At 44.8% G+C, this 288,358-nt stretch overlaps 2 protein-coding genes and 1 long non-coding RNA gene across 3 annotated transcripts; all 3 read left to right on the top strand.

Annotated features, from left to right (window-relative positions):
• The first annotated feature begins 111,790 nt into the window (after positions 1–111,790).
• Positions 111,791–219,891, top strand: LOC138666344 (zinc finger protein 84-like). Its single transcript, XM_069754572.1, has 11 exons — positions 111,791–111,963; positions 112,046–112,169; positions 112,253–112,350; positions 160,394–160,484; positions 165,356–166,285; positions 200,649–200,701; positions 201,188–201,358; positions 201,441–201,564; positions 201,655–201,749; positions 201,948–202,038; positions 218,468–219,891. Exons 1-11 carry the CDS (start codon positions 111,940–111,942, stop codon positions 219,766–219,768), a joined length of 3,102 nt encoding a protein of 1,033 aa, XP_069610673.1. The 5' UTR covers positions 111,791–111,939; the 3' UTR covers positions 219,769–219,891.
• LOC138666343 (gastrula zinc finger protein XlCGF17.1-like) lies at positions 219,824–220,941 on the top strand. The gene is made up of 2 exons (XM_069754571.1): positions 219,824–219,834; positions 220,458–220,941. Exons 1-2 carry the CDS (start codon positions 219,824–219,826, stop codon positions 220,939–220,941), a joined length of 495 nt encoding a protein of 164 aa, XP_069610672.1.
• Positions 220,942–280,413: 59,472 nt separating this feature from the next.
• LOC138667344 (uncharacterized) lies at positions 280,414–282,934 on the top strand. Its single transcript, XR_011318720.1, has 3 exons — positions 280,414–280,458; positions 281,537–281,674; positions 282,791–282,934. It is a non-coding gene; the product is annotated as an uncharacterized lncRNA (long non-coding RNA).
• The last annotated feature ends 5,424 nt before the right edge of the window (positions 282,935–288,358 follow it).

Below are 288,358 nucleotides of genomic sequence, written 5' to 3'. Positions count from 1 at the left end.
AAAAGGATTTTATCATAAAAGGAATTGATTTTATATTGAAAAACAATTATTTTACTTTTGACAAATTATTTTATCAGCAAATCAAGGGGACCGCAATGGGCTCGAAGGTAGCGCCTACGTTTGCTAACCTTTTTATGGGGATTTTTGAAGAAATTTTTATTTTTAATGAGAATTGGTGTAAAAATATAATTTTATATAAGAGATTCATTGATGATTTATTTTTTATTTGGGATAACTCCACTAATAATATTGAAAATTTTATCCAGACAATAAATTTTAATAGTTGGAATCTTTCGTTTACAGTAGTCCATAATAATTTGTCAATCAATTTTTTAGATGTCACCCTTTTTGTTAAAGAAGAAAAGATTTGTAGCAAAACATTTTTTAAAAAAGTAGATACCAATGGTTACATCCATTACAGCAGTGGTCACTACAACAAATGGTTAAATAATATCCCCAGTAACCAATTTAACCGTATCAGAAAGAACTGTTCATTAGACACAGACTTCAAAGAACAGTCTAATGTTTTAAAGAAAAGATTTTGTGCCCAGAAGTATCCTTCACATTTAATTAAAAACGCCTTCAAAAACTCTATTAAGTTAAATCAGGGAACATTATTAGAGCAGAAAGAAAAAAGAGTAACTAATAATAATTATGCACTGAATTTCATAACACAATTCTCCACTGAACACAAGGAAATTCGTAAAATTTTCCACAAGAATTGGCACATACTGCTAAATGATCCTATTTTAAATAGAATTCTTCCAAGAAATCCGGGGATCACATTTCGAAGAGCCCCCACAATTAAGGACTTAATAGCCCCCAGTCGCCTGAGATCTCATACAGGGGCCAATGGGTTTCTCAACAGTAATTCCACCAAAGGAATTTTTAAATGTGGCACAAAAAATTGCTTATGCTGTTCCAGCATAAATCATAAATCTGATTGTATAATTTCCTGCTCCACAAAAGAAAAATTTATGATTCCTTTTTTTCTGAATTGCAATTCTGATTTTGTAATATATGTTATTGAATGTCCCTGCGGTAAACAGTATGTGGGGAGAACTACACAGCCCCTACACCTCAGACTGAATTCCCATCGTCACAATATAAAAAAAGGCTTACTCACTCATGGTCTGTCCAGACATTATGCCCTGGTGCATAATAAGGACTTTAAGCTATTAAAAATCAGCCCTATCGATCATATACCTAAGCATGTACCTAATAGATCCATGAAATTAAATAGGAAAGAAGTATATTGGATCTACAAATTAGGTAGCCTAAAACCACAAGGCTTAAATGAAATAACTGAGGTTTTCATCTGAATAGTGCAAATTTTTTTTTTTTTTTTTTTTTTTTAATACTTTTATTTATTTATATATATATTTAATGAAACTACAAAGGTTTTATCTGAATGTGCAGCCCTCCCCCTTTTTTAAGGATTCGATATTTCTATATTTATATTTATATTTTTATTTGTATAGCTATGATAGATTTTTTAATCCTTTGTGCTTTGAGCCATTTAAGATTTATATATACATTTATATTTAGGATTATCTTGGAGTTGTTCATTGATATGTTTTGTTGTAATTTCCGCCTTTAATCCATGTAATTCTTTTTTATATATATTTTTTTATAAGAAAATTCTTCTTCCTTTGCCCTGTATTGATGAAATTCCTCATATAGGCATAGTCTGAGTCTGCCTGGGAGAGGAGCGCTTTCACTCCTTTATCCATACAAATTTTACTCTTGGGATTAAATCCTGGGAGATAGAGCTGATTTTGTCAGCTTCACGGGGTGTAATGACCCCTCCCGACAGGAGCACTTATCTCAATCCTCCTTCACTCTGGTGCTGGGTGTCCCTTCTCATGCTGCTGTTCTTTGTGATCACTGAGTGCTGTGTATTCATTCATTCCCCTCTCTTGGCAATGCCATATTGTCTCTTGCTACATATGATATCTATCATTGATCCCTGGACGGTGAAGTGTTACTTTCACTTTGTTTCTGCGCTCACTTCGAGCGCTGGTTACCGCTGCTTAAATTTTTACTTTTATGTACGTGACACAATTTTAAACTCACTAATTATAATTTTCGGAATTTTAGATCACCACAAACTACCACAAATTAATCTTTATATATATATATATAGTTATATTTTTTAATGTAAAATAATAAAACATGATTTTATTCCATATTCAATGTAAAGATTCCAATGGATTTTCGATAAGAATAAGCAGCTTGTTGATTCCACACGGTAGTTCATCTGTAAGGCATTTGCTTCTGAACTGGAGTAATTCCTTTTCTTACAGGTTCTTGTCCATTTAAGTAGAGATCGTTTTTTTTTTTTTTTATTTATTTATTTATTTATTTTAAATGCTTCAAATTTGGAAATATTGTCTAGAAATATAAAAAAAGTCATTGCATTATTTTTTTTCATTGTATATACCTCCCTAATCGTTTGAATTGTTAATTGTGTGTCATCATTGAACTTTGACACTGAGTCATCTGACCTGTTGGTGCCCTTTTTTTGTAACCTAGCAAAACTATTTATACCTGTGATGCCTGTATGTTCTGTGTGGTATTTCCTGATGAAGGGGGCATGAGACCCCTGAAACGCGTTGAATAAAACCACTGTGAATCAACTTTACTCTCTTGAAATTCATCTTAGCGGCAGCGCAGAATTTTAACTACAAATCTCCTTTTGAAGACATTATTTTCTCTGGTCGGTGAAGACCTGTGGATCTGCAGCAGCCGCTATCTATATGCTCTAATCTCATCCTAACCAGGTGAGCATATTTTGGTATATATTCTCCTCTGTGTAACGTGGATAAGACCCTATTGCGCTCTTTGTCTCCCCATTCTTTTACAATGGTCAAAGAGAGTCATGCCGGCTCAGACGTCACCTGGATTAACAAGGTCCACGTCAGATGTCGAGGAACCAGGACAATCTGATGATACATGGGCTACTGGACCAAACCATACATGGATAAGGCAAGAGAACCTGGATCTGATGAAATGCTACTATAACAGCAGACCAAATGGGAGAGGATATATGAAGCATATGAGAAACTCTGGATGGATACAAGACCTGCATGTCCACTAACTGAGAAACAAGTAGTCACACAAAGTTTCAGTATCATAAAGAGAAAGCTATAATCACAGCTTGAGATGGATCAACTGCACTGCAGATCCACCCCACATGAAGACCTATAAGAACAACATGCGCAACCCCCTGAAGATCCTGATCCAACTCTGCAACTAGAGAGCACTGCAGCTGATCTGAAACAGAAGATCTTAGAAGAACTAAATACTTTCAAAACCAGATAATGCATGCCAAGGCTCAGCAAAGAAAGGCCACCATACAGTATGCTAGAGGATGCCAATAGAGCAGCTCTTGCATCAATACCTATCACCACCATAACTAAAACTAATAACCTGATCTATGCTACTGCCTCAGCAATCATGGAAATGCTTGGCTATACAACCAGCAGGAATCTACCACACAAGACAAGACCCAAGGTGCAGACTATGCAAAGAAACCTCAGAAACTGTCCAACGCATAGTGGCAGGATGCAAAATGCAAGCACGAACAGCGTATACTGAATGCCACAAACAAGTATACAGGAACATCTGCACAGCATATGGTCTAATTCCCCCTAAGTCCAGGTGGGAGACCCCAGAAAAAGTGGTGGAAAATGAAAGGGCTAAAATCCTGTGGGACTTCAAGATCCAGATGGATGGCTAACCAACCAGACATTGTGATAGTAGACAAGGATCAGAAGACAGCAATGATAATAGATGTGGCAGTGCCAAGTGACAGCAACATCAGAAAGAAGGAATATGAGAAAATGGAGAAGTACCAGGGCCTCAAAGGAGAACTGGAGAAGATGTGGAAGGTGAAGGCAACAGTGATTCCAGTGGTGATAGGGGTCACTGCTCCAAGTGCTCCTAAGTGGGAAGACTGGCTACAACAGATCCCAGGAGCAACATCTGAGCTCTCTGTCCAGAAAAGCGCAATGCTGGGAACAACTAAGATCCTGCGCAAGAACCCTCAGACTCCCAGGTCTCTGGTAGAGGACCCGAGAATGAGAAATGACAACAAAGACCACCCCCATTGGTGGTGAGAAGGAAGTTTTTTTTTAATAGATGTCAGTGACATAGTGCATATATATTACATAGATCGATAGAAGAAAAGCCGGTAATTCTGAAGCTGCGGTAGTGTAAAATCACTGCAGGAGCCGACAGGATAGAAGACATGGATTACATATAGTAAATAGAAAAGATAGATATATAGATGTCAGTGACAAATACAATTAGTACAGTGTGTGCAACTTACTGTACATGTATTTAATTAAGGATAATTTTTCTGAAAAAAATGGTGTGGGCTCTGTGAGATCCCGCTAGCACCGTGAAGAAGTCGCACGGTGCAGAGGCGAGTTCACCGGGAGGATTTCACTGTGGTGAATTTCAACTCTCCTCTGCACTGTGCGACTTTCTCATGGTGCTAGCGGGGATCTCACTGAGGTCACTGCAGTACAGCCCGGCTGGGAGCGCAGCCTTAGTGACGTCACCGCTAGTCACTGATGCTTCGTTCCCAGCAGCTCATTCACCAGTGGTTCTCAGCCTGGATGGTCACATCTTGGCACCGTCCAGGTTGAAAAGTGTTTCTCCCCAAGACATGGATCACGGCGTGGGACAGAATGACAGGCAGGTATGGTATATTGTTGTTTTTATATTTTAGTTTTAGTACAGGAGATCGAGGGCTTTGGTGGAATTAGGCGAGGTCGTAAGTATGGTTTAATTGAGATTATTAAAGAAGTTGATGTAATTTTTTCAATTCACTTTATTCTTGCTGTGTCTTTGAGTCACCAGCCAGGGCCGTGGGGCACTCGGTACCGGGTCCGGTACTTAAAGGGGATGTCACGGTGGTTGCGACCCCATCCATGGCCCTGGGCGCTTAATCAAAGGAAAAGTATTTTAGGGGTTTTATTATTAAAGTTTGTGACGCCAACTGAGGTATTCGGTCAATAGGAACCGACGTTGTTTAAAGGGCCCCTCTGGGGGTGATGGTATGGCAGCTAGATGGTATGACTTCCCACAGGTGAAGTAGGTCCCCCGGGCTCCTGATGTATAGGTGAAGATAGTGAATGGTGCAATGAAGAACGAGGACACAGGTTTGCTGTCTCTTTACCTGGTTTACTAAGGGCTTCAGGCAACCGCAGTCCAGGGCACCAGACAACAGGTACAGGCAGGGTCCGGCCAGCTTGGAAGCGAATCCGGAGTCTCTCTTACCAGGTGGAGATCAAAGCCTTCCTTCATGTGCGGTGGTGTTGTAGTCCCTTAGTGCCTAAGGCTTCCAATAAGGTCCTCACAGTTCCTCTCTGTCCCCCCATAAAGGTTAGGACACAACCTGTATGACAGGTGAACTGGGCTTTTTTACAGGGTCTCTATCTGAAGGTGCCTTTTAAGGCCTAAGTGGTGATTTATCTATCTATTTATAGTTTGTTTCTTTCTTCACCACTGCTCTTAAGTACTGTATATTGTTTTCCTACCTATATTGAGAGGGATATTGTAGGGAAGAGGGACAGCCTGTGTTGAGCGGGGGCGCCAAAAAAATCATTTCTTGGGGTGCCAACCTCCACAGCAAGGCAGGTGTGAGCAGTAGGATTTATTTAGGACCTTAATAGGTGGTTAATTTGGTGATATATTTTTGTTTCTTTATCATATATGGTATCTAACCAAGCTCTTTTATTCTGGGTCTGGGTTTTATATTGTATAAATTAAATGTGAAGTTTTAAAGGGATTATATGTACGTACTTTGATTTACTAATTCCTACTATATTTTGTTTTTTTGGGGCACACCTGTGAAGTGAAAACCATTTCCGGTAACTACCTCTTGAAGCTCATCAAGAGAATGCCAAGAGTGTGCAAAGCAGTCATCAAAGCAAAAGGTGGCTACTTTGAAGAACCTAGAATATAAGACATATTTTCAGTTTTTTCACACTTATTTGTTAAGTATATAATTCCACATGTGTTAATTCATAACTTTGATGCCTTCAGTGTGAATACACAATTTTCATAGTCATGAAAATACAGAAAAATCTTTAAATGAGAAAGTGTGTCCAAACTTTTGGTCTGCACTGTATATACTCAAAAAAATAAAGGGAACATTTAAACAACAGAATATAACTCCAAGTAAATCAAACTTCTGTGAAATCAAACTGTCCACTTAGGAAGCAACACTGATTGACAATCAATTTCATATGCTGTTGTGCAAATGGACTAGACAACAGATGGAAATTATTGGCAATTATCAAGACCCCCCTCAATAAAGGAGTGACTCTGCAGGTGGGGACCACAGACCACATCTCAGTACCAATGCTTTCTGGCTTATGTTTTGGTCACTTTTGAATGGTGGTTGTGCTTTCATACTCATGGTAGACGGACTCTACAGCCCACACAAGTGGCTCAGGTTGTGCAGCTCATCCAGGATGGCACATCAGTGTGAGCTGTGGCAAGAAGGTTTGCTGTGTCTGTCAGCGTAGTGTCCAGAGGCTGGAGGTGCTACCAGAAGACAGGCCAGTACACCAGGAGACGTGGAGGGGGCCATAGGAGGGCAACAACCCAACAGTAAAACCACTACTTCAGCCTTTGTCCAAGGAAGAACAGGAGGAGCACTGCCAGAGCCCTGCAAAATGACCTCCAGCAGGCCACAAATGTGCATGTGTCTACACAAACGGTTAGAAAGCGACTCCATGAGGATGGTCTGAGTGCCCAACGTCCACAGATGGGGGTTGTGCTCAAAGCCCAACAACGTGCAGGATGCTCAGCATTTGCCACAGAACACCAGGATTGGCAAATTCACTACTGGCGCCCTGTGCTCTTCACAGATGAAAGCAGGTTCACACTGAGCACATGTGACAGACGTGACAGAGTCTGGAGACACCATGGAGAGCGATCTGCTGCCTGCAACATCCTTCAGCCTGACCGCTTTGGCAGTGGATCAGTAATGGTGTGGGGTGGCAATTCTTTGCAGGGGCGCACAGCCCTCCATGTGCTTGCCAGAGGTAGCCTGACTGCCATTAGGTCCCGAGATGAGATCCTCAGACCCCTTGTGAGACCATATGCTGGTGCGGTTGACCCTGGGTTCCTCCTAATACAGGACAATGCCAGACGTCATGTGGCTGGAGTGTGTCAGCAGTTCCTGCAAGATGAAGGCATTGAAGCTATGGACTGGCCCGCCCGTTCCCCAGACCTGAATCGGATTGAACACATCTGGGACATCATGTCTCGCACCATCCACCAATGTCACGTTGCACCACATACTGTACAGAAATTGGCAGATGATTTAGTCCAGGTCTGGGAGGCGATCAGTCAGACCATCCGCCGTATCAGGAGACTGCCCAGGCATTGTAGGGAGGTCATACAGACACGTGGAGGCCAGACACACTACTGAGCATCATTTCCTTGTTTTGAGGAATTTCCACTGAAGTTTGATCAGCCTGCAATTTGATTTTCCACTTTGATTTTGAGTATCGCTCTAAATTCAGGCCTCCATTTGTTAATAAACTTGATTTCCACTGATGATTTTTGTGTGATTTTGTTGAATATAATATATATATATATATATATATATATATATATATATATATATACACACACTAGCTGAAGAGCCCGGCCCGGCACTTCCCGGGCATTGTAACTAACTGTGGTTAGTTATAACAAATTATAATGATTATCCTCCATCCCATAGTCCAGTGCCCATATACTACTATTATTATTTCTATGGCACCATTGATTTCATGGTCCATATATTACTACTGGCCCGTGTATGCCCCCATATATTACTGCTGGTGCCTGTGTGCCCCCATATATTACTACTGGCCCCTGTGTGCCCCCCATATATTACTACTGGCCCCTGTGTGCCCCCATATGTTACTACTGGCCCCTGTGCACCCCCATATATTACTACTGGCCCCTGTGTGCCCCATATATCACTACTGACCCCTGTGTGCCCCCATATATTACTACTGGCCCCTGTGTGCTCCCATATATTAGTAACGTCCCATGTGTGCCCCCATATATTAGTAATGTCCCCTGTGTGTCCCCATATATTAGTGCTGGCCCCTGTGTGCCCCCATATATTACTATTAGTACTGGCCCCTGTGTGCCCCCATATATTACTCCTGGCCTCTGTGTGCCCCCATATATTACTACTGGTCCCTGTGTACCCCCATATATTACTACTGGCACCTGTGTGCCCCCATTTATTAGTAATGTGCCCTGTGTGCCCCCATATATTACTACTGGCCCCTGTATGCCCCCATATATTAGTAATGTCCCCTATGTGTCCCAATATATTAATGTCCCCTATGTTCTCCCATATATTAGTACTCTCCCCTGTGTCCCCATATATTAGTAATGTCCCCTGTGTGCCCCAAATATTAGTTCTCCCCTATGTGTCCCCATATATTATTAATGTCACCTTTTTGCCCAAATATATTAGTAATGTCCCCTATGTGCCCTCATATATTAGTAATGTCACCTATGTGCCCCCATATATTAGTATTCTCCCCTGTGTCCCCATATATTAGTAATGTCCCCAATGTGCTCCCATATATTAGTACTCTCCCCTGTGTCCCATGTTAGTAATGTCCCCTATGTGCCCCATGTATTACTAATGTCCCCTATGTGCCCCCATATATTAGTACTATCCCCTATGTGTTCCCATATATTAGTAATGTCACTTGTGTGCCCCCATATATTAGTAATGTCTCCTACGTGCCCCCATATATTAGTACTCTACCCTATGTGTCCCCATATATTAGTAATCTCACCTCTGTGCCCCCATATATTAGTAATGTCCCCTATGTGCCCCCATATATTAGTATTCTCCCCTGTGTCCCCATATATTAGTAATGTCCCCTATGTGGTCCCATATATTAGTAGTCTCCCCTGTGTCCCCATGGTAGTAATGTCCCCTATGTTCCCCATGTATTACTAATGTCCCCTATGTGCCCCATATATTAGTACTCTCCCCTATGTGTCCCCATATATTAGTAATGTCCAAAATGTGCCCCCATATATTACACTGGATTTTTATGATGTTACATCGGCTCATCTTCTCATTCAGGTCTCTACAATATCGGATCCTCTCAGTGAAGATCTTCTACAAAAGAGAATTTTCCTGATTTACCCATCAAAGATGGATATGGACAGAGACAAGATGGCGGAGAGGATATTACACCTCACCCTAGAGATCCTCTTACGGCTTACTGGAGAGGTGAGAGATTCTGATGACGTCACATTACATCATTCTTATCTATGGGAATAACAGATGGACAGAACTGGAGAGGTGAGGACTGTGGAAATGTCTGTAGAGAGATTTATTAATGTGTCTCTCCATTACCAGGATTACACAGTGGTGAAGAAGACCTCTAGTGATCGCTGTCAGGACCCTGTGTCTGAGGGATGGGGAAGACCCCTGAGCCCAATCACGGGGCCTCCACCTCACCCCCTGATCCATGAGGACATCAATGACCAGAAGATCCTAGAACTCATCTACAAGAAGATTGAGCTGCTGACTGGAGAGGTGACACTGCTGGGAATGCTGGGACATTATACAGTAACGCTATGAAGGGATCGGGGGATGACGGTATCATTGTATGTGTCAGGTTCCTATAAGGTGTCAGGATGTCGCTGTCTATTTCTCCATGGAGGAGTGGGAGTATTTAGAAGGACACAGAGATCTGTACAAGAACGTCATAATGGAGGTTCCCCAGCCCCTCACATCTCCAGGTAATAGACAGGACTAAATACACACGGCCTATAATTATCTGTATGTAAAGAATGAATTCACTCCCTGTATGTGTTTCCTCCAGATCTATCCAGTAAGATGACACCAGAGAGATGTCCCCGTCCTTTTCTTCCACAGGACTGTAAGCAAGAAGATCACAATGCTCCTCAGGACCATCAGGTAGATGGAGAGAAGGTGTCAGGAGATCTCCCCTATGATGTGTAGACGCCGGTGAAGGTCTTGTGCTCAGTCTTGTTTTACCCACCAGTATTATATGTTTTATACTTGTGTAATGAGAATGGTGGAGATGGCAGGATTAGAGCTGATCATAGATGTGACTTCTCCATCTGTCGGTGACTTTTACAATATTTGTTTCAGGGTGAAGATCTGACCCATATTAATACTACAGAGACATATGTGAGGGGTGATGAGTGGTGTAAAGAGGAGATTCCTACATATGGCTACCCAGGTGAGTAGTAACCACTAAATGCAGAGAGGTCACAGATTCTTCTCATCACCGGCTGTGGCTGCTTTATCAGTGGTGTAGTCCGGCTGTATTACCATGATCACCATTTTGCGCTGTCTATTTCTCCATGGAGGAGTGGGAGTATTTAGAAGGACACAGAGATCTGTACAAGAACGTCATAATGGAGGTTCCCCAGCCCCTCACATCTCCAGGTAATAGACAGGACTAAATACACACGGCCTATAATTATCTGTATGTAAAGAATGAATTCACTCCCTGTATGTGTTTCCTCCAGATCTATCCAGTAAGAGGACAACACCAGAGAGTTGTCCCTGTCCTCTTCTTCCACAGGACTGTAACCAAGAAGATCCCAATGCTCCTCAGGACCATCAGGTAGATGGAGAGAAGGTGTCAGATCTCCCCTATGATGTGTAGACGCCGGTGAAGGTCTTGTGCTCAGTCTTGTTTTACCCACCAGTATTATATGTTTTATACTTGTGTAATGAGAACGGTGGAGATGGCAGGATTAGAGCTGATCATAGATGTGACTTCTCCATCTGTCGGTGACTTTTACAATATTTGTTTCAGGGTGAAGATCTGACCCATATTAATACTACAGAGACATATGTGAGGGGTGATGAGTGGTGTAAAGAGGAGATTCCTACATATGGCTACCCAGGTGAGTAGTAACCACTAAATGCAGAGAGGTCACAGATTCTTCTCATCACCGGCTGTGGCTGCTTTATCGGTGGTGTAGTCCGGCTGTATTACCATGATCACCATTTTGCCTCTAGACCACAACATTCTCCTCCACCCAAAACTGTTCTAATGACTTTGGTCATTGAAAGCCCTTTTCTATAGAACTTAAAACCTGGAGGATCCACCTACCCCCTGGGTTTAGGAGACGCTGTTACCTGCCCAGATCTGTGAACTACAAAGCCAAGTGACAGCGTACGTAGAATGTGCTGACAAGATAGAAAATCACTTGAAGAAAAATATTCTGATGGGCCTGTAAGAGAAAGCGGAGGGTAATGATGCTGTTGGCTTCCTAGAACCCTGAGATCTTATCGGATGAATCTCCCTTCTCTAAAGGGTGTACGTTTTAATATTGGCACGCTATACTGGATTCTCTTTTGTGGTTATTGATATTCATCAGTTTTTGTGCCCTGGTTAGTTGAGTGGGTTTTTGTAATGACCCCATTTTTACATAATGCATATAACAGTTTTGATATTATTGTTGATAATGCCTATAATATTGTGGCTATTGGGAGGCTTAGAAAAAAATTACATCCAGCAAAATGTCACCAGCGGCGCCTGTCCAGTAGCATCTACGATATCTCTTAATTTTAGATGCTACTACGCAGGCGCCACCATCACCGGTGACATTTTGCTGGATGTAATTTTTTTTTCAGAACACCACATAAAGCCCCGCCCACAGCCCCACCACAGAGCACCACATAAAGCCCCACCCACAGCCCCGCCCCACAGCACGAGAATCTCATTAACTGAAAACTACAAATACAGATTAAACAACAACCACAAGACGGATTTCATCACCAGATATCGGTGTAATCAGTATAACGGCACCGACCTGACAGTGTCTGTAGTCACTGAGCACAATCCTGCTGACAGGTTCCCTTTAAGACATCTCCGCTCTGCACTATTATACACAGTTCTCTTTAAATGTGTAATATTTCTTCTTGAAACTCATCTGACAGAAAATATTGGAGCTTCCGATAGTTTAGATTGTGAAGTCACCGAGCCCCGTGCTCTAATTCCCCCAGAGAGGTTTCACCACCAGCTGCTCATTTATTACTGATGGAGACTGTTCAGTTTGAGCATTTCAGTAGATGTTATTGTCTATAGTCAGTTTCTGATTACAGTAGTGTCCAGAATACTCTGATTTAACCTCTTCCTGCAGCCAGTTTTGGGTTCTTAATCAGGCCCCATTTTTACAATCTGACGTGGTCACTTTATGTGGTGATAACTTTGGAATTATTCACAAAGGATAATAGAAAACAAATGCATTTTACAAATTATTTTCCAGCTTCTCACAATACCCTACATACGATTGTATACTACTCTCTGGGCACATGGCAGTGTTCAGAAGGGAAGGAGCGCCATTTAGCTGTTTGACTGCAGATCTAGCTGGAATAGTTTGCAGACACAATGTATTGGGAGCACTGTTCATGGTCAACTGGCAGCTCAAAAGATCTCCACCATGAACATGCTTGGCACTATCTTCTCTGCTTTCCATATCCCAAGGATTGCCTTGCTCATCGCCCTTTAACACCATTACATGGATCTGGACTTACACTGGGACCCCTAGGCTTGGACCATGGAGTTACCTGCTATTCTGTGGTATTAGATGGCAAGAAGAATAGTCAGGTAGCTGGGTCAGAACCGGAAGAACAGAATACAGAATCAGAAGACACAAGAGTAGTCAGTAAATGGGCCACGGTCACAACAGGAAACAAATACACAAGCTGAGCACAGAGGACTGAACCAGAGGAGAACAACGCTGTTTCTGGAAGATTCTGGCCATGTGCTTTGAGCTTTAGTAGGGTGTGGTACTTTCCTATTGGCTGAAGTAGGGAGCAGATTACTCCAGCTGGAGAGCAGGAACAGATCCCAGATGAGATTGGACACACCATATGCAGAAGCCCTAATATGACTAAATGACAGAAAACCAGAAGAGTCGAAATCCTCATAAAGTGATTCCATTTTATAAATTAACTAGATGGTGCCCCGATTCTAATGCATCGGGTATTCTTGAATATGTATGTAGTTTATTTATGAAGATTTTAGAATAATACAATGAATACACAGGATTCGGCTGGCCGGGCGCGACCAATTAGCGAAGCGTGGTTCAAATCCCGCGCCAATTCGCGGCCGGACTGCGACTGTCGCTGATTGTTTGCGGCCGGCCATGTAGTATATAGCACAGCCACGTAGTATATAGCACAGCAACATAGTAAATTGCACAGCACACATAGTATATAACACAGCAAATGCAGTATATAGCACAGCCCACGGACTATATAGCACAGCCACGTAGTATATAGCACAGCAGCGTAGTATATAACAGCCCACATAGCATATAACAGTCACATAGCATATAAAACAGCTCACGTAGTATATAACAGCCCACGCAGAATATAACACAGCCCACGTAGTGTATAACATAGCTCACATAGTGTATAACACAGCCCACGTAGTATATAGCAAGTCACGTAGTATATAGCGCAGCCAAGTAGCGTAATACTGCCCACGTAGTATATTGCACAGCCACATAGTATATAACACAGCCCACGCAGTATATTACACAGCCACGTAGTATATTACACAACCCACGTAGCATATTGCACAGCCACGTAGTATATAGCACAGCCAACGTAGTGTATAACACAGCCCACGTAGTATATAGCACAGCCACGTAGTATATAGCACAGCCAAGTAGCATAACTGTTATGTTTGCTAATGACAGGTGTTATGAAGGCAATCCAGAAACACAGTGTGCTTAGCGATCAGAGCGCACACAGTGATCTGACAAATACCCAAAAATACAAGAACGAGCTCTGAGACGTGGAAACTCTGTAGACTGCACACCTGATCCTATCCTAAACACAACTAAAAGCGGCTGTGGATTGCGCCTAACAACTACCTAGGCAACTCGGCACAGCCTAAGAAACTAGCTAGCCTGAAGATAGAAAAATAGGCCTGACTTGCCCCAGAGAAATTCCCCAAAGGAAAAGGCAGCCCCCCACATATAATGACTGTGAGTAAGATGAAAAGACAAAACGTAGGGATGAAATAGATTCAGCAAAGTGGGGCCCGATATTCTAGGACAGAGCGAGGACAGTAAAGCGAACTTTGCAGTCTACAAAAAACCCTAAAGCAAAACCACGCAAAGGGGGCAAAAAAAAACCCACCGTGCCGAACTAACGGCACGGCGGTACACCCTTTGCGTCTCAGAGCTTCCAGCAAAACAAAAGACAAGCTGGACAGAAAAAAAGCAACAAAAAAGCAAAAAGCACTTAGCTATACAGAGCAGCAGGTCACAGGAACAATCAGGAGAAGCTCAGATCCAACACTGAAACATTGACAAGGAGCAAGGATAGCAGCATCAGGCGGAGTTAAGTAATGAAGCAGTTAACGAGCTCACCAGAACACCTGAGGGAGGAAGCTCAGAAGCTGCAGTACCACTTGTGACCACAGGAGTGAATTCAGCCACAGAATTCACAACAGTACCCCCCCCTTGAGGAGGGGTCACCGAACCCTCACCAGAGCCCCCAGGCCGACCAGGATGAGCCGCATGAAAGGCACGAACAAGATCGGAAGCATGAACATCAGAGGCAAAAACCCAGGAATTATCTTCCTGAGCATAACCCTTCCATTTAACCAGATACTGGAGTTTCCGTCTAGAAACACGAGAATCCAAAATCTTCTCCACAATATACTCCAATTCCCCCTCCACCAAAACCGGGGCAGGAGGCTCAACAGATGGAACCATAGGTGCCACGTATCTCCGCAACAACGACCTATGGAATACATTATGTATGGAAAAGGAGTCTGGGAGGGTCAAACGAAAAGACACAGGATTGAGAACCTCAGAAATCCTATACGGACCAATAAAACGAGGTTTAAATTTAGGAGAGGAAACCTTCATAGGAATATGACGAGAAGATAACCAAACCAGATCCCCAACACGAAGTCGGGGACCCACACGGCGTCTGCGATTAGCGAAAAGTTGAGCTTTCTCCTGGGACAAGATCAAATTGTCCACTACCTGAGTCCAGATCTGCTGCAACCTATCCACCACAGAATCCACACCAGGACAGTCCGAAGACTCAACCTGTCCTGAAGAGAAACGAGGATGGAACCCAGAATTGCAAAAAAATGGAGAAACCAAGGTAGCCGAGCTGGCCCGATTATTAAGGGCGAACTCAGCCAACGGCAAAAAGGACACCCAATCATCCTGGTCTGCAGAAACAAAACATCTCAGATATGTTTCCAAGGTCTGATTGGTTCGTTCGGTCTGGCCATTAGTCTGAGGATGGAAAGCCGAGGAAAAGGATAGGTCAATGCCCATCCTACCACAAAAGGCTCGCCAAAACCTTGAAACAAACTGGGAACCTCTGTCAGAAACAATATTCTCAGGAATGCCATGCAACCGAACCACATGCTGAAAGAACAAAGGTACCAAATCAGAGGAGGAAGGCAATTTAGCCAAGGGCACCAGATGGACCATTTTAGAAAAGCGATCACAGACCACCCAAATGACTGACATCTTTTGAGAAACGGGAAGGTCAGAAATGAAATCCATCGAAATATGTGTCCAAGGCCTCTTTGGGACCGGCAAGGGCAAAAGCAACCCACTGGCACGAGAACAGCAGGGCTTAGCCCTAGCACAAATCCCACAGGACTGCACAAAAGTACGTACATCCCGTGACAGAGATGGCCACCAGAAGGATCTAGCCACTAACTCTCTGGTACCAAAGATTCCAGGATGACCAGCCAACACCGAACAATGAAGTTCAGAGATAAGTTTATTAGTCCACCTATCAGGGACGAACAGTTTCTCTGCTGGACAACGATCAGGTTTATTCGCCTGAAATTTTTGCAGCACCCGCCGCAAATCAGGGGAGATGGCAGACACAATGACTCCTTCCTTGAGGATACCCGCTGGCTCAGATAAACCCGGAGAGTCGGCCACAAAACTCCTAGACAGAGCATCCGCCTTCACATTTTTAGAGCCCGGAAGGTACGAAATCACAAAGTCGAAGCGGGCAAAAAATAACGACCAACGGGCCTGTCTAGGATTCAAGCGCTTGGCAGACTCGAGATAAGTCAAGTTCTTATGATCAGTCAATACCACCACGCGATGCTTAGCTCCTTCAAGCCAATGACGCCACTCCTCGAATGCCCACTTCATGGCCAGCAACTCTCGATTGCCCACATCATAATTACGCTCAGCGGGCGAAAACTTCCTGGAAAAGAAAGCACATGGTTTCATCACTGAGCAATCAGAACCTCTCTGTGACAAAACCGCCCCTGCTCCAATCTCAGAAGCATCAACCTCGACCTGGAACGGAAGAGAAACATCTGGCTGACACAACACAGGGGCAGAACAAAAACGACGCTTCAACTCCTGAAAAGCTTCCACAGCAGCAGAAGACCAATTAACCAAATCAGCACCCTTCTTGGTCAAATCGGTCAATGGTTTGGCAATGCTAGAAAAATTACAGATGAAGCGACGATAAAAATTAGCAAAGCCCAGGAACTTTTGCAGACTTTTCAGAGATGTCGGCTGAATCCAATCCTGGATGGCTTGGACCTTAACTGGATCCATCTCGATAGTAGAAGGGGTAAACATGAACCCCAAAAATGAAACTTTCTGCACACCGAAGAGACACTTTGATCCCTTCACAAACAAAGAGTTAGCACGCAGGACCTGAAAAACCATTCTGACCTGCTTCACATGAGACTCCCAATCATCTGAGAAGATCAAAATGTCATCCAAGTAAACAATCAGGAATTTATCCAGATACTCACGGAAGATGTCATGCATAAAAGACTGAAACACAGATGGAGCATTGGCAAGTCCGAACGGCATCACTAGATACTCAAAATGACCCTCGGGCGTATTGAATGCAGTTTTCCATTCATCTCCTTGCCTGATTCTCACCAGATTATACGCACCACGAAGATCTATCTTAGTGAACCAACTAGCCCCCTTAATCCGAGCAAACAAGTCAGATAACAATGGCAAGGGATACTGAAATTTAACAGTGATCTTATTAAGAAGGCGGTAATCAATACACGGTCTCAGCGAACCATCCTTCTTGGCTACAAAGAAGAACCCTGCTCCCAGTGGTGATGACGATGGGCGAATATGTCCCTTCTCCAGGGATTCCTTCACATAACTGCGCATAGCGGCGTGTTCGGGCACGGATAAATTAAATAATCGACCTTTAGGGAATTTACTACCAGGAATCAAATTGATAGCACAATCACAATCCCTATGTGGAGGTAGAGCATCAGACTTGGGCTCTTCAAATACATCCTGATAATCAGACAAGAACTCTGGGACCTCAGAAGGGGTGGATGACGAAATCGACAAAAATGGAACATCACCATGTACCCCCTGACAACCCCAGCTGGATACCGACATGGAATTCCAATCCAATACTGGATTATGGGTTTGTAGCCATGGCAACCCCAACACGACCACATCATGCAGATTATGCAACACCAGAAAGCGAATAACTTCCTGATGTGCAGGAGCCATGCACATGGTCAGCTGGGCCCAGTATTGAGGTTTATTCTTGGCCAAAGGTGTAGCATCAATTCCTCTCAATGGAATAGGACACCGCAAAGGCTCCAAGAAAAACCCACAACGTTTAGCATAATCCAAATCCATCAGATTCAGGGCAGCGCCCGAATCCACAAACGCCATGACAGAAAACGACGACAAAGAGCATATCAAGGTAATGGACAGAAGGAATTTGGACTGTACAGTACCAATGACGGCAGACCTAGCGGACCGCTTAGTGCGCTTAGGACAATCAGAAATAGCATGAGTGGAATCACCACAGTAGAAACACAGACCATTCAGACGTCTGTATTCCTGCCGTTCAACTCTAGTCATAGTCCTATCGCACTGCATAGGCTCAGGTTTAACCTCAGGCAGTACCGCCAAATGGTGCACAGATTTACGCTCGCGCAAGCGTCGACCGATCTGAATGGCCAAAGACAAAGACTCATTCAAACCAGCAGGCATAGGAAATCCCACCATGACATCCTTAAGAGCCTCAGAGAGACCCTTTCTGAACAAAGCTGCCAGCGCAGATTCATTCCACTGAGTGAGTACTGACCATTTCCTAAATTTCTGACAATATACTTCTATATCATCCTGACCCTGGCACAAAGCCAGCAAATTTTTCTTAGCCTGATCCACTGAATTAGGCTCATCGTACAGCAATCCGAGCGCCAGGAAAAACGCATCGACACTACTCAATGCAGGGTCTCCTGGCGCAAGAGAAAATGCCCAGTCTTGAGGGTCGCCGCGCAAAAAAGAAATAATAATCAAAACCTGTTGAATAGGATTACCAGAAGAATGAGGTTTCAAGGCCAGAAATAGCTTACAATTATTTTTGAAACTTAGAAACTTAGTTCTATCTCCAAAAAACAAATCAGGAATAGGAATTCTTGGTTCTAACATAGATTTCTGATCAATAGTATCTTGAATTTTTTGTACATTTATAACGAGATTATCCATTGAAGAGCACAGACCCTGAATATCCATGTCCACACCTGTGTCCAGAATCACCCAAATGTCTAGGGGAAAAAAAAAAAAGTGAACACAGAGCAGAAAAAAAAAAAAATGATGTCAGAACTTTTTCTTTCCCTCTATTGAGAATCATTAGTTGGCTCCTTGTACTGTTATGTTTGCTAATGACAGGTGTTATGAAGGCAATCCAGAAACACAGTGTGCTTAGCGATCAGAGCGCACACAGTGATCTGACAAATACCCAAAAATACAAGAACGAGCTCTGAGACGTGGAAACTCTGTAGACTGCACACCTGATCCTATCCTAAACACAACTAAAAGCGGCTGTGGATTGCGCCTAACAACTACCTAGGCAACTCGGCACAGCCTAAGAAACTAGCTAGCCTGAAGATAGAAAAATAGGCCTGACTTGCCCCAGAGAAATTCCCCAAAGGAAAAGGCAGCCCCCCACATATAATGACTGTGAGTAAGATGAAAAGACAAAACGTAGGGATGAAATAGATTCAGCAAAGTGGGGCCCGATATTCTAGGACAGAGCGAGGACAGTAAAGCGAACTTTGCAGTCTACAAAAAACCCTAAAGCAAAACCACGCAAAGGGGCAAAAAAAACCCACCGTGCCGAACTAACGGCACGGCGGTACACCCTTTGCGTCTCAGAGCTTCCAGCAAAACAAAAGACAAGCTGGACAGAAAAAAAGCAACAAAAAAGCAAAAAGCACTTAGCTATACAGAGCAGCAGGTCACAGGAACAATCAGGAGAAGCTCAGATCCAACACTGAAACATTGACAAGGAGCAAGGATAGCAGCATCAGGCGGAGTTAAGTAATGAAGCAGTTAACGAGCTCACCAGAACACCTGAGGGAGGAAGCTCAGAAGCTGCAGTACCACTTGTGACCACAGGAGTGAATTCAGCCACAGAATTCACAACACATAACACAGCCTACGTATTATATTGCACAGCCACATAGTGTATAACACAGCCCATGTAGTATATTACACAGCCACGTAGTATATTGCACAAGCACTTAGTATATAGCACAGCCCTTGTATGTAGCACAGCCCACGTAGTATACTGCACAGCCACATAGTATATTGCACAGCCACATAGTATATTGCACAGCCCACGTAGTATATTGCACGGTCTACGTAGTATATTGCACAGCCACGCATATTGCACAGCCCACGTATTATATAGCACAGCCACATAGTATATTACAGCCCACGTAGTATATAGCACAGCCGACGTAGTATATAGCAAAGCCCACGCAGTATATAGCACAGCCACGTAGTATATTACACAGCCCACGCAGTATATAGCAACCCACGCAGTATATAACATAGGCCACGCTGTATATAACACAGCCACGTAGTATATTGCACAGCCACGTATTATATTGCACAGCCCATGTAGTATATTGCACAGCCCACATAGTATATAGCACAGCCCACGTAGTATATTACACAGCCCACGCAGTATATTACACAGCCGACGTAGTATAGAACACAACCCACCTAGTATATAGCAATGTGGGCACCATATCCCTGTTAAAAAAAAATAATTAAAATAAAAAATAGTTATATACTCACCCTCCGACGGCCCCCGGATCGAGCCCAGGCCTTTCGCGCTCCTCGCGCGCCGCTCAAGTCCCAAGGATGCGTTGCGGCAATAACACATGATAGTGTAGCGGTCTCGCGAGACTTCTACGTCATCTCCGGTCATTGCCACAATGCAACAGAGATAGCAATGGCGTGCACTCAGGTCAATGCGGGTAGGTGCAGGCTGAACCTGGATGACATCCAGTAGAATCACAAATAAGTAAGAAACAGCCGCACTCAAATTTTTGTAGTTTTTTCAAATGCAAAGGAGTCATTTATTATTTTCACCACAGTGAGATAGCGAAGCTGAGGTCTCCACAATAATATAGAGATACTGAGGTAATGTTTCGGCCCCGCTGTGGGCCTTTGTCAAACCTCACTTGTAGAAATAAAAATGGAAGGTAACTCGCATTTACGGGACAGATAATTGTGTAAAGCAGGCTCCAGAGTAGAGCAATTGGCGTTAATGCAGAGAGAATGAGGATCAGGGAAGGGAGAGCGCTCCCTGTCTGTGCTACAGGTTCGGTGTGCTAGCGTCCCTGTGGTGATGTGTGACATGGTGTGTATCACACTCAACATGGACCAGAAGAAGCAAAGGAAAGAGTTTTCTCGGGAGATTAGAAAAAATTATAGACAAACATGTTAAAGGTAAAAGTTATAAGACATCTCCAAGCAGCTTGATGTTTTTGTGACTACAGTTGCACTTATTATTCAGAAATGTAAGATCCATGGGACTGTAGACAACCTCCCTGGACGTGGCCGTAGGAGGAAAATTGATGACAAATCAAAGAGATGGATAATGAGAATAGTAACAAAAGAGCCCAGAAAAACTTCTAAACAGATTAAAGGTGAACTTCAAGCTCAAGGAACATCAGTGTCAGATCGCACCATCTGTCGTTGTATGAGCCAAAGTGGACTTCATGTGAGACAACCAAGGAGGACACCATTGTTGAAAAAAAATCATAAAAAAGCCAGACTGGAATTTGCCATACTACATATTGACAAGCCACAACGCATCTGGGAGAATGTCCTATGGATATATGAGACAAAAATGGAACTTTTTGGCAAGGCACATCAGCTGTATGTTCACATACGGAAAAATGAAGCATATCAATAAAAGAACATTGTCCCTACTGTGAAACATGGAGGAGGCTCTGTTATGTTCTGGGGCTACTTTGCTGCATCTGTCACAGGGTGTCTAGAATCTGTGCAGGGAACAGTGAAATCTCAAGACTATCAAGGGATTCTAGAGAGAAATGTGCTGCCCAGTGTCAGAAAGCTTGGTCTCAGTCGCAGGTCATAGGTCTTGCAAAAGGATAATGACCCAAAACACACAGCTAAAAACACCCAAGGAATGGCTAAGAGGGAAACATTGGACTAGTCTAAAGTGGCCTTCTATGAGCCCTGACCTAAATCCTATTGAGCATCTTTGGAAAGAGCTGAAACATGCTGTCTGGAAAAGGCAACCTTCAAACACGAGACAACTGGAGCAGTTTGCTCTTGAGGAGTGGCCAAAATACCTGTCGAGAGGTGCAGAAGTCTCATTGACAGTTACAGGAATCGTTTGATTGCAGTGATTGCCTCAAAAGGTTGTGCAACAAAATATAAACCCTTTGGCGCTAGAGCCTGCTTTTGCAATTTGTGACCTGGCCAATTTTTTCAATTCTGACCAGTGTCACTTTGAGGTCATAACTCTAAAACAATTCAACGAATCCTGTTGATTCTGAGATTGTTTTCTTGTGACATATTGTAGTTTATGATAGTGATAAAATTTCTCTGATAGAACTTGTTATGAAAGATAATTCAGAACCACAATGGACATAGAGGTCAGCGCACATTCAGTGACCTGACAATAACCCAAAAAACGAGAACGAGCTCTGAGACGTGGGAACTCTGTTGACCGCAATCCCTGATCCTAACAAACCACACTAGAGGCAGCCGTGGATTGCGCCTAACGCTGCCTATGCAACTCGGCACGGCCTGAGAAACTAGCTAGCCTGAAGATAGAAAATAAGCCTACCTTGCCTCAGAGAAATACCCCAAAGGAAAAGGCAGCCCCCACATATAATGACTGTGAGTAAAGATGAAAAGACAAACGTAGAGATGAAATAGATTTAGCAAAGTGAGGCCCAACTTTCTGAACAGAGCGAGGATAGGAAAGGTAACTTTGCGGTCAACACAAAACCCTTCAAAAACCACGCAAAGGGGGCAAAAAGACCCTCCGTACCGAACTAATGGCACGGAGGTACACCCTCTGCGTCCCAGAGCTTCCAGCAAGAAGAAAAAAACAAATTGACAAGCTGGAAAGAAAAAAACAGCAAACAAATAGCAAAGAGGAACTTAGCTATGCAGAGCAGCAAGCCACAGGAACGATCCAGGAGGAAACAGGTCCAACACTAGAACATTGACTGGAGGCCAGGATCAAAGCACTGGGTGGAGTTAAATAGGGAAACACCTAACGACCTCACCACATCACCTGAGGAAGGAAACTCAGAAGCCGCAGTACCACTTTCCTCCACCAACGGAAGCTCACAGAGAGAACCAGCCGAAGTACCACTTGTGACCACAGGAGGGAGCTCTGCCACAGAATTCACAACAAGAACTTCCTTTTATTTGTTAAAAAAAAAAAATTTGGTGAAAATTTTGCAATTTTCAAAGTTTAAATATTTCATGCTCTTAAATCAGGGAGTCATATCCCACAAAACAGCTAATAAATAACATTTCCAAAATGTCTACTTTACATCAGCACAATTTTGGAAACAATTTTATTTTGTTAGGAAGTTATAAGGGTTAAAAGTTGACTAGCATTTTCTCATTTTAACAAAAAAATTTACTAAACCATTTTTTTAGGGACCACATCACAGTTGAAGTGAGTTTGAGGGGTCAATATGACAGAAAATACTCAAAAGTCACACCATTCTAAAAATTGCACTCTTCAAGGTGCTCAAAACCACATTCAAGAAGTTTATTAACCCTTCTGGTGCTTCACAGGAATGAATAGAAAGTGGAAGGAAAAATAAACATTTAGTTTTCTTTCACAAAAAATTTCCTTTAGACCCAATTTTTTTTACTTTCATAAGGGTAACAGGAGAAAATGGACTATACCTTTTGTTTTGCAATTTCTTCTGAGCACGCAGATACCGCATATGTGGGGGAAATCTACTGTTTGGGCGCACGGCAGGGCTCTGAATGGAAGGTGCGCCATGTGACTTTTTTAATGTAAAATATGTTGGAATAATTAGCGTTTGCCATGTTGCGTTTGGAGAGCTCCTGATGTGCCTAAACAGTGGAAACACCCCACAAGTGACACCATTTTGGAAACTTGACCCCTTGCGGAACTTATCTGGATGTGTATTGAGCACCATGAACCCAGAGGTTTTTCACAGAAGTTTATAATGTAGAGCCGTTGAAATAAAATTTTTCACAAATCAATCTTTTTAGCTCCATATTTTGCATTTTCTTAAGGGTAACAGGAGAAATTGCTCCATGCAATTTGTTGTGCAATTTCTCCTGAGCACGCCGATACCGTGCGTGGCAGATCTTGGAAGGGAAGGAGCGCCATATTGGACAGCAGATTTTGCTGGAATTGTTTGTCAATGACATATCACATTGTCAGAGCCCCTGAGGTGCCAAAAGAGCATAAGCCCCCAAAAGTGACTGCATTTTACAAAATACCTCCCTGAATAAATTCTTCTAGAGGTGCAGTGAGCATACTGACACCACAGCTGTTCCATAGAAAATTACACCATTGGGCAGTGAAGAAAAAATAATTACATTTTTACCACTAAAATTTTGTTTTAACCCTAGATCTTACATTGGAAAATAGGTAGATAGGTAAAAGGTCACTACACACATAGATGAATTCCCAGAGGGGTGTCATTTCCAATTCCCAGAGGGGTGTCATTTACAATTCGCAGAGGGGTGTCATTTCCAAAATGGGGTCAGTTCAGTGGGGATTCTGCTGTTATGGCACTTTGGAGAGCCGCAAAGTGCCAGAACAACCAAATCCCTCCTGAAGTGACCCCATTTTGGAAATGACACCCCTCTGCGAATTCATCTATGGATGAAATGACCATGTTTACTACACGGATGATTTCCAGAAACATGTAGTGGAAGTTTTAGAGCAAAAATTACAAAAATGTCATTGTAGTGCCCATTATATTGTGCCCAGCTTGTGTCTCTGGAGACATCTTCCCACCTACCCCCGGAAATTGTTATCAGCTCTACTCAGATGTGTCTGTCACTAAATAAACCAAATGCTTGAATGTCAAAACAGTTTAAAAACGTGGTTCTGTGTGGAAGATTGTAAATCAGTCATGGAGGCATAAGGCTGGAAATGATGGGCATTGTGGGCAATAATAGCGGGTATCAGGCCTCATTCCTCTCTTTGAACATACACGACATCTCTGGAGGTTGTTTCTTGTTTCAGTTGCTGGAATGAGTGCAATATAATGTCGCTCAGTGAGTCTTCTGACATCTTCAGAGTCTAAAGGATTGGCGGAGACAACATTTTCAAAAACAAGAATTTCAATAACCTTTTTCCTGATAATCAAAGAAAGTATCTGCATTTCTGGCTTTTTTGTATAACACAAAAGAATTATATGTGGCCACCTGAAACAAATAAATGACTAACTTTCTATACCAGGTATATGATTTTCTTGATACCTGGTATGGCTGTAGAACCTGGTCTACAAGGTCCACACCCCCCATATGGCAGGCATTGACTATTGTCAATAAAATGCCGAAATCTCATGAGCATTTCATAACGGGTCCTAGGAAGAACAGCAGAAAACATTGGCTTGAACAGGGCAGTTGGACCAATAGGACCAAATGCCCGTTTTTTTTAACAAGTCCCATTGCAAAAGTAAGTCCTAAATTTTTTTTAATTTCTAGGACATTAGTTGGTCCATAGTTAATTAGTCCATAAATTTGACCTTGCATAATAGGATAATGGATTCTGCCTGATGAATTGGGACACATATAAATTTGTTGGTAGTACAATTTGCTCTAGCAAGCTATCTGTCAGAAACAAATAAAAAAAATAAGCTGGTCCAAAATTTTCCACCTCCACATTTATACCAGGAATGGCATTAAAATTAGGGATGACTGGAGTAGCCGAATCCGAAGCCTCCCATCTGGGAAAATGCTACATCAAGAGGCAAAGCGCCTTGGACATTGGTTTGCGCCAATTCACGAGCACTAGGGACAGCGCTAGTACTGGGCATTGTTCCCTGAGTTGGAGACATTTCTCCAGAAGCGCTATTTGTCCTTCTTGTTGTACTGGTCCTTGTGTGTGAGGATGGACCAGAATCACTGCTCATTTCTGAGCTATCCCTTCGCTGCTACTAAAGCCCTCGAAATCCACATCGCCATCTGACACTGCACTTTCTTCACTGTCAGAACATAAAAGTGCATAAGCCTCCTCTGCACTATAATACTGACGGCCATTTTATTCGTTTTTCTTTTTCCAGGAATAGAAAACTCTGCTGTGACTGACGTGACCAAATTATTGGAAGACAATTGAGAAAAGCCTAATTCTTTAGTATAACCCTAACTTTAGAATAAACCCTAACTTTAGCCTAAGAGTAAAACTAACTTTAGCCTAACAGCAACCCTAACTTTAGCCCCAACACTAACCCTAACCTGCCTTGTCTGTTTTTTTTTACTTTATAACAAGATCGCTGACTCACAGTCGTTGCCAGCAGCTCTTGTACTGTAATACTGTTTGTCCTCTAATCTCTTACTGACAGGAGATCTGAGGAGAAACAGCGTTTTTATGAGGCAGATCACCCGGGAAAGTTCGTTGCTATAACAAACTTTCCTAGTGATTTGTGTCATTGGCTTCTGTGATGCTGACATCATCAGGACCTGAACCAATCAGGTCTCGATGAGGTCAGGGGTCACAGGAAGCGTTGTGCTCCGGAATCCCCTCGTTACAAGGTACGTCGGGTTCCGATGAGCAGTGGATGTTGGAGAGTGTAAATTACAATTTGCGATTTTATTACCCAGCACATAGTGCCCAGATTGTGCTCCAGGAGACACACACTGCAAATTAAGTGGATTCTTCTCACTATAATAATGCTAAATACAGGGATCCTACATGTTGTTTGAGCACACTGCAAGATTCAGAAGTGAGAGCGGATTTTGCTGGATTGGTTTATGGAAACTGTTGCTTTTCAACAGCCTTTGAGCCACTAGTAGTGTGGGAACCTCTGTTTTTCCGTTCACAGATGATGGACATGAGTGGGAACTTGTTTTTTTGTGAGATGAGAATTGGCATTATTTTCGCCTACGTAACATTGATTGGTTTCTTTTTATTCGATATTTGGGAGGCAGAATGAACAGTTGAACACCACACATTACTGGTTCATCCAACAAGGTTTTCTATTAGTCTGAACTGTCATTAGCTTGATAAATATTTTTTTTTACATAGCTTGCCATTTTTATGGACAGTTTAAGTAGAAATGTTCAATAACATAAAACTCAAGGATATTTTATTAAAAAATGTTTTTATCTTAGCAGATGACTGTGCCAGGAGATCAGAGACACAGCTGACATCTTCAATTTTTAAATCTGATGATTTTGAGATCCAACACGATACAACTGAAGTGATTGCTGTTACTCCAGATATATCATCATCCATTCACAGCAAAGATCTGTCATCTGATCCTATGAAACAGGTCCCATCTTCTGATTCATTACTGACGACTAAGGAAAATCAAAGTCACAAACGAGGCATTAAAAAACAAACTGCTCCTATAGCAAAGAAGTCATTTTCATGTTCAGAATGTGGGAAATGTTTTAAACAGAAATTACATTTTGATAGCCACCAGAGAATTCACACAGGGGAGAAGCCTTTTTCATGTTCAGAATGTGGAAAATGTTTTAGCCATAAATCAAATTGTGTAAAGCACCAGAGAACTCACACAGGTGAGAATCCTTTTTCTTGTTCGGAATGTGGGAAATGTTTTACCATCAAAAAGGTTCTTGTTAGATACCAAAGAACTCACACGGGGGAGAAGCCTTTTTCTTGTGGGAAATGTTTTACCTACAAATGGAATCTTGATAAACATCAAAGAACCCACACAGGGGAGAAGCCTTTTTCCTGTTCAGAATGTGGGAAATGTTTTAGCCAGAAATCAGATTTGGTTAACCACCGTAGAACTCACACAGGGGAAAAGCCTTTTTCATGTTCAGAATGTAAGAAATGTTTTAAATGGAAAATAGATCTTGATATCCATCGAAGAACCCACACAGGGGAGAAGCCTTTTTCCTGTTCAGAATGTGGGAAATGTTTTAACCAGAAAGGGACTTTTGTTAGTCACCGGAGAACTCGCACAGGGGAGAAGCCTTTTTTATGTCCAGAATGTGGGAAATGTTTTACCCACAAAGAGAATCTTGTTAGACACCAAATAACTCACACAGAGGAGAACCCTTTTTCATGTCCAGAATGTGGGAAATGTTTTACCCACAAAGGGAGTCTAGTTACACACCAAAGAACCCACACAGGGGAGAAGCCTTTTTCCTGTTCAGAATGTGGGAAATGTTTCAACCAGAAAGGGCATCTTGTTTAGTCACCATAGAACTCACACAGGGGAGAAGCCTTTTTCCTGTTCAGAATGTGGGAAATGTTTTAACCAGATAGGGAGTCTTGTTACACACCAAAGAACCCACACAGGAGAGAAACCACTTCTTGTTAGACATCAGTGCAGTCACACAGAGGAGAAGCCTTTTTCATCTTCTTAATGTGGGAAATATTTTACTTGGAAATCAACTGTTAATAAGCATCAGAGATGTCACATAGTGGAGAATCCTTTTTTATGTTCATAATGTTGGAATAGTTTTAACCAAAATTGAATCTTCTTAAATGGGTTGTCTCTTGTTATTCCTCATGTTTGCTGACGAAAGGATAAAACTAAACTTTATAAATTCCAAATGTAAAACTATACCCATAATTTACTCCCCTGAAGGTTAGTTAGTAGATGACTAATAGAAAAAACATGTACCCCACAGTTCAGTATGTAGGGTGTTGTGAATTCTGTTGTCGGGCTCCCTCCTGTGGTCATGAATGGTACTTCGGCTGGTTCTGTCCATGGACTTCCTCGGGTGGCTGTGGATGTTTCTGAGTTTCCTTCCACAGGTGCTCTATTTAACTCCACTTAGATCTTTGCTCCATGCCACCTGTCAATGTTCCAGTATTGGTATAGTTCAATCCTGGATCGTTCTTGTGACCTGTCTTCCCAGCAGAAGCTAAGTGCCTGCTTGTATTTCTCTGGTTTGCTATTTTTCTGTCCAGCTTGCTATTTTGATTGTTGTCTTGCTTGCTGGAAGCTCTGGGACGCAGAGGGAGCGCCTCCGCACCGTGAGTCGGTGCGGAGGGTCTTTTTGCGCCCTCTGCGTGGTCTTTTTGTAGGTTTTTGTGCTGACCGCAAAGCTACCTTGTTAGAATCAGGCTGCACTCAGATGTCGTCCGAGTGCAGTCTGTAACGCCGAAGGCGACGAGAACAAAGAGTGGACCCACTGGACCGTGGCACCGAACCTCCCCTGAGCGAGCACACCAGAGTGGAACCAACCCCTATACAGGGACTGTTAGAAGGCAAGCACAGGGAAAACTAGTACCACGGAGGCCAGGACCAGGGATCGGCTCCAGGAAAAGGAAACAGGGAGAAAAACGGGGAAAAGCAGAAAGGGAAGAAGGTGACGGAGCAAAACCTGGGTGAGAAGTAAAGGAGCTGAGGAACGGACTGAGGAAAGGGAAAACACCGGAACTGCGGAACACAGGAGCAGGAACTGAAAGAGAAAACAGGAGAACAAGAGGTTAAACACAGGGTTGGAAAGGCACAAGACTGGGAATGCACAGGACTGGTAAAGCACAGAAAACTATGCGGCCTAACTAAAGCAGGAAAACACAATAATCAGGCGCCTCCACAAAGGGAGGAGGGCCAGAAATACCTGAGGCCAGACTTTGATTGGCAGGAAGTACTTCCGGGTCAGGTCATGGAGGGATAGAAGAGCAGAAGGAGTGCGCGCGGTCAGAGCCTACTGCGCCTGTGCAACCCACAGGAGCGCGCAGCTGAGTGCAGGGAGGACGAGCGCCGGGATGCAAGCACCGAGCCCCGGAGTGAGGAGGACGCAGCAAGGACATCAGCTGACCTGGACTCGGCGGCAGCAGGAGGAGCGCCAGGAACAGGAGCCGAGGTAACAGTACCCCCTCTCTTACACCCCCTCCTACTACTCTTTGACAAAAACTTCTTAAGAATGCGAGGAGCATTAATGTTCTCCCTAGGTTTCCAAGACCTCTCCTCAGGACCAAAACCCTTCCAATCAACCAAAAAGAATGTCTTGCCCCTGACTGTTTTGGATGCTAAGATATCCTCCACCTCAAAAACGTTATCTGCAGAGATTGGAGGAGGAGAAGGACTCGGAACTGAATGAAAACGATTAAGAATGACCGGTTTTAGGAGAGAGACGTGGAAGACATTAGGAATACGGAGTGAGACAGGTAACCTGAGCTTGTAAGCAACATTGTTAATGCGCCGGAGGACTTCAAAAGGACCGATATAACGAGGTCCAAGCTTGTAAGAAGGAATCTTCAATCTAATATATTTTGAAGACAGCAAAACCTTTTCGCCAGGAAGAAAAGATGGAGCCTCCAGACGCCTCTTGTCAGCATGTCCCTTCATGCGTTCACCTGACCTCTTCAGGGCTTCCTTAGCCTCCAGCCAGATCTTGGAGAAATCCACAGTCACGGAGTCAGCTGCTGGAACCCCGGCAGAGGCAGAGATGGGCAATGGAACCCTGGGATGCATGCCATAGATCACAAAGAAAGGAGACTTGCCTGAAGACTCGCCAGGGTGGTTATTGTAGGCAAACTTAGCCCATGGAAGAAGACTTAACCAATTATCGTGATGTGCATTAGAGAAATGGTGAAGATAGGTCGCCAACACCTGATTGACACGTTCCACTTGCCCGTTGGTTTGAGGGTGATACGCGGAAGAGAAATCCAATTTGACCTCCAGGAGACCGCAGAGAGCCCTCCAAAATCGAGAAGTAAACTGCACACCTCGATCTGACACCATGTGTGACGGGAAACCATGAAGTCGGAAAACATGCTGGACAAAAACTTTTGCCAGTTCATGAGTTGAAGGTAGTTGCTGTAACGGAAAGTGTGCCATCTTGGAGAAGCGGTCTACTACTACCAGGATGGTAGTGAAACCGGAAGAGCAGGGTAGATCCGTGATGAAATCCAAGGCAATGTGTTGCCAAGGAGTAGAAGGAACAGGTAACGGAAGCAAAAATCCAGAAGGTAATCTTCTGGGAACTTTAACCTTGGCGCAAGAGGAGCAAGAAGCAGAGAAGTCAATCACATCTTGGCGGAGAAAGGGCCACCAGTAAAACTGAGAGATGAGCTCCAACATCTTTTTAACCCCGACATGACCAGAGATTTTGGAGGAGTGGCCCCATCGCAACACTTGAGTTCTCTTGGTCTCAGGAACAAAGGTCTTGCCAGGCGGTGGAGTAATCAACCTCACGGGAGCCACAGAGATGACCTTGAGAGGATCAATGATGTGAGAGAGATCCTCCTCCACATCTTGAGGTTGAAAAGACCGGGGTAAGGCATCTGCTTTGACATTCTTCAGACCAGGACGAAAATGCAATTCAAAATCAAAGCGAGCGAAGAACAAGGACCACCTGGCCTGTCGGAGATTGAGCCTCCAGGCAGACTGAATGTAGGCCAGATTCTTGTGGTCAGTGAAGATGGTAAAAGGATGAACAGCTCCCTCCAGCAAATGGCGCCACTCCTCAAGGGCCATCTTGATGGCCAGCAACTCTCTATCCCAAATAGAATAGTTGCACTCCGCAGGAGAGAAGGCTTTAGAAAAGAATCCACAGGAAACCAATCGACCGGAAGAAGACTTTTGGGATAACACTGCGCCAGCTCCAGTGGAAGAGGCGTCCACTTCCAGGATGAACGGCTTATTAGCCTCAGGCCGATGCAATACTGGTGCGGTAGAGAAAGCCTGTTTAAGACTAGAGAAAGCCTCTTCGGCCTCTGAAGACCAAACAATAGAACTGGATCCCTTCCGAGTGAGGTTGGAGATAGGCTTGATGATGGACGAGAAATGCGGAATAAATTGTCGGTAGTAGTTAGCAAAACCGAGGAAGCGTTGGATAGCTTTCACCCCAACCGGACGAGGCCACTGTAGGATAGCGGACAACTTCTCTGGATCCATCTCCAATCCATTCTCAGAGACAATATACCCCAAAAAGGGCAAAGAAGATCGTTCGAAGAGACACTTTTCCATCTTAGCATAAAGGCGATTCTCCCGGAGGCGCTGCAGGACCAGACGAACGCTTCTTCTGTGGGAAGACAGATCCGGTGAGAAGATGAGGATATCATCAAGGTAGACCACAACGCAGGAGTAAAGCAGATCCCGAAAGATGTCGTTTACAAATTCTTGAAAGACTGCGGGAGCGTTACACAAACCAAAGGGCATGACAAGATACTCGTAATGTCCATCCCGGGTGTTGAAGGCAGTCTTCCACTCATCCCCTGGGCGAATACGAACGAGATTGTAGGCTCCACGTAGGTCCAACTTCGAGAAGATCCGTGCCCCTCTCAAGCGATCAAAGAGCTCTGGAATTAACGGCAAAGGGTATTTATTTTTTACTGTGATGTCATTCAAACCTCGATAGTCAATGCAGGGACGTAAAGAGCCGTCCTTCTTTTTCACAAAGAAAAAGCTGGCACCAGCAGGCGAGGAGGATTTCCTTATAAAACCCTTAGCGAGATTTTCTTGGATGTACTCAGACATGGCAGACGTCTCAGCAGGGGATAAAGGATAGATCCGACCTCTGGGCGGTGTGGTTCCAGGACGTAACTCGACAGGACAATCATAGGGCCGATTAGGCGGAAGAGTCTCGGCTTCTTTCTTGTCGAAAATGTCAGAAAAGGACCAATAGGCAGGAGGCAAGCCCACGGGGCCAGATGAGGATTGAGAGACCGTAACTGGTCGGACAGAAGCCAAGCACCTCTCTTGACACGGATGTCCCCACCGAAGAATCTCACCAGAACGCCAATCCAGGACGGGTTCTTGAGTCCGAAGCCAAGGAAGACCGAGCAAAAGGGGATGAGACAAATTGGGCAAAACGTAGAGAGCAATCTTCTCTTGGTGCAGAGCTCCCACTTGCAGAGTTACCTCCTCGGTAACCATAGAGATGGTCTCCTGCAGAGGCTTGCCATCAACGGAAGCAATCATTCGTGGACATCTCAGGGCGACCACCGGAATCTGGTATTTCATCACCTCCTTAAGCCGGATAAAGTTACCTGCCGCACCCGAATCCAAATATGCTAGTTCCGAGCCACAACTCTGACCCTGAATTATAAGAACAGAAAGAGTAAGAGGTGGAGAGGGTTCAAACACACTTAGGGAGGCATCTCATCTGTCCTAAGTGGAGGCGTTTTCCGGCCTCTCAGGACATGAACGCAGGAAATGAGATGCTCCACCACAGTACAAGCAAAGACCTTGTGCCAGCCTCTCTCTTCTGCGTTGGTCCGCCATGTTGACCCGATCAACCTGCATGGGTTCAGGAGCAGCACTACCGGAAGAAACCGAAGGCCGAAGAGTGAGAGGACACTGAACAGATAAAGAGGAAGGGCGCATAGGCCTCCTCTCCCTAGCAGCCTCTCTAGAGCGCTCTTGGAAGCGCAAATCAATGCGTGTAGCAAGTGAAATGAGCTCCTCCAAGGAAGTAGGAGTATCCCGTCCTGCGAGCTCATCTGTAATCTTTCCCGACAAACCACGCTAAAAGGTACCTACCAACGCCTCGTTGTTCCACCCTAGTTCAGAAGATAGGGTACGAAAGCGTATGGCATACTGCCCCACAGAGAGGGTACCCTGATGAAGATTAAAAAGAGCCTCAGTCGTGGAAGCGAGCCTTCCGGGCTCATCAAAAACCCTTCTGAAAGTGTCCAAAAAGGTGACTATGCTGGTCACAATAGGGTCGTCTCGTTCCCAGAGGGGATTCACCCAGGAAAGGACCTCACCCTCCAAATGAGACACGATAAAGGCGACCTTAGCCCGGTCGGTAGGGTACAGTTGGGGCAACAACTCAAAGTGTAACTGACACTGGTTGAGGAAACCCCGACACAGTTTGGGATCGCCGCTGTAGTGAGGTGGTTTACCCAAACGAGGAGTAGGCGCTGTGGCAGTATCAGGAGGTCATGAAGAACTTTGCGAAGAAGCCGATTGCAAGGAATGTAAGCGATCATCCACGGACGCCATATAAGACAGGATGTGCGCCAGGGTATCACGCTGCTGTACCAGCTCTTGCTGGAGGCTGGCCAACAGAGTAGCATTCCCAGGATCCGCGGCTTGTAAAGCAGACAAGCGGGAATCCATTGTCTTCATAAAAGACATGATGCGAGCCTGGTTTTCACACAAGAAAACCAACTCCTTCTGGGCAGAGGCCCCAGCGGGGTCCATGGCCTGATTATACTGTTAGAATCAGGCTGCACTCAGATGTTGTCCGAGTGCAGTCTGTAACGCCGAAGGCGACGAGAACAAAGAGTGGACCCACTGGACCGTGGCACCGAACCTCCCCTGAGCGAGCACACCAGAGTGGAACCAACCCCTATACAGGGACTGTTAGAAGGCAAGCACAGGGAAAACTAGTACCACGGAGGCCAGGACCAGGGATCGGTTCCAGGAAAAGGAAACAGGGAGAAAAACGGGGAAAAACAGAAAGGGAAGAAGGTGACGGAGGAAAACCTGGGTGAGAAGTAAAGGAGCTGAGGAACGGACTGAGGAAAGGGAAAACACCGGAACTGCGGAACACAGGAGCAGGAACTGAAAGAGAAAACAGGAGAACAAGAGGTTAAACAACACAGTGCTGGAAAGGCACAAGACTGGGAATGCACAGGACTGGTAAAGCACAGAAAACTATGCGGCCTAACTAAAGCAGGAAAACACGATAATCAGGCGCCCCCACAAAGGGAGGAGGGCCAGAAATACCTGAGGCCAGACTTTGATTGGCAGGAAGTACTTCCGGGTCAGGTCATGGAGGGATAGAAGAGCAGAAGGAGCGCGCGCGGTCAGAGCCTACTGCGCCTGCGCAACCCAAAGGAGCGCGCAGCTGAGTGCAGGGAGGACGAGCGCCGGGATGCAAGCACCGAGCCCCGGAGTGAGGAGGACGCAGCAAGGACATCAGCTGACCTGGACTCGGCGGCAGCAGGAGGAGCGCCAGGAACAGGAGCCGAGGTAACATACCTTTCCTATCCTCAGTCTGTTCAGTAAGTCGGGCCTCACTTTGCTAAATCTATTTCATCTCTGTGTTTGTATTTTCATCTTTACTCACAGTCATTATATGTGGGGGGCTGCCTTTTCCTTTGGGGAATTTCTCTGAGGCAAGGTAGGCTTTATTTTTCTATCTTCAGGGCTAGCTAGTTTCTTAGGCTGTGCCGAGTTGCATAGGGAGCGTTAGGAGCAATCCACGGCTATTTCTAGTGTGTCTGATAGGATTAGGGATTGCGGTCAGCAGAGTTCCCACGTCCCAGAGCTCGTCCTATATTATCAGTAACTATCAGGTCATTCCGTGTGCTCTTAACCACCAGGTCCATTATTGTCCTGACCACCAGGTTATAACAGTACAGGTGGCCCAAAGTACTAATGCATCTCAATAGAGGGATAAGAGAAGTTCTGAGACCATTTTTTTTTCTTTGCAGTGTGTTTTGTCTCTCTTTTCCCCTGTACCTCTGGGTGGTTCAGAACACAGGTGTAGACATGGACATTCAAGGTCTGTCCTCTTTGATGGATAATCTCACTATAAGTGTACAAAACATTCAAGATTTTGTGGTTCAGAATCCGATGTCAGAGCCTAGGATTCCAATTCCTGATTTGTTTTTTGGTGATAGATCTAAGTTCTTGAATTTCAAAAATAATTGTAAATTGTTTCTTGCCTTGAAACCTCGCTCCTCAGGTGACCCTGTTCAACAAGTAAAGATCATTATTTCTTTGTTACGTGGTGACCCTCAAGACTGGGCATTTTCCCTTGCGCCAGGAGATCCGGCATTGCGTGATGTTGATGCGTTTTTCCTGGCGCTTGGATTGCTTTATGACGAACCTAATTCAGTGGATCAGGCAGAGAAAATATTGCTGGCTCTGTGTCAGGGTCAGGATGAAGCGGAGATATATTGTCAGAAGTTTAGAAAGTGGTCTGTGCTCACTCAGTGGAATGAATGTGCCCTGGCAGCAATCTTCAGAAAGGGTCTCTCTGAAGCCCTTAAGGATGTCATGGTGGGATTTCCCATGCCTGCTGGTCTGAATGAGTCTATGTCTTTGGTCATTCAGATCGATCGACGCTTGCGTGAGCGTAAAGCTGTGCACCATTTGGCGGTACTATCTGAGCATGGGCCTAAGCCTATGCAATGTGATAGGACTTTGACCAGAGCTGAACGGCAAGAGCACAGACGTCTGAATGGGCTCTGTTTTTACTGTGGTGATTCCACTCATGCTATCTCCGATTGTTCTAAGCGCACTAAGCGGTTTGCTCTTTGTCATCCTATTCTGTTATGGCATTTGTGGATTCAGGCGCTGCCCTGAATTTGATGGACTTGGAGTTTGCCAGGCGCTGTGGTTTTTTCTTGGAGCCCTTGCAGTATCCTATTCCATTGAGAGTAATTGATGCTACGCCTTTGGCCAAGAATAAGCCTCAGTACTGGACCCAATTGACCATGTGCATGGCTCCTGCACATCAGGAGGATATCCGCTTTCTGGTGTTGCATAATCTGCATGATGTGGTCGTTTTGGGGTTGCCATGGCTACAGGTTGATAATCCAGTATTGGACTGGAAATCTATGTCTGTGTCCAGCTGGGGTTGCCAGGGGGTACATGGTAATGTTCCATTTTTGTCTATTTCGTCTTCCACTCCTTCTGAAGTCCCAGAGTTTTTGTCGGATTATCGGGATGTATTTGATGAGCCCAAAGCCAGTGCCCTACCTCCTCATAGGGATTGCGATTGTGCATTTAATTTGATTCCTGGTAGTAAGTTTCCTGAGGGCCGATTGTTCAATTTATCTGTACCAGAACACGCCGCTATGCGGAGTTATATAAAGGAATCCTTGGAGAAAGGCCATATTTGCCCGTCGTCCTCACCGTTAGGAGCAGGTTTCTTTTTTGTGGCCAAGAAGGATGGTTCTTTGAGACCTTGTATTGATTACCGCCTTCTTAATAAAATTACAGTCAAATTTCAGTATCCTTTGCCGTTGCTGTCTGATTTGTTTGCTCGTATTAAAGGGGCTAGTTGGTTCACCAAGATAGATCTTCGAGGGGCGTATAATCTTGTGCGTATTAAACAAGGCGATGAATGGAAAACAGCATTTAATACGCCCGAGGGCCATTTTGAGTACCTGGTTATGCCATTCGGGCTTTCCAATGCTCCATCAGTATTTCAGTCCTTTATGCATGACATCTTCCGAGAGTACCTGGATAAATTCCTGATTGTGTATTTGGATGATATTTTGGTCTTTTCGGATGATTGGGAGTCTCATGTGAAGCAGGTCAGAATGGTGTTCCAGGTCCTTCGTGCTAATTCCTTGTTTGTGAAGGGGTCAAAGTGTCTCTTTGGAGTTCAGAAGGTTTAATTTTTGGGGTTCATTTTTTCCCCTTCTACTATCGAGATGGACCCTGTTAAGGTCCAGGCCATTTACAATTGGACTCAGCCGACATCTGTGAAGAGCCTGCAAAAGTTCCTGGACTTTGCTAATTTTTATCGGCGCTTCATCGCTAATTTGGTCTTCTGCAGCTGTAGAGGCTTTTCAGGAGTTGAAGCGTCGTTTTTCTTCTGCCCCTGTGTTGTGCCAGCCAGATGTTTCGCTCCCGTTTCAGGTTGAGGTTGATGCTTCTGAGATTGGAGCAGGGGCTGTTTTGTCGCAAAGAAGTTCTGATGGCTCGGTGATGAAGCCATGTGCTTTCTTTTCTAGAAAGTTTTCGCCTGCTGAGCGCAATTATGATGTTGGTAATCGAGAGTTGTTGGCCATGAAGTGGGCATTCGAGGAGTGGCGTCATTGGCTTGAAGGAGCCAAGCATCGCATGGTGGTCTTGACAGATCAGAAGAATTTGACTTATCTTGAGTCTGCCAAACGGTTGAATCCGAGACAGGCTCGATGGTCGTTATTTTTCTCCCATTTTAATTTTGTGGTTTCGTACCTTCCGGGCTCTAAGAATGTGAAGGCTGATGCCCTGTCAAGGAGTTTTGTGCCTGACTCTCCGGGTGTTCCTGAGCCGGCGGGTATTCTCAAAGAGGGGGTAATTTTGTCTGCCATCTCCCCTGATTTGCGGCGGGTGCTGCAAAAATTTCAGGCTGATAAACCTGACCGTTGCCCAGCGAAGAAACTGTTTGTCCCTGATAGATGGACTAGTAGAGTTATCTCTGAGATTCATTGTTCAGTGTTGGCTGGGCATCCTGGAATCTTTGGTACCAGAGATTTGGTGGCTAGATCCTTTTGGTGGCCGTCTTTGTCACGGGATGTGTGTTCTTTTGTGCAGTCCTGTGGGACTTGTGCTTGGGCTAAGCCCTGCTGTTCTCGTGCCAGTGGGTTGCTTTTGCCCTTGCCGGTCCCGAAGAGGCCCTGGACGCATATTTCTATGGATTTTATTTCGGATCTCCCCGTCTCTCAAAAGATGTCGGTCATTTGGGTGGTTTGTGATCGCTTTTCTAACATGGTCCATTTGGTACCTTTGTCTAAATTGCCTTCCTCCTCTGATTTGGTGCCATTATTTTTCCAGCATGTGGTTCGTTTACATGGTATCCCGGAGAACATCGTTTCTGACAGAGGTTCCAAGTTTGTTTCGAGGTTTTGGCGATCTTTTTGTGCTAGGATGGGCATTGATTTGCCTTTTTCCTCGGCTTTCCATCCTCAGACAAATGGCCAAACCGAACGAACTAATCAGACTTTGGAAACATATCTGAGATGCTTTGTTTCTGCTGATCAGGATGATTGGGTGTCCTTTTTGCCGTTGGCTGAGTTCGCCCTTAATAATCGGGCCAGCTCGGCTACTTTGGTTTCGCCGTTTTTCTGCAATTCTGGTTTCCATCCGCGTTTCTCTTCAGGGCAGGTTGAGTCTTCGGACTGTCCTGGTGTAGATACTGTGGTGGATAGGTTGCAGCAGATTTGGACTCATGTGGTGGACAATTTGACATTGTCCCAGGAGAAGGCTCAACGTTTCGCTAACCGCCGGCGCGGTGTGGGTCCCCGACTTCGTGTTGGGGATTTGGTTTGGTTGTCATCTCGTTATGTTCCTATGAAGGTTTCCTCTCCTAAGTTTAAGCCTCGTTTCATTGGTCCGTATAAGATTTCTGAGGTTATCAATCCAGTGTCATTTCGTTTGGCCCTTCCTGCTTCTTTTGCCATCCATAATGTGTCCCATAGGTCGTTATTGCGGAGATACGTGGCGCCTGTGGTTCCATCCGTTGATTCTCTGGTGTTGGTTGAGGGGGAGTTGGAGTATGTGGTGGAGAAGATTTTGGATTCTCGTATTTCGAGACGGAAACTCCAGTACCTGGTCAAGTGGAAGGGTTATGGTCAGGAAGATAATTCCTGGGTTTTTGCCTCTGATGTTCATGCTGCCGATCTGGTTCGTGCCTTTCATTTGGCTCATCCTGGTCGGCCTGGGGGCTCTGGTAAGGGTTCGGTGACCCCTCCTCAAGGGGGGGTACTGTTGTGAATTCTGTTGTCGGGCTCCCTCCTGTGGTCATGAATGGTACTTCGGCGAGTTCTGTCCATGGACTTCCTCGGGTGGCTGTGGGTGTTTCTGAGTTTCCTTCCACAGGTGACGAGGTTAATTCGTTAGCTGGCTGCTCTATTTAACTCCACTTAGATCTTTGCTCCATGCCACCTGTCAATGTTCCAGTATTGGTCTAGTTCACTCCTGGATCGTTCTTGTGACCTGTCTTCCCAGCAGAAGCTAAGTGCCTGTTTGTATTTCTCTGGTTTGCTATTTTTCTGTCCAGCTTGCTATTTTGATTGTTGTCTTGCTTGCTGGAAGCTCTGGGACGCAGAGGGAGCGCCTCCGCACCGTGAGTCGGTGCGGAGGGTCTTTTTGCGCCCTCTGCGTGGTCTTTTTGTAGGTTTTTATGTGCTGACCGCAAAGCTACCTTTCCTATCCTCAGTCTGTTCAGTAAGTTGGGCCTCACTTTGCTAAATCTATTTAATCTCTGTGTTTGTATTTTCATCTTTACTCACAGTCATTATATGTGGGGGGCTGCCTTTTCCTTTGGGGAATTTCTCTGAGGCAAGGTAGGCTTTATTTTTCTATCTTCAGGGCTAGCTAGTTTCTTAGGCTGTGCCGAGTTGCATAGGGAGCGTTAGGAGCAATCCACGGCTATTTCTAGTGTGTCTGATAGGATTAGGGATTGCGGTCAGCAGAGTTCCCACGTCCCAGAGCTCGTCCTATATTATCAGTAACTATCAGGTCATTCCGTGTGCTCTTAACCACGAGGTCCATTATTGTCCTGACCACCAGGTTATAACAGTAGGGTGAGGTGACGTATACACACTCACTCTCCAAGCTTCTCATTTCTACGGGTTTCATCGTCCTCACCAAAGGTGACTCCTCAGGAGACTATTTAATACTAGATGGTGGCCTGATTCTAACGCATCGGGTATTCTAGAATATGCATGTCCACGTAGTATACAGGTCCTTCTCAAAAAATTAGCATATAGTGTTAAATTTCATTATTTACCATAATGTAATGATTACAATTAAACTTTCATATATTATAGATTCATTATCCACCAACTGAAATTTGTCAGGTCTTTTATTGTTTTAATACTGATGATTTTGGCATACAACTCCTGATAACCCAAAAAACCTGTCTCAATAAATTAGCATATCAAGAAAAGGTTCTCTAAACGACCTATTACCCTAATCTTCTGAATCAACTAATTAACTCTAAACACATGCAAAAGATACCTGAGGCTTTTATAAACTCCCTGCCTGGTTCATTCCTCAAAACCCCCATCATGGGTAAGACTAGCGACCTGACAGATGTCAAGAAGGCCATCATTGACACCCTCAAGCAAGAGGGTAAGACCCAGAAAGAAATTTCTCAACAAATAGGCTGTTCCCAGAGTGCTGTATCAAGGCACCTCAATGGTAAGTCTGTTGGAAGGAAACAATGTGGCAGAAAACGCTGTACAACGAGAAGAGGAGACCGGACCCTGAGGAAGATTGTGGAGAAGGACCGATTCCAGACCTTGGGGAACCTGAGGAAGCAGTGGACTGAGTCTGGTGTGGAAACATCCAGAGCCACCGTGCACAGGCGTGTGCAGGAAATGGGCTACAGGTGCCGCATTCCCCAGGTAAAGCCACTTTTGAGCTACAGAGAAGCAGCACTGGACTGTTGCTAAGTGGTCCCAAGTACTTTTTTCTGATGAAAGCAAATTTTGCATGTCATTCGGAAATCAAGGTGCCAGAGTCTGGAGGAAGACTGGGGAGAAGGAAATGCCAAAATGCCTGAAGTCCAGTGTCAAGTACCCACAGTCAGTGATGGTGTGGGGTGCCATGTCAGCTGCTGGTGTTGGTCCACTGTGTTTCATCAAGGGCAGGGTCAATGCAGCTAGCTATCAGGAGATTTTGGAGCACTTCATGCTTCCATCGGCTGAAATGCTTTATGGAGATGAAGATTTCATTTTTCAGCACGACCTGGCACCTGCTCACAGTGCCAAAACCACTGGTAAATGGTTTACTGACCATGGTATTACTGTGCTCAATTGGCCTGCCAACTCTCCTGACCTGAACCCCATAGAGAATCTGTGGGATATTGTGAAGAGAAAGTTGAGAGACGCAAGACCCAACACTCTGGATGAGCTTAAGGCCGCTATTGAACCATCCTGGGCCTCCATAACATCTCAGCAGTGTCACAGGCTGATTGCCTCCATGCCACGCCGCATTGAAGCAGTCATTTCTGCCAAAGGATTCCCGACCAAGTATTGAGTGCATAACTGAACATTATTATTTGTTGGTTTTTTTTGTTTGTTATTAAAAAACACTTTTATTTGATTGGATGGGTGAAATATGCTAATTTATTGAGACAGGTTTTTTGGGTTATCAGGAGTTGTATGCCAAAATAATCAGTATTAAAACAATAAAAGACCTGACAAATTTCAGTTGGTGGATAATGAATCTATAATATATGAAAGTTTAATTGTAATCATTACATTATGGTAAATAATGAAATTTAACACTATATGCTAATTTTTTGAGAAGGACCTGTATTGCCCAGTGACGTAGTATATTGCCCAGTGACGTAGTATATTGCCCAGTGACGTAGTATATTGCCCAGCCACGTAGTATATTGCCCAGCCACGTAGTATATTGCCCAGCCACGTAGTATATTGCCCAGCCACGTAGTATATTGCCCAGTGATGTAGTATATTGCCCAGCCACGTAGTATATTGCCCAGCCACGTAGTATATTGCCCATCCACGTAGTATATTGGCCAGTTACGTAGTATATTGCCCAGTCACGTAGTATTTTGCACAGCCACGTAGTATATTGCCCAGTCACGTAGTATATTGCTGAGTGATGTAGTATATTGCCCAGCTACGTAGTATACAGCACAAAGCCACGTAGTATATTGCCCAGTTACGTAGTATATTGCCCAGTGATGTAGTATACAGCACAGAGCCACGTAGTATATTGCACAGCGAAATAGTACACAGCACAGAGCCACGTAGTATATTGGCCAGTCACGTAGTATATTGCCCAGCTACGTAGTATATTGCCCAGCCAGGTTTGTCACAGGTGAAAAAATAAAAAATAAACATATACTCACCTTTCCGAAGGCCCCTTGTAGTCCACGGCAGCTTCTGGTCCCAGCGTTGGTATGGGCGCAGGACCTGTGATGACGTCGCGGTCTCATATTGCCCAGCCACGTAGTATATTGCCTAGCCACGTAGTATATTGCCCAGCCACGTAGTATATTGCCCAGCCACGTAGTATATTGCCCAGCCATGTAGTATATTGCCCAGTGACGTAGTATATTGCCCAGTGATGTAGTATATTGCCCAGCCACGTAGTATATTGCCCAGCCACGTAGTATATTGCCCAGCCACGTAGTATATTGCCCAGCCACGTAGTATATTGCCCAGCCACGTAGTATATTGCCCAGTCACGTAGTATATTGCCTAGTCACGTAGTATATTGCGCAGCCACGTAGTATTTTGCCCAGTCACGTAGTATATTGCACAGCCACGTAGTATATTGCCCAGTCACGTAGTATATTGCTGAGTGACGTAGTATATTGCCCAGCTACGTAGTATACAGCACAGAGCCACGTAGTATATTGCCCAGCTACGTTGTATATTGCCCAGTGACGTAGTTTACAGCACAGAGCCACGTAGTATATTGCACAGCGAAATAGTACACAGCACAGAGCCACGTAGTATATTGGCCAGTCACGTAGTATATTGCCCAGCTACGTAGTATATTGCCCAGCCAGGTTTGTCACAGGTGAAAAAATAAAAAATAAACATATACTCACCTTTCCGAAGGCTCCTTGTAGTCCACGGCAGCTTCTGGTCCCAGCGTTGGTATGGGCGCAGGACCTGTGATGACGTCACGGTCACATGACCGTGGCGTCATGGCAGGTCCTTCTGCCATACCATCTTTGCCACCGGAAAGTGCAGCGGAAGATGGCAGCCGGCGGGAGTGGCTCAGCGGACTATGGAGGGTGAGTATAGCACTTTTATTTATTTTTTTATTATTTTTAACATTACATTTTTTACTATTGATGCCGCATAGGCAGCGTCAATAGTAAAAAGTTGGGGACACACAGGGTTAATAGCGGCGGTAACGGAGTGCGTTACTCGCGGCATAACGCGGTCCGTTACCGCCGGCATTAACCCTGTGTTAGCGGTGACCGGAGGGGAGTATGTGGGCGACAGGCACTGACTGCGGGGAGTAAGGAGCAGCCATTTTCTTTTGGACTGTGCCAGTTGCTGATTGGTCGCGGCAGCCATGACAGGCAGCTGGCGAGACCAGTCAGCGAATGAATAACCGTGACAGAAGGACAGACAGACGGAAGTGACCCTTAGACATTTATATAGTAGATAGTTTGAGGTCTGGGGTCTGCTAATATGTGGCTGGTTTTCAGACTGTTTCGGATAACATGATTTTAGGGTTTTTCAGCATCTAGTCCCGCTTGAATATAGTTCAATATTAAATAGTCTCTTGATCTGCAGCTGTGACACGCATTCTCTAGACATGCAGATATGATTGGCTGCGGACAAACAGGAAGTTGATGTGCGGGCATTTTCTTTGATATGAGTTCTTTATTTAAGAGACGTTTTTGTGGAATCCTTCTTGTGAGAGGCTCCATACAGAGACCAGTGATGGCGGAGCGTTCCATCATTTAGACTACCACTTATCTGCCCTATCCCCTGATGAGTCCCCCCGGGATGAAACGTGTACGGAGGTGGTCTTATATAGGAATGGTTTGAGAAATCCTGTATCAATCTTACGGATTCCTGGTGAACTGTAATAGGAGGGTCCATTCTCCATGAGGCATCCCCATCGCTTGGTGAGATTGTTCCAATTATTCATGTACCCCGATCTTTTCTTTGGTAACGTAATCTATATGATTATCAGTGGTACTGATTTTCCTAATGGGTAATAATTTGGTTATGTTGACCAATATTACTGGCAGTGGTGGTATTATTCTTTTGGATCTATGTACCTTGTTTGTTTCCTCTGCTTGATTATAAATGTCTATCAGTTTAGTGACTATTCAAGTTAAGAGAGCAGGGAAGTCTGCCTATATTATCTAGTGGTCTCTGGACTTATAATCAGCTTCCTATCTGGTTAGCTTTTGCTAAATACAGTCATGGCCAAAAGTATTGACACCCCTGCAATTCTGTCAGATAATACGGAGTTTCTTCCTGAAAATGATTGCAATCACAAATTCTTTGGTATTATTATCTTCATTTAATTTGTCTTAAATGAAAAAACACAAAAGAGAATGAAGCAAAAAGCAAAACATTGATCATTTCACACAAAACTCCAAAAATGGGCCAGACAAAAGTATTGGCACCCTCAGCCTAATACTTGGTTGCACAACCTTTAGCTAAAATAACTGCCACCAACCGCTTCCGGTAACCATCAGTGAGTTTCTTACAATGCTCTGCTGGAATTTTAGACCATTCTTCTTTGGCAAACTGCTCCAGGTCCCTGATATTTGAAGGGTGCCTTCTCCAAATGGCCATTTTTAGATCTCTCCACAGGTGTTCTATGGGACTCAGGTCTGGACTCATTGCTGGCCACCTTAGAAGTGCTTTCTCTCAAACCATTTTCTAGTGCTTTTTGAAGTGTGTTTTGGGTCATTGTCCTGCTAGGAGACCCATGACCTCTGAGGGAGACCCATCTTTCTCACCCTGGGCCCTACATTATGCTGCAAAATTTGTTGGTAGTCTTCAGACGTCATAATGCCATGCACACGGTCAAGCAGTCCAGTGCCAGAGGCAGCAAAGCAACCCCAAAACATCAGGGAACCTCCGCCATGTTTGACTGTAGGGACCGTGTTCTTTTCTTTAAATGCCTCTTTTTTTCTCCTGTAAACTCTATGTTGATGCCTTTGCCCGAAAAGCTCTACTTTTGTCTCATCTGACCAGAGAACATTCTTCCAAAACGTTTTAGGCTTTTTCAAGTAAGTTTTGGCAAACTCCAGCCTGGCTTTTTTATGTCTCGGGGTAAGAAGTGGGGTCTTCCTACCATACAGTCCCTTTTCATTTAGATACCAACGGATAGTACGGGTTGACACTGTTGTACCCTCGGACTGCAGGGCAGCTTGAACTTGTTTGGATGTTAGTCGAGGTTCTTTATCCAACATTCGCACAATCTTGCGTTGAAATCTCTTGTCAATTTTTCTTTTCCGTCCACATCTAGGGAGTTTAGCCACAGTGCCATGGGCTTTAAACCTCTTGATGACACTGCACACGGTAGACACAGGAACATTCAGGTCTTTGGAGATGGACTTATAGCCTTGAAATTGCTCATGCTTCCTCACATTTTGGTTTCTCAAGTCCTCAGACAGTTCTTTGGTCTTCTTTCTTTTCTCCATGCTCAATGTGGTACACACAAGGACACAGGACAGAGGCTGAGTCAACTTTAATCCATGTCAACTGGCTGCAAGTGTGATTTACTTATTGCCAACTGTCATACCGGCCTCCTCTGATGCTGCGGCCGCTTCTCCTATCAGTCCCGCTCTCTCCATTTCTCCTCGCCGCTCTCAGTGTCGCGCCGGTTCCCCGCGTCCTCTTCCTGCTGCTCGGGGATTTCGGCGTGGGGTGCACGCTCCTCTTCCCTCCCGTCCTGTACCTGCTCCACACATGCGCCTTAGGACGCGGGCGTGCACTTCTTCCTCCAGTTAACCATTTCGGACCCTCCCTGCTCCTGTCTCCTCCAATCAGGTACTTCTTTGGGCTATATCAGGCCTCGCCTCCATAATGGAGGTGCCTGATTGTTGTGTGCAGTTTGTACCTTCGTTTGGCCCTGTTTGGTTCAGATCCTTTTCTGCTCCGGTCTGGTCCATTTTTTCAGGCTCATTCTCCTCCTGTCTTCCCTCCGTTTTCCCAGCCTGTCTCCCTTGGTTCGTCCCTTCTGTCCTTTCCAGAGCCGTCCCTCTTGGTGCCAGCTGTTGCGGTATTGTTCCCCTCGGGCCTGCTCCCCAACTATCCCTGTATAGGGGTTGTCATCGCGGGTTCGCTCGTCCCTGGGTGTATCAGTACCGTGACCCAGAGGGTCCACTCTCTGTCCGGTTCTTCCGTCCTCACGGTCACTATTGGACTGCGCTCAGATTTCATCAGAGTGCAGTCAGATTGTCTCAGTCTTCTGTTCTCACGGTCACTATAGGACTGCGCTCAGATTTCATCAGAGTGCAGTCAGATCGTCACAGTACAATCAGGCCATGGACCCCGCTTGTGCCTCCGCAGCAACCCAGAAGGAGTTGTTGTTCTTACGGGAGAATCAGACCCGTATTATGTCTGTTATGAAGTCTATGGACTCTCGTTTAACCGCCCTACAGACTTCGGATCCTGGTAACGCCCCTCTGCTGGTGGGACTCCAGCAGGAGCTTGCACAGCAGCGAGATACCCAGTCCCATATTCTTACTTACATGGCGTCGGTTGACGACCGCCTTCACTCTCTTCAGTCTGCCGCCGCTGCTTCTGCCTCTCATCGAGATCCTGTACCCCTTCCTCCTCCTCGTTTGGGAAAGCCCCCTCGATACAGCGGCGATCCCAAATTGTGTCGGGGTTTTTTGAACCAGGTCGGGTGGCATCTACCACTGAATCCCTCTTTAATCTTCAACAGGGGAACCTTACTGTTGGACAATACGCCATCCGTTTCCGGACACTTTCTTCTGAGCTTGGATGGAATAACGAGGCACTGGTAGGGATTTTTTGGAGAGGGCTCTCGTCCAAGATTAAGGATGAGCTCGCAGGTCGGGATACCCCTACTATCCTGGAGGACCTTATATCCTTGGCCACACGTATTGATTTACGTTTCCAGGAGCGCTCTCGAGAATTAGTCAGGGAGAGGAGATCCTTTAGGACTAATTGGGTGCCTGGTTCCTCCTCGGTCAAGTCCTCTGCTTCTTCCGCTCCTGAACCTATGCAGGTGGATCGAGTTAGGTTGTCGGAGCAGCGTCGCAAGGAGAGGTTGGCGCAGGGCTTGTGTCTTTATTGCGGAGGGGTAAATCATTTCTTGCGTTCCTGTCCAGAGAGGCCGGGAAACTCCTCCACCTAGGCCAGGTAAGAGAGGCCTTCCTAGGTGATTCAAATTCCTCTCTACCCCTAACTATTTCAGCTTTGATTTCTGTAGGTCTTGAGCATAGGTCTGTGGAGGCGTATGTGGACTCGGGTGCCGCTGGTAATTTCATTCGGCAGGAGGAGGTGAACAAATTTCGGATACCTGTGGTTACTCTTGAGACTCCGCGTTTTATTTCTGCAGTGGATGGCAGACCCCTACCTGTTTCCATCAAGATGGTCACTCTCGAGTTGGACATGCAGATTGGAGCTCTACACCAGGAGAAGATAGCATTTTTTGTTCTGCCTAATCTTTCTCACGCTCTGCTCTTGGGTCTACCCTGGCTCAGGTCGCACGAGCCAGTTCTTGATTGGCGCTCTGGAGAGATACTCCGCTGGGGTCATGGTTGTCATGAACGTTGTCTGCTGTCCGTCTCCCGTCCAGGTCTTCCCCAAGCACCCGTCAATCTTCCTAGTCTTCCCTCTGCCTATCTCTCGTTTGCCGATGTCTTTGATAAAAAGGAGGCGGAGTCTCTTCCTCCACACCGAGCCTATGACTGCCCTATCAAGTTAATTCCTGGATCTACCCTTCCCAAGGGAAGAACCTATCCGTTATCTCCGGCAGAGACCTTAGCCATGTCAGAATACATCCGAGAGAATTTAGCCAAGGGTTTCATCCGGAAGTCCTCTTCTCCAGCTGGAGCCGGTTTTTTCTTCGTTCGGAAGAAAGATGGATCCCTTCGGCCATGTATAGACTACCGAGGTCTGAATTCCATCACTGTCAAGAATAGGTATCCCCTACCGCTGATTCCTGAACTCTTCGACCGACTGAGAGGAGCCCGAATTTTCTCCAAACTAGATTTACGCGGAGCCTATAATTTGATCCGAATTCGCGCTGGAGACGAGTGGAAGACTGCCTTCAACACCCGGGATGGCCACTATGAATACCTGGTCATGCCCTTTGGTCTCTGTAACGCTCCAGCGGTCTTCCAGGAATTTGTAAATGAGATCTTCCGTGATCTACTGTATTCTTCTGTGGTGGTGAATCTTGACGACATCCTTATTTTTTCACCCGACTTGTCCTCTCACAGAAGAAGTGTTCGTCTGGTTCTACAGCGTCTTCGGGAGAATCGCCTCTACGCAAAGATCGAGAAGTGTTTGTTTAAATAGACTTCTTTGCCTTTCTTGGGATATATTATTTCTGACATGGGGTTGGAGATGGATCCTGAGAAACTATCTGCTGTACTTAAGTGGCCTCGTCCTATTGGAGTGAAGGCCATCCAACGATTTTTGGGCTTTGCTAACTACTATAGACAATTCATTCCACATTTCTCTTCTGTGACCAAGCCTCTCACCGCTCTTACCCGGAAAGGAGCGGTTCACAATGTTTGGCCTCCGGAGGCAGAAGACGCCTTTCTCTCCCTAAAAAGGGCCTTCACATCTGCTCCTGTTCTTCATCGGCCTGTGGCCAGCAGGCCTTTCATCCTTGAAGTGGATGCCTCCTCTTCGGGTGCTGGGGCAACTCTCTCCCAAAGATCTCTCTCCGGTCGTCTGGTTCCTTGTGGGTTCTTCTCGAAGTCATTTTCGCCCGCGGAATGCAATTATTCAATTGGAGATCGAGAATTACTTGCTATAAAGATGGCTCTACAGGAGTGGCGTTATCTCTTGGAAGGGGCCATTCATCCCTTTAAAATTTTCACAGACCACAAAAACTTGGCTTACATTCAATCCGCCCAAAGACTTAATTCCAGACAGGCCAGATGGTCTTTGTTCTTTTCTCGTTTTGATTTTAAGCTTCATTTTCGACCCGGAGATAAGAATTCTAAAGCGGATGCACTTTCCCGATCCTTGCAATCTCCCGAGACAGAAGAAGGTCCTTCACATATTATTGATCCTGCCAAAATCATCATGGTGGCTCCCTCTAACCTCCTCTCTGTTCCCCCTGGCAGAACTTTTGTCCCGTGTGACAAGAGAACAGAGGTATTGCATTGGGGACATTCTTCCAAAGTTGCTGGACATGTCGGCACCAAGAAGACTCTCGCTCTTCTCTCCCGGTACTATTGGTGGCCGTCTCTCCGACAAGATACTTCGGATTTTGTGGCCTCCTGCACGACTTGTGCTAAAAACAAAGTACCTAGAGGGCTACCTTCCGGTCTCCTGCATCCGTTACCCGTTCCCGAGGCCCCTTGGCAACAAATAGCTATGGATTTCGTTACAGATTTGCCTCGTTCCTCTGGATGCACAACCATCCTGGTGGTGGTGGATCGGTTCTCCAAGATGGCCCATTTCGTTCCATTGCCTGGATTACCCTCGGCTCCAGAATTGGCAAGAATTTTCATCCATCAGATCTTCAGATTACATAGACTTCCTCAGCGAATTGTGTCGGATCGAGGGGTCCAATTTACCTCCAAGTTCTGGAGAGCACTTTGTAAGCTCTTGGGCATTTCGCTGGATTTCTCCTCCGCCTATCATCCTCAGACCAACGGGCAAGTGGAACGGATAAATCAAATCTTGACCTCCTACCTCCGCAATTTTACCAACGCTCATCATGATGACTGGGTAACTCTTCTTCCTTGGGCTGAGTTTGCCCATAATAATCATCCTAGTGGGGCAACTTCTAAATCTCCATTCTTTGTGGTTTCTGGTCTGAACCCGGGAATACCTCTTCCTATGTCTTCCCCTTCTGGAGTGCCTGCAGCAGACGCCTTTTCTTCTGAATTTTCCCAAATTTGGAGAGAGACCAAGGAGGCTCTCGTTCGGACTGCAGCCCAGATGAAGAGACACGCCGACAAAAGGAGGAGGGATCTTCCACCGTATCATCCTGGTGACAAGGTCTGGCTTTCGACTAAACACATTCGCTTGAAGATTCCTTCCTACAAGTTGGGTCCTCGATACATCGGTCTCTTCGAGATTTTGGGACGTATTAACAACGTGGCCTATAGATTGAGATTGCCGGCTTCTCTCCGAGTCCCTAACGTCTTCCATGTCTCGCTCTTGAAACCTCTCATTCTTAATCGATTCTCTCCTGCACCCATGGACACCCCTCAGCCCTTTAGCATTGACAATGATTTTGAAGTAAAGGATATTCTGGCCATGAAGAGGGTTAGAGGAAGGGTCTTCTATCTTATTGATTGGAAGGGGTTTGGTCCTGAGGAGAGGTCGTGGGAGCCTAGGGAGAACGTTAATGCTCCACGGATTCTGAGAAGATTCACAGCCAGTCTCGGAGGGGGGAGTCTTAGGAGGGGGGGTACTGTCATACCGGCCTCCTCTGATGCTGCGGCCGCTTCTCCTATCAGTCCCGCTCTCTCCATTTCTCCTCGCCGCTCTCAGTGTCGCGCCGGTTCCCCGCGTCCTCTTCCTGCTGCTCGGGGATTTCGGCGTGGGGTGCGCGCTCCTCTTCCCTCCCGTCCTGTACCTGCTCCACACATGCGCCTTAGGACGCGGGCGTGCACTTCTTCCTCCAGTTAACCATTTCGGACCCTCCCTGCTCCTGTCTCCTCCAATCAGGTACTTCTTTGGGCTATATCAGGCCTCGCCTCCATAATGGAGGTGCCTGATTGTTGTGTGCAGTTTGTACCTTCGTTTGGCCCTGTTTGGTTCAGATCCTTTTCTGCTCCGGTCTGGTCCATTTTCTCAGGCTCATTCTCCTCCTGTCTTCCCTCCGTTTTCCCAGCCTGTCTCCCTTGGTTCGTCCCTTCTGTCCTTTCCAGAGCCGTCCCTCTTGGTGCCAGCTGTTGCGGTATTGTTCCCCTCGGGCCTGCTCCCCAACTATCCCTGTATAGGGGTTGTCATCGCGGGTTCGCTCGTCCCTGGGTGTATCAGTACCGTGACCCAGAGGGTCCACTCTCTGTCCGGTTCTTCCGTCCTCACGGTCACTATTGGACTGCGCTCAGATTTCATCAGAGTGCAGTCAGATTGTCTCAGTCTTCTGTTCTCACGGTCACTATAGGACTGCGCTCAGATTTCATCAGAGTGCAGTCAGATCGTCACACCAACACCTGTTAGGTGCCACAGGTAAGTTACAGGTGCTGTTAATTACACAAATTACAGAAGCATCACATGATTTTTCGAACAGTGTCAATACTTTTGTCCACCCCCTTTTTTATGTTTGGTGTGGAATTATATCCAATTTGGCTTTAGGACAATTCTTTTTGTGTTTTTTCATTTAAGACAAATTAAATGAAGATAATAATAACAAATAATTTGTGATTGCAATCATTTTCAGGAAGAAACTGAGTATTATCTGACAGAATTGCAGGGGTGTCAATACTTTTGGCCATGACTGTATATGTTTGGTTTTTGATGTTGTGTCACGTCATTGTAAGAGTCTTATTAAATGTTATGTTTTAGGTTCCCATTTTTGCTATTTTCTATTATCCACCATCCAACCAACAGCCTTTTCCCACTGCTCTGGCTTCAATACTGCTGTCCTGCTGCGGTCCCCTAGTAATTGGGACAGGAAAGGTGGGTGTTTGTTGTGGCCACTTTCAGCTTTCCCACGGCCTCGACCTCTGCATGCACCATCACCATCATGTCCACTTCCCCATCGCTTGCCACACGCCTTGCCCATTTTAAATGGACTACAATATTTTCCATGTTCACTACAAATGGCTGAATTTGGAGCGAACTTATATGTGATCTGTGTGCGGGAAAACCACAGTTTACAATATCTGCCCTGTAGGTAACAATTTTTTTAGCAAACTGGTGTCAATAACTAGGGTAACACACAGCAAAAACAGTTCAATGGAGGCCTCAAATGCCACAATTTGTAGCCACAGATAGATGAGGTGTGTCACGGAGATACCACACTGGAAAATATGTGGCCTGTATTTTCTTTTTCAGCAAAATAGTGTATAGAAGTAGGGTAACACACAGCAAAAAAGGTGAATGGAGGCCTCAAATGCCACAATTTGTAGTCCACAGATAGATCAGGCGTGTGACAGAAATAGCCCACTTTCAGATAAACTTAGTTTAAAATATCTGCCCTGTTGCTAAATGTTTTTTTGGCAGCTAAATATTTTTGGGGCTGGAAAATGGTGCCAAAAAATTGTACAATACACTCGAAAAATTTTTTACAGTACCACAAAAAATGGCAGAATTTTCTGCGCACTCAGATGTGATCGCTGGGACGGGCAAACCCGTGTAAAATAGCCGGATTTTTACGCTGAACTCTGAAAAGGATCTGGCTGTAGTCTGCAGTGTCAACAAGCAAATGGAGAAAAAAGGGGCTCTGGAATAAAATAATCAGGATTAACCCCTTCATGACCAGGGGATTTTTCGTTTTTCCGTGTTCGTTTTTCGCTCCCTCTCCTTCCCAGAGCCATAACTTTTTTATTTTTCCGTCAATTTGGCCATGTGAGGGCTTATTTTTTGCGGGACGAGTTGTACTTTTGAACGACATCATTGGTTTTAGCATGCCGTGTACTAGAAAACGGGAAAAAAATTCCAAGTGCGGTGAAATTGCAAAAAAAGTGCAATCCCACATTGGTTTTTTGTTTGGCTTTTTTGCTAGGTTCACTAAATGCTAAAAATGACCTGCCATTATGATTCTCCAGGTCAGTACGAGTTCACAGACACCTAACATGACTAGGTTATTTTTTATCTAAGTGGTGAAAATAAATTCCAAACTTTACTAAAAAAAAATAAAAATAAAAAAATTGCGCCATTTTCCGATACTCGTAGCGTCTCCATTTTTCATGATCTGGGGTCGGTTGAGGGCTTATTTTTTGCGTGCCGAGATAACGTTTTTAATGATAGCATTTCGGTGCAGATACGTTCTTTTGATCGCCCGTTATTGCATTTTAATGCAATGTCGCGGCGACCAAAAAAACGTAATTCTGGCGTTTCAAATTATTTTTCCTGCTACGCTGTTTAGCGATCAGGTTAATACTTTTTTTAATTGATAGATCGGGCGATTCTGAGCGCGGCGATACCAAATATGTGTAGATTTGATTTTTTTTTATTGATTTATTTTGATTGGGGCGAAAGGGGGGTGATTTAAACTTTTATGCTTTTTTTTATTTTTTTCACATTTTTTTAAACTTTTTTTTTTTTTACTTTTGCCATGCTTCAATAGCCTCCATGGGAGGCTAGAAGCAGGCACAGCACGATCGGCTCTGCTACATAGCAGCGATCTGCTGATCGCTGCTATGTAGCAGAAATGGAGGTGTGCTGTGAGCGCCGACCACAGGGTGGCGCTCACAGCCACAGGTCATCAGTAACCATAGAGGTCTCTGGGACCTCTATGGTTACAATATACAAGCATCGCCGACCCCGATCATGTGACGGGGGTCGGCGATGACGTCATTTCCGGCCGCCCGTCCGGAAGCGGTAGTTAAATGCCGCTGTCTGCGTTTGACAGCGGCATTTAACTAGTTAATAGGTGCGGGCAGATCGCGATTCTGCCCGCGCCTTTTACGGGCACATGTCAGCTGTTCAAAACAGCTGACATGTCCCGGCTTTGGTGCGGGCTCACCGCGGAGCCCTGCATCAAAGCAGGGGAGCCGGCATCGGACGGTATAGTACGTCCGATGCCGGTAAGGGGTTAAGATGCAAAAAAAATTGTTCCTGGCCACTGATATCTGGGGCTATGTATATATGTAATAGGCAGCAGCAGACAGTAATGGAATGGACCCTCTTGATGTATGCAGTGATATCTATATACCCACATACAGCGCCTGCAGGCCTTGTACTGATATGTATAGAGCCACATACACTCCCCTGCCTACCTAGCACTGCAATCTATATGGATCGCCCCCAGACACAGGGCCATGGGTTCTCGGCACCGGGCCTCTCTGGTTCGGTTCTGAGGCTGTCACAGTGGCTAGACCCGGTCCACGACCCTGCTAAGGGGCGTCCAATAAAGGTAGTACAGTTTCTCAGGGGTTCGTGACGCCACCTGTGGTGTTCGGTCAGGGTGACCGACGCTGCTATGGGGTCCACTGGGGTGATGTGATGGCAGGTAGATGGTGGTATACCTTCCCACAGGTGAAGTATGTCCCCAGGGCTTCCCAGTAAGGTGGATGGTGATGGTGTGAGGTGCAGGCAATGACGAGGACACAAGGTTGCAGTCTCTTTACCTCTTTACTGAAGACTTCAGGATCCTCAATCCAGAGCACGTTTAACAGCGCCATCAGAGACCGGCCGGTCTGATGGGCACTTCCAGAGTTTCCCTCGCAGATGGAAATCGTCGCCCACCATTAGCGCCTGTGTGTTGCAGTCCTACCCTGCTGAGCATTCGGAATAGTCCTCACAACTGCTGTTCTCGTTCGTTTGTTCTCTACAGCTCTCTCTCTCTCTCTTTAGTTCCAGATGTTACTAGTTTCTCGTCCCCCAGGAATATTTTGGCTAGGACGCACCCGTATGACGGGAAGGCTTGGAGGTCTTCCGGGACCCTAGAGAGGCCCCTCTCCCAATGTTGCCCCCTATGTCTTCTTAGGAAATTTAAGGTAGACAGCCAACCTATAATTAACTGTCCTGCGGAGTTTGCAGTAAGGCCTGAAGTCAGTTACTCCCGCGGTGTTCCGGCCACCGGCTACACGCCTCAGTAGGATGTTGCCTCTCTCTCGGCACGACTCCTACTGGTACTTTTTTCTTGATCTCGTTTACACTGTTCCACAATATCCTTCCCTTCTTATCTTTCTTAGGACACCGCCGCAAGGTAGTGCAGGTGCGGTTCCGTAACGTTGTGTTCTGTTTGCTAGGCACCTGCCAGGTTCCCACGCCTGACAGGGACCCCCCTGTGTCTTCTCCCTGCAACACCCCCTGCCACGGGATGTTGCCTGAATCCAACCCAGTCAGCTTCTGACTAACTTCCTCCCCAGCCCCTAGTTTTACCAGTGTGAGGAGTGGCCCAATAAATAAAGCCTTTTTCTCCCCCTAGTGGCCGGAGTGTGAAGTGTAATGTGTTCTGGTGATACCTGGTCAGGAGAATTCCTTCAGTGCCATCAGACGTACCATCACTCCTCTTAGTGGCAGAGTGTCATACTGCATCGACCAGATCTCTGGGGCGCTGCATTTATACTCCGTAATTAGTCCTTAGGAGGACTGTTGGTTTAGCTGGATTTGTGGATTCTATGATGGTAGACCCTCACTAACTGAAATCCCCCATATGTGACCCTATCTCGGCAGAAGCTCTCCCTACACTGTCTGAATCCGGAGCTGAATGTGACGAGCAGGGCGGCGCCAGGTCTCTTATAGACCTGATGATGCTGTGCGGCCAGCCAATCACTGCAATGCCACAACCAACATGGCTACGGCATTAGGCCAGTTTCACTCGTCAGTGGCTCTGGAACGGGAGGTGACAATTTCCTCACGTACCGGAGACACTGACTCACGTAGACATATAATGTACGGACGGTAGGATTGGAGGTGTTCATTTCTGAAAGAGGGGGCTCCCTTAAAAAATGGCTACTTCAAGTGGAATCACGGTGGATATTTAACTTGGGATCTGTTACTCCTGCAGGTTTGAATGAGGAGCTCTTATTCACCGGATTCCTGGGCTGAAATTCTATGGTCATTGTACATATGTTCCCTGTGGAGTGAGAATATTCACAAGATGGTACGTGAGATCTCGGATATGAAGAACGTGCAATGAAGGAGGACTTCCATTGGGACTTTTTCGGATTGGAGAGGACTTCTGGAACCTTACCCCATGGACTACTTTTGGACTTTGGAGGCATAACAGTTATAAGTTGGATGGCTTTTCTGACCCTGTGGGCAGTGTGGTCCAGTCATATGGTCTCCCTGATTGGATTCAGCTCATGGGGTTGATGTCGGTGGTTAGGTTTCTTTTAGATTGGCTCATGGGGTCAGGTATTCGATGAATGCACTCTACACATGCTCATGGGTGTTTATATGAATCTATATCTTATGGGACGTCTGCCTATGGGTTGTGTATGGCGGTTTCAAATTCATTTCCAAGCATATGGCTGGGTTGTTTTCCCACTTTTTACCTTGATCATTCCACACCTTTCATGAGGGCATTTGGTGGTTGTTGGTGGGGTCCTTCATTTTGTACACCCACCGGTCTTAGGTAGGTCTGGTCCCATCTGCATGCTTTCAGCATGCCCCCCAAAAATATCTTCAGGCTTATTATGTGCAATATTTTTATAATAAATTGGGATTATTGGGTCTCAAATTTGTACCAAACTTCTATTTATTTATTTATATATATGTAATAAATACTCATTTATAGTGAAATTGTTGGTGTATGGTGTATATTGCTTTCATTCCAGTGGAGCATGATTGGTGGGTCTGGTTGATCCCCGGGGACTGGATGTATGTATTGGTGACTGTGTGGGTTATGTGGATGCAAGTTATTACCTGGTTTTCGCATGGGGCGCATTCTGGCATATATAGAGGCTATTCACTATACCTCTTTTTATTGTTAGATCTTATGGCCTAATACTATATATATGCATGCATTTTTCATTTATGCCCTGTATGGCCCCGTCTTTTTGGTCCGGCCCCCCTCTCCTTTTTTTTTTTGGTTTTGATGCTATTTATATATGTCTTCCCATCCTATGTCACCTTTGGTTGGGTTTACTCCTATGGCATGTATTGACCTGTCTCATAAAGGCTTCATATGCCCTCCATGTCCTTTCCCCATGTTTGGGTTATTTCCCCCCTTTTTGTTTTACTGTGCTTGCGTGGGGCCAGTTGTTCCCGCGCACGCGCAGTTTCGGGCTCAGTTGCGGATGCGCACTGGCCCTTGGAGCCGCTTATTTTGCCCCCCTTCCACCAGCTGTTCATTTATAACGCTGGTGCGTCTCCTCATTTGTGCGTGTGCGGTCTTAACCACAATAGCGCGTGCGCAGCTGTGAACATCGGTGCATGCGCGCCTGTACATACCAGCCGTGCAATTCTGTTCCCCATCTCACCCTACGGAGGGACTATGGGGATATGCGCACTACGTTCTCTTCCGGTCTCAGCGCCTGCTCCGGATCTGTGGTGACACCCTGCTCCACACCGGTAGGCTATTTGCTTGTTTGTTGGTAAACTCTTTACTTCCTCTGACGAAGCCTCACTTAGGAGGCGATACGCGTGGGACTATGGTCCACTAGTCCTCTTGGGCACTGCAGTCTGCTTCCCCTGTGCTGGTTTGATTCACATCACCGCATTGTTACCTCTGCAGGGTTTATGCTGGGACTTGGGGATTTTTCCGCTACCATCATGGGGGTAGCTTGGTGTTTTTTCACCATCTAAGGATTTTTTGAATCATCTATTATGCCCTGTATATGTTCCCAGATACCCCATGAGCCGTTAGGAAGGATTATAGGACTATATATTGTGTATTTCATTGTCCAAAATTAGGCTGACTGTATATTGATATGTGCCCTAGGTTGTACGCAGTGGCGTAGTGTCTTTAAATTGTTTTTATACATGTGCCAATAAAGTGTTTTTGTATTACATGTTCATTGGGTGGTGTGCATACTGTAGTAGTGTCTTTTCTCTGTTTTTTTCGGTTAGCTTATTCTACTACTTGCACCCCCTGCTTACATACTATTCTCTATGGCTGTGTGCCGGTTCTTTCTTAATTCAGAAACTTACAGAACACCAGGTCACATCTCATATAGGAAACTACTGACACAACTATTATTATTATTATTATTTATTGTTATAGCGCCATTTATTCCATGGCGCTTTACATGTAAGGAGGGGTATACATAATAAAAACAAGTACAATAATCTTAATCAATACAAGTCATAACTGGTACAGTTACAACTCAATAACACCATTTATAAATGATTTATTTACTGGCAGGAACTTTCTCATTCACATCACATACATGTTTATTCATTCTTTAGGTGACCTCACTTCATTCATAAGTACTTTTTAATATAATTAATGTATGTAAATGTTTTTTAGTTTTCTCATGAACCATAATTTATCTTTGTTTGTCGGACTTACCCATGAACTTTGACATATCGTGCTTTGTTTGGCTTTTTTTTCTTCAAAAAGACGGAATATACAACGTTCCAAGCTTGACATGTTCATCTGCTATCAGGTTTTGTCCTGCGTGACTGTGAAAACCTATATGAATAAACGTTTCTAAGGAAATCTCCATATCTGATAGTCTTCATCAGCAGTGCCGGTACAGACACATTATACCCGGATCAGCTATTCTGCTCGGTCTTTGGCCCCGTGTCCGGCAGCATCTGATTTATGCATTGAACATGTTGCTGAGGTGCCGCTCTATCAGGTGAGTGTAATACTCCTCTATTCTCAGGGGCATAATTACCGCGGTCGCAGAGGTCGCCATTGCGACCGGGCCCGTCTGGTCAGGGGCCCGGAAGAGGTCCGAAGCACCCGACATCATGTTGCAGTGCAGGAGATTTCTCCCTCACAGCAACAGTCTGAGGCGTATCTAGGGGAGGGGTCAGCCAGGGCATGTGAGAGAAAGGATTCGGAAGCACCTCCGGTCAGCACGGTGACTGTTGTGAATTCTGCTCTTGGGTTCCGTCCGGTGGTTGTAGGTGGGAATGCAGTTGTCTCTGAGTCACAGTCCTGGCCAGGTGTATCTGATGATTACAATTCGGACTGGGTTATTTAGATGTGCTGGATCCTTTAGCCCTTGCCAGTTATCAATGTTTCTTGTGAAGTGATGGATCACTTTCTGGCTTCTCCTGCCTGCTGCCAAATTCAGCAAAGATAAGTGTTTGGTTCTTTGTATCTGTGTGCTGGTTTCAGTTTTATTCCTGCTCTGATTGTAGGATTCACTGGAGTTGCAGATATACGCTCCTACATCTATTAGTTAGATGTAGGAAGTTTTTGTTATTTCTGCTGTGGATGTTTTGAAGGGTTTTTTACTGACCGCACAGAACTCTGTCCTATTCTGTCCTATTTAGCTAGTGTGGCCTCCTGTGCTAAATTCTGTTTTCTGCCTGTGTATGTTTTTTTCCTCTCCGACTCACCGCCAATATTTGTGGGGGGCTATCTATCCTTTGGGGATTTTCTCTGAGGCAAGATAGTATTCCTCTTTCCATCTTTAGGGGTAATTAGTCCTCCGGCTGTGACGAGGTGTCTAGGTGTGTTAGGTACACTCCACGGCTACTTCTAGTTGCGGTGTTAAGTTCAGGATTGCGGTCAGTACAGTGGCCACCATCTCCAGTGAAAGTTCTCATGCAGCTCCAAGGTCACCGGATCATAACAGGTGAGACTGAGAGCTTCTCCTGAGCTCTGCAGCCCTGGGACAGAAGGCAGGGGGGGAGGTGCGTGACAGGCAGAGCTTCTGTAAGCAGGAGATGCTGAGGAGCTGCACATTTATATCAGCCTCCCCTTTGTGTGTGTGATCTTTAGTGTGTACGTGTGTGTGATCTGTAGTGTGGGCGTGTGTATGTGATCTGTAGTGTGTGCGTGTGTATGTGATCTGTAGTATGTGTGTGTGTGATCTGTAGTGTGTGAGTGTGTATGTGATCTGTAGTATGTGTGTGCGTGTGTGTGTGATCTGTAGTGTGTACGTGTGTGTGTGATCTGTAGTGTGTGCGTGTGTATGTGATCTGTAGTATGTGTGTGTGATCTGTAGTGTGTGCGTGTGTATGTGATCTGTAGTATGTGTGTGTGATCTGTAGTGTGTGCGTGTGTGTGTGATCTGTAGTGTGTGCGTGTGTATGTGATCTGTAGTATGTGTGTGTGATCTGTAGTGTGTGCGTGTGTGTGTGATCTGTAGTGTGTATGTGATCTGTAGTATGTGTGTGTGATCTGTAGTGTGTACGTGTGTGTGTGATCTGTAGTGTGTGCGTGTGATCTGTAGTATGTGTGTGTGATCTGTAGTGTGTGTGTGTGTGTGTGTGATCTGTAGTATGTGTGTGTGTGAGGCAGGGGCGTAACTACCACGGTCGCCGTTGCGACTGGGCCTGGCAGGTCAGGGGCCCGGCAGGTCAAAGGCACCCGACTCCCCCCGCCGCCGCATTGAACTATACTGGCGTCTATGATGCCAATACAGTTCAAAGCATTCCCCTCTGCCTCTGACACTGCGGGTGCGTGATGACATCACTTCATCACGCACCCGCTCTCTGCAGGACCCAGGCAGTGCAGCATCTGCACAGGTGATGGCGGCCACCATATTGGCAGAGCCTGTGGTGGCTGCTGGGTCTGAGGAACATTCAGCTCCGGATCTGGCGGGGGGCACGTGGACCGATCCGCCTAGGAGGGGCATGCCGCAGCCGCTCAGCCATGTGGAGGATCCAGGGATGAACATGGAGGTGTACGGGACCGGCGGTAGTGAGGTGTGTCTGCTGCCCATGTGTCGCCGTCTTCGGCCCCCAGCATCCCCGGCCTCCTGTGACACCAGCCCCATTTCCTCCCTGCTCTCCCGTGCCCCAGGTCCCCAGGTTCAGGTCATTGTGGTCCTCCAGGCCCCGTATGCTCCTTGTCACTCCTCCCCTGGTCCCCAATGCTCCCCATCTCCCATGCCCTGAGTCCTCCTGCTCCCCCCATGCTTTCCCAGCCCCTTGTCCCCATGTGACCCGTCTGCCCTTCTCTCAAGTCTCCCCTGTCCCCTTTCTCACCGTGTGTTCCCCATCTACCCTGTCCTCGTAATCCCTGTGCCCCCTTCTTCCCTGGTCCCAAGTCTCCCCCTGTCCCCTTGCAACTCCGTCTACTTGCGTCCCTATCTACTCTGCCCTCGGAGTCCCCTTGTGTCCTCTTGTGCCTGTCTCCCTTGCCCCCTAGTCCCCGTGTGTCCCCTTGTGCCCTTCTCTTCTTCCTGGTCCCCATAAGTCCCCTTGTGCTTGTGTCCCTTGTTCCCGCGGTAGCCTTGTGTCAGTCTCCCTTGCCCACTAGTCCCTGTTTGTCCCCTTGTGCCTGTCTCCTTTGTCCCCTTGCGCTTGAGTCCCTTGTCCCTGTGTGTCCCCTTGTGTCAGTCTCCCTTGCCCACTAGTCCCCTTGTGCCCTTCTCCCCTGCCTCCTAGCCCGCATGTGTCCCCTTGTGCCTGTCTTCGTTGCTCCCTAGCCCCCCGTGTCACCATTGTGCCTATCTCCCTTAGCCCCCTTGTGTCCTTCTCCCCTGCCCCATAGTCACCATTTGCCCGTGTCTTTCTCACTGCACCTGTATGGAGTGGCTGCATTATACTATGAGGAGGGCTGCATTATATTCTATGGGGTTACATTATATTGTATGGTGGGGCTGCATTATACTTTTGTGGGGTGGTTGCATTAAACTCTGTGGGGTGGCTGCATTATACTATATGTGGGCTGCGTTATACTGTATCAAGGACTATGGGGAATACATTATACTATATGAAATACTATGGGGTGCATTATACTATGAGAAATAAATTGTACGACTTGGATGACGATGGCAGTGCATTATACTATATGGAGCACTATGAGGAGTGTATTATACTATATGGAGGACTGAGCAGTGTATTTTAATATATGGAGGACTATGAGGAGTGTATTATACTATATGGAGGACTATGAGGGGTGCATTATACTATATGGAGCACTATGAGCAGTGTAGTATACTATATGGAGGACTGAGCAGTGTATTACACTATATGGAGCACTATGAGGAGTGTATTTTAATATATGGAGGACTACAAGGAGTGTATAATACTATATGGAGGACTATGGGGAGTGTATTATACTATTGTACTATATGGAGGACTATGGAGAGTGTATTATACTATACGGATGACAATGGAGAGTGTATTATACTATACGGATGGCAATGGAGAGTGTATTATACTATATGGATGACTATGAACTTTGCAGTATATTATATAGAGGACTAGGGGGGTGCATTATACTATAAGGAGTACTATGGGGGTGCATTATACTTCTTATATGGATCCCCATGACTTCTATGTAAACCCCTGATGAGTATAATGGTTTGTTTTCTTTTATAAATTACATAACAATGGCAGTACGAGGGACAAATATATACCAGGATGGGGCACCGGATAGTTACGCCACTGAGGTCACACTATACAACTTTGCAATAAAGCTATTGTGTGCGAAATGAATAGGGAAAATCTGAATTTGGGTGGAAAATATTTTTGCATGGTTGGGGGGGCCACATTTGAAAGTTCGCACCGGGGCCCATAACTTTCTAGTTGCGCCACTATCTATTCTCATTACATTTTGTTATCAGATAAGACCCTATTTTTCGCTTGTTTGTTCCTCAGTATCTCGACTACAAGAAATCTCTGTAACGCTTTCAGGTTACTTGGTTAGAAGCAATCAAGGACTGCTTGGACCTTAACGGGGTCCATCTGAAACCCCAATGCAGAAGCCAAATGTCCTGAGAACTGGACCTGCTGTACCACAAATTGCCATTTCTCCAGGTTAGCAAATAAATAGTTGTGACGTGGAACCTGGAGAACCTGTCTGACATGCTCACCATGCTCCTCCAGAGTGCGTGAGGAACTGAATATATCATCCAGGAAAATCACCACAAATCCACCAATCAGTGGGAAAAATATAATTAATGACATTTTCACAGACTGGAAGCATTGGTTACCCCGAATGGCAGCATCAAATGTTCAATCTGCCCCTCAGGTGTATTGTGTGTGATCTTCCATCCGTCACCATGGCGATACGTATAAGGTTATATGCCCCTCTCACTTTAAGTCTGTAAAACCATTTATCTCCAGGTAATTGGCTAAACAGGTCAGGTGTAAGGGGTAAAGGATAGCGAAGGTGAGCTGTGATTTTATTACTCTCTCTGAAGTCCAAGCATGGACGCTGCCCTCCATCCTATTAACAAACCCCACAGTGACTGGAGAGGAGCATGGTCGTATATGACCCTTAGGGTTCATTTCCATTAGAGAGAAAAAAAAACAGTCCGATTTACGGACCGAAAAAACGGAGGTAAATCATGCGAGTGTCATGCAATTTTTTTATCGCAACTTCCGTAGTATTCTGCTACAGATGGATCTGGATAAGTTGGAAACTTGGGCTGAAAGGTGGCAGATGAGGTTTAACAATGATAAATGTAAGGTTATACACATGAGAAGAAGGAATCAATATCACCGTTACACACTGAACGGGAAACCACTGGGTAAATCTGACAGGGAGAAGGACTTGGGGATCCTAGTTAATGATAAACTTACCTGGAGCAGCCAGTGCCAGGCAGCAGCTGCCAAGGCAAACAGGATCATGGGGTGCATTAAAAGAGGTCTGGATACACATGATGAGAGCATTATACTGCCTCTGTACAAATCCCTAGTTAGACCGCACATGGAGTACTGTGTCCAGTTTTGGGCACCGGTGCTCAGGAAGGATATAATGGAACTAGAGAGAGTACAAAGGAGGGCAACAAAATTAATAAAGGGGATGGGAGAACTACAATACTCAGATAGATTAGTGAAATTAGGATTATTTAGTCTAGAAAAAAGACGACTGAGGGGTGATCTAATAACCATGTATAAATATATAAGGGGACAATACAAATATCTCGCTGAGTATCTGTTTATACCAAGGAAGGTGACAGGCACAAGGGGGCATTCTTTGCGTCTGGAGGAGAGAAGGTTTTTCCACCAACATAGAAGAGGATTCTTTACTGTTAGGGCAGTGAGAATCTGGAATTGCTTGCCTGAGGAGGTGGTGATGGCGAACTCAGTCGAGGGGTTCAAGAGAGGCCTGGATGTCTTCCTGGAGCAGAACAATATTGTATCATACAATTATTAGGTTATGTAGAAGGACGCAGATCTGGGGATTTATTATGATGGAATATAGGCTGAACTGGATGGACAAATGTCTTTTTTCAGCCTTACTAACTATGTTACTATGTATGACATCCGTATTACATCCATATGCAATCCGTGTGCAGTGCGATTTTAACATGAGCTTTTACATACAGCAGTTCTCTGACATTTACACATGGTTTTACAACGAAATATTCTTCAAAATCCTCTGGAACAACATGTTAGGGCATGTTAGGTTAGGCTATGGGTTGAACTAGATGATCTTAAAGTCTTCCTTCAACCTTAATAACTATGTAACTATGTAAAACACACACACATATATATATATATATATGTCTTTTGGTCTGTACTGTATGTGTCTCACCGACATTATATATATATATATAAACAGTTATATGAAAAAGTTTGGGCACTGAAATAGCTGTTGCAAAAAAAATAATTTTTATAAAACATTAAGATTAATAGGGGTGCCCAAACTTTTTCATATAACTGTGTGTGCATATATATGTGTATATATATATATATATGTATATATATATATATATATATATATATATATATAATGTGTATATGTATATGTATATACAGTGGGGCAAAAAAGTATTTAGTCAGTCAGCAATAGTGCAAGTTCCACCACTTAAAAAGATGAGAGGCGTCTGTAATTTACATCATAGGTAGACCTCAACTATGGGAGACAAACTGAGAAAAAAAAATCCAGAAAATCACATTGTCTGTTTTTTTAACATTTTATTTGCATATTATGGTGGAAAATAAGTATTTGGTCAGAAACAAAATTTCATCTCAATACTTTGTAATATATCCTTTGTTGGCAATGACAGAGGTCAAACGTTTTCTGTAAGTCTTCACAAGGTTGCCACACACTGTTGTTGGTATGTTGGCCCATTCCTCCATGCAGATCTCCTCTAGAGCAGTGATGTTTTTGGCTTTTCGCTTGGCAACACGGACTTTCAACTCCCTCCAAAGGTTTTCTATAGGGTTGAGATCTGGAGACTGGCTAGGCCACTCCAGGACCTTGAAATGCTTCTTACGAAGCCACTCCTTCGTTGCCCTGGCGGTGTGCTTTGGATCATTGTCATGTTGAAAGACCCAGCCACGTTTCATCTTCAATGCCCTTGCTGATGGAAGGAGGTTTTCACTCAAAAGCTCACGATACATGGCCCCATTCATTCTTTCATGTACCCGGATCAGTCGTCCTGGCCCCTTTGCAGAGAAACAGCCCCAAAGCATGATGTTTCCACCACCATGCTTTACAGTAGGTATGGTGTTTGATGGATGCAACTCAGTATTCTTTTTCCTCCAAACACGACAAGTTGTGTTTCTACCAAACAGTTCCAGTTTGGTTTCATCAGACCATAGGACATTCTCCCAAAACTCCTCTGGATCATCCAAATGCTCTCTAGCAAACTTCAGACGGGCCCGGACATGTACTGGATTAAGCAGTGGGACACGTCTGGCACTGCAGGATCTGAGTCCATGGTGGTGTAGTGTGTTACTTATGGTAGGCCTTGTTACATTGGTCCCAGCTCTCTGCAGTTCATTCACTAGGTCCCCCCGCGTGGTTCTGGGATTTTTGCTCACCGTTCTTGTGATCATTCTGACCCCACGGGGTGGGATTTTGCGTGGAGCCCCAGATCGAGGGAGATCATCAGTGGTCTTGTATGTCTTCCATTTTCTACTTATTGCTCCCACTGTTGATTTCTTCACTCCAAGTTGGTTGGTTATTGCAGATTCAGTCTTCCCAGCCTGGTGCAGGGCTACAATTTTGTTTCTGGTGTCCTTTGACAGCTCTTTGGTCTTCACCATAGTGGAGTTTGGAGTCAGACTGTTTGAGGGTGTGCACAGGTGTCTTTTTATACTGATAACAAGTTTAAACAAGTGCCATTACTACAGGTAATGAGTGGAGGAAAGAGGAGACTCTTAAAGAAGAAGTTACAGGTCTGTGAGAGCCAGAAATCTTGATTGTTTGTTTCTGACCAAATACTTATTTTCCACCATAATATGCAAAAAAAATGATAAAAAAACAGACAATGTGATTTTCTGGATTTTTTTTTTCTCAGTTTGTCTCCCATAGTTGAGGTCTACCTATGATGTAAATTACAGACGCCTCTCATTTTTTTAAGTGGTGGAACTTGCACTATTGCTGACTGACTAAATACTTTTTTGCCACACTGTATATATATATATATATATATATACACGTGTTGTGATGCAGTGACCCCTGTAACAGGTAGGGGGCGCTGCATAGCCAGTATGCACACAGAGGTGTATTGAGGCCGTGAGAGTGCATGGGAATCACAGGCATGGAAGTGATTATATGACAAAGTCCGGCATTGTGGTGAATGGCCGATATATGTGTCGCAGAGGAGGAGACTCTGCGCTGCCAGCCTGAAGCGATATGGTGTTCTGGGACCTGTAGTCCTACAAGTATAGTGTTGTATAATAGTCATGGGAGGATTGGCAGGGCTAGTTATGTGAGATGGGCGGGACAAACTAGCCACACACCCACACTCCCATCCAGGGGAGTGGTTCAAGGTATATAATGTGACCAGGGTGTGGGTCACATGGAGTGCCTGTGTATGGTCGCTGTAAGTGACCTGTGTTGGAAGACCTGGGAGGAGGCTTCCTGAATAGCACATGGTGGGGCTTCAGACCTGGTGGCCTGGGTATTGGACGGTCCCAGCTGGGGATGGACGTCCTGAATAGTACCCGGACTGGCCACCTGTGTGATCCTGTGTAACCTGGGTGTTGGGAGGTCCTGGGAGTAGGACCGGATCCCTGAAAAGCACGAGGTGAAGACCAGGATCTGCAGAGTCAGTGTCAGCTACTGTGTGGGGAAGCTACAGTCCTTCGGTGGGTCTGGACTGACTAATGTGTGCCGACCAGGCAAGTTGGTGATCCCCGTTTGGCAGCTTTCCCAAGAGAGAGGACTGACAAGGAGTCAGCAGGTGGGGCAGGAGCCCCCAGAAGGTACCATAGTCTGTTGGTGCTAATTGTTTCTATGAACTGTGTGGTAACCCATGGCAACTGGTCAGAGGAGGACCAGCGTGTTTAGTTGTTGCAACCTGTGTGATATGAACTGTGTGGTAACCCACGGCAACTGGTCAAAGGTGGACCAGCGTGTTTAGTTACCACAAACTAAGGATCTGAGTCTTAATGTGATATCCTGATGGAATGTGTAATGGACTATATGTAAGCCAGTGATTGGTAACCTGGCTTACGACGTGGTTTATGACTTGAAAATAAACCGTATGGACTGTTTTGTTTGAAAAAATTGTGCCCGTGTACGTCAATCCCGTGCCAAGCGAGTAATCCCCTACCCGTTAGTAAGAGCAATCTTACAGTGTGTATATGTCGGTGAGACACATACAGTACAGACCAAAAGTTTGGACACACCTCATTTACATAGTTATTAAGGTTGAAGGAAGACTATATGTCCATCTAGTTCAACCCATAGCCTAACCTAACATGCCCTAACATGTTGATCCAGAGGAAGGCAAAAAAAAACCATGTGGCAAAGAGTAAGCTCCACATTGGGGAAAAAAATTCCTTCCCGACTCCACATACGGCAATCAGACTAGTTCCCTGGATCAACGCCCTATCAAGGAATCTAGTGTATATACCCTGTAACATTACACTTTTCCAGAAAGGTATCCAGTCCCCTCTTAAATGTAAGTAATGAATCACTCATTACAACATCATACCGCAGAGAGTTCCATAGTCTCACTGCTCTTACAGTAAAGAATCCGCGTCTGTTATTATGCTTAAACCTTTTTTCCTCCAAACGCAGAGGATGCCCCCTTGTCCCTGTTTCAGGTCTATGATTAAAAAGATCATCAGAAAGGTCTTTGTACTGTCCCCTCATATATTTATACATTAAAATAAGATCACCCCTTAGTCTTCGTTTTTCCAAACTAAATAGCCCCAAGTGTAATAACCTATCTTGGTATTGCAGACCCCCCAGTCCTCTAATAACCTTGGTCGCTCTTCTCTGCACCCGCTCCAGTTCAGCTATGTCTTTCTTAAACACCGGAGACCAGAACTGTGCACAGTATTCTAAGTGTGGTCGAACTAGTGACTTGTATAGAGGTAAAATTATATTCTCCTCATGAGCATCTATGCCTCTTTTAATGCATCCCATTATTTTATTTGCCTTTGTAGCAGCTGCCTGACACTGGCCCCTGAATATGAGTTTGTCATATACCCATACACCCAGGTCTTTTTCATTGACGGTTTTGCCCAGAGTTTTAGAATTAAGCACATAATTATACATCTTATTACTTCTACCCAAGTGCATGACCTTACATTTATCCCCATTAAAGCTCATTTGCCATTTATCAGCCCAAGCTTCTAGTTTACATAAATCATCCTGTAATATAAAATTGTCCTCCTCTGTATTGATTACCCTGCAGAGTTTAGTGTCATCTGCAAATATTGAAATTCTACTCTGAATGCCCCCTACAAGGTCATTAATAAATATGTTAAAAAGAAGAGGGCCCAATACTGACCCCTGTGGTACCCCACTGCTAACCGCTACCCAGTCCGAGTGTGCTCCATTAATAACCACCCTTTGTTTCCTATCCCTGAGCCAGCTCTCAACCCACTTGCACATATTTTCCCCTATCCCCATTATTACCATTTTATGTATCAACCTTTTGTGTGGCACCGTATCAAAAGCTTTTGAAAAGTCCATATACACTACATCCACTGGGTTCCCTTGGTCCAATCCGGAACTTACCTCTTCATAGAAACTGATCAAATTAGTCTGACATGAACGGTCCCTAGTAAACCCGTGCTGATACTGGGTCATGAGGTTATTCCTCTTCAGATACTCCAGTATAGCATCCCTTAGAATGCCCTCCAGGATTTTACCCACAGTAGAGGTTAAGCTTACTGGCCTATAATTTCCGAGTTCAGTTTTTGTTCCCTTTTTGAATATTGGCACCACATTTGCTATACGCCAGTCCTGTGGCACAGACCCTGTTATTATGGAGTCTTTAAAGATTAAAAAAACAGATTTTTCTGTATTTTCATGACTATGAAAATTGTACATTCACACTGAAGGCATCAAAACTATGAATTAACACATGTGGAATTATATACTTAACAAGAAAGTGTGAAACAACTGAAATTATGTCTTATATTCTAGGTTATTCAAAGTAGCCACCTTTTGCTTTGATGACTGCTTTGCACACTCTTGGCATTCTCTTGATGAGCTTCAAGAGGGAGTTACCGGGAATGGTTTTCACTTCACAGGTGTGCCCTGTCAGGTTTAATAAGTTGGATTTCTTGCCTTATAAATGGGGTAGGGACCATCAGTTGTGTTGTGCAGAAGTCTGGTGGATGCACAGCTGATAGTCCTACTGAATAGACTGTTAGCTGCTTTTTTCTTGCCATAATACAAATTCTAAGTAAAGAAAAACGAGTGGCCATCATTACTTTAAGAAATGAAGGTCAGTCAGTCCGAAAAATTGGGAAAACTTTGAAAGTGTCCCCAAGTGCAGTGGCAAAAACCATCAAGCGCTACAAAGAAACTGGCTCACATCAGGACCGCCCCAGGAAAGGAAGACCAAGAGTCACCTCTGCTTCTGCGGATAAGTTTATCCGAGTCACCAGCCTCAGAAATCGCAGGCTAACAGCAGCTCAGCTTAGAGACCAGGTCAATGCCACACAACTCTAGCAGCAGACACATCTCTAAAACAACTGTTAAGAGGAGACTTTGTGCAGCAGGTCTTCATGATAAAATGGCTGCTAGGAAACTACTGCTAAGGACAGGCAACAAGCAGAAGAGACTTGTTTGGGCTAAAGAACACAAGGAATGGACATTAGACCAGTGGAAATCTGTGCTTTGGTCTGGTGAGTCCAAATTTGAGATCTTTGGTTCCAACCACCATGTCTTTGTGCGACGCAGAAAAGGTTAATGGATGGACTCTACATGCTTGGTTCCCACACACACATTATTACAAAGTCTTTTAATGAAATAAATACACAGGTTGTTGGAATAGTTTATTATACTGGTAATCCACCTGAAGACCCTCGCTCTGTAAAAAAGGTAAAATAAAAAAACAACAATATCCCATACCTTCCGATGATCTGTCACGTCCCACGCTGTAAATCCATCTGAAGGTTTAACTAATTTTACAAGCAGGAGCTCTGCTAATGCAGCTGTGCTCATGCCAGTAAAACCCCAGCGAATGAATGGAATGTAGGTCAATGACCTGTAGTTACCTTCAGTTGCGGTGAGGCGCCCTCTGCTGGATGTCCTCATATGAACTCGAGCGTGGGAAAACATTCTGAAAAGTTCCCAGGCTCGAGTTCATATGAGGACATCCAGCAGAGGGCGCATCACCGTGAATGAAGGTAACTACGGGTCATTGACCTACTTTCCATTCATTCCCCGGGGTTTTACTGGCATGAGCACAGCTGCATTAGCAGGCTCCTGCTTGTAAAATTAGTTAACCCCTTCAGATGGATTTACAGCGTGGGACGTGACAGATCATCGGAAGGTATGGGATATTGTTGTTTTTTTATTTTACCTTTTTTACAGAGTGACGGTCTTCAGGTGGATTACCAGTATAATAAACTATTCCAACAACCTGTGTATTTATTTCATTAAAAGACTTTGTAATAATGTGTGTGTTTTTTAACCATTTCCTACTATTAGATTAATAATGGATAGGTGTCATAATTGACGCCTCGCCATTATTAATCTGGCTTAATGTCACCTTACAATAGCAAGGTGACATTAACCCTTCATTACCCCATATCCCACAGCTACACGGGAATGGGAAGAGAGAGGCCAAGTGCCAGAATAGGCGCATCTTCCAGATGTGCCTTTTCTGGGGTGGCTGGGGGCAGATGTTTTTAGCCAGGGGGGGGCCAATAACCATGGACCCTCTCCAGGCTATTAATATCTGCCCTCAATCACTGGCTTTACCATTCTGGCGGAGAAAATTGTGCGGGAGCCCACGCCAATTTTTTCCGCGATTTAACCCTTTAAATTAATAGCTAGAGCGCCCAAATTTTGCACATACACACTACTAACATTAGTAGTGTGGAATACGCAAAAAAATGGGATATGAGATGGTTTACTGTATGTAAACCATGTCTCATATCCTGTCGGGTTTGAGAAGGAGAGAGCAAAAGCCGGCAATTGAATTATGGCTTTTAAGTTATCTAGCGCTGTATGAAATAGTAATATATATATACATACAGTGGGGCAAAAAAGTATTTAGTCAGTCAGCAATAGTGCAAGTTCCACCACTTAAAAAGATGAGAGGCGTCTGTAATTTACATCATAGGTAGACCTCAACTATGGGAGACAAACTGAGAAAAAAAAACCCAGAAAATCACATTGTCTGTTTTTTTAACAATTTATTTGCATATTATGGTGGAAAATAAGTATTTGGTCAGAAACAAACAATCAAGATTTCTGGCTCTCACAGGCCTGTAACTTCTTCTTTAAGAGTCTCCTCTTTCCTCCACTCATTACCTGTAGTAATGGCACCTGTTTAAACTTGTTATCAGTATAAAAAGACACCCGTGCACACCCTCAAACAGTCTGACTCCAAACTCCACTATGGTGAAGACCAAAGAGCTGTCAAAGGACACCAGAAACAAAATTGTAGCCCTGCACCAGGCTGGGAAGACTGAATCTGCAATAGCCAACCAGCTTGGAGTGAAGAAATCAACAGTGGGAGCAATAATTAGAAAATGGAAGACATACAAGACCACTGATAATCTCCCTCGATCTGGGGCTCCACGCAAAATCCCACCCCGTGGGGCCAGAATGATCACAAGAACGGTGAGCAAAAATCCCAGAACCACGCGGGGGGGACCTAGTGAATGAACTGCAGAGAGCTGGGACCAATGTAACAAGGCCTACCATAAGTAACACACTACGCCACCATGGACTCAGATCCTGCAGTGCCAGACGTGTCCCACTGCTTAAGCCAGTACATGTCCGGGCCCATCTAAAGTTTGCTAGAGAGCATTTGGATGATCCAGAGGAGTTTTGGGAGAATGTCCTATGGTCTGATGAAACCAAACTGGAACTGTTTGGTAGAAACACAACTTGTCGTGTTTGGAGGAAAAAGAATACTGAGTTGCATCCATCAAACACCATACCTACTGTAAAGCATGGTGGTGGAAACATTATGCTTTGGAGCTGTTTCTCTGCAAAGGAGCCAGGACGACTGATCCGGGTACATGAAAGAATGAATGGGGCCATGTATCGTGAGATTTTGAGTGCAAACCTCCTTCCATCAGCAAGGGCATTGAAGATGAAACGTGGCTGGGTCTTTCAACATGACAATGATCCAAAGCACAACGCCAGGGCAACAAAGGAGTGGCTCCGTAAGAAGCATTTCAAGGTCCTGGAGTGGCCTAGCCAGTCTCCAGATCTTAACCCTATAGAAAACCTTTGGAGGGAGTTGAAAGTCCGTGTTGCCAAGCGAAAAGCCAAAAACATCACTGCTCTAGAGGAGATCTGCATGGAGGAATGGGCCAACATACCAACAACAGTGTGTGCCAACCTTGTGAAGACTTACAGAAAACGTTTGACCTCTGTCATTGCCAACAAAGGATATATTACAAAGTATTGAGATGAAATTTTGTTTCTGACCAAATACTTATTTTCCACCATAATATGCAAATAAATTGTTAAAAAAACAGACAATGTGATTTTCTGGATTTTTTTTTCTCAGTTTGTCTCACATAGTTGAGGTCTTCCTATGATGTAAATTACAGACGCCTCTCATCTTTTTAAGTGGTGGAACTTGCACTATTGCTGACTGACTAAATACTTTTTTGCCCCACTGTATATATATGACAGTATTTATGTTTTTACGATTTTTTGAGAACATGGATCCATTGTATGTCCGTACGTCGGTTTTGCAAGCCTGCGAGAAAATCTCGCAGTACAGATGCCATACGGATTACATACGGAGGATGCCATGCGCAAAATACGCTGACACACCCTGCCTACGGAGGAGATACGGACCACTATTTTGGGGACTTTTCTGCGTATTATGGCCGTAAATTACGGACCGTATTTTTATATGCTGAGTGTGACGCCGGCCTCATACAGAGAGTGAGGCAAGACCCATCCATCTCCGGTCTCAAAATAGGATCCGTAGAATTAAAAACGTTGGCATTTGCTGATGATCTCCTTTTTCTAACCACCAATCCCGCCCCAGGCACTTCCTTCCATACTTGACATTTTCCAACATTTCGGACAACTATCAAATTTCAAAATTAACGCCTCAAAATCCGAAGCTTTAAACATATCCTTATCATATCCTCATTTAAATGCACTATGTACCCAAACCCCATTCTCCTGGTCCATGAATTCTATCAAATATTTAGGGATAACGATAACTAGAGACCCTAACAATCTGTGTCAAACTAATTAATTATAGCTCGCTTCTTAAGAAAATTGAAAGCCTGATGAAATTATATAGAGTACCTATGCTTTCGTGGATAGGACGTATAAATGTTTTTAAAACCTATATTATGGCAGTAATTTTATACACCTTCAATATGATCCCGATCCATGTCCCACAAACCTTTTTCAGAAATCTAAAATCGATAATTTCAAAGTTCATTTGGAATAAGAAGCCAGCTAGAATGCCCTATAGGTTCCTTTCCCGCCCCTACTCATCAGGGGGATTGGGAGTTCCGGACCCGCAGCTATATTACAAAGCTGTCCACCTGTGTAGATGGCTAAAAATTGGAGCTGGTTTTGATAGAGACGATCAAAATGACATTGATTTAGCATTGTTGGGTTCTGAGGGAATACCTTGTCTCTGGTCTCTAGCGAGACCCCCTCCTCATCTTAGGTTGGACGAGGTGATCTTGTCAACTCTTCGAATTAAACGCTTAGCCAATAATGACATTCCCCCAGACACCTTTCCCTCTTTGTTAGCCCCTATTTGTACCATCCCTTTGTTGCTCGACCCCAGATTTCGAGATCCATATGGTCTCTGGTCCTCATTACCTAAAGAACCTTTAAGTAGCTTCTATAATGATAAAATTCTTGGTGGTGGTACCTGGCCGACAGCTGCAATGAAACACCCCAAAAATTTTCTTCAGGCCCAGCACGTTAAAAGAACCCTTATACAATTTCGGCAGAAGTTCCCTACTAAATCTAATTGGTCTTGGCTTGACATTAGGTCCAGGTCCCCGCACCCGAGTGTGAAAAATATTTTGCGCATATACTCGCATCTTAATACTCCTTTGGGGAAATCTAAGCCTTCTTTTATTCATTCTTGGGAGTTTTAACTTAATGCCAGCTTTACGGATGACCAAATAGCTCAAATCCTGAAATCTGCACGTGGCTTTGCCAGATGTATTTTACTTCAGGAAAATTCTTACAAAATTTTAACGAGATGGCATCTTACCCCAGCTAAACTATACCAGCTAAAACTCTCTGAGTCTGACGTATGCTGGCGCTGTCACAATTCTCTGGGACACCATGCACATATTTTTTGGGACTGTCCGAAATTAAAAAAATTTTGGTCCGATGTCAATAACACTCTTAAAGAACTACAAATTTCCAAAGCCAACCTTAAGGCTACTGAAGTCCTACTCTCTTGCCCTTCCAAGAACTTCAGGCCTAAAAAGCATACCCTTCTTCCTTTGTGGATTAGTGCCGCAAAACACTTAATTACTCTACATTGGAGAGATGAATCTCTGCCCACTTGGGAGGAGTGGACTAACAAGATTATCCAAATTTCCCGGTTGGAGGAGTTTAGGAGTTGGGAGATGGACAACCATGATTTATATGCTAAGAGATGGCTGCCCTGGAAAGAATTCCAAAGCTCCCACTCAAGTGCTTGATGTATCTTATGTTGTTATGCTGGTATTGAATTTAATCATCGCAACCCTTTTTTTTTTAACTTCTAAATACATATTTTATGTATGACTCCTTCTGGCGCTTCTGAGACAGTCATATATCCAGGTTGTTTTATGTTGCTCCCTGTTACTTCCCTCTAATTCACCCCCCTTCCCATACCCACCTACCTTCCTTCCCCTTATGTTACAACTAAGTTCAAAAAATTTCGATAACCATCTGTTTGACTATTTTATTTCAGTATTTGTAACCTTGGTTATTTACAAATAAAGAATTTACAAAAAACAACAACTGGGGAATGAATGGAATGCAGGGGAACGTAGCTACCTAGACTTGCGGTGCTGCGCCCCCTGCTGGTATAAACTCATTCGAGTGTGGGAATTTTTCAGAATATTTTCTCACGCTAGAGTTCATATGAGTTTATGCCAGCAGGGGGCGCAGCACCGCAAGTCTAGGTAGCTACGTTCCCCTGCTTCCATTCATTCCCCAGTTTTTACAGGCAGGGGCGGCTGCATTGGCAGGCTCCTGCTTGTAAAATTATTTAACCCCTTCAGATGGATTTACAGCGTGGGACATGACTGAGCATTGGAGAGGTATGGGATATTGTTGCTATTTTATTTTAACTTTTTTCAGGTGACAAGGGTCATCATTTGGATTGAGCGTATAATAAACTATTACAACACCCTGTTTCTTTATTTCAATAAAATACTTTTTTCCTAATGTGTTTTATTAACCATTTACTAGTATTGGATTAATAATGGATAGGTGTCTTATTGATGCCTCTCCATTATTAATTTGGCTTAATGTCACCTTACAATAGCAAGGTGGCATTAACCCCTTATTACCCCATATCACACCGCTATACGGGACTGGGAAGAGTGGCTAAATGCCAGAATAGGCGCATCTTACAGATGTGCCTTTTCTGGGGTGGCTGGGGGCAGATGTTTGGTGGGGGCAATAACCATGGTCCCTCTCTAGGCTATTAATATCTGCCCTCAGTCACTGGCTTTAACGTTCTAGCGGAGAAAATGGCGCGGGAGCCCACGCCAATTTTTTCCATGAATTAACCCTTTATTTTAACACCTAGAGCTCGCAAATATTACACAAAGACACTTCTTACATTAGTAGTGAGGAATATGTAAAAAAAAAAAGGGATATGAAATGGTTTACTGTACGTAACCATGTCTCATATCATGTCGAGTTTGAGAAGGAGATAGCAAAAGCCGGCAATTGAATTACCGGCTGTTCTGCTATCTAGCGCTGTATGAGGTATATATATATATATATATATATATATATATATATATATACTAGCTGAAGAGCCCGGCGTTGCCTGGGCATAGTAAATATCTAAATATCTGTGGTTAGTTATAGCACCTCACTTCTCTTATTTTCCCATCACGCCTCTCATTTTTCCCCCTCACATCTCTCATTTTCTCCCTTACACCTCTCATTTTCTCCCTTACACCTCTCATTTTCCCCCTCACTCCTCTCATTTCCCCCCTTACTCCTCTCATTCCCCCCTAACACTTGTCATTTCGACCTCACATCTGTCATTTTCCAATCACTGCACTATTTTCCCTTACTCCTCTCATTTTGCACTCACACCTTTTCATTTTCACCTCACACCTCTCATTTTCCCCTCAGTTTGTCATCTCTCATATATAGTATACACCTGTATGTCATCTCCTGTATATAGTATATACCTGTATGTCATCTCCCCTGTAAATAGTATATACCTGCTGTATGTCATCTCCTGTATATTGTATATACCTGTGTCATCTCCTCCTGTATATAGTATATACCTGTATGTCATCTCTTCTGTATATACTATATACCTGTATGTCATCTCCTGTATATAGTACATACCTGTATGCCATCTCCCCTGTATATAGTATATACCTGCTGTATGTCATCTCCTCCTCTATATACCTGTGTCATCTCTTTTATATAGTACTAGCTGAAGAGCCCGGCGTTGCCTGGGCATAGCAAATATCTGTGGTTAGTTATAGCACGTCACTTGTCTTATTTTCCCATCACGCCTCTCATTTTCCCCCTCACATCTCTCATTTTCTCCCTCACACCTCTCATTTTCTCCCTCACTCCTCTCATTCCCCCCTAACACTTGTCATTTCGACCTCGCATCTGTCATTTTCCGATCACTACACTATTTTCCCTCACTCCTCTCATTTTGCACTCACACCTTTTCATTTTCACCTCACACCTCTCATTTTCTCCCTCACTCCTCTCATTCCCCCCTAACACTTGTCATTTCGACCTCACATCTGTCATTTTCCGATCACTACACTATTTTCCCTCACTCCTCTCATTTTGCACTCACACCTTTTCATTTTCACCTCACACCTCTCATTTTCACCTACGTATATACATGTTTGTCATCTCCCTTATATATAGTATACACCTGTATGTCATCTCCTGTATATAGTATATACCTGTATGTCATCTCCCCTGTATATAGTATATACCTGCTGTGTCATCTCCCCTGTATATAGTATATACCTGTGTGTCATCTCCCCTGTATATAGTATATACCTGTATGTCATCTCCTCCTATATATAGTATATACCTGTATGTCATCTCCTCCTATATATAGTATATACCTGTATGTCATCTCCTCCTATATATAGTATATACCTGTATGTCATCTCCTTCTGTATATAGTATATACATGTGTGTCATCTCCCCTGTATATAGTATATATCTGTGTCATCTCCTCCTGTATATAGTATATACCTGTATGTCATCTTCTATATATAGCATATACCTGTATGTCATCTCCTCCTGTGTATAGTATATACCTGTAGGTAATCTGCTCCTGTATATAGTATATACCTGTGTGTCATCTCCTGTATTTAGTATATACCTGTATGTCATCTCCTCCTGTATATAGTATGTACCTGTATGTCATCTCCTCCTCTATATAGTATATACCTGTGTGTTATCTCTCCTGTATATAGTATATATCTGTGTGTCATCTCCCCTGTATATAGTATATACCTGTGTGATCTCCTGTATTAGACCTCGTTAACACGTTATTTGCTCAGTATTTTTACCTCAGTATTTGTAAGATAAATTGGCAGCCTGATAAATCCCCAGCCAACAGGAAGCCCTCCCCCTGGCAGTATATATTAGCTCACACATACACATAATAGACAGGTCATGTGACTGACAGCTGCTGTATTTCCTATATGGTACATTTGTTGCTCTTGTAGTTTGTCTGCTTATTAATCAGATTTTTATTTTTGAAGGCTAATACCAGACTTGTGTGTGTTTTAGGGTGAGTTTCGTTTGTCAAGTTGTGTGTGTTGAGTTTTGTGTGGCAACATGGGTGTAGCAACTTTTTGTGTGTCGAGTTGCATGTAACAGGTTAGTGTAGCAAGTTGTGTGCAGCAAGTTTTGCGCATGGCGAGTTTTGCACGTGGTGAGTTTTATGTCTGGTGCCTTTTGAGTATGTGCAAGTTTTGTGTGATGCAACTTTTGCATGTGTTGCAAATTTTGTGCATGTGGCAATTTTTCCGTGTGTGCAAGTTTTGCGTGTGGTGAGTTTTCCATGAGGTGAGTTTTGCACTTGTGGCGAGTTTTGCGTGAGCCTAGTTTTTGCATGTGGCGAGTTTTGCGCGTGGCGAGTTTTGCGCGTGGCGAGTTTTGAGCGGCGACTTTTGTGTTTCGACTATTATGTGGTGAGGTTGGTGTATGTGTGGTGAAATGTGTGCTGAGGGTGGTATATGTGTTCAAGCACGTGGTAGTGTGTGGCGCATTTTGTGTGTGTGTTCATATTCCCATGTGTGGTGAGTATCTCATGTCGGGGCCCCACCTTAGCAACTGATCGGTATATACTTTTTTTTTTTTTAACCAATAAATTTTTATTGAGAAATTACATGTTAAACAGCACATCAATGAACTTCAGGAGGAGGAGTGGGAGGAAGGGAGGGGGGGGGGAGGTGTCAGGGAAGGAAGGGCAACAAGGGAAAAAAAAATAAACAAAAAAAAACATTCCAGTGCAGAGTACATGAAGACCATACCATAGTCAATACCAAATACACAGATTACACAATCACAGTGTCAGTTATAGCGAAAAAAGGAAATTACAGAAGCATCCGCTTTAAATGAGGGCAAGTGCAGACTGAGAGATGTGTGCGGAGGACACCCATGGGTCCCACCACGAGAGGACCCTAGATCTCCTCGACAAATCCTGCGCCATAATAACCTCATAGCAGAAGTGTCCGCAGACTTCCAATGTTTCGCAATACATTGCCTGGCGGCAACTAGGACATTAGAGACCATGGGCCGGAGAGGGGAAGGGAGTTCGATGAGGGAAATACCCAGAACAGCGAGCTGACCACTCAGCGACAGGGGGAGATGAGTTAAATCAGTAATCAATGCCTCCACCTCACGCCAGAAAGCCCGGATCTGCGGGCATGACCACCAGACATGAGAGGCGGACCCCAAGGCGCCACACCCCTTCCAACAAAGAGGGGAGGAAGATGTGGAGAACCTCGCCAAGCGGGTCGGGGTAATATACCAATGCAGCTGTATCTTTTTCACCTGTTCCAAGTGGCCGATACATGAGGAGAATTTAGAGGGATGTATCATTGCAAACTGCCAATCTTCCAAGGTAGCCTCAAAGCCCAGCGAGGACTCCCAGGAGGTCATAAATTGGAATTTGTCAGTGAAACCATAGGATATGAGGGCTTTGTAGATAATGGAGATGCCATGGGGCAATACAGTGGCTGGTCTGAAGAACCTATGGACCGGGTCCTCTGTCAAGGGCGGGGGGGCCCCGAATGACCGATGTGACCTGAGGAAACTACGGAGCTGGAAATATTGGAAAAAGTCAGAGGCACTCAGGGAGAATCTCCCCGAGAGATCTTCAAAAGACAGAAGGCCATCCGTACCAAATAGGTCCGCCACCCGGAGCACCCCACGCCCCCTCCAGGAGGAAAGAGAGATGTGCCCGATAGCATACTCCAAAGCCCGTAAAGAGACATAATCATACATGAACCCCAGATGGGAGGAGCTAAGCCGCGCCCAGAGTTTCGTAGCATTCCTGACAGAGCGGAGACACGGGCCCACAAGGGGAACCCGAAGTAGCTGAAGTTCTAAGCCCTATAGTAAGATTGCACCGCAGGAGCGCCCAGCCCCCCCATTGAGTACGGTAGGAACATAATCCGACGCCTGATCCTATGAGGTTTCTTGTTCCAGAGAAACCGATCTTTAAGCGATTGGAAAGCTGAAATAAACTTCGAGGGGATAAAAAGGGGAAGACAACGGAAAAGGTACATAATTTTAGGCAGGAACAACATTTTAGCAGTTTGTATACGGGCCATCCATGATAAGGTCGCATTCGATAAGTGATCCATGCCCCTCCTGACCTCCGCAAGAGTTTCCTCACAGTTTGCGCAAACTATATTGTCTAACCTAGTTATCCTGATGCCTAGGTACGTGAAGCCCAGGGGAGCCCAAATGAACGCGTATTGCGATTGAATTTGGACCTGGAGGGGAGCCGGGAGAAACAGGGGAAAAATTGTGGATTTAGTCAAATTAAGCTTGTAGTACGAAACCGCTGAGAATTCAGTTAAAATGGAGGTGATAGCGTTCAACGAGGTTAAAGGTGAAGTGCAGGTTAGTACCACGTCATCGGCATAGAGGCCGATTTTATGTTCCGATCCCCCCACCACAATACCCTTTATATCCGCACTTTGCCTGACCAACGCAGCCAAGGGCTCCATGATCAGAGCAAAGATGATCGGGGAGAGAGGGCAGTCCTGACGTGTACCATTACGAATGGGGAATGTCCGAGACCCAAAACCCGCCGATCGAACCAACGCACAGGGGTTGGAGTACAATGCCATAACTGCTCTACCAATTTGCCCGGTAAGCCCAAATTTCTCCAGTGTGAGTTCAATATATCCCCAGTCCACCCTGTCGAACGCTTTTTCGGCGTCGAGCGACAAAAATACACTGGGGAGGTTCCCCTTCTCCACCACATCTAAAAGGTCTATCAGGCGCCTGGTGCCATCCCTGGTCTGCCTGCCAGGGACGAACCCAACTTGGTCTGGGTGAATGAGACTAGGGAGAACTGAGAATAGTCTGTTGGCCCAGATCTTTGCATAGATCTTAACGTCGCAGTTTAATAATGCTATCGGGCGGAAGTTCCCCGGGGATGTTGGGGGTTTCCCTTGTTTGGGGAGGGTCGCAATGGAAGCCTCTAATCCCTCAGCCCTAATACTGCCCATCGACAACCAATTATTAAAAAGCCGCAGAAGGTAAGGGGAGAGGACAGGAAAGAACTGTGCGTAGTAAAGAAAAGAAAAACCATCTGGCCCAGGAGAGGAACCCTTATTGGCCTCTCTGACAATCTGTGAGAGTTCAGACTCAACAATGGGAGAATTTAGGAAAGCGAGCTGCTCCTGGCTGACCGAGGGGAGATTAGCCTTCTCCAAGAACGCCAAAATTGACTCCCGCGAAGGCTGGGGAATCCCTAGGTCCGACCCGAGGTCATAGAGAGAGGAATAATAGGAAGCAAACTCCTCAGCAATCTGAATCGGGTTGCGCACCTGGGAGCCGTCAGGCCTGAGCAAGAATGGGATCTTGGATTGAGCCTCTCTCTTCCTAACACGTCTGGCCAGAACAGCACCCGCTCGATCCCCCATTGTGTAGAATTTCGCTCTAGTTTTCCTCATGGCCTTCTCAGCTCTATGGAGGAGTAGATTGCGAACGTGCATGCGGGCCTTAGAAAGGTCAGAGAGAAGGGCTGGAGTAGGAGATAGTTTGTGGGCAGACTCCAGACGAGCTAATTCTTCTAGGGCTGAGTGAAGGGCTGCATTATACTTCCTTTTGGCCCTTGCCGCCAGTTTAATGAAGTGGCCCCTGATCACCGCCTTGTGAGCAAACCAAAGGGTGTCGTCACCTATGTCAGGAGTATCATTGGAGGCGAAAAATTCCCCCAAGGCCTCCTCTATACATTGGGAGCTGGATTGGTCAGTGAGGAGATGGGCGTTGAGATGCCAGTGCCCGGGGGGTCTGATGGCCAGGGGGTCCTTCAGGGTAAGAGACACCGGGGCATGGTCCGACCAGGTGATACCGCCAATATCTGCTGAGATGCAGTGAGGGAGGGCCACGTCATTCACCAGCACAAAGTCAATCCTGCTATAGGAACCATGTCTGGGAGACAAGAACGTGTAGTCTCTCTCGCCGCAGTGCAGATATCTCCAAATATCATGCAAGTTAAAAGAATTAGCTAGGGGACCTGCTTCACACCTTGATAGTGAGGAGGCAGAACAGTCCAGATCCCTAGACATTGGAGCATTGAAATCACCAGCAATCAATTTGTGACCGTGATGGATGTCGTGTAAGGTTTGGAAAACCCCCTCCAGAAATCCGAGCTGCCCTACATTAGGGGCATAGATCGAGGCAATGGTGTAGGGTGCATTATTAATAAGGCATAAAACCACAATAAACCTACCTAGCGGGTCCACTATGGAACGAACCAGCTGAAAGGAGTTGGCCCTGCTAAAGAAAATGGCTACTCCCGCCTTTTTAGACAGACCGTTAGCAAAAAACTGGTGCGGGTATAAACCTGAGTGCATTCTGTGGTTATCACATTCTAGCAGGTGTGTTTCCTGAAGGCACAAAATATCATGGCGGGATTTACCCAATTGGCGCCACACAACAGACCTCTTGCCCGGGGAATTGAGACCATTAACATTAATTGAATACAACGAGATACTCATAATGAGGTCATATAAACAGTTTTGTAATCATCTGGGCACTGACAACCTGTGAATGAGAGTAGACGCCGTGTGGCCAATAAACTAGAGCATACATGTGGGCAGACCGGAGGGAAGAAAGAAAAAGACGGGGGGACACAAACAAGACACACAACAAATAACAAATAAACTAGCGGACCGAAGTCCATTCAGGAACACCCTGAGTCCAAAAGGTGAAAATCAGAAAAACAATTCACCTATGTGGCAAACAAATGCTGCAGATATCCTCAAAAGAGGGCACAGCACAGCAAAAAAAAAACAAGAAAAAAGAAAACCAAAGTACATCCGTGGGGGAAAATAGCCAGGAACCGTAGATGCAGTGGAGTCAGGCCTCCTCCCAGTCCGGTGTGATGCGGGCCCTGAGGCCTCCGCCACCTCCAAGCTTAGGAAGGGACACAGAGACCGGAGATTCAGGAGTTGCGAGGCCCCATTTGGAGAGGGCGGTAGCTGCGTGAGCCGGAATCAGGCAGGTGGTGATCGATCCATCTTTGCGGATGAGAAACTTGGTAGGAAATCCCCAGCGATACTGGATGCCTTTCTCTCTGAGGATAGTGGTGTAGGGGCCAAAGGCCCTCCGAAGCGCCAAAGTGCCCGGGGAGAGATCCGGAAAAACAGAGATGCGAGCAAATCTATCAGGGAGAGCTGGGTTCTTCCTTAAAGCCTGGAGAAAATCCTCCTTCATTTCGTAGAAGTGTATGCGAGCCAGCACGTCTCTTGGAACGGAGGGACCCAGGCCAGACGGTTTAGGGATCCTGTGTATACGGTCAATTATGATCTCCTTTGGAGCAAACTGAGGGAGAGCTGCAGCCACAAAGTCCTGCAGGAATAGCTTCAAGTCTCCTGTAAGGATAGATTCCTCAATACCTCTGAGTTTGACGTTATTTCTCCTGGACCTATCTTCCAGGTCCAGGGCTTTAGCGTGGGTTTTAGTGGCCAGGGATTGCAGGGCCTCATGAGCGTCCCAGAGTTCATTATGGGAAGAGACCAGCTCCGCCATCTTACGCTCCAGGCGGTCAGTACGATTACCCAGTTCCACTACCTCCCCTTTTAATTCAGCCAGCATAGTGCGCATATCCTCTTGGATGGAGGTTCTGAGGCCTCCAAGAAGGCCCTTGAGGAGAGCAGCAGTCACCGGACCATCAGCTGAATCCGACGCCGCAGCGCCAGAATGCGACGCTGCTCCGCTTGAATGCAACGCTGCTCCGCCTGAGTGCAACGCTGCACCGCCCGATTGCGATGCCTGAGCGTTGCGTTGTGAAGAGCGGGAAGGCCTGGGTGAGGACGGCGCCATCTTGGCTTTCGGTGGCGGCTGTGGGGTGGCAGTAAAGAAGTCGGGAATTCTCCTGGAGGGATCACGGGCACCCGCTTTAGCTTTCCCCATGCACTCACCACCTCACCAGGGACCAGCACCGATATCGTGGAGGTGAAGAAGAACGCGGAGGAGGTAGATAAGAGCCGCTTTAAGGTTCCTGGCTGAGGAGCTCCCGCTCTGTGCGACCTACTCCATCGGCAGTTAGGCCATGCCCGGTATATACTTTTTTGCGCCATCGCTCTCATTCTTTAAGTCCCCCTTGTTCACATCTGGCAGCTGTCAATTTGCCTCCAACACTTTTCCTTTCACTTTTCCCCATTATGTAGATAGGGGAAAAATAGTTTGGTGAATTGGAAAGCACGGGGTTAAAATTTCACCTCACAACGTAGCCTATGACGCTCTCAGGGTCCAGACGTGTGACTGTGCAAAATTTTGTGGCTGTAGCTGCGACGCCTCCAACACTTTTCATTTCACTTTTTCCCCATTATGTAGATAGGGGCAAAATTGTTTGGGGAATTGGAAAGCGCGGGGTTAAAATTTCACCTCACAACGTAGCCTATGACACTCTCAGGGTCCAGACGTGTGACTGTGCAAAATTTTGTTTCTGTAGCTGCGACGCCTCCAACACTTTTCCTTTCACTTTTTTCCCCATTATGTAGATAGGGGCAAAATTGTTTGGTGAATTGGAACGCGCAGGGTTAAAATTTCGCCTCACAATATAGCCTATGACGCTCTCGGGGTCCAGACGTGTGACTGTGCAAAATTTTGTGGCTGTAGCTGCGACGGTGCAGATGCCAATCCCGGACACACACACACACACACACACACACACACACACACACACACACACACACACACACACACACACACACACACACACACACACACACACACACACACACACACACACACACACATTCAGCTTTATATAGTAGATATACCTGTATGTCATCTCCTGTATATAGTATATACATGTGTCATCTCCTCTTGTATATAGTATATACCTGTAAGTCATCTCCTCCTGTATATAGTATATACCTTTGTGTCATCTCCTGTATATAGTATATACCTGTGTCATCTGCTCCTGTATATAGTATATATGTGTGTGTCATCTCCTCCTGTATATAGTATATACCTGTATGTCATCTCCTCCTGTATATAGTATATACCTGTGTCATCTCCCCTGTATATAATATATATGTGTGTGTCATCTCCCCTGTATATATGGATAGCCCCCACGTAAGGGCAATGGGGTACTCGGTACCGGGTCCTTCAGTTCCCTCAGCGGGGATGTCACGGTGGCCCGACCTGGACCGTGGCCCTATGAGGGGCGCCAATAAAAGGCAGAGTTCGTAGATAACGGTAGTGCTCGTGACGCCACCTGTGGCATTTGGTCAGAGTGACCGACGCTGCTCAGGGGTCCGCTGGGGTGATGTTATGGCAGCTAGATGGTATACCTTCCCACAGGTGAAGTATTTCCCCAGGGCGTCCCAGAAGTGTAGATGGTGATGGTGGATGATGTAAGGCGCGGCGAATAACGAGGACACAATGGGTGCAGTCTCTTTACCTTTACTGAAGGCTTCAGCATCCACAGTCCAGAGTGCCGGATGACAGGGTAGGCAGGGTCCGGCCGGTCTGATGGCAATTCCAGAGTCCCCTTATCCAGATGGAAATCAGTAGCCTTCCTTCTAGTGCTCGTGCGTTGTAGTACCCCCCTGCTGAGTAACTCGATAAGGTCCTCACAACTTTTGTGGATGTAATGTCTTTCTCTCTCTGTCCCCCAGATGGATAGGACAAACCCGCATGATGGCGATGGCCTGAGGCTATTTTATAGGGACCCTAGAGACGCCCCTCCTCCACAATTGCCACCGTGTCTGCTTAGGTGTTTAGGTCGGACAGCCAACTTGGAATTGACTGCCCTGCCGGTCTCTGAAGTAAAGCGTAGAGTCTATTACCCCCTCGGTGATCCAGCCACCGGCCCGCGCTCCAGAAGGAGGCAGCCTCTCTTAGGACAGGACTCCTTCTGGTTTTTGTTCTCCTTTTGCTGTGACTTTGTGGCTCACTCCCTACAACACAATTCCTTTCGTGTCCTTTCTTAGGATGCTGCCGCATGGGTTGCAGGCGCAGCTTCGTGTACTTTCTGTCCTCCTCAAAACGCAGTCTGGATCTGACTGGAGATCACTCCAGCCAGCTTGACCTGGAGACCTTTCCTCGTCGGTCTCCAGCCAGGAACTCCCTAACTTCCTCCCCAACCCACCAGTTTTACCTTAATGTGAGGAGTGGCCTAATAGAACCTTTTGCTCCCCCTGGTGGACTGGAGTGTGAAGTGTGTTGTGTGTTTTGTGATACCTGGTAAGGTGAACTCCTTTGGTGCCATCAGACGTTACATCACTCCCCCCTGGTGGAAGAACGACATTCCTGCAACGACCAGGACTCTGGGGCGCTGCATATAGTATATACTTGTGTCTCATCTCCTCCTGTATATAGTATATAACTGTGTGTATCATCTCCCCTGTATATAGTATATACCTGTATGTCATCTCCTCCTGTATATAGTATATACCTGTGTGTCATCTCCCCTGTATTTAATATATATGTGTGTGTCATCTCCTCCTGTACATAGTATATACCTGTGTCATCTCATGTATATAGTATATACCTGTGTGTCATCTCCTCCTGTATATAGTATATACCTGTGTGTCATCTCCCCTGTATATAGTATATATCTGTGTGTCATCTCCTCCTGTATATAGTATATACCTGTGTGCCATCTCCTCCTGTATTAGACATCGTTCACACGTTATTTGGCCAGAATTTTTACCTCAGTATTTGTAAGCTAAATTGGCAGCCTGATAAATCCGCAGCCAACAGGAAGCATTCCCCCCTGGCAGTATATATTAGCTCACACATACACATAATAGACAGGTCATGTGACTGACAGCTGCCGTATTTCCTACATGGTACAGTTGTTGCTCTTGTAGTTTGTCTGCTTATTAATCAGATTTTTATTTTTGAAGGATAATACCAGACTTGTGTGTGTTTTAGGGCGAGTTTCATGTGTCAAGCTGTGTGTGTTGAGTTGCGTGTGGCGACATGCGTGTAGCGACATTTTTGAGATGAGTTTTGTGTGGCGACATGCGTGTAGCAACTTTTTGGGTCGAGTTGCATGTGACAGGTTAGTGGAGCAAGTTGTGTGCAGCAAGTTTTGCGCATGGCGAGTTTTGCGTGTGGTGAGTTTTATGTGTGGTGCGTTTTGAGTATGTGCAAGTTTTTTGTGAGGCAACTTTTGTGCATGTGGCAATTTTTCCGCGTGTGGCGAGTTTTCCATGAGGTGAGTTTTGCACGTGTGGCGAGTTTTGCGTTAGCCTAGTTTTGCGCGTGGTGAGTTTTGAACGGCGACTTTTGTGTTTCGACTTTTATGTGGCGAAGTTGGTGTATGTGTGGTGAAATGAGTGCTGAGGGTGGTATATGTGTTCAAGCGCATGGTAGTGGTAGTGTTTGGCGCATTTTGTGTGTGTTCATATCCCCGTGTGTGGTGAGTATCCCATGTTGGGGCCCCACCTTAGCAACTGTACGGTATATACTCTTTGGCGCCATCGCTCTCACTCTTTAAGTCCCCCTTGTTCACATCTGGCAGGTGTCAATTTGCCTCCATCACTTTTCCTTTCACTTTTTCCCCATTATGTAGATAGGTGCAAAATTGTTTTGTGAATTGGAAAGCGTGGGGTTAAAATTTTGCCTCACAACATAGCCTATGATGCTCTCGGGGGTCCAGACGTGTGACTGTGCAAACTTTTGTGGCTGTAGCTGTGACGGTGCAGATGCCAATCCCGGACATACATACACACACACACACATACATATATACACACACACACACATTCAGCTTTATATATTATATATGTGTCTCCCTGACATATATATGTATATATACCTATTCTATGTGTATGTATCTATTCTAACCTGTCAGTGTGATTTTACTGTACACCGCACTGAATTGCCGGCTTTTCAAAGGACACCGGTGCGTAAAAATTGGACAGCACTCGCATGATGCGAGTGCTGTGCGTTTTTTTTTGTCGCACCCATTGACTTGCATTGGCGAGTCTCATCCGAGAATAGCAGCAATATGCAGCCTGCTGCGATTTTTTTCTCAGTCCGATTTCAGCTGAGAAAAAAAATCGCAGATGAGATGTCACCCATTGAATAACATTGGTCCGAGTGCAATCCGATTTTTTATTGGATTGCACTCGTCCGTTTTCCTCGCAAGTGGAAAGGAGCCCTTAGCCGGACCCTGGAAGGGGGTAAATAAGCGAGATTTCGGCATTTTAGCTCCTGGTGTGGAGGCGATAGCACAATCATATGCCGCCATATACTAGACGTCCGGTAACCGGTAATAATTCCCTCATGTGTGGGGTCTATTTGTCTCCAGAGAAATCACACGTTACATTCCACACAGAACATTGTGTAGAAAAGGCGGCGCGAGGTAATTGTGCCAGTAGTGAGGGCAAATAATGGCGGAAATGTCACTGACTGAGGAGAAGTTTCCATGTAGCGTCTTCACTGCGGATCACGTGACCCCTGACTCCTCCCTCCTGTGACCTCATCACAGGTCCTGTGCGCACAGAGCAGTCATATATGTGGAGTCCGGCTCTGCAGGTGGAGGTATGTGGAGATTCCCCATTACTGAGCGCGGGGACATTAACCCCTTCTGCACCGAGACTCTTTTGGGGTTGTTGTTGCCTCTTTATAAGAATCATAACGTTGTTGTTCTGTTTCCTGTAATAGATACATACGAGCCAACTATGGAGGACAGGAAGTGAGGGAGCGGATTGTTCTCCTAGTACAGGGCCCTTTTCTTGGCCCCACACAGTGTAATGCCCCCATTATGCCCTGTAAGCAGGGTTCTGCCCCACACCCAGCTGCCTCGGGCACTTTACCATGAGCTGGTACCTCAGATTCTTCCCCGCACCCCTTTCCTTTGTTGGCGCCAAATCTGTTCTGCCTTTGGGGCTCCGGCCTTTAGGGACGGACTAAACTGCATATTGGGATGATGGGATGATGGGATGATTGGCTGCAATACTAGACTCCACCACTAGATGGCAGCACATTTTACAAATGCAGCCCAGGAAATGACTTCTTGTAATATAGCAAGAAGAGAATTCAATGGAAATACTTAAATGAATCAGAACATCCACAGGGCTGGATTAAAGTTTAATAATAGAACCAGGAAAAAAGATTGTAACTACATGGGATTATGTGTAGAATATCGGGTTACACACGCCTGGTGATATATCTCATCAACATCTCATAGGAATATGGGTATAATTATTGTTCTGTATGGGGATTATGGGTGAAATATCACAAATACACATGCTCAGGAACATACTTCATCTACCTCTGATAGGAATATGGGTATATCTATTGATCTGTATGGGGATTATGGGTGAAATATCACAAATACACATGCTCAGGAACATACTTCATCTACCTCTGATAGGAATATGGGTATATCTATTGATCTGTATGGGGATTATGGGTGAAATATCACAAATACACATGCTCAGGAACATACTTCATCTACTTCTGATAGGAATATGGGTATAACTATTGTTCTGTATGGGGATTATGGGTGAAATATCACAAATACACATGTCCAGTAACATACTTCATCTACTTCTGATAGGAATATGGGTATATCTATTGATCTGTATGGGGATTATGGGTGAAATATCACAAATACACATGCTCAGGAACATACTTCATCTACTTCTGATAGGAATATGGGTATAACTATTGTTCTGTATGGGGATTATGGGTGAAATATCACAAATACACATGCCCAGGAACATACTTCATCTACTTCTGATAGGAATATGGGTATATCTATTGTTCTGTATGGGGATTATAGGTGAAATATCACAAATACACATGCTCAGGAACATACTTCATCTACTTCTGATAGGAATATGAGTATAATTATTGTTCTGTATGGGGATTATAGGTGATATATCACAAATACACATGCCCAGGAACATACTTCATCTACTTCTGATAGGAATATGGGTAAATCTATTGTTCTGTATGGGGATTATGGGTGAAATATCACAAATACACATGTCCAGGAACATACTTCATCTACTTCTGATAGGAATATGGGTATAACTATTGTTCTGTATGGGGATTATGGGTGAAATATCACAAATACACATGCCCAGGAACATACTTCATCTACTTCTGATAGGAATATGGGTATAATTATTGTTCTGTATGGGGATTATGGGTGAAATATCACAAATACACATGCTCAGGAACATACTGCATCTACTTCTGATAGGAATATGGGTATAATTATTGTTCTGTATGGGGATTATAGGTGATATATCATGAATACACATGCCCAGTGTCATATTCGATCAATTCCTGGTAAGAACACGTATGTGTACAATTATTGTTTTATATGTTGATTATTGGTAAAATATGATGAAACATTTCATTAACTTCCGGTAAGAATATGGGTATATTTATTATTCTATATGGGGTTATGGTCAGAATGCCATGGATATACAGATCCTGTAACCTATTTGCATCTGACAGGATTACATGTCCATTGACTTCTCCCACCCCTGGGAGATGTGAGCCCTGGCATCATAGGTCTTTGACCCAGTGTTCCCACCTCCTTATTAGGCCGGCCATGTCATAGAGATGAGCGGTCTTGCACCATACTTCTTGCTTATATACCTATATTATTCTCAATACATTGTTCTTTATAGGATGTTGGATCTTTTGCAGGATTTTATTGGTTACTTAGGTTTGTTGACATCAATAACTTTTAATGGAGATGTATAGAATTTTTTAAAAATAACTTTTAATAAAATAATAGGTTTTATCTTAACAAAAATATTTGGAAATGGAACATGTATTTTAGTGTATATTGGTCTCTAGGTTAATACGAAGGCCATCATAACAAATCCAACAAAATAGCTTTCATGGAACAATAAATGATCCTGCTTACGTTCACGTCTGATATAGGACTCGGTATTGCTTCTTCGTCAGTAGGCAAGGCATAATTGAATCTTATGTGCCTGTTTTCCATCCAGGTTCACTTGAATGGGAATGGAAACTTTCATATTGTTCCCCGCTATACAGGGCAGATTTTTTTTTTTTTGTGTGGCTGTGGGAAAAAGATGAGGGTAACGTATACAGTCATGGCCAAAAGTTTTAAGAATGACACCAAAATTATATTTTCACATGATCTGCTGGCCTCTGGTTTTATTAGTGTTTGTCTGATGTTTATATCACATACAGAAATATAATTGCAATCATATTATGAGTACCAATAGGTTATATTGACAGTTAGAATGAGTTAACACTCCATCGGACCGATACAGACACTTCATGCTTCCAGTGGTGCCCGTCGAGAGGAATAAAGTGTAATGTTTTAGTGCGGAGGCACCAGGGAGGCGGATAGAGGGCTGTCCACACTGCTGGACCTGTCAGCTATGCCACCATAGCTGCGGCTTGGTGGCATTGAATGTGATGACAGGTCAGCTTTAAGCCTTTTTTTCAGTACTGAAGATAAGCAGTTAAAAGTCTCTTAACCCCTTCCCGACCTTTGACGCATACGCTGCGTCATGAAAGTCGGTGCCATTCCGACCCATGACGCAGCATATGCGTCATGGAAAGATCGCGTCCCTGCAGATCGGGTGAAAGGGTTAACTCCCATTTCACCCGATCTGCAGGGACAGGGGGAGTGGTAGTTTAGCCCAGGGGGGGTGGCTTCACCCCCCCCCCCCCCCCCCCCGTGGCTACGATCGCTCTGATTGGCTGTTGAAAGTGAAACTGCCAATCAGAGCGATTTGTAATATTTCACCTAAAAAACTGGTGAAATATTACAATCCAGCCATGGCCAATGCTGCAATATCATCGGCCATGCTGCCCCTACCCCACCGATCGCCCCCCGATCTGTGGTCCGCTCCCCTCCGTCCTGTGCTCCGCTCCCCCGTCCTCCTGTCCGCTCCCCCCGTGCTCCAATCACACCCCCGTGCTCCAATCAAACCCCCCCGCACTCCGATCCCCCCCGCACAGCGATCCCCCACCCCGTGCTCCGATCCACCCCCCGTGTTCCCCCCCCATGCTCCGATCCACCCTTCCCCCCGTGCTCCGATGCCCCCCCCCATGCCCTGATCTCCCCCCCCCCCCCTTATACTTACCTGGCCTCCCGGGGTCCGTCCGTCTTCTTTCCTGGGCGCCGCCATCTTCCAAAATGGCGGGCGCATGTGCACTGCGCCCGCCGAATCTGCCGGCGGGCAGATTCGTTCCAGAGTGCATTTTGATCACTGAGATAGGTTATATCTCAGTGATCAAAATAAAAAAAAATAGTAAATGACCCCCCCCCCTTTGTCACCCCCATAGGTAGGGACAATAAAAAAAAATAAAGATTTTTTTTTTTCCCACTAAGGCTGGGGTAAGAACTAGGGTTAGGGTTAGGGGTAGGGTTAGGGCTAGGGGTAGGGTTAGGGGTAGGGTTAGGGTTAGGGGTAGGGTTAGGGTTCGGGATGTGCACACGTATTCTGGTCCTCTGCGGATTTTTCCGCAGAGGATTTGATAAATCCGCAGTGCTAAACTGCTGCGGATTTATGGCGGATTTACCGCGGTTTTTCTGCGCATTTCACTGCGGTTTTACAACTGCGATTTTCTATTGGAGCAGTTGTAAAACCGCTGCGGGATCCACAGAAAGAAGTGACATGCTGCGGAATGTAAACCGCTGCGTTTCCGTGCAGTTTTTCCGCAGCGTGTGTACAGCGATTTTTGGTTCCCATAGGTTTACATTGAACTGTAAACTCATGGGAAACTGCTGCGGATCCGCAGCGTTTTCTGCAGCGTGTGCACATACCTTTAGAATTAGGCTATGTGCACACCGTGCGGATTTGGCTGCGGATTGGCCGCTGCGGATTCGCAGCAGTGTTCCATCACATTTACAGTACCATGTAAACATATGGAAAACCAAATCCGCTGTGCCCATGGTGCGGAAAATACCGCGCGGAAACGCTGCGTTGTATTTTCCGCAGCATGTCAATTCTTTGTGCGGATTCCGTAGCGTTTTACACCTGTTCCTCAATAGGAATCCGCAGGTGAAATCCGCACAAAAAACACTGGCAATCCGCGGTAAATCCGCAGGTAAAACGCAGTGCCTTTTACCCGCGGATTTTTCAAAAATGGTGCTGAAAAATCTCATACGAATCCGCAACATTGGCACATAGCCTTAGGGTTAGGGTTGGTTTGGAATTAAGGTTGTGGTTAGGGGTGTGTTGGGGTTAGGGTTGTGATTAGGGTTACGGCTACAGTTGGGATAAGGGTTAGGGGTGTGTTGGAGGTAGAATTGAGGGGTTACCACTGTTTAGGCACATCAGGGGGTCTCCAAACGCAACATGGCGCCACCATTGATTCCAGCCAATCTTGTATTCAAAAAGTCAAATGGTGCTCCCTCACTTCCGAGCCCCGACGTGTGCCCAAACAGTGGTTTGCCCCCACATATGGGGTACCAGCATACTCAGGAAACACTGCGCAACAATTACTGGGGTCCAATTTCTCCTGTTACCCTTGAGAAAATAAAAAATTGCTTGCTAAAACATCATTTTTGAGGAAAGAAAAATGATTTTTTATTTTCACGGCTCTGCGTTGTAAACGTCTGTGAAGCACTTGGGGGTTCAAAGTGCTCACCACATATCTAGATAAGTTCCTTGGGGGGTCTAGTTTACAAAATGGGGTCACTTGTGGGGGGTTTCTACTGTTTAGGCACACCAGGGGCTCTGCAAACGCAACGTGATGTCCGCAGACCATTCCATCAAAGTCTGCATTTCAAAAGTCACTACTTCCCTTCTGAGCCCCGACGTGTGCCCAAACAGTGGTTTACCCCCACATATGGGGTATCACCGTACTCAGGAGAAACAGGACAACAACTTTTGGGGTCCAATTTCTCCTGTAACCTTTGGGAAAATAAAAAATTCTGGGCTAAAAAATTATTTTTGAGGAAAGAAAACGTATTTATTATTTTCACGGCTCTGCGTTATAAACTTCTGTGAAGCACTTGGGGGTTGAAAGTGCTCACCACATATCTAGATAATTTCATTTCGGGGTCTAGTTTCCGAAATGGGGTCACTTGTGGGGGGTTTCTACTGTTTAGTCACATCAGGGGCTCTGCAAACGCAACGTGACGCCCGTAGAGCATTCCATCAAAGTCTGCATTTCAAAACGTCACTACTTCACTTCCAAGCCCCGGCATGTGCCTAAACAGTGGTTTACCCCCACATATGGGGTATCAGCGTACTCAGGAGAAACTGGACAACAACTTTTGGGGTCAAATTTCTCCTGTTACCCTTGGGAAAATAAAAAATTGCGGGCTAAAAAATCATTTTTGAGAAAATAATTTTTTTTTTTTCATGGCTCTGCGTTATAAACTTCTGTGAAGCACTTGAGGGTTCAAAGTCCTCACCACACATCTAGATCAGTTCCTTTGGGGGTCTAGTTTCCAAAATGGGGTCATTTGTGGGGGATCTCCAATGTTTAGGCACACAGGGGCTCTCCAAACGCGAAATGGTGTCCGCTAATGATTGGAGCTAATTTTCCATTTAAAAAGCCAAATGGCGTGCCTTCCCTTCTGAGCCCTGCCTTGCGCCCAAACAGTGGTTTACCCCCACATATGGGGTATCTGCGTACTCAGGACAAACTGGACAACAACATTTGTGGTCCAATTTCTCCTATTACCATTGGCAAAATAGGAAATTCCAGGCTAAAAAATCATTTTTGAGAAAAGAAAAATTATTTTTTATTTTTATGGCTCTGCATTATAAACTTCTGTGAAGCACCTGGGGGTTTAAAGTGCTCAGTATGCATCTAGATAAGATCCTTGGGGGGTCTAGTTTCGAAAATGGGGTCACTTGTGGGGGAGCTCCAATGTTTAGGCACACAGGGGCTCTCCAAACGCGACATGGTGTCCGCTAACGATGGAGATAATTTTTCATTCAAAAAGTCAAATGGCGCTCCTTCCCTTCCGAGCCTTACCATGTGCCCAAACAGTGGTTTACTGTTGTGAGTTCTGTTTTTGGGCTCCCTCTGGTGGTTACTGATGGTACTGGGTGACTTGTCTTTCCTGGGTCTCTGGGTTCCACCTGTTCCATCAGGATATGGGAGTTTCCTATTTAACCTGGCTTTGCTGGCATTTCCTCGCCGGTTATCAATGTATCCAGTGTGTCTTGTTACCTCTGCTCCCTGCTCCTAGAACCTTCTGGTCAAGCTAAGTTTGGATTTTCCTGTTTTGTATTTTTGCTTAATTTGGTTATTAGTCCAACCTGCAGATATGTGATTCTCTGCTGCTGGTTGCTCTAGTGGGCTGAAATTGCTCTTCATGTACCATGAGTTGGCACATGAATTCAAGTAATTTCAGGATGGTTTTTTGAAGGGTTTTTCGCTGACCGCGCAGTTCTCTTTTGTATCCTCTGCTCTCTAGCTTTAGCGGGCCTCATTTTGCTGAAACTGTTTTCATACTACGTATGTGCTTTCCTCTCATTTCACCGTCATTATATGTGGGGGGCTGCTATTTCTGTGGGGTATTTCTCTGGAGGCAAGAGAGGTCTGTGTTTCTTCTAATAGGGGTAGTTAGATCTTCGGCTGGAGCGAGACGTCTAGGATCATCGTAGGCACGTTCCCCGGCTACTTTTATTTGTGTGTTAGGTTCAGGGTCGCGGTCAGCTCAGGTTCCATCGCCTTAGAGCTTGTTTGTATCTGTGCTTGTCCTTTTGTGATCCCCTGCCATTGGGATCATGACAGTTTACCCCCACATGTGAGGTATCGGTGTACTCAGGAGAAATTGCCAAACAAATTTTAGGATCCATTTTATCCTGTTGTTCATGTGAAAATGAAAAAATTGAGGCTAAAAGAATTTTTTTGCGAAAAAAAAGTACTTTTTCATTTTTACGGATCAATTTGTGAAGCACCTGGGGGTTCAAAGTGCTCACTATGCATCTAGATAAGTTCCTTGGGGCGTCTAGTTTCCAAAATGGGGTCACTTGTGGGGGAGTTCCAATTTTTAGGCACACGGGGGCTCTCCAAACGTGACATGGTGTCCGCTAAAGAGTGGAGCCAATTTTTGATTCAAAAAGTCAAATGGCGCTCCTTCCCTTATAAGCCCTGCCGTGCGCCCAAACAGTGGTTTACCCCCACATATGAGGTATCAGCGTACTCAGGACAAATTGGAAAACAACTTTCGTGGTTCAGTTTCTCCTTTTACCATTGGGAAAATAAAAAAATTGTTGCTAAAAGATAATTTTTGTGACTAAAAAGTTAAATGTTCATTTTTTTCTTCCATGTTGCTTCTGCTGCTGTGAAGTACCTGAAGGGTTAATGAACTTCTTGAATGTGGTTTTGAGCACCTTGAGGGGTGCAGTTTTTAGAATGGTGTCACTTTTGGGTATTTTCAGCCATATAGACCCCTCAAACTGACTTCAAATGTGAGGTGGTCCCTAAAAAAAAATGGTTTTGTAAATTTCGTTGTAAAAATTAGAAATCGCTGGTCAAATTTTAACCCTTATAACTTCCTAGCAAAAAAAAATTTTCCTTCCAAAATTGTGCTGATGTAAAGTAAAAATGTGGGAAATGTTATTTATTAACTATTTTGTGTCACATAACTCTCTGGTTTAACAGAATAAAAATTCTAAATGTGAAAATTGCAAAATTTTCAAAATTTCCGTTTTTATCACAAATAAACGCAGAATTTATTGACCTAAATTTACCACTAACATGAAGTCCAATATGTCACGAAAAAACAATCTCAGAACCGCTAGGATCCGTTGAAGCGTTCCTGAGTTATTACCTCATAAAGGGACACTGGTCAGAATTGCAAAAAACGGCAAGGTCTTTAAGGTCAAAATAGGCTGGGTCATGAAGGGGTTAAATCAGCCTTTATTTACTTATTTCAGCAACCTTGACGTCCAACCACAAAATATATCAATAAAATCACAAAAGCTATTTTCAAGTCAATGCTTCAGACAGTTTTCACAATCTTGAAGAAAAAAAAAAGCAAAAGCTTTGTTAAACCCGTCTTTCCAGGCCTGTTTCAGCATCTTTGAGCGTATAAACACTGCATATGTCCAGGAAATCAATGCAGATATTTTCAAATTAATAGTTCAAACTGTTATCGCTATATTAATGAAAAGCCGTCATATAGAGACAATAAACAGCCTATACTGACTTATTACAGCATTATTGAATGCAGAATTACCAAGCTGTAAAAGGAAATTACTTAGCCTATTTGACGCTGTAATATAAATGTACATATAGGTATTCATTTATTATGGAGCTTAGGTGCCCACAAGTTTTTAAAGATATTTTTTCAAACAAAGCTGCAAAATTATTTGGCCTCTGTAAATATAATATTTCACATTGAATTACCATGGAGGTGAATAATTCTATTCATATTATTATGGGAAATTCATCAAATGTGGTACTGGGCATGACTATTTGGGATAAATATATATGTTCTTAAAATAATGATAAAATATGTTCCTGGGCATGTGTATTTGTGATATTTCACCCATAATCCCCATACAGATCAATAATTATACCCATATTCCTATCAGAAGTAGATGAAGTATGTTCCTGGGCATGTGTATTTGTGATATTTCACCCATAATCCCCATACAGATCAATAGATATACCCATATTCCTATCAGAAGTACATGAATTATGTTCCTGGGCATGTGTATTTGTGATATTTCACCCATAATCCCCATACAGAACAATAATTATACCCATATTCCTATCAGAAGTAGATGAAGTATGTTCCTGAGCATGTGTATTTGTGATATTTCACCCATAATCCCCATACAGAACAATAGATATACCCATGTTCCTATCAGAAGTAGATGAAGTATGTTCCTGAGCATGTGTATTTGTCATATTTCACCCATAATCCCCATACAGATCAATAGATATACCCATATTCCTATCAGAAGTAGATGAAGTATGTTCCTGGGCATGTGTATTTGTGATATTTCACCCATAATCCCCATACAGATCAATAGATATACCTATATTCCTATCAGAAGTAGATGAAGTATGTTCCTGAGCATGTGTATTTGTGATATTTCACCCATAATCCCCATACAGATCAATAATTATACCCATATTCCTATCAGAAGTAGATGAAGTATGTTCCTGGGCATGTGTATTTGTGATATTTCACCCATAATCCCCATACACATCAATAATTATACCCATATTCCTATCAGAAGTAGATGAAGTATGTTCCTGGGCATGTGTATTTGTGATATTTCACCCATAATCCCCATACAGAACAATAATTATACCCATATTCCTATCAGAAGTAGATGAAGTATGTTTCTGGGCATGTGTATTTGTGATATTTCACCCATAATCCCCATACAGAACAATAGTTATACCAATATTCCTATCAGAAGTAGATGAAGTATGTTCCTGGGCATGTGTATTTGTGATATTTCACCCATAATCCCCATACAGAACAATAGTTATACCCATATTCCTATCAGAAGTAGATGAAGTATGTTCCTGGGCATGTGTATTTGTGATATTTCACCCATAATCCCCATACAGAACAATAGTTATACCCATATTCCTATCAGAAGTAGATGAAGTATGTTCCTGAGCATGTGTATTTGTGATATTTCACCCATAATCCCCATACAGAACAATAGATATACCCATATTCCTATCAGAAGTAGATGAAGTATGTTCCTGGGCATGTGTATTTGTGATATTTCACCCATAATCCCCATACAGAACAATAGTTATACCCATATTCTTATCAGAAGTAGATGAAGTATGTTCCTGAATCCTGAGCATGTGTATTTGTGATATTTCACCCATAATCCCCATACAGATCAATAATTATACCCATATTCCTATCAGAAGTAGATGAAGTATGTTCCTGAGCATGTGTATTTGTGATATTTCACCCATAATCCCCATACAGATCAATAATTATACCCATATTCCTATCAGAAGTAGATGAAGTATGTTCCTGAGCATGTGTATTTGTGATATTTCACCCATAATCCCTATACAGAACCATAGATATACCCATATTCCTATCAGAAGTAGATGAAATATGTTCCTGGGCATGTGTATTTGTGATATTTCACCCATAATCCCCATACAGAACAATAATTATACCCATATTCCTATCAGAAGAAGATGAAGTATGTTCCTGGGTATGTGTATTTGTGATATTTCACGCATAATCCCCATACAGAACAATAGATATACTCATATTCCTATCAGAAGTAGATGAAGTATGTTCATGGGCATGTGTATTTGTGATATTTCACCCATAATCCCCATACAGATCAATAATTATACTCATATTCCTATCAGAAGTAGATGAAGTATGTTCCTGGGCATGTGTATTTGTGATATTTCACCCATAATCCCTATACAGAACAATAGTTATACCCATATTCCTATCAGAAGTAGATGAAGTATGTTCCTGAGCATGTGTATTTGTGATATTTCACCCATAATCCCCTTACAGAACAATAGATATACCCATATTCCTATCAGAAGTAGATGAAGTATGTTCCTGGGCATGTGTATTTGTGATATTTCACCCTTAATCCCCATACAGATCAATAGATATACCCATATTCCTATCAGAAGTAGATGAAGTATGTTCCTGGGCATGTGTATTTGTGATATTTCACCCATAATCCCCTTACAGATCAATAGATATACCCATATTCCTATCAGAAGTAGATGAAGTATGTTCCTGGGCATGTGTATTTGTGATATTTCACCCATAATCCCCATACAGATCAATAGATATACCCATATTCCTATCAGAAGTAGATGAAGTATGTTCCTGGGCATGTGTATTTGTGATATTTCACCCATAGTCCCCATACAGATCAATAGATATACCCATATTCCTATCAGAAGTAGATGAAGTATGTTCCTGGGCATGTGTATTTGTGATATTTCACCCATAATCCCCATACAGATCAATAGATATACCCATATTCCTATCAGAAGTAGATGAAGTATGTTCCTGAGCATGTGTATTTGTGATATTTCACCCATAATCCCCATACAGATCAATAGATATACCCATATTCCTATCAGAAGTAGATGAAGTATGTTCCTGGGCATGTGTATTTGTGATATTTCACCCATAATCCCCATACAGAACAATAGTTATACCGATATTCCTATCAGAAGTAGATGAAGTATGTTCCTGAGCATGTGTATTTGTGATACTTCACCCATAATCCCCTTACAGAACAATAGATATACCCATATTCCTATCAGAAGTAGATGAAGTATGTTCCTGGGCATGTGTATTTGTGATATTTCACCCATAATCCCCATACAGATCAATAGATATACCCATATTCCTATCAGAAGTAGATGAAGTATGTTCCTGGGCATGTGTATTTGTGATATTTCACCCATAATCCCCATACAGATCAATAGATATACCCATATTCCTATCAGAAGTAGATGAAGTATGTTCCTGAGCATGTGTATTTGTGATATTTCACCCATAATCCCCATACAGATCAATAGATATACCCATATTCCTATCAGAAGTAGATGAATTATGTTCCTGGGCATGTGTATTTGTGATATTTCACCCATAATCCCTATACAGAACAATAGTTATACCCATATTCCTATCAGAAGTAGATGAAGTATGTTCCTGAGCATGTGTATTTGTGATATTTCACCCATAATCCCTATACAGAACAATAGATATACCCATATTCCTATCAGAAGTAGATGAAATATGTTCCTGGGCATGTGTATTTGTGATATTTCACCCATAATCCCCATACAGATCAATAGATATACCCATATTCCTATCAGAAGTAGATGAAGTATGTTCCTGGGCATGTGTATTTGTGATATTTCACCCATAATCCCTATACAGATCAATAGATATACCCATATTCCTATCAGAAGTAGATGAAGTATGTTCCTGGGCATGTGTATTTGTGATATTTCACCCATAATCCCTATACAGAACAATAGATATACCCATATTACTATCAGAAGTAGATGAAATATGTTCCTGGGCATGTGTATTTGTGATATTTCACCCATAATCCCCATACAGATCAATAGATATACCCATATTCCTATCAGAAGTAGATGAAGTATGTTCCTGGGCATGTGTATTTGTGATATTTCACCCATAATCCCTATACAGATCAATAGATATACCCATATTCCTATCAGAAGTAGATGAAGTATGTTCCTGGGCATGTGTATTTGTGATATTTCACCCATAATCCCCATACAGATCAATAGATATACCCATATTCCTATCAGAAGTAGATGAAGTATGTTCCTGGGCATGTGTATTTGTGATATTTCACCCATAATCCCCATACAGAACAATAGTTATACCCATATTCCTATCAGAAGTAGATGAAGTATGTTCCTGAGCATGTGTATTTGTGATATTTCACCCATAATCCCTATACAGAACAATAGATATACCCATATTCCTATCAGAAGTAGATGAAGTATGTTCCTGGGCATGTGTATTTGTGATATTTCACCCATAATCCCCATACAGAACAATAGTTATACCCATACTCCTATCAGAAGTAGATGAAGTATGTTCCTGGGCATGTGTATTTGTGATATTTCACCCATAATCCCCATACAGATCAATAATTATACTCATATTCCTATCAGAAGTAGATGAAATATGTTCCTGGGCATGTGTATTTGTGATATTTCACCCATAATCCCCATAAAGATCAATAGTTATACCCATATTCCTATCAGAAGTAGATCAAGTATGTTCCTGAGCATGTGTATTTGTGAGATTTCACCCATAATCCCCATACAGATCAATAGATATACCCATATTCCTATCAGAAGTAGATGAAGTATGTTCCTGGGTATGTGTATTTGTGATATTTCACCCATAATCCCCATACAGATCTATAATTATACCCATATTCCTATCAGAAGTAGATGAAATATGTTCCTGGGCATGTGTATTTGTGATATTTCACCCATAATCCCCATACAGATCAATAGATATACCCATATTCCTATCAGAAGTAGATGAAGTATGTTCCTGAGCATGTGTATTTGTGATATTTCACCCATAATCCCCATACAGATCAATAGATATACCCATATTCCTATCAGAAGTAGATGAAGTATGTTCCTGGGCATGTGTATTTGTGATATTTCACCCATAATCCCTATACAGAACAATAGTTATACCCATATTCCTATCAGAAGTAGATGAAGTATGTTCCTGAGCATGTGTATTTGTGATACTTCACCCATAATCCCCTTACAGAACAATAGATATACCCATATTCCTATCAGAAGTAGATGAAGTATGTTCCTGGGCATGTGTATTTGTGATATTTTACCCATAATCCCCATACAGATCAATAGATATACCCATATTCCTATCAGAAGTAGATGAAGTATGTTCCTGGGCATGTGTATTTGTGATATTTCACCCATAATCCCCATACAGATCAATAGATATACCCATATTCCTATCAGAAGTAGATGAAGTATGTTCCTGAGCATGTGTATTTGTGATATTTCACCCATAATCCCCATACAGATCAATAGATATACCCATATTCCTATCAGAAGTAGATGAAGTATGTTCCTGGGCATGTGTATTTGTGATATTTCACCCATAATCCCTATACAGAACAATAGTTATACCCATATTCCTATCAGAAGTAGATGAAGTATGTTCCTGAGCATGTGTATGTGTGATATTTCACCCATAATCCCTATACAGAACAATAGATATACCCATATTCCTATCAGAAGTAGATGAAATATGTTCCTGGGCATGTGTATTTGTGATATTTCACCCATAATCCCCATACAGATCAATAGATATACCCATATTCCTATCAGAAGTAGATGAAGTATGTTCCTGGGCATGTGTATTTGTGATATTTCACCCATAATCCCTATACAGATCAATAGATATACCCATATTCCTATCAGAAGTAGATGAAGTATGTTCCTGGGCATGTGTATTTGTGATATTTCACCCATAATCCCTATACAGAACAATAGATATACCCATATTCCTATCAGAAGTAGATGAAATATGTTCCTGGGCATGTGTATTTGTGATATTTCACCCATAATCCCCATACAGATCAATAGATATACCCATATTCCTATCAGAAGTAGATGAAGTATGTTCCTGGGCATGTGTATTTGTGATATTTCACCCATAATCCCTATACAGAACAATAGTTATACCCATATTCCTATCAGAAGTAGATGAAGTATGTTCCTGGGCATGTGTATTTGTGATATTTCACCCATAATCCCCATACAGATCAATAATTATACCCATATTCCTATCAGAAGTAGATGAAATATGTTCCTGAGCATGTGTATTTGTGATATTTCACCCATAATCCCCATACAGAACAATAATTATACTCATATTCCTATCAGAAGTAGATGAAGTATGTTCATGGGCATGTGTATTTGTGATATTTCACCCATAATCCCCATACAGAACAATAATTATACTCATATTCCTATCAGAAGTAGATGAAGTATGTTCATGGGCATGTGTATTTGTGATATTTCACCCATAATCCCCATACAGAACAATAATTATACTCATATTCCTATCAGAAGTAGATGAAGTATGTTCATGGGCATGTGTATTTGTGATATTTCACCCATAATCCCCATACAGAACAATAACTATACTCATATTCCTATCAGAAGTAGATGAAGTATGTTCCTGGGCATGTGTATTTGTGATATTTCACCCATAATCCCCATACAGAACAATAATTATACTCATATTCCTATCAGAAGTAGATGAAGTATGTTCATGGGCATGTGTATTTGTGATATTTCACCCATAATCCCCATACAGAACAATAATTATACTCATATTCCTATCAGAAGTAGATGAAGTATGTTCATGGGCATGTGTATTTGTGATATTTCACCCATAATCCCCATACAGATCAATAGATATACCCATATTCCTATCAGAAGTAGATGAAATATGTTCCTGGGCATGTGTATTTGTGATATTTCACCCATAATCCCCATACAGAACAATAATTATACCCATATTCCTATCAGAAGTAGATGAAGTATGTTCCTGGGCATGTGTATTTGTGATATTTCACCCATAATCCCCATACAGAACAATAATTATACCCATATTCCCTTCTTGCTATATTACAAGAAGTCATTTCCTGGGCTGCATTTGTAAAATGTGCTGCCATCTAGTGGTGGAGTCTAGTATTGCAGCCCATCATCCCATCATCCCATAATCGCAATATGCAGTTTAGTCTGTCCCCGGCCTTTATAATATCAGTAACTGCGTCATCAAGGTCTCCGGACCAGGTGCACCCTCTAGACTCTTCCCTCTGGAAACCCTCCCTCTTCCCATTGATGTCACATGGTCCCGCCTGGACGGCAGATAGCAGTCTGTACAAATGCAGCACAGCCCTGAGGAGTCTTTTTTTATGACTCTCCTTATTACACCCCTTATGTAATATATATGATGGCGCTCACACAGTATAATGTTTCCACAGTAATGGCAAAAAAAACCTCGTAAAAAAAATGGATTTTCACACTACCGCTATACCCCCACACAGTATAATGTTCTCATAGTATCGCCATACCCCCACACACAGTATAATGTTCCTACAGTACCGCCATACCCCCACACACAGTATAATGTTCTCATAGTACCGCCATACCCCCACACAGTATAATGTTCTCATAGTACTGCCATACCCCCACACACAGTATAATGTTCTCATAGTACTGCCATACCCTAACACAGTATAATGTTCTTATAGTACCGCCATACCCCCACATACAGTATAATGTTCCTACAGTACCGCCATACCCTCACACACAGTATAATGTTCTCATAGTACCGCCATACCCCCTCACACAGTATAATGTTCCTACAGTACCGCCATACCCCCACACACAGTATAATGTTCCTACAGTACCGCCATACCCCCACACACAGTATAATGTTCTCATAGTACCGCCATACCCCCACACACAGTATAATGTTCTCATAGTACCGCTATACCCCCACACACAGTATAATGTTCTCATAGCACCGCCATACCCCCACACAGTATAATGTTCCCATAGTACCGCCATACCCCCACACACAGTATAATGTTCTCATAGTGCCGCCATACCCCCCACACACAGTATTTTGTTCTCACATTAGTGGCTTCCCACAGACACAGGATAATGTCCCCACAGTACTGACATCCCCCCACTTTCTAATGCTCCCACAATACTGCCCCCTACATGCACAATATGGTACCATCCACCTCAATGACTGCCTCTGGCCACCGACAATTAATAAATACTCACTTACCCTCATTCTTGGTACAAATACTAATGAACCCAGGATCTATGAGATATTTACCATACGATAGTTGGATAGGCAGGAGTGTATCATCCATAAAGGTAGCCCACTCGGTTGCTATGATGCCTATGAATTGACAGGGCTCGGTGGGGTGTGGTATTGGTCACCCTCTCCTTCCCATCATCACAATGTCAGCGATATCCACATTCCCTTGACGGTGATACCGCTGAATAGATTAGTGAATCAGGAAGTGGAAAGCTCCTGATCCACCATTCAGCCTTCACTTCTGAGTCTCCGTGCACTGCAGACACAATGACGTCACTACATCACACCTGTAGTGCGGAGCCTCAGTACTCACACCGCACAGACCAGAGCAGCGCTCCTCAGGAACCAGGTTGGCTGAGTAGTGTGTGGTTTTTTTTTTTCAAATATCAGGAATTGTGGGGGCATCATATTAAGAGAAGAGCTGTTGGGACTCTCATACTGAATGTGTGGCTGGTAGGGGCCATTATACTGGGGTTGTGGTGGACTGTAAATGCCTCCGTACTGAGTGGGGGGTTTTATTTTGTGTAGCAGGTTGTGGTGGCCATAATTAGAGATGAGCGAATATGTTCAGAAAACGATCACCAAACATAAATTCGGCACGAATATGGTACATTCGGATTCATGATCGGTAACACGAGCATTTTTCTTAAGATCGGAAAAATTCGGTAACATTCGGTAAAGGAAATAATAGAAGCCGGCAATCCATGTGCCGCATTTTGTAAAATCACAGCCACCAATGTGGGAGACTGGGGTTCAAATCCTGGCTCTGCCCTGTTGGACATAATGTACCAGTAGTGGTCCATAACACTATGGTGCCTACCTCAATAAACATGAGTGTCACGAGCAAAGAGACGTCGCCTGGATTAACAAGGTCCGCGTCAGATGTCGAGAAACCAGGACAATCTGAGGATAAATGGGCTACTGGACCAAACCATACATGGACAAGGCAAAAGGGAATGGGAGCCAGTGAAGAGATTTGCAGAGGGGGGAAGCAGAGGAGTAGTGAGGAGAGAGATGAATTAGTCGGGTAGCAGAGTTAAGGATAGACTGGAGAGGTGCAAGGGTTTTAGCAGGGAGGCCACAGAAAAGGATGTTGGGATGTTGCAGTAGTCGAAGCGGGAGATCATCACAAATCCTTCATCCCATAGTCCAGTGCCCATATACCCATCACACATCCTCCATCCCATAGTCCAGTGCCCATATACCCATCACACATCCTCCATCCCATAGTCCAGTGCCTATATACCCATCATACATATCCTCCATCCCATAGTCCCATGCCCATATACCCATCACACATCCTTCATCCCATAGTCCAGTGCCCATATACCCATCATACATATCCTCCATCCCATGGTCCAGTGCCCATATACCCATCATACATCCTACGTCCCATAGTCCCATGCCCATATACCCATCACACATCCTTCATCCCATAGTCCAGTGCCCATATACCCATCACACATCCTCCATCCCATAGTCCCATGCCCATATACCCATCACACATCCTTCATCCCATAGTCCAGTGCCCATATACCCATCACACATCCTCCATCCCATAGTCCCATGCCCATATACCCATCACACATCCTCCATCCCATAGTCCCGTCCCCATATACCCATCACACATCCTCCATCCCATAGTCCAGTGCCCATATACCCATCATACATATCCTCCATCCCATAGTCCCATGCCCATATACCCATCACACATCCTTCATCCCATAGTCCAGTGCCCATATACCCATCATACATATCCTCCATCCCATAGTCCAGTGCCCATATACCCATCATACATCCTACATCCCATAGTCCCATGCCCATATACCCATCACACATCCTTCATCCCATAGTCCAGTGCCCATATACCCATCACACATCCTCCATCCCATAGTCCCATGCCCATATACCCATCACACATCCTTCATCCCATAGTCCAGTGCCCATATACCCATCACACATTCTCCATCCCATAGTCCAGTGCCCATATACCCATCACACATCCTCCATCCCATAGTTCCGTGCCCATATACACATCACACATCCTCCATCCCATAGTCCCATGCCCATATACCCATCATACATATCTTCCATCCCATAGTCCAGTGCCCATATACCCATCACACATCCTTCATCCCATAGTCCAGTGCCCATATACCCATCACACATCCTCCATCCCATAGTCCCATGCCCATATACCCATCACACATCCTTCATCCCATAGTCCAGTGCCCATATACCCATCACACATTCTCCATCCCATAGTCCAGTGCCCATATACCCATCACACATCCTCCATCCCATAGTTCCGTGCCCATATACACATCACACATCCTCCATCCCATAGTCCCATGCCCATATACCCATCATACATATCTTCCATCCCATAGTCCAGTGCCCATATACCCATCACACATCCTTCATCCCATAGTCCAGTGCCCATATACCCATCACACATCCTCCATCCCATAGTCCCATGCCCATATACCCATCACACATCCTCCATCCTATAGTCCAGTGCCCATATACCCATCACACATATCCTCCATCCCATAGTCCAGTGCCCATATACACATCACACATCCTCCATCCCATAGTCCCATGCCCATATACCCATCAAACATATCCTCCATCCCATAGTCCAGTGCCCATATACCCAACACACATCCTTCATCCCATTGTCCAGTGCCCATATACCCATCACACATCCCCATCCCATAGTCCCGTGCCCATATACACGTCACACATCCTCCATCCCATAGTCCCGTGCCCATATACCCATCATACATATCCTCCATCCCATAGTCCAGTGCCCATATACCCATCACACATCCTTCATCCCATAGTCCAGTGCCCATATACCCATCACACATCCTCCATCCCATAGTCCTGTCCCAATATACCCATCACACATCCTCCATCTCATAGTCCCGTCCCCATATACCCATCACCCATCCTCCATCCCATAGTCCAGTGCCCATATACCCATCACACATTCTCCATCCCATAGTCCAGTGCCCATATACCCATCACACATCCTCCATCCCATAGTCCAGTGTCCATATACCAATCACACATCCTCCATCCCATAGTCCCGTGCCCATAGACCCATCACACATCCTCCATCCCATAGTCCCTTGTCCATATTCCCATCACACATCCTCCATCCCATAGTCCAGTGCCCATATACCCATCACACATCCTCCATCCCATAGTCCCTTGTCCATATACCCATCACACATCCTCCATCCCATAGTCCAGTGCCCATATACCCATCACACATCCTCCATCCCATAGTCCAGTGCCCATATACCCATCACACATCCTCCATCCCATAGTCCCGTGCCCATATACCCATCACACATCCTCCATCCCATAGTCCTGTGCCGATAGACCCATCACACATCCTCCATCCCATAGTCCCGAGCTGGGTGGCGCTGAGCAGGGAGTTCCTGGAGATGTGCTGTTATGTAACCTGGCAGTGCGGCTCTGTGTGCGGCCGCTGATGATGCGATTTTCTATGCTGGTAACAATAGAGCGCGGCAGTAATAGAGGAGGGGGATTCATTTCTGTCATGTGCTCTCTGCTCCTTTCTGGGGGGCAGACAATGGCTGGAGCTTATGTTCCCAGGGATGCTAGATTTCTCCCACCCGGTCAGTGTCTGCTGAGGTGTTGTGGAGTGGGAAAACCGCTGCTCATAGCAACCAATCACAGCTCAGCTTTTTTTAAACAGCTCTGGTGAAATGAAAGATGCTTACTGATTGGTTGCTATGTGGAATGGGTGTGGCTTGTCACACACACACACACACACACACACACACACACACATACATACATACACATATTTATACATACATACATACATACATACACTCAGCTTTATATATATATAGATTTTTTTCTTTCCGTTGGAGGGCCCAATTCCAGCTGTTGCTGTCGGACCTGTGATTTCTATCTCCTCCACTGTGTACGGGATAATAGAGTATAATAAAGTAGTTATGGACGAGACTTAACTAACATTGTGCAGTGACTCTGCTTTCCATATAGTGATGGATATTTCTTGTTGCTGAATCTATGATGTTTTTCACTTTAACCCTTTGTTAAACCCCTCTGATCAGTGCGATCATACAACATGCAAGCCTCTGATGGCTCCGGTGATGCCCTGTACTACTGTAGTGCCCTGTATCATCACTGCTGTCAGTGTAAGGGCCCCGTCACACTTAGCGACGCTAAAGCGATCCCGACAACGATACGACCTGTCAGGGATCGTTGCTGCGTCGCTATGTGGTCGCTGGTGAGATGTCAAACAGTGAGATCTTCCCAACGACGCAGCAGCGATGCGGCGACCTGTAGCGACCTGTACAACGATGTCGTTGGTCGTTGTGACCCTGTCACATGGCAGCTATTATGACGATTCAGACCTCGATGAGGGACGTCCTGTGTGACGTTGTAGTCACACAGGCGTGCATTTGTGTTGCCTTTTCTGCGCCAATTCAGTTCCGATTGGTGGTCGCTACTGCGTTCTGATTGGCGGCCTTGCCTCATGAGGCGACACAATAGCCCATCTGTCCTTTATTCCTGACCGCGTGGTGGTTTGCAGATTAAGGAAAAATGAAAACGTATTTGAGACCCCAAACAATACCTACCGTGCACAAAATATAGGTGTCTGAAGAACCGTTGAAAAATAGATAAATCGAAGAGGAGTCGCAGGCCGGAGAACTCTACAACGATCTGCAAACCACCATGCGGTCAGGAACAAAGGATGGAAGCGCTACTATGTTGCCTTCTGTTGAAGGCATGACCGCCAATCAGAACGCAGTAGCGACCACCAATCGGAGCGGAGGGGTGGGGAAAAGGCAACGCAAATGCACGCCTATGTGTCGGTGTCTGAGTCGTCAACGAGGTCGTTGGTAAGGTGTCAAACACAGCGATGTGTGCTACCCAGCAGGACCTCAACGATCAAAAAAAGGTCCAGGCCATTCCGACACGACTAGCGATCTCACAGCAGGGGCCTGGTCGCTGCTAGGTGTCAAACATAGCGAGATCGCTACTGAGGTCGCTGTTGCGTCACAAAACTTGTGACTCAGCAGCGATCTCGCTAGCGACCTCGCTTAGTGCGAAGTAGCCTTAATACTAACGGCACCATACACATGAGATAAGAGGTGGCTGAACGGTCATTTGGCAGATGGCCATCTCTCCCGACTCCCCCATACACACAAATATTCCAGCTTTCCTGGGCTCTGTATGAGAGAGTCGCCTCCAGACTCCTCTAGCGGAGGATTATCTACAGGAAGAACAAACGGATTATCCTCTGAAATTCAGGATGTCAGATCCTTCTCTGCCCTGACATCATCTGTCGGGAGGCCCCCAAATACATTATATAGTCGCCCAAACCCCCGAAATCAGTGATTTCATGGAACTTTAGTCTAATGTGTATGGGGGCGGTAAAAGGTAACTTATTGGACGCCGCCTCTGGCCTAATAGACCTTCATACATTGCAGCCCAGACCCCATTATTAGGCATGTAAGTATCGTAATAACTAGGCCGCCCCATACTATCCAGTACTTGGGGGCGGGGGGCGTTCAGCCAAACTCTGTCACCTTCTCAGATGCCATGTTTGCTTTTCACAGCAGCAAGTGGTTAAACTGCCAGGGTTTTGTTGAAGCCTCATCTGTGCCGTCCCTGCGGTGCACATCTATGTTCTGGGGCCCAAAAAGATTAATTTCTTTTTAATAAATGTTTAACATGTTAAAAATTATAAAATGTGTCTTCTGCTTTTTCCATGTTTTTCTCTTTTTACAAGAATTGTTGGAGCCAATTTTCTTTAGAAACATTTTATCTGTTTGTTTCTGGTGTTTTTCCTGTAATATCGGAAAGCCTAAGGCCAGAAATAAACCCCATAAATCACTGTACCTGGAGACTTTGGGATCAGATCATTTCTGTCCGCGTTGATTGTGGAAACAAAAAAGCTTTTATTAAAGCCTGAAACTTGTGTGTGTGAATCAGAGCTGAGATCTAACGTGATAGAAGATTACAGTGCGGGGAAGACGGGAAACCTTCATATAGAGGCCGGTGGTGATGGAGTCAGTGACCGACTCTGGCCAAATCTGTCTCTAGAGCCGTAGTAGAAGATGAAGATGTCGTCCTCATCATGAAGTAGTTATTTCTCATGTCGCGTGCAATGAATATCTCCTGCAGTATTGCTAATGCCGATTCCAGGGTCGGTAAATGAGACGAGAATTAGCGTTATGGAAGATAAGTCTATGAGAAACGTATTCAGCTGCCGACTCCGAGGAGGAAACTGCTTGTTGTCTGTGGCCTAAATATATAGGATTTATTAGTAGATATAAAGAAGGAAACTAAATACTGAAAAATAATAAATCTCCTCATATGTTTCCCTTATTATCTCCAGTAATTGTATTATTACAGGATTCTTCTGATGTTACATCTGCTCATCTTCTCATTCAGGTCTCTACAATATCGGATCCTCTCAGTGAAGATCTTCTACAAAAGAGAATTTTCCTGATTTACCCATCAAAGATGGATGTGGACAGAGACAAGATGGCGGAGAGGATATTACACCTCACCCTAGAGATCCTCTTCCGGCTTACTGGAGAGGTGAGAGATTCTGATGACGTCACATTACATCATTCTTATCTATGGGAATAACAGATGGACAGAACTGGAGAGGTGAGGACTCTGGAGATGTCTGTAGTGAGATTTATTAATGTGTCTCTCCATTACCAGGATTACACAGTGGTGAAGAAGACCTCTAGTGATCGCTGTCAGGACCCTGTGTCTGAGGGATGGGGAAGACCCCTGAGCCCAATCACGGGGCCTCCACCTCACCCCCTGATCCATGAGGACATCAATGACCAGAAGATCCTAGAACTCCTCTACAAGATGATTGAGCTGCTGACTGGAGAGGTGACACTGCTGGGAATGCTGGGACATTATACAATAACACTATGGAGTGATCGGGGGATGACGGTATCATTGTATGTGTCAGGTTCCTATAAGGTGTCAGGATGTCGCTGTCTATTTCTCCATGGAGGAGTGGGAGTATTTAGAAGGACACAGAGATCTATACAAGAACGTCATATTGGAGGTTCCCCAGCCCCTCACATCTCCAGGTAATAGAGAGGACTAAATACACACGGCCTATAATTATCTGTATGTAAAGAATGAATTCACTCCCTGTATGTGTTTCCTCCAGATCTATCCAGTAAGAGGACAACACCAGAGAGATGTCCCCGTCCTCTTCTTCCACAGGACTGTAACCAAGAAGATCCCAATGTTCCTCAGGATCATCAGGTAGATGGAGAGAATGTGCTAGGAGATCTCCCCTATGATGTGTAGACGCCGGTGAAGGTCTTGTGCTCAGTCTTGTTTTATCCAAAAGTATTATATGTTTTATACTTAGAATCATGGTTTCAGTTATATTCCATTACACCTCCGGTTTCCATATGTAAATTCCAAAAAGGATGATCACTCTACACGGTGACATCCCTTCAAATATTTGTAGACAGTTATTAAGTCTCCTCTTAGGCTTGTTTCATATTTGCGGTTGTGTCCGCAGCGTTTCTGACGCATAGATTTCGCTTGCGTCTTGATTTCCTATCTTTAACATTGTAGACGCAAACGCATGCATTTTTTTGTGATGTGTGGCGGGACGTGGCTAACACACCATGTTGGAATTTTTGAGGCGTCAAATTTCCATCAAATATGCGGAGGCAGGCGTATGCGGATGACTGCGTTAAAAAAACGCATTACTGTCTATGGGAACGCATGCATGTCTTTGCGTACACATGCGTTCAATGCTCTTGCGTACTTCGGACTCTGCATGTCCAGGAACTGATTTAAACATGCCCATTGAGACACGCCCTCCTGGAAATATCAAACGCATGCGCAAAAACGCATGCAAACGCTGCGTATTTTTGCCTTCATGCGTAAGCTTATGCAGATAAAAAAACGCAGCGTTATCATGCGTTTGCAGGCGTTTTTGCATGCGTTTGCGGACGATACACTGCGAACACTACCGCAAATGTGAAACCAACCTTAGCCTTCCTGTTTACAAAATAAAACATACAGTTAGGTCCATATATATTTGGACAGAGACAACATTTTTCTAATTTTGGTTATAGACATTACCACAATGAATTTTAAACAAAATAATTCAGATGTAGTTGAAGTTCAGACTTTCAGCTTTCATTTGAGGGTATCCACATTAAAATTGTATGAAGGGTTTAGGAGTTTCAGCTCCTTAACATGTGTTACTCTGTTTTTAAAGGGACCAAAAGTAATTGGACAGATTCAATAATTTTAAATAAAATGTTCATTTTTAGTACTTGTTTGAAAACCGTTTGTTGGCAATGACTGCCTGAAGTCTTGAACTCATGGACATCACCAGACACTGTGTTTCCTCCTTTTTGATGCTCTGCCAGGCCTTCATTGCGGTGGTTTTCAGTTGCTGTTTGTTTTGGTCCTTTCTGTCTGAAGTTTAGTCTTTAACAAGTGTAATGCATGCTCAATTGGGTTGAGATCAGATGACTGACTTGGCCATTCAAGAATATTCCACTTCTTTGCTTTAATAAACTCCTGGGTTGCTTTGGCTTTATGTTTTGGGTCATTGTCCATCTGTAGTATGAAACAACGACCAATCAGTTTTGCTGCATTTGGCTGGATCTGAACACACAGTATGTCTCTGAATACCTCAGAATTCATTCGGCTGCTTCTGTCCTGTGTCACATCATCAATAATCACTAGTGACCCAGTGCCACTGGCAGCCATGCATGCCCAAGCCATCACACTGCTTCTGCCATGTTTTACAGATGATGTGGTATGCTTTGGATCATGAGCTGTACCACGCCTTTGCCATACTTTTCTCTTTTCCATCATTCTGGTAGAGGTTGATCTTGGTTTCATCTGTCCAAAGAATGTTCTTCCAGAACTGTACTGGCTTTTTTAGATGTTTTATAGCAAAGTCCAGTCTAGCCTTTTTATTCTTGATGCTTATGAGTGGCTTGCACTGTGCAGTGAACCCTCTGTATTTACTTTCATGCAGTTTACTCTTTATGATAGATTTGGATATTGATACGCCTACCTCCTGGAGAGTGTGGTTCACTTGGTTGGCTGTTGTGAAGGGGTTTCTCTTCACCATGGAGATTATTCTGCGATCATCCACCACTGTTGTTTTCCGTGGGCGCCCAGGTCTTTTTGCATTGATGAGTTCACCAGTGCTTTCTTTCTTTCTCAGGATGTACCAAACTGTAGATTTTGCCACTCCTAATATTGTAGCAATTTCTCGGATGGGTTTTTTCTGTTTTCGCAGCTTAAGGATGGCTTGTTTCACCTGCATGGAGAGCTCCTTTGACTACATGTTAACTTCACAGCAAAACCTTCCAAATGCAAGCACCACACCTCAAATCAACTCCAGGACTTTTATCTGCTCAACTGAGAATGACCTAACGAATGGATTGCCCACACCTGTCCATGAAATAGCCTTGGAGTCAATTGTCCAATTACTTTTGGTCCCTTTAAAAACAGGGTGGCACATGTTAAGGAGCTGAAACTCCTAAACCCTTCATCCAATTTTAATGTGGATACCCTCAAATGAAAGCTTAAAGTCTGAACTTCAACTGCATCTGAATTGTTTTGTTTAAAATTCATTGTGGTAATGTCTTTAACCAAAATTAGAAAAATGTTGTCTCTGTCCAAATATATATGGACCTATCTGTAGTTAGTAAGGCCAAAAAAAGCCATTTGTCCATCCAGTTCAGCCTATATTCCTTTAGAATAAATCCCCAGATCTACGTCCTTCTACAGAACCTAATAATTGTATGATACAATATTGTTCTGCTCCAGGAAGACATCCAGGCCTCTCTTGAACCCCTCGACTGCGTTCGCCATCACCACCTCCTCAGGCAAGCAATTCCAGATTCTCACTGCCCTAACAGTAAAGAATCCTCTTCTATGTTCGTGGAAAAACCTTCTCTCCTCCAGACGCAAAGAATGCCCCCTTGTGCCCGTCACCTTCCTTGGTATAAACAGATCCTCAGCGAGATATTTGTATTGTCCCCTTATATACTTATACATGGTTATTAGATCGCCCCTCAGTCGTCTTTTTTCTAGACTAAATAATCCTAATTTCGCTAATCTATCTGGGTATTGTAGTTCTTCCATCCCCTTTATTAATTTTGTTGCCCTCCTTTGTACTTTCTCTAGTTCCATTATATCCTTCCTGAGCACCGGTGCCCAAAACTGGACACAGTTCTCCATGTGCGGTCTAACTAGGGGTTTGTACAGAGGCAGTATAATGCTCTCATCATGTGTATCCAGACCTCTTTTAATGCACCCCATGATCCTGTTTGCCTTGGCAGCTGCTGCCTGGCACTGGCTGCTCCAGGTAAGTTTATCATTAACTAGGATCCCCAAGTCCTTTAACCATTCCACGTAGGACATACTTTGCAGTCCGCTCACCATCCTGGTAGCTCTTCTCTGAACTTGCTCCCGCTTTTCAATGTTTTTTTTTTTTAAATGTGGTGCCCAGAACTGGACACAGTATTCCAGAAGAGATCTGACCAAGGAGGAGTAGACGAGAATACTGTAAAAACTTGATGTGATCTAGACTCTATGCTTCTCTTAACTCCTTTCTGACCTCGGATGGGATAACACGTCCAAGGTCAGATCCTCCACTTTGATGGGGATCGTCGGTGAGCCCGCATAAAACCTGGGACATGTCAGCTGTTTTGTACAACTGACATGTGCCTGTAATACCGGCGGGTAGAATTGCGATCCATCCGCCGCTAATAACTAGTTAAATGCAGATGTTAAACGCTGACAGCGGCATTTAACTAGTGCTTTCAACCATCGGACCGGAAATGAGCGCATCGCTGACCCTGTCACATGATCGGGGGTCAGCGATGCGTCAGCATGACAACCAGAGGTCTATTGAAGACCTCTATGGTTGTTGATGCCAGATTGCTGTGAGCGCCACCCTGTGGTCGGCGCTCATAGCAATGCAGGAAATCGGCTACATAGAAGCGATCTGAGCATCGCTCCTATGTAGCAGAGGCGATTCAGTTGTGCCAGCTTTTAGCCTCCCACGAAGGCTATTGAAGTATGGCAAAAGTAAAAAAAATGGTTTAAAAAATATGAAAAAAAGTATATATATAAAAGTTTAAATCACCCCCTTTCGCCTCATTGAAAATAAAACAATAAAAAAAAAATCAAACATACACATATTTGGTATCGCCGCATTCAGAATCGGCCGATCTATCAATAAAAAAAGCATTAACCTGATCGCTAAACGGCGTAGCGATAAAAAAATTCTAAACGACAGAATTACATTTTTTTTGGTCGCCGCAACATTTAATTAAAATGCAATAACGAGCAATCAAAAGAACGTATCTGCACTAAAATGGCATAATTAAAAACGTCAGCTCAGCACGCAAAAAATAAGCCCTCACCCAACCCCTGATCACGAAAAATGGAGGCGCTATGGGTATCGGAAAATCACGCAATTTCTTTTTTTTTTTAGCAAAGTTTGGATTTTTTTTTACCACTTAGGTAAAAAATAACCCAGACATGTTTGGTGTCTGTGAACTCATAATGACCTGGAGAATCATAATGGCAGGTCAGTTTTAGCATTTAGTGAACCTAGCAAAAAAGCCAAACAAAAAAACAAGTGTGGGATTGCACTTTTTGTTTCAATTTCACCGCACTTGGAATTTTTTTCCCGTTTTTTCTAGTACACAACTGGGTAAAACCAATGATGTCGTTCAAAAGTACCGCAAAAATTAACCCTCACATGGCCATGCTGACAGAAAAATAAAAAAAGTTATGGCTCTGGGAATGAAGGGAGCGAAAAATGAGAACGCAAAAAGCTGGAGGTTAATACATCACAGAACTTGTGTAATGAGAATGGTGGAGATGGCAGGGTTACAGCTTGTTAGGGCACATAAAACGCGTGTGTTCTTGCCTTAGTTGTCTGCTGCCAAATTATATATTGTAGGTTTACGGCCGGAGAAATCACAGGACATGGACAATGAGTCGTGTCTCAAATGAATTCTGGTTTATTGGTTGAAATGTACAATAATTTATAGGAAAACTAAGGGGCTTTACCACACATTTCCTCATTGCCTTATCTCATAATTATTGCTGGTCTTTGCTGACGTCTGTCGCCCACATGTCATTATCTACCGTATTTTTTGGATTATAAGATGCTCCGGATTATAAGATGCACCACAAATGTTGAGGAGATTTCTGGTAAAGTGGATACTAACAGGAATTTAGAAATTTTTGAGAATGGTTTAATAGAAACTAAAACAAAAAAGTAAGAAGGGATTTTTTATGTAAAGCAAAGAAAAAGTGAAAAAGAATTTTCTAAAAAAAAATTGACTCCAAGAAGATGGCTAGTAAAGATAAAAATCATCCTGTTAAAAAATAAGTTAAAACACAAGATGATCTAGTCAAAGGCCTACGGACATATTATAATACGAAAACTAAATCCATTTTGGGGGAGGATATTAGAACCACTTCTATTAATACATTTACTTACAAAGAAGCATGTACTATACCAAAATACTATAATAATAAAAATTGGATGAATAAAATAATTTCATCCACACCTGGGATAACCCAGTCTAATGCCTTAAGAAAACCTCCCTAAAATCATTAAAATGCAAAGGAGGCCCAGAGGGTCCAGAGGAGAAACAAAAAACTGCCGAATATAGAAAAAAACAAGAAATTATAGAGGACGCTAATAACACCAGAAATACCGTCCAACAGCAGCTGAATTAGCCGCACTTTCTAAAGGTCTGGGTTCTTGCCCAACACATAAAGCAAAAGCCTTCGACCTTTTTTATAGATCTCAATAAATATGTACGTAAATTAACAATAGCACGTCATGTTTCCATTATGGAGAATAGAGAAGGGCAAGATTTAGAACAGAAAAAGGCAGAAACTACAGATATAAAAAATAATTTTCTGCACAAGGAAGTATGTCCGCAATCTAATTTCCACCCGATTCATCATCGGGGTAGCAACTTGGAAACATTTTTTTCAATGGTAAATGAAGAATTCGGACACATGAGTGAGGAAAAAAAATAATTTTACTAAAGAATCTTATTTTTCACAAAAACGAACATTTAAAAAATAAAAAAATAAGAGGCTATAAAAATAATATTTCTAGGGAAGAAAGAAGTGCCATAAAAAATCTTAAGGATAATGCCGAAATAGTAATAAGAGGCTGATAAAGGGGGGTATAGTACTAAAGGATAGGAAATATATTTGAAAGAAGCAAATAATACACTTGCCACTGAAAAATAAAAAAAAACTATTGATGAATATCAGGATTGAATTAATGAAGCATTTGGAAAAAATATTATAAATAAAAAGGAAAGAAATTTCTGACAAATAGAATATCTCAGTGTTGTGATTCTTATCACCTTCATACGGTACACAAATGCCTGAAAAATCCACCTGGTCGGCCTATAATAGCAGGCATTGGTTCCCTTACCAGCCAGCTGTCCCAGTACATCGACTTGTTTTTACAAGAATTAGTACCAACCTTGCCCTCATATCTTATGGACTCTAACCAGCTTCTATATGAAATTAGAAATATTGCATGGGAGGAAGATTTTCTTTTCATTACCATGGATGTCAATGCTTTGTATTCCAATATTCAGCATGACCTGGGAATAAAAGCAGTGGAGCATTACCTAAACGGTGTTAAGGAAATGCGAGACTCCCAAAGAGAATTCCTATTGAAAGGTTTAAAATTCATTCTTGAACATAACGTCTTTAAATTCCTGGAACATCTATACATACAGAGGCTCGGCACTGCGATGGGGTTGACGGTAGCCCCAAGTTTCGCTAATTTATTTATGGGGCTATTCGAGTCCTCATCACCAATTACCCAATGTAATTATGTTAACCATATAATCCTATACTGTCGCTTTATAGACGATCTGATCACCATTTGGAGGGGAAGTCAGGAGAAAGCAGAGCAGTTCATCAGTGAGATGAATGCGAATCAGTGGGGAATAACGTTCACCGCTAAGATAAGTAATGAAAAAATAGACTTCCTAGATTTGGAATTGTCTCATAATAAGGGAATTGTTAGCAAAACTTTAAAAAAAAAAACTGACAGTAATGGCTTCCTACATTACAACAGTACGAATTATAAAAAGTGGAAAACAAATATTCCCTTCAGTCAATTTCATAGAATTAGATAAAATTATACAAATGCAGATGATTACATTGAACAGTCCAAAATTTTAGTTGATAAAAAATATCCGAAAAAATGTATTATGAGTGCCTATGAAACAATTTTGAAAAAAACCCAGGACGAATATCTATTTAAGGCCTGTTTCACACGTCAGTGGCTCCGGTACGTGAGGTGACAGTTTCCTCACGTACCGGAGCCACTGACACACGTAGACACATAAAAATCAATGCATCTGTGCAGATGTCATTGATTTTTTGCGGACCGTGTCTCCGTGTGCCAAACACGGAGACATGTCAGAGTTCGTGGGAGCGCACGTATTACACGGACCCATTAAAGTCAATGGGTCCGTGCAAAACACGTACTGCACACGCACGTTGTCCATGTGCAGTCCGTGTGCCGTGCAGGAGACAGCGCTACATTAAGTGCTGTCCCCCCCACTGGTGCTGAAGCCGCGATTCATATATTCCCTGCAGCAGCGTTTGCTGTAGAGAAGATATGAATAATCGTGTCTTAAATAAAGATCTATGTGCCCAACGCCCTCCCACCCCCTGTGCGCCCCCCACCCCCCCCGCTGTTCTGGAGCGCCCCCAGACACAGGGCCACAAGTCACTCGGTACCGGTCCTTTCTGTTCGGTTCTGCGGTTGTCACGGTGGCTGGACCCGGTCGTGACCCTGCTAAGGGGCGTCCAATGAAGGTGGTAGTACAGTCTCTCAGGGGTTCGTGACGCCACCTGTGGTGTTCGGTCAGGGTGACCGACGCTGCTGTGGGGTCCGCTGGGGTGATGGAATGGCAGCCAGATGGTATACCTTCCCACAGGTGTGAGGTGCAGGCAATAACAAGGACACAAGGTTGCAGTCTAGAGTTGAGCGACCTTGACCTTTTTAGAGTCGAGCCGGGTTTCGTGAAACCCGACTATCTCAAAAGTCGAGTCGAGTGGAATCGGCCGATTATCGCGAAAAGTCGGGGATCGACCGAAACACGAAACCCAATGCAAGTCAATGGGGGAGCAAAGTCGGCAGTGAGTAGAGGCCAGGAAAACATGTACAGAGCCCATTGTATTGGCAAAAACATCCATTCTTGCTACTGAAGCTTGTCAATCGTAATTTAGCTTATAATAATTGTAAGGCATTTGAAATTGGGGGTCATTTGGCTAAAGTTGTGGGGGTAGGGCTGGTTCAAGCAATTAGTGGGCCAAGGACATCTGGACCACGTCACGGCAGTGGAGCAGGGAGAGGTAAGTATTTCAACTTTGCAAGTGCTGTGATCCTGAGCAAGCAGGGGGGGCCCACTCGTTGGCATTGGCACTGGGCCCCTCAAAGTACAGCGGTGTGTTTGCACGGCGGGGGCGCCTCCCACCGGCAGCAACACTTTTGCGTACTATGAGAGGCCCTGTGCCAGTGACGTCGCCAACGAGTATTCCTCCCCCCACCTGATGAAGGAACCTGCACCTTCATCTGCACCTTCCTCTTTGTCCCCGTGTAAGGTGGTATGGTATGCGGGAAGGGGGACCAGACTTTCAGCAGGGTCACAATCTTGCAGTGTAGCGTGCACGGGGAATGTTGCGTTATGGGTCAATGTACCAGCAGACTTATCTATCCCTGGCTGGGCAATGGGCAGGATGAGGGGGAAACAGATATGGGCCCAAAGAATAAAGTGGGCTAAATGCAGTTCAAAATTGGTAACAGGACTAACCAGGGGGCATTGCTTTGTTCAGTGGAGGACAACTGGAATGAGAGGCTGACACAGAGAGTAGGCCCAAATCAGTAAGTATTCTAAATGCAGTTCAAAATTGGCAACAGTAGTAAACCGGCGGCACAGCTTTGTTCACTGTAGGAGAACAGCAAGGAGCGGCAGACACAGATAGAAGGCCCTAACCCAACTAGTAGGCCTGATGCAGTGTTGTTTTCAACAACTACTAAACGAGAGCCAGAAGATCGAAGCAATGGAGAGGAAACCTGGGGAACACCTTGGAGTGGAAGACACCGTCTCTACACCCCATACCCAATTTGTAGGCCTAATGCAGTGTAGTTTTCAACAACTAGTAAAGAAAAGCTTTAAGATTGAAGCAATGGAGAGGCAACCTGGGGAACACCTTGGAGCGGAAGACACCGTCTCTACACCCCAGACCCAACTTGTAGGCCGAATGCAGTGTTGTTTTCAACAACTACTTAAGAAGAGCTTTAAGATTGAAGCAATGGAGAGGCAACCTGGGGAACACCTTGGAGCGGAAGACACCGTCTCTACACCCCAGAGCCAACTTGTAGGCCGAATGCAGTGTTGTTTTCAACAACTACTAAACAAGAGCTTTAAGATTGAAGCAATGGAGAGGAAACCTGAAGAACACCTTGGAGTGGAACACACCGTCTCTACACCCCATACCCAATTTGTAGGCCTAATGCAGTGTAGTTTTCAACAACTACTTAAGAAGAGCTTTAACCCCTTAGTGACAGAGCCAATTTGGTACTTAATGACCGAGCCAATTTTTGCAATTCTGACCACTGTCACTTTATGAGGTTATAACTCTGGAATGCTTCAACGGATCCCACTGATTCTGAGATTGTTTTTTCGTGACATATTGTACTTCATGTTAGTGGTAACATTTCTTCGATATTACTTGCAATTATTTATGAAAAAAACGGAAATATGGCGAAAATTTTTTAAATTTTGCAATTTTCAAACTTTGTATTTTTATGCCCTTAAATCAGAGAGATATGTCACGAAAAATAGTTAATAAATAACATTTCCCACATGTCTACTTTACATCAGCACAATTTTGGAAACAAAATTTTTTTTTGTTAGGGAGTTATAAAGGTTAAAAGTTGACCAGCAATTTCTCATTTTTACAACACCATTTTTTTTTTAAGGACCGCATCACATTTGAAGTCATTTTGAGGGGTCTATATGATAGAAAATACCCAAGTGTGACACCATTCTAAAAACTACACCCCTCAAGGTTCTCAAAAACACATTCAAGAAGTTTATTAATTCTTTACGTGCTTCACAGGAACTGAAACAATGTGGAAGGAAAAAATGAACATTTAACTTTTTTTTGCAAACATCTTAATTCAGAACCATTTTTTTTTTTTCACATGTGTAAAAACAGAAATGTAACCATAAATTTTGTTATGCAATTTCTCCTAAATACGCCAATACCCCATATGTGGGGGTAAACCACTTTTTGGACGCACCGCAGAACTTAGAAGTGAAGGAGCGCCGTTTCACTTTTTCAATGCAGAATTGGCTGGAATTGAGATGGGACGCCATGTCACGTTTAGAGAGCCCCTGATGTGCCTAAACAGTGGAAACCCCCCACAAGTGACACCATTTTGGAAACTAGACCCCTTAAGGAACTTATCTAGATGTGTGGTGAGCACTTTGAACCCCCATGTGCTTCACAGAAGTTTATAACGTAGAGCCGTGAAAAAAAAAAATCGCATTTTTTCTACAAATATGATCTTTTTGCCCACAAATTTTTATTTTCACAAGGGTAACAGGAGAAATTAGACCACAAACGTTGTTGTGCGATTTCTCCTGAATACGTCGATACCCAATATGTGGGGGTAAACCACTGTTTGGGCGCACCGCAGAGCTTGGAAGAGAAAGAGTGCCGTTTTACTTTTTCAATGTAGAATTGGCTGGAATTAAGATCGGACGCCATGTCGCGTTTGGAGAGCCCCTGATGTGCCTAAACAGTAGAAATCCCCCACAAGTGACCCCATTTTGGAAACTAGACCCCCCATGGAACTTATCTAGATGTGTGGTGAGAACTTTGAATGCCCAAGTGCTTCACAGAAGTTTATAATGCAGAGTTGTGAAAATAAAAAATATTTTTTTTTTCCACAAAAAAGAATTTTTAGCCCCCAAGTTTTTATTTTCACAAGGGTAACAAGAAAAATTGGACCCCAAAAGTTGTTGTCCAATTTGTCCTGAGTGTGCTGGTACCCCATATGTGGGGGTAAACCACTGTTTAGGCGCACGGCAGAGCTCGGAAGGGAAGGAGCGCCGTTTTGGAATGCAGACTTTATAATGCAGAGTCATAAAAAAAATATATATATATTTTTCCACAAAAAAGATTTTGTAGCCCCCAAGTTTTTATTTTCACAAGGGTAACAAGAGAAATAGGACCCCAGAAGTTGTTCTCCAATTTATCCCGAGTACGCTGATGCCCCATATGTGGGGGTAACCCACTGTTTGGGCGCACGGCAGAGCTCAGAAGGGAGGGAGCACCATTTGACTTTTTGAGCGCAAAATTGGCTGTCGTGTTTGGAGACCCCCTGATGTAACTAAACAGTGGAAACCCCCCAATTCTAGCTCCAACCCTAACCCCAACACACCCCTAACCCTAATCCCAACCTGATCCATAATCCTAATCACTAACCCTAACGATAATCACAACCCTTACCCCAAAACAACCCTAATGTCAACCCTAACTATAACCCTAATCAAAACCCTAAATCCAACACACCCCTAATCCTAATCTCAACCCTAACCTCAAACCTAACCCTAATCCCAATACACCCCCAATCACAACCCTAACCTTAACCCTAATCCCAAACCTAACCCTAATCCCAAGCGTAACCCTAATACCAACCCTAACCCTAATACCAACCCTAATCCAAACCCTAACCCTAATCCCAACTCTAACCATAACTTTAGCCCCAACCCTAGACCTAACTTTAGCCCCAACCCTAACCCTAGCCCTAAGGCTACTTTCACACTTGTGTCTTTTGGCATCCGTCGCAATCCGTAGTTTTGGACAAGAAACGGATCCTGCAAATGTGCCCGCAGGATGCGTTTTTTGCCCATAGACTTGTATTGCCGCACAAAAAAAGTCCAATGAAACGTTTTTTTGTACGTCGCATCCGCCATTTCTGACCGCGCATGCGTTGCCGTAACTCCGCCCCCTCCTCCCCAGGACATAGATTGGGCAGCGGCTGCGTTGAAAAACTACATCCGCTGCCCACGTTGTGCACAATTTTCACAACGTGCGTCGGTATGTCGGGCCGACGCATTGCGACGGCCCCGTACCGACGTAAGTGTGAAAGAAGCCTAACCCTAAATTTAGCCCCAACCCTAACCCTAAATTTAGCCCTAGCCCTAACCTTAGCCCTAACCCTAACCCTACCCCTAACCCTAGCCCTACCCCTAACCCTAACCCTACCCCTAACCCTACCCCTAACCCTACTCCTAACCCTAGCCCTAACCCTAGCCCTAACCCTACCCCTAACCCTGCTGTTCTCCTGCCGGCCAGCAGATGGAGACAGATGGCGGGCGCACTGCGCATGCGCCCACCATTTTCTTTTCCCCGGCAGCCAGGAGGAGCAGCAGGAGGACCCAGGGACACAGGTGAGTATGCTAGGGTCCCTGAATCCCCCTATTTCTCTGTCCTCTGATGTGCGATCACATCAGAGGACAGAGAATTACACTTTACTTTTTTTTTTTTTTTTGCGGTCGCCGGTAAACAGTTAATTACCGGCGATCGCAAAATAGGGGTCGGTAAAACCCCCGGCAGCCGAGACCCCAAAGATTGTCCCGGTGCCGGCCGGCGGGCGCACTGCGCATGCGCCCGCCATTTTGAAGATGGCGGCGCCCACCGGGAGACACAAGGAGCATCGGGGGAGATAGGTGAGTATTGGGGGGCTACCTGGGACCCCTTTTCTCTGTCCTCCGATGTGCAATTACATCGGAGGACAGAGAAATTAAAAAGAGATCGCGTTTTGTTTTTTTTGCGATCGCCGGTAAACGGTTAATTAACGGCGATCGCAAATGCGGGGTCGGTTAAAAACCCCCCGAATCATGTTCTCTGGGGTCTCGGCTACCCCCGGCAGCCGAGACCCCGGAGAAAATCCGACTCTGGGGGGCGCTATTCACTTTTTCCACAGCGCCGTTAATTAACGGCGCTGTGGTTTACGTACCCTTAGCGGCCGCCGTTAAAAGGCGTATCGGCGGTCGCTAAGGGGTTAAGATTGGAGAATGGAGAGGCAACCTGGGGAATACCTTGGAGTGGGACACACCGTCTCTACACCCCATACCCAATTTGTAGGCCTAATGCAGTGTAGTTTTCAACAACTACTAAACGAGAGTCAGAAGATTAAAGCAATGGCGAGGAAACCTGGGGAACACCTTGGAGCGGCAGACACCGTTAGTAGGCCCTACCGAAGTAGTAGCCCCAATGCAGTTTTCAAATTCCTAGAGGCTGAAAACCAGACTATTGATGCTCAGCTTTTTTCAAAGGAGGACAGCTGTATTGAGTGGCGCAGACAGACACAGGTAGTAGGCCTTAAACCAAAAATGTGGCTCAATGCAGTTTAAAAAAGGTTACAGGGGTACACAGGCAGCATTGGTCTGGTCAGTGGAGGACAATTTCAATTATGGACCGCAGACAGACTTTGTACGCCTACTATTAAAAAAAGGATGCTCTATGCAATTAAAAATAGGTTGCAGGCGTCCACGGGCAGCAGTGGTGTGGTCAGTGGAGGAGTATTGGAAGGAGGGACCGCAGACAGGCGTAGTAGGCCTAACATAACAAAATTAGGCTTTAGGCACTTTAAAATTGGTTCCAGGGGTACACGGGCAGCAGTGGTGTGGTCAGTGTAGGACAATTTGAATTAGGGACTGCAGACAGACTTTGTAGGCTGTCCCCTGTGGACCATGCATCCAACACATTAACCCAGTGCGCCATAATGGACACGTAAATTTTTGTGGACTTGCCTACTGGTCCATGCGTCTCTTGTCAGGTGCACCTTTCTACTGTTTGATTGCCTGAGTGCTATGACAATGCAGACTTTTTCATGCCGGTGGAGGGCTGGGATGGCTTTTCTTGCAAAAGAAGTGTCGACTGGGTAGCTTGAAACAAGGTACAGCGTAGTTCATCTGGGCTGCATAAATATAAAACAAAGAAAAAAAAGTAGGCTCCATGCACTTTCAGCTGGGTTCCAGGGGTACACGGCCAGCATTGGTCTGGTCAGTGGAGAACTATTGGAAGGAGGCACCGCAGACAGGCTTCGAAGGCCTAACATAATAAAATTGGGCTGTAGGCACTTTAAAATTGGTTCCAGGGGTACACGGGCAGCAGTGGTCTGGTCAGTGGAGGCCTAGTGGAAGGAGGGACCGCAGACAGGCTTCGAAGGCCTAACATAATAAAATATGGCTGTAGGCACTTTAAAATTGGTTCCAGGGGTACACGGGCAGCAGTAGACAGGTCACTGGAGGACTAGTGGAAGGAGGGACCGCAGACAGGCTTAGAAGGCCTAACATAATAAAATTGGACTGTAGGCACTTTAAAATTGGTTCCAGGGGTACACGGGCAGCAGTGGTCTGGTCAGTGGAGGCCTAGTGGAAGGAGGGACCGCAGACAGGCTTCGAAGGCCTAACATAATAAAATATGGCTGTAGGCACTTTAAAATTGGTTCCAGGGGTGCACGGGCAGCAGTAGACAGGTCACTGGAGGACTAGTGGAAGGAGGGACCGCAGACAGGCTTCGAAGGCCTAACATAATAAAATTGGGCTGTAGGCACTTTAAAATTGGTTCCAGGGGTACACGGGCAGCAGTGGTCTGGTCAGTGGAGGCCTAGTGGAAGGAGGGACCGCAGACAGGCTTCGAAGGCCTAACATAATAAAATATGGCTGTAGGCACTTTAAAATTGGTTCCAGGGGTACACGGGCAGCAGTAGACAGGTCACTGGAGGCCTAGTGGAAGGAGGGACCGCAGACAGGCTTCGAAGGCCTAACATAATAAAATTGGGCTGTAAGCACTTTAAAATTGGTTCCAGGGGTACACGGGCAGCAGTAGGCAGGTCACTGGAGGCCTAGTGGAAGGAGAGACCGCAGACAGGCTTCGAAGGCCTAACATAATAAAATTGGGCTGTAGGCACTTTAAAATTGGTTCCAGGGGTACACGGGCAGCAGTGGTCTGGTCAGTGGAGGCCTAGTGGAAGGAGGGACCGCAGACAGGCTTCGAAGGCCTAACATAATAAAATATGGCTGTAGGCACTTTAAAATTGGTTCCATGGGTACACGGGCAGCAGTAGACAGGTCACTAGAGAACTAGTGGAAAGAGGGACCGCAGACAGGCTTCGAAGGCCTAACATAATAAAATTGGGCTGTAGGCACTTTAAAATTGGTTCCAGGGGTACACGGGCAGCAGTAGACAGGTCACTGGAGGCCTAGTGGAAGGAGGGACCGCAGACAGGCTTCGAAGGCCTAACATAATAAAATTGGGCTGTAGGCACTTTAAAATTGGTTCCAGGGGTACACGGGCAGCAGTGGTCTGGTCAGTGGAGGCCTAGTGGAAGGAGCGACCGCAGACAGGCTTCGAAGGCCTAACATAATAAAATATGGCTGTAGGCACTTTAAAATTGGTTCCAGGGGTACACGGGCAGCAGTAGACAGGTCACTGGAGGACTAGTGGAAGGAGGGACCGCAGACAGGCTTCGAAGGCCTAACATAATAAAATATGGCTGTAGCCACTTTAAAATTGGTTCCAGGGGTACACGGGCAGCAGTAGACAGGTCACTGGAGGACTAGTGGAAGGAGGGACCGCAGACAGGCTTCGAAGGCCTAACATAATAAAATTGGGCTGTAGGCACTTTAAAATTGGTTCCAGGAGTACACGGGCAGCAGTAAACAGGTTACTGGAGGCCTAGTGGAAGGAGGGACCGCAGACAGGCTTCGAAGGCCTAACATAATAAAATTGGGCTGTAGGCACTGTAAAATTGGTTCCAGGGGTACACGGGCAGCAGTAGACAGGTCACTGAAGGCCTAGTGGAAGGAGGGACCGCAGACAGGCTTCGAAGGCCTAACATAATAAAATATGGCTGTAGCCACTTTAAAATTGGTTCCAGGGGTACACGGGCAGCAGTGGTCTGGTCAGTGGAGGCCTAGTGGAAGGAGGGACCGCAGACAGGCGTAGTAGGCCTAACATAATAAAATTTGGCTGTAGACACTTTGAATTCTCTTGCAGGGGTACACAGACAGCATTGGTGTTGTCAGCGGAGGCCGATTGTAATGAGTGTCTGCCAGTTAGTAGTCCCAAACAATAAATACATGTTAATGTCTCGCATTACAACAAAACGAAAACACAAAAGGGTGCAATCATTAGTTACAGGGGTGGGCTCCTCTGCGTAGTTTCAGACCTAGTAATTTGGCGCAAAGTATTTACTTGGGTAAATATAGGACACTGCCCCTGACTATGTTAAGTACCATCATACATGTCAACACAATGGTATTGTCAGTGGCAGGAATTTAAGGATGTCAGCGCATAGACTAAACATTGGTGGAACTGTGAGAGATAATTGTGCAAGTGGTAGAGCACTGTTTGAGCTGGGGGTGGGGGAACTCTCTTGTGGCCGGCGGTACAGGCCCAGGGCCCCTCATGTTACAACAGTGTGTCTGACGTTGGGTGCGCACCACCACCGCCAGAGACCCTTTATTGTACTATGAGGGACCCAGTGGCAGTGCCGTCGACCAAAAGCGGGCACACCCACCTCTTCAGACAAACAGCACTCTCACGGGTGCTTGCGCCAAGTGGCGATACCACGGCCCCGTGTGGGGAGTTTGGCCATTTAGGGAAGTGTAAACATGTTGTATGCTGGACAATCAGCTGCTGCAAATTACGAGATTGGTAAAGTCATTCAGAGTAGTCCACAGGCAATACCTTTTCATAGGAAAGCTAGGTGTCAGCCGGGCAAGGTAGGGCAAAAGAATTCGAAATCCAGTTGTGTTTCATTTTAATGAAGGTTAGATCATCAACATTTTGGGTAGCCAGACGAGTCCTTTTTTCGGTTAATATTGAACCTGCAGCGCTGAATACTCTTTCTGATAGGACACTAGCTGCCGGGCAAGCAAGCACCTGCAATGCATATTCTGCCAATTCTGGCCAGGTGTCTAATTTGGATGCCCAGTAATCAAATGGGAATGACGGTTGAGGTAGAACATCGATAAGGGATGAAAAATAGTTAGTAACCATACTGGACAAATGTTGTCTCCTGTCACTTTGAATTGATGCAGCAGTACCTGTCCTGTCTGCGGTCATAGCAAAATCACTCCACAACCTGGTCAGAAAACCCCACTGTCCAACGCCACTTCTGATTTCTGCACCTCTAACACTTCTGGTCTGCTGCCCCCTGCAGCTCGTGTGAGAACGATCACGGGCGCTGTGTGCTGGGAATGCCTGAAGCAAACGGTCAACAAGAGTTGATTGCTTGGTTGCTAATATTAGTTCCAAGTTCTCATGTGGCATAATATTTTGCAATTTGCCTTTATAGCGAGGATCAAGGAGGCAGGCCAACCAGTAATCGTCATCGTTCATCATTTTCGTAATGCGTGTGTCCCTTTTGAGGATACGTAAGGCATAATCCGCCATGTGTGCCAAAGTTCCAGTTGTCAAATCTGCGGTTGTGCTTGGTTGAGGGGCAGTTTCAGGCAAATCTACGTCACTTGTGTCCCTCAAAAAAACAGAACCCGGCCTTGCCACGCCACCAATTTCCAGTGGCCCCGGAGATGCTTCCTCATTAAAAAAATACTCATCCCCATTATCTTCCTCGTCCTCCTCTTACTGTTCGCCCGCTACCTCGTCCTGTACACTGCTCTGACCAGACAATGGCTGACTGCCATCAAGGCTTTCCTCTTCCTCGGCTGCAGATGCCTGCTCCTTTATGTGCATCAAACTTTGCATCAGCTAACGCATTAGGGGGATGCTCATGCTTATTATGGCGTTGTCTGCACTAACCAGCCGTGTGCATTCCTCAAAACACTGAAGGACTTAACACATGTCTTGTATCTTCGACCACTGCACACCTGACAACTCCATGTCTGCCATCCTACTGCCTGCCCGTGTATGTGTATCCTCCCACAAAAACATAACAGCATGCCTCTGTTCGCACAGTCTCTGAAGCATGTGCAGTGTTGAGTTCCACCTTGTTGCAACGTCTATGATTCGGCGATGCTGGGGAAGGTTCAAAGACCGCTGATACGGCTGGAGTGTACGGGCGAACGGCGGATATGTGAGCAAAGTCCGCGCACTTTGAGGAGCAGGTCGGGTAACCCCGGATAACTTTTCAGGAAGCACTGCACCACCAGGTTTAAGGTGTGAGCCAGGCAAGGAATGTGTTTCAGTTGGGAAAGGGAGATGGCAGCCATGAAATTCCTTCCGTTATCACTCACTACCTTGCCTGCCTCAAGATCTACTGTGCCCAGCCACATCTGCGTTTCTCTCTGCAAGAACTCGGACATAACTTCCGCGGTGTGTCTGTTGTCGCCCAAACACTTCATAGCCAATACAGCCTGCTGACGCTTGCCAGTAGCTGGCCCATAATGGGACAACTGGTGTGCAACAGTGGCAGCTGCGGATGGAGTTTTTGGGCGACTGCAGTCTGTGGACGAGCTCTCGCTTCTGCAGAAGGATGAGGAGGAGGAGGAGGGGGGTGCGAACACCTACAGCCAACTGTTTCCTAGACCGTGGGCTAGGCAGACCTGTCCCGAAATTGATGTCCCCTGTGGACCCTGCATTCACCATATTCACCCAGTGTGCCGTGATGGACACGTAACGTCCCTGCCCATGCCTACTGGTCCATGCATCTGTTGTCAGGTGCAACTTTGTACTCACAGATTGCCTGAGTGCATGGACGATGCGCTCTGTAACATGCTGGTGTAGGGCAGGGATGGCTTTTCTCGAAAAGAAGTGTTGAATGGGTAGCTCGTAGCGTGGTTCAGCGTAGTCCATCAGGGTTTTGAAAGCTTCGCTTTCAACTAACCGGTAGGGCATCATCTCTAATGAGATTAGTCTAGCTATGTGGGCATTCAAACCCTGTGTACGCGGATGCGAGGATAAGTACTTCCTTTTTCTAACCAGAGTCTCATGTAGGGTGAGCTGGACTGGAGAGCTGGAGATCGTGGAACTAGCGGGTGTGCCGGTGGACATGGCAGACTGAGAGACGGTTGGAGACGGTATTGTTTCCGCCGGTGCCCTAGATGCAGTGTCTCCTACTACGAAACTGGTGATTCCCTGACCCTGACTGCTTTGGCCTGGCAAAGAAACCTGCACAGATACTGCAGGTGGTGCGGAAAATGGTGGCCTTACAGTGACGGCAGGGATGTAGCGTTGCTGACTAGCTTCATTGGCTGAGGGTGCTACAACCTTAAGGGACGTTTGGTAGTTAGTCCAGACTTGCAAATGCATGGTGGTTAAATGTCTATGCATGCAACTTGTATTGAGACTTTTCAGATTCTGACCTCTGCTTAAGGTAGTTGAACATTTTTGACAGATGACTTTGCGCTGATCAATTGGATGTTGTTTAAAAAAATGCCAGACTGCACTCTTTCGATCCTCGGATCCCTTTTCAGGCATTGCAGACTGAGCTTTAACCGGATGGCCACGGTGTCCTCCAACAGGTTTTGGCTTTGCCACGCGTTTTGTCCCATCTACGGGCCCGGCAGATGGAACCTGTTGCGATGTTGATGCCTGCTGCGGCCCCTCCTCCTCCGCTTCAGAACTACTGCCGCCTGCACCCTGTTCCCCCAATGGCTGCCAATCGGGGTCAACAACTGGGTTATCTATAACCTCCTCTTCTAGCTCGTGTGCAACTTCGTCTGTGTCACCGTGTAAGTCGGTGGTATAGCGTTCGTGACAGGGCAACATAGTCTCATCAGGGTCTGATTCTGGATCAGTACCCTGCGAGGGCAATGTTGTGGTCTGAGTCAAAGGACCAGCATAGTAGTCTGGCTGTGGCTGTGCATCAGTGCACTCCATGTCAGATTCAACTTGTAATGGGCATGGCCTGTTAACTGTTTCACTTTCTAAGCCAGGGACGGTATGTGTAAAGAGCTCCATGGAGTAACCCATTGTGTCGCCTGTTGCATCCTTCTCTGTTGTTGTTTTTGCTGATGAGGACAAGGAAGCGACTTGTCCCTGACCGTGAACATCCACTAACGACGCGCTGCTTTTACATTTACCAGTTTCAAAAGAGGAGGCAAAAGAGCTAGAGGCTGAGTCAGCAAGGTAAGCCAAAACTTGCTCTTGCTGCTCCGGCTTTAAAAGCGGTTTTCCTACTCCCAGAAAAGGGAGCGTTCGAGGCCTTCTGTAGCCAGACGACGAACCTGGCTCCACAGCTCCAGACTTAGGTGCAATATTTTTTTTCCCATGACCACCTGATGCTCCACTACCACTACCATCATTACCAGCTGACAATGAACGCCCACGGCCACGACCTCTTCCACCAGACTTCCTCATTGTTTTAAAAACGTAACCAAAGTAACGGTATTTGTTGCTGTCAAACAACTTACACGGTGAGCTATAACTTCAGTATGATTTAGATATCCCTTTACAGGTGGGTGAGACCGCAAGGAAAATCAGGCACAATGTTACACACTCGGTGTTTTCGGTGGCACCAAATGAGAGAGATGCCACACACGCAGGACTGTCACTCAAGCACAAATGTCAATATTAATCTCCCACTTTTTTTTTTATTTTTTCAGGGAGAATTTCGAAACCAAATAAAAAAAATTGATTTTTTCAGGGAGAATTTCGAAACCAAATAAAATGATTTTTTCAGGGAGAATTTAAATAAAAAAAAAAGGCTTTCTATGGCCCACTATTTGAGAGAGAGAGATGGCACACCCAGGAGTCAGGACTGGCACACAAGCTGAAAGGCCAATATTAATCTCCCACTGATTTTTTTTTTTATTTTTTCAGGGAGAATTTAGAAACCAAATAAAAAAAATTGATTTTTTCAGGGAGAATTTAGAAACCAAATAAATAAAAAAAAATTGGCTTTCTATGGCCCACTATTTGAGAGACAGAGATGGCACACCCAGGAATCAGGACTGGCACACAAGCAGAAAGGCCAATATTAATCTCCCACTGATTTTTTTTTATTTTTTCAGGCAGAATTTAGAAAAAAAAAAGAAAAAAAAAGGCTTTCTATGGCCCACTATTTGAGAGAGAGAGATGGCACACCCAGGAGTCAGGACTGGCACACAAGCTGAAAGGCCAATATTAATCTCCCACTGATTTTTTTTGATTTTTCCAGGGAGAATTTAGAAACCAAATAAAAAAAAAATAGGCTTTCTATGGCCCACTATTTGAGAGAGAGAGATGGCACACCCAGGAGTCAAGACTGGCACACAAGCTGAAAGGCCAATATTAATCTCCCACTGATTTTTTTTTTTATTTTTTCAGGAAGAATTTAGAAACCAAATAAAAAAAATTGATTTTTTCAGGGAGAATTTAGAAACCAAATAATAAAAAAAAAATAGGCTTTCTATGGCCCACTATTTGAGAGAGAGAGATGGCACACCCAGGAGTCAGGACTGGCACACAAGCTGAAAGGCCAATATTAATCTCTCACTGATTTTTTTTTTTTCAGGGAGAATTTAGAAACCCAATAAAAAAAAAATTGGCTTTCTATGGCCCACTATTTGAGAGACAGAGATGGCACACCCAGGAATCAGGACTGGCACACAAGCAGAAAGGCCAATAATAATCTCCCACTGAATTTTTTTTATTTTTTCAGGGAGAATTTTGAAACCAAATAAAAAAAAAAATAGGCTTTCTATGGCCCACTATTTGAGAGAGAGAGTGTTATGAACTGGTGATTCAGAACCACAATGGACCTGGTGGTTAAGAGCACAGAAAATGACCTGATAGTTACTAATCACATAGGACGAGCTCTGAGACGTGGGAACTCTGCTGACCGCAATCCCTAATCCTATCACACCACACTAGAGGTAGCCGTGGAGCGCTCCTGACCAGACCTAGGCGCCTCGGGCACAGCCTGAGAAACTAGCTAGCCCTGAAGATAGAAAAATAAGCCTAACTTGCCTCAGAGAAATTCCCCAAAGGAAAAGGCAGCCCCCCACATATAATGACTGTGAGTAAAGATGAAAATACAAACACAGAGATGAAATAGATTTTAGCAAAGTGAGGCCCGACTTACTGAATAGACCGAGGATAGGAAAGATAGCTTTGCGGTCAGCAAAAAAACCTACAAACAACCACGCAGAGGGCGCAAAAATACCTTCCGCACCAACTAACGGTACGGAGGTACTCCCTCTGCGTCCCACAGCTTCCAGCAAGCAAGACAAACCAATATAGCAAGCTGGACAGAAGAAATAGCAAACAAAAGTAACACAAGCAGAACTTAGCTTATGCAGGGCAGACAGGCCACAAGAACGATCCAGGAGAGAGCAAGACCAATACTGGAACATTGACTGGAGGCCAGGAACAAAGCACTAGGTGGAGTTAAATAGAGCAGCACCTAACGACTTAACCTCGTCACCTGAGGAAGGAAACTCAGAAGCCGCAGCCCCACTCACATCCACCAGAGGAAGCTCATGGACAGAACCAGCCGAAGTACCACTCATGACCACAGGAGGGAGCTTGACCACAGAATTCACAACAGTACCCCCCTATTGAGGAGGGGTCACTGAACCCTCACCAGAGCCCCCAGGCCGACCAGGATGAGCCAAATGAAAGGCACGAACCAGATCGGCAGCATGAACATCAGAGGCAAAGACCCAAGAATTATCTTCCTGACCATAACCCTTCCACTTAACCAGGTACTGGAGTTTCCGTCTCGAAATATGAGAATCCAAAATCTTCTCCACTATATACTCCAACTCCCCCTCAACCAAAACCGGGGCAGGAGGATGGCACACCCAGGAGTCAGGACTGGCACACAAGCTGAAAGGCCATTATTAATCTCCCACTGATTTTTTTTTATTTTTCCAGGGAGAATTTAGAAACCAAATTTAAAAAAAATAGGCTTTCTATGGCCCACTATTTGAGAGAGAGAGATGGCTCACCCAGGAGTCAGGACTGGCACACAAGCTGAAAGGCCAATATTAATCTCCCATTGATTTTTTTTTATTTTTCCAGGGAGAATTTAGAAACCAAATAAAAAAAATTGATTTTTTCAGGGAAAATTTAGAAACCAAATAAAAAAAAATTGGCTTTCTATGGCCCACTATTTGAGAGACAGAGATGGCACACCCAGGAATCAGGACTGGCACACAAGCTGAAAGGCCAATATTAATCTCCCACTGATTTTTTTTTATTTTTCAGGGGGAATTTAAACCCCCCCCCCCAAAAAAAAAACCAGACACTAGGCTTTCTGTGGCCCACAATTTTAGAGAGATGACACACACAGGACCGGCACACAAGCAGAAAGGCCAATATTCTGTAGCCAGACGACGAACCTGGCTCCACAGCTCCAGACTTAGGTGCAATATTTTTTTTCCCACGACCACCTGATGCTCCACTACCACTACCATCATTACCAGCTGACAATGAACGGCCACGGCCACGACCTCTTCCACCAGACTTCCTCATTGTTTTAAAAACGTAACCAAAGTAACGGTATTTGTTGCTGTCAAACAACTTACACGGTGAGCTATAACTTCAGTATGATTTAGATATCCCTTTACAGGTGGGTGAGACCGCAAGGAAAATCAGGCACAATGTTACACACTCGGTGTTTTCGGTGGCACCAAATGAGAGAGATGCCACACACGCAGGACTGTCACTCAAGCACAAATGTCAATATTAATCTCCCACTTTTTTTTTTATTTTTTCAGGGAGAATTTCGAAACCAAATAAAAAAAATTGATTTTTTCAGGGAGAATTTCGAAACCAAATAAAAAAAATTGATTTTTTCAGGGAGAATTTAGAAACCAAATAAAAAAAAAAAAAGGCTTTCTATGGCCCACTATTTGAGAGAGAGAGATGGCACACCCAGGAGTCAGGACTGGCACACAAGCTGAAAGGTCAATATTAATCTCCCACTGATTTTTTTTAATTTTTCTAGGGAGAATTTAGAAACCAAATAAAAAAAAAAATAGGCTTTCTATGGCCCACTATTTGAGAGAGAGAGATGGCACACCCAGGAGTCAGGACTGGCACACAAGCTGAAAGGCCAATATTAATCTCCCACGGTTTTTTATTTTTTCAGGGAGAATTTAGAAACCAAATTTAAAAAAAAAATAATAAATAGGCTTTCTATGGCCCACTATTTGAAAGAGAGATGGCACACTCAGGACTGGCACACAAGCCCAAAGGCCAATATTAATCTCCCACTGTTTTTTTTTTTCAGGGAGAATTTATAACCCCCCCCCCCCCCCCCAAAAAAAAAAAAAAAAACAGAAAAATAAAAAGGCTTTCTATGGCCCACTATGTGAGAGAGATGGCACACACAGGGATGGCACTCTAGCAGAAATGCCAATCTTAATCTCCCACAACTTATTTTTTTAGGAAGAATTTAAAAAAAAAAAAAAAGGGACTGTCCTACAATTACTGTCTCCCTGCTGTAATCTCAGCCAGGTGTGGCAGGCAGCAATAAGGAGTGGACTGATGCACAAATTAAATAAAATGTGTGGACAAACAAAAAAGATAGCTGTGCAGAAAGGAAGGAACAACAGGATTTGTGCTTTGAAAAAAGCAGTTGGTTTGCACAGCGGCATACACACAGCAATGCAGCTATCAGGGAGCCTTCTAGGGCAGCCCAATGAGCTACAGCGCTGAGGAAAAAAAAATGTAGCTTCCACTATCCCTGCAAACAAAAGGTGGTGTTGGACAGTGGAAATCGCTACAGCACAAGCGGTTTGGTGGTTAATGGACCCTGCCTAACGCTATCCCTGCTTCTGACGAAGCGGCAGCAACCTCTCCCTAGGCTCAGATCAGCAGTAGTAAGATGGCGGTCGGCGGGAACGCCTCTATATAGCCCCTGTGACGCCACAGACAGCAAGCCAATCACTGCAATGCCCTTCTCTAAGATGGTGGGGACCAGGACCTATGTCATCACGCTGCCCACACTCTGCGTCCACCTTCATTGGCTGAGAAATGGCGCTTTTAGCGTCATTGAAACGCGACTTTGGCGCGAAAGTCGCGTACCGCATGGCCGACCCCACACAGGGGTCGGGTCGGGTTTCATGAAACCCGACTTTGCCAAAAGTCGGCGACTTTTGAAAATGAACGATCCGTTTCGCTCAACCCTATTGCAGTCTCTTTACCTTTTTTTTACGGAAGGCTTCAATATATTCAGTCCAGAGCACGTTCAACCGGGCTATCAGAGACCGGCCGGTCCGATGGGCACATCCAGAGTTTCCCTCGCAGATGGAAATTGTTGCCTACTAATAGCGCCTGTGTGTTGTAGTCCTACCCTGCTGAGCATTCGGAATAGTCCTCACAACTGCTGTTCTCCTTCGCTCGTTCTCTACAGCTTTCTCTCTCTCTCTCGTTCTTTGGTTCCAGATGTTGCTAGTTTCTAACGTCCCCCAGGTATATTTTGGCTAGGACGCCACCCGTTTGACGGGAAGGCTTGGAGGTCTTCCGGGACCCTAGAGACGCCCCTCTCCCAATGTTGCCCCCTATGTCTTCGTAGGTGTATAAGGTAGACAGCCAACCTATAATTAACTGTCCAGCGGAATTTGAAGTAAGGCTTGAAGTCAGTTACTCCTACGGTGATCCGGCCACCGACTACGCGCCTCAGTAAGATGTTGCCTTTCTCTCTCGACACGACTCTTACTGGCTCTCCTTTGTGCTGATCTCGTTTACACTGTTCCACAATATTCTTCCCTTCTGGTCTCTCTCTTAGGATACCGCCGCAAGGTGTGCAGGCGCAGTTCCGTTACGTTCTCTTCTGTTCGCTAGGCACCTGCCAGGTTCCCACGCCTGACAGGGACCCCCCTGTGCCTTCTCCCTGCAACACCCCCTGCCACGGGATGTTGCCTGGTTCCAACCCAGTCAGCTTCTAACTAACTTCCTCCCCAGCCCCTAATTTTACCAGTGTGAGGAGTGGCCCAATAAATAAAGCCTTTTTCTCCCCCTAGTGGCCGGAGTGTGAAGTGTAATGTGTTCTGGTGATACCTGGTTAGGAGAACTCTTTAGTGCCATCGGACGTACCGCGACTCTCCTTAGGGCCATACTGCAACGACCAGGTCTCTGGGGCGCTGCATTTCCCCCCCTTCCCCCCCGGTTAAATCCAGTACTCCTGGACTGGAAAGAAGAACAACAATATAATACAGTGCAAGACATACAAATTTTTTTAGAATGCTAAAGTAATTGGAAAAGGTGCTTCCCTTTATGGGAGGTGAGGACGCTTGAACGTTGCAAACAATAACAAGATTAAATAGTTTTAAATAACATTTATATTATAAACAATCTTTAGTACCCAGCCGGGTATCCTACTAAGTGCAAATTTCTGAACAATTAACTAACTCTTCCTTTAAGGGCGTGTTCACTAAACCCACTAAAGGCCTACCATAAAATGCTACATAACTTGTTTCTTTCCATTCTAACTTCCCCAATGCAGGACCGCCTAGCTCCTCGGCTGGGCCTACTGTCATTGTACCAACCATCTTTCTACGTTTCTCAGGAGGACTCTCTCTCTAACCCCTACGGGTTCACTTCCAGGCTTTCCTGTCCTCAATCTTTATCAACATTATTAACTATCTAAGTTTTTCAACATTATTAACATTTCAATCCTTTATGAAAACAATCATCAAACATTCCCTTTAAGAGGGACCCAAGTCTCTGGTGCAGACTCTCTTTCAGCAGCAAGTTCACAATCAGCAAGTCCTTCTGCATCATGTCTTCGCAAAGTCTTCTTCGACTTATAAAACCAGTAGGGAGCACCTTTAACCCCTTAGTGACAGAGCCAATTTGGTACTTAATGACCGAGCCAATTTTTGCAATTCTGACCACTGTCACTTTATGAGGTTATAACTCTGGAACGCTTCAACGGATCCCGCTGATTCTGAGATTGTTTTTTCGTGACATATTGTACTTCATGTTAGTGGTAACATTTATTTGATATTACTTGCGATTATTTATGAAAAAAACGGAAATATGGCGAAAATTTTTAAAATTTTGCAATTTTCAAACTTTGTATTTTTATGCCCTTAAATCAGAGAGATATGTCACGAAAAATAGTTAATAAATAACATTTCCCACATGTCTACTTTACATCAGCACAAGTTTTTTTTTGTTAGGGAGTTATAAGGGTTAAAAGTTGGCCAGCAATTTCTCATTTTTACAACACCATTTTTTTTAGGGACCACATCACATTTGAAGTCATTTTGAGGGGTCTATATGATAGAAAATACCCAAGTGTGACACCATTCTAAAAACTACACCCCTCAAGGTTCTCAAAACTACATTCAAGAAGTTTATTAACCCTTTACGTGCTTCACAGGAACTGAAACAATGTGGAAGGAAAAAATGAACATTTAACTTTTTTTTGCAAACATCTTAATTCAGAACCATTTTTTTTATTTTCACAAGTGTAAAAACAGAAATGTAACCATAAATTTTGTTATGCAATTTCTCCTGAATACGCCAATACCCCATATGTGGGGGTAAACCACTTTTTGGGCGCACCGCAGAACTTAGAAGAGAAGGAGTGCCTTTTGACTTTTTCAATGCAGAATTGGCTGGAATTGAGATCGGACGCCATGTCACGTTTACAGAGCCCCTGATGTACCTAAACAGTGGAAACTCCCCACAAGTGACACCATTTTGGAAACTAGACCCCTTAAGGAACTTATCTAGATGTGTGGTGAGCACTTTGAACCCCCAAGTGCTTCACAGAAGTTTATAACGTAGAGCCGTGAAAATAAAAAATTGCTTTTGTTTACACAAAAATGATCTTTTCGCCCACAAATTCTTATTTTCACAAGGGTAACAGGAGAAATTAGACCACAAAAGTTGTTGTGCGATTTCTCCTGCATACGTCGATACCCCATATGTAAGGGTAAACCACTGTTTGGGCGCACCGCAGAACTTGGAAGTGAAGGAGTGCCGTTTTACTTTTTCAATGTAGAATTGGCTGGAATTGAGATTGGACGCCATGTCGCGTTTGGAGAGCCCCTGATGTGCCTAAACAGTAGAAATCCCCCACAATTGACACCATTTTGGAAACTAGACCCCTTAAGGAACTTATCTAGATGTGTGGTGAGCACTTTGAACCCCCATGTGCTTCACAGAAGTTTATAACGTAGAGCCGTAAAAAAAAAAATCGCATTTTTTCTACAAAAATGATCTTTTTGCCCACAAATTTTTATTTTCACAAGGGTAACAGGAGAAATTAGACCACTAAAGTTGTTGTGCAATTTCTCCTGAGTATGTTGATACCCAATATGTGGGGGTAAACCACTGTTTGGGCGCACCGCAGAGCTTGGAAGAGAAAGAGTGCAGTTTTACTTTTTCAATGTAGAATTGGCTGGAATTGAGATCGGACGCCATGTCGCGTTTGGAGAGCCCCTGATGTGCCTAAACAGTAGAAATCCCCCACAAGTGACCCCATTTTGGAAACTAGACCCCCCATGGAACTTATCTAGATATGTGGTGAGAACTTTGAATGCCCAAGTGCTTCACAGAAGTTTATAATGCAGAGTCGTGAAAATAAAAAAAAATTTTTTTTTCCACAAAAAAGATTTTGTAGCCCCCAAGTTTTTATTTTCACAAGGGTAACAAGAGAAATTGGACCCCAAAAGTTGTTGTCCAATTTGTCCTGAGTATGCTGGTACCCCATATGTGGGGGTAAACCACTGTTTGGGCGCACGGCAGAGCTCGGAAGGAAGGAGCGCCGTTTTGGAATGCAGACTTTGATAGAATGGTCTGCGGGCATTATGTTGCGTTTGCAGAGCCCCTGATGTACCTAACCAGTAGAAACCCTCCACAAGTGACCCCATTTTGGAAACTAGACCCCCCAAGGAACTTATCTAGATGTCTGGTGAGAACTTTGAATGCCCAAGTGCTTCACCGAAGTTTAGAATGCAGAGTCGTAAAAATAAAAAATATTTTTTTTTTCCACAAAAAAGATATTGTAGCCCCCAAGTGTTTATTTTCACAAGGGTAACAGGAGAAATTGGACTACAATAGTTGTCCTATTTATCCTGAGTATGCTGATGCCCCATATGTGGGGGTAAAGCACTGTTTGGGCGCACGGCAGAGCTCGGAAGGGAAGGAGCGCCGTTTTGGAATGCAGACTTAGATAGAATGGTCTGTGGGCGTTATGTTGCGTTTGCAGAGCCCCTGATGTACCTAAACAGTAGTAACCCCCCACAAGTGACCCCGTTTTGGAACCTAGACCCCCCAAGGAACTTATATAGATGTGTGGTGAGAACTTTGAATGCCCAAATGCTTCACAAAAGTTTATAATGCAGAGTCATAAAAAAATATATATATATATTTTTCCACAAAAAGGATTTTGTAGCCCCCAAGTCTTTATTTTCACAAGGGTAACAAGAGAAATTGGACCCCAGAAGTTGTTGTCCAATTTATTCCGAGTATGCTGATGCCCCATATGTGGGGGTAACCCACTGTTTGGGCGCACAGCAGAGCTCAGAAGGAAGGGAGCACCATTTGACTTTTTGAGCGCAAAATTGGCTGTTGTGTTTGGAGACTTCTGATGTACCTAAACAGTGGAAACCCCCCAATTCTAGCTCCAACCCTAACCCCAACACACCCCTAACCCTAATCCCAACCTGATCCATAATCCTAATCACTAACCCTAACCATAATCACAACCCTTACCCCAAAACAACCCTAATGTCAACCCTAACCATAACCCTAATCAAAACCCTAAATCCAACACACCCCTAATCCTAATCTCAAACCTAACCCTAATCCCAATACACCCCTAATCACAACCCTAACCTTAACCCTAATCCCAAACCTAACCCTAATCCCAAGCGTAACCCTAATTCCAACAATAACCCTAATACCAACCCTAATCCAAACCCTAACCCTAATCCCAACTCTAACCCTAACTTTAGCCCCAACCCTAGCCCTAACTTTAGCCCCAACCCTAACACTAGCCCTAAGGCTACTTTCACACTTGCATCGTTTGGCATTCCGTCGCAATCCGTTGTTTTGGACAAGAAACGGATCCTCCAAATGTGCCCGCAGGATGCGTTTTTTGCCCATAGACTTGTATTGCCGACGGATCGTGACGGATGGCCACACGTCGCGTCCGTCGTGCACTGGATCAGTGTTTTGGCGGACCGTCAGCACAAAAAAAGTTCAATGTAACGTTTTTTTGTACGTCGCATCCGCCATTTCTGACCGCGCATGCGTGGCCGTAACTCCGCCCCCTCTTCCCCAGGACATAGATTGGGCAGCGGATGCGTTGAAAAACGACATCCGCTGCCCACGTTGTGCACAATTTTCACAACGTGCGTCGGTATGTCGGGCCGATGCATTGTGACGGCCCCGTACCGACGTAAGTGTGAAAGAAGCCTAACCCTAAATTTAGCGCCAACCCTAACTCTAAATTTAGCCCCAACCCTAACCCTAGATTTAGCCCCAACCCTAACCCTAAATTTAGCCCTAGCCCTAACCCTAGCCCTAACCCTAGCCCTAACCCTACCCCTAACCCTACCCCTAGCCCTACCCCTAACCCTACCCCTAACCCTACCCCTAACCCTAGCCCTAACCCTACCCCTAACCCTAACCCTAGCCCTAACCCTAGCCCTAACCCTACCCCTAACCCTACCCCTAACCCTAATTTTAGCCCCAACTGCTCTTCCCCTGCGCATGCGCCCGCCATTTTCTTTTCCCCAGAAGACGCCGGCGGCCAGGAGGAGCAGCAGGAGGACCCAGGGACACCGGTAAGTATGATAGGGTCCCCAAATCCCCCTATTTCTCTGTCCTCTGATGTTAATTACCGGCGATCGCAGAACAGGGGTCGGTAAAACCGACCCCGATCATGCTCTTTTGGGTCTCGGCTACCCCCGGTAGCCGAGACCCCAAAGATTCTCCCGGGGCCGGCTGGCGGGCACACTGCGCATGCGCCCGCCATTTTGAAGATGGCGGCGCCCACCGGGAGCCACGAGGAGCATCGGGGGAGACAGGTGAGTATCGGGGGGCTATCTGGGACCCCTTTTCTCTGTCCTCTGATGTGCGATCACATCGGAGGACAGAGAAATGAAAAAGAAATCGCGTTTTTTTTTTTTTTTTTGCGATCGCCGGAAAACGGTTAATTACCGGCGATAGCAAAAGCGGGGTGGGTAAAAAAAAAACCCGAATCATGTTCTCTGGGGTCTCGGCTACCCCCGGCAGCCGAGACCCCGGAGAAAATCTGACTCTGGGGGGCGCTATTTACTTTTTCCACAGCGCCGTTAATTAACGGCGCTGTGGTTTAAGTACCCTTAGCGGCCGCCGTTAAAAGGCGTATCGGCGGTCGCTAAGGGGTTAAAAAGGTGCAAACTATTTACAAGCAGTTCTGAATCATTCACCGTCCATGATCCGACAGTCTTTAAAACAATGATGAACAGTAGAAAAACAATAGAAAACAGGGATCCCGGGTAAACGAAGGGATCCCTGGAAGTTAACCTTGGACGGGTTGGAGGTAGCAGCAGGAAATAATGAACTATTTACAAATCAGGTTTTCGAGGCTTAGTGCTGTGAAGGTTGTGGTCTTACCTCACAGACCACACCTTTCCGTTGGGCACTTGTGGAATCCGCAGTTGCTCGCGGGGCCGGGCTCGCTTGGTGATCCTCCACAGGGACTCCTTCCTCCGGAGCTCCAGCTTCCACCTGTAGGGCCGTGCATAACTGGACACCTCTGGCCACCCAGCCGGCCTCTCTCCGCCACCGGGTATAGGTCACCGCCTCGCCTGGCCTCAGTTCACGGGTCTCCTCCCTCGTCCCATAGCGGGGTTCCACTTCACTCCGGTCGACGCGGACCTGCAGGGGTTCTCTGATCTCCTGGATAACCCCCCTCTCCTGCCTGGGCTTGTAGAAGACCACTACTCCCCAGTGCGATGGCGGAACCTTCTCCTCTACTGTGAGTTCTATCACTTCCACAGGTCGTGGCTTTTTCCTCCAAGCCGCCACTAGGCGTCTCTGGTGCTCCGTCACCGGCAGGATCCTTAAGTCCCGCTCCTGCGGGGCACAACTCCCTGGCCGGGTGCAAAGTCCTGACGCAGCCGGAGTAGGCAGAGGAGGGGACACAGGGGACAGACGGATCTCCTCGGGTGGCCCAACCGGGAACTCACTCGGGCACGGGCTTCCAAGTAACATGCCAGCCGCCGAGCCTCGGCGGCGGCCACCCAGCCATCAGGCATCCGCCCTCCAGGTTTTCCCTCAGGCGGCTTTACGGCAGTCAAGTCCTGCAGCGGCGGTGACTCTGGGACCGCCGCGGGCGATACAGGCCTGTGCCTGGCCGAGTCGTCTCCATGCAGTGGCCTGGGAGTCGCCATCTTTGTCCCCTTCTCCAGATCTTCTTCTCGGGCTCTCTTTCGGGGGCGGCTCTGTCCCCACTGTCCCCACCCTCCATAGAGGATGAGAAGGTGGACCTCAGCGGCTGACGGGCCCGCCCTCAAGATACAGCAATGCTTAGACTGGGCGGCCATTATCGTTCGCGCTCTTCGGTCCTTCTACACCCACTTCCACGCCTTTCTTCTTCTCCTGCGCTCCTCATGGCGCGGCAATGGCGGCAGTTTTGGCGGGAATCTTGCATCAATAGCAATGCACAGTCCTTGCAATAAATCACAATTCCAACACGTCTCAATCACAGTTCTAAGGCACACATGACCCAATTCTTCAGGCTTAAGTACGATCCTGTTCGTGACACCAAGTTGGGGCGCCCCCAGACACAGGGCCACAAGTCACTCGGTACCGGTCCTTTCTGTTCGGTTCTGCGGTTGTCACGGTGGCTGGACCCGGTCGTGACCCTGCTAAGGGGCGTTCAATGAAGGTGGTAGTACAGTCTCTCAGGGGTTCGTGACGCCACCTGTGGTGTTCGGTCAGGGTGACCAACGCTGCTGTGGGGTCCGCTGGGGTGATGGAATGGCAGCCAGATGGTGTACCTTCCCACAGGTGAAGTATATCCCCAGGGCTTCCCAGTAAGGTGGATGGTGATGGTGTGAGGTGCAGGCAATAACGAGGACACAAGGTTGCAGTCCTTTTTTTTTACGGAAGGCTTCAATATACTCAGTCCAGAGCACGTTCAACCGGGCTATCAGAGATCGGCCGGTCCGATGGGCACATCCAGAGTTTCCCTCGCAGATGGAAATCGTTGCCTACCAATAGCGCCTGTGTGTTTTAGTCCTACCCTGCTGAGCATTCGGAATAGTCCTCACAACTGCTGTTCTCCTTTGTTCGTTCTCTACAGCTTTCTCTCTCTCTCTCTCATTCTTTGGTTCCAGATGTTGCTAGTTTCTAACGTCCCCCAAGTATATTTTGGCTAGGACGCCCCCCATTTGACGGGAAGGCTTGGAGGTCTTCCGGGACCCTAGAGACGCCCCTCTCCCAATGTTGCCCCCTATGTCTTCGTAGGTGTATAAGGTAGACAGCCAACCTATAATCAACTGTCCAGCGGAATTTGAAGTAAGGCTTGAAGTCAGTTACTCCTACGGTGATCCGGCCACCGACTACGCGCCTCAGTAAGATGTTGCCTTTCTCTCTCGGCACGACTCTTACTGGCTCTCCTTTGTGCTGATCTCATTTACACTGTTCCTCAATATTCTTCCCTTCTAGTCTCTCTCTTAGGATACCGCCGCAAGGTGTGCAGGCGCGGTTCCGTTACGTTCTCTTCTGTTCGCTAGGCACCTGCCAGGTTCCCACGCCTGACAGGGACCCCCTGTGCCTTCTCCCTGCAACACCCCCTGCCACGGGATGTTGCCTGGTTCCAACCCAGTCAGCTTCTAACTAACTTCCTCCCCAGCCCCTAGTTTTACCAGTGTGAGGAGTGGCCCAATAAATAAAGCCTTTTTCTCCCCTTAGTGGCCGGAGTGTGAAGTGTAATGTGTTCTGGTGATACCTGGTCAGGAGAACTCTTTAGTGCCATCGGACGTACCGCTACTATCCTTAGGGCCATACTGCAACGACCAGGTCTCTGGGGCGCTGCATATGCGGTCACGTGGGGCCGCCAATTACAGTCATGAATACGCGGCTCCACCTTCCATAGAGGGGACAGTGCTAAACTTTAGCGCCGTCTCCTGCACGGTGCGTGTGGTACCCAGTGGCCGCACGTGTGCCACAGAAACGCAGGGGCACACGGACACGGATAATTCCGGTACCGATTTTTTTCCGGTTCTGGAATTATCTGGACGTGTGGGACTGCCCTCAACAAAAGGATGAAATATATCAAAACAATAATAGGATTAAGAAAATCAGATGGCAATTCAATTTCATAACAGCGTACAATTGGAATAATAATGATATTAGAAGGATACTCAATAAATATTGGTATCTATTAAAGAAGGAAGTACATCTGAAAAAAATTCTACCAGAAAAACCTAATATCACTTTCCGTAGGGCACAAACTATAAGAGGCCTTATTGTGCTGTAGCTGTGAAATCATAGATAACAATGCGGCTGGGATTCTCTGTAACAGCGTGGGAGAATGTTTCCCAATTACCCAGAAATGATCCTGCGACAGCCAATGTGCGGTCATCACGTGTGCCTGTGGCGCTCAATACAGTCCCTGAGAACACGTATGAATGGCCACAGGCACAAGGCAAAAAATGGCTTCATGGAACACAGCTTGTCTGGACACTTATGTCTGAAGCACAACAAACAATATAACATAAAAGTTACACCAGCAGATTCCGGAGAACTGCTCTAGCCGCACTGATAAATTGAGTCGCAAAGAATCCAGGTGGATTTTTAATATGGGGACTTTACATCCGGACGGATTAAATGAAGTCATTGAGGGAATATAAAATAAAACAAGTGTTTTCCATAAATCTAATTAGCACTTTTTTTTTTATATAATCTGTGTTATAAATGTATTTGTCACATATGACCATTTATATTCGCTCTATAATTATATTGCAATTTTATGATATTCATGAACATATTTTATATATTATCTGTTCCAATCCGATTTCATCATGCTTTTTATATATTTATGTAATGCTTTTACTCTCATGATGTCCTCTTGTAGACTTCTACCTTGTATAGCAGCTATATAGTGGGTGTGTTAGGAACTAATTTTAGTGGTCCACACCCTATTTAGCATAACACTACCTCTTATAAAGCTATCCACAATATTGGAACACTTATCACAATATACCTGAGGAAGAGATTTCAACTGTGAAACGCGTCATATGTGCTGTTTCTTGAGAATAAATGAAAACCTTTTTTGGATGATAAGAAGCTTTGGATCCTACACCTACGGGAGCGCAAATAGCCTGGTATGAAGTTTATTGAAATTTTGAGGAGAAAAAGAGGAAAACAATTTTTTTTTAATAAAATGGCGGTGCCGGGAATGGTTTCTGTGGTGAAGTGGGGTCCCAGGGTCGCTGGTGGAGGAGGCAAGCATGGAGTATTTCCGCAGGCTGGGATGAGGGTGTGTTCCGATGTGCGGCGGTGCTGCTGGTGCGCTCTATCCCTGGTACAGTTGTTGCGCCTTGTCCACGATGCTGCGGGGGAGCTCCGCCCACATTTTGTGAAAGGCCAGCGCTGAAATCTCTATCTGCAGATGCGCCACACCCCCGGCGGCCATGTTCCTAGAGTCCACCGCACAGGAAAGCATGGAACTGCGGGGGGCTCTGGCCTTTCACAAAATGTTGGCAGAGACCCCCACAGCAAGAGACCCCCGCAGCGGCACTGGATACCACAGCCTGGCACAGTAGACCCTTGCGCAGCACAATCGGGCACCTGCAGCACCATTGGGCACCCTCTCATCCCAACCTGCGGCCTGCAGCAACGGTACCGGTAAGGTATACGCTTTATGAGACGCACACCCATTTTCCCCCAAAATTTTGGGGAAAAAAGTGCATCTCATAATCTGTAAAATACGGTATATTCCTCTAATGATTAATCAATTAGGTCAAGCTGACATCTTGTCTTGCACGTAATCTTCAAAGTCACTCGATATGGTCAGCAATAAAGATTATCAATGGAAGAATGAATAGGGTTTCCCATTTGCACAGTTGCATGTAGCATGTTGATCTTTCATCACCATGAGCCGAGTGGTACAGCGTGGTACGGGCATACAGGGTCATTTTAGCCCCTTTACCCCCAAGGGTGGTTTGCACGTTAATGACCGGGCCAATTTTTACAATTCTGACCACTGTCCCTTTATGAGGTTATAACTCTGGAACGCTTCAACGGATTCTGATGATTCTGAGATTTTCTTGTGACGTATTGTACTTCATGATAGTGGTAACATTTCTTTGATATTACATGCGTTTATTTGTGAAAACAATGGAAATTTAGCGAAAATTTGAAAAATATTGCAATTTTCCAACTTTGAATTTTTATGCCCTTAAATCACAGAGATATGTCACACAAAATACTTAATACGTAACATTTCCCACATGTCTACTTTACATCAGCACAATTTTGGAACAATTTTTGTTTTGTTTTGTTAGGAAGTTGAGGGTTAAGCAGCCATTTCTTATTTTTACAGCACCATTTATTTTTTAGGGACCACATCACATTTGAAGTCACTTTGAGGGGTCTATGGGTCTATATGATAGAGAATACCCAAAAGTGACACCATTCTAAAAACTGCACCCCTCAAGGTGCTCAAAACCACATTCAAGAAATTTATTAACCCTTCAGGTGCTTCACAGGAATTTATGGAATGTTTAAAAAAGAAATTAACATTTAACTTTTTTTTTTCTTTTTTCTCAAAAAATTTACTTCAGATCCAATTTGTTTTATTTTCCCAAGGGTAACAGGAGAAATTGTACCCCAAAAGTTGTTGTACAAGTTGTCCTGAGTACACTGATACCCCATATGTGGGGGGGAACCACTGTTTGGGTGCATGGCAGAGCTCGGAAGGGAAGGAGCGCCGTTTGATGCAAGATTGGAAGCCATGTCGCGTTTGGAGATCCCCTGATGTGCCTAAACATTGAAACCCCCCACAAGTGACACCATTTTGGAAACTAGACCCCCAAAGGAACTTATCTAGATGTGTGGTGAGCACTTTGAACACCCAAGTTTATAACGTAGAGCCTTGAAAAAAATCATATTTTCTTCACAAAAGTGATATATTTGCCCCCAATTTGTTCTTATCCCAAGGGTAACAGTAGAAATTGGACCCCAAGACTTGTTTTTAAATTTCTCTTGAGTGCATAGATACCCCATATGAAGAGGAATACCACTTTTGAGGCACAGTGCAAAGCTCAGAAGGGAAGAGGCGCCATATTGGATTTAAGATTTTGCTGGAATGATTTGAGGGGGCCATGTCACACTGGCAGAGATCCTGAGGAGCCAGAACAGAAACCCCTATATGTGAACTCATTTTACAAACTACGCTCCCCAATGAATTAATCTAGGGGTGCAGTGATCATATTAACACCACGTGTGCCTCACAGAATTTTATACCACTGAGCGGTGAAGAAAGAACAAATTACATTTTTATGAATAAAATGTTGTTTTAGCCCCAAGTTTTCTAAGGGTTAAAAGAAATTTTTTTTACAACAAACTGAGGTGCGTTTTTTCCTGAGTGCACCAATACCCTGCATGTAATTGGGAAATGTTTTTCAGGCACAGTGCAAAGCTCAGAAGGGAAGGAGCGTCAGATTATACTGTTATGGTGTGCAGGTGCCATGACCCACTGGGAGAGAACCCCTGAGGGGCCAGAGCAGCAGAACCCCCCAAAAGTGACCCCATTTTACAAACTACACCTCTCAATTAATTCATCTAGGGGAGCAGTGATTATATTGACACCATGGGTGTGTCACAGAATTTTATACCATTGGGCAGTGAAGACAAAATAACTACATTTTTACCGCCAAAATTTTGTTTTAGCCAAAGATTTTACATTTTCACACAAGAAGAGGGTAAAAATGGCAACAAAATTTGTTTCACAATTTCTACTGAACGTGGCAATACCTCATATGTGGCTTTTCCTGAGACAACGTCAAATTGTCCACCACATGAGTCCAAATCTGCTGCAGCCTGTCCACCTCAGAATCCACACCAGGATAATCAGAAGGCTCAACCTGCCGCCCCGAAGAAAAACGGGGATGAAAACCAAAATTATAAAAGAAAGGTGAAACCAAAGTAGCCGAACTAGCCCTATTATTAAGGGCAAACTCGGCCAACGGCAAGAAAGACACCCAATCATCCTGATCAGCAGACACAAAGCATCTCAAATAGGTTTCCAAGGTCTGATTAGTTCGCTCAGTTTGGCCATTAGTCTGAGGATGAAACGCCGAAGAAAAAGACAAATCAATGCCCATCCTAGCACAAAAGGCCCGCCAAAACCTAGAGACAAACTGAGAACCTCTGTCAGACACAATATTCTCCGGAATGCCATGCAAACGAACCACATGCTGAAAAAACAATGGAACCAAATCTGAGGAGGAAGGCAACTTAGGCAAAGGTACCAGATGGACCATTTTAGAGAACCGGTCACAAACAACCCAGATAACAGACATCTTCTGGGAAACAGGAAGATCCGAAATAAAATCCATGGAAATATGCGTCCAGGGCCTCTCAGGGACCGGCAAAGGCAAAAGCAACCCACTAGCGCGGGAACAGCAAGGCTTGGCCCGGGCGCAAGTCCCACAGGACTGCACAAAAGCACGCACATCACGCGACAAGGAAGGCCACCAAAAGGACCTAGCAACCAAATCTCTGGTACCAAAAATCCCAGGATGACCAGCCAACACTGAACAATGAACCTCAGAAATTACCTTACTTGTCCATCTATCAGGAACAAACAGCTTCCCCATTGGACAGCGGTCAGGCTTATGAGCCTGAAATTCCCAAAGCACCCGCCGCAAATCAGGAGAGATGGCAGAAAGAATCACCCCTTCCTTAAGAATGCCAACCTGCTCAAGGACTCCAGCAGAATCAGGCAAAAAAACTCCTAGAGAGGGCATCAGCCTTAACATTCTTAGATCCCGGAAGATACGAGACCACAAAATCAAAACGGGAGAAAAACAGGGACCATCGAGCCTGTCTAGGATTCAGCCGCTTGGCCGACTCGAGGTAAATCAGATTCTTATGATCAGTCAAGACCACAACGCGGTGCTTAGCTCCCTCAAGCCAATGTCGCCACTCCTCAAACGCCCACTTCATAGCCAACAACTCCCGATTGCCGACATCATAATTGCGTTCCACAGGCGAAAACTTTCTGGAAAAAAAAGCACACGGTTTCATCAAAGAACCATCAGAATCCTTCTGAGACAACACGGCCCCTGCCCCAATCTCAGAAGCGTCAACCTCAACCTGAAAAGGAAGAGAAACATCCGGCTGATGCAACACAGGGGCAGAAGTAAATCGGCGTTTAAGCTCCCGAAAGGCCTCAACAGCCGCAGAGGACCAATTCGTCACAGTCACAGCCTGAAAACTAATTACCCCTAAAGATAGAAACAGGAAAGCTATCTTGCCTCAGAGAAAATCCCCAAAGAATAGATAGCCCCCCACAAATAATGACTGTGAGTGGAGAGGGAAAAGACATACACAGAATGAAACCAGGATGTAGCACAGGAGGCCAGTCTAGCTAGATAGATAGGACAGGATAGAATACTGTGCGGTCAGTATTTAAAACTACAAAAATCCACACATAGTTTACAAAAATCTCCACACCTGACTAAAGGTGTGGAGGGTAACTCTGCTTCCCAGAGCTTTCAGCTTAACTGAATTAATCCATACTGACAAGCTGGACAAAACATAGAATGCACAGAACGAATAAGTCCACAACATGTGGACCGAAAAGAGCAAAGCAAGGACTTATCTTTGCTGAACTGGTCAGGATATCAGGGAAATCCAAGCAAAGATTTGAATCCAACCAGGAACCATTGACAAGTGGCACTGGCTGAAGGAAGAGCCAGGCATAAATAGCCGAGCAGAAAGACAATCAGTGGAAGCAGCTGCAGACTGCTAAATCCAAGGAGCAGCCATTCCACTTAAAAGCACCGGAGGGAGCCCAAGAGCAGAACTCACAAATGTGCCACTTACAACCACCGGAGGGAGCCCAAGAGCGGAATTCACAACAGTCATCCTTGTGACTCGCATCGGCGCTGGGGAAGAAGCGTTACAGCGAGCGCTGTTCCCCGGTGCTGAACCCGTCTCTCATCATTCTCCTCTGCTCTGCCAGCAATAGGTGAGTATAACTATGTTTGTTATTTTTAAATCATAAAGTAAAACTGGTTTGTTTTATTTCTAATAAAAGTATTTATTCTTGCTGTGTCTTTATCATATAACTATAGGATTAGTAATGGATCGGTGTCTTATAGAAGCCTCTTGATTACTAAGCCATGGGTTTGATGTCACCTGACAATACAAAGGTGACATCAACCCCACAAACATGAACCCCACTTGCCATCGCTAAAGGGCAAGTGGGAAGAGCCTGGCAAAGGGCCAGAATTAGTGCATCTAATAGATGTGCTTTTCTGGGCAGCTGCCAGCTGCTGTTTTTAGAATATCCGCCCCCCAGCTGTGAGCATTAGCAAGGCTGGTTGTCAAAAATGGGGGGGACTCTATGCCATTTTTTTAAATTATTTATTTAAAGAATTCATTTTTTAAAACAAACAGCGTGGGTACCCCTCTATTCTTGATAACCAACCTTGCTGAAGATAACAGCTGAGGGTTGCAGCCCCCAGCTGTGAGTTTTGCCTGGCTGGTTATAGAAAATACCATGGAACCTGCGCCATTTTTTCATTTATTTAATTATAGCGCAGGCGCTCCTGCTTTTATTAGCTGCAGCAGGGGTAGGCTGATTGGAGTAATAGTCCCATCAGCCGCCGCCTGCTGTCTCTTATCACTTAAATATAACTTCTCATTCTCCCCTACTCGCGCCGATCGCTGGCAGAGCAGGGGAGAATGATGAGTCATGTTCAGCACCCGGCACCGGGTAACAGCGCTTACTGTAACGCTTCTTCCCTGGCGCCCATCATTGTGGTACTGATGTGGCTCACGCATGCCACACGTGTGCCACACATATTATAAACTCCGCCACTGACATCTCCAGTACCTGAAATATCAGGACCTGTCAAGAGGCCTTATATCTGGTTTTTATGTTTGGCTGCTGTCACTCACTACAAGACGCTTTTTATTGCCAAAAATAGTTCCATATTTTGGCCCACAGTCATGTGAGGTCTTGTTTTTTGCTGGACGAGTTGACATTTTTATTGGTACCATTTTCGAGCACATGACATTTTTTGATCGCTTTCTATTCCGATTTTTGGGAGGCCGTGTTAGGGCACAGGAGATGCTTGTGTTGTCATCTTGCTGCCAAATGGTATCTTGGAGGTTTACGGCCGAAGAAAACGCAAAACAACAGCGAGTCGTGTCTCAAATTATTTCTGGTTTTATTAGTCGAGATGCACAGTATTTATAGAGAGAAATCAGGTGTTTTCCACACATGACATCATTGCTTACTAATTACTGCTAGTCATTGCCCACATGTCTTTGTCATTTATTATGATGGTTATTACTCTAATGGCTATTGCTGGGTCAAGCTGACCTTTGGTTTATGAGGGGAGTAAAATCCCCTGGTACAGGTACATTTACTCTTGATAAGCGCAATGGGTTACACCGAGTCCACTAAATTTTTTACCCAACCTCCTATATCCGTCTTTTTGATCGCATGTTATTCCACTTTTTGTTTGGCGGTATGATGATAAACCGTTGTTTTTTGCCTTGTTTTTTTATGGTGTTCACTAAAGGGGTTAACTAGTGGGACAGTTTTAAAAGTTGGGTTGTTGTGGACGCGGCGATAACAAAGGTGTACTTTTATTGTTTATTTTTTTCATTCAAATATTTATATAGAGATCGAATATATATTGATTATTTTGTAATTATTATTTTGTAATTTTTTTAACCCCCTTTCTGCCATCAGACGTACTATTCTATCCATGTGACCTGGGACTTAATTCCCATGGACGGAATAGTACGTCATGCCCTTTAATGCAACACTGCAACTTAAGACGCTGTGATCGCATTGAAATTCCAACGCCATCTTACCTCAGAGAAGATGGTGTCGGTTTCCCGGTCTGCATCCTCCCCCATCCAGCTTCCCAATCGCTGTGATTGGCTGTTCAATTCTGAACAGCCAATCAGATTGGCTGAAACAGTGAGGTCCCAGGCTAGGATCGAGTACCAATGTATTCGATCCTAGGCGGTGCCTGGCAATGCCAGGCATCGGTGAAAACCCCTCGGATAATAATAATGATCTTTATTTTTATATAGTGCTAACATATTCCGCAGCGCTTTACAGACATTATCATCACTGTCTTCGATGGGGCTCACAATCTAAATTCCCTATCAGTATGTCTTTGTAATGTGGGAGGAAACCGGAGAACCCGGAGGAAACCCTTGCAAACATGGAGAGAACATACAAACTTTTTACAGATGTTGTTCTTGGTGGGATTTGAACCCAGGACTCCAGTGCTGCAAGGCTGCAGTGCTAACCACTGAGCCACCGTGCGCATTGATTGCGCCAATCACAGAGCACAGCAGCGGTTTTACCGCACTGTGCCCTGCCGGTACTGGCCTTGATCGGTGCTGTAATAGGACAGGTCTAGTATGGCCTGCAGCTGCTGATTGTTGCGATTGATGTCACTGTGCCCTGCCGGTGACCTGCCTAGGATCAGAGCTGTGACCTCCGATAATAGGCTGGTGCCTAGCAACACCGGTGTCAACAGGGCCCCCTCTGATTGGTGGGATCGATGTGGTCTGTGACCTGTCTGTCACCTGTGTGACCTGTCTGTCTGCTCTGCAGGGATCCTCACACTAGCGGAGGATTCCTGCAGAGCAGTCACACAGCTAGATCTCCTGCGCTGGGACTTGTGGTGCCACAGAAGCCTGTGACACCACAATTCCTGCTGATGAGAGAAGAGAGACTACAACTGTAAGTGTTGATCCCTGATCCCTGCCCGATCTCTCCATCCACCCCAATCCCCTCTTCCCCCACTTTTTACCCCGCCACCCCCCTTTGCGCTGCCTCCATGCGCACATTTAGCAGTCGACGAGCATTGATTGACGCAGTTCACTGATCAACACTCATACTTGCTTTTTTTCCCCAGCCCCCTTTAAGCCAACTCCATACGCACATCCCGCAGATGCCAAACTTTGATAGGTGCCTCTTTTCACTTAGAGCTCGTGCCGGCTGTTTTCCATTTTTCTTTTTCACCCCCCTCCTTGTGCCACCCTTGTGCGCACATCCAGCAGCCGGTGAATTTAGATAAGCGATGCGGTTTACTTATCAGAGTTAGGGCCTGCTATTTTAGACTTTTCTTTTCACAGGCATTTTTTTCTCCCTATTTGCTTTTTTCTTTTAGCTTTTTCTTTTCAGATAATAGTTTGCACCACTCGCTATCCCACTCGATATTCACACAAAAATGTCCCACCCGTCATGTTCGTCCCAATAGCGCTATTCAGTGGAGGAGGCATATTCTTTCCTTGCCTCCGACACTGTTAGCGAGGGAGAGGATCCCACATTTCTATACTTTTCGAATTCTTCATCCTCCTCCTCTTCCTCCTCGGGTCCTGCAGAACCGCCACGCAGACGTCCCAGGACAGAAGATGAGGCAGCGCCCACTCCTGAAGATGAACCAGCGCGCCCCTCTTCGGACCCCGTATGGACCTCGCCCCCTGAAAATTACGAGCCACTGATTCCTGATTTTGTGGCAGAATCAGGAATCAAGTTTGACACCACCGGCCTCACAGAACTAGACTTTTTCAAAGTCTTTTTCTCTGAAGATTTTATTAAAATCATGGTGGAGCAAACTAATGTACATGCTCGGCAATTTTTGGCGCAAAACCCATCATCATATTCATCATATTCAACTGGTTTCCTGTAGACATAGTTGAAATGATGCAGTTTTGGGACATGGGCCTTCATATGGGGATCCTGAAGAAGCCAGAAATTCGGCAATATTGGAGTATTGATATTTTATACAACACTCCAGTGTTCCGTATGGTCATGGCCCGGACGCGTTTTGAGGCCATCCATAAGTTCCTGCATTATTCCGATAATGCACAGTGTCCCGCACGAGGTGACCCCAACTTTGACCGTCTGTTCAAAGTTCGGATGGTCATCAAACACTTCAACAAAAAGTTTGCTGAAGTGTACGTGCCCCAAAGGGACAGCTGCGTGGATGAGTCCTTGGCTCATTTTAAGGGAAGGCTCAGATTCCATCAATACCTGCCCAACAAGAGTGCCAGATAATCAAACTCTATAAGCAGTGTGAGAGTACAGGGTACACCTACAGCTTTAGAGTATACGAAGGAAAGGACACTAGGATCGAACCCCCTGAGTGTCCTCCTGTCCTGGGAGTGAGTTGGAAAATTGTGGTGCACCCACTGTTGGACAAAGGTTATCACCTCTACACTGATAACTTTTATTTCAGCATCCCACTCTTCACATCCCTGTCTGTGCGAGGTACCACAGCCTGTGGTACTGTTCGCAAAAATCAGAGAGGCCTCCTGAAAATGCTACTTGGGCAGATGCTCAGAAGGGATGACAGCAGAGCCCAATGTAGCGACCACCTGCTAATGGTCAAGTACAAGGACAAGAGGGATGTCCTTCTCTTGACCACCATACACGGTGATGGCAGCGCCCTCAGCACTGTACGAGGTACCTCTACACAGGTCAGCAAACCGGACTGTGTACTGGGGTACAATAGAAACATGGGGGGCGTTGATCTCTCCAATCAACTCCTCCAACCGTACATTGCTTTGAGAAAGGCCAGTGTGTGGTACAAAAAGCTGTCCATGCACATCGTACAAATGGCAATGCTCAACGCTTTCCTGCTGTCACGATGTGCACGCAACACCGATACGTCGTACCTTCAGTTCCAGGAGGTAGTGGTGAAGGCCCTCATATTTAGCACCCCGGAAGGAGCGGGCCCCAGTACTTCCGGAACTGAAGGGGCTCGTATCGTACCACGTCAGCATTTCCTGGAGGAGGTCCCGCAAACTGGAAAAAGAGGTAAGTTGCAAAAAAGGTGCCGAGTGTGTTACAAAAGGGGAATACGCAAGGACTCCATTTATCAATGCAACACCTGCCGCGACAAACCTGGCCAGTGTATTAAGGATTGCTTCAAATTGTACCACACCTCCATGCACTACTAATTTACTTTACAGGAAACAGATTGTTTCCAAAGGGGGCTCATCTAGATAAGTTCCTTGGGGGTCTAGTTTCCAAAATGTTGTCACTTGTGTAGGGTTTCCACTGTTTAGGCACATCAGGGGCTCTCCAAATGCCACATGGCGTCTGACCTCAATTCCAGCCAATTTTAGTTTGAAAAAGTCAAAAGGTGCTCCTTCCCTTCTGAGCCCCGCCGTGCGTCAAAACAGTGATTCCCCTCACATATGGGGTATCGGTGTACTCAGGATAAGTTCCTTGGGGGGTCTAGTTTCCAAAATGGGGTCACTTGTGGGGGAGCTCCAATGTCTAGGCATACAGGGGCTCTCTAAATGCAACATGGTGTCCTCTAATGATTAGAGCTAATTTTCCATTCAAAAAGTCAAATGGCGCTCCTTCCCTTCCAAGCCCTGCCATGCGCTCAAACAGTGGTTTACCCCCACATATGAGGTTTCAGCATACTCTGGACAAATTGCACAACAACTTTTGGGGTCCATTTTCTCCTTTTACCCTTGGGAAAATTTAAAAAAATGCTGCTAAAAGATCATTTTTGAGACTAAAAAGTTAAACGTTCATTTTTTTCTTCCATGTTGCTTCTGCTCCTGTGAAACACCTGAAGGTTTAATAATCTTCTTGAATGTACTTTTGAGCCCCTTGAGGGGTACAGTTTTTAGAATGGTGTCACTTTTGGGTATTTTCTGCCATATAGACCCCTCAAACTGACTTCAAATGTGAGGTGGTCCCCAAAAAAATGGTTTTGTAAATTTTGTTGTAAAGATGAGAAATTGCTGGTCAACTTTTAACCCTTATAATTTCCTAACGAAAAAAATTTTGGTTCCAAAATTCTGCTGATATAAAGTTGACATGTGGGAAATGTTATTTATTTAGTATTTTGTCTGACATTTTTCTCTGTCTTAAGGGCATAAAAATTAAAAGTTTGAAAATTGCTAAATTTTTCAAATTTTCGCCAAATTTCCGTTTTTCTCACAAATAAACGCAGGTAATATCAAAGAAATTTTACCACTAACATGAAGTACAATATGTCCGAGAAAACAATGTCAGAATCACCGGGATCCGTTGAAGCGTTCCAGAAGATATTTTTATTTTATGAGGTTATAAAATGACAGTGGTCAGAATTGTAAAAATTGGCTCGGTCATAAACGTGTAAACCACCCTTGGGGGTAAAGGGGTTAAAAAATATTTTTACGATTATTTTAAACTCTTAAGTCACGAAGCTTTTTGTTTTTGGCTTTTTTCATTTTTAGCTCCCCTTCTTCCCTGAGCCATCATTTTTTATTTTTCCATCAATATGGCCATGTTTTTTTGCACGCCGCACTGACGTTTTTAATGATACCATTTTGGTGCAGATTTGATCTTTGATCGCTCATTATTGCATTTTAATGCAATGAGGTGGTGACCAAAAAATGTAATTCTGGCGTTTTGTTTTATTTTCTCAATACGCTGTTTAGTGATCAGGTTAATCCTTTTTTTATTGATAGATTGGGCGATTCTGAACGCGGCGATACCAAATATGTGCAAGTTTGATTTTATTTTTATTGTTTTGAATGGGGCAAAAGGGAGGTGATTTCAACTTTTTTATGTTTTTTTCATATTTTTAAAACACTTTTTTGTGCTTTTGGCATGCTTCAATAGCTTCTATGGGAGACCAGAAGCTGCCACAACCCAATCGGCACTGCTACATAGAGACGATAATCAGTTTGCTTCAATGTAGCAGATTTACTCACTTGCTATGAGCACTGACCACTGGGCGCCGCTCACAGCAAGCCGGCACTGATAACCATAGAGGTCTCCGGGAGACCTCCGGTTGTCATGCCAACACACCGGTGACCCGCGATCACGTGACAGGGGTCACCAGTGGGCGTATTTCCATCGCAATTGCTGGAAGCGCATGTTAAATGCCGCTGTCAGCGTTTGACAGCGGCATTTAACGGATTAATAGCCGCGGGTGGATCATGATTCCACCCGTGGCTATTCTGGGCACATGTCAGCTGTTCAAAACAGCTGTTATGTGGCAGGAAAGATGTGGGCTCACCGCCGTAGCCCGCATTAAAGGGAGGAAGTCCGAAATCGTCGTAAATGTACGCCCGATGTTGGAAAGGGGTTACATTTTCTCTTTTACTTTGTTCTAACTTTTTTACTTTGTCCCACTATTGGACAATCATTTTTTGCAGGCTGATCACTTCTATAGCATACAGATGAAGCAGCATCCCCATGCTGTAGAAACTGTCAGCTCTGCTCTGACACAGAGGCTTACATTGCGCATGATCAGCAAGTTTCCTAGCTCTGGTGACCTGGATGTCATCATGATAATATTGGGTCACCATGGCAACGATCAGACCCCTGCGTCATGCCGCGGGGTTTCCAATCCAAAGGCAGAGGGGCTGTCAGTCCTCTGCCGGCTTCCAGAATGCTGCGATTGTGTTCGATTGTAGTATTTCGGGGGTTAATGTTGAGTGTGAGCTGTCAGAATGAACCCGGATGAAGGCGGAAGCCGAAACGTGCGTTGGGGCTGGCACAATCACCTACTAGGAGGTAATATTTTCTGCACTTTTTTGCTTAGTTTGTAGAGATTATTGTGCTCTTTGGAGGGACACCATGACCGCATGGTGTCTCCACTCATTGGGAATAGAGTGCCATTACTAGATGGATTTATCATGTGCAGCCTCCTTATGGCTTTATAGTGGGTTAATGGTGCCATTCTGTGGTTTCCCACTCTTTTAAACCTTGTCTTTTTATGTGATTTTCTACGTAATAAAAATTATATCTTTTTATATTTTTGTTCTTGAGTATATTTTTTTCTGATTTTTTTTTTCCTGGCACCTAGTGCAGGGTGTCAGCTGTCAGAATCAGCTGACACCCGGTGGCGATCGCCTGCACACCTCCTGTGCTAGCTGGCGATCGCGATGTCGTAATGTTCCATCCATGGTCAAATAGGCCCAGGTCACATAGATGGAATATTACGTGCAATGTCAGAAAGGGGTTAATATTCAGTATTTATTATGCACTGTCTGTGATTCTTATATATAATATTCAGCAAAGCGTCCTTAACAAGCTGATCATAGATGTGACTTCTCCATCTGTCGGTGACTTTTACAATATTTGTTTCAGGGTGAAGATCTGACCCATATTAATACTACAGAGACATATGTGAGGGGGGATGAGTGGTGTAAAGAGGAGATTCCTACATATGGCTACCCAGGTAAGTCGTGACCACTAAATGCAGAGAAGTCACAGATTCTTATGTCACCGGCTGTGGCTGCTTTATCGGTGGTGTAGTCCGGCCAAAACTGTTCAAATGACTTTGGTCATTGAAAGCCCTTTTCTATAGAACTTACAACCTGGTAGATCCACCTACCCCCTGGGTTTAGGAGACGCTGTTACCTGCCCAGATTTGTGAACTACAAAGCCAAATGACAGCGTACGTAGAATGTGCTGACGAGGTAGAAAATCACTTTAAGAAAAATATTATGATGGGCCTGTAAGAGAAAGTGGAGGGTAATGATGCTGTTGGCTTCCTAGAACCCTGAGATCTTATCGGATGAATCTCCCTTCTCTCCCTTCTGTGCTGCTGAATGTGATCATATGGTCCCTACAAGACCAGGTCCAGTCTTTCTGGCCAAACTTCACTTTTATGATCGACAACATTAAATGTGCAGTGAGACCAAGTGTGAATTTCTGCACAATAACAGAGTTTCCCTTTATCCTGACTTTTCCATTTCTTTTAAAACCGACTAATTTCAAGGAGGATTGTGATAATCTACATACACATCACACCTGTGCCAGGGTTGGTGCAGTACAATAAATAGTCAGGGACCACATAAAAGTTCAAAGCAAATGTCTTTTAATGTCCAAAACTCACAAAATGAACAGCACACAGCAATCTCTGGATTGCAGCCGGGCGTCACAACAGTCCGTATGCGACACTGGTTGCTGAAGTCGACTGTAGCACCATGTCACGCTCAGGGGGTGCCAGGCTTTTTGGCTTCGCTTGGCTCCGTGTTACTTCACACAGGCTGAACCACCTGCTCTGCAGTTTGCAAACCAAGACTGACACACCCAACCCTTGGCTAAAGAGTTTTAAATGGAATCTGTGGCCATGGGTCACTTGTAAGACTCGGCCTGGAGAGAGCAAACTGCCCCACTGCCATCCTGCAGTTCACTCCAAAAATAAAAGCCTATGGCGGGTTTTCTTAAATCTGCCTTGGGCAAACAGCTTGTCCAAGACCACACTTGCCGTATATACTCGAGTATAAGCCGACCCGAGTATATGCCGAGACCCCTAATTTTGCCACAAAAAACTGGGAAAACTTAATGACTCGAGTATAAGCCTAGGGTGGAGAATGCAGCAGCTACCGGTAAATGTCAAAAATACAAATAGATACCAATAGAAGTAAAATTAATTGAGACATCAGTAGGTTAAGGGTTTTTGAATATCCATATTGAATCAGGAGCCCCATATAATGCTCCATACAGTTCATGATGGGCCCCATAAGATGCTCCATATTAAAATATGCCCCATATAATGCTGTACAAATGCTGATTATGGCCCCATAAGATGCTCCATAGACACATTTGCCCCATATAATGCTGCACAAATGCTGATTATGGCCCCATAAGATGCTCCTTACAGACATTTGCCCCATATAATGCTGCACAAACGTTGATTATGGCCCATAAGATGCTCCATAGACACATTTGCCTTTTATAATGCTCCACAAATGCTCATTATGGCCCCATAAGATGCCCTGTAGAGATATTTGCCCCATATAATGCTGCACATGGCCCCATAAGATGCTCCATAGACACATTTGCCTTTTATAATGCACAAATGCTGATTATGGCCCCATAAGATGCTCCATAGAGATATTTGCCCCATATAATGCTGCACATGGCCCCATAAAATGCTCCATAGACACATTTGCCCCGTATAATCCTGCATAAATGCTGATTATGGCCCCATAACATGCTCCATAGACACATTTGCCCCATATAATGCTCCACAAATGCTGATTATGGCCCCATAAGATGCTCCGTAGACACATTTGCCCCATATAATGCTGCACAAATGCTGATTATGGCCCCATAATATGCTCCATAGACACATTTGCCCCATATAATGCTGCACAAATGCTGATTATGGCCCCATAAGATGCTCCATACTCTATTATGCCCCATATGCGGTTGCTGCGATTAAAAAAAAAATCACATACTCACCTCTCGTCGCTCAGGCCCCTGGCACTTGCTATATTCACCTGTCCGCGTTCCACCGTCAGCGCCACTGTGTCTTCCGCGTCCTCTGCACTGACGTTCAGGCAGAGGGCGGCGCGCACACTAATCGCGTCATCACACCCTCTGACCTGAGCGTCACTGCAGAGGACGCGGAAGACGGAGGGCGCCGACAGTGGAATGGGGGACAAGGGAATATCGCGCACTGCCCCTTCATACTCACCTGCTCCCGGCGCGGTCCCTGCACGTCCCTGGTCCTCCGGTCGCCGGCAGCTTATTCCTGTATTGAGTGGTCATATGGTACCGCTCATTACAGTAACGAATATGCGGCTCCACCCCTATGGGAGTGCAGTCGGGTCCATATTCATTACTGTAATGAGCGGTACCATGTGACCGCTTAACACAGGAAGAAGCTGTCAACGCCCGGGAGAACCAGGGATGTGCAGGGACCGCACCAGGAGCAGGTGAGTATGATTAGATAGCTGCCGCTCCCCCTCCCCTGCCGACCCCTGGGAATGACTCGAGTATAAGTCGAGAGGGGTAATTTCTCGCCTAAAAAAATGGGCTGAAATTATCGGCTTATACTCGAGTATATACGGTACTTTTATTTTGCGTTGCAACCACAGCTAAACCTGTGACTGCAATGCACTCCAGCGGCCTTAATACACTTCTTTGCGCATCCTGGGGGACACATAGTGACCTTCGCATATAATACCTGTCACTGCCTCACACATGATATATCTCTGAGCTGTGCGTGGCTGATGGCTGTAATATACATTTTTTCACACCTGTAGGAGATGTGTTGGTTCCAGCCCTGGTTTCATGGAATCAGCCAACGTCATGAATTGCATTATGTTTTCGAGCCTAAGGAACTGATATTACTGCACAATCTCTCCCGATATGGAGAGCAAAAAATAATTTCAGAACTCAGTATCTCTTAATGGTCCATGATAAATACGTGCAACTCCGGTTTAGTGGTGGAGCTTTCCCCCAAACATATGTTGTTGTTGGGGATATAACTTTTTTTTATTCTATGTCTTTTTTTACAGGTTCATTTTGTATAGTAGTTCAATAATGGTGGGATCGGCCTGCCTCACTTTTATGAGTCTGCAACTACTTGGTAGCCTTTAAAATAAGGTCTCTATTACCTCTTCCAAATTCCTCAGATCTAAATGTAAGACACATCAGCTCTGCACTATAATAAAACGTTCTCTATGAATGTCTATTATTTCTTCTTGAAACTCATCTGACAGAAAATATTGGCCCTTATGATAGCTAAGATCGCCAAGAGCCACCAAGCTACATACTCTAATTACCCAGAGAGTTTTCACCAGGATAATAGGAAACAAATGGATGTTACAAATTATTTTCCAATGTCTCTTGAATCCGACAATACTCTATATATGGTTATACACTACTTTCTGGGCACATGGTAGGGGTAAGAAAGGAAGGAGCACAATTTAGCTATTTGAACTCATATCTTGCTGGAATATTTTGCAGACACAATGTATTGGGAGCACTGTTAGTGATCACCTGGCAGATCAAAGATGACCACCACGAGAAGGCTTGGCTCTATCTACTCCATTTTGCATATCCCAGGGATTGCCTTGCTCATCATCCTTTAACCACTCTACATGGATCTGGACTTACATAGAGACCCCTAGGCTTGGGCCATGGTGTTACCTGGTATTCTGTGTTTTGAGATGACAAGAAGATTAGTCAAGTAGTCGGGTCAGAATCAGGAGGGCAGAGAAAGTACAAAATTGGAAGATGCAAGTGTAGTCAGTAAGCGAGCTGGGATCACAACAAGATATGAATACACTAGCGGGAGCTGAGCACAGAAGACTGAACCAGAGGAGAACAAGGCAGTATCTGGCAGCTTCTGACAATATGCTTCAAGCTTTAGTAGTGTTTGGTGCTTTAAGCAGGTAGAAGATTGCTCCAGCTGGACAGTTTCCAAACCCATACTGCCAGACTGGATGGTACTGCTGGTCTCAGGCACCCTACTCTTAGTGGCTGGAGAGAGCCAGCGCCACCCAGAGCTTCTGGTTTGCAGATTCCAGTAGAGATGGGACACACCATTTGCAGATTCCCTAATATAGCAAAATTACAGAAAACTAAAGCAGTAGAAATCCCTATAAAGTGACTCAATTTTCGAAATTATAACCCTCAGTGAATTATTCTATGGGATTAGTGACTATTTTGACTCCACAACCACTTTACGGAAATTAGCTTGCATTGGATGTTGCAACGTGAAAATTGTACTTTTGCCATTCTATTGTCCAATACATAATGCCCAGATTGTGCTTCAGGAGACACACACCGTAAATTAAGTGGGTTCAACTCGCTATAGTAATGCCAAATATATGGATGCTGAATATGGTTTGGGCACACTGCAAGGCTCAGAAGCAAGCAGAAATTTGACTTCGGGAGAGCGGATATTGCTGAATTGGTTTATGGAAGCCATGTTGCTTTTCAAGAGCTTTTGAGCCACTAATAAAGTGGAAACCTTTGTTTTTCCACTGGCAGATGATGGACCTTAGTGTTGTCTTGTATTTCATGAGATGAGTAGAAGTTTTATTGGTATAATTTTCACCTATATAACATTGTTTGGTGGCTTTTTATTCTATGTTTGGGAGGCAGAATGAACAAACGGTTGAACGCCACGATCCACTGGTTCATGCTATGAGGCCTTCGATTAGACTGTTAACTGTCATTGTCTTGGTGAATAGTTCAATATTTTTACATAAGCGGTCTGTAAAAATTACAAATTAAGTAGAAATGTTCAAAAGTATAAAATGTGAGGATATTTTATTTAAAATTAATAACTGGTTTTATTTCTAGCAGATTATTGCACCAGGAGATCAGAGGGAACGCTGACATCTTCAGTTTTTAAATCAGATGATCTTGAGATCACACAGGATACAGTTGAAGTGAATGCCATTACCTCAGATATGGCATCATCCTTTCACAGCAAAGATCTGTCATCTGATCCTTTGAAACAGGTTCTGTTTTCTGGTTCATTACCAACTACTAAGAAAAATCAAAGTAACAATATAAGCATTAAAAAACAAATTGATTCTAAAGGAAAGAAGACATTTTCATATTCAGAAAATGGAAATAGTTTTCTCAAAAATACTTTTTTAAAACATGGAAAAATTCACACAGCAGATAATAGATTTTCATGTTCAGAATGTGGGAAATGTTTTAAGCAGAAATCAGATCTTGAAAATCACCAGAGAACTCACACGGGGGAGAAGCCATTTTCCTGTTCAGAATGTGGGAAATGTTTTAATCAAAAATCAAATTTTGTTATACACCAGAGAACTCACACTGGGGAGAAGCCTTTTTCATGTACAGAATGTGGGAAATGTTTTAACAGGAAATCAAATCTTGTTATACATCACAGAACTCACACAGGGGAGAAGCCTTTTTCCTGTTCAGAATGTGTGAAATGTTTTAAACAGAAATCAGATTTTGTAAATCACCAGAGAACTCACACAGGGGAGAAGCCTTTTTCATGTTCAGAATGTGGGAAATGTTTTAACCGGCAATCAGTTTTGGTTAATCACCATAAAACTCACACAGGGGAGAAGCCTTTTTCATGTTCAGAATGTGGAAAATGTTTTATTCGGAAAGCAAATCTTGATTGCCACCGGAGAACTCACACAGGAGAGAAGCCTTTTTCATGTTCAGAATGTGGAAAATGTTTTGTGAAGAAATCATCTCTTCTTAGTCACCAAAGAACTCACACAGGGGAGAAGCCTTTTTCATGTTCTTAATGTGAGAAATGTTTTACACAGAAATCAACTATTAATAAACATCAGGGAAGTCACACAGGGGAGAAGCCTTTTTTATGTTAAGAAATATTTTAACGGAAAATTGTATCTTAACCTCTTCCCGACCTGTGACGCAGCATATGCGTCATGAAAGTCGGTGCTAATCCGACCTGAGGCAGTGTATGCGTCATAGCGGGATCACGTTCCTGGGGGTCGGGTGAACAGGTTAACTGAAATATTACCTGACCTGCAGGAACAGGGGACTTGTACTGGACACTGGGGGGGGTGGGGGGTGGCTTTGCCCCCCTCGTGGCTACGATCGCTCTGGTGACCTCTTTGTCACCACCCCCCAGATCTGATTGGAGCTAGCGTCCATGTGACGCTATCGCTCCTATTAGATGTGGAGGGGCAGAGTAAAATATGGCTGCCCTCGCTCTGCAGCCTGATCCCTTCCATGGGAGCTTCAAAGCGATGTCCCTTCTGCTGCCCTGCTGCTGCCGCTGCATCGCCGCCTGACCGCCGCCGCCTGCCATCCGATACTTCCGTCTGCTGCCTTCCGCTCCCCCCGCTGTCCGACTCCACCCCATGACCTCTGCTCCCTCCCCCTGCCCCAGTGATTACCCCCTGCCCCCCTGATCACTCCCCTGCTGCTGCTGCCAGCTCTATCTCCATGCTGCATCTCCTCAGCCCCCTCCTGCGCCCCCACGCCTGAGTCCCCCTGTCCCCCACTTATCTCCCCTCTGCCCCGCTGACTTCCCCTCTGCCCCGCTGATCTCCCCCTGCCCTGCAGATCACCCCCCTGCTCCGGTGATCTCCCCCCTGCCCCGGTGATCTCCCCCCTACCCCGGTGATCACCCCCTCCTGTCCCAGTTTTCCCATTAGGGTTGAGTTGGGCTAAAGTGAGTTGGGCTAAAGTTGGGGTTAGGGCTAAAATGAGGGTTGGGATAAGGGTTAGGGTTGGGATTAGGGTTAGGGGTGTGTTGAGGTTAGGGTTAGAGTTAGAATTGGGGGTTTTCCACTGTTTAGGCACATCAGGGGCTCTGCAAACGTAACATGACGCCCGCAGACAAATCAATCAAAGTCTGCATTTTAAAACGTCACTACTTCCCTTCCGAGCCGTGACATGTGCCCAAACAGTGGTTCCCCCCACATATGGGGTACCAGTGTACTCAGGACAAATTGGACAACTTTTGGGGTCCAATTTCTGCTGTTACCCTTGTGCAAATAAAAAATTGAGGGCTAAAAAATCATTTTGGAGGGAAAAAAAAATCATTTTTTATTTTCACGGCTCTGCGTCATAAACTTCTGTGAAGAACATGGGGGTTCAAAGTGCTCACCACATAACTATATTGGTTCCTTGGGAGGTCTAGTTTCCAAAATGGGGTCACTTGTGGGGGAGCTATAATGTTTAGGCACACAGGGGCTCTCCAAATGCGAGATGGTGTCCGCTAACGATTGGAGCTAATTTTCCATTCAATCTTCCCTTCCGAGCCTTGCCATGGGCCCAAACAGTGGTTTACCCCCACATATGTTATTGTTGTACTCAGGAGAAATTGGCCAACAAATTTTACAATCCATTTTATCCTGTTGCCCATGTGAAAATGAAAAAATGGAGGCTAAAATAAAACTTTTGTGAAAAAAAAGTACTTTTTTATTTTATCGATCAGTTTGTGAAGCACCTGGGGGTTCAACGTGCTCATGATGCATCTAGATAAGTTCCTTGAGGTGTCTAGTTTCCAAAATGGGGTCACTTGTGGGGGAGCTCCAATGTCTAGGCACACAGGGGCTCTCTAAATGCGACATGGTGTCCTCTTATGATTAGTGCTAATTTTCCATTCAAAGAGTCAAATGGCACTCCTTCCCTTCCAAGCCCTGCCATGCACTCAAACAGTGGTTTACCCCCACATATGAGGTTTCAGCGTACTCAGGACAAATTGGACAACAACTTTTGGGGTCCACTTTCTACTTTTACCCTTGGGAAAATAAAAAAAAATGCTGCTAAAAGATCATTTTTGAGACTAAAAAGTTTAATGTTAATTTTTTCCTTCCATGTTGCTTCTGCTGCTGTGAAACATCTGAAAGGTTAATAAACCTCTTGAATGTGGTTTTGATCAGCTTGAGGGGTGCAGTTTTTAGAATGGTGTCACTTTTGGGTATTTCCAGCCATATAGACCTCTCAAACTGACTTCAAATGTGAGGTGGTCCCTAAATAAATGGTTTTGTAAACCATTTTTTTTATATAAATTTTTATTGAAAATTTGCAGTAACAACCATGCAAAACAACAATCTATTAGCATCAATCATGGCATATAGACATTACAATTGTTACAGTCACGGTTAAACATAAGTCAAAGTTTTAAATTGAGGATGCCATCTTTCAAAAGCAGCAATGGTAATCTTAGCCATGTTACATAACCTATATGAAATAGCCAAGAAAATTATCAATAATACAAAAACGAACAAGAAAACAAAAATAGGAGGGAAGGTGGTAAGGAAGGGATTTTTAAAAAAAAAAAGGGGGGGGGGGTGAGTCTCTACTAAGTCGCCTAACACGTCTAGCCTGCCTCCCCTCTAAATGATAAAACATCCAACCCCAATCATGTCAAGAACAATCCTCCGGTAATTCAAGTGGACCGAGATTATTCTTCAGTTTTTCCATAAGGTACCATCTAGTGGAGGAGAAGGGAGCTATCATCTTCCGCCTTTCATCAACATTACAAAGTTTTCCAATAAACTGACTCAATTTTTTGAGATATTTGCCTGCCTGTGCCTCCTTATTTGTAAGTGCGTTCCCCTGCTCAACTGCCATGTAATGATGTAATTGGGCTATCAAATCTGACAATTGTGGGGTAGATGAATCGAGCCAATGCTTGAGATTTAGCTTTTTAGCCAAGATCAGTATAGTGTGTATTAGTATTGAGGGCTCTCCGTAACCCTCACCTCTCCAATTCTCCCAATAATGTAAGATCGCCATTGGCAGGGAAAGCGATGTCACATTGCTTCAGAGGTTACCAAGCAATCCAGAAACTGAGTCCCAAAATGGGACTATGTTACCGCAGGACCACAAACCAAGTAATAAGTCAGAGTTAGATTGATGGCATCTAGGGCAGGCCGTAAGTCTGTCAGGTCTATATCTGGTTTATGAATGTTAAAAGTGTAGATTGCTCCGTGCATGATTTTAAATTGAGTTACCCTCCAATTCTCATTAATTATGTGGTTCCGGAAGAGAGACCAACCTTTTCTTACTAAGGAGGTGGTTTCAGTATCTTCCAGATGTTGTCTCCAATACTTATAAAAAGTATCTGGATGAGGGTCTAATAAATGAGGTTTCATTATGGAGTATATTGCGGATATAGAGGGGGTCCCAGTAGGGTATTGGAGAAAATCGTCAAGCATATTATGGCTTGATTCAAATGTAACATCCTGCAGATTAGACATAACTGAGCGTTTGATTTCCTCATACTGAAGGGAGTGGGAGGGCGGGAGATGATATTTCTCAAGTACTTCGGGACATGTTAACCTTCTAGCCTCCATCGGATGGAGAAGATGAGACATTAATAATCTCCTTTTGTTGCAAGGGAATAAATAGTTTATTTTCTATACCCTGAGGGAATTCAGAGTTTGCCCACAGAGGTAAAAATTAGGATATTCTTAAATAAAGACTACCGTATATACTCGAGTATAAGCTGAGAATTTCAGCCCATTTTTTTAGGCTGAAATCGCCCATCTCGGCTTATACTTGAGTCATACCCAGGGGTCGGCAGGGGAGCAGGAGCGGCAGCTGTGTAATAATACTCACCTGCTCATTACAGTAATGAATATGGACCCGACTCCACTCCCATAGGGGTGGGGCCACATATTCATTACTGTAATGAGCGGTACCATGTGACCGCTCAATACAGGAAGAAGCTGCCGGTGCCGGAGAACCAGGGACACCGCACCAGGAGCAGGTGAGTATAATGCAGTGCGCGATATTCACCTGTCCCTCGTTCCACCGCCGGCCGCCTCAGCGTCTTCCCCGTCCTCTGCAGTGATGCTGAGGTCAGAGGGCGCGATGACGCGATTAGTGTGCGCTCCGCCCTCTGCCTGAACAGTCAGTGCAGAGGATGGAAAAGACACAGCGGTGCCCGTCGGTGGAATGCGGAGCAGGTGAATATAGCAAGTGCCGGGGCCCTGAGAGGTGAGTATGTCATTTTTTATTTTTTTAATCGCAGCAACAGCATATGGGGCAAATGTGTGTATGGAGCATGTTATGGGGCCATGTGCAGCATTATATGGGGCAAATATCTGTATGGAGCATCTTATGGGGCCATGTGCAGAATTATATGGGACAAATATCTGTATGGGGCCATGTGCAGCATTATATGGGGCAAATATCTGTATGGAGCATCTTATGGGGCCATGTGCAGCATTATATGGGACAAATATCTGTATGGGGCCATGTGCAGCATTATATGGGGCAAATGTGTCTATGGAGCATCATATGGGGCCATAATCAACATTTGTGCAGCATTATATGGGGTATATTTTAATATGGAGCATCTTATGGGGCCCATCATGAACTGTATGGAGCATTATATGGGGCATATTTTGTATGGAGCATCTTATGGGGCCATAATCAACATTTGTGCAGCATTATATGGGGTATATTTTAATATGGAGCATCTTATGGGGCCCATCATGAACTGTATGGAGCATTATATGGGGGCATGTTTTGTATGGAGTATCTTATGGGGCCCATCATGAACTGTATGGAGCATTATATGGGGCTCCTGATTCAAAATGGATATTCAAAAACACTTTACCTACTTATGTCTCAATTAATTTTACTTTTATTGGTATATATTTTTATTCTTGAAATTTACCAGTAGCTGCTGCATTTTTCACCCTAGGCTTATACTCGAGTAATTAAGTTTTCACAGTTTTTTGTGGCAAAATTAGGTGGGTCGGCTTATACTCGGGTCGACTTATACTCAAGTATATACAATATATTTTTTTCTCACCGCTTTCCATGTTGAGATAGTGCCTCTAAATAGGATTGATTGTCTTAAATTTAGGGGCAGAGAGGAAAGGCGTGCGTGTAAAATGGCCGAAAGATTCAGAGGGTGAGCAAAATCCGCATCTAGTGAGGTGTCAGTATAAGAATGTCTGTTGTGCAGCCAATCAATATAACGCATATTACAAGCTAGGTTATAATTCCTGACACTAGGAAAGTTTATTCCTCCATCCTCCTTCGAAGCCATCAGTTTCGAGATGCTAATTCTAAGACGTTTATGGTTCCATGTAAATTGATTGAATTGGCTATTTAGAAAATTAACGTCAGAATGTTTGAGCAAAAGGGGCAATGTTTGGAGAGGGTACATCAGCTTGGCCATACTGATCATCCTAACGAGGTGAGCCCTTCCCATAAACGATAATGGTAGATTTTGCCATGCTTTCAATTGGTTCGATATTTTAGCTAGTGGGAGGGATAGTTTAGATCGTATAGAGAGGAAGGAGTCCTACCAATTTTAGTACCTAAACAGGTAATACAAGAAGAGGTAACAAAGATGCCTCCCCAAGGAATTTTCCATAGCTGGGTTTCCCCCTTCTTAGTTAGCGGCAGGAGTTTGCATTTGTCTATATTGACTCTAAAACCCGACTATGCACCAAATTATTCCAGCAGGGTCAAAACTTTTGATAAATGATACTTAGGATTAGCCATAAATAGGATAACATCATCCGCAAAGAAGGCTGACTGTAGCACCTGTATTCCCTCGAAAATAGACGGCTAAGATAAAGTGCGGACCACAGGTTCAATTGCTATATTGAACAAGAGTAGGGAAATCAGACATCCTTGTCTGATGACCTTTTTTTTAGAGAAAAGGCGCCTGAGAGGAAGCCAGGGGTATAAACCTGTGCACTAGGGAGAAATATAAAGCATGTATATAATCAAAGAAGGGGCCCAATAGTGACATCCTGTTCAAGACTAAGCAGCCAATCCCACTTTACATTATCAAATGCTTTTTCCGCATCTATGGTAACTAATGCCAGAGCATCACACCCATCCGGGCAGATCTTGGTAGAATAGATCTTATCGAGTGCCAATAGAACCTTACGTACATTTAAGGTTGCTGATCGGCCTCTTATAAAACCTGCCCGAGACTGCGAAATACTATCTGGAAGGATTACGGCCAATCTATCTGCCAATATTTTTTAAATGAATTTAATATCGGTGTTAATTAATGATATAGGTCTATAGGAGGATGGCAAACTAGGGTCTTTTCCAGGCTTTAAGATTAGATTGATCTAGGCCCTATTAGCTGAAGGGAATAAGTGGTCTCCCTCAAGGATTCTATTAGCTAACTGTGTCAATATTGGTGCGAACTCAGAGGATAAAAATTTAACAAATTCAGCAGAATATCCGTCCGGACCAGGGGCTTTACAATTTTTGGAATTTTTTATGGATGAAAGTATCTCTTCTTTAGAAATTGGTTTGTTTAACCCCTTCTTGACCTGTGACACAGCGTATGCATCATGAAAGTCTGTGCCAATCCGACCTGTGACGCATATGCTGTGTCACAGAATGATCGCGTCCCTGCAGATCTGGTGAAAGGGTTAACTCCAATTACACCCATTACAGCCGATCTACAGGGACAAGGGGAGTGGTAGTACAGCCCAGGGGGGGGGGGGGGGGGCTTCACCCCCCCCCCCCCCCCGGGGCTGCGATCGCTCTGATTGTCAGTTTCACTTTCAACAGCCAATCAAAGCGATTTGTAATATTTTACCTATTAAAACTGGTGAAATATTACAATCCAGCCATGGCCGATGCTGCAATGTCATCGGCCATGGCTGGAAACACTGGTCTGCCCCCACCGCCACCGATTCCCCCCCCCCAGTCCTCTGATCAGTCCTGCACACTGCTCCGCTCCCCTCCGTCCTCCTGTCCGCTCCCCCCGTGCTCTTGTTCGCTCCCCCCGTGCTCCAATCCCACCCCCTGTGCTCCAATCCAACCCCCTGCACTCCGATCCACCCCCTCCATGCTCCGATCCACCCCCCGTGCTCCGATCCACCCCCGTGCTCCAATCCACCCCCCCGCGGTCCGATCCACCACCCCCATGCTCCGATCCACCCCCCGTGCTCCTCCCCACCCCATCATACTTGCCGAGCCTCCCGTGGTCCGTCCGTCTTCTCCATGGGCGCCGCCATCTTCCAAAATGGCGGGCGCATGCGCAGTGTCAGCCGGCAAATTCGTTCCAAAGTGCATTTTGATCACTGTGATAAAACCTATCACAGTGATCAAAATAAAAAAAAATAGTAAATGACCCCCCCCCCCCTTTGTCACCCCCATAGGTAGGGACAATAATAAAATAAAGAATTTATTTTTTTTTCCCACTAAGGTTGGGGTAAGAATTAGGGTTAGGGTTAGGGTTTCGGTATGTGCACACGTATTCTGGTCCTCTGCAGATTTTTCCGCAGCGGATTTGATAAATCCGCAGTGCTAAACCGCTGCAGATTTATCGCGGATTTACCGCGGTTTTTCTGCGCATTTCACTGCGGTTTTACAACTGCGATTTTCTATTGGAGCAGTTGTTAAACCGCTGCGGAATCCGCAGAAAGAAGTGACATGCTGCGGAATGTAAACCGCTGCGTTTCCGTGCAGTTTTTCTGCAGCATGTGTACAGCGATTTTTGTTTCCCATAGGTTTACATTGAAATGTAAGCTCATGGGAAACTGCTGCGGATCCGCAGCATTTTCCGCAGCGTGTGCACATACCTTTAGAATTAGGCTATGTGCACACCGTGCGGATTTGGCTGTGGATCCGCAGTGGGTTGGCCGCTGCGGATTCGCAGCAGTGTTCCATCAGGTTTACAGTACCATGTAAACCTATGGAAAACCAAATCCGCTGTGCCCATGGTGCGGAAAATACCGCGCGGAAACGCTGCGTTGTATTTTCCGCAGGATGTAAATTCTTTGTGCGGATTTCGCAGCGTTTCACACCTGTTCCTCAATAGGAATCCGCAGGTGAAATCCGCACAAAAAACACTGGAAATCCACGGTAAATCTGCAGGTAAAACGCAGTGCCTTTTACCCACGGATTTTTCAAAAATGGTGCTGAAAAATCTCACACGAATCCGCAACGTGGGCACATAGCCTTAGGGTTAGGGTTGGAATTAGGGTGGTGGTTAGGGGTGTGATTATGGTTACGGGTGTGTTGGGGTTAGGGCTGTGATTAGGGTTATGGCTACAGTTGGGATTAGGGTTAGGGATGTGGGGGGGTTAGTGTTGGAGGTAGAATTGAGGGGTTTCCACTGTTTAGGCACATCAGGGGGTCTCCAAACGCAACATGGCGCCACCATTGATTCCAGCCAATCTTGTATTCAAAAAGTCAAATGGTGCTCCCTCACTTCCGAGCCCCGACGTGTGCCCAAACAGTGGTTTACCCCCACATATGGGGTACCAGCATACTCAGGACAAACTGCGCAACAATTATTGGGGTCCAATTTCTCCTGTTACCCTTGTGAAAATAAAAAATTGCTTGCTAAAACATCATTTTTGAGGAAAGAAAAATGATTTTTTATTTTCACGGCTCTGCGTTGTAAACGTCTGTGAAGCACTTGGGGGTTCAAAGTGCTCACCACATATCTAGATAAGTTCCTTTCGGGGTCTAGTTTCCAATATGGGGTCAATTGTGGGGGGTTTCTACTGTTTAGGCACACCAGGGGCTCTGCAAATGCAACGTGACGCCCGCAGACCATTCCATCAAAGTCTGCATTTCAAAAGTCACTACTTCCCTTCTGAGCACCGACGTGTGCCCAAACAGTGGTTTACCCCCACACATGGGGTATCAGCGTACTCAGGAGAAACTGGACAACAACTTTTGGGGTCCAATTTCTCCTGTAACCCTTGGGAAAATAAAAAATTCTGGGCTAAAAAATTATTTTTGAGGAAAGAAAACGTATTTATTATTTTCACGGCTCTGCGTTATAAACTTCTGTGAAGCACTTGGGGGTTCAAAGTGCTCACCACACATCTAGATTAGTTCCTTTGGGGGTCTAGTTTCCAAAATCGGGTCATTTGTAGGGGATCTCCAATGTTTAGGCACACAGGGGCTCTCCAATCGCGACATGGTGTCAGCTAACGACTGGAGCTAATTTTCCATTTAAAAAGCCAAATTGCATGCCTTCACTTCCGAGCCCTGCTGTGCGCCCAAACAGTGGTTTACCCCCACATATGGGGCATCAGCATACTCAGGACAAACTGGACAACAACATCTGGGGTCCAATTTCTCCTATTACCATTGGCAAAATAGGAAATTCCAGGCTAAAAAATCATTTTTGAGGAAAGAAAATTTTTTTTATTTTCATGGCTCTGCGTTATAAACTTCTGTGAAGCACCTGGGGGTTTAAAGTGCTCAATATGCATCTAGATAAGTTCCTTGGGGGGGGTCTAGTTTCCAAAATGGGGTCACTTGTGGGGGAGCTCCAATGTTTAGACACACAGGGGCTCTCCAAACGCGACATGGTGTCAGCTAACAATTGGAGCTCATTTTCCATTCAAAATGTCAAATGGCGCGCCTTCCAAGCCCTGCCATGTGCCCAAACAGTGGTTTACCCACACATATGAGGTATTGGCGTACTCGGGAGAAATTGCCCAACACATTTTATGATCCATTTTATCCTATTGCCCATGTGAAAATGAAAAAATTGAGGCGAAAAGAAATTTTTTGTGAAAAAAAAGTACTTTTTCATTTTTACGGATCAATTAGTGAAGCACATGGGGGTTTAAAGTGCTCACTATGCATCTAGATAAGTTCCTTGGGGCGTCTAGTTTCCAAAATGGGGTCACTTGTGGGGGAACTCCAATTTTTAGGCACACGGGGGCTCTCCAAACGTGACATGGTGTCCGCTAAAGAGTGGAGCCAATTTTTCATTCAAAAAGTCAAATGGTGCTCTGTTATGACCTGTTGGTCAGGACAATAATGGACCTGGTGGTTAAGAGCACACGGAATGACCTGATAGTTACTGATAATAAGGACGAGCTCTGGGACGTGGGAACTCTGCTGACCGCAATCCCTAAACCTATCAAACACACTAGAAATAGCCGTGGATTGCGCCTAACGCTCCCTATGCAACTCGGCACAGCCTAAGAAACTAGCTAGCCCTGAAGATAGAAAAATAAAGCCTACCTTGCCTCAGAGAAATTCCCCAAAGGAAACGGCAGCCCCCCACATATAATGACTGTGAGTAAAGATGAAAATACAAACACAGAGATGAAATAGATTTAGCAAAGTGAGGCCCGACTTACTGAACAGACCGAGGATAGGAAAGGTTACTTTGCGGTCAGCATAAAAACCTACAAAAAGACCACGCAGAGGGCACAAAAAGACCCTCCGCACCGACTCACGGTGCGGAGGCGCTCCCTCTGCGTCCCAGAGCTTCCAGCAAGCAAGACAACAAATTAAATAGCAAGCTGGACAGAAAAATAGCAAACCAAAGAAATACAAGCTGGAACTTAGCTTCTGATGGGAAGACAGGTCACAAGAACGATCCAGGAGAGAACAGACCAATACTGGAACATTGACAGGTGGCATGGAGCAAAGATCTAAGTGGAGTTAAATAGAGCAGCAGCTAACGAATTAACCTCGTCACCTGTGAAACTCAGAAACACCCACCAGAGGAAGTCCATGGACAGAACCAGCCGAAGTACCATTCATGACCACAGGAGGGAGCCCGACAACAGAATTCACAACAGTACCCCCCCTTGAGGAGTGGTCACCGAACCCTCACCAGAGCCCCCAGGCCGACCAGGATTAGCCAAATGAAAGGCACGAACCAGATCGGCAGCATGAACATCAGAGGCAAAAACCCAGGAATTATCTTCCTGACCATAACCCTTCCACTTGACCAGGTACTGGAGTTTCCGTCTCGAAACACGAGAATCCAAAATCTTCTCCACCACATACTCCAACTCCCCCTCAACTAACACCGGGGCAGGAGGATCAACGGATGGAACCACAGGCGCCACGTATCTCCGCAATAACGACCTATGGAACACATTATGGATGGCAAAAGAAGCAGGAATTGATAATAATAATAATTGATAACCTCAGAAATCTTATACGGACCAATGAAACGAGGCTTAAACTTAGGAGAGGAAACCTTCATAGGAACATAACGAGACGACAACCAAACCAAATCCCCAACACGAAGTCGGGGACCCACACAGCGCCGGCGGTTAGCGAAACGTTGAGCCTTCTCCTGGGACAATGTCAAATTGTCCACCACATGAGTCCAAATCTGCCTCAACCTATCCACCACAGTATCTACACCAAGACAGTCTGAAGACTCAACCTGCCCTGAAGAGAAATGAGGATGGAAACCTTCTGAACTCCAAAGAGACACTTTGACCCCTTCACAAACGAGGAATTCACACGAAGGACCTGGAACACCATTCTGACCTGCTTCACATGAGACTCCCAATCATCCGAAAAGACCAAAATATCATCCAAATACACAATCAGGAATTTATCCAGGTACTCTCGGAAGATGTCATGCATAAAGGACTGAAATACTGATGGAGCATTGGAAAGCCCGAATGGCATAACCAGGTACTCAAAATGGCCCTCGGGCGTATTAAATGCTGTTTTCCATTCATCGCCTTGTTTAATACGCACAAGATTATACGCCCCTCGAAGATCTATCTTGGTGAACCAACTAGCCCCTTTAATACGAGCAAACAAATCAGACAGCAACGGCAAAGGATACTGAAATTTGACTGTAATTTTATTAAGAAGGCGGTAATCAATACAAGGTCTCAAAGAACCATCCTTCTTGGCCACAAAAAAGAACCCTGCTCCTAACGGTGATGACGACGGGCGAATATGGCCTTTCTCCAAGGATTCCTTTATATAACTCCGCATAGCGGCGTGTTCTGGCACAGATAAATTGAACAATCGGCCCTTAGGAAACTTACTACCAGGAATCAAATTAATTGCACAATCGCAATCCCTATGAGGAGGTAGGGCACTGGCTTTGGGCTCATCAAATACATCCCGATAATCCGACAAAAACTCTGGAACTTCAGAAGGAGTGGAAGACGAAATAGACAAAAATGGAACATCACCATGTACCCCCTGGCAACCCCAGCTGGACACAGACATAGATTTCCAGTCCAATACTCGATTATGAACCTGTAGCCATGGCAACCCCAAAACGACCACATCATGCAGATTATGCAACACCAGAAAGCGGATATCCTCCTGATGTGCAGGAGCCATGCACATGGTCAATTGGGTCCAATACTGAGGCTTATTCTTGGCCAAAGGCGTAGCATCAATTCCTCTCAATGGAATAGGATACTGCAAGGGCTCCAAGAAAAAAACACAGCGCCTAGCATACTCCAAGTCCATCAAATTCAGGGCAGCGCCTGAATCCACAAATGCCATAACAGAATAGGATGACAAAGAGCAAATCAGGGTAACAGACAATAGAAATTTAGACTGTACCGTACCAATGGTGGCAGACCTAGCGAACCGCTTAGTGCGCTTAGGACAATCGGAGATAGCATGAGTGGAATCACCACAGTAAAAACATAGCCCATTCCGACGTCTGTGTTCTTGCCGTTCAGCTCTGGTCAAAGTCCTATCACATTGCATAGGCTCAGGCCCATGCTCAGATAGTACCGCCAAATGGTGCACAGCTTTACGCTCACGCAAGCGTCGATCGATCTGAATGGCCAAGGACATAGACTCATTCAGACCAGCAGGCATGGGAAACCCCACCATGACATCCTTAAGGGCTTCAGAGAGACCTTTTCTGAAGATTGCTGCCAGGGCACGTTCATTCCACTGAGTGAGCACAGACCACTTTCTAAACTTCTGACAATATATCTCCGCTTCATCCTGACCCTGACACAGAGCCAGCAAGATTTTCTCTGCCTGATCCACTGAATTAGGTTCGTCATAAAGCAATCCAAGCGCCAGGAAAAACGCATCAACATCACGCAATGCCGGATGTCCTAGCGCAAGGGAAAATGCCCAGTCTTGAGGGTCACCACGTAATAAAGAAATAATGATCTTTACTTGTTGAACAGGGTCACCTGAGGAGCGAGGTTTCAAGGCAAGAAACAATTTACAATTATTTTTGAAATTCAAGAACTTAGATCTATCACCAAAAAACAAATCAGGAATTGGAATCCTAGGCTCTGACATCGGATTCTGAACCACAAAATCTTGAATGTTTTGTATCCTTGTAGTGAGATTATCCATCCAAGAGGACAGACCTTGAATGTCCATGTTTACACCAGTGTCCTGAACCACCCAGAGGTAAAGGGGAAAATAGAGACAAAACACACTGCAAAGAAAAAAAAAATGGTCTCAGAACTTCTCTTATCCCTCTATTGAGATGCATTAGTACTTTGGGCCACCAGCTCCTCCTCACTATGCTCCGCTCCATCGGCCTCAAGGACACCGTTCTCTCCTGGTTCTCCTCCTATCTCTCTGACCGATCCTTCACTGTATGTTTTGCTGGTTCCTCCTCCTCTCACCTTCCCCTTACTGTTGGGGTTCCTCAAGGATCAGTCCTAGGCCCCCTCCTCTTCTCGTTGTATACTGCCCCTATTGGACAAACAATCAGTAGATTTGGTTTCCAGTACCATCTCTATGCTGACGACACCCAATTATACACCTCTTCTCCTGTTGTCACGCCGACCTTTTTAGAAAACACCAGGGATTGTCTTACTGCTGTCTCTAACATCATGTCCTCCCTCTATCTGAAACTAAACCTGTCAAAAACTGAACTTCTTGTGTTCTCTCCCTCTACTAACCTACCTTTGCCTGACATTGCCATCTCCGTGTGCGGTTCCACCATTACTCCAAAGCAACATGCCCGCTGCCTTGGGGTCATCCTTGATTCTGACCTTTCATTCACCCCCCATATCCGATCACTGGCTCGCTCTTCTTACCTGCATCTCAAAAACATTTCTAGAATTCGCCCTTTTCTTACTTTCGACTCTGCAAAAACTCTTACTGTTTCACTTATTCATTCTCGTCTGGACTATTGTAACTCTCTACTAATCGGCCTCCCTCTTACCAAACTTTCCCCGCTTCAATCTGTCCTGAATGCTGCTGCCAGGATCATATTCCTCACCAACCGTTACACCGATGCCTCTACCCTGTGCCAGTCATTACACTGGCTACCCATCCACTCCAGAATCCAGTACAAAACTACTACCCTCATCCACAAAGCACTCCATGGCTCGGCACCACCCTACATCTCCTCTCTGGTCTCAGTCTACCACCCTACCCGTGCCCTCCGCTCCGCTAATGACCTCAGGCTAGCATCCTCAATAATCAGAACCTCCCACTCCCGTCTCCAAGACTTTACACGTGCTGCACCGATTCTTTGGAATGCACTACCTAGGTTAATACGATTAATCCCCAATCCCCACAGTTTTAAGCGTACCCTAAAAACTCATTTGTTCAGACTGGCCTACCGCCTCAATGTATTAACCTAACGATCCCTGTGTGGCCTATTGTTTTTATTTATTTTTTTTCAAATAGGCAATCAGGTTCCTCGCATCATGTTCTCATTCACTTTATGCAGTTAATAGCCCTCTGTGTCTGTACTGCTACATACTTAGGCAGTTAACTGGTTCATGCAGCTTTACATGAACACCCGAGCCTTACACTATGGCCGGTCCGAATAACTAAAGCAATTGTTACCATCCACCTCTCGTGTCTCCCCTTTTCCTCATAGTTTGTAAGCTTGCGAGCAGGGCCCTCATTCCTCCTGGTATCTGTTTTGAACTGTATTTCTGTTATGCTGTAATGTCTATTGTCTGTACAAGTCCCCTCTATAATTTGTAAAGCGCTGCGGAATATGTTGGCGCTATATAAATAAAAAATATTATTATTATTATTACCTGTACTGTTATGACCTGGTGGTCAGGACAATAATGGACCTGGTGGTTAAGAGCACACGGAATGACCTGATAGTTACTGATAATAAGGACAAGCTCTGGGACGTGGGAACTCTGCTGACCGCAATCCCTAAACCTATCAAACACACTAGAAATAGCCGTGGATTGCGCCTAACGCTCCCTATGCAACTCGGCACAGCCTAAGAAACTAGCTAGCCCTGAAGATAGAAAAATAAAGCCTACCTTGCCTCAGAGAAATTCCCCAAAGGAAACGGCAGCCCCCCACATATAATGACTGTGAGTAAAGATGAAAATACAAACACAGAGATGAAATAGATTTAGCAAAGTGAGGCCCGACTTACTGAACAGACCGAGGATAGGAAAGGTTACTTTGCGGTCAGCATAAAAACCTACAAAAAGACCACGCAGAGGGCACAAAAAGACCCTCCGCACCGACTCACGGTGCGGAGGCGCTCCCTCTGCGTCCCAGAGCTTCCAGCAAGCAAGACAACAAATTAAATAGCAAGCTGGACAGAAAAATAGCAAACCAAAGAAATACAAGCTGGAACTTAGCTTCTGATGGGAAGACAGGTCACAAGAACGATCCAGGAGAGAACAGACCAATACTGGAACATTGACAGGTGGCATGGAGCAAAGATCTAAGTGGAGTTAAATAGAGCAGCAGCTAACGAATTAACCTCGTCACCTGTGAAACTCAGAAACACCCACCAGAGGAAGTCCATGGACAGAACCAGCCGAAGTACCATTCATGACCACAGGAGGGAGCCCGACAACAGAATTCACAACAGTACCCCCCCCTTGAGGAGTGGTCACCGAACCCTCACCAGAGCCCCCAGGCCGACCAGGATTAGCCAAATGAAAGGCACGAACCAGATCGGCAGCATGAACATCAGAGGCAAAAACCCAGGAATTATCTTCCTGACCATAACCCTTCCACTTGACCAGGTACTGGAGTTTCCGTCTCGAAACACGAGAATCCAAAATCTTCTCCACCACATACTCCAACTCCCCCTCAACTAACACCGGGGCAGGAGGATCAACGGATGGAACCACAGGCGCCACGTATCTCCGCAATAACGACCTATGGAACACATTATGGATGGCAAAAGAAGCAGGAATTGATAATAATAATAATTGATAACCTCAGAAATCTTATACGGACCAATGAAACGAGGCTTAAACTTAGGAGAGGAAACCTTCATAGGAACATAACGAGACGACAACCAAACCAAATCCCCAACACGAAGTCGGGGACCCACACAGCGCCGGCGGTTAGCGAAACGTTGAGCCTTCTCCTGGGACAATGTCAAATTGTCCACCACATGAGTCCAAATCTGCCTCAACCTATCCACCACAGTATCTACACCAAGACAGTCTGAAGACTCAACCTACCCTGAAGAGAAATGAGGATGGAAACCTTCTGAACTCCAAAGAGACACTTTGACCCCTTCACAAACGAGGAATTCACACGAAGGACCTGGAACACCATTCTGACCTGCTTCACATGAGACTCCCAATCATCCGAAAAGACCAAAATATCATCCAAATACACAATCAGGAATTTATCCAGGTACTCTCGGAAGATGTCATGCATAAAGGACTGAAATACTGATGGAGCATTGGAAAGCCCGAATGGCATAACCAGGTACTCAAAATGGCCCTCGGGCGTATTAAATGCTGTTTTCCATTCATCGCCTTGTTTAATACGCACAAGATTATACGCCCCTCGAAGATCTATCTTGGTGAACCAACTAGCCCCTTTAATACGAGCAAACAAATCAGACAGCAACGGCAAAGGATACTGAAATTTGACTGTAATTTTATTAAGAAGGCGGTAATCAATACAAGGTCTCAAAGAACCATCCTTCTTGGCCACAAAAAAGAACCCTGCTCCTAACGGTGATGACGATGGGCGAATATGGCCTTTCTCCAAGGATTCCTTTATATAACTCCGCATAGCGGCGTGTTCTGGCACAGATAAATTGAACAATCGGCCCTTAGGAAACTTACTACCAGGAATCAAATTAATTGCACAATCGCAATCCCTATGAGGAGGTAGGGCACTGGCTTTGGGCTCATCAAATACATCCCGATAATCCGACAAAAACTCTGGAACTTCAGAAGGAGTGGAAGACGAAATAGACAAAAATGGAACATCACCATGTACCCCCTGGCAACCCCAGCTGGACACAGACATAGATTTCCAGTCCAATACTCGATTATGAACCTGTAGCCATGGCAACCCCAAAACGACCACATCATGCAGATTATGCAACACCAGAAAGCGGATATCCTCCTGATGTGCAGGAGCCATGCACATGGTCAATTGGGTCCAATACTGAGGCTTATTCTTGGCCAAAGGCGTAGCATCAATTCCTCTCAATGGAATAGGATACTGCAAGGGCTCCAAGAAAAAAACACAGCGCCTAGCATACTCCAAGTCCATCAAATTCAGGGCAGCGCCTGAATCCACAAATGCCATAACAGAATAGGATGACAAAGAGCAAATCAGGGTAACAGACAATAGAAATTTAGACTGTACCGTACCAATGGTGGCAGACCTAGCGAACCGCTTAGTGCGCTTAGGACAATCGGAGATAGCATGAGTGGAATCACCACAGTAAAAACATAGCCCATTCCGACGTCTGTGTTCTTGCCGTTCAGCTCTGGTCAAAGTCCTATCACATTGCATAGGCTCAGGCCCATGCTCAGATAGTACCGCCAAATGGTGCACAGCTTTACACTCACGCAAGCGTCGATCGATCTGAATGGCCAAGGACATAGACTCATTCAGACCAGCAGGCATGGGAAACCCCACCATGACATCCTTAAGGGCTTCAGAGAGACCTTTTCTGAAGATTGCTGCCAGGGCACGTTCATTCCACTGAGTGAGCACAGACCACTTTCTAAACTTCTGACAATATATCTCCGCTTCATCCTGACCCTGACACAGAGCCAGCAAGATTTTCTCTGCCTGATCCACTGAATTAGGTTCGTCATAAAGCAATCCAAGCGCCAGGAAAAACGCATCAACATCACGCAATGCCGGATGTCCTAGCGCAAGGGAAAATGCCCAGTCTTGAGGGTCACCACGTAATAAAGAAATAATGATCTTTACTTGTTGAACAGGGTCACCTGAGGAGCGAGGTTTCAAGGCAAGAAACAATTTACAATTATTTTTGAAATTCAAGAACTTAGATCTATCACCAAAAAACAAATCAGGAATTGGAATCCTAGGCTCTGACATCGGATTCTGAACCACAAAATCTTGAATGTTTTGTATCCTTGTAGTGAGATTATCCATCCAAGAGGACAGACCTTGAATGTCCATGTTTACACCAGTGTCCTGAACCACCCAGAGGTAAAGGGGAAAGTAGAGACAAAACACACTGCAAAGAAAAAAAAAATGGTCTCAGAACTTCTCTTATCCCTCTATTGAGATGCATTAGTACTTTGGGCCACCAGCTCCTCCTCACTATGCTCCGCTCCATCGGCCTCAAGGACACCGTTCTCTCCTGGTTCTCCTCCTATCTCTCTGACCGATCCTTCACTGTATGTTTTGCTGGTTCCTCCTCCTCTCACCTTCCCCTTACTGTTGGGGTTCCTCAAGGATCAGTCCTAGGCCCCCTCCTCTTCTCGTTGTATACTGCCCCTATTGGACAAACAATCAGTAGATTTGGTTTCCAGTACCATCTCTATGCTGACGACACCCAATTATACACCTCTTCTCCTGTTGTCACGCCGACCTTTTTAGAAAACACCAGGGATTGTCTTACTGCTGTCTCTAACATCATGTCCTCCCTCTATCTGAAACTAAACCTGTCAAAAACTGAACTCCTCGTGTTCTCTCCCTCTACTAACCTACCTTTGCCTGACATTGCCATCTCCGTGTGCGGTTCCACCATTACTCCAAAGCAACATGCCCGCTGCCTTGGGGTCATCCTTGATTCTGACCTTTCATTCACCCCCCATATCCGATCACTGGCTCGCTCTTCTTACCTGCATCTCAAAAACATTTCTAGAATTCGCCCTTTTCTTACTTTCGACTCTGCAAAAACTCTTACTGTTTCACTTATTCATTCTCGTCTGGACTATTGTAACTCTCTACTAATCGGCCTCCCTCTTACCAAACTTTCCCCGCTTCAATCTGTCCTGAATGCTGCTGCCAGGATCATATTCCTCACCAACCGTTACACCGATGCCTCTACCCTGTGCCAGTCATTACACTGGCTACCCATCCACTCCAGAATCCAGTACAAAACTACTACCCTCATCCACAAAGCACTCCATGGCTCGGCACCACCCTACATCTCCTCTCTGGTCTCAGTCTACCACCCTACCCGTGCCCTCCGCTCCGCTAATGACCTCAGGCTAGCATCCTCAATAATCAGAACCTCCCACTCCCGTCTCCAAGACTTTACACGTGCTGCGCCGATTCTTTGGAATGCACTACCTAGGTTAATACGATTAATCCCCAATCCCCACAGTTTTAAGCGTACCCTAAAAACTCATTTGTTCAGACTGGCCTACCGCCTCAATGTATTAACCTAACGATCCCTGTGTGGCCTATTGTTTTTATTTATTTTTTTTCAAATAGGCAATCAGGTTCCTCGCATCATGTTCTCATTCACTTTATGCAGTTAATAGCCCTCTGTGTCTGTACTGCTACATACTTAGGCAGTTAACTGGTTCATGCAGCTTTACATGAACACCCGAGCCTTACACTATGGCCGGTCCGAATAACTAAAGCAATTGTTACCATCCACCTCTCGTGTCTCCCCTTTTCCTCATAGTTTGTAAGCTTGCGAGCAGGGCCCTCATTCCTCCTGGTATCTGTTTTGAACTGTATTTCTGTTATGCTGTAATGTCTATTGTCTGTACAAGTCCCCTCTATAATTTGTAAAGCGCTGCGGAATATGTTGGCGCTATATAAATAAAAAATATTATTATTATTATTACCTGTACTGTTATGACCTGGTGGTCAGGACAATAATGGACCTGGTGGTTAAGAGCACACGGAATGACCTGATAGTTACTGATAATAAGGACAAGCTCTGGGACGTGGGAACTCTGCTGACCGCAATCCCTAAACCTATCAAACACACTAGAAATAGCCGTGGATTGCGCCTAACGCTCCCTATGCAACTCGGCACAGCCTAAGAAACTAGCTAGCCCTGAAGATAGAAAAATAAAGCCTACCTTGCCTCAGAGAAATTCCCCAAAGGAAACGGCAGCCCCCCACATATAATGACTGTGAGTAAAGATGAAAATACAAACACAGAGATGAAATAGATTTAGCAAAGTGAGGCCCGACTTACTGAACAGACCGAGGATAGGAAAGGTTACTTTGCGGTCAGCATAAAAACCTACAAAAAGACCACGCAGAGGGCGCAAAAAGACCCTCCGCACTGACTCACGGTGCGGAGGCGCTCCCTCTGCGTCCCAGAGCTTCCAGCAAGCAAGACAACAAATTAAATAGCAAGCTGGACAGAAAAATAGCAAACCAAAGAAATACAAGCTGGAACTTAGCTTCTGATGGGAAGACAGGTCACAAGAACGATCCAGGAGAGAACAGACCAATACTGGAACATTGACAGGTGGCATGGAGCAAAGATCTAAGTGGAGTTAAATAGAGCAGCCAGCTAACGAATTAACCTCGTCACCTGTGAAACTCAGAAACACCCACCAGAGGAAGCCCATGGACAGAACCAGCCGAAGTACCATTTATGACCACAGGAGGGAGCCCGACAACAGAATTCACAACAGTGCTCCTTCCCTTCCAAGCCCTGCCGTGCGCCCAAACAGTGGTTTACCCCCACATATGAGGTATCAGCGTACTCAGGACAAATTGGACAACAACTTTTGTGGTTCAGTTTCTCTTTTTACCATTGTGAAAATAAAAAAATTGTTGCTAAAAGATCATTTTTGTGACTAAAAAGTTAAATGTTCATTTTTTCCTTCCATGTTGCTTCTGCTGCTGTGAAGCACCTGAAGGGTTAATAAACTTCTTGAATGTGGTTTTGTGCACCTTGAGGGGTGCAGTTTTTAGAATGGTGTCACTTTTGGGTATTTTCAGCTATATAGACCCCTCAAACTGACTTCAAATGTGAGGTGGTCCCTAAAAAAAATGGTTTTGTAAATTTCGTTGTAAAAATGAGAAATTGCTGGTCAAATTTTAACCCTTATAACTTCCTAGCAAAAAAAAAAAATTGTTTCCAAAATTGTGCTGATGTAAAGTATACATGTGGGAAATGTTATTTATTAACTATTTTGTGTGACATAACTCTGGTTTAAAAGAATAAAAATTCAAAATGTGAAAATTGCGAAATTTTCAAAATTTTCACCAAATTTCCGTTTTTATCACTAATAAACGCAGAATTTATTGACCTAAATTTACCACTAACATGAAGCCCAATATGTCACGAAAAAACAACCTCAGAACCGCTAGGATCCATTGAAGCGTTCCTGAGTTATTACCTCATAAAGGGACACTGGTCAGAATTGCAAAAAACGGCCAGGTCATTAAGGTCAAAATAGGCTGGGTCATGAAGGGGTTAAAAAAAGAGTGGGACTGCCATCACTATTCCCTGAGGCCCCTGATCACGTGACCCATGACTCCTCCCTCCTGTGACCTCATCACAGGTACTGTGCGCACAGAGCAGCCATATATGTGGAGTGCGGCTCTGCAGGTGGAGGTATGTGGAGATTCCCCATTACTGAGCGCGGGGACATTAACCCCTTCTGCACTGAGACTCTTTTGGGGTTGTTGTTGCCACTTTATAAGAATCATAACGTTGTGTTTCCTGTAATAGATACATACGAGCCAACTATGGAGGACAGGAAGTGAGGGAGCGGATTGTTCTCCTAGTACAGGGCCCCTTTCTTGGCCCCACACAGTGTAATGCCCCCATTATGCCCTGTAAGCAGGGTTCTGCCCCACACCCAGCTGCCTCGGGCACTTTACCATGAGCTGGTGGGTCGCCTTCTTGGGCTGTGGAGTACTTGGTATCGGGTTCGGTCGCACTTAAAGGCGATGTCACGGTGGCTGCGACCCGGTCCGTGGCCCTGGGCACCCATTTAAAGGGAAAGGTCTTTTAAAGGGAACCTGTCACCCCCTCAAAGTGTTTTTAACTAAAAGGGCCACCTTGTGTAGCACTAATACTGCATTCTGTCAAGGTGGCTCTTTTAGTTCGGGTCCCTGAAAATGCTGAAATAATCGCTTTTCTAATGTGCCCCTCACACCTGAATTTGTCAGGACAGACATCTATATATCTACCTATTCTATTTGTATTTACTGTATGTAATCCATCTCTTCTATCCTGTCGGCTCCTGCGGTGATTTTAGACTACTGCGGCTGCTGAATTACCGGCTTTTCTTCTATCTGTCTACTTATGTAACGTACAAATATATATATATATATATATGTGTGTGTGTGTGTCACTGACATCTATATATCTATGTATTCTATGTGTATATATCTGTTCTATCTCTTCTTTTCTAACCTGTCACACTGTGATATTACTGAACGCCGCACATGAATTGCCGGCTTTTGGGGGATCCTTCTATTCTGGATAACCAACCTTGTTGAAGCTGACCGCTGACGGTTGCAGCCCCCAGCTGTGAGTTTTTCCTGGCTGGTTATCAAAAATACAGGGGAACCCGCGCAGTTTCTTTTTTTATTATTTATTTACAGCTCAGTAGCGGTTGATGAATACACCCATCAGCCGCTCCAGCTCTCACTGTTATTAGCGGCTGTAGGTGTCGGATGATGGGAGCTGTAGTCTCATCAGCTGACACCAGTGACCAGTAGTAAACTTTATACCTCCGATCACAGATGAGCGGTCACGCTGTCTTCTGACAAGGTGGGAACCGCAGCTCTCTGACCAGCGGGGATGATTTTATCGTCTATCAGAAGCGCTACGCCGGTGATTACCACGCAGTCACACAGCTTGGGAAACCCCCGGCTTTTGTACTGTGCATGTTCGGCTATACTCGATGATTTAATCAACGATTAAACGTGAGCCGAACAGAACAATGAAATATTGGCTCATCTCTAGCCATAATACTGTGTGAGGTGCTGTGGGGCCGTCATACTGTGTGGAGAACTCATACTGAGCTACATGGGCTCCCTGTGATGAGTCAGATAGAAAGTGAGAAGTACAGACCTTTGGTCTATATGATTGCAGTCCTCCTGAATTGATAGGGTGTTGTGTGCCAGGAGGGAGACATCAGATAGTACGTCCTGAAGGTAAGCAAAGATATAATGGCAGTAAGGCTACGTTCACATTTGCACAACGCAAATAAAAACGCGCAAAAACGCTGCGTTTTGCGACGCATACATCGTTTTTTGCCAAAATTTCAACGCAAAAAAATGCAACTTGTTGCGTTTTGTTTGCCCGACGCTTGCGGCAAAAAAACCGCATGGGTCGCACAACGCAGCACAACGCATGTCCATGCGTCCCCCATGTTAAATATAGGGGAGCATGACGCATGCGTCGCCGCTGCATTTCCCGACGCTGCGTCGGGAAACGCTAATGTGAACGTAGCCTAAGAATTCGGATTCCAGGCAGGGAGCACAGTGGAGACAAAGAGCAGGAGGAGGTCATTAGCTCAGGTTTGCTGCACTATTGCGGCTTATAACAAAAGTTATGTACAGCCACATGTAACCGGAAAGTTCCTGACTCTGCACAATGCAGAAGAAGCATTCATAAAGTGTTGTGCCTGCTATTATCTGATGTATATACTTCTCATCAAGTTCTTGTTAAGTGAAGGAAAGTCTATTTTTGAACTTTGGTCTCCCTCATTCATCTCCATACCATCTGGTCTGGGCCTACAACGACAGCATGCAATCTGCAGAGTCGGGAGATATGACAAATATATATATACAGTATACTAGCTGAAGAGCCCGGCATTGCGCTGGCATAGTAACTAACTGTGGTTAGTTATAACAAATTATAATGATTATTCTCCATCTCATAATCCAGTGCCCATATACCCATCATACATCCTCCATCCCATAATCCACTGCCCCTATACTATTATTATTATTATTATTTATTTATATGGCACCATTGATTCCATGGTGCTGTACATGAGAGGGGTTACATACAAATTACAGATATCATTTACAGTTAACTAACAATCACAGACTGATACAGAGGGGCGAGGACCCTGCCCTTGTGGGCATACATTGTACCGGATGGTGGGGAATGAGACAGTAGGTTGAGGGTTGCAGGAGCTCCGGAGATGGTGAGGCGGTAGCTCCGGTAGTGTTGAGGAGGCAGCGGGGTCAGTGCAGGCTGTAGGCTTTCCTGAAGAGATGGGTTTTCAGGTTCCGTCTGAAGGATCCGAATGTGGTTGATAGTCGGACGTGTTGGGGCAAAGAATTCCAGAGGATGGAGGATATTCGGGAGAAGTCTTGGAGGCGGTTGGGTGAGGAGCGAATAAGTGTGGAGGAAAGAAGGAGGTCTTGGGAGGACCAGAGATTACGTGAGGGAAGATATCGGGAGATTAGTTCAGAGACGTATGGAGGAGACAGGTTATAGATGGCCTTGTAGGTCAGTATTAGTAATTTGAACTGGATACGCTGAGGGAATGGGAGCCAGTGAAGAGATTTACAAAGGGGAGAAGCGGAGGAGTAGCGAGGAGAGAGATGTATTAGTTGGGCAGCAGAGTTAAGGATGGACTGGAGAGGTGCAAGGGTGTTAGCAGGGAGGCCACAGAAAAGGATGTTGCAGTAGTCATAGCGGAAGATCATCACACATCCTCCATCCCATAGTCCAGTGCTCATATACCCATCATACATATCCTCCATCCCATAGTACAGTGCCCATATCCCAATCATACATATTCTCCTTCCCAAAGTCCAGTCCCCATAATATACCCATAATAAATATCCTCGATTCCATAGTCCAGTGCCCATATACCCATCACACATCCTCCATCCTATAGTCCAGTGCCCATATACCCATCATACATTTCCTCCATCCCATAGTCCAGTGCCCATATACCCATCACACATCCTCCATCCCATAGTCCAGTGCCCATATACCCATTATACATATCCTCTATCCCATAGTCCAGTGCACATATACCCATCATACATATCCTCCATCCCATAGTCCAGTGCCCATATACCCATTATACATATCCTCTATCCCATAGTCCAGTGCCCATATACCCATCACACATCCTCCATCCCATAGTCCCGTGCCCATATACCCATCACACATCCTCCATCCCATAGTCCCATATCCATATACCCATCACACATCCTCCATCCCATAGTCCTGTGCCCATATACCCATCACACATCCTCCATCCCATAGTCCCGTGCCCATATACCCATCACACATCCTCCATCCCATAGTCCCGAGCCCATATACCCATCACACATCCTCCATCCCATAGTCCAGTGCCCATATACCCATCACACATCCTCCATCCCATAGTCCCGAGCCCATATACCCATCACACATCCTCCATCCCATAGTCCAGTGCCCATATACCCATCACACATCCTCCATCCCATAGTCCAGTGCCCATATACCCATCACACATCCTCCATTCCATAGTCCAGTGCCCATATACCCATCACACATCCTCCATCCCATAGCCCATGCCCATATACCCATCACACATCCTCCATCCCATAGTCCCGTGCCCATATACCCATCACACATCCTCCATCCCATAGTCCAGTGCCCATATACCCATCACACATCCTGCATCCCATAGTCCCGAGCCCATATACCCATCACACATCCTCTATCCCATAATCCAGTGCCCATATACCCATCACACATCATCCATCCCATAGTCCAGTGCCCATATACCCATCACACATCCTCAATTCCATAGTCCAGTGCCCATATACCCATCACACATCCTCCATCCCATAGTCCCGTGCCTATATACCCATCATTCATCCTCCATCCCATAGTCCCGTGCCCATATACCCATCACACATCCTCTATCCCATAGTCCAGTGCCCATATTCCCATCACACATCCTCCATCCCATAGTCCAGTGCCCATATACCCATCACACATCCTCCATCCCATAGTCCCGTGCCCATATACCCATCACACATCCTCCATCCCAGAGTCCAGTGCCCATATACCCATCACACATCCTCCATCCCATAGTCCCGTGCCCATATACCCATCACACATCCTCCATCCCATAGTCCAGTGCCCATATACCCATCTATCTATATATATAATTGTCTAAGGGTTTTTCTGTCTGTCTGTCTGTCCTGGAAATCCCACATCTCTGAATGGTCGAGGCCGCCAGGCCTCGACCAATCAGCGACGGGCACAGCAACGATGATGTCATAAAGGACGTAGACATCCCGCGTCTGATTGGTCGAGGCCGTCAGGCCTCGACCAATCAGCAACGGGCACAGCGACGATGATGTCATAAAGGACGTAAAAATCCCACATTTCTGATTCAGCGACGGGCACAGTATCGACGTAGATGTCATAATGGTTGCCATGGCGACGATGATGTCATAAAGGTTGCCTCAACCAATCAGCGACGGGCACAATCTGCCGCGAATTCTGGAATCATCATTGTCCATATACTACGGGGACATGCATATTCTAGAATACCCGATGCGTTAGAATCGGGCCACAATCTAGTCATACATATCCTCCATCCCATAGTCCAGTGCCCATATACCCATCACACATCCTCCATCCCATAGCCCCGTGCCCATATACCCATCACACATACTCCATCCCATAGTCCCGAGCTGGGTGGCGCTGAGCAGGGAGTTCCTGGAGATGTGCTGTTATGTAACCTGGCAATGCGGCTCTGTGTGCGGACGCTGATGATGCGATTTTCTACGCCGGTAACAATAGAGCGCGGCAGTAATAGAGGAGGGGGATTCATTTCTGTCATGTGCTCTCTGCTCCTTTCTGGGGGGCAGACAATGGCTGGAGCTTATGTTCCCAGGGATGCTAGATTTCTCCCACCCGATCAGTGTCTGCTGAGGTGTTGTGGAGTGAGAAAACTGTTGCTCATAGCAACCAATCACAGCTCAGCTTCTTCTAAACAGTTCTGGTGAAATGAAATATGCTTAGTAATTGGTTGCTACGTGGAATGGGCGTGGCTTGTCACACACACACACTCACATACACACACACACACACACACACACACACACACACACACACACACACATACACACATACATACACTCAGCTTTATATATAGATTTTTTTTCTTTACGTTGGAGGGCCCAATTCCAGCTGTTGCTGTCGGACCTGTGATTTCTATCTCCTCCACTGTGTACAGGATAATAAAGTATAATAAAGTAGTCATGGATGAGACTAAGGCTACTTTCACACTACCGTCGTAAGACGCACGTCGCAATGCGTCGTTTTGGAGAAAAAACGCATCCTGCAAAGTTGTCTGCAGGATGCGTTTTTCCCATAGGCTAACATTAGCGACGCATTGCCACACGTCGCAACCGTCTTGCGACGGTTGCGTCGTGTTGTGGCGGACCGTCGGAACAAAAAAACGTTCCATGTAACTTTTTTCGTGCGTCATGTCCGCCATTTCCGACTGCGCATGCGTGGCCGGAACTCCACCCCCTCCTCCCCGCAACTCACAATGGGGCAGCGGATGCGTTGTAAAACTGCATCCGCTGCCCCCGTTGTGCTGCGTTGTCACAGGATGCGTCGGTACGTCGGCCAGACGCACTGTGACCGGCCGATGCTAGCGTGAAAGTAGCCTTAACTAACATTGTGCAGTGACTCTGCTTGCCATATAGTGACAGATGTTTCTTGTTGGTAAAACTATGATGTTTTTCACTTTAACCCTTTGTTAAACCCCTCTGATCAGTGCGATCATACAGCATACAAGCCTCTGATGGCTTCGGTGATGCCCTGTACTACTGTAGTGCCGTGTATCATCACTGCTGTCAGTGTAATATGTTGTGAATTCTGTGGCTGAATTCACTCCTGTGGTCACAAGTGGTACTGCAGCTTCTGAGCTTCCTCCCTCAGGTGTTCTGGTGAGCTCATTGGCTGCTTTGTTATTTAACTCCACCTGATTCTGTCTTCCTTGCTCCTTGTCAATGTTCCAGTGTTGGATCTGAGCTTCTGGATCTTTCCTGTGGCCTGCTGCTCTGCTTAGATAAGTGCTTCTTTGCTTTTGTTGCTATTTTTTCTGTCCAGCTTGTCTTTTCGTTTTGCTGGAAGCTCTGAGACGCAAAGGGTGTACCGCCGTGCCGTTAGTTCGGCACGGTGGGTCTTTTTGCCCCCTTTGCGTGGTTTTTTGCTTTAGGGTTTTTTGTAGACTGCAAAGTTCTCTTTGCTATCCTCGCTCTATCTAGAATATCGGGCCTCACTTTGCTGAATCTATTTCATCCCTACGTTTTGTCTTTTCATCTTACTCACAGTCATTATATGTGGGGGGCTGCCTTTTCCTTTGGGGTATTTCTCTGAGGCAAGCCAGGCTTGTTTCTCTATCTTCAGGCTAGTCAGTTTCTCAGGCTGTGCCGAGTTGCATAGGTAGTGTCAGGTGCAATCCACAGCTGCCCTTAGTTGTGTTTAGGATAGGTTCAGGTATTGCGGTCTACAGAGATTCCACGTCTCAGAGCTCGTTCTATTGTTTTTGGGTTATTGTCAGATCACTGTATGTGCTCTGATCGCTGGTACACTGTGTCACTGGATTGCACTCATAACAGTAATACTAACGGCCCCATACACATGAGATAAGGCTAGGTTCACACTGCGTTAATGGTGCGGCATAAACGCGGTGTAACATAGTCCGTTACGGCCGCCATTGACTGCAATGTCGGACGCATCGCTAGCGTATGCCCACAATGGGCGTGCGCTAGCGATGTGCTGTCATTGAGTGACGGACCCTGAGACGCGGGTTGCAGCGTTACCAGGTCCGTCACTGCTAGCGCAGATAGAGCTAGCAGATGCTAGCGATGTGCCAAAGTCGGAACTTGCGTTACAACAGCACGTTTAACGTATGTGTTGAACGGGCTGCTGTAACGCAGTGTGAACCCGGCCTAAGAGTTGGCTGAACGGTCATTTGGCAGACGGCCATCTCTCCCGACTCCCCCATACACACAAATATTCCAGCTTTCCTGGGGTCTGTATGAGAGAGTCGCCTCCAGACTCCTCTAGCGGAGGATTATCTACAGGAAGAACAAACGGATTATCCTCTGAAATTCAGGATGTCAGATCCTTCTCTGCCCTGACATCATCTGTCGGGAGGCCCCCAAATACATTATATAGTCGCCCAAACCCCCGAAATCAGTGATTTCATGAAACTTGAAATGTGTATGCAGCGTCGGACTGGAGTAGCTTGGGCCCACCAGAGAGCATCATTCTAAGGGCCCACTGTCATGATCCCAATGGCAGGGAATCACAAAAGGACAAACACAAACGAGCTCTAGGGTGATGGAACCTGAGCTGACCGCGACCCTGAACCTAAACACACAAATAGCAATAGCCGGGGAACGTGCCTACGATGATCCTAGACGTCTCGCACCAGCCGAAGATCTAACTTCCCCTATTAGAAGAAACACAGACCTCTCTTGCCTCCAGAGAAATACCCCACAGAAATAGCAGCCCCCCACATATAATGACGGTGAAATGAGAGGAAAGCACATACGTAGTATGAAAACAGATTCAGCAAAATGAGGCCCGCTAAAGCTAGATAGCAGAGGATACAAAAGTAAACTGCGCGGTCAGCAAAAAACCCTTCAAAAACCATCCTGAAATTACTTGAACTCATGTTCCAACTCATGGAACATGAGGAGTAATTACAGCCCACTAGAGCAACCAGCAGCAAAGAATCACATATCTGCAAACTGGACTAAGACCAAAATTAAGCAAAACGTGGAACAGGAAAAACAAAAAACTTAGCTTGTCCTGAAGATTACTGAAGCCAGTAGCAGAGGTAACAAGACACACTGATAACATTGATAGCCGGCCAGGAAATGACAAGAAAGCCAGGTTAAATAGGAAACTCCCATATCCTGATGGAACAGGTGGAACCCAGAGACCGCAGAAAACACAAGTCACCCAGTACCATCAGTAACCACCAGAGGGAGCCAAAAAACAGAACTCACAACAGCCCACCATGCTTAAAGGGTACTAGCTGCAGAGTCTTCCTTTAGCTTCCATCTAGTCAAGCACCCTTATCTGCAGCAGATAATTTTGGCTAAACAAGACAAGTGCTGCCGAGAACAATGATATTCTATAAGAACAGAAAGATTTTATTATTTAGACATGTGCCACATACACACACTAGACATGACACATACGCACCAGTCACACGCTAGACACAGGATACATACAAAGGACACACACCAGTCACACGCTAGACATGACACACTCACACAGCATACAAACACCAGTCACACACTAGACACAGGATTAGAGATGAGCAAACCCTTGGATGTTCGGGTCCGGCCGAATAGTTTAAAAAAAGTCCAGGTTTGGGTACAGAACAGTACCCGGACCCCATTCACTTGAATGGTGGGCCCGAACATCCAGTGTTTACCACCCTGTGAGGTGTAAGACAGCGTGGCAAATACTGCTTCTGATCGGCTGTAAAATCATCCTCGCCAGTCAGACAGCTGAGGTCCACATACTGTCAAATGACGTGAGCCCGCAGCTGTTATCGGAGGTATAAAATTTACCTCCGGTCACTGGCATTGGCTAACCTCATTGAGGTTACGGCAGGTCACTGAGGCTGTGTTCCCAGCTGGGCCCCTGAACTGTGGTGACCTTGGTGAGATCCCCAATAGCACAGTGAGAAAGTCCCACTGTGCAGAGGTGAGTTCACAGCAGTTCACTTTGAGTAATTTCTATTGGTGAACTCTGCAATGTACCAAAATGCTTTTTCTCACTCCCCCATTCTCCACACAGCCCATGATCACCCTCCTTTTCCACAAAGCCTATCATCTCCCCTTCTCCACACAGCCCCCTCATCATCCCCCCTTCTCCACACAGCCCCTCATCATCCATCCTCCACACAGCCTCATCATCCCCCCTTCTTCACACAGCCCTCATCATCCCTCCTTCTCCACACAGTCCCCTCATCACCCCCCCTTTTCCACACAGTCCCTCATCATCCCCCCTTCTTCACACAGCTCATCATCCCTCCTTCTGCACTCAGCCCCTCATCATCCCTCCTTCTGCACACAGCCCCTCATCATCCCTCCTTCTGCACACAGCCCCTCATCATCCCTCCTTCTGCACACAGCCCCTCATCATCCCTCCTTCTCCACACAACCTCCTCATCATCCATCGTTCTGCACACAGCCCCTCATCATCCCTCCTTCTCCACACAGCCTCTCATCATCCCTCCTTCTCCACACACCCTCCTCATCATCCATCCTTCTGCACACAGCCCCTCATCATCCCCCCTTCTTCACACTGCTCCTTTGTTGTGAATTCTGTTCTTGGGCTCCCTCCGGTGGTTGTGAGTGGTAGTGCTGCTGTCTCTGGATCGCAGCATTTATCAGGTGTGTTCACTTTTTGCAATTGGGACTCAGTTATTTAGTCCTGCTTGATCCTTTAGTCAGTGCCAGTTGTCCATTGATTTTGGAGGATTCACATCCCTTACTGGTCTCTCCTGTTTGCTGTGCTTTTCAACAAAGATAAGTCCTGGCTTTGTTTCTGCTGTCCACATGCTGTGGGCCTTATAGTTCAGTGCATTTTCATGTTTTTGTCTTGTCCAGCTTGTCTGTGAAAGGATTTTTTGCAGCAAAGTGGTATCTCTGGAGATGCAGATATACCCTCCATGTCTTTAGTCAGATGTGGAGTTTTGTATTTTCTGTGGTGGATATTTTCTAGTGTTTTAATACTGACCGCATAGTTCTCTGTCCTATTCTTTCTTTTTAGCTAGTAAGGCCTCCTTTGCTAATCCTGATTTCAGTCTGCGTTTGTCATTACCCTCTCCTCTCACAGTCAATATTTGTGGGGGGCTGTCTATCCTTTGGGGATTTTCTCTGAGGCAAGATAGTTTTCCGTTTCTATCTTTAGAGGAAGTTAGTCCTTAGGCTGTGTCGAGGTGTCTAGGGAGTGTTAGGTACATCCCACGGCTATTTCTAGTTGCGCTGCTAAGTTCAGCGTCTGCGGTCAGTACAGGTACCACCTTCTCCAGAGTACGTCACATGCTGCTCCTAGGCCACCAGATCATAACACTCCTTATCATCCCTCCTTCTGCACACAGCCCCTCATCATCCCTCCTTCTGCACAGCCTCCTCATCATCCCTCCTTCTGCACACAGCCCCTCATCGTCCCTCCTTCTGCACACAGCCCCTTATCATCCCTCCTTCTCCACACACCCTCCCCATCATCCCTCCTTCTGCACACAGCCCCTCAGCATCCTTCCTTCTGCACACAGCCTCATCATCCCCCCTTCTCCACACAGCTCCTAATCATCCCTCCTTCACACAGTCCCCTCATCACCCCCATCATCATCCCCCTTTTCACACAGCCCCTCATCATGACCCTTTTTCCATGCAGCCAGTCATTATCATCTCCCCTTCTCCACACAGCCCCTCATCATCTTCCCTATACAAGCCCTACTCAAGTTACATCAACCCTTTCCAAAATACATCGTCTCACCACTCTCACTGAATCCTGGGTCTTCAATCCTATTTGTTCAAGGGTCCATTGTGCAGCCCCTCAGTCCTCTCCTCACACAGTTCTATTGTGCAACCCATCGGTCCTCTCCTCACGGGGCTCCATCGTGCAGCCTCTCATTTCATTCCTCTCCAGCAGCCTCAGAACAACGCTGCTTCCTGGTCACTGGTCTGATGGAGCCCCGCCCCATCTGGTGACATCATGCCATTGCCCTCAAAAAATCTACTCAGCTCTAGAGGTTCTGTGCTGTGTGTCTCACAGCCTGTGGCTCTGTGCTGTGCGTGGCCTGTTATTCCGCACCCAGTGCCGGCCCCCTGCACTGCTCAGCAACAAGTGATGTGAGGTGAGCGCTTTCTCATCACCTGCTGCTGCCACTTCTATTGATCTCATTCAGCACGCCACAGCTGATAGAGCGGTGAGCGCCGAGGTCAGTAGAAGCCACAGCAAATGATGAGGAAGCGCTCACATCACTTGTTGCTGAGCAGTGCAGACGACTGGCACCGGGTATGGAATAATGAACTCACCGCTGGGTGCACTCAATCCTAATACAGGGCAGAGCACGCAGTAATGAATGAGGCAGGACTCAGAGTCTGTTGCTGGTGAGGGGGAGAGCCCACTGGGAGGCGGGCCCACCGGAGGATTCTCCAATCTCCCGGTGGGCCAGTCCGACCCTGTGTGTATGGGGGCGTTAAAAGGTAACTTATTGGACGCTGCCTCTGGCCCGGCCTAATAGACCTTCATACATTGCAGCCCAGACCCCATTATTAGGCATGTAAGTATCGTAATAACTAGGCCGCCCCATACTATCGAGTACTTGGGGGCGAGGGGCGTTCAGCCAAACTCTGTCACCTTCTTAGATGCCATGTTTGCTTTTCACAGCAGCAAGTGGTTAAACTGCCAGGGTTTTTGTTGAAGCCTCATCTGTGCCGTCCCTGCGGTGCACATCTATGTTTTGGGGCCCAAAAAGATTAATTTCTTTTTAATAAATATTTAACATGTTAAAAATTATAAAATGTGTCTTCTGCTTTTTCCATGTTTTTCTCTTTTTACAAGAATTGTTGGAGCCAATTTTCTTTAGAAACATTTTATCTGTTTGTTTCTGGTGTTTTTCCTGTAATATAGGAAAGCCTAAGGCTAGGTTCACATTGCGTTAATGGGTTAACGCTAACGGACTACGTTGCACGGCGAAAATGTCGCAATTAACGTTAGCGCACCCATTGACAGCAATGTGATTTTTGCCTCTAGCGCATGCCATTTTCAGCACGCGCTAGCGATGTGCCGTTCTTTTGTGACGGACCTCAGACGCTGCTTGCAGCGTCTGAAGTGCGTCCGAGGTCCGTCCCTCGCTAGCGCAGATCGGGGATCTGCGCTAGGGGGGACGGCGAACGCGGTCCCAAAATAAACATTGCGTTAGCGCAATCCGCTAGCGCTATGCGCTTAACGGATTGCGCTAACGCAATGTGAACCTAGCCTAAGGCCAGAAATAAACCCCATAAATCACTGTACATGGAGACTTTGGGATCAGATCATTTCTGTCCGCGTTGATTGTGAAAGCAAAAAATCTTTTATTAAAGCCTCAAACTTCTGTGTGTGAATCAGAGCTGAGATCTAATGTGATAGAAGATTACAGTGCGGGGAAGACGGGAAACCTTCATGTAGAGGCCGGTGGTGATGGAGTCAGTGACCGACTCTGGCCACATATGTCTCTAGAGCCGTAGTAGAAGATGAAGATGTCGTCCTCATCATGAAGTAGTTATTTCTCATGTCGCGTGTAATGAATATCTCTTGCAGTATTGCTAATGCCGATTCCAGGGTCGGTAAATGAGACGAGAATTAGCGTTATGGAAGATGAGTCTATGAGAAACGTATTCAACTGCCGACTCCGACGAAGAAACTGCTTGTTGTCTGTGGCCTAAATATATAGGATTTATTAGTAGATGTAAAGAAGGAAACTAAATACTGTAAAATAATAAATCTCCTCATATGTTTCCCTTATTATCTCCAGTGATTGTATTATTACACAGGATTCTTATGATGTTACATCGGCTCATCTTCTCATTCAGGCCTCTACAATATCTGATCCTCTCAGTGAAGATCTTCTACAAAAGAACATTTTCCTGATTTACCCATCAAAGATGGATATGGACAGAGATAAGATGGCGGAGAGGATATTACACCTCACCCTAGAGATCCTCTTCCGGCTTACTTGAGAGGTGAGAGATTCTGATGACGTCACATTGCATCATTCTTATCTATGGGAATAACAGATGGACAGAACTGGAGAGGTGAGGACTCTGGAAATGTCTGTAGTGAGATTTATTAATGTGTCTCTCCATTACCAGGATTACACAGTGATGAAGAAGACCTCTAGTGATCGCTGTCAGGACCCTGTGTCTGAGGGATGGGGAAGACCCCTGAGCCCAATCGCGGGGCCTCCACCTCACCCCCTGATCCATGAGGACATCAATGACCAGAAGATCCTAGAACTCATCTACAAGATGATTGAGCTGCTGACTGGAGAGGTGACACTGCTGGGAATGCTGGGACATTATACAGTAACACTATGAAGGGATCGGGGGATGACGGTATCATTGTATATGTCAGGTTCCTATAAGGTGTCAGGATGTCGCTGTCTATTTATCCATGGAGGAGTGGGAGTATTTAGAAGGACACAGAGATGTGTACACGAACATCATATTGGAGGTTCCACAGCCCCTCACATCTCCAGGTAATAGACAGGAGTCAGGACTAAATACACATGGCCTATAATTATCTGTATGTAAAGAATGAATTCACTCCCTGTATGTGTTTCCTCCAGATCTATCCAGTAAGATGACACCAGAGAGATGTCCCCGTCCTTTTCTTCCACAGGACTGTAAGCAAGAAGATCCCAATGCTCCTCAGGACCATCAGGTAGATGGAGAGAATGTGTCAGGAGATCTCCCCTATGATGTGTAGACGCTGGTGAAGGTCTTGTGCTCAGTCTTGTTTTATCCACCAGTATTATATGTTTTATACTTGTGTAATGAGAACGGTGGAGATGGCAGGATTAGAGCTGATCATAGATGTGACTTCTCCATCTGTCGGTGACTTTTACAATATTTGTTTCAGGGTGAAGATCTGACCCATATTAATACTACAGAGACATATGTGAGGGGGGATGGGCGGTGTAAAGAGGAGATTCCTACATATGGCTACCCAGGTGAGTAGTGACCACTAAATGCAGAGAAGTCACAGATTCTTCTCTTTAACGGCTGTGGCGGCTTTATCGGTGGTGTAGTCCGGCCGTATTACCATGATCACCATTTTGCCTCTAGACCACAACATTCTCCTCCACCCAAAACTGTTCAAATGACTTTGGTCATTGAAAGCCCTTTTCTATAGAACTTACAACCTGTAGGATCCACCTACCCCCTGGGTTTAGGAGACGCTGTTACCTGCCCAGATCTGTGAACTATAAAGCCAAATAACAGCGTACGTAGAATGTGCTGACAAGATAGAAAATCACTTGGAGAAAAATATTCTGATGGGCCTGTAAGAGAAAGCGGAGGGTAATGATGCTGTTGGCTTCCTAGAACCCTGAGATCTTATCGGATGAATCTTCCTTCTCTCCCTTCTGTGCTGCTGAATGTGACCATATGGTCCATACAAGACCAGGTCCAGTCTTTCTGGCCAAACTTCACTTTTATGATGGACAACATTAAATGTGCAGTGAGGCCAAGTGTGAATTTCTGGACAATAACAGAGTTTCCCTTTATCCGGACTTTTCAATTTGTATTAAAACCGACTAACTTCCAGGAGGATTGTGATAATCTACATAAACCCATCACACCGGTGCCATGATATATCTCTGAGCTGTGCGTGGCTGATGGCTGGAATATACATTTATTCCCGCCTGCAGGAGATGTGTTGGCTCCAGCCCTGGTTTCATGGATTCACTCCACCTCATATATTACATTGTTTTTGATCCTAAGAAATTCAGATTCCTGTACAATGTCTCCTGAAATTGGTGAGCAATATTTTTTCCTTTAATCCTCAGGTCAGGATTCATAGTAGCTCCAATGGTCCACCATAAATGAATGCAACTCTGGTTTACTGTTGTGTAATCTGTATTTGTAGTTTTCAGTTAATGAGATTCTCGTGCTCTGGGGCAGGGCTGTGGGCGGGGCTTTATGTGGTGCTCTGGGGCAGGGCTGTGGGCAGGGCTTTATGTGGTGCTCTGGGGCGTGGCTGTGGTCGGGGCTTTATGTGGTGCGCTGATTACATATTCATCTGTATTGGCCTATGACAGGTCGCTGATCCCTCACTGACCGGCCCCCCATTTTTACATAATGCATATAATAGTGTTGATATTATTGTTGATAATATTGTGGCTATTGTGAGGCTTAGAAAAAATGTTTACATCCAGCAAAACATAAATAAAATCCCATTTTTCCATATCCACCAAAGCCCTTCTGTCTTCTGGTGTTAGATTAGAGGTCTCATGTGGTCTAGATGGTCGGGATGCTTTATCCTCAGACACCATTTTGGTAAATACATCAACTGCTGAGACCAAAGACAAATGGGGAAATGTTTTGGATTTATTAATTAGATGTGTGGGAAATGGCTCACCTCAGAGACTTGTTCATCCAATAAAGATTGAAATGTTAGCAAGGGCCTCCTGTTCCTCCCTTGTAGGAAAAAGATCCTATTGATCAGATTAATAATGCAATTTTTTTAAATCACTTTTCTCAAAAATAGATGTAAATCCTTAATTATTGTGAATGAATCTAGGCGAGATGAGGGTGAGAACATTAGCCCTTTCTGCAGCACGGTCATCTGTGTGGTTGTCCATTCATAGTAACATAGTAACATAGTAACATAGTTAGTAAGGCCGAAAAAAGACATTTGTCCATCCAGTTCAGCCTATATTCCATCATAATAAACACCCAGATCTACGTCCTTCTACAGAACCTAATAATTGTATGATACAATATTGTTCTGCTCCAGGAAGACATCCAGGCCTCTCTTGAACCCCTCGACTGAGTTCGCCATCACCACCTCCTCAGGCAAGCAATTCCAGATTCTCACTGCCCTAACAGTAAAGAATCCTCTTCTATGTTGGTGGAAAAACCTTCTCTCCTCCAGACGCAAAGAATGCCCCCTTGTGCCCGTCACCTTCCTTGGTATAAACAGATCCTCAGCGAGATATTTGTATTGTCCCCTTATATACTTATACATGGTTATTAGATCGCCCCTCAGTCGTCTTTTTTCTAGACTAAATAATCCTATTTATTACATCATGATGTAATAAATTCCCTGTAAATGGTCCTCGTGCCGATCTTTATTTGAGGATGCGAGACGCTGATTCCTTTTCCCAAGTTGCCTCGTTCGAGGAGCCTTTTCAGGGTCAGTGATTTGACGTCACATTCACTCACAGAAGATATGGATTGAATGGATGAGGTTCTGGAAAGGTTCCTTTCAATGGAACTTTTCTTTATTTGCCAGCGGAAAATCTTACCCGTGGCAAAATCTGAACTGTCACGTTGATATTTGTTGGACTTATTGTCTTTCCCATCTTTCCATGTCTTTCTCCATGTTGGTTATGGTCTCTTGAAAAGATCCTGCTGTCATTTCTGATTGTACCTTATTGTGGAGATCCTGTAACTCCTCCTCAGTTTTGGCCAATGATGCAGTATTGTTTTCAATAATTATGTGGATAAATTCCAAGGAGCATGTATTCGCTGCCTTAATCCACCTTTGAGTTACATTTTCATCTTCAAGATCAAAAGTCGGATAAGCTTGTATTCTTAGTCCCCGTGGTCTGATTTTCTGGCCCCAATAATTTTCCAGTGCCGTTTTCATCCACCAAAGTTTAGTTTTTTTATGTAAAGCATTTTTATATTAGAATCTCTTGGCTGGTGATTGAAGTGTGGCCGGTGCCAGATCCTGCCCCCTTCTTACACACATCCGTAGCTTTAGCTGGCCAGGAGCGTTCCCTGGTCTTGGTCCATTCTGTGCGGCCCCAATGTTAAGATAACAGTATTCCGATAATATTATTACACAACTTGGTCCTAGTTAACGTGGTAATCCTATTAGTTAGTGCCAACTCACAACTCACAGTTACATCAACAAAACATCCTGAGGACAATAAACCTCAAAGGATGAAGGACTGGAGCCAGAAGAATGATTTTTATAAAAAAAACCTTATTTTATTTTTATTAGATCAACAAATATGATAAATACATGGATACAAATAGTAAGAAGGGTTCAGAAAGAAAAGAGGGACTTTAGGACTCACAATAGTTCAATATTGCTGTCTACTAATTAGCATGATCCGTGATAAAAAAAAATGTCACCTTACTAAAACAATGGGTGCTACAATGTTGTGAACACTAAGAACAAATGACAAATCTTAAATAAATAAATAGTGTATAAATTATAGCAGGCATGTGATTATTTATCAAAGCTCAAGATACAAGTGCAATATTATAATCCTACTACCAGATTGGCATGTTTAGATCATACATGCCTCCTAGACTTCCCCATATTTTATATATCCGGAATAGCGTAGGATAGATTTTCCCAAGTGCCCCCAGAGACCCATCTTCCAAGCACTGTACCGCAGGACATCTTGTCGTCACCCTCTCTATCAGCTGTTGTACAACGCTGGAAGACGCCTCACGCTCCCAGCCCTTTAAGTGCCGGCAGTGAGCCGCCAGGAAGTATATTTCAGGGTTAGGCAAAGCCAAACCTCCTTCATCCTTAGGTCTCTGAAGCGTCTCCAACCTAATGCAGGGATGCTGCTTCCCCCACACCAAATTCCTAAATAAGGAGTTAATCAGCTTAAATTTCCCACGTGGTATCCAAATAGGTGAGTTATGGAGAATAGGGTTGAGCGAAACGGGTCGTTCATTTTCAAAAGTCGCCGACTTTTGGCAAAGTCGGGTTTCATGAAACCCGACCCGACCCCTGTGTGGGGTCGGCCATGCGGTACGCGACTTTGGCGCCAAAGTCGCGTTTCGTACGACGCGCTTGGCACCATTTTTTCAGCCAATGAAGGAGCGTGGGCAGAGTGATGACATAGGTCTTAGGGGCGTGGACGCCTATCGTCATCTTGTTGCTTGTGCGCAGCAGCGATCTGAAATGTGTAACACCAGCTTTTCTGTTCAGGGACAGAGAGAGAGAGAGAGAGAGTAATCTGTAATCGGCAGAGAGATCCATATCCCCAAATATTTGAACTGATCAGCCACTTTAAGTCTGCCTCCCTCCGCAACATCTCCCACCTCTTCCCCTACGTCGGCTACCTTAAACAGAGTTGATTTATTCCAATTTATCCTCAACCCCAACAATGCTCCAAATCTTTCCATAAGCCGAATTGCATTTCCCAATGAAATATGTGGATCGCTCAGGAACAGCAGTATGTCGTCCGCGTATAACGCTATCTTTTCTTCAATTGACCCATACTTAAACCCAGATACTTCAGCAGACTGCCTAATCTTGGCGGGCAATGGCTCAACAGCCAAAGCAAACAGGAGAGGGGAGAGTGGACACCCGTCTCGTCCCTCTATGTAACTTTACTCCATTCACCCTAACTCTAGCCACTGGTTGCGCATACAGCAGTTTGACCCAGGTCACAAATTGTGGACCAAAACCCAAACAGTGTAACACCTGCCACAAATACCCCATTCTACACTGTCGAAAGCCTTATGGGCCTCTAAGGATGCAATAACTTTCTGGCCGCAGTTATCAGCACCCAGCTGTACATTCATAAAAAGCCTTCTCAAGTTAATTGCCGTAGACCTGTCGGGCATAAAGCCTGACTGATCCGGATGTATTAATTTAGAGAGAACACCTCACAGTCTGGCTGCCAACACCCCGGCCAGAAGATTGACATCTGTTGTAAGCAAAGAAATTGGTCGGTATGACTCAGGATATCGTAAGTCTTTATCCTCCTTCGGGATTACCGCTATTATGGATTCTCTCATGGAGGCTGGCAGGATTCCCCTACTCTTAGTCTCCGCCAAGACCACTCTTAATCTAGACATCAACACTTCCTCCATATCTTTGTAAATTTCGGCTGATAGTACATCTATCTGCTCCTGGCGCCTTACCCCTTGCCATTGACCTTAATGCCCGACTCAATTCCTCATCCGTAATAGGTGCCTCCAAACTTTCCCTGTCATCCTCACTCAGCTTGGGCAACTCAAGTCCCCCTAAAAAAGCCCCATTGTCTCCCGTGAATACATCCGTAGGACCTCCAAGATCTCAGAAGTTTCCAGCACCTTCGCACCATTTGCTGAAACCAATGAATGCACAAATTATGTACTCCTCTGAGCAGAGGCCACCAGCGACAGCATATGACCCACCGCCTCCCCTCCTGATAAAAAGCTAGTCTCTGAAACTTTTTCTCTCCGCCCTCTCCAAAACAATTATATCCATTTTATTCTGAGCTTCTTTTAACTGTTTCCCAGCAATCATTTCGTCCTCCGCTACTCTCAGCCTCTCACTTGCCGTTCTTTCCGCCTGTTTTGCCCGCCGCTTACATCTGCTAATATCGCTAAACAGCAATCCCCTCAAATACGCTTTCACAGTCTCCCAAATAGTGGGTATATCAGCAATCCCATCATTAAACTCAAAAAGGTCCTCTATCTCCCGCTGTACGTTGTCTATATCAATACTGCGCAACCAGTTGGGGAGAATTTTCCACTCACCCCTGCACCCTGCCCGCGCCTCCATCGGCCGCAGCTCCACCTCAATCGGATTATGATCCGAAAATGCCTGTGAAAAGGTATCTCACGTCTCCCACTATTGTATCTAACATTTCATTTCCAAGAGCCATATCTATTCTAGATAAGTTATCATGGGCCGGTGATTATCAAGAATACCTCCTCTCCCCAACGTGTCGAACCCTCCACAGATCAATCATGCCAATTTCCTGAACATATGTACCAAACGTAGTAGTATGACCTTCAGACCTATTCTGTAAGTTTTTGTTCCTATCCCAGAAGTCATCACATATATTCTTGAGGTCTCCAATAATTAGAAGTGGTATCGGGTCTCCTCGCCCCACCAGCTCCAACACTTCTCTAATTTTCTTACTGGAATAGGGAGGTGGAATATACATAGCCACTACACACAGCAGCACCCCAAGCAATTTACATTTCACCACCACATATTGACCATCCGCATCAACATACACCTTATCTCCTCAAATCGCACCCCCGCAGGAATCCGTACTGACACTCCCCTTGAGTACGTAGAGAAAGTAGAGTGATACGCTTTCTGTATCCAGCGCCTAGACAAGACATCAACCCTCTCACACACTAAATGGGTTTCTAGCAGACATATCAATGAGGCCCTTTGATCATGAGCATACTGTAAAACCGCCGCCCGCCTGGTTTTATCCGCTAGGCCTCTTATATTCCAACTCAATATTTTAATACAGTCCCCCATCATATCTCTCATCAACCTTCAGAGTAACCTTATTTCTTGGCCTGAGCTGTCTAACCCCCCCCCACACCCTTTGAACTCCCAACTCCCACCCCTACCCTCCCCCCAACTAAAGCTTTTTCCTCATCTGGAATGGGGCTCCTCTGCCCATTATAGACATTCTCACTTGGATTACTTTCTCCTTCCCCCTCCCGCCAACATTAAGGTCACAACTCTTTTTATTCATCTAAAACATTTCAAAACATAGAACAAAGAAAAGAGGTATAATACACATTCGCAGAACACCTTTTTCTAAACACTCCTCTGCCCTCCATATTATCTATTGCTGCATTGTCTGGCCAAAGAACCAGAATGGTTAAACTCAACTCTTTCATAATTGAAAAGAATACAAGCACTAAACAAGTATGCAATTAACCCAAGAGAAACCAATATCCCATATCCATATCTCAACGAGTTCTCAGTCTCCTTTAGCTTGTATTTTCTTAGCATTAATATCAATCCACTGGGTAGCGTCCTCTGGTGTCAGGAAAAAATGAACTCTATTAAAAGCCACCACTGTTAGTCTCGCCAGAAAAAACATGGAGTATTGCAACCCCAGTTCTCTGTCGCCTCTTGACACCAGTAAACTGCATTCTCTGTTTCTCGACCACAGCGGAGTAATCCGGATAAATGGAAATTCTCTGTCCTCCAACCGTGAGATCCTCCATTTCTCTGGCCTTTCTAAGAATGTCTGTCTCTATAGTTTAATATCTTGGCCAACATGGTACGGGGATTAGCTCCGGGGGGAGGGGGCTGCAGTGGAACCCTGTGAGCTCTTTCAACTGCAAAAACTTTCGTCAGAGCCTCGACCCCCAACCTTTTCCCTCAGCCAGTTTTCAATATATTCAGTAGGATTTCTCCCCTCAGATTTTTCAGGCAGACCCACTATTCGGAGGTTATTTCTTCTGGATCTATTTTCCAGATCCTCATTTTTTGCCGCCAGTTCTGATATCTTTTGAGCAAACTTTTTCTCTGTCTTTTGTAACTTTGCAACATGATCCTCTGCATTGTTCACCCTCTCTTCCACCTCTCTCATGCGGTTGTCCATTTTCTGTATGGCATCCTTTATCTGTACAATCTCCACTTTAACCTCCTTCATCTCTAGGGTCAAGTCATTTAGGGACTGTCTACATGAGGATATGAGTATAAATACGTCCTTTAGGGTCAGCTCCCCTCCTGCTGCTGCAGCCCTGCCACAGTCTCCCTCCCCCTTCTGTACCTCAGCCTTTCCTTCGGCAGTCATTTCTTCATCCTCCTCCTCCCCTTCAGATCAAACTTCAGCAGATAACTTCGCTTCCGCTACATCATCCGCCAGGGAAAACTTTTCTCAATTTAGCAGCAGCCTCCAAGCATCTCTGACATGCAGTGTTAGTCTTATTAACGTCTTCCCTGGCCGCGGCGCTATCTTGGAATGCACCGGCCTCTCCAGCCCCCGCATCTTTCTGCCATCTCTGGGTCATTTCGTCCTCCCCACCGTGCTCCAGCGCTCCCGAGACCTTCAGCCAGCAGATATATCACACTTTAAAGCAGACAGCGGCGTCTGCACAGGATTAGAGCAATAATGGCAGTGGGAGCTCTCTCCTATGCGACCGCTCACATGGCCAGCTAGGACACACCCAGAGTATATATAACTTGTTTTTCTTATCTTTCAGGTTACATCGGGGGGTGGGGGGGGGGGATGGGATATTATGAGAATTCCGATTTAGTTAATTTAGGAATTGTGCACATTCCATCTCAGTACCCACCCAAAGAAAGAATATGTTGCCAATGTAGCGATGCCAATTGCGAATCTGTTCCTTGAAAGCCTTGGAAGGATACACCACATTCTCCTCCCACCATCCAAGGAAGATATTAGCATACGCTGGTGCGCATCGAGCCCCCATGGCGACTCCAGAGATCTGTCAAAAAATGCCCTATCAAAGATGAAGTAATTATGGTGGAGAATAAAATTCAATAGATCAATAATAGTCATGCCTGCAGTCTATATGACTACATCTGTCCAAAAAAAAGCAACAACATTGACTCAGTCACTGTGATTGATGTTGTAATACAACGACTCGATATCGCAAGTCATGAAGAGAGCATTCGTCGGCACAACAGTATCCCGGCAGATCTCAATTAAATGAGTTGTGGCCCTGATGAAGGAAGGTAAAGTTAGTTCTAAGGGTTGTAGAAAAAAATCCAAATAAGCGCAGGCTTTTTCACATATGCTTCCAATGCTTGAAAGTATTGGACGGCCGGGCGGCTTGTTGGCATTTTTGTGGATCTTTGGCAACATGTAAAAGGTGGAAATAACAGGATGTTCTACCCACATGTATTTTTTCTCATTGGAGGTAATGATACCATATTGTTCCGCTTTCATGGGTAGTGTATGAAATTGGGTGAGAAAAACATGTTGGATCAGAAGGGAATTTCAAATAAAACCTAGAATCTCCCATTTGTCTAGTTGCTTCCTCCAAATGTATGTGGGTAGGCCAAAGAACCACATTGCCACTCTTGTTGGCCTCCTTAATTAGGAAGACATTGTTTTTGAGCGAAAAGAGTGCCTGCTTCTCAGCCCTAAACAGATTGGGCGAAGTACTAACCTGAGGAGACATAAGCAAAATGTCTCGTTTGACCAGTTCGAAAAATATCTTCACTGTGGGTACCAATGAAAATGAAGGGGCCTTTGTGGACTTATTCCTGTATGGAAAGGGACTTCTGATGGTGGTGGAATGATTTTCTTCAAGAAGCTCAAGCAGATCTAGAAAAGCTTGATGTTCCTCCGCTGGAAGTGTTTGCATAATGTCAAGTTTATTGTACACCTGGAATGTCAAATTTCTGCAGAACATCTGCAAAACAGAAATCTCAGAAGACAAGACATGATCAGAAAGGTTAATGACTTGTAACGATAGAAAGCTCACCTCTAGACCTTCCATTGTAGGGGATGGCTTATGCCCAGGCTTATGCCTGGTCCCGTAAGTCTGTCGAAAGGGCGATGTCCGACTCCTGTACCTGGTTGGCCTCCTTCTTGTTGTGTTTTCCACCCTGTCGGGTCCGATGTCTAGCTCGCTTCCAGCTGATGACGAAAAATCACTGGAGCTGGCTTCACCCGACGAGGGATCCATTGTGGCCATAGTTTGGAAATGTTTGTTATTAGCCTTGGTGTAACGGGTGCTACCACTATGCTTCCACCTAAAAACTGTGTGGTGCTCAAAGTCCAGTTTATCTCTCTGAAACTTTTTCGGTTTTCTGGAAGTTACAACCTACTCATATTTATCTAAAATCTCCTTTAACTTTGTCCTGAAACTCATGACCTGTGCTGAGTCAAGTTTACTCAGCTTGGACTCCAGCTCTTTAACATGGATTTTAGTGATGGAAAAGAGTTTTTTTGTCATGTTCAAGCAGCATATTAATTAATATATTGGAACATTGTGTGAGCCCTTGCTCCCAAGATTTATGGAAAGAATCGGAGGGTTCCCAAGTGGGAAAAATAGCCACATGTAAACCCCGAGGTATTAGTCCTGCCTTGAGGTATTCAAGTCTCATCATTTTTTCAATTTTTAAAATCTGACGTGTGTCACTTTATGTGGGGATAACTTTGGGATTCTTCACAAAGGATAATAGAAAACAAATGGATCTTACAAATTATTTTTCATCTTCTCACAATACCCTACATACGATTGTACACTACTCTCTGGGCACATGGCCGTGTTCAGAAGGGAAGGAGCGCCATTTAGCTGTTTGAATGCAGATCTAGCTGGAATAGTTTGCAGACACAATGTATTGGGAGCACTGTTCGTGGTCAACTGGCAGCGCAAAAGATGTCCACCATGAACATGCTCGGCACTATCTTCTCTGCTTTCCATATCCCAAGGATTGCCTTGCTCATCGCCCTTTAACACCATTACATGGATCTGGACTTACACTGGGACCCCTAGGCTTGGACCATGGTGTTACCTGCCATTCTGTGTTATTAGATGGTAAGAAGAATAGTCAGGTAGCTGGATCAGAACCGGAAGGACAGAATCGAAAGACACAAGAGTAGTCAGTAAACAGGCCACGGTCACGCAGTAAACAAATACACAAGCTGAGCACAGAGGACTGAACCAGAGGAGAACAACGTTGTTTCTGGCAGATTCCGGCCATGTGCTTTGAGCTTTAGTAGGGTGTGGTACTTTCCAATTGGCTGAAGTAGGGAGCAGATTACTCCATCTGGACAGCAGGAACAGATCCCAGATGAGATTGGACACATCATATGCAGAAGCCCTAATATGACTAAATGACAGAAAGCCAGATTAGTCGAAATCCCCGTGAAGTGATTTAATTTTGTAAATTAATTCACTGAGGGTTATAATCTATACATATGTGGTCAAAATTGTTGGTACCCCTCTTTTAATGACAGAAAAACCCACAATGGTCACAGAAATAACTTGAATCTGACAAAAGTAATAATAAATAAAAAATCTATGACAATGAACAAATGAAAGTCAGACATTGCTTTTCAGCCATGCTTCCACAATATTAAAAAAAATAAAACTCATGAAATAGGCCTAGACAGAAATGATGGTACCCCTGAAAATAATGTGACAAAGGGACATGTTAAATCGCATTGTGTTCACTAACTAGCATCACAGGTGTCTACAATCTTGGAATCAGTGAGTGGCCTGTATATAGGGCTACAGATACTCAATGTGCTGTTTGGTGACATGGTGTGCATCACACTCAACATGGACCAGAGGAAGCGAAGGAAAGAGTTGTCTCAGATTAGAAAGAAAATTATAGACAAACATGTTAAAGGTAAAAGTTATAAGAACATCTCCAGGCAGCTTGATGTTCCTGTGACTACAGTTGCACATATTATTCAGAAATGTAAGATCCATGGGACTGTAGACAACCTCCCTGGATGTGGCCGAAGGAGGAAAATTGATGGCAAATCAAAGAGACAGATAATACGAATGGTAACAAAAGAGCCCTGAACAACTTCTAAACAGATTAAAGGTGAACTTCAAGCTCAAGGAACATCAGTGTCAGATTGCACCATCTGTCATTGTATGACCCAAAGTGGACTTCATGAGATACGACCAAGGAGGACACCATTGTTTAAAAAAAATCATAACAAAGCCAGACTGGAATTTGCTAAACTACATGTTGACAAGCCACAAAACTTCTGGGAGAATGTCCTATGGACAGATGAGACAAAAATTGAACTTTTTGGCAAGGCACATCAGCTCTATGTTCAGAGACGGAAAAATGAAGCATATCAAGAAAAGAACACTGTCCCTACTGTGAAACAAGGCGGAGGCTCTGTTTTGTTCTGGGGCTGCTTTGCTGCATCTGGCACAGGGTGTCTACAATCTGTGCAGTGTACAATGAAATCTCAAGACGATCAAGGGTTTCTAGAGAGAAATGTGCTGCCCAGTGTCAGAAAGCTTGGTCTCAGGCGCAGGTCATGGGTCTTGCAACAGGATAATAACCCAAAACATACAGCTAAAAGCACCTAAGAATGGCTAAGAGGAAAACATTGGACTATTCTGAAGTGGCCTTCTATGAGCCCTGACCTAAATCCTATTGAGCATCTTTGGAAAGAGCTGAAACATGCCATCTGGACAAGGCAACCTTCAGACACGAGACAACTGGAGTAGTTTGCTCTTGAGGAGCGGCCAAAATACCTGTCGAGAGGTGCAGAAGTCTCATTGACAGTTACAGGAATCGTTTGATTGCAGTGATTGCCTCAAAAGGTTGTGCAACAAAATATTACGTTATGGGTACCATCAATTCTGTCCGGGCCGATTTCATGAGTTTTATTTTTTTTTAATTCTGTGGAGGCATGGCTGAAAAGCAATGTCTGACTTTCATTTGTTCATTTTCATAGATTTTTTATTTATTACTTTTGTCAGATTCAAGTTATTGCTGTGACCATTGTGGATTTTTCTGTCATTAAACGAGGGGTACCAACAGTTTAGGCCACGTGTGTAGGAGGAATGAATATTTTGACTCCACAGCCACTTTCTGGAAATTAACACACAGTGGATGTTGGAGAGTGAAAATTACACATTTGCCATTTTATTACCCAGCAAATAGTGCCCAGATTGTGCTCCAGGAGACACACTCTGTAAATTAAGTGGATTCTTCTCACTATAATATTGCTAAATACAGGGATCCTAAATGTTGTTTGAACACACTGCAAGACTCAGAAGTGAGAGCGGATTTTGCTGGATTGGTTTATATAAACTCTGTTACTTTTCAACAGCCTTTGAGCCACTAATGGTGTGGAAACCTCTGTTTTTCCATTGACAGATGATGGACCTGAGTGGGGACAAAACAGTCATTGGTTTGGTAAATAACACCATGTAACACAATTTTTGTTCCTGGCTTCCAAGTGAAATATTTCAATTGCTTATGTTTAAAGACTACATTCAACAGAAACTTTGATTTTATGATCACAACCCAGAAAAATTTAGTATTTATTTTGACAAAAAAGGAAATTATTATATTTTCGTTCATGCGGTCTGATAAAAAAAAACACTTGCATTGTAAATTGACAAAGACAGTCAAAAATCTCTCAAAGGTTCAGAAATGAGTACAGTTCAGCCAAAAGTTTGGACACACTTTCTCATTTAAAGATTTTTTCAGTATTTCCATGACTATGAAAATTGTAAATTCACACTGAAGGCAGGTGGAATTATATGCTTAACAAAAAAGTGTGAAACAACTGAAAATATGTCTTATATTCTAGGTTCTTCAAAGTAGCCACCTTTTGCTTTGATTACTGCTTTGCACACTCTTGGCATTCTCTCGATGAGCTTCAAGAGGTAGTCACCGGGAATGGTTTTCTCTTCACAGGTGTGCCCTGTCAGGTTTAATAAGTGGGATTTATTGCCTTATAAATGGGGTTGAGACCATCAGTTGTGTTGTGCAGAAGTCTGGTGGCTACACAGCTGATAGTCCTACTGAATAGACTTATTAGAATTTGTATTATTGCAAGAATAAAGCACTTAAGTAAAGAAAAACGAGTGGCCATCATTACTTTTAAGACATGAAGGTCAGTCAGTCCAAACAATTGGGAAAACTTTAAAAACCCATTAAGCGCTACAAAGAAACTGGCTCACATAAGGACCACCCCAGGAAAGGAAGACCAAGAGTCACCTCTGCTTCTGAGGATAAGTTTATCCGAGTCACCAGCCTCAGAAATCGCAGGTTAACAGCAGCTCAGATTAGAGACCAGGTCAATGCCACACAGAGTTTTAGTAGCAGACACATCTCTACAACAACTGTTAAGAGGAGACTTTGTGCAGCAGGCCTTCATGGTAAAATAGCTGCTAGGAAACCACTGCTAAGGACAGGCAACAAGCAGAAGAGACTTGCTTGGGGTAAAGAACACAAGGAATGGACATTAGACCAGTGGAAATCTGTGCTTTGGTCTGATGAGTCCAAATTTGAGATCTTTGGTTCCAACCAACCACCGTGTCTTTGTGCGACGCAGAAAAGGTGAACGGATGGACTCTGCATGCCTGGTTCCCACCGTGAACCATGGAGGAGGAGGAGGTGTGATGGTGTGGGGGTGCTTTGCTGGTCACACTTTTGGGGATTTATTCAAAATTGAAGGCATACTGAACCTGGATGGCTACTACAGCATCTTGCAGCGGCATGCTATTCCATCCGGTTTGTGTTTAGTTGGACCATCATTTATTTTTCAACAGGACAATGACCCCAAACACACATCCAGGCTGTGTAAGGGCTATTTGACCAAGAGGAAGAGTGATGGGGTGCTACGCCAGATGACCTGGCCTCCACAATCACCAGACCTGAACCCAATCGAGATGGTTTGGGGTGAGCTGGACCACAGAGTGAAGGCAAAAGGGCCAACAAGTGCTAAGCATCTCTGTGAAGCTCATCAAGAGAATTCCAAGAGTGTGCAAAGAAGTCATCAAAGCAAAAGGTGGCTACTTTGAAGAACCTAGAATATGACATATTTTCAGTTGTTTCACACTTTTTTGTTTAGTATATAATTCCACATGTGTTAATTCATAGTTTTGTTTCCTTCAGTGGGAATTTACAATTTTCATAGTCATGAAAATACAAAAAAATCTTTAAATGAGAGGTGTGTCCAAACTTATGGTCTGTACTGTAGGTGTTCTAGATTTGCAAGTATACTGCAAAGCACTTTCCTGAACAAGCCCCCAAATGTCATTCCCTGTCATGTTTTCGGTATACTGTCCTTGGTAATGAAGTTTAAAGTCCAATATATCTTGATGAAAGCGCTCGCCTTGCTCCTCAGATTACTCTTGTTCTCCTTGAACTTGTCAAGATGAGCATCAAGGATATGCACTTGGAGAGGCATTCTGCATCCCATTATGGCATAATTCTTTGAGCGTCTGAACCAACTGCACATAGTTTTCAGCCTTGTGATTTCCCGGAAGCCATGATCCACTGTAATGAAACTGTTCCAAGCCATTTTCTCCATTCTGTTCAGCAGCTTGCCGAACTCATCACATTTTATGATCTTCTTGATTTGCTGTTCGACGAAGATAACAGCCTTGACCTTTGCCTCCGACAGCTTTGGAAAGAGACCTTAGAGGTCCTTGAAAGCTTCTGACTCCTTGTCAAGAGCCATGACAAATTGCTTTATGAGGCCTATCTTGATATGCAATGGTGGCATCAGCACCTTCAGAGGTTCTATCAGCGGCTCCAACTTAACGTTACTCTTCCCCACAGAGAGCTCGGTCTGCTGTGGCCAGTCCTTTCTGTGATAATGTGCCTTAGTGTCACAGCTGTCCCAGAGACAAAGGAAATTTTGTGAAACCGCCTGGAAGGCCCATCAGGAATGACACCATTTTGAAGTCTCCGATGACCTCCCATCCATAGTCATCATACTTCAAGGCTCTCCGCAACATCTTGACACTGGTGTAGTCCTTTTTGAAATACAAAGAGTGAGCCATAGAGAGAGACAGGTAGTTTCCGTTGTGAAGCAGCACGGCTTTGAGGCTGCGGTTTGAACTGTCTATGAATAGGTGCCATTCACTCGGGTTACAGGTGATACCTATAGCCTCAAAACGACCGGCCACATTGTTGCAGAAGCACAACCCATCTTCTCAACAGAAGTTGGAAAATATTTGGTGATGCTTTCTTTGATCTGTGGCTTGCACATTTTCATCCAACAAGTTCCACTGCTTGAGCCTGGATGTCAGAAGCTCAGCATTGGACTTGGTAAGACGAAGGTCTCTGATTAGATTGTTGACATCTTTCTAGTTAGGAAAGTATGGCCTTCTCTCCTCAACCGCATCTGTGAAAACGTAATCTTGATCTCCAATACCTTCCTCACTGTCCGACTTGCTGCTTTTTCCTGAAAATGGTTGATCCCTCTCTGGGGGAGTTGGAACAGTCATCTCGTGGCAGTGTGGTACTGGGGCAATGGAAGAAGGAATGTCTGGATAAACAATTTGAGGTGCATTCTTGCCTGTGCGCCGTTTGGCAGGATCCACCATGCAGAAGTAGCAATTGCTTGAGTGGTCGGTCGGTTGCCGCCAAATTTGCGGGTTAGCAAACTTCGTGGCTCTCTTTTATCCCCTGTACCAACCTGTAACATAGCAGATATAACTAATCATATAAATTTAAAGGCATTAAATTTTACACATTACTTAATACATATTTTACTATAGTGCATTGACATATGTGAAAATGTTGTCAATTGCAACTCCTTAAACTGTACTAGATCTAAATCATTGAAATTCTACAAAAATAAAGCACTGCCATCTAAATGAGCTGCAATTGTTCACCTTACCTTCAAGAGTTTTCTTCCAATATTCGCATGTGAAATGAGGTACCAAGGACTTGTCTTGATGCCCTACAGGCATGCTGAAATATGCCTTGTAGGCCTCGCATATCATACGACGTGCTTTCATGGAATACTTTCTCGCTCTTGTCTTTATAAATTGTCCACACACGTAGCAAAATGCATCTGCTGGGTGCAATCAACCTCTTGATTCCATCTAAAAAAAGAAATTGCTCTTTATCTACAATTTGTTATTCTCTTACTCAGCAATAACATAAACTGAAATGTTGGTTCGAGTCACCTGTGCTTTTATACTTGTATGACTACTATTGAACAGTCAGAGAATGTTCTAGAAAATTCTAAAAGTTTGCAGAAAATAATCATTTGGTTTTTTTTTTTATCTTAGATGACTGTACCAGGAGATCAGAGGGACTGCTGACATCTTCAATTTTTAAATCTGATGGTCTTGAGATCCTACAAGATACAACTGAAGTGAATGCCATTACTCCAGATATGTCATCATCCACTCACAGCAAAGATCTGTCATCTGATCCTATGAAACAGGGCCCATCTTCTGATTCATTACTGACTACTAAGGAAAATCAAAGTCACAACATAAGCATTAAAAGACAAACTGCTCCTAAAGCAAAGAAGTCATTTTCATGTTCAGAATGTGGAAAATGTTTTAACCAGAAATCAGATTTGGTTAATCACCATAGAACCCACACAGGAGGGAAGCTTTTTTCCTGTTCAGCATGTGGGAAATGTTTTACCCTCAAAGATAATCTTGTTAGACACAAAATAACTCACACAGGGGAAAAGCATTTTTCCTGTTCAGAATGTGGGAAATGTTTTAACCAGAAATCAGCTTTGATTAATCACCATGGAACTCACACAGGGAAGAAGCCTTTTTCCTGTTCAGAATGTGGGAAATGTTTTACCCAGAAAACAGTTTTGGTTTATCACCATAGGACTCACACAGGAGATAAGCCTTTTTCCTGTTCAGAATGTGGGAAGTGTTTTACCGTCAAAGAGAGTCTTGTTAGACACCAAAGAACCCACTCAGGGGAGAAGCCTTTTTCATGTTCAGAATGTGGGAAATGTTTTACCCAGAATACAAATTTGGTTAATCACCATAGAACTCACACAGGGGAGAAGCCTTTTTCCTGTTCAGAATGTGGGAAATGTTTTAACCAGAAATCAGCTTTGATTAAGCACCATGGAACTCACACAGGGGAGAAGCCTTTTTCATGTTCAGAATGTGGAAATTTTTTTAACCAGAAATCAGATTTGTTTATTCACCAGATAATTCACACAGGGGAGAAGCCTTTTTCCTGTTCAGAATGTGGGAAATGTTATGCACGGAAATCACTGCTTGTTAAACACCATAGAACTCACACAGGGGAGAAGCCTTTTTCATGTTCACAATGTGGGAAATGTTTTACCCAGAAAACAGCTTTAGTTTATCACCATAGGACTCACACAGGAGATAAGCCTTTTTCCTGTTCAGAATGTGGGAAATGTTTTACCGTCAAAGAGAGTCTTGTTAGACACCAAAAAACTCACTCAGGGGAGAAGCCTTTTTCATGTTCAGAATGTGGGAAATGTTTTACCCAGAAAACAGATTTGGTTTATCACCATAGGACTCACAAAGGAGATAAGCTTTTTCCTGTTCAGAATGTGGGAAATGTTTTACCGTCAAAGTGAATCTTGTTAGACACCAAAGAACCCACTCAGGGGAGAAGCCTTTTTCCTGTTCAGAATGTGGGAAATGTTTTACTGTCAAAGAGAATCTTGTTAAACACCAAAGAACCCACTCAGGGGAGAAGCCTTTTTCATGTTCAGAATGTGGGAAATGTTTTACCCAGAAAACAGATTTGGTTAATCACCATAGAACTCACACAGGGGAGAAGCCTTTTTCCTGTTCAGAATGTGGGAAATGTTTTAACCAGAAATCAGCTTTGATTAAAGGGACACTGTCACCTGAATTTGGAGGGAACAATCTTCAGCCATGGAGGCGGGGTTTTTGGGTTTTTGATTCACCCTTTCCTTACCCGCTGGCTGAATGCTGGCTGCAATATTGGATTGAAGTTCATTCTCTGTCCTCCGTAGTACATGCCAGCACAAGGCAAGATTGCACCTTGTACAGGCATGTACTACGGAGGACAGAGAATGAACTTCAATCCAATATTGCAGCCAGCATGCAGCCAGCGGGTAAGGAAAGGGTGAATCAAACACCCGAAAACCCCGCCTCTATGGCTGAAGATTGTTCCCTCCAAATTCAGGTGACCGTGTCCCTTTAAGCACCATGGAACTCACACAGGGGAGAAGCCTTTTTCATGTTCAGAATGTTGAAATTTTTTTAACCAGAAATCAGATTTGGTTATTCACCAGAGAATTCACACAGGGGAGAAGCCTTTTTCCTGTTCAAAATGTGGGAAATGTTATGCACGGAAATCACTGCTTGTTAAACACCAAAGAACTCACACAGGGGAGAAGCCTTTTTCATGTTCACAATGTGGAAAATGTTTTACCCAGAAAACAGCTTTAGTTTATCACCATAGGACTCACACAGGAGATAAGTCTTTTTCCTGTTCAGAATGTGGGAAATGTTTTACCGTCAAAGAGAGTTTTGTTAGACACCAAAGAACTCACTCAGGGGAGAAGCCTTTTTCATGTTCAGAATGTGGGAAATGTTTTACCCAGAAAACAGATTTGGTTTATCACCATAGGACTCACACAGGAGATAAGTCTTTTTCCTGTTCAGAATGTGGGAAATGTTTTACCGTCAAAGTGAATCTTGTTAGACACCAAAGAACCCACTCAGGGGAGAAGCCTTTTTCCTGTTCAGAATGTGGGAAATGTTTTACCGTCAAATAGAATCTTGTTAGACACCAAAGAACCCACTCAGGGGAGAAGCCTTTTTCCTGTTCAGAATGTGGGAAATGTTTTAACCAGAAATCATATTTGGTTGGTCACCAGAGAACTCACACAGGGGAGAAGCCTTTTTCCTGTTCAGAATGTTGGAAATGTTTTAAATGGAAACCGCTTCTTGTTAGACATCAGTGCAGTCACACAGAGAAGCCTTTTTCATTTTCTTAATGTGGGAAATATTTTACTTGGAAATCAACTGTTAATAAACATCAGAGACGTCACATAGGGGAGAAGCCTTTTTTATGTTCATAATGTTGGAATAGTTTTAACCAAAATTGAATCTTCTTATATGGGTTGTCTCTTGTCATTCCTCATGTTTGCTGACAAAAGGATAAAACTAAACTTTGTTAATTCCAAATTAAAATGATACCCATTATTTACCCCCTGAAGGTTAGTCAGTAGGTGACTAATAGAAAAAACATGTACCCCACATTTCATTATATAGGGTGAGGTGACGTGTACACACTCACTCTCCAAGCCTTTCATTTCTACGGGTTTCATTGTCCTCACCAAAGGCGACTCAACAGGAGACTATTTAATATTGACCTATATTCAAGCGAGACTAGACAAAACTAAAATCATGTATCATGTGTTAGGATTCGAGTTTCCTCTGCTGCACAGGGGGAATCTCGATCCGTGTCTGCTGCGGTCTCCCATTCTGCATCGGCCGCAGTGGGGTCTGCTCAGCGGAGACGTCGCTCCCAGCGTCTCGCTGAGGCTGATTCTGTGCATAGGGTTACTACTGCCTCTTCTGGCTCTCCTATTGTACCATGCACTGATCTGCAGCGAGCAGGCTTCTCTGGGGCTAAGTCCCTATTTACACACACTGAGCATGCCCAGGGCAAGATCTCTCAGTGGAGGTCTAGGGTCACATGCTCAGGTACTGCAGTGACTCCCATTGGTCCTTCTCACAGAAGGTCCTGCAGGTACTAGGACTAGTTCTGCTTTGCACACTGAGCATGCCCAGGGCAGGATCTCAGTGGAGGTCTAGGGTCACGTGCTCAGGTGCTGCAGCAATTCCATTGGTCCTTCTTTCACAGGTCCTAGACGTGCTGCAGCTATTTAAGGCTTGCATGGCCGCACGGCCATGCGCTAGTATTGTCTAAAGTTATGTGCTTTGCGCCAGTGTGGTCACATGTGAGTGTGTTCAGGGACCCGGCTGAAATAAGCCCCTAGAATGCTGGCTCCTCCGGCGAGGAGTTTTGTGTAATTGCGTGACCACTTACTGCTCTCTGTTTGGGCAGTTAGCCTGTGCCTCTGTGGAGTCTAACAGGGCACAGTGCTTTCCTTTCACGGCTACTCAGTGAATTAACTGAGTTAGTCTATACCGCCATATAGCTCTGCCGTTTGCTAGCAGCAGGTACTCCTGCAGGGTGGACCCCGGGCTGCGAACACACCAATATCAATAAAACATCTCTATTTACTCGGTGCGTTCTGCTAGCCCTAACAGAATACTAGCGCCAGGGTCTGGCTAGCAAATGGCGGACATTCAGCAATCTTTGCGGTATATCCAGCAGCTGGAGGGTAGGTTGGCAGCTCTCGAGAGCTCAACCTCAGCTGTGGATGTTACCGCAGTTGCTGTACAGGCTGCTAGCGTGGCTGCAGCAACCTTGTCCACTGCCACCCCTGTTCCGACATTATCTCGCCTCCCACTGCCAGAAAAATTTTCTGGAGATAGCAAAACTTGTAGGGGATTCGTGAGTCAGTGCTCTATTCACCTCGAGCTCCTGGCTGCACGTTTTCCTACAGAGCGGGCTAAGGTGGGATTTATTGTGTCTCTCTTGTCGGACAGGGCGTTAGAGTGGGCTACGCCGCTGTGGGAGCGTGGTGATCATGTGGTGCAGAGTGCTCCGTTGTTCCTGAGCACTCTGAAAAAGGTCTTTTTAGGACCTCAAGTCACCCATGACACAGCGCTCCAACTACTGGCATTAACTCAGGGTGAGTCCTTGGTCAGCCATTTTTCCGTCCGCTTCCGTACTTTAGCTTCCGACCTGGAGTGGTCGGATAAAGCCCTTATCTCCATATTTTGGAGGGGCCTGGCTGACCACGTTAAGGACGCTCTGGCCACTAGGGAGATTCCTGCCACACTGGAGGAGTTAATAACTGTCTCTACTCGTATTGACCTCCGTTTTAACGAGCGGAGGTTGGAGCGAGCCCAGTGTAGGCAGAGGTTTCGGCTGGCTCCCACCTTCGCCAAACCTTTGGAATCTCCAGTCCAGGCATTCGAGTCACATGAGGCCTTAGAGGTGACACGAGCAGGATCCAAGTCTCAGTCCGCCCGTGCACATAAGGTCCGTCATGTTTGCCAGCAGTCAGGACATCTTGCCTCCAAGGGTCCTCAGCGGCCGGGGAAACGTCAGCGTCTAGTGGCAGTTGGAGGACGTACACTAGACACGGCGACGTTTGCCTCAAAGTTGTCCTTCAAGGGGACAATTACCATAGGCCCATCCACTCTTATGGTCGAGCTATGCGTGGATTCTGGGGCAGAGGGTAACTTTATGTCTTCCGCTTTTGCCCAGCGTCACGCAATACCCTTGGTGATGCTCGCCAAGCCAGTAACCGTTCCGATTGGTAAATGGGTCAACACTACCTTCACAGATTACCCACCAAACCATTCCTTTCACGCTTTCTGTGTCTCCATCACATCAGGAGATAATCTCCCTATTATTCATTCCTGAGGGAATTGATGAGGTCCTGTTGGCGATACCATGGCTTCGCTACCATTCTCATATTGAGTGGTCCTCTGGGAGAATTTTGGGATGGAGTAAATCCTGCGAGGGTAGATGTCAGAGGGAGTGCGTTCAGGTTGCTACTACACAGGTACCCGCAGATCTTTCCTCTCTCCCCAAGCACTATTGGCCCTATGCAGACGTGTTCTCCAAAAGAGCTGCGGAGACCCTTCCGCCTCTCCGCCCCTATGACTGTCCTATTGACCTCTTGCCTGGTGCTGAGCCTCCCCGGGGTCGAGTCTATCCGTTATCTCTCCCGGAGACGGAGGCAATGTCTCAGTACATCCAAGAGAATCTGGCAAGAGGATTCATTAGGAAGTCAGTGTCACCGGCAGGGGCTGGGTTCTTCTTCGTACAGAAGAAGACTGGAGACTTACGTCCATGCATAGACTACAGGGGTCTTAACGCCATCACCGTTAAGAACAAGTACCCATTACCCCTGACATCTGAGCTTTTTGATAGGCTACGAGGAGCAAGGGTATTTACAAAGTTAGATCTGCGGGGTGGTTACAGCCTGATTTGCATCCGTGAGGGGGATGAATGGAAGACGGCTTTTAACACCAGGGATGGGCACTATGAATATCTGGTGATGCCCTTTGGGCTCTGTAATGCCCCAGCCGTTTTCCAAGACTTTGTGAACGACATCTTCCGGGATATGCTCACCACCTCGGTCGTAGTCTATCTGGATGATATTCTCATCTACTCTCCAGATATTGACTCCCATCGGAGAGATGTTCGCAAAGTCTTCGACCTCTTACGGGCAAACTCCCTCTACGCCAAGTTGGAGAAGTGTGTGTTTGAGCAGGAGTCCTTGCCTTTCCTTGGTTATATCATTTCTGCCCAGGGTTTGGCAATGGATCCTGCCAAGCTACAGGCTGTAATGGACTGGCAGGAACCCCATTCTCTTAAAGCGGTGCAGCGCTTTATGGGGTTCATTAATTACTATCGCCAGTTCATTCCACACTTCTCAACTTTGGTAGCTCCCTTGGTTGCCCTCACCAAGAAGGGAGCAAATCCCAAGTTGTGGTCAGAGGAGGTCTCCAAAGCCTTTCTCTCGATCAAGTCACACTTCGCTAGCGCTCCCATCTTACATCGCCCTGATGTTGATAAACCATTTATCTTGGAGGTGGATGCCTCATCCGTTGGTGCTGGAGCAGTCCTTTTCCAAAAGGATGCTCAAGGTCGGAAGCATCCTTGCTCCTTCTTCTCCAAGACCTTCACACCAGCGGAGAGGAATTATTCCATCGGGGACAGGGAGTTGCTAGCCATGAAGTTGGCTTTTTCAGAGTGGAGACATCTCTTGGAGGGAGCTCGCTTTCCCTTCCAAGTCTTCACTGACCACAAGAACTTGGTGTATATACAGACGGCCCAGCGGCTGAATTCTCGCCAGGCTAGATGGTCCCTGTTCTTCTCCCGGTTCCATTTTACTCTCCATTTTCTCTCCGGGGAGAAGAACGTTCGTGCCGACGCTCTCTCCCGCTCCATAGTGTCATCTGAGGAGGAGGAGGAGCCTCGGTTTATTGTCCCTTCTGAGAGCCTGAGAACTGTAGCTCCAGTTTCGCTAGAGTCTGTGCCCCCGGGCAAGACTTTCGTGCCAGCTAACTTGCGACCAGAGGTTGTCTCTTGGGCTCACTCCTCCAGAGTGGGTGGGCATTTTGGGACTAAGAGGACATCTGAGCTTTTGGCGAGAACATACTGGTGGCCGCATATGGCCCGAGATGTCAGGGACTATATTCAGGAGTGCGTTTCTTGCGCCCAGAATCGGTCTCCTTGGCAACGGCCTGCTGGGTTGCTTTACCCTCTACCGGTGGCACAGGCCCTGGGAGATGGTCGGGATGGACTTTGTGGTGGGCTTACCCAAGTCGCGTGGCTGCTCCGTTATTTGGGTTGTCACCGACCATTTCTCTAAGATGGTGCATTTGGTGCCGCTTCCTCGGTTACCTTCTGCATGGGCCTTGGCGGTGTTGTTCATTAAGCACATTTTCCGATTACATGGTATGCCTGATAAGATTGTCAGTGATCGGGGTCCCCAGTTCGCATCTCGGTTTTGGAGAGAGCTCTGCCGTTTACTCAGCATAGAGTTGAACCTCTCCTCTGCATACCATCCCGAGACGAATGGGTTGGTGGAGAGAACCAACCAGACTCTGGTGACATATTTGCGACATTTCATCTCTGCTAGGCAGGATGACTGGGCATCTTTGCTACCTTGGGCGGAATTTGCCTTGAACAACGCCGTAGCCGATTCCACTGGTCAAACTCCCTTTCTCCTTAATTACGGCCAGCATCCGCGTGTCCCTGTGCCCATGCCCGTGTCATCCACCGATTCTAGGGTGGCAGACTGGGCGGTGGAGGCACGTGACATCTGGGACCGCACACAGGATGCCATCCGGGCCTCCAAGAAGAGAATGAGGGTTTCGGCTGATACACATCGGTGCCCCGCTCCGATCTTTGCTCCTGGCGACTTAGTGTGGCTCTCCGCCCGTAACATCCGGCTGCGAGTTGAGTCCACTAAGTTTGCTCCTCGCTACATTGGCCCGTTTAAGGTTCTGGAACAGGTCAACCCTGTGGTCTACCGTTTGGCTATTCCTCCACGCCTTGGTATCACCAATACTTTTCACGTTTCCCTCTTAAAGCCCGTTCATTTGTCCCGGTTTTCTGAGTCTTCGGCCGGGACATCGGGTTCATCCACGGATGAGTTTGAGGTGAATGCTATCGTGGGGTGCAAGGTGGTACGTGGCAAGAAATTTTATCTGGTGGACTGGAAGGGTCACGGCCCAGAGGATAGAACCTGGGAGCCTGTGGAGCACATTCGGGCTTATTGCAGCTTTTGAGCGTAGCGAGGCTCAAGGAGGGGGGGGGGTAATGTTAGGAGTCGAGTTTCCTCTGCTGCACAGGGGGAATCTCGATCCGTGTCTGCTGCGGTCTCCCATTCTGCATCGGCCGCAGTGGGGTCTGCTCAGCAGAGACGTCGCTCCCAGCATCTCGCTGAGGCTGATTCTGTGCATAGGGTTACTACTGCCTCTTCTGGCTCTCCTATTGTACCCTGCACTGAACTGCAGCGAGCAGGCTTCTCTGGGGCTAAGTCCCTATTTACACACACTGAGCATGTCCAGGGCAAGATCTCTCAGTGAAGGTCTAGGGTCACATGCTCAGGTACTGCAGCAACTCCCATTGGTCCTTCTCACGGAAGGTCCTGCAGGTACTAGGACTAGTTCTGCTTTGCACACTGAGCATGCCCAGGGCAGGATCTCTCAGTGGAGGTCTAGGGTCACGTGCTCAGGTGCTGCAGCAATTCCATTGGTCCTACTTTCACAGGTCCTAGACGTGCTGCAGCTATTTAAGGCTCGCATGGCGCATGGCCATGCGCTAGTATTGTCTAAAGTTATGTGCTTTGCGCCAGTGTGGTCACATGTGTTCATGTTCAGGGACCCGGCTGAAATAAGCCCCTAGAATGCTGGCTCCTCCGGCGAGGAGATTGAGTCTGTGTGTATTCAGGGACCCGGCTGAAATAAGCCCCTAGAATGCTGGCTCCTCCGGCGAGTTTTGTGTAATTGCGTGACCACTTACTGCTCTCTGTTTGGGCAGTTAGCCTGTGCCACTGTGGAGTCTAACAGGGCACAGTGCTTTCCTTTCACAGCTACTCAGTGAATTAACTGAGTTAGTCTATACCGCCATATAGCTCCGCCGTTTGCTAGCAGCAGGTACTCCTGTACGGTGGACCCCGGGCTGCGAACGCACCAATATCAATAAAACATCTCTATTTACTTGGTGCGTTCTGCTAGCCCTAACATCATGTTATCCGAAACGGTCAGAAAACCAGCCACATATTGGCAGATCCCAGACCTCAAACTATATACTTCGTAAGTTTATAAGCCACTCCAGTGTCAGGAATAGATAGTATGTGAAAATACAGTATAATTCTTGTGTTTTTCTCCTATAGGGACTGCCCTAGTTTGGTGTTGTAACAGCTGTTAATTAGTAGTGCAGACAAATTGTCCTAGACTAAACTCCGTTTTCAGACGGCCCAATATGTGCCACTCAGGGAAAACTTACCTGCTCCAAAGATCAATAGCAGCTTCTAACTAATGGCCATGCTGCGGTCTGTCAAGGAATGAGTGCAATATCGTTATAAAGACTAGGGATGTGTGCAATCATAATGTCTGGAAGATCTGTGCCATTATTTAGTATGAATGTGGAGATTATCTCTGAAATTTAAGTGTCCCTGAGCAGTATATACGGTATTTTCACATACTATCTATTCCTGACACTATATATAGTGTGAAGTCTGGGGTCTGCCAAATGTGGCTAGTTTTCTGACTGTTTCGGATAACATGATACATGATTTTAGGTTTTTTTTCATCTAGTCCCGCTTGAATATAGTTCAATATTAAATACTCTCCTGATGAATGAATCCAATGAATATTCATTTCTCTTAAGTAGCGGCACACGTGACCGCCGGCAGCAGCAGGAAGCCGGTGGCTGACACTGCGCACTACTGAAGAGTAGGGTTGGGCGAAACGGATCGTTCATTTTCGAAAGTCGCCGACTATTGGCAAAGTCGGGTTTCATGAAACCCGACCCGATCCCTGTGTGGGGTCGGCCATGCGGTACGCGACTTTCGCGCCAAAGTCGCGTTTCAATGATGCGAAAAGCGCCATTTCTCAGCCAATGAAGGTGGACGCAGAGTGTGGGCAGCGTGATGACATAGGTCCTGGTCCCCACCATCTTAGAGAAGGGCATTGCAGTGATTGGCTTGCTGTCTGCGGCATTACAGTGGCTATAAAGAGGCGTTCCCGCCGACCGCCATCTTACTGCTGCTGATCTGAGCATAGGGAGAGGTTGCTGCCGCTTCGTCAGAAGCAGGGATAGCGTTAGGCAGGGTCCATTAACCCCAAAACCGCCTGTGCTGTAGCGATTTCCACTGTCCAACACCACCTTTTGTTTGCAGGGACAGTGGAAGCTACATTTTTTTTTCCTCAGCGCTGTAGCTCATTGGGCTGCCCTAGAAGGCTCTCTGATAGCTGCATTGCTGTGTGTACACCGCTGTGCAAACCAACTGCTTTTTTCAAAGCACAAATCCTGTTGTTCCTTCCTTTCTGCACAGCTATCTTTTTTGTTTGTCCACACTTTTGATTTAATTTGTGCAGCAGTCCACTCCTTCTTATTGCTGTCTGCCATACCTGGCTGAGATTACTGCAGGGAGATAGTAATTGTAGGACAGTCCCTATTTTTTTTTTTTAAATTCTCCCTAAAAAAAAAAAGTAGTGGGAGATTAAGATTGGCATTTCTGCTAGAGTGCCAGTACTGTGTGTGCCATCTCTCTCCAATTTTGGGGCACAGAAAGCTTAGTGTGTAATACTGGCCCTGATTTCTTGGCAATTCTCCCTAACCAAAAAAAGTAGTGGGAGATTAAGATTGGCATTTCTGCTAGAGTGCCAGTCCTGTGTGTGCCATCTCTCTCCAATTTTGGGGCACAGAAAGCCTAATGTGTAATACTGGCCCTGATTTCTTGGCAATTCTCCCTAACCAAAAAAAGGAGTGGGAGACTGAGATTGGCATTTCTGCTAGAGTGCCAGTCCTGTGTGTTCCATCTCTCTCCAATTTTGGGGCACAGAAAGCCTAGTGTGTAATACTTGCCCTGATTTCTTGGCAATTCTCCCTAACCAAAAAAAGCAGTGGGAGATTAAGATTGGCATTTCTGCTAGAGTGCCAGTCCTGTGTGTGCCATCTCTCTCCAATTTTGGGGCACAGAAAGCCTATTGTGTAGTACTGGCCCTGATTTCTTGGCAATTCTCCCTAACCAAAAAAAGCAGTGGGAGATTAAGATTGGCATTTCTGCTAGAGTGCCAGTCCTGTGTGTGCCATCTCTCTTCAATTTTGGGGCACAGAAAGCCTATTGTGTAATACTGGCCCTGATTTCTTGGCAATTCTCCCTAACCAAAAAAAGCAGTGGGAGATTAAGATTGGCCTTTGTGCTTCTGTGCCAGTCGTGTGTGCCATCTCTCTCAAATTGTGGGCCACAGAAAGCCTAGTGTCTGTTTTTTTTTATTTTGGTTGTTAAATTCTCCCTGAAAAAAAAAAAACAGTGGGAGATTAATATTGGCCTTTGTGCTTATGTGCCGGTCCTGTGTGTGCCATCTCTCTAAAATTGTGGGCCACAGAAATCCTAGTTTTTTATTTTTTTTTTTATTTTGGTTTTTAAATTCTCCCTGAAAAAAAAATAAACAGTGGGAGATTAATATTGGCCTTTGTGCTTCTGTGCCAGTCGTGTGTGCCATCTCTCTCAAATAGTGGGCCACAGAAAGCCTAGTGCCTGTTTTTGGTTTTTAAATTCTCCCTTAAAAAAAAAAAATAAACAGTGGGAGATTAATATTGGCCTTTGTGCTTGTGTGCCAGTCCTGTGTGTGCCATCTCTCTCAAATTGTGGGCCACAGAAAGCCTAGTGTCTGTTTTTTTTTTGTTTTTTTTTATTTTGGTTTTTAAATTCTCCCTGACAAAAAAAAAAACAGTGGGAGATTAATATTGGCCTTTGTGCTTCTGTTCCAGTCGTGTGTGCCATCTCTCTCAAATAGTGGGCCACAGAAAGCCTAGTGCCTGTTTTTGGTGTTTAAATTCTCCCTTAAAAAAAAATAAACAGTGGGAGATTAATATTGGCCCTTGTGCTTCTGTGCCACTCGTGTGTGTGTGCCATCTCTCTCAAATTGTGGGCCACAGATAGCCTAGTGTCTGTTTTTTTTTATTTTGGTTGTTAAATTCTCCCTGAAAAAAACCAAACAGTGGGAGATTAATATTGGCCTTTGTGCTTGTGTGCCGGTCCTGTGTGTGCCATCTCTCTAAAATTGTGGGCCACGGAAAGCCTAGTTTTTTTTTGTTTTGTTTTTTTGTTTTTAAATTCTCCCTGAAAAAAAAAAAATAAACAGTGGGAGATTAACCCCTTCACCCCAAAGCCTGTTTTCACCTAATTGACAGGGCCAATTTTTACAATTCTGACCACTGTCACTTTATGAGGTCATAACTCTGAAACGCTTCAACGGATCCTGGTGATTCTGACACTGTTTTCTCGTGACATATTGTACCTCATGATAGTGGTAAAACTTCTTCGATATGACTTGCATTTATTTGTGAAAAAAACAAAAATTTGTCGGAAATTATGAAAATTTAGCAATTTTCAAACTCTTAGTTTTTATGCCATTAAATTAGAGAGTTATATCACATAATATAGTTAATAAACAACATTTCCCACATGTCTGCTTTACATCAGCACAATTTTGGAAACATAATTTTTTTTGTTAGGGAGTTATAAGGGTTAAAAGCTGACCAGCGATTTCTCATTTTTGCAACAAAATTTGCAAAACCATTTTTTTACGGACCACCTCACACTTGAAGTGACTTTGAGCGGTCTATATGACAGAAAATGCCCAAAAGTGACACCATTCTAAAAACTGCACCCCTCAAGGTACTCAAAACCACATTCAAAAAGTTTATTAACCCTTCAGGTGCTTCACAGGAATTTTTTGAATGTTTAAAAAAATTGAACATTTAACTTTTTTTCACAAAATTTTTACTTCAGGTCCAATTTGTTTCATTTTACCAAGGGTAACAGGAGAAATTGGACCACAAAAGTTGTTGTACAATTTGTCCTGAGTACGACGATACCCCATATGTGGGGGTAAACCACTGTTTGGGCACATGGCAGAGCTCGGCAGGGAAGGAGCGCCATTTGACTTTTCAATGCAAGATTTGCTGGAATTGAGATCGGAGCCCATGTCACGATTGGAGAGCCCCTGATGTGCCTAAACAGTGGAAACCCCCAAAAGTGACACCATTTTGGAAAGTAGACCCCCTAAGGAACTAATCTAGATGTGTGGTGAGCACTTTGATCCTCCAAGTGCTTCACAGAAGTTTATAATGTAGAGCCGTAAAAAAAATTTCATATTAATTTTCACAAAAAATGATTTTTTGCCCCCCAATTTTTTTTCCCAAGGGTAACAGGATAAATTGGACCACAAAAGTTGTTGTGCAATTTGTCCTGAGTATGCCGATACTTAATATATGGGGATAAACCACTGTTTGAGCGCATGTCAGAGCTCGGAAGGGAAAGAGTGCCATTTGACTTTTCAATGCAAAATTGGCTGGAATTGAGATCGGATGCCATGTCGCATTTGGAGAGCCCCTGACGTGCCTTAACAGTGGAAACCCCCCACAAGTGACCCCATTTTGGAAAGAAGACCCCCTAAGGAACTTATCTAGATGTGTGGTGAGCACTTTTAACCCCCAATTGTTTCACTAAAGTTTAGAATTTAGCATTGTGAAAATTAAAAAATCATTTTTTCTTTCCACAAAATGATGTTTTAGCCCGCAAATTTTTTTTCCCAAGGGTAACAGGAGAAATTGGACCACAAATTTTATTGTCCAATTTGTCCTGAGTACGCTGATACCCCACATGTGGGGGGGAACCACCGTTTGAGTGCATGGCAGAGCTCGGAAGGGAAGGAGCACCGTTTGAAATGCAGACTTAGATGGAATGGTCTGCAGGTGTCATGTTGCATTTGCAGAGCCCTTGATATACCTAAACAGTAGAAACCCACCACAAGTGACCCCATATTGGAAACTAGACCCCCCAAGGAACTTATCTAGATGTGTTGTGAGAGCTTTGAACCAACAAGTGTTTCACTACAGTTTATAACGCAGAGCCGTGAAAATAAAAAATATTTTTTTTCCACGAAAATGATATTTTAGCCCCCACGTTTTTATTTTCCCAAGGGTAACAGGACAAATTAGACCCCAAGAGTTGTTGTCCAACTTGTCCTGAGAACGCTGATACCCCATATGTTGGGGGGAACCACTGTTTGGGTGCACGGCAGAGCTCGGAAGGGAAGGAGCGCCATTTGAAATGCAGACTTAGATTGATTGGTCTGCAGGCGTCATGTTGCATTTGCAGAGCCCCTGATGTACCTAAACAGTAGAAACCCCCCACAAGTGACCCCATATTGGAATCTAGACCCCCCAGGGAACTCATCTAGATTTGTTGTGAGAGCTTTGAACCAACAAGTGTTTCACTACAGTTTATAACGCAGAGCCGTGAAAATAAAAAATATTTTTTTTCCACGAAAATGATATTTTATCCCCTATGTTTTTATTTTCCCAAGGGTAACAGGACAAATTGGACCCCAAAAGTTGTTGTCCAACTTGTCCTGAGAACGCTGATACCCCATATGTTGGGGGGAACCACTGTTTGAGCGCACAGGAGAACTCGGAAGGGAAGAAGCACTGTTTTACTTTTTCAAAGCAGAATTGGCTGGAATTGAGATTGGACGCCATGTCGCGTTTGGAGAGCTCCTGATGTGCCTAAACAGTGGAAACCCCCAATTATAACTGAAACCCTAACCCCAACCCTAACCCTAGCCCTAACCCTAACCCTAATGGGAAAATGGAAATAAATACATTTTTTTACATTTTATTATTTTTCCCTAACTAAGGGGGTGATGAAGGGGGGTTTGATTTACTTTTATAGCGTTTTTTTGGCGGATTTTTAGGGTTGGCAGCTGTCACACACTAACAGACGCTTTTTATTGCAAAAAATAGTTTTTGCATCACCACATTTTGAGAGCTATAATTTATCCATATTTTGGCCCACAGAGTCATGTGAGATCTTGTTTTTTGCGGGACGAGTTGACGTTTTTATTGGTAACATTTTTTTATCGCTTTTTATTCCGATTTTTGGGAGGCGGAATGAACAAAAACCAGCAATTCCTGAATTTCTTTTGGGGGGGGCGTTTATACCGTTCCACGTGTGGTAAAATGGATAAAGTAGTTTTATTCTTCAGGTCAGTATGATTACAGCGATACCTCATTTATGTAATTTTTTTTATGTTTTGGCGCTTTTACACAATAAAAACTATTTTATATAAAAAAATAATTGTTTTTGCATCGCATTATTCTGAGAGCTATAACTTTTTTATTTTTCTGCTGATGATGCTGTATGGCGGCTTTTTTTTCGCGGGACAAGATGACGTTTTCAGCGGTACCATGGTTATTTATATCCGTCATTTTGATCGCATGTTATTCCACTTTTTGTTCGCCTGTATGATAATAAAGCAATGTTTTTTGCCTCGTTTTTTTTTTTTTGCGGTGTTCACTGAAGGGGTTAACTAGTGGGATAGTTTTATAGAGCGGGTCGTTACGGACGTGGCGATACCAAATATGTGTACATTTATTGGTTTTTTTTTAATTGACATAAATAAATGGATTTATTGGGAAATGTTTTTTTTTTGAGGGGGGGGGGGGATTTTTTTTTTTTTTACACATTCTATTTTTTTTTTTAACTTTCTACCATTGTCCCAGGGTGGGACATCACTGTATTAGATCAGATCGTTGATCTGGCAGTGTGCATAGCACTCTGTCAGATCAACGATCTGACAGGCAGTTTAGCTGGCTTTCCGGCGCCTCCTCTCAGCAACTCTCAGCAGGCGCCGGCTAGCCAGGTCATTTCATGACCCGAAACGAGTCCGGTGGCCATCTTGGATCCGGGGACTCCTTCCGGGTCACCGGAGCAACGCGATCTCATTGCGTTGCTCCGGTGGGAGAGCGCAGGGAGCCCCCGTCCCTGCGCGATCCCCCTCTATGCCGCTGTCACTACTGACAGCGGCATCAGAGGGGTTAAATGCCCGCGATCGGCGATTGCGCCGATCGTGGGCATTGCTGCGGGGTGTCAGCTGTCATATACAGCTGACACCCGCACCCAATCACCGCGGCGCTCAGCGTGAGACCGCGGTGATCGGTGCGCCGTACTAGTACTGCTGCTGGCACAAATGCAGTGCCGGCAGCGCAGTACTAGTACGGCGCATGTCACGAAGGGGTTAATATTGGCCTTTGTGCTTCTGTGCCAGTCGTGTGTGCCATCTCTCTCAAATAGTGGGCCACAGAAAGCCTAGTGTCTGTTTTTGGTTTTTAAATTCTCCCTTAAAAAAAATAAACAGTGGGAGATTAATATTGGCCTTTGTGCTTGGGTGCCGGTCCTGTGTGTGTCATCTCTCTAAAATTGTGGGCCACAGAAAGCCTAGTGTCTGTTTTTTTTGTTTGTTTGTTTTTTAAATTCTCTCTGAAAAAAAAAAAAAAACAGTGGGAGATTAATATTGGCCTTTGTCCTTGTGTGCCGGTCCTGTGTGTGCAATCTCTCTCAAATAGTGGGCAACAGAAAGCCTAGTGCCAGTTTTTGGTTTTTAAATTCTCCCTGAAAAAAAAAATAAACAGTGGGAGATTAATATTGGCATTTGTGCTTGAGTGACAGTCCTGCGTGTGTGGCATCTCTCTTATTTGGTGCCACAGAAAACCGAGTGTGTAACATTGTGCCTGATTTTCCTTGCAGTCTCACACACCTATAAAGGGATATCTAAATCCTACAGAAGTTTGAGTTCACCTTGTAAGTTGTTTTACAGCAAAAAATACCGTTACTTTGGTTACATTTTTAAAACAATGAGGAAGTCTGGTGGAAGAGGTCGTGGCTGTGGGCGTTCATTGCCAGCTGGTAATGATGGTAGTGGTGGTGGAGCATCAGGTGGTCGTGGGAAAAACAATATAGCACCTAAGTCTCGAGCTGTGGAGCCAGGTTCGTCGTCTGGCTACAAAAGGCCTCGAACGCTCCCTTTTCTGGGAGTAGGAAAACCGCTTTTAAAGCCGGAGCAGCAAGAGCAAGTTTTGGCTTACCTTGCTGACTCAGCCTCTAGCTCTTTTGCCTCCTTTTCTGAAACTGGTAAATGTAAAAGCAGCGCGTCGTTAGTGGATGTTCACGGTCAGGGACAAGTCACTTCCTTGTCCTCTAAAGCAAAAACAACAACAGAGAAGGATGCCGCAGGCGACACAACGGGTTACTCCATGGAGCTCTTTACACTTACCGTTCCTGGCTTAGAAAGTGAAACAGTTAACAGGCCATGCCCATTACAAGTTGAATCGGACATGGATGCACAGCCACAGCCAGATTTCTATGCTGTTCCTTTGACTCAAACCACAACATTGCCCTCGCAGTGTACTGATCCAGAATCAGACCCTGATGAGACTATGGTGCCCCGTCACGACCGCTATACCACCGACTTACACGGTGACACAAACAAAGTTGCACACGAGATAGAAGAGGAGGTTATAGATGTCCCAGTTGTTGACCCCGATTGGCAGCCATTGGGGGAACAGGGTGCAGGCGGCAGTAGTTCTGAAGTGGAGGAGGAGGGGCCGCAGCAGGCATCAACATCGCAACAGGTTCCATCTGCCGGGCCCGTATCTGGCCCAAAACGCGTGGCAAAGCCAAAACCTGTTGGAGGACAGCGTGGCCATCCGGTTAAAGCTCAGTCTGCAATGCCTGAAAAGGTATCCGATGCTAGAAAGAGTGCAGTCTGGCATTTTTTTAAACAACATCCAATTGATCAGCGCAAAGTCATCTGTCAAAAATGTTCAACTACCTTAAGCAGAGGTCAGAATCTGAAAAGTCTCAATACAAGTTGCATGCATAGACATTTAACCACCATGCATTTGCAAGCTTGGACTAACTACCAAACGTCCCTTAAGGTTGTAGCACCCTCGGCCAATGAAGCTAGTGAGAAACGCTACATCCCTTCCGTCACTGTAAGGCCACCATTTTCCGCACCACCTGCAGTATCTGCAGGTTTCGTTGCCGGGCCAAAGCAGTCAGGGTCAGGGAATCACCAGTTTCGTAGTAGGAAATACTGCATCTAGGGCACCGGCGGCAACAATACCGTCTCCAACCGTCTCTCAGTCTGCCATGTCCACCGGCACCCCCGCTAGTTCCACGATTTCCAGCTCTCCAGTCCAGCTCACCCTACATGAGACTCTGGTTAGAAAAAGGAAGTACTTATCCTCGCATCCGCGTACACAGGGTTTCAACGCCCACATAGCTAGACTAATCTCGTTAGAGATGATGCCCTACCGGTTAGTTGAAAGCAAAGCTTTCAAAGCCCTGATGGACTACGCTGAACCACGCTACGAGCTACCCAGTCGACACTTCTTTTCGAGAAAAGCCATCCCAGCCCTACACCAGCATGTTAAAGAGCGCATCGTCCATGCACTCAGGCAATCTGTGAGTACAAAGGTGCACCTGACAACAGATGCATGGACCAGTAGGCATGGCCAGGGACGTTACGTGTCCATCACGGCACACTGGGTGAATGTGGTGGATGCAGGGTCCACAGAGGACAGCAATTTTGGGACAGTTCTGCCTAGCCCACGGTCTAGGAAACAGTTGGCTGTAGCCGTGCGCACCCCCTCCTCCTCCTCGTCCTCCTGCAGAAGCGAGAGCTCGTCCGCAGTTGCACAACCACTCCATCCGCAGCTGCCACTGTTGCACACCAGGTGTCCCATTATGGGGCAGCTACTGGCAAGCGACAGCAGGCTGTATTGGCTATGAAGTGTTTGGGCGACAACAGACACACCGCGGAAGTTCTGTCCGAGTTCTTGCAGAAAGAAACGCAGTCGTGGCTGGGCACTGTAAATCTTGAGGCAGGCAAGGTAGTGAGTGATAATGGAAGGAATGGCTGCCATCTCCCTTTCCCAACTGAAACACATTCCTTGCCTGGCTCATACCTTAAACCTGGTGGTGCAGTGCTTCCTGAAAAGTTATCCGGGGTTATCCGACCTGCTCCTCAAAGTGCGCGGACTTTGCTCGCATATCTGCCGTTCGCCCGTACACTCCAGCCGTATGCAGACCTATCAGCGGTCTTTGAACCTTCCCCAGCATCGCCTAATCATCGACGTTGCAACAAGGTGGAACTCAACACTGCACATGCTTCAGAGACTGTGCGAACAGAGGCGTGCTGTTATGTATTTGTGGGAGGATACACATACACGGGCAGGCAGTTGGATGGCAGACATGGAGTTGTCAGGTGTGCAGTGGTCGAATATACAAGACATGTGTCAAGTCCTTCAGTGTTTTGAGGAATGCACACGGCTGGTTAGTGCAGACAACGCCATAATAAGCATGAGCATCCCCCTAATGCGTCTGCTGATGCAAAGTTTGATACACATGCAGCAGAGGAAGAGGAAAGCCTTGATGACAGTCAGCCATTGTCTGGTCAGGGCAGTGTACAGGACGAGGTAGCGGGCGAACAGGAGGAGGAGGATGATGGGGATGATTATTTTTGTAATGAGGAAGCTTCTACGGGGCCAATAGCAACTGGTGGCGTTGCAAGGCCGGGTCAGGTTTTTTAGGGAGACAAGTGACTTAGAAGTCCCTGAAACTGCACCTCAACCCAGCACAACCGCAGATATGACAACTGGAACTTTGGCCCACATGGCGGATTATGCCTTACGTATCCTCAAAAGGGACACACGCATTTGTAAAATGATGGCCGATGACGATTACTGGTTGGCCTGCCTCCTTGATCCTCGTTATAAAGGCAAATTGCAAAATATTATGCCACATGAGAACCTGGAACAAATATTAGCAACCAAACAATCAACTCTTGTTGACCGTTTGATTCAGGCATTCCCAGCACACAGCATCGGTGATCGTTATCACACGAGCTGCAGGGGTCAGCATGCCAGAGGTGTTAGAGGTGCACAAATCAGAAGTGGCGTTGGACAGAGGGGTTTTCTGACCAGGTTGTGGAGTGATTTTGCTATGACCGCAGACAGGACAGGTACTGCAGCATCAATTCAAAGTGACAGGAGACAACATTTGTCCAGTATGGTTACTAACTATTTTTCATCCCTTATCGACGTTCTCCCTCAACCGTCATTCCCATTTGATTACTGGGCATCCAAATTAGACACCTGGCCAGAATTGGCAGCATATGCATTGCAGGAGCTTGCTTGCCCGGCAGCTAGTGTCCTATCAGAAAGAGTATTCAGTGCTGCAGGTTCAGTATAAACCGAAAAAAGGACTCGTCTGGCTACCCAAAATGTTGATGATCTAACCTTCATTAAAATGAACCACAACTGGATTTCGAATTCTTTTGCCCCACCTTGCCCAGCTGACACCTAGCTTTCCTATGAAAAGGTCTTGCTTGTGGACTACTCTGACTGACTTTTCCAATCTCGTAATTTGCAGCAGCTGTTTGTCCAGCATACGACATCTTTACACCACCCTAAATAGCCAAACTCCCCCCACGGGGCCGTGGTCTCGCCACTTGGCGCAAGCACCCGTGAGAGTGCCGTTTGCCTGAAGAGGTGGGTGTGCCCGCTTTTGGTCGACGGCACTGCCACTGGGTCCCTCATAGTACAATAAAGTGTCTCTGGCGGTGGTGGTGCGCACCCAACGTCAGACACACCGTTGTAACATGAGGGGCCCTGGGCATGTACCGCCGGCCACAATAGAGTCCCCCCCAGCTCAAACATTGCTCTACCACTTGCAAAATTATCTCTCACAGTTCCACCAATGTTAAGTCTATGCGCTGACATCCTTCAATGCCTGGCACTGACAATACCAATGTGTTGACATGTATGATGGTACTTAACCCCTTCCCGACCCATGACGCCACGTAGGCGTCATGAAAGTCGGTGCCATTCCGACCCATGACGCCTATGCGGCGTCATGGAAAGATCGCGTCCCTGCAGACCGGGTGAAAGGGTTAACTCCCATTTCACCCGATCTGCAGGGACAGGGGGAGTGGTAGTTTAGCCCAGGGGGGGTGGCTTCACCCCCTCGTGGCTACGATCGCTCTGATTGGCTGTTGAAAGTGAAACTGCCAATCAGAGCGATTTGTAATATTTCACCCATTATAACGGGTGAAATATTACAATCCAGCCATGGCCGATGCTGAAATATCATCGGCCATGGCTGGAAATACTAGTGTGCCCCCACCCCACCCCTCCGATCGCCCCCCCACCCCCCCGATCTGGCCGGTACACTGCTCCGGCTCCCCTCCGTCCTGTGCTCCGCTCCCCCCCGTGCTCGTGCCCGCTCCCCCCGTGCTCCAATCACCCCCCCGTGCTCCAATCACCCCCCCTGCACTCCGATCCACCCCCCCCCGTGCTCCGTTCCACCCCCCCGTGCTCCGTTCCAGCCCCCCCGTGCTCCGTTCCACGCCCCCCGCGCTCCGTTCCACCCCTCCCGCGCTCCGATTCCCCCCCCCCGTGCTCCGATCCCCCCCCCCGTGGTCCCCCCCCACCCTATCATACTTACCGATCCAGCCGTGGTCCCGTCCGTCTTCTCCCGGGCGCCGCCATCTTCCAAAATGGCGGGCGCATGCGCAGTGCGCCCGCCGAATCTGCCGGCCGGCAGATTCGTTCCAAAGTGCATTTTGATCACTGAGATATAATCTATCTCAGTGATCAAAATAAAAAAAATAATAAATTACCCCCCCCCCCCTTTGTCACCCCCATAGGTAGGGACAATAAAAAAATAAAGAATTTTTTTTTTTTCCACTGTTAGAATAGGGTTAGGGGTAGGGGTAGGGTTAGGGTTAGGGGTAGGGTTAGGGGTAGGGTTAGGGTTAGGGTTAGGGGTAGGGTTAGGGGTAGGGTTAGGGTTAGGGCTAGGGGTAGGGTTAGGGGTAGGGTTAGGGTTAGGGTTAGGGCTAGGGTTAGGGTTAGGAATGTGCACACGTATTCTGGTCCTCTGCGGATTTTTCCGCTGCGGATTTGATAAATCCGCAGTGCTAAACCGCTGCGGATTTATGGCGGATTTACCGCGTTTTTTTCTGCGCATTTCACTGCGGTTTTACAATTGCGATTTTCTATTGGAGCAGTTGTAAAACCGCTGCGGAATCCGCACAAAGAAGTGACATGCTGCGGAATGTAAACCGCTGCGTTTCCGTGCAGTTTTTCCGCAGCATGTGTACAGCGATTTTTGTTTCCCATAGGTTTACATTGAACTGTACACTCATGGGAAACTGCTGCGGATCCGCAGCGTTTTCCGCAGCGTGTGCACATACCTTTAGAATTAGGCTATGTGCACACGGTGCGGATTTGGCTGCGGATTCGCAGCAGTGTTCCATCAGGTTTACAGTACCATGTAAACATATGAAAAACCAAATCCGCTGTGCCCATGGTGCGGAAAATACCGCGCGGGAACGCTGCGTTGTATTTTCCGCAGCATGTCAATTCTTTGTGCGGATTCCGCAGCGTTTTACACCTGTTCCTCAATAGGAATCCGCAGGTGAAATCCGCACAAAAAACACTGGAAATCCGCGGAAAATCCGCAGGTAAAACACAGTGCCTTTTACCCGCAGATTTTTCAAAAATGGTGCGGAAATATCTCACACGAATCCGCAACGTGGGCACATAGCCTTAGGGTTAGGGTTGGAATTAAGGTTGTGGTTAGGGTTAGGGGTGTGTTGGGGTTAGTGTTGTGGTTAGGGGTGTGTTGGGGTTAGGGTTGTGATTAGGATTATGGCTACAGTTGGGATTAGGGTTAGGGGTGTGTTGGGGTTAGTGTTGGAGGTAGAATTGAGGGGTTACCACTGTTTAGGCACATCAGGGGTCTCCAAACGCAACATGGCGCCACCATTGATTCCAGCCAATCTCGTATTCAAAAAGTCAAATGGTGCTCCCTCACTTCCGAGCCCTGACGTGTGCCCAAACAGTGGTTTACCCCCACATATGGGGTACCAGCATACTCAGGACAAACTGCGCAACAATTACTGGGGTCCAATTTCTCCTGTTACCCTTGTGAATCTAAAAAAATGCTTGCTAAAACATAATTTTTGAGGAAAGAAAAATGATTTTTTATTTTCACGGCTCTGCGTTGTAAACGTCTGTGAAGCACTTGGGGGTTCAAAGTGCTCACCACATATCTAGATAAGTTCCTTGGGGGGTCTAGTTTCTAAAATGGGGTCACTTGTGGGGGGTTTCTACTGTTTAGGCACCTGGTGGCTCTGCAAACGCAACGTGACACCCGCAGACCATTCCATCAAAGTCTGCATTTCAAAAGTCACTACTTCCCTTCTGAGCCCCGACGTGTGCCCAAACAGTGGTTTACCCCCACATATGGGGTATCAGCGTACTCAGGAGAAACTGGACAACAACTTTTGGGGTCCAATTTCTCCTGTAACCCTTGGGAAAATAAAAAATTCTGGGCTAAATAATTATTTTTGAGGAAAGAAAACGTATTTATTATTTTCACGGCTCTGCATTATAAACTTCTATGAAGCACTTGGGGGTTCAAAGTGCTCACCACACATCTAGATAAGTTCCTTTCAGGGTCTAGTTTCCAAAATGGGGTCACTTGTGGGGGGTTTCTACTGTTTAGGCACATCAGGGGCTCTGCAAACGCAACGTGACGCCCGCAGAGCATTCCATCAAAGTCTGCATTTCAAAACGTCACTACTTCAATTCCAAGCCCCGGCATGTGCCCAAACAGTAGTTTACCCCCACATATGGGGTATCACCGTACTCAGGAGAAACTGGACAACAAATATTGGGGTCAAATTTCTCCTGTTACCCTTGGGAAAATTAAAAAATTCTGGGCTAAATAATTATTTTTGAGGAAAGAAAACGTATTTATTATTTTCACGGCTCTGCATTATAAACTTCTATGAAGCACTTGGGGGTTCAAAGTGCTCACCACACATCTAGATAAGTTCCTTTGGGGGTCTAGTTTCCAAAATGGGGTCACTTGTGGGGGGTTTCTACTGTTAAGCCACATCAGGGGCTCTGCAAACGCAACGTGACGCCCACAGAGCATTCCATCAAAGTCTGCATTTCAAAACGTCACTACTTCACTTCCGAGCCCCGGCATGTGCCCAAACAGTGATTTACCCCCACATATGGGGTATCAGCGTACTCAGGAGAAACTGGACAACAACTTTTGGGGTCAATTTCTCCTGTTACCCTTGGGAAAATAAAAAATTGCAGGCTAAAAGATCATTTTTGAGAAAATAATTTTTTTTTTTATTTTCATGGCTCTGCGTTATAAACTTCTGTGAAGCACTTGGGGGTTCAAAGTCCTCACCACACATCTAGATTAGTTCCTTTGGGGGTCTAGTTTCTAAAATGGTGTCATTTCTGGGGGATCTCCAATGTTTAGGCACACAGGGGCTCTCCAAACGTGACATGGTGTCCGCTAATGATTGGAGCTAATTTTCCATTTAAAAAGCCAAATGGCGTGCCATCCCTTCCGAGCCCTGCCGTGCGCCCAAACAGTGGTTTACCCCCACATATGGGGTATCAGCGTACTCAGGACAAACTGGACAACAATATTTGGGGTCCAATTTCTCCTATTATCCTTGGCAAAATAGGAAATTCCAGGCTAAAAAATCATTTTTGAGGAAAGAAAAATTATTTTTTATTTTCATGGCTCTGCGTTATAAACTTCTGTGAAGCACCTGGGGGTTTAAAGTGCTCAATATGCATCTAGATAAGTTCCTTGGGGGGTCTAGTTTCCAAAATGGGGTCACTTGTGGGGGAGCTCCAATGTTTAGGCACACAGGGGCTCTCCAAACGCGACATGGTGTCCGCTAACAATTGGAGCTAATTTTCCATTCAAAAAGTCAAATGGCACGCCTTCTCTTCCGAGCCCTGCCGAGTGCCCAAACAGTGGTTTACCCCCACATATGAGGTATCGGCGTACTCGGGAGAAATTGCCCAACAAATTTTATGATCCATTTTATCCTACTGCCCATGTGAAAATGAGAAAATTGAGGCGAAAAGAATTTTTTTGTGAAAAAAAATTACTTTTTCATTTTTACAGATCAATTTGTGAAGCACCTGAGGGTTTAAAGTGCTCACTAGGCATCTAAATTAGTTCCTTGGGGGGTCTAGTTTCCAAAATGGGGTCACTTGTGGGGGAGCGCCAATGTTTAGGCACACAGGAGCTATCCAAACGCGACATGGTGTCCGCTAACGATGGAAATAATTTTTCATTCAAAAAGTCAAATGGCGCTCCTTCCCTTCCGAGCCTTACCATGTGCCCAAACAGTGGTTTACCTCCACATGTGAGGTATTGGTGTACTCAGGAGAAATTGCCCAACACATTTTAGGATCCATTTTATCCTATTGCCCATGTGAAAATGAAAAAATTGAGGCTAAAAGAATTTTTTTGTGAAAAAAAAGTACTTTTTCATTTTTACGGATCAATTTGTGAAGCACCTGGGGGTTCAAAGTGCTCACTATGCATCTAGATAAGTTCCTTGGGGCGTCTAGTTTCCAAAATGGGGTCACTTGTGGGGGAGCTCCAATTTTTAGGCACACGGGGGCTCTCCAAACGTGACATGGTGTCCGCTAAAGAGTGGAGCCAATTTTTGATTCAAAAAGTCAAATGGCGCTCCTTCCCTTCCAAGCCCTGCCGTGCGCCAAAACAGTGGTTTACCCCCACATATGAGGTATCAGCGTACTCAGGACAAATTGGACAACAACGTTCGTGGTTCAGTTTCTCCTTTTACCATTGGGAAAATAAAAAAATTGTTGCTAAAAGATAATTTTTGTGACTAAAAAGTTAAATGTTCATTTTTTCCTTCCATGTTGCTTCTGCTGCTGTGAAGCACCTGAAGGGTTAATAAACTTCTTGAATGTGGTTTTGAGTACCTTGAGGGGTGCAGTTTTTAGAATGGTGTCACTTTTGGGTATTTTCAGCCATATAGACCCCTCAAACTGACTTCAAATGTGAGGTGGTCCCTAAAAAAAATGGTTTTGTAAATTTCGTTGTAAAAATGACAAATCGCTGGTCGAATTTTAACCCTTATAACTTCCTAACAAAAAAAAATTTTGTTTCCAAAATTGTGCTGATGTAAAGTAAACATGTGGGAAATGTTATTTATTAACTATTTTGTGTCACATATCTCTCTGGTTTAACAGAATAAAAATTCAAAATGTGAAAATTGCGAAATTTTCAAAATTTTCGCCAAATTTCCGTGTTTATCACAAATAAATGCAGAATTTATTGACCTAAATTTACCACTAACATGAAGCCCAATATGTCACGAAAAAACAATCTCAGAACCGCTAGGATCCGTTGAAGCGTTCCTGAGTTATTACCTCATAAAGGGACACTGGTCAGAATTGCAAAAAACGGCAAGGTCTTTAAGGTCAAAATAGGCTGGGTCTTGAAGGGGTTAACATAGTCAGGGGCAGTGTCCTATATTTACACCAGTACATACTTTGCGCCAAATTACTAGGTCTGAAACTCCGCAGAGGAGCCCACCCCTGTACCTAAGTATTCTACCCTTTTGTGTTTTGGTTTTGGTGTAATGCGAGACATTAACATCTATTTATTTTTTGGGAGTACTAACTGGCAGACACTCATTAAAATCGTCCTTCGCTGACAACACCAATGCTGCCTGTGTACCCCTGCAAGAGAATTCCAAGTGTCTCCAGCCCACTTTTGTTATGTTAGGCATTCTATGCCTGTCTGCGGTCCCTCCTTCCAATAGTCCTCCACTGACCAGACCACTGCTGCCCGTGTACCCCTGGAACCAATTTTAAAGTGCCTACAGCCTAATTTTGTTATGTTAGGCCTACTAAGCCTGTCTGCGGTCCCTCCTTCCAATACTCCACTGACCAGACCACTGCTGCCCGTGTACCCCTGGAAGCTATTTTAAAGTGCCTACAGCCAACTTTTGTTATGTTAGGCCTACTAAGCCTGTCTGCGGTCACTCCTTCCAATAGTCCTCCACTGACCACACCACTGCTGCCCGTGTACCCCTGGAAGCTATTTTAAAGTGCCTACAGCCAACTTTTGTTATGTTAGGCCTACTAAGCCTGTCTGCGGTCACTCCTTCCAATAGTCCTACACTAACCAGACCACTGCTGCCCGTGTACCCCTGGAACCAATTTTAAAGTGCCTACAGCCTAAATTTGTTATGTTAGGCCTACTACGCCTGTCTGCGGTCCCTCCTTCCACTAGTCTTCCACTGACCAGACCACTGCTGCCCGTGTGCCCCTGGAACCAATTTTAAAGTGCCTACAGCCTAATTTTGTTATGTTAGGCCTACTACGCCTGTCTGCGGTCCCTCCTTACACTAGTCCTCCACTGACCAGACCACTGCTGCCCGTGTACCCCTGGAACCAATTTTAACCCCTTAGCGACCGCCCATACGCCTTGTAATGGCGGCCGCTAAGGCTACTTAAACCACAGCGCCATTAATTAACGGCGCTGTGGAAAAAGTAAATAGCGCCCCCCAGAGTCGGATTTTCTCCGGGGTCTCGGCAGCCGGGGGTAGCCGAGACCCCAGAGAACATGATTCGGGGGGTTTTTTACTCACCCCGCATTTGCGATCGCCGGTAATTAACCGTTTACCGGCGATCGCAAAAAAAAAAACGCAATCTCTTTTTAATTTCTCTGTCCTCCGATGTGATCGCACATCGGAGGACAGAGAAAAGGGGGAGGACAGAGAAAAGGGGGAGCCACGAGGAGCACCGGGGGAGACAGGTAAGTATTGGGGGAATACTTACCTGTGTCCCCCGGTGCTCCTCGTGGCTCCCGGTGGGCGCCGCCATCTTCAAAATGGTGGGCGCATGCGCAGTGCGCCCGCCAGCCGGCCCCGTGAGAATCTTTGGGGTCTCGGCTGCCGGGGGTAGCCGAGACCCCAAAGAGCATGATCGGGGTCGGTTTTACCGATCCCTGTTTTGCGATCGCCGGTAATTAACTGTTTACCGGCGACCGCAAAAAAAAAAAAGTAAAGTGTAATTCTCTGTCCTCTGATGTGATCGCACATCAGAGGACAGAGAAATAGGGGGATTCGGGGACCCTATCATACTCACCTGTGTCCCTGGATCCTCATGCTGCTCCTCCTAGCCGCCGGCAAAAGAAAATGGCGGGCGCATGCGCAGTGCGCCCGCCATCTGTCTCCATCTGCTGTCCGGCTGGAGAACAGCAGTTGGGGCTAAAGTTAGGGCTAGGGTTAGGGCTAGGGTTGGGGCTAAATTTAGGGTTAGGGTTGGGGCTAAATTTAGGGTTAGGGTTGGGGCTAAATTTAGGGTTAGGCTTCTTTCACACTTACATTGGTACGGGGCCGTCGCAATGCGTCGGCCCGACATACCGACGCACGTGAAAATTGTGCACAACGTGGGCAGCGGCTGTAGTTTTTCAACGCATCCGCTGCCCAATCTATGTCCTGGGGAGGAGGGGGCGGAGTTATGGCCACGCATGATCGGTCAGAAATGGAGGGTGCAAAAAAACGTTTCATTGAACTTTTTTTGTGCCGACGGTCCGCCAAAACACAACTGATCCAGTGCACGACGGACGCGACGTGTGGCCATCCGTCACGATCCGTCGGCAATACAAGTCTATGGGCAAAAAACGCATCCTGCGGGCACATTTGCAGGATCCGTTTCTTGTCCAAAACGACGGATTGCGACGGAATGCCAAACGACGCAAGTGTGAAAGTAGCCTTAGGGTTAGGTTTGGGGCTAAAGTTAGGGCTAGGGTTGGGGCTAAAGTTAGGGTTAGAGTTGGGATTAGGGTTAGGGTTTGGATTAGGGTTGGTATTAGGGTTAGGGTTGGCATTAGGGTTACGCTTGGGATTAGGGTTAGGTTTGGGATTAGGGTTAAGGTTAGGGTTGTGATTAGGGGTGTATTGGGATTAGGGTTAGGTTTGAGGTTAGGGTTGAGACTAGGATTAGGGGTGTGTTGGATTTAGGGTCTTGATTAGGGTTATGGTTAGGGTTGACATTAGGGTTTTGGGGTAAGGGTTGTGATTATGGTTAGGGTTAATGATTAGGATTATGGATCAGGTTGGGATTAGGGTTAGGGGTGTGTTGGGGTTAGGGTTGGAGCTAGAATTGGGGGGTTTCCACTGTTTAGGTACATCAGGGGGTCTCCAAACACGACAGCCAATTTTGCGCTCAAAAAGTCAAATGGTGCTCCCTCCCTTCTGAGCTCTGCTGTGCCCCCAAACAGTGGGTTAACCCCACATATGGGGCATCAGCGTACTCGGGATAAATTGGACAGCAACTTCTGGGGTCCAATTTCTCTTATTACCCTTGTGAAAAGAAACTTGGGGGCTACAAAACCTTTTTTGTGGAAAAATATATATATATATATATATTTTTTTATGACTCTGCATTATAAACTTCTGTGAAGCACTTGGGCATTCAAAGTTCTCACCACACATCTATATAAGTTCCTTGGGGGGTCTAGTTTCCAAAACGGGGTCACTTGTGAGGGGTTACTACTGTTTAGGTACATCAGGGGCTCTGCAAACGCAACATAACGCCCACAGACCATTCTATCTAAGTCTGCATTCCAAAATGGCGCTCCTTCCCTTCCGAGCTCTGCCGTGCGCCCAAACAGTGATTTACTCCCACATATGGGGCATCAGCATACTCGGGATAAATTGGACAACAACTATTGCAGTCCAATTTCTCCTGTTACCCTTGTGAAAATAAAAACTTGGGGGCTACAAAATCTTTTTTGAGGAAAAAAAAATATTTTTTATTTTCACGACTCTGCATTCTAAACTTCTGTGAAGCACTTGGGCATTCAAAGTTCTCACCACACATCTATATAAGTTCCTTGGGGGGTCTAGTTTCCAAAATGGGGTCACTTGTGGAGGGTTTCTACTGGTTAGGTACATCAGGGGCTCTGCAAACGCAACATAATGTCCACAGACCATTCTATCAGTCTGCATTCCAAAACGGTGCTCCTTCCTTCCGAGCTCTGCCGTGCGCCCAAACAGTGGTTTACCCCCACATATGGGGTACCAGCATACTCAGGACAAATTGGACAACAACTTTTGGGGTCCAATTTCTCTTGTTACCCTTGTGAAAATAAAAACTTGGGGCTAAAAAAACTTTTTTGTGGAAAAAAAAAATATTTTTTATTTTCATGACTCTGCATTATAAACTTCTGTGAAGCACTTGGGCATTCAAAGTTCTCACCACACATCTAGATAAGTTCCATGGGGGGTCTAGTTTCCAAAATGGGGTCACTTGTGGGGGGTTTCCACTGTTTAGGCACATCAGGGGCTCTCTAAACGTGACATGGCGTCCGAATTCAATTCCAGCCAATTCTGCATTGAAAAAGTCAAACGGCGCTCCTTCACTTCTAAGCGCCCAAAAAGTGGTTAACCCCCACATATTGGGTATTGGTGTATTCAGGAGAAATTGCATAACAAAATTTATGGTTACATTTCTGTTTTACACTTGTGAAAATAAAAAAAAATGGTTCTGAATTAAAGGGTTTGCAAAAAGAAGTTAAATGTTCATTTTTTCCTTCCACATTGTTTCAGTTCCTGTGAAGCACGTAAAGGGTTAATAAACTTCTTGAATGTGGTTTTGAGAACCTTGAGGGGTGTAGTTTTTAGAATGGTGTCACACTTCATTATTTTCTATCATATAGACCCCTCAAAATGACTTCAAATGTGATGTGGTCCCTAAAAAGAAATGGTGTTGTAAAAATGAGAAATTGCTGGTCAACTTTTAACCCTTATAACTCCCTAACAAAAAAAAAATTTGTTTCCAAAATTGTGCTGTTGTAAACTAGACATGTGGGAAATGTTATTTATTAACTATTTTTCGTGACATATCTCTCTGATTTAAGGGAATAAAAATACAAAGTTTGAAAATTGCAAAATTAAATTTTTTTTGCCATATTTCCATTTTTTTCATAAATAATCGCAAGTAATATTGAAGAAATGTTACCACTAACACGAAGTACAATCTGTCACGAAAAAAACAATCTCAGAATCAGCAGGATCCGTTGAAGCGTTCCAGAGTTATAACCTCATAAAGTGACAGTGGTCAGAATTGCAAAAATTGGCTCGGTCATTAAGTACCAAATTGGCTCTGTCACTAAGGGGTTAAAGTGCCTACAGCCTAATTTTGTTATGTTAGGCCTACTACGCCTGTCTGCGGTCCCTCCTTCCACTAGTCCTCCACTGACCAGACCACTGCTGCCCGTGTACCCCTGGAACCAATTTTAAAGTGCCTACAGCCTAATTTTGTTATGTTAGCCCTACTAAGCCTGTCTGCGGTCCCTCCTTCCAATAGTCCTCCACTGACCACACCACTGCTGCCCGTATACCCCTGGAAGCTATTTTAAAGTGCCTACAGCCTACTTTTGTTATGTTAGGCCTACTAAGCCTGTCTGCGGTCCCTCCTTCCAATAGTCCTCCACTGACCACACCACTGCTGCCCGTGTACCCCTGGAACCAATTTTAAAGTGCCTACAGCCTAATTTTGTTATGTTAGGCCTACAACGCCTGTCTGCAGTCCCTCCTTCCACTAGTCCTCCACTGACCAGACCACTGCTGCCCGTGTACCCCCGGAACCAATTTTAAAGTGCCTACATCCGATTTTTGTTATGTTAGGCCTACTAAGCCTGTCTGCAGTCCCTCCTTCCACTAGTCCTCCACTGACCAGACCACTGCTGCCCGTGTACCCCTGTAACCTTTTTTAAACTGCATTGAGCAAATTTTTTTGTTTAAGGCCTGCTATCTGTGTCTGTCTGCACCATTCAATACAGCTGTCCTCCTTTTAAAAAAGCTGAGCGTCAATAGTCTGGTTTTCAGCCTATAGGAATTTGAAAACTGCTTTGGGGTTACTACTTCGCTAGGGCCTACTAACAGTGTCTAGTAGTTGTTGAAAACAACACTGCATTAGGCCTACAAGTTGGGTCTGGGGTGTAGAGACGGTGTGTTCCACTCCAAGGTGTTCCCCAGGTTTCCTCTCCATTGCTTCGATCTTCTGGCTCTCGTTTAGTAGTTGTTGAAAACAACACTGCATTAGGCCTACAAGTTGGGTCTGGGGTGTAGAGACGGTGTCTTCCACTCCAAGGTGTTCCCCAGGTTTCCTCTCCTTTGCTTCAATCTTCTGGCTCTCGTTTAGTAGTTGTTGAAAACAACACTGCATTAGGCCTACAAGTTGGGTCTGGTGTGTAGAGACGGTGTCTTCCACTCCAAGGTGTTCCCCAGGTTGCCTCTCCATTGCTTCGATCTTCTGGCTCTCGTTTAGTAGTTGTTGAAAACAACACTGCATTAGGCCTACAAGTTGGGTCTGGGGTGTAGATACGATACGATACACTTTATTAATCCCGTGGGAAATTATGGTATCACAGCAGCACAACTTAAATCATAAAAATCATAAAGGAATTACATAGTTGACATGACAGTGGAGTTGACAGAAGAACATTATACATTATATATTAGAATAGGACATACACAACAAGTGAACTGAAATGTAGAGAAATAAGTAGACATTCACCTTGGTGGTTTAACCCTAATGTTATTGTTGTACATTCCCATAGCAGTTGGCACAAACGATTTCCTACATTTTTCCTTCTTACACCTCAGAAGTATTAGCCGGTTACTGAAGGTGCTCTTCTGTCTCATGAATAGCTCATATAATGGATGTGCATTATTGTTCATAATTGCCATACACTTTCTCAGAGTTCTTTTCTCCACTACCTCCCCAAAAGAGTCCAGATTACAGCCCACAGCAGAACTTGCCTTCTTAATAATCTTATTCAGCTTATTAGCATCAGAGTCCCGCACACTACTACCCCAGCACGTGATTGCAAAAAAGATGGCACTTGCCACTACAGATTGGTAGAACATTTCTAACATTTTGCTACACACATTAAAAGACCTCAGTTTCCTTAGGAAATACAATCTGCTCATCCCCTTCTTGTAGACAAACTCTGAGTGGCATCTCCAGTCCAGTTTGCTATCCAAATGGACCCCCAAATATTTGTAACTCTCCACCTGCTCTACCTCCTGACCAGCAATAGTGATCGGTAAGCATGCCATCTTTATCCTGCTATAGTTGGCCACCAACTCCTTAGTTTTCTTAACATTTAGTTGTAGATAGTTACCATTGCACCAATCCACGAAATTCGACACCACCCTTCTGTATTCCTCATCCCCCGATCTCCCCTAATGCATCCCACAACTACGGAGTCATCTGAAAATTTTTGAATGTGGCAAAGTTCAGATTTATACTGAAAGTCTGAAGTATACAGTGTGAATAGAAAGGGCGCAAGCACCGTTCCCTGCGGGGCACCTACACTGCTCAATAATATGCTTGACACCACTGCTCCCATCTGTACAAACTGTGGCCGATCTGATAGGTAGTCAGTTATCCAATTTCTCATCCCCTACTCAACATTCATATCAGTCATCTTTTTGTGTAGTAAAAGTGGCTGCAGGGAGTTAAATGCACTCGAGAAATCGAAGAACATCGCTCGCACCATGGTACCATCAGTCTCCAGAAATGAATATACCTTATGTAACAGAGAAAGAATAGCATCATCCACCCCCAATCTATGTCGGTAGGCAAACTGAAGGGGATCGATAAAAGCATTGACCCTTGGTCTTAAGTGAGCAAGCACTAATCTTTCCAAGGCCTTCATAGCGTGAGCTGTTAAGGCTACAGGATGATAGTCATTTAGGGTTGCAGGAGAAGAAGTATTGGGTACCGGCACCAGACAGGAAGTTTTCTATAACACTGGTACCCTCTGTGTTTGTATACTTCCATTAAATAGGCGTGTAAAGACAGTACACAGCTGGTCTGCACAAACTTTAAGGACACGTGAGCTGAGTCCATTAGGTCATGCTGCTTTACCAATGTTAAGTGACTAAAACTGCCTCCTTACATCATTTTCGGATACTCTAAAATTAGTCTGCTCATCCTCCAATATCGATGTTGCAGAATTTGCACCCAATTCCTACCGCCTATCAGTTGGCAGTGCACATGTACTGCTAAACCTGTTGAAATACTCATTCATCTCATTAGCCTTGTCCAGATTTCCACCATCATGGTCAGACCTTACCTTAAGCCCAGTTAGTAATTTCATTCCTGACCAAACCTCCCTGGTATTATTGTGGGACAGTTTATTTTCAAGTTTAATTCTGAAGGCTTCCTGGGCCTCCTTTATTTTATGCTTCAATTCATGCTGTATCATTTTAATTTCCTCTTTGTCACCTAATTTAAATGCCTTTTTTTTCCTGTTGAGCAAATGCTTCAATTCCTTTGTTATCCAGGGCTTGTTGTTTGCAAAACACCTAATCTTTTTAGCTGGCACCAACATATCAGTGCAGAAGTTAATGTAGTCAGTCACTCTACCAACCACTTCATTAACATTAGTATACTCATCCATTGTCCCAAGCAGCACATCCCAGTCTGTAAGATGAAAGCAATCCTGTAAGGCCTGTTCATTTGTTGGACTCCACATTCTAACTGATTTAATGGTAGCAGGCTGTTTACTAACAACAGGTTGGTAGACTGGTGACAATAGTATAAGATTGTGATCAGACTTCCCCAAGGGCGGCAGGGTAGACGATGAATAAGCATTCTTGACACTCGCATAGAGTAAGTCCAAAGTAATTTTGTCACGTGTTGTACATTTAACAAATTGATAGAATTTAGGTAAAGCAGTAGAAATTTTAGCCCGGTTAAAATCCCCAGAGATTACAGTAAGCGAGTTGGGGTGTTTCAGCTGGAGCCGAGCAATGACTCCTGACAGCACTTCACCTGCAGCCTCATGGTTTGCAGTTGGTGGTATGTACAACACTATTGCAGTAACAAGCGAAAATTCTCTATGAATATAGTAAGGTCTGAGGCCAACAACTAGCAATTCAATGTTAGGACAACAATGGCGCTCCCTTACAGTCACATGCCCCTGATTGCACCAACCATTGTTTATGTAGAGTATAACTCCACCGCCCTTTTTTTTGCCGCTCTTCATAGTGTCTCTATCCGCCCGGACCATGTGAAATCCTGGTACTGAGACACTTGAGTCCGGGATCTCGCCACGTAACCATGTTTCAGTAAAACACATCAAACTGCATTCCTTGTATTCCCTCTGGGTCTGTATTAATGCCAGCAGTTCATCCGACTTATTACCCAGTGATTGAACATTCCCCATGATGATGGACGGAACTACAGGTTTAAACCGTCTTCGCCTTGCCTTAAGTTTTTTGCCCGCTCTGCAGCCTCTGTAGGGTCGCCTTACCTCACACGGGACACGTGGTCTACCCACTGCAGGAGAAGGCATTAGCCTGCGCAGCTCCAGAAGTCGGCCCCTTGAGTAAGCAACGCGTTTATGAACAGACTTAGGGACATCAATCAAAACCTTGCCCATGTTAGTCGCACTAAGCCTGTCCGTGTACGGAGGCATACAGTGCACTCCTCCAGACATAGCTGTACCAATTCACAGACAGGTAGTGGCCGCCTGGCAGTAGGTGCGTATAATACCAGTCCTAGGTTGCAAGGTGATCACAAATGCACTGTAGATCCAGATAGCTGCGGGTAGCAGCAAACATCCAAGAAAAACCTTTCAGGGGAGCCAGGGATCAGAAGCATACATCCAGAAAGCTGTGGGTAGCAGTATGCATCCAGGGGAAACAAATCAGAGGATCCCAGGTTCAGAAGCAACCAGCCAAGGGGAAATCCAAGGGTTCAGCATAAATCCAAGGGTTCAGCATAAATCCAAGGGAAGCATTCCAGCGGATCCAAGTTCAGAAGGAGAAGGTACTGGGGAAAAGAAAATTCCTTAGGCGTACCAAAAAAACCAGGTTCAGAAAGAAAAAGGTTCACACATAACAAAAATAATTCCAAAATAAAATAAAGTAAAATAAAACAAAACAAAACTATTGTTGCTGCAATGGGCTGCCACTAGCACGGCGCCTTATTGTCCTCATCCAGCAGAGAGCAGACAGACACGTCTGCTCTCCTTGGTGTCTGGTGTCTTTTCCGTAACCCTAACCCGGGGGGGGGGGGGGGTCTTTTTTAAGACACTTCTCTAACCCTAACCCCAGGGGTCATTAAGTTACTTGGAGACCAGGGTTGGTTCGGCAAGTTTCTTGGGGAATGGGGTAAACGCAAATTCCACTGATTAGGGTTAGGCTGCAATCTCCTGTGATTAGGTTTAGGCTGCAACCCCCGAGCGTTAGGGTTAGAGTAGAGAACTGGGGAGGGATAGCATGTTCGATCGCATTAAGACACTTGGAGACCAGGGTTGGTTCGGCAAGTTACTTGGGGAACCGGGAAAACGTCCGTTCGGCCACATTAAGACACTTGGAGACCAGGGTTGGTTCGGCAAGTTACTTGGGGACCCAGGAAAACGTTCGTTCGGCTGCATTAAGACACTTGGAGACCAGGGTTGGTTCGGAAAGTTACTTGGGGAACCAGGAAAACGTTCGTTCGGCCGAATTAAGTTACTAGGAGACCGGGATTGGCGTTTGTTCCCCTTCGGCACCCTTTTTTGGCCGAAGGGGCCCGAAGGGCCGAAGGGGCCCTTTTTCGGCCAAAAAAGGTCGCAGAGCGACCTTTTTTGGCTGAAAAAGCATGTAGAGACGGTGTGTTCCACTCCAAGGTGTTCCCCAGGTTTCCTCTCCATTGCTTCGATCTTCTGGCTCTCGTTTAGTAGTTGTTGAAAATAACACTGCATTAGGCCTACAAGTTGGGTCTGGGGTGTAGAGACGGTGTGTTCCACTCCAAGGTGTTCCCCAGGTTTCCTCTCCATTGCTTCGATCTTCTGGTTCTCGTTTAGTAGTTGTTGAAAACAACACTGCATTAGGCCTACAAGTTGGGTCTGGGGTGTAGAGACGGTGTCTTCCACTCCAAGGTGTTCCCCAGGTTTCCTCTCCATTGCTTCGATCTTCTGGCTCTCGTTTAGTAGTTGTTGAAAACAACACTGCATTAGGCCTACAAGTTGGGTCTGGGGTGTAGAGACGGTGTGTTCCACTCCAAGGTGTTCCCCAGGTTGCCTCTCCGTTGCTTCGATCTTCTGGCTCTCGTTTAGTAGTTGTTGAAAACAACACTGCATTAGGCCTACAAGTTGGGTCTGGGGTGTAGAGACGGTGTGTTCCACTCCAAGGTGTTCCCCAGGTTTCCTCTCCATTGCTTCGATCTTCTGGCTCTCGTTTAGTAGTTGTTGAAAACAACACTGCATTAGGCCTACAAGTTGGGTCTGGGGTGTAGAGACGGTGTCTTCCACTCCAAGGTGTTCCCCAGGTTGCCTCTCCATTGCTTCGATCTTCTGGCTCTCGTTTAGTAGTTGTTGAAAACAACACTGCATTAGGCCTACAAGTTGGGTCTGGGGTGTAGAGACGGTGTCTTCCACTCCAAGGTGTTCCCCAGGTTGCCTCTCCATTGCTTAGATCTTCTGTCTCTCGTTTAGTAGTTGTTGAAAACAACACTGCATTAGGCCTACAAGTTGGGTCTGGGGTTGTAGAGATGGTGTCTTCCACTCCAAGGTGTTCTCCAGGTTTCCTCTCCATTGCTTCAATCTTCATGCTCGTCTTAAGTAGTTGTTGAAACAACACTACATTAGGCCTACAAGTTGGGTCAGGGTCGTAGAGACGGTGTCTGCCGCTCCAAGGTGTTCTCCAGGTTGCCACATAATCGAAGCTGCATAGAGCCTATTTTGTAATTTTACGCCTACAAGGTCTTTCTGCGGTCCCTCCTTCCAATTGTCCTCCACTGAGCACAACAATGCAGACCATGTACCCATGTAACCTTTTTTTAAACCAGCGTCGAGCCAACTTTGTGGTTTAAGGCCTACTTGTAGTGTCTGGCTGCGCCACTCAATACAGCTGTCCTCTTTACAAAAAATGACCTACAATTATCTGGTTTTCAGCCTATCGGAATTTTAAAACTGCAGTGGGCCTACTAGTTGGGTTGGGGCCTTCTATCGGTGTCTGCCGCTCCTTGCGGTTCTCCTACAGTGAACAAAGCTGTGCCGTCTGTTTACTACTGTTGCCAATTTTGAACTGCATTTAGACTACTTACTGATTTGGGCCTACTCTCTGTGTCAGCCTCTAATTCCAGTTGTCCTCCACTGAACAAAACAATGCCCCCTGGTTAGTCCTGTTACCAATTTTGAACTGCATTTAGCCCACTTTATTCTTTGGGCCCATATCTGTTTCCCCCTCATCCTGCCCATTGCCCAGCCAGTGATAGATGAGTCTGCTGGTACATTGACCCATAACGCAACATTCCCCGTGCACGCTACACTGCAAGATTGTGACCCTGCTGAAAGTCAGGTCCACCTTCCCGCATACCATACCACCTTACACGGGGACAAAGAGGAAGGTGCAGATGAAGGTGCAGCTTCCTTCATCAGGTGGGGGGAGGAATACTCGTTGGCGACGTCACAGGGCCCCTCATAGTACGCAAAAGTGTTGCTGCCGGTGGGAGGTGCCCCCGCCGTGCAAACACACCGCTGTACTTTGAGGGGCCCTGTGCCAGTGCCAATGCCAACGAGTGGGCCCCCCCTGCTTGCTCAGGATCACAGCACTTGCAAAGTTGAAATACTTACCTCTCCCTGCTCCACTGCCGTGACGTGGTCCAGATTTACTGGGCCCACTAATTACTTGAACCAGCCCTACCCCCCACAACTTTAGCCAAATGACCCCCAATTTCCAATGCCTTACTATTATTATAAGGTAAATTAAGATTGACAAGCTTCAGTAACAAGAATGGATGTTTTTGCCATTAAAATGGGCTCTGTACATGTTTTCCTGGCCTCCACTCACTGCCGACTATGCTCCCCCATTGACTTGCATTGGGTTTCATGTTTCGGTCGACCCACGACTTTTCGCGATAATCGGCCGATTCCACTCGACTCGACTTTTGAGATAGTCGGGTTTCGCGAAACCCGACTCGACTCTATAAAAGTCAAGGTCGCTCAACCCTAGCAGTGACGTCACCGCTGACAGCTCTCCATCGACCACACAGCGACGCTGCAGCGATCGACATCGTTGTCGGTATCGCTGTAGCGTCGCTTAGTGTGACGGTACCCTCAGTCCTGTCCTGTGCCCCCACTCATTATAAATCCTGAACGTGTGCACACAGCCTTAGTCCTGTCCTGTGTCCCCCCACTCATAAGTCCTGAACGTGTGCCCTCCCACTCATTACAAGTCCTTGATAGCATCATAATGAATTAGGGGGTAGGATACACTATCAGGTACTGAGCATCCTCCGCCTTCTCCCAGTTCATGACAAGTCCCTGACAGCATCTTCTCCCACCTTTCAGTTCATTATAAGGGGTCCTATGCCCCTTACCACCTTCTCTTCCACTCACCAATAAATTTTAATACCCCATTAGCATCACACATCCTTCTTTATTAATTCAAAACACTCTTTTCCGGTGATTCCTTGGCATCTCCGTTCATACTGCACCCACACACTCAAATGATACACCATTTGAAAGGTAAACTTGCCCCCTTCAGCAAGAAAATAGCCAAACAAACCACACATCCATGATGTGATCACAAAATACATTTTAAACATTAATTTTCATAAAACTGCAGTAAGGAAAAATGACCTGCAGGTGGCACCACACTACCCCAAAACATAATACCACAAAGCTGAAGCGAACTCCTTGCCCAGCCAATTTCAGGCAGGTACATATGAAATATTTGCTACTTATGTGGAATTAGAATAAAAGTTAAACTTTACCTGTTTAAGACTTCAGCTTTAAAACTGAAGATATAAATGAATGCAGCCTAAAAGGGACCGGACAGGTTCTTAACCATCAGATTTTCCGTATTATTGGACAGTCATTGAAAAGTCTATCTTCCTTCTATGGTTGCAGCTTATTGGTGACCTGGAGTCACCTCCGGTTCCAAGTAAAAAACTGCATCATTGACATATCTCAGACTGTACATTGTTTCCTGATGGGAGAGATTGGAGGAAACATCTTTGCAAAAATTGAAAAAATAAATCCAACCGTAGGGAAAAAGAGGTAAAATAATCTGCAGATATCACTTTTTAAAAAAAGGATATTCCCAATTATTATACAATGGTGTAAATACGCTCAGTTATGGGGTCAATTCTCCTTCATCATTTTTACTGTGAAAGTGGCTCTGCAGTACAGGGAGCTGCTCCGTTCACATACATAAGGCTGTGTTGCACTTCCTTATACTGCAGATAGATGGCAGTGCTGCTGTGGAGGGGAAAAATGCTGCCCAGTAATTTTTCAAGATCGCCACACTCAGACCCCTTCTGATCAGTAAGTAAAATACCATTATGCTTAATGTTGGGAGATCTCCTTTAGGCTGGAGTCACACACAACGTGTATATATATATATATATATATATATATATATATATATATACAGTTAGGGCCAGAAATATTTGGACAGTGACACAATTTTCGCGAGTTGGGCTCTGCATGCCACCACATTGGATTTGAAATGAAACCTCTACAACAGAATTCAAGTGCAGATTGTAACGTTTAATTTGAAGGGTTGAACAAAAATATCTGATAGAAAATGTAGGAATTGTACACATTTCTTTACAAACACTCCACATTTTAGGAGGTCAAAAGTAATTGGACAAATAAACATAACCCAAACAAAATATTTTTATTTTCAATATTTTGTTGCAAATCCTTTGGAGGCAATCACTGCCTTAAGTCTGGAACCCATGGACATCACCAAACGCTGGGTTTCCTCCTTCTTAATGCTTTGCCAGGCCTTTACAGCCGCAGCCTTCAGGTCTTGCTTGTTTGTGGGTCTTTCCGTCTTAAGTCTGGATTTGAGCAAGTGAAATGCATGCTCAATTGGGTTTAGATCTGGAGATTGACTTGGCCATTGCAGAATGTTCCACTTTTTGGCACTCATGAACTCCTGGGTAGCTTTGGCTGTATGCTTGGGGTCATTGTCCATCTGTACTATGAAGCGCCGTCCAATCAACTTTGCAGCATTTGGCTGAATCTGGGCTGAAAGTATATCCCGGTACACTTCAGAATTCATCTGGCTACTCTTGTCTGCTCTTATGTCATCAATAAACACAAGTGACCCAGTGCCATTGAAAGCCATGCATGCCCATGCCATCACGTTGCCTCCACCATGTTTTACAGAGGATGTGGTGTGCCTTGGATCATGTGCCGTTCCCTTTCTTCTCCAAACTTTTTTCTTCCCATCATTCTGGTACAGGTTGATCTTTGTCTCATCTGTCCATAGAATACTTTTCCAGAACTGAGCTGGCTTCTTGAGGTGTTTTTCTGCAAATTTAACTCTGGCCTGTCTATTTTTGGTATTGATGAATGGTTTGCATCTAGATGTGAACCCTTTGTATTTACTGTCATGGAGTCTTCTCTTTACTGTTGACTTAGAGACAAATACACCTACTTCACTGAGAGTGTTCTGGACTTCAGTTGATGTTGTGAACGGGTTCTTCTTCACCAAATTAAGTATGCGGCGATCATCCACCACTGTTGTCATCCGTGGACACCCAGGCCTTTTTGAGTTCCCAAGCTCACCAGTCAATTCCTTTTTTCTCAGAATGTACCCAACTGTTGATTTTGCTACTCCAAGCATGTCTGCTATCTCTCTGATGGATTTTTTTCTTTTTTTTCAGCCTCAGGATGTTCTGCTTCACCTCAATTGAGAGTTCCTTTGACCGCATGTTGTCTGCTCACAGCAACAGCTTCCAAATGCAAAACCACACACCTGGAATCCACCCCTGACCTTTTAACTACTTCATTGATTACAGGTTAACGAGGGAGACGCCTTCAGAGTTAATTGCAGCCCTTAGAGTCCATTGTCCAATTACTTTTGGTCCCTTGAAAAAGAGGACGCTATGCATTACAGAGCTATGATTCCTAAACCCTTTCTCCGATTTGGATGTGGAAACTATCATATTGCAGCTGGGAGTGTGCACTTTCAGCCCATATTATATATATAATTGTATTTCTGAACATGTTTTTGTAAACAGCTAAAATAACAAAACTTGTGTCACTGTCCAAATATTTCTGGCCCTAACTGTATATATATACAGTGGGGCAAAAAAGTATTGTCAGTCAGCAATAGTGCAAAGTTCCACCACTTAAAAAGATGAGAGGCGTCTGTAATTTACATCATAGGTAGACCTCAACTATGGGAGACAAACTGAGAAAAAAAAATCCAGAAAATCACATTGTCTGTTTTTTTATCATTTTATTTGCATATTATGGTGGAAAATAAGTATTTGGTCAGAAACAAACAATCAAGATTTCTGGCTCTCACAGACCTGTAACTTCTTCTTTAAGAGTCTCCTCTTTCCTCCACTCATTACCTGTAGTAATGGCACCTGTTTAAACTTGTTATCAGTATAAAAAGACACCTGTGCACACCCTCAAACAGTCTGACTCCAAACTCCACTATGGTGAAGACCAAAGAGCTGTCAAAGGACACCAGAAACAAAATTGTAGCCCTGCACCAGGCTGGGAAGACTGAATCTGCAATAGCCAACCCGCTTGGAGTGAAGAAATCAACAGTGGAAGCAATAATTAGAAAATGGAAGACATACAAGACCACTGATAATCTCCCTCGATCTGGGGCTCCACGCAAAATCCCACCCCGTGGGGTCAGAATGATCACAAGAACGGTGAGCAAAAATCCCAGAACCACGCGGGGGGACCTAGTGAATGAACTGCAGAGAGCTGGGACCATAAGTAACACACTACGCCACCATGGACTCAGATCCTGCAGTGCCAGACGTGTCCCACTGCTTAAGCCAGTACATGTCCGGGCCCGTCTGAAGTTTGCTAGAGAGCATTTGGATGATCCAGAGGAGTTTTGGGAGAATGTCCTATGGTCTGATGAAACCAAACTGGAACTGTTTGGTAGAAACACAACTTGTCGTGTTTGGAGGAAAAAGAATACTGAGTTGCATCCATCAAACACCATACCTACTGTAAAGCATGGTGGTGGAAACATCATGCTTTGGGGCTGTTTCTCTGCAAAGGGGCCAGGACGACTGATCCGGGTACATGAAAGAATGAATGGGGCCATGTATCGTGAGATTTTGAGTGCAAACCTCCTTCCATCAGCAAGGGCATTGAAGATGAAACGTGGCTGGGTCTTTCAACATGACAATGATCCAAAGCACACCGCCAGGGCAACGAAGGAGTGGCTTCGTAAGAAGCATTTCAAGGTCATTGAGTGGCCAAGCCAGTCTCCAGATCTCAACCCTATAGAAAACCTTTGGAGGGAGTTGAAAGTCTGTGTTGCCAAGTGAAAAGCCAAAAACATCACTGCTCTAGAGGAGATCTGCATGGAGGAATGGGCCAACATACCAACAACAGTGTGTGGCAACCTTGTTAAGACTTACAGAAAACGTTTGACCTCTGTCATTGCCAACAAAGGATATATTACAAAGTATTGAGATGAAATTTTGTTTCTGACCAAATACTTATTTTCAACCATAATATGCAAATAAAATGTTAAAAAAAACAGACAATGTGATTTTCTGGATTTTTTTTCTCAGTTTGTCTCCCATAGTTGAGGTCTACCTATGATGTAAATTACAGACGCCTCTCATCTTTTTAAGTGGTGGAACTTGCACTATTGCTGACTGACTAAATACTTTTTTGCCCCACTGTATATATATATACAGTGGGGCAAAAAAGTATTTAGTCAGTCAGCAATAGTGCAAGTTCCACCACTTAAAAAGATGAGAGGCGTCTGTAATTTACATCATAGGTAGACCTCAACTATGAGAGACAAACTGAGAAAAAAAAAATCCAGAAAATCACATTGTCTGTTTTTTTAACAATTTATTTGCATATTATGGTGGAAAATAAGTATTTGGTCAGAAACAAACAATCAAGATTTCTGGCTCTCACAGACCTGTAACTTCTTCTTTAAGAGTCTCCTCTTTCCTCCACTCATTACCTGTAGTAATGGCACCTGTTTAAACTTGTTATCAGTATAAAAAGACAACTGTGCACACCCTCAAACAGTCTGACTCCAAACTCCACTATGGTGAAGACCAAAGAGCTGTCAAAGGACACCAGAAACAAAATTGTAGCCCTGCACCAGGCTGGGAAGACTGAATCTGCAATAGCCAACCAGCTTGGAGTGAAGAAATCAACAGTGGGAGCAATAATTAGAAAATGGAAGACATACAAGAACCCTGATAATCTCCCTCGATCTGGGGCTCCACGCAAAATCCTACCCCGTGGGGTCAGAATGATCACAAGAACGGTGAGCAAAAATCCCAGAACCACGCGGGGGGACCTAGTGAATGAACTGCAGAGAGCTGGGACCAATGTAACAAGGCCTACCATAAGTAACACACTATGCCACCATGGACTCAGATCCTGCAGTGCCAGACGTGTCCCACTGCTTAAGCCAGTACATGTCCGGGCCCGTCTGAAGTTTGCTAGAGAGCATTTGGATGATCCAGAGGAGTTTTGGGAGAATGTCCTATGGTCTGATGAAACCAAACTGGAACTGTTTGGTAGAAACACAACTTGTCGTGTTTGGAGGAAAAAGAATACTGAGTTGCATCCATCAAACACCATACCTACTGTAAAGCATGGTGGTGGAAACATCATGCTTTGGGGCTGTTTCTCTGCAAAGGGGCCAGGACGACTGATCCGGGTACATGAAAGAATGAATGGGGCCATGTATCATGAGATTTTGAGTGCAAACCTCCTTCCATCAGCAAGGGCATTGAAGATGAAACGTGGCTGGGTCTTTCAACATGACAATGATCCAAAGCACACCGCCAGGGCAACGAAGGAGTGGCTTCGTAAGAAGCATTTCAAGGTCCTGGAGTGGCCTAGCCAGTCTCCAGATCTCAACCCTATAGAAAACCTTTGGAGGGAGTTGAAAGTCTGTGTTGCCAAGTGAAAAGCCAAAAACATCACTGCTCTAGAGGAGATCTGCATGGAGGAATGGGCCAACATACCAACAACAGTGTGTGGCAACCTTGTGAAAACTTACAGAAAACGTTTGACCTCTGTCATTGCCAACAAAGGATATATTACAAAGTATTGAGATGAAATTTTGTTTCTGACCAAATACTTATTTTCCACCATAATATGCAAATAAAATGTTAAAAAAACAGACAATGTGATTTTCTGGATTTTTTTTTCTCAGTTTGTCTCCCATAGTTGAGGTCTACCTATGATGTAAATTACAGACGCCTCTCATCTTTTTAAGTGGTGGAACTTGCACTATTGCTGACTGACTAAATACTTTTTTGCCCCACTGTATATATATATATATATATATATATATATATATACACATATATATATATATGTGTCCACAGTCCAGAAATATTGCAATCGCACAGCCGTTATACGTTAGACCCTTTCTGCTTCAGGGGTATTGAATGCCACACCGTATAAGCCTTTAGTCACAATAGAGAAAAAGTAATCGCTATATAAGCTCCACTTGGGTGCTGCTTCATGAAAAAAACAATTTGTATAAGAGTATCCAGAACAAGAAAAGTAACAGCGCACTCACCGGTGTTGAGCAAAAATCTATTTATTGACATAAAATCATGCGGTGCAGGGAGGGCCCCCCTCCCCCCCCATTCGTCACTGGATCTGTTGAAGTGCTTGCAGCACGAAACAGCTGTCATCCGTATGTGTTTCACCACCCTCCCTGCACCGCATGATTTCATGTGAATAAATCGCTTTTTGCTCAACACCGGTGAGTGCGCTGTTACTTTTCTTGTTCTGGATGCTGCTACCATCTTGCACCTCTATCCTGTCATATGCTGCTACTATCCTGCACCCATTTCCTGTCATGTGCAGCCCCTAGGCTGTGCTCTTGTCCTGTTTTGTGCATCTGCATGTTGTCATTCTGTCATGTGCTGCTGCTATCCTGCGCCATCATCCTGTCATGTGCTGCTTCCATCCTGTGCCCCATTCTGTCATGTGCTGCTCCCATCCCGTGCTCCCATCCTGTCATGTGTTGCTCCCATCCTACGTCCCCATTCTGTCATGTGCTGCTCCTATCCTGCGCCCCCATCCTGTCATGTGTTGCTCCCATCCTGCACCCCCATTCTGTCATGTGCTGCTCCCATCCTGTCATGTGCTGCTCCCATCCTGCGCCCCATCCTGTCATGTGCTGCTCCCATCCTGCACTCCCATCCTGCACCCCCGTTCTGTCATGTGCTGCTCCCATCCAGCGCCCCATCCTGTCATATGTTGCTCCTATCCTGCACCCCCCGTTCTGTCATTTGCTGCTCCCATCCTGTGACCCCATCCTGTCATGTGCTGCTCCAATCCTGCGCCCCCATTCTGTCATGTGCTGCTCTCATCCTGTCATGTGCTGCTCCCATCCTGTGCCCCCGTTCTGTCATGTGCTGCTCCCATCCTGTGTCCCCCTTCTGTCATGTGCTCCTCCCATACTATGTCCCTATTCTGTCATGTGCTCCCATCCTGCACCCCCGTTCTGTCATGTGCTGCTCCCATCCTGCACCCCCTGTCCTGTCATGTGCTGCTCCCATCCTGCGCCCCCTTCTGTCATGGGCTCCTCCCATCCTATGCCCCCATTCTGTCATGTGCTGCTCCCATCCTGCGCCCCCTTCTGTCATGTGCTCCTCCCATCCTACTCCCCCATTCTGTCATGTGCTCTCATCCTGCGCCCCCGTTCTGTCATGTGCTCCCATCCTGCGCCCCTATTCTGTCATGTGCTGCTCCCATCCTGCACCCCCGTTCTGTCATGTGCTGCTCCCATCCTGCGCCTCCGTTCTGTCATGTGCTCCTCCCATCCTACGCCCCGTTCTGTCATGTGCTGCTCCCATCCTGCACCCCCGTTCTGTCATGTGCTTCTCCCATCCTGCGCCCCCTTCTGTCATGTGCTCCTCCCATCCTATGCCCCCATTCTGTCATGTGCTCCCATCCTGCACCCCTGTTCTGTCATGTGCTTCTCCCATCCTGCACCCCCGTTCTGTCATGTGCTGCTCCCATCCTGCGCCCCCCTTCTGTCATGTGCTCCTCCCATCCTACGCCCCCGTTCTGACATGTGCTCCCATCCTGCGCCCTCGTTCTGTCATGTGCTGCTCCCATCCTGTGCCCCCATTGTGTCATGTGTTGCTCCCATCCTGCGCTCCCATCCTGTCATGTGTTGCTCCCATCCTGCGCCCCTATTCTGTCATGTGCTGCTCCCATCCTGCGCCCCCATTCTGTCATGTGCTCTCATCCTGCGCTCCCATTCTGTCATGTGCTCTCATCCTGCGCCCCCGTTCTGTCATGTGCTCCCATCAGGCGCCCCGTTCTGTCATGTGCTGCTCCCATCCTGCGCCCCCATTCTGTCATGTACTCTCATCCTGCGCTCCCATTCTGTCATGTGCTCCCATCCTGTACCCCCGTTCTGTCATGTGCTGCTCCCATCCTGTCATGTGCTGCTCCCATCCTGCGCCCCCATCCTGTCATGGGGGGCTCCCTTCCTGCTCCTCCGTTCTGTCATGTGCTGCTCCAGTCCTGCGCCCCATTCTGTCATGTGCTGCTCCCATCCTGCACCCCCATCCTGTCATGTGCTGCTCCCATCCTGCGCCCCCATTCTGTCAGGTGCTCCTCCCATCCTGCACCCCCGTTCTGTCATGTGCTCCCATCCTGCGCCCCGCTCTGTCATGTGCTCCCATCCTGCGCCCCTATTCTGTAATGTGCTGCTTGCATCCATATGCCCTGTAGGCTGCTCTATAAAGGTTGATGGCCCCCATAAGATGCTCCATAGTGTTATATGCACCGTATGCTGCTGCGATAAAAAAAAAAGACATACTCACCTATCATCTCTGGGCACCGAGTGCCGCAGTGTCTCTTCACGAAAATGGCCCTGGAAAGCATGGACTGCGCAGGTGCCGATTGCCGCAACTTCATGAGGGGGCGGGATTGTGACACGGCACTCGGCGCCTGCGCTTTCCGGTTCCATTTTCTTGAAAACACACTGTAACAAAATGGCACCGAAAAGCGCGGACTGCGCAGGCGCTGATTGCCGTAGTGTCTCTTCAAGAAAATGGCGCCGGAAAGCGCAGATTCCAGGAGCAGTAGGACATTCAGCGGAATCAGGGAGTGTGGGGACACTGTGGCGGTGGACTTCATCATTAGGTGAGATCATGATGCCGACATCGGTACCAGTGCAGTCAGTGCTTTCCAGAGCCAGTTTTTCTTTAAGACGGACACTGTGGCTATAATATAACGTGGGAGCAGCTGCGCAGGCACTTGCTCAGTATATAAAGTGGTGGACAGTGACGCTCCCAGCGTTATATTATAGAGATATAATCAGTGAGACCCATACCTCTTTGTGTTCATCATCTCATTAAATACATTTACATTTGACCAGCTTAATTTTCCTGAAATTGTCTGCACCCCCGACACCCAATGTACGAAAGTTTCGCACGGGCCAACTAAATACATATATACATACAAGCATATATACACACACACACACAGGGTGGAACAAAAGTAGGTGGATAGAAAATAACATTTACCGTATATAATTGAGTGTAAGCCGACATTTTCAACCCATTTTTTTAGGCTGAAAGTTCCCCTCTCGGCTTATACTCGAGTCATTGTCGGCGGGGGGAGGGGAGCGGCGGCTGTCATATTGAAGCAGCATTACATGTGGCACATTTTTATATGGAGCATCTTATGGGGCCATAATGAACTTTAAAGGGAACCTGTCACCCCGTTTTTGAAAGATTAGATATAAATAGTGTGAAATAGGGGCAGAGCTGGGCTTTACATTAGTGTCCTTTTGGTGCCTTTATTCCCCCGGGATTCTGCCGAAATACCTTTGTGAAGTGTCCGTTTTGTCCTGTCAGTCAAGTTGGTCAGGTCGGATGGGCGTTGTAAAATAGCGGTTCCTCCCCCTGATTCTCGGCTTGTCTTTCGTAAACGCGATCTGTGAATAGCACAGATTGTGCTTTTTCTTAGCGCCTGCGCAGTGAATTTGCCTCCGGCGCCTGCGCATTATGTTTTGCCCATCTGTGGGTCTTCACTTTAGCCGGGGTGCCCCGGAAGTTGTCATATCGGCAAAGTGTTATTCTGGATGCCGTAAAAACTTTCTCATCCCACACTGCGAGCGTAAGTTTTGTGCCAAGATCGCTCGCCTGCCTATCGTTCAATTTAGCGTTCTTTTTAGCAATCTATATATCGTTCTTTCTGTCTATCTATAGTTATTTCTATCTATCTATAGATCTTTCTATCTATCAATTATCTATCTATCGTTCTTTCTATCTATTATCTATCTATCTATCTATTATCTGTCTATCTATTATCTATCATCTATCTATTATCTATCTATCATCTATCTATCGATCTTTCTATCTATTATCTATTTATCGTTCTTTCTGTCTATCTATAGTTATTTATTTCTATCTATTGTTTTTTCTGTCTATCTACCTATTTTCTATCTATCTATTATCTATCTATCTATCTATCTATCTATTATCTATCTATTATCTATCTATCTATTATCTATCTATCCATTATCTATCTATCTATTATCTATCTATCATCTATCTATCTATCTATCTATCTATCATCTATCATCTATCTATTATCTATCTATCCATGATCTATCTATCCACTATCTATCTATCTATCTATCTATCTATCTATCTATCTATCTATCTATCTATCTATCTATCTATCTATCTATCATCTATCTATTATCTATCTATCTATCTATTATCTATCTATCTATATATCATCTATCTATCTATCATCTATCTATTATCTATCTATCTATCTATCATCTAGCTATTATCTATCTATCTATTATCTATCTATCTATTATCTATCTATCTATCTATCATCTATCTATTATCTATCTATCTGTCTATCATCTATCATCTATCTATCATCTATCTATCTATTTATCTATCTATCATCTATCTATCATCTATCTATCTATCATCTATCTATCTATCTATCTATCTATCTATCTATCTATCTATCTATCTTTATATCTATCATCTATCTATTATCTATCTATCTATCTATCTATCTATCTATCTATCTATCTATCTATCATCTATCTATTATCTATCTATTTATTATCTATCTATCTATTATATATCAAATTCAAATTCAAATTCAAATGAGCTTTATTGGCAGGACTAAGTACATGTTAGCATTGCCAAAGCATATGGTAAAAATACGGGGGTGGGGGAGGGAAGGCATATAGAGGTCCAGGGAATATCAAATTCCTTTTAGAGGATAGGGGATGTTTCCAGGGTGGGGTATAGGAGTCCATGACATATCGGGCTCTTTAGTCGGGGGATAGGGATATGTCCAGTGTTGGGGTACTGGAGTCCATGACATATCAGGCTCCTCTTAGTCTGTGGCAGGCACTGACATATTCCGCTGCTACGGCCACTGCACTTTCCTCTTCTCCCAGTATTATCGGAAGTTTGTCTTCCTCCTCCTTGGAGGTGAAGTCTGGGAGGAGATCAGACAGTCTCTTGAAGTGAGTGTCCCTCACTGCGGAGTATTTGGGGCACCTCAGCAGGAAGTGGGCCTCATCCTCCACGGCCTCCTGGGGGCACTGCTGGCAGAGTCTGTTCTCTCGAGGCTTGTAGTTCTGTCGGTGCCGCCCGGATTCGATAAGTAGGCTGTGGGCGCTCAGTCTGTATCGGCTCAGGATCTGTCGATCTTTGGGGTTTTCTAGTTTCTCTAGATATGGGGCCAGTTTGTACTCCCTCTGTAGATTCCGGTATATTGTCAGTTTCTGGGATTTGTTTATGTCGTTCCTCCAGATGCTGAGATATTCCTCTTTGACTTTGTGTACCATTTTCTGGATTTCACCTTTTGTCAGGCCATGGAGGTTGATGGCTTGGTCAGACTGGCTTTGGGTACTTTTACTTGGGAGGCTTCCTGAGGCTTCCTGGTGTAGGAAGGCTTTGTGATGGTAGGAGCTGGGACTGCTACTTTGTAGATGAGCCTTGAATGACAGCGCCTTCTTCTTTATTGCGATGTGTAGTGGGAATCTGCCAAGCTCTGCTCGGCAGGCGCTATTTGATGTGCTCCGATGGACTTGGAGAAGATGCTTGCAGAACTCTAGGTGGAATATTTCTGTCGGCCCAGCGTCCCACTTTGACCAGTTTGGGTATGAGACTGGGCCCCAGACCTCACTACCGTATAGAAGAATTGGGGCAATGATGGAGTCAAAATTTTTTAGCCATACGGTTACTGGTGCCTTGAGGTGGTACAGACGCCTTCTGATGGCATAGAAGGCTTTGGATGCCTTGTCTTTTAGTGACTCTATGGCTTGCTTGAAGCTCCCTGACTGGCTGAGTTCTAGGCCCAGGTAGGTGTACCTGTTGGTTTCAGTAAGTGGATGGTTGTCTATCATAAAGGTAGGATTGCCAGTGGGTTTCTGCTTTCTTTTCTGGAACACCATGATATTAGTTTTTTTCTCGTTGATTGGCAGTGCCCATGTGCTGCTGAAGGTCTCTAGGATTTTCAGATGATCTTGGAGGCCTTTCTCAGTTGGTGATAACAGCACGAGGTCATCTGCATACAGCAGAAATTTCACCTGGGTGTCATGGAGGGTGAGTCCTGGTGCTGAGGAGGACTCTAGGGCCACTGCCAGCTCATTGATGTAGATGTTAAAGAGCGTTGGACTGAGGCTGCAGCCCTGTCTCACTCCTCGACTTTGTTGGAAATAGGCTGTCCTCCTTCCGTTGACCTTCACACTGCAACTGTTCTCTGTGTAGGAGCTTCGGATGACATCATATGTTTTGCCTCCTATTCCGCTCCCCAGCAATTTTAGGAATAGTCCTGGGTGCCACACTGAGTCGAAGGCCTTCTTGAAGTCCACAAAACAAGCGTATATCTTCCCGTTCTTTGTATTGTGGACGTGGCTCTTGATGAGGCTGTGCAGAGTGTAGATGTGGTCAGTGGTGCGGTGGTTTGGCATGAACCCTGCTTGGCTCTTACTGAGGACGTTGTGCTCGGTGGGGAAGGTGAGGATCCTCTTGTTCAGGATGCAGTTGAAGAGTTTACCCAGGTTGCTGCTGACACATATCCCTCGGTAGTTTGCTGGGTCGTACTTGTCCCCATTTTTGTGTATAGGGGTTATGAGGCCTTGGTTCCAGTTTTTGGGGAAGCAGCCGGCCTGCAGTACAATATTAAATAGTTTTGTTATCGCAGCCTGGATGTCTGGAGGGCTGTATTTCAGCATTTCTGGGAGGATCCCATCTGGACCACTGGCTTTTTTACCTTTTATCTGTGTGATCCTTTCTGTTATTTCTGTTATATATCTATCTATCTATTATCTATCTATCTATCTATCTATCTATCTATCTATCATCTATCTATCTATTATCTATCTATTATCTATCTATCTATCTATCTATCTATCTATCTATCTATCATCTATCTATCATCTATCTATTATCTATCTATCTATCTATCTATCATCTATCTGTCTATCTATTATCTATCTATCTATCTATCTATCTATCATCTATCTATTATCTATCGATCATCTATCTATTATCTATCTATCTATTATTTATCTATCTATCTATTATCATCTATCTATCTATTATCTATCTATTATCTATCTATCTATCTATCTATCTATCTATCTATCTATCTATCTATCTATCTATCTATCATCTATCTATCATCTATCTATCTATCTATTATCTATCTATCTATCATCTATCTATCTATCTATCTATCTATCTATTATCTATCTATTATCTATCTATCTATCTATTATCTATCTATCTATCATCTATCTATCATCTATCTATCATCTATCTATTAATCTATCTATTATCTATCATCTATCTATCATCTATCTATCTATCTATCTATCTATCATCTATCTATCTTTCTATCATCTATCTATTATCTATCTATCATCTATATATCTACCTATCTATCTATCTGCCTATCTATCTATCTATTATCTATCTATCTATCTATCTATCTATCTATCTGCCTATCTATCTATCTATCTATCTATCTATTATCTATCTATCTATCATCTATCTATCTATCATCTATCTATTATCTATCTATCAATCTATCATCTATCTGCCTATCTATCTATCTATCTATCTATCTATCTATCTATTATCTATCATCTATCTATCTATCTATCTATCTATCTATCTATCTATTATCTATCTGCCTATCTATCTATCTATCTATCTATCTATCTATCTATCTATTATCTATCTGCCTATCTATCTATTATCTATCTATCTATCTATCATCTATCTATCTTTTTATCATCTATCTATTATCTATCTATCATCTATCTATCTATCTATCTGCCTATCTATCTATCTATTATCTATCTATCATCTATCTATCTATCTATCATCTATCATCTATCTATCTATCTATCTATCTATTATCTATCTATCTATCTATCTATCTATCATCGATCTATCTATTAATCTATCTATCTATCTATCTATCTATTATCTATCATCTATCTATCTGTCTATTATCTATCATCTATCTATTATCTATCTGCCTATCTGCCTATCTATCTATCTATCTATCGTTATATATATATATATATATATATCTATATTTAACTTTCTATATATTATCTATTTATCTATAGTTCTATCTATCTATCTATCTATCTGTCTATTATCTATCTATCTATCTATCTATCTATCTATCTATCTATCTATCTATCTATCTGCCTATCTATTATCTATCTATCTATCTATCATCTATCTATCATCTATCTATCATCTATCTATCTATCTATTATCTATCTGCCTATCTATCTGCCTATCTATCTATCTATTATCTATCTATCTATCGTTATATATATATATATATTTAACTTTCTATATATTATCTATTTATCTATTGTTCTATCTATCTATCTATCTATCTATCTATTATCTATCTATCGACATGTGGCGACATGCAGCATGCACCGTACTAAACATACATACAAGACATACATACAGTACATATAACATAGATTACATACTCACCATCACTTGTCACTTTTATCCCCGAAGCCAGTGTCATCTATAAAAAAAAAGAAATAAAAAAAAAAAAAAACCTGTCCGCAGAAATCCTATGTTAACGAGTGTCCCACGACGATCTCCCGTGGAGAGCAGGAGCATCTGCAGATGAGACTGCTCTCCAGGGGCTCAAGGAACACAATGATGGTAGGAAAGTATCCTTCCACATTGTGTTACTCACAATGTATTCCTACACCACTTTTTGAAAATACTCCCTGGCCTCACTGCTGCCAATGCTGTTCAAGCAGCCTTGCCAAAAAATGAGACTATGACAAATGGTTACCCTCTTCAGTGATGCACTGCAGGAGACATTATCTCCTGTCATCGTGTCACTGAGGGTCCTATAAATCAGAGACATCACCCGATGTCACTGTGCTATAGGGAGGTGAAATAGTTTTGGGAAACACTAGAACGTTGTTGGACTCCGGCGAAGACAGGTATTTTACAGTTTGTTATTTTAGTGTTTTTTACAGGTCTGTTATGATAGGCAATTCAGAAACACAATGTACATAGCGATCAGAGCACATACAGTGATCTGACAATAACCCAAAATAATAGAGCGAGCTCTGAGACGTGGGAACTCTGTAGACCGCAATTCCTGATCCTCTCCAAACACAACTAGAGGCAGCCGTGGATTGCGCCTAACGCTACCTATGCAACTCGGCACAGCCTGAGAAACTGACTAGCCTGAAGATAGAAAATTAAGCCTACCTTGCCTCAGAGAAATACCCCAAAGGAAAAGGCAGCCCCCCACATATAATGACTGTGAGTAAGATGAAAAGACAAACGTAGGGATGAAATAGATTCAGCAAAGTGAGGCCCGATATTCTAGACAGAACGAGGATAGGAAAGATAACTTTGCGGTCTACACAAAACCCTAAAGAAAACCACGCAAAGGGGGCAAAAAGACCCTCCGTACCGAACTAACGGCACGGAGGTACACCCCTTGCGTCCCAGAGCTTCCAGCAAAACAAATAGACAAGCTGGACAGAAAAAATAGCAACAAATAGCAAAGAAGCACTTAGCTATGCAGAGCAGCAGGCCACAGGAATGATCCAGAGATACACAAGTCCAACACTGGAACATTGACAGGAAGCCTGGATCAAAGCACTAGGTGGAGTTAAGTAGAGAAGCAGCTAACGAGCTCACCAGATCACCTGAGGGAGGAAACTCAGAAGCTGCAGTACCACTTTCCTCCACAAACGGAAGCTCCCAGAGAGAATCAGCCGAAGTACCACTTGTGACCACCGGAGTGAACTCTGCCACAGAATTCACAACAGTACCCCCCCCCTTGAGGAGGGGTCACCGAACCCTCACCAGAGCCCCCAGGCTGACCAGGATGAGCCACATGAAAGGCATGAACAAGATCGGGAGCATGGACATCAGAAGCAAAAACCCAGGAATTATCTTCCTGAGCATAACCCTTCCATTTAACCAGATACTGGAGTTTACGTCTTGAAACACGAGAATCCAAAATCTTCTCCACAATATACTCCAATTCCCCCTCCACCAAAACCGGGGCAGGAGGCTCAACAGATGGAACCATAGGTGCCAAGTATCTCCGCAACAATGACCTATGGAATACGTTATGTATGGAAAAAGATTCTGGGAGGGTCAGACGAAAAGACACAGGATTAAGAACCTCAGAAATCCTAAACGGACCAATAAAACGAGGTTTAAACTTAGAAGAGGAAACCTTCATAGGAATATGACGAGAAGATAACCAAACCAGATCCCCAACACGAAGTCGGGGACCCACACGGCGTCTGCGATTAGCGAAAAGTTGAGCCTTCTCCTGGGACAAGGTCAAATTGTCCACTACCTGAGTCCAAATCTGCTGCAACCTGTCCACCACAGTATCCACACCAGGACAGTCCGAAGACTCAACCTGTCCCGAAGAGAAACGAGGATGGAACCCAGAATTGCAGAAAAACGGCGAAACCAAGGAAGCCGAGCTGGCCCGATTATTAAGGGCGAACTCAGCCAAAGGCAAAAAGGACACCCAGTCATCCTGATCAGCAGAAACAAAGCATCTCAGATATGTTTCCAAGGTCTGATTGGTTCGTTCGGTCTGGCCATTAGTCTGACGATGGAAAGCCGACGAAAAAGACAAGTCAATGCCCATCCTACCACAAAAGGCTCGCCAAAACCTCGAAACAAACTGGGAACCTCTGTCAGAAACAATATTCTCTGGAATGCCATGCAAACGAACCACATGCTGGAAGAACAAAGGCATCAAATCAGAGGAGGAAGGCAATTTAGACAAGGGTACCAGATGGACCATCTTAGAAAAGCGATCACAGACCACCCAAATGACTGACATCTTTTGAGAAACAGGAAGGTCAGAAATAAAATCCATAGAGATATGTGTCCAAGGCCTCTTCGGGACCGGCAAGGGCAAAAGCAACCCACTGGCATGAGAACAGCAGGGCTTAGCCCGAGCACAAATCCCACAGGACTGCACAAAAGTACGCACATCCCGCGACAGAGACGGCCACCAAAAGGATCTAGCCACTAACTCTCTGGTACCAAAGATTCCAGGATGACCAGCCAACACCGAACAATGAAGTTCAGAGATAACTCTATTCGTCCACCTATCAGGGACAAACAGGGCAACGATCAGGTTTATTAGCCTGAAATTTTTGCAGCACCCGCCGCAAATCAGGGGAGATGGCAGACACAATTACTCCTTCCTTGAGGATACCCGCCGGCTCAGATAAACCCGGAGAGTCGGGCACAAAACTCCTAGACAGAGCATCCGCCTTCACATTTTTAGAGCCCGGAAGGTACGAAATCACAAAGTCAAAACGGGCAAAAAACAACGACCAACGAGCTTGTCTAGGATTCAAGCGCTTGGCAGACTCGAGATAAGTCAAGTTCTTATGATCAGTCAATACCACCACGCGATGCTTAGCTCCTTCAAGCCAATGACGCCACTCCTCGAATGCCCACTTCATGGCCAGCAACTCTCGGTTGCCCACATCATAATTTCGCTCAGCAGGCGAAAACTTCCTGGAAAAGAAAGCGCATGGTTTCATCACTGAGCAACCAGAACCTCTCTGTGACAAAACAGCCCCTGCTCCAATCTCAGAAGCATCAACCTCGACCTGGAACGGAAGAGAAACATCTGGTTGACACAACACAGGGGCAGAAGAAAAACGACGCTTCAACTCTTGAAAAGCTTCCACAGCAGCAGAAGACCAATTGACCAAATCAGCACCGTTCTTGGTCAAATCGGTCAATGGTTTGGCAACACTAGAAAAATTGCAGATGAAGCGACGATAAAAATTAGCAAAGCCCAGGAACTTTTGCAGACTTTTCAGAGATGTCGGCTGAGTCCAATCATGGATGGCCTGGACCTTAACCGGATCCATCTCGACAGTAGAAGGGGAAAAGATGAACCCCAAAAATGAAACCTTCTGCACACCAAAGAGACTCTTTGATCCCTTCACAAACAAAGAATTAGCACGCAGGACCTGAAAAACCGTTCTGACCTGCTTCACATGAGACTCCCAATCATCCGAGAAGATCAAAATGTCATCCAAGTACACAATCAGGAATTTATCCAGGTACTCACGGAAGATGTCATGCATAAAGGATTGAAACACTGATGGAGCATTGGCAAGTCCGAACGGCATCACTACATACTCAAAATGACCCTCGGGCGTATTAAATGCAGTTTTCCATTCATCGCCTTGCCTGATTCTCACCAGATTATACGCACCACGAAGATCTATCTTTGTGAACCAACTAGCCCCCTTAATCCGAGCAAACAGATCAGATAACAATGGCAAGGGGTACTGAAATTTAACAGTGATCTTATTAAGAAGGTGGTAATCTATACATGGTCTTAGCGAACCATCCTTCTTGGCTACAAAAAAGAACCCTGCTCCTAATGGCGACGATGATGTGCGAATATGCCCCTTCTCCAGGGATTCCTTCACATAACTGCGCATAGCGGTGTGCTCAGGTACGGATAAATTAAACAATCGACCTTTTGGGAATTTACTACCAGGAATCAAATTGATAGCGCAATCACAATCCCTATGCGGAGGTAGGGTATCAGACTTGGGCTCATCAAATACATCCCGGTAATCAGACAAGAACTCTGGGACCTCAGAAGGGGTGGATGACGAAATTGACAGAAATGGAACATCACCATGTACCCCCTGACAACCCCAGCTGGACACCGACATGGACTTCCAATCTAATACTGGATTATGGACTTGTAGCCATGGCAACCCCAACACGACCACATCATGCAGATTATGCAACACCAGAAAGTGAATATCCTCCTGATGTGCAGGAGCCATGCACATGGTCAGCTGGGTCCAGTACTGAGGCTTATTTTTGGCCAAAGGTGTAGCATCAATTCCTCTCAATGGAATAGGACACTGCAAGGGCTCCAAGAAAAACCCACAACGCTTAGCATAATCCAAGTCCATCAAATTCAGGGCAGCGCCTGAATCCACAAACGCCATGACAGAATATACTGTTGTGAATTCTGTGGCAGAGTTCACTCCTGTGGTCACAAGTGGTACTTCGGCTGATTCTCTCTGGGAGCTTCCGTTTGTGGAGGAAAGTGGTACTGCAGCTTCTGAGTTTCCTCCTTCAGGTGATCTGGTGAGCTCGTTAGCTGCTTCTCTACTTAACTCCACCTAGTGCTTTGATCCAGGCTTCCTGTACTGTTATGATAGGCAATTCAGAAACACAATGTACATAGCGATCAGAGCACATACAGTGATCTGACAATAACCCAAAATAATAGAACGAGCTCTGAGACGTGGGAACTCTGTAGACCGCAATTCCTGATCCTCTCCAAACACAACTAGAGGCAGCCGTGGATTGCGCCTAACGCTACCTATGCAACTCGGCACAGCCTGAGAAACTGACTAGCCTGAAGATAGAAAAATAAGCCTACCTTGCCTCAGAGAAATACCCCAAAGGAAAAGGCAGCCCTGTTATGAAGGCAATCCAGTGACACAGTGTGCCAGCAATCAGAGCACATACAGTGATCTGACAATAACCCAAAAACAATAGAATGAGCTCTGAGACGTGGAATCTCTGTAGACTGCAACCTGAACCTATCCTATACACAACTAAAGGTGGCTGTGGATAGCGCCTGACACTACCTATGCAACTCGGCACAGCCTGAGGAGCTGACTAGCCTGAAGATAGAAAAACAAGCCTGACTTGCCTCAGAGAAATACCCCAAAGGAAAAGGCAGCCCACCACATATAATGACTGTTAGCAAGATGGAAAGACAAACGTAGGGATGAAACAGATTCAGCAAAGTGAGGCCCGATATTCTAGATAGAGCGAGGATAGCAAAGAGAACTTTGCAGTCTACAAAAAACCCTAAAGCAAAAAACCACGCAAAGGGGGCAAAAAGACCCACCGTGCCGAACTAACGTCACGGCGGTACACCCTTTGCGTCTCAGAGCTTCCAGCAAAACGAATTGACAAGCTGGACAGAAAAAGAAGCACAAAAAGCAAAGAAGCACTTATCTAAGCAGAGCAGCAGGCCACAGGAAATATCCAGAAGCTCAGATCCAACACTGGAACATTGACAAGGAGCAAGGAAGACAGAATCAGGTGGAGTTAAATAACAAAGCAGCCAACGAGCTCACCAGAACACCTGAGGGAGGAAGCTCAGAAGCTGCAGTACCACTTGTGACCACAGGAGTGAATTCAGCCACAGAATTCACAACACAGCCCCCCACATATAATGACTGTGAGTAAGATGAAAAGACAAACGTAGGGATGAAATAGATTCAGCAAAGTGAGGCCCGATATTCTAGACAGAACGAGGATAGGAAAGATAACTTTGCGGTCTACACAAAACCCTAAAGAAAACGACGCAAAGGGGGCAAAAAGACCCTCCGTACCGAACTAACGGCACGGAGGTACACCCCTTGCGTCCCAGAGCTTCCAGCAAAACAAATAGACAAGCTGGACAGAAAAAATAGCAACAAATAGCAAAGAAGCACTTAGCTATGCAGAGCAGCAGGCCACAGGAATGATCCAGAGATACACAAGTCCAACACTGGAACATTGACAGGAAGCCTGGATCAAAGCACTAGGTGGAGTTAAGTAGAGAAGCAGCTAACGAGCTCACCAGATCACCTGAGGGAGGAAACTCAGAAGCTGCAGTACCACTTTCCTCCACAAACGGAAGCTCCCAGAGAGAATCAGCCGAAGTACCACTTGTGACCACAGGAGTGAACTCTGCCACAGAATTCACAACACAGGTCCAGAACTATGGTAAGTATGGTGAAATGAAGAATATTAAAAAAAATTGTTGGAAAAAATGTGTGTGTCTGTTATTAATCCTTTACTATCATTGGATTACTAACGGATAGGTGTCTTGTTTACGCCGCTCCGTTATTAACCCAGCTTAATATCACCTTACTATAGCAAGGTGACATTAACCCATTATTACCCCATATCCCACCGCTACACGGGAATGGGAAGAGAGGGGCTAAGTGCCGGAATTGGCGCATCTGACAGAAGTGCCATTTCTGGGGCGGCTGCGTACTGGTGTTTGTAGCCGGGGGTGGGGGCCAATATCCATGGCCCCTCCCTTGGCTATGAATATCAGCCCGCAGCTGTCTGCGTAGCCTTTCTGGCTATAAAATATAGGGGGACCCCACGACAATTTTTTTAGGTGGGCCACCCTATTTTTATAGGCAGTAAAGGCTACGCAGACAGCTGTGGGCTGGTATTCATAGCAGGCTACAAATATTGGTCCACGGTCGTCGGCTTTCCACCTCTGGCGCAGAAAATTGCGCGGGAGCCCACGCCGTTTTTTTTTTTTTTTTTTTTGTGCATCTCTTTGTCAAACTTACAACATCGGTACTTGCTTCCCACCATGGGTTCATGATGTTTAGCTATCTATCTGTAACTTAAATTAGACCTTTTTGTATTACTTAGTTCACTATGATTTATGCATTATAGCTCTTTTATTATATCTATAAATATAGTAACATAACTCCACAGATTTTAGTATGAAACATTGTACATCTTATTGTTATTACACCACATTACTATTTTTTATATTTCGACTGGTACAATTGGTGTAGCAGTTGCAGGTTGTGTATCGCCTCCAAACAACATGCGATCACTGCATCGAAGATGCTTATTGTCAAAGATCCTGCGCATACGTACTAGTATGACATTTTGACCTAACATAACAAGTACAGATTTTCGCCGTACAATGTAACAAACCCACTACGGCCATTGTGTTTAATGTGATCAACAGTCGTACATTATTTAAATTACTTTTTTCCTTGTCTTTTAGATAACGTCGGGGTCTAATCGACAACAGTAGCGAAATACACAATCCATCAAAGGTTGTGGGCGTATGTTAAGACACAAACCATGCTTACAGCTTCCAATCACACCAAAATTGTGTAATAAGGTTAGTAAACTACATGCACATGCCAATTCCTTTTAAAATTTTGATACTCATTGCTTTCATCTACACATAATGTCAGGGGCTTATCTACAGCATTATGAAATGCATTCAGTAATGCTGTAGATAATCACCCAATGTATCCATAAAAATAAGACAAAAAAGGTTATATTACACTCAACCAGGGGCAATAATGTTCGATGGGTGTCGCGGAAATGTTTCATGGGCATCACGGTACGCTTTAATGGGCTTCGTGTAATGCAGTGCCCAGGCGCATGGAAAGGGCAAAGATGCCTAGCTCATGCGCACTGCAGTATTTACTCTGCCTGTAACAAGGCAAACTAAGTACGCCTGCACCCTAGATTTTGCAGGAAGACAAGCAGAGGACATCATCTTATGAAGATGTGAAGTGCCGTACCACATACACAACGTCCATCGCATATGTACCGGCCCTTGTTGAGTATCGTATCATCTGGTTTTCATACATTTCACAGGAACGTGGCGGAATCTGAGAGTGCTGGACATAAGACCCAGATTAGTTTTTCTTTATTATATGGTGTTATGTTGGCAGATTGACTTTCCAGCGTCGTTTTTAAACAATGTCTTTCTTACTTTTTATATAGCTTTAAAAAGTTATTTACATTTTATAAAATTTATATTTTTAACAATTTTAATTTCAAATTGACATTTTATTTTACTATTTTGGTTATTAGAATGGAAAGCCCTGAACTGGAAACCACAATTAATGATGTAAGTACAATTAAGAAAACAATAAAAACGAAATGGCAATTTCTTGAAGGAAATTCATGGTGCTTGAACAGCTTGGCCAGCTTTACAGCAGCACTTTTCGCACATAGTAACGGGGGTGGGGGGTGTATATTTTCTCACACGGGACCGGGGGAAGGGGGGCAATAACTTTGCACACATGGGACCAGGGGTCCACTGACTTATCAAACACGGGCCTGGGGTTCACTAAATTATCACACGTGGGCCTGTGGTGCACTTAATTTGCACACACGGGAATGGGTGTGCAATTACTTAATAACAAATGGGAAAGGGGGTGCACTTACTTTTCAAATACAGGATGGGGGGTTACTTATAGTGTAGGGTGTAAGGTTATAGGGGTGTCGGTTGTCCGAGTGTGTTTTAGGTTTGTTACTTTGATAAATTATCATGTCCTAAAAAGGACGCCGTACATTTGCAAAGCTTCCATCTTTGGAAGGTCAAGTTTGTGGTCATGGAAACGTCGCTATGAATTCCTATGTGAAATTTTTTATTTTTAAAAAACGATCTTTTCAAAAAATAACATTCAGATCTACTCCTCAAATACATAGCACACCTGTCCCCACCAAGGGCTTTGAAACTCTGCCTGAACGATGTCTCTGCGCCGAGTTGTTAGTGCAGCATTAATTGTGGAAAACGCGGAGACCAAATAAATATCATAATAAAATATACGAAATCTCAATAAATTTTTTTTTCAAATTTTAATTATCACTGATTCATCATATTCATCAAAGCGTTGTAAAGTATTTTATCTATTTAACTTTACAACTATGTCTTTGTAGTTGGGCCATGTGTTGATTGATTTTTTTGGACTTTGTTAACTCAATATGGCTACTGGCGCTTGGGTTTTACATCACACAAAACTGTCCAAGACTTAATTTTTTAATTAATAATTTTAGGAATACTATGATTTTCAAAGGTTTGATAATAACAAATATGACTCGGCATCATAGCGCTGAGACGTTCATGCGTTTAACTAATTGGTCTATATCCTCATTATATGGTTTAAATATAATATTTAACATATTGATTCTATTGATTATAGCCAGAAGAAAACATTTTGATAACTGATGGTGATGGTCTAATAATGCAAATATCACGGGGAGCTGATTCAGAGTTGGTGTTGCAAACAAACTACACCGTTTTGTCATGTATTGTAGAAGATCAATACGAAAACATACAGGTATGTGAACGTCTAATTATTTATATTCAACAATCCTATATATACATTTCAAAATAGTGTTGAGTGATACCTTCCGATATTTGCAAGTATCGCTATGGTATGGTATAGGCCGATTCAGGCAAAATATTGGATCTCCCCGATACCGCGTACCGATACTAATACAAGTCGATGTGACACAAATATCGGAATGTATCCTCCATGTGTCCCAGGGTCTGAAGGAGAGGAGAGAATCAAAAGTAAAAAATATGGCTATACTCACCCCTCACAAGAACCCTTGTTGTCACCGCTGAGAGCGTCTGACTCTGTCCTTAACAATGGTGTGAGTGAAGGAGCTTCAATGACGTCGCGGTCAGGTGAGCGGTCACGTGAGCGCTCAGGTGACCGGTCACCTGACCGCAACGTCATAGAAGGTCCTTCACTCACACCATTGTTAAGTACGGAGGCAGACGCTCGCAGCGGCGACAACAAGGGTTCTTGTGGGGGGTGAGTATAGCCATATTTTTTATTTATCATTCTTTTTTTTTCCATAATATGGATCACAGGGCCTGAAGGAAATTTTCCTCACCTCCAGACCCTTGGAACCATACGCACCGCACACTCCAATACCGATTTCCCATATCACAAAACCATTGGAACTACGTATCTGTATTACGATACAGCAAGTAGCGTCCAATAACCAATAATTGCATTATCGGAATTATCAACACTATTTAAAACAAAATACTGTTGGCATTTTTTTGTTCTAAATCTTTTTATTTTTCTTTTTTTTTAGACTAAAAAAAAAAAAGAAAATTATTAATCGTACCTTGACAACAACACATATATTTGGGGTATTATTGTTACTGAACAGTCACATTTTACCAAATTTACTTAATTTTCATGCCTTTTGACATGGAATTTATTATTATTATTATTATTATTATTATTATTATACATTTTTATTGCGCCATTTATTCCATGGCGCTTGACATGTTAAATAGTTTTTTTTTTTTTTAACGACAATATAATGTATAATATACATTCTTATTTTTTAAGAAATGTAAAATTATTTATTCAATTAAATAACATTCTATGTTAGTATACTATATTTATAAAAAATTTTAATTTATTTTTTAGACTTTATTTGATGAGAATCAAAATGTTGCCAGTAACTCAACAAACGATGTTACTGATAGTAATTATCTTGGTGATAGACCTTCGGATGAAGGATTTGTTATCACCGATAGTAACATGATGACTCATGCTGATAGCAGTGATGAAGAGGTGTGTTTAACGGATATACTGTTATATAATAGGCGTTTTTTATTACTTTGACGAAATTAATCTATAGACTTCGAAAAAATCAGTTATGGCTGTGGAGTGTGGCTGTGGTACCATAACACATTAGACTCACCCTCGGGGCATCATAGCTACATATACATACCTGCATCACACTACATGTTGTAGCATGTATTAATATATGTTTATATTTATGACTACATATATCTAGACATACATTCAGATTACTATATGTCTATATCTAAATATATATACAAGGAGAGACACCTAGACAAAAGATATATGCAAGCTATATCGAAATGTTCAATTAACATATTTGTAAATTATTAAACTCTTCATTTGTCTTTACTTTACATTTGTCCATAGATGAAAAAAATGCTTGCTGAACTGCATAGCAAATTTGGAGGGGATTGTGAAACTGAAGAGTGCTTTCCTTCCAACCCTTTGCGTATCAACAATCAAAATTATATTGAATTCAACAATGACACTGAAGAAAATAGAATTGGGAAAAATGATTGGTGTCACTGTGGAAACTGTGTTCCAATGCCAACCAATATTGAATCAATTTGTTGTCAAGAAATTCAAAATGCTGAACAATATATGTTGGATTTTATTTGTATAACTCTACACGAGTTTTTTCACACATTCTGTGAACGCACTGAAACAGTTAGCATTGTACTAAGAACTGTGGATCAGAATTTACATCCACCTCCATCAAAGGAAATTAAAAGGTTAATCAGTTTTAAGTATTATTATTACTCCTGAACTAGCATATTATTAAATATTTTTTTAAAAAATATGCTTGTATAGTTTCATTAAAAAAGGTTACTGCATTGATTTTTATTTTTTATTTATTTATTTTTTTTATAATTTTGAGGGTTCCTTAACACATTGAAAACAGTAAAGTAACTACTAAAGTTATGGGCCCCGGTGCGAAATTTAAACCCCCCCCCCCCCACCAACATGCCAAAAAATTTTCTTTACAAAATCAGTATCTCAAATTTACTTTTCAACACTATAGTATTATTGCACTGTTGTATCGTGTAATCTCAATTGCATAACTATTCATTACATCATCCTGCCATACATTTTTTTTTTACCTGTAATTCCTGTAATTTTTAAAATAAAGTAAATTATTCGCTTCATCCGTGGCTAAATTAAAAAGCATGGGGATCAATATAAGAAGTAGAATGAAACACCATAGTCCTCCTTATAGGAAAATACACTCAACATAGTCCCCCATATAGTAATCTACACTCATCGTCCTCTATATAGTATAATACACTCCTCATCGTGCACCATATTGCATAATACACTCTTCATACTGCTCCATATACTGTAATCCAATATATGGTTTTCAATACAGTATTAAACACCCATCATTATCCTCAATACAGTGGAATACACTCCTTAGTCCTCCTTTTTATATTATACACTACACATAGTCCTACATAAATTAAAATACACTGCTAAGTGCTCCATATAGTGTAATATAATCATAATAGTGCTCCATATAGTATAATGCTTCGCCATCTTTATCAATGTCTGAAAATTCACCCAGATGCACCCATAGTTCATCATATAGTACTAGATTGTGGCCTGATTCTAACGCATCGGGTATTCTAGAATATGCATGTCCCCGTAGTATATGGACAATGATGATTCCAGAATTCGCAGCAGACTGTGCCCGTCGCTGATTGGTCGAGGCAAACTTTATGACATAATCGTCGCCATGGCAACCATTATGACATCATCGTCACTGTGCCCATTGCTGATTGGTCGATGCCGCCAGGCCTCAACCAATCAGAAACGCTGGATTTCCAGGACAGACAGACAGAAAGACAGACAGACGGAAAAACCCTTAGACAATTATATATATAGATTATATATTTACCCTACTCCTCAATTCTGTATAATGCAGCCCACATGTAGTGTAATACAGCCAGCCCACAGAGGATACTGTAGCCCTGCCGTACCATAAAATTTTATCTCTAAACAATATATTGCAGCCCTCGTCATAGTGGAATGCAGCCCCTCCATACAGGGGCATTGAGAAATACATGTTCAAATGGTGACTAGGGGGCAGTAGATAAAGAAAAATAGGGGGCTAGGGGGAGACAGGCTCAAGGGTAAGATTGGGAGTCTAAGGAGCATGTCAGACAGGCATAAGGGGATAAATAGAGGTAGAGGAGGCAGGAAAGAAGGCTAAAAGTGTACTAGTGTCCAAGGGAGAATGATACAAGGTTACAAGGGAGACAGCCACAAGGGGCACATGGGGAATAGTTTGCCAGAAACACTGAAAAGGGGACACACAGGGACTAATGGGCAAGGGAGAATGGAAGACATGGACAAGGAACACACGCATAAGGGGACAAGGGAGACAGGCGCAATGAGAAAAACAATGACAAGTGGGCAAGGGACACAGACACAAGGCTACACACGAGGACAAGGGATACAAACACTAGGGGACTACTAGGGACTAGTAGGAAGGGGACAAGGGCACAGTGGGACACACGGGGACTAGAGGGAAAGGGAGACAGGCCCAAGGGGACTCCGAGGGCACAGTGGATAGGGACACAATGCCTGCAAGGGGACAGAGGAATACTTGACGGAGACTTTGGAAGGGGGGAAGAAGGGGGCACAGGGATTACAAGGACAGGGTTTATGGAAAACACGTTGAGAAAGGAGACAGGGGAGACTTGACAGCAGGGCAGACAAGTCACACGTGGACAAGGGGCAGGGAATGCATGGGGGGTGCAGGATGACTCAGGGCATGGGGAGATGGGGAGCTATGGGAGACCAGGGGAGGAGGAACAAGGTGTGTACGTGGGTCCATGAGGAGCACAATGACCTGAACCTAGGGACCTACTAGGAAATGGGTAACGTGAGAGCAGGGAGGAAACGGGGCAGGTGTCACAGGGGGCCAGGGACGCTGGGGGCCTAGACGGCGACACACTGGCCCCAGACACACCTCACAACCGCCGTTCCCGTACACCTTCATGTTTACCACCGGATCCTACACATGGCTGATCCTTTGACGCATGGCCCTCCTGTTAGTCTTTAGTCCACGTGTTCCACAGTAGCGCTGGAGCCGCCTTTTTCCAGTCCCAGCAGCCAACACTGGGTTTGACAATATGGCGGGCACCATCACATGTGCAGATGCAGCACTGCCTGTGCCACGCACACAACGTGTGGGCAATGAACTTATGTCACCACGCACCTGCAGTGTCAAAGGCAGAGGGGAATGATGGCAGAGGGAGCAAGAGATTAAGCTCTCTCCTCCATAATTGATTTGAAGTGGACCGCCATAAAAGACGCCAGTATAGTTCACAGCGGCATCTACGACGGTGGGATTCGTGTGCCTGTTACTTGTTTGACCCCTTACTTGCCAGACCCGGTTGTAGCAGCGACCGCTGGCACATTGTTAGTTATGACCATGCCTCACACACACAACAGATATCACACACACACAATATAGCACACACACTACACAATTCACACACAGACACACTTCAAATATCACACACACGCTTACTAGATATCACAAACACACTACAGATGATAGACACACACTATAGATATGTCACACATAAACACACACACCAGCTCACTTAGTTAAATAATATAAACATTCAAAATATGATAGAAATTATATTTTAAAATAAAAATGAAAAGTTATAACATGTGTTTGTTGAGTAAGGAAATATTAATGATAATTTTTTATGTTAAATATTACAGAAAACTATGGAAAACAGCTTATAGAAGCTTTACAGCGTGGATCCACGGCTACTTAGGTGCCGGAAACAGACGACCCATACCATCCTGTGTTGTACATAAAGTCCGTTTTGCTTTTCCAGACGATGATGATGAATATATGGGTTTTAAGCCTAGCAATGACTATGCTGCCGAATTTATGGCTTTAGAACAGTGATTACTTTATTTATTTTGTATTACAATCATCGTTGTTTAAAAATATAGGTTGTTACGTTATTTACTGATGTTGTGTGTAAAAAAAAAAAAAAAATTATATATATTTTGTGATTTTCCATGCCCCAAATTATAATTTATAACTTGGAAACTGTCTTCACCAATGCTACAATAATAATTATTCAATTATTCTAAGTAGCCTTGTTTGTATAAAAGTAATTGTTAAATATTGAGTTGTAAACATATTTTATTATTTAACATAAAATATTTATGTTCCAAAAATTGTATTTATTTTAAAGTGTTTGAAATAAATGTGTTAAAATTTATCAGAGTAATGAGTATTATTATAATCAACCTTGTACCCTAAATTTATTATGATATCATTACTCAATCCAGGGTTAAAATTTCAGGTTAGCTGTGGTCTGTCCGACTTGTAGACTGTTATGTCTGCTAATGAAAGGTGTTATGAAGGCAATCCAGAGACACAGTGTGCCTAGCGATCAGAGCGCACACAGTGATCTGACAAATACCCCAAAAAAAAAGAACGAGCTCTGAGACGTGGAAACTCTGTAGACTGCACACCTGATCCTATCCTAAACACAACTAAAAGTGGCTGTGGATTGCGCCTAACCACTACCTATGCAACTCGGCACAGCCTAAGAAACTAGCTAGCCTGAAGATAGAAAAATAGGCCTGACTTGCCCCCAGAGAAATACCCCAAAGGAAAAGGCAGCCCCCCACATATAATGACTGTGAGTAAGATGAAAAGACAAAACGTAGGGATGAAATAGATTCAGCAAAGTGGGGCCCGATAATCTTAGACAGAGCGAGGACAGTAAAGCGAACTTTGCAGTCTACAAAAAACCCTAAAGCAAAAACCACGCAAAGGGGGCAAAAAAGACCCACCGTGCCGGACTAACGGCACGGCGGTACACCCTTTGCGTCTCAGAGCTTCCAGCAAAACAAAAGACAAGCTGGACAGAAAAAAGGCAAAAAAATAGCAAAAAAGCACTTAGCTATACAGAGCAGCAGGTCACAGGAACAATCAGGAGAAGCTCAGATCCAACACTGGAACATTGACTAGGAGCAAGGATAGCAGCATCAGGTGGAGTTAAGTAACGAAGCAGCTAATGAGCTCACCAGAACACCTGAGGAAGGAAGCTCAGAAGCTGCAGTACCACTTGTGACCACAGGAGTGAATTCAGCCACAGAATTCACAACAGTACCCCCCCTTGAGGAGGGGTCACCGAACCCTCACCAGAGCCCCCAGGCCTACCAGGATGAGCCGCATGAAAGGCACGAACAAGATCGGAAACATGAACATCAGAGGCAAAAACCCAGGAATTATCTTCCTGAGCATAACCCTTCCATTTAACCAGATACTGGAGTTTCCGTCTAGAAACACGAGAATCCAAAATCTTCTCCACAATATACTCCAATTCCCCCTCCACCAAAACCGGGGCAGGAGGCTCAACAGAT

This window comes from Ranitomeya imitator, chromosome 2, assembly GCF_032444005.1.
Source record: "Ranitomeya imitator isolate aRanImi1 chromosome 2, aRanImi1.pri, whole genome shotgun sequence".
NCBI lineage: Eukaryota > Metazoa > Chordata > Amphibia > Anura > Dendrobatidae > Ranitomeya > Ranitomeya imitator.
The sequence above is the reverse complement of the archived record's forward strand: the minus strand, read 5'-3'. Positions and strand labels throughout refer to the sequence as shown.

Bases quoted from the DNA above. Each gene is read 5' to 3' on its own strand.
- LOC138666344 (XM_069754572.1), top strand. From the start codon at position 111,940: ATGATTGAGCTGCTGACTGGAGAG. The intron at 200,702-201,187 runs GTATTCAACTGC...CAGGATTACACA, and splicing joins AAGATGAGTCTATGAGAAAC to GTGATGAAGAAGACCTCTAG. The intron at 201,750-201,947 runs GTAGATGGAGAG...TATTTGTTTCAG, and splicing joins ATGCTCCTCAGGACCATCAG to GGTGAAGATCTGACCCATAT.